The sequence below is a fragment of the Rhineura floridana genome, chromosome 8 (genome assembly GCF_030035675.1).
Source record: "Rhineura floridana isolate rRhiFlo1 chromosome 8, rRhiFlo1.hap2, whole genome shotgun sequence".
Taxonomy (NCBI): domain Eukaryota; kingdom Metazoa; phylum Chordata; class Lepidosauria; order Squamata; family Rhineuridae; genus Rhineura; species Rhineura floridana.
Window position 1 is genome coordinate 127752412 of NC_084487.1, and position 288358 is coordinate 128040769.

Consider the following 288358-nt stretch of genomic DNA (forward strand, 5'->3'; position numbering starts at 1 on the left):
CCCCTTGTTCCCGCCCCCAAGTAACGTGCAACCTAACGTGGAAACGTTAAAGTTGCGGCTGAAAAGTAGGGAAATTACTAGTCGTTCCGTTAATGGAATTACCCCCTCGTTATTTAAAATTGTAACGAATTACAAGTAACTCGTTAAAAATAACGAGTTACTTCCAAGCTCTGTGTAGAAGGCCCTCACCTGTAGAGCGCAGTGATCGACTGGGTGTATAAGGGGTAAGACTCTTTCAGGTCCCAAACTGTATAGGGCTTTGTACACTAAACTAGAAACTTGAACATATTAAAGCTTATGTCTCATACGTGTTGTGTTGCTGCTTTAAAAATCTGAAACTTTTACTGTGTCTTTCTGTAGTAGTTATTGTGGAAATAACTTTTATGTTTTAACACTCTGATGCTGAGGTTAGATCTTAATGCCAGCAAATAAATAAATAATAGGACAATCGGAAAGGTATTAGAAAATTGCTTTGAGATGAAGACAGAACATTGCTTAGATATTTTTCTAGATGCCACAATACAGTTTGCTCCATTAGGACTCAGACTTCAGTGTGCATTGGTTTCCACGATGTGTTTGCCATGGTAAACATGTAAAGCAGGTATGGGGAACCTTTCCCAGACTGAGGGTTGCATTACTGCATGGGCAGCTTTCCAGCGGTGCGCAGGGCCAGAGGCAAAAGTGGGTGGGACAATGGGTGGGTCTCTTATCTTTATTCAGTAGAATACATTCCAGCCATGCAAAAATCAGCAGCTTACACACACACACACACACACGTTTCACCCTCCATCCAGGTAAGCAAGATGCATTGTTACAGATCAAGGACACATCCCAGTGAGGCAAAAGGAGAATGCAGAGTATGGCTGTTGAGGGGTGTGGCCTATAGGGTTAAACCGAGAGGCATGAAGGGCCACCTTTGAGATGCGTGTCTCCAAACCTGCTGGCATGTTCTTGAGCGCCTGTGGATGAATGTTTCCATTTTAGACTTCACCATAGCAAACTCTGGTGAAACACGGGCACATCCTAAAGTACAACTCACGTGAAGGAGATAAGAATGGAATGATCTGTCAGTTTAGCTTCTCTCGGTTTCTGATCTTAAAATGTTCTGATCTTAAATTCGGTTCTCCGCATTTCTGCATCAACTTGCAATATTTTAAACAAAATCCTCATGAAAATTCTTCAACATTTTAGTGTGAATTTCTCCTAATAAATACATTTTTACATAGACTAATGCACCCATTTTTGTAAGCAATTTATCCTAATTTAATGTATTTTTGTATGTTATTTTCACCAATATACTCATTTTGTGCACGCTTTCCTCCAATGATTCTCCAACCATTGCTTGGTTAGAGAACTGCATCACAAAATTCAGATAAGTGTGACTTTCAAAGATTCAGTCCTCATATTATTACAGAAAATGCAAAATTGATAAATTTGGCTTTAAATGTGAACTGAATCAAATTTCTCCCCCATTCCTGGAAGGAGGTAAGCAAGGTGAAAGGGGCTGTGAGGTTGTGCATATAGCACCACCCCACAGTCTTATTCCACCCCCATCATGTTGGGCCACGACTTCTGAGGAAGAGAGCTTGCTCTACATATGCTTTCCACATGATCTATTCTAGAAGCTCTGAAGGATGTCTGCCGCCAACTTTAAGATTTAAGATTAAGACCTGGTTTTTTTCTCAGGCATTTATGAATTTCTGGTTGTGCAGCTATATAGTGAATATTATAATCACTAGCCAGTCTGTTCTTTTAAGATTATTGATGGGAGGGGTTAGTGTTCTTATTTGTTGTTAATGAATTAAATTGTTACTTTTAACAGAAATGTGCACCTTCCCTGAGATAGATACGATATGCATAAATAAATGATTTAAACAAAATAAACCTTGATCACCTAGATCTATAAATCATGTGAGGAGCCTCCACACACAGAACAAGCTCCCTGCTTCAGAAGTTATTCCCTGACATGACAATGGTAGGGGCGGGAAGAGTCGTATGGGCCTACATCCCGCTTTAACTATGCTTGCCCCCTTTGTGTGAGTAATGCCTCAAGAGGGCTCTAGTTACCATGTAAAGTGGGGAGCAAAGCAAGTTGTAAAGAGCGGCACCAAATGTTGGCTTAATTTTACTAATCAAGCCGGCCATTATTTGTGGTCACCACCAAATTCCTCCCCTGCATTGAAAAGTCAGGGCCTTCTCTCCTTTGTGCAGGGCAGGGTATGGAGAAGATAAGCAAGAGCAGAAGTTTCTCCCGCTGCTTGGAAGGGATTCCTGCTTTTTCTCAGCTGCTTGGAAACTGCAGTGGAAATGAAACCTCTGGGGTAGGCCTCTGTGTTCTGCTCTTCCGAGGGCTGGGTGCACTTGCCCATGGCAAGTTGCAAGTAGATTTGTGGATGTCCAAGTAACACAATAAAGTAGTTAAATAGCACAGAAGAAAATGAGACTTAGAGACAGATGGGATACAGTAAGTGTCTGTGCAGAGATGCATTGTACCTCCCATGAGCTTTTGCGGTATATTGGCCCTCCTCCTGCCAATAATGAGATTTCCTAGTGTAATGACATTTCCTAGCGTGTAATGAGATCCTCTGTGGCGCAGAGTGGTAAGCGGCGGTAACGCAACCGAAAGCTCTGCTCACGGCCGGAGTTCGATTCCAACGGAAGGAGGAAGTCGAATCTCCAGTAAAAGGGGTCGAGGTCTACTCAGCCTTCCATCCATCCGTGGTGGGTAAAATGAGTACCCGGCATATGCTGGGGGGGGTAAAGAAAGGCCGGGGAAGGAACTGGCAATCCCACCCCATATATACGGTCTGCCTAGTAAACGTCGCAAGACGTCACCCTAAGAGTCGGAAATGACTCGCACTACAAGTGCGGGGACACCTTTACCTTTAGCGTGTAATGAGCAAATTTACCTGAAGCCTGTTGAGCAGTGTATGAGAATACAAATGAAAAATAATTTAGATTGAGACATTTTTGGTGTGTCAGAGCAAAGGCCTGGATGTGTATTAACTTTCTGAACTGGTATGTGATGGCTTGTAAAATGCTTATGAAAGCCAATCTGGGCGTATTCTTCAGAACAGTATGCAGAAACACCAATGTCGATTCCTGGTGCATATAGTCTGAAGTTCATTAGAGCTGTGTAACATGTTCAGTGTGCAACCAGAAACCACGTGAAGCACGCCTGGCTCAGAGAATGTGCTTATAAAATCAGAAGAACAAAGACAGTGTTCATCCAAAGAGTTTTCTTAGGCTTGCAGAAAACTTTTTCGGCTGACCTTGGGAAGCATTTCAAAATGCATCTGGGCTGATTTATAGAGTTGTAATAGATGTTGGGTTTTTAAAATGTGCGGTTTCCATTGTGCTGCTGCATTCAGTGAAGTAAACATCAACGCTTTCCATCTGAGGTTTGGGTTGCTACTATGTGTTGGGGTTCATTTGAAAGGGTTCCCTTCTATAGCGTGCCTGGAAGAAAGAGAAGGATAGCAACAAAGGTAAATGGCAGCTTTTTCACCAGATCAGTTTAAAAGGAAGTGATTCCTTTCCAGTTACAGGAATGGTTGCAGCTTTGATGCTGCTTAGCATGAGGATTAGTTGTTGTTGGTGTGGTGGGGGAAATGCTAGGGCTCCAGCTACTTCTTTTTCTCTCTCAGGGCAGAAGATTTGCAGTTCTGTAAATTGAGATCAAGACGTCTGTTCAGAACTGTGTAATTTGCAATGCATCAGCATCACCCTTTAATTCTTGTTGCATTTATCTCTCATTTTAAAAATGAGCACAGCAGAGCTTTTTGCTCCATTTGGATTCAGAGGATTAAGCATATAAAACATTTATTACTATTACTATTATTATTATTATCATCATCATCATCATCTATAGTGGTATGAACTTACATAGTACTTTGCAGAATAATATCGGCAAAGAAAAAAGGAAAAAAAGATGCCTTCTGTGCCCCGAAGATCTGCAATTTATATTGTAACAGTGGAGGAGATAACAGAGGTCCAGGGAGGGGGGAGCAAGAGTTATATGGCATGGCTCCTTGCAAATTAAATTACTTTCGCTCAGGCTTAGTTTTTGTTTTGAGTGAGAACCAAGGGTTATGTCAAAGGCTTCGTGGAAAAGGTAGACTCTGAAGAGAGCTGTGAAAGAAGAGAAGTGGCAACAACATGCAGCCATTCTCTGGCGAGGAGTTCTGCGCATGGGGACCATGAGGAAGAAGGGGTGGTGATGGTGGTGGTGCTCAAGGGGGCGTGAAGGTGGTAGAACCAGAGGAGTGAAGGTCATGGGCAGAATGATAACAGCAATAAGGAAGACAGAAAGAAAAGGTGGGACAGGGCCACAGAAAGGTTTACAAAGAACAAGGAGGTTGTTTTGGATGCAGAAGGGTGATAGGAACACTGTGAAGAGACTTAAGGAACGAGTTGTTATCACCCTTGTGGGAATACACAGCTACCAATGCGTCAGACAAGATTTGCAAGGATGATGGTGGGAAGTGTAAATTAGTCACGTCTCTGGAAATGGAAAGACCAACCTGGCTCCATCCATCAGCTGCTCCAGTTCTTGATTTCCTCTTTCCTGTTCCATGATGTTGATCAGATAGTAAACCTAACGGCAGAGACTGGCTTTCAATATCTGTACACCACTTAGAAAAAACTGTGAATGATTTGTAAGTGCTGATAAAATCATTATCATCCAGAATGAGGTGGTAGAATTTTGGACTGTACCACTATTGACTGAATGTGGGCTGCCATTTTTAATGCTCCCTTTATTAAAACTGTCTCTGCCCCCATGTGGAAAACTAGCACATCAGCAAGATGTCCCTGATGTCTCCCTGATATGCTAGTTGATTATATATAGGGAGATTTTTTACCAGAGAAGACCCTCACCTGCAATCTGAAGTGGTATAGTCCAGAATTATAACACTAATTTCTGCATAAATTTGTAGAATGGTTCTTACTGTATAGGCATGTATTCTTCAGACACACCCAAAGAATGTCTGAGGGCCTTTTCAACACTCCCAAATGTCTCTAGATTAATGTAGGTATGTATCATTTTTGATGTATCAGTCATCATATTTCTTCAGTAATTCTTCTTGCTCCGAAATGCCGTTAGAGTAGCAGCAGCTTCTATGGCACACCCCTTCACTTTCTTCAGCCTGCTTTTTTTTTTTAATTTGTAAAGCAGACGTGTTGTCCCCAGGGAAAATTAAAGGAGAAGCATTAGCTTGCAAAATATATGCCAAATGAGCTAATGTTTCTGACACTTCCACAATGCAAGCTTTACAAGAAGGCATGCAGACAGTGAGGCCTGTTTTTTCTATCTCATAATTTTTTTTAATGGCTAGATGTTTGTAGGAAACAAAATGGATTTATTTTTGCTCAATCCAGGCATAATATCAGGACTTATCCGGTTCCGGGCCCCAGGGCTTCAGACAACTAACAAAACACATCTTACTTCTGCTCTGGTAGTTCTCTGTTATGTCTTTCACGCGCAGGAATAAAGAGGAAAAGCAGAACCCAATCGATTAAAGCACCATGACCCTGTGATTCTTTTCTTATGAACAAGCACATGACAGGCCCCGGGGTAAGGATGCTAGAGCCCCTACTACCACGTGTAATGCTGATGGAAGGCTTTAATTCTCCAAACCAAGTCTGAACAATTTGTGACTTGCCAAGCTAAATGCAGACCACCAGCCCGGAACGGCAGCTTGTTAGGTGCCAGCCAACCCCCAACCCCTGTTTTTTAAACTCTAGGCAGGCAGCCAAAAGAGAAGAGTCTTGCAGAAACTTAAATAACTAGCTGGATACTGAGAAATACAAAGTGTGTGGTGGACTGTTTTGGGCTCGGCAGGTCACAAAGCGTACAGAGCCTGCGAGTCAATCTACTTTCTAAAGATACCCAAAAATTAAAAATTAAGAGTGCTATCAAATTACAGTTCAGGTGAAATTTTGTGGCAAGTTCCTGCTTTTGCAAAACTTCAGGATTTTGAGCAAAGCAGAAAGGAATTTGAACAGAACTAGCAGAATTTCTTGGAGGGAAGAATGTTCTGTACAACTATATGTTGCTACTGAGTTTTGCCTCGAGTTACTATTTTTGCATTATCTTTTGGTCAATAGCTTTAATAATTATGCTAAAGTAAAGAAATAAAAATCTGTACTTTCAAGAAACCCTAGAATTTCAGGACACTGTTGAAGAGTTGGGAGCTGGTACTGTTTTTTATTCAGTCAAATGTGGATATTAAAAGTTAAAGACAGAAATTATTTTTATTGTAAATGTGTAATAAGACATGAACAAATATAACGCAAATCTGAAGGAATTTTTAGTGCAGGTGTGGAAAACTAAATTTCCTCATTGGCAGGCTTCCAGGGGCCACATGCCAGCAGGGAGCCAGAGGCAAAAATAGGCAGAGCAACGGATATGACTCCTAACCTTGTCCCTAAGGTTTCCCGCCCTGGATCAGCATATTTAAAATTCTTAAGTCATATTTGTAATTTTTGTTGAGCAAAAATATTTATTTAGTTATGTAAGAGTTTTTCCTGAAGCAACATTAATGAAGAATTTCAGTTTTCCCTGTGGACGTAAACATTCAGGGGAAAAAACAGTTGAGGGAAGAAAAAGACTTTCAGTATGGCTCATCAGAAATTATAATAATTCCTCAGTGTTCTCTTAGTTATCACCTAGGTTTGATGATATTTTGAAGTGAATGAAATTTTGAGGTGAATTTGTAGGTTCCTGATGGGTGGAATGTCAAAGGAATTTGTAGGGAAGCAAAATAATTATTGTGGAGGGGAGGGAAACAAACAAGATTGTACACTACCACAGAGCAACTTCTGACAAAAGTGAACATTTCAAGTTTCTTCTCTACAGTCATCCCTAGAACTACATGCAACGCCATTTTATTACAGTTCACAGTATATGTCCCTGTTACCATGGCAACTAGGCAGAAGCTCCTTTGAAGTATGAAGCTCAGTTGCAAAGGCATCTGGCCTTGTCCGCCTGGCTTTGACACAGCTCTCCAATGCCCTATCCAAATAACTAGGTTGAACAGATCATGTCACCCTGCAGCTCCCCCTGTCACAGAGTGGCCTCCAGACGCATAGTTGTGGAATTCCCTACCCCAATGTGCTGTGATCAGCACCAGCATAGTGATTTTTAAATGATTTGACAAATTCATGAAGGGTGAAGCCATCAACCGATGCATGCCATGATGGCTAAGTAGAACCTCTGTGTGTAGTAGATAAAAGTTATCTGTGAGTGCTGGCAACAAAAGGGGGGTGGAAATTCCTTTCATGCCCTGCTTGTGAACTTTCAGAGTCATCTGGATATTTTCTACCTTTCGATATACTGGTATCAGCAAGGGGGGATATGTTGCTGTTGTTTACAACACAGATCAGCATAATTATTGTGCACTGCATCCTTGCATTTGCTTGTTTGCATTCCATGTTTCCCACTCAAGCAGCATAGTGCAGATCTGGATTATTGTTGCATTTTGCTTGGTCATGCAGACACATCCGCACTCTCTTTTTCTTACCTTCATGAAACTGCCAGTAATATTCTCAAATCTGACAATCTGTTTGTGACTATTATCTGCAACAGAGAGTATTTAATGTTTCACATTGGGAGGGGGAAATCATGGGTAGTCACACCATCCCTACTTTCGAGGAAAAGTTGGCAACTCCACAGCTGAGAGAGTGAAAGGGATCTTTGCTATTCATGTGAGTCATGACATATCCATTGTGCAATCTTTTCCTTTCAGTGGCAATATATGTGTTTTCCCTCTATTTCTTGCAAAGAAAGACCCCCGGAACCTTCTACTCTTGAAGAGCTACTTCACTTGAAGATTAAATGGCTCTGAAGAACTTTGGAGGGTATTTAACTTCAGGTACTTTGTGGCTCCTTGCTTTCCACCTTCCCTTTTGAGGTTGATACACGTTATTCATTAAGCTTACAGTTTTTCTCTTGCCTGTTCTTTTAAGTGTGACTTGTGACCTTGCAATCTTTCTCTGTGTGTTTTTGTCATCACAACATGTTTCCATGGAGCTGGAGCTGATGTCATGAATAAGAGCATTGTTTCTTTCTTTCTTTTTCTTTCCTAAGTTCCCAAGCATATTTGTGATACAGGTTTGGAAACAAAAATGACTTCACCAGTTAAATATTGTTAGATTCTAGAATGTTTCAAAGGTAAGAATGCTTGCATGCTATATTGCTCTCTGCAAATGAATTGAGGGTTAGGAATTTCAAAGGAGGTCTACAAAACAGTCCTCTAGAGATGGCATTTCACAAGTTTAAGCATTGTGTTGTAAGGATGAGCTGTTGAATCACCAGGACTATGAAGTTCTCTTGAACAAGCCGCATGGAGAACCTGTGTCCATGGAATGAAAAATTTAGGCTATGCACAGTTACATGGGAGAAAATCCCAGTGAAATTAGGGTACCTTACTTTGCTAGCCATGAATGCTATGTTTTTAACTCAGAATTCTTAGGATTCTAACAAGAACCCAGGGGATGATAGGGCACTGAGATCTTACATACTACAGTTAATTTTTTACAACCTTTTCCTGGAAAGCACTTTGCTAACTATTGGATCAATCCTAGAAATAACCTTTTTGTGCAACAGTGGTACAGTACAGTCTAGAAATGAGTAGGTTCAAGATTTTGGGGAGCATTTCCTTTTGCTGAGGTTGCAGCGAAAGTGTGGCATGTCAATACAGCCTTGCTGCTTTTCAATCTGGGAGAAACATGAATATTTATTTCTAAAGCAAGGCTTAAAAAGTGAAGGAGAAATGTTGTGTGGCTATTGCAGTGTTTTGCAGTGATGAAATTCCGAGAGTCTATTTTGTCTTGATGACTTCTGTCCTGGCCTTTGGTGAAGATGGAGTTAACTTCACAGTACAGTAGATGCTCTCCCCCAGTGCGACTCATTCATCACCATGAAACGGTTGAGAAGACTTCTTCAATTAAGTCTGAATAGCCTTACAAAGAGGGGCAATACTGTACTGAATGAAAAGTGCTAACATAACAAAGATGTTCAGTACCATTGCTAGGCATTTTGTTCTGCTTCATTTTTATGTGGTTACATCAGTCCTGTCCTGGACCACTGGAATTCTGCTACACCTATGTGGTAGGTAACATTAGTTTAACACCTCTCAGCTTCGAGGAGCTGGCCAAACAGGTCCTTGCGAAATGGCATTTCTACAATCAGTAATAAAATCTGTACCATACGAGTATTCCTTTCGTCTGTTTCAGCTCTTGATCAGTTAGTAGCAGATTAGCTTTGGCAGGAGAAGTTGTACTGCTTATTATAGCACTTCCAATTAGGATGTGTGCTTTCATTTTGTAATAATTAAAAAATGATACTAATGGAGCCCCTTTCATTTCATTGTTAATTAAGAATTCCACAATTAAGAAATTTCACGTGTTACAAAACCACTGTCATATATTCATTTGGGAAGCAGAAAGCAGAGGAAGGGAGATTAGACAGTCCAAAATCTTGCAGCTCAAACATATTTTAGTAAAGGCGTCTGGCAGTCCGATGGGTCTTGTTTCAGTGAAGAATATTCCTATCCCAATAACAAGGAGTGAAACTTGTAGAAGTCTGTAAAAGAGGGAAATAAAAACTTGGGGGTTTCTTGCTTGTGCAAGTTAAATTTCTCCATTTCCATCTGCCACTCAATCCCCTATTACAGTTCCTCTAAGCATTTTAAATCCATTCCACACCATGTTTCCTTCCCTTGTTTCTAGTTGAGATAGAGAAGTTAATCAACTTCAATTCTTTGAGTCTGTCCGTGTGCCTTATTCATTTTTTTTTATCAAACAGGGACCTGTTCCCCTATTTGTCTGAAATTTGGCAGGTTGGATTTTTTTGAAGGGGTGGTAGAATAGCTGGATATGGCATGCCAATTAGATGGAAAACACAGGCCAAATAAGAGCAGTTTCAGGCTACTGAAAGCAAAGAGAATAATAAAAATGGATAAACTAATTATACAGCCAGAAGAGTGGCTGTATACAATAGTCAGCATGGATTTATCACATTCTGCAAAGTTAAATTGAAAATACCCCCTATGCCATTCTGATGCTTCCCATAAGCTCATTTCAAAATAAAACCTTACAAAACTTATAGTCCTGAACTCAGAAACACTTGCTTGACAACCCTCTAAATGTTCATGGTGATACACAAAACAGAGAGAATCAAGAGTTCAAAATGTAAGAAGAGAGAAAAAAAAGCCAGACCCCTTTTAGACTTTTTTCTGAGTTCTCATAATTTGTTGAAATGAATTAAATATCAGCCATGTTCACAGAGTACCTGTAATCCTATTACTTTTTTTTTTTTTTTTTCAATAATTTTTATTCAGATTTTCATAAAACATACAAGACAAAATCATAAAACATTCAAAGACAAAAAACAAAATCAAAAATAGTTAAACAAAAAGAAAAAAAAAGAAAAAAAAACAAAAATAAAAAATAAAGAGTAAAATATTGACTTCCCATTTGTCAAAGATCAAATCAGTTATAAGTCTATAATATATAACAATCCTGTCTCTTAAGTCATATTATAAAATCACTTTCCTCCAGTAGTTATCTTACTTAATCATCAAATCTCATAAACATTACTTTATTCTTTCCACAAAAAGTCAAAGAGAGGTTTCAATTCTTTAAGAAATATATCTATCAATTTTTTTTTCCAGATAAGCATATCGATTAATCCATCTCATTACTAATTATGATAATCTTATTGTCATAACCATAGTCAAAATAAACATTTCAATTAATCCATCACATCAGAATCTGTTAGGTTCAATAATTTCAGTAGCCATTGTTCTATTATCTCTATTAGTTCCATTTTCCATCTTCCATCTTCAGTAGTCTTGTTAAGTCCAGTAATTTCAATATCCAATCTTCCATTATCAGTATTCCATAATAATCTTGCTGTCAAAGCCATAGTCATATAGTAAGAGTCTGATGGGGATTACCTCTATCCCAAATATTTTCTTGCCATCCATTCTGAATAGGTTGCTGAAATACTGCTGTAAAATCATATCTCTGTTCTTTTTTTCAAAATACACTGGGTCATCTCTTAAAAGTTTTTCCATTGTCACATGGCTGCAGATAATTCCATAGATTTTCTCTATATTGGGCTCCATCACATCATTCCAGTCCAGAAGATTATCCATGCCATTGATAACTTTATCTCTAGAATCTTCATTCATTTCTTCAGAGATAACATTGAGTTCCAAACAATAGATTTTATTTCTAAAGTCCATAGACTCCAAATCTTGTTCCTGTTCCACGTTGGTTCCAATCTCCGGGATCTCCTCTCTCACAGGGACCCCTATTCCAGTCACCAGGGTCGCCTCTCTCACAGGGACCCCTGTTCCAATCTCCGGGGTCTCCTCTCTCACAGGGACCCCTTCCAGGGTCACCTCTCTCACAGGGACCCTTATATCTTTAATCTCCTGCTTCATTTTACTCAATTCAATTTTCATTATCTCAATCTCATCCATTATTTTCTGAAACATAGTTATTTCCAGATTTTCAGCCACTTTCTTAATTGCCATTTTAAAAGAAAAATATAGGAAAACCACTTCTTATTTCAGCAACAATTGGGTTAATACTCCAAACTTGGTGACATCACAGTATAAACAGAGCAGACAGCCTTATCTCTCCAATAGTTAAGTAAACAAAATGCAGTTCCCAGGATCGAAACAATTAATGGCAATCGTCAAGAAACAGATTCGTCAAAATAAAATAGACCAAAAAGAGAGTAGTCTCAAAACAGTATAATATTTTTCAAAATAAAAATCTGGAATAGAAATCCCTCTTCTGTGTATATCTTTAGAATGCAAATCCAGGACAGCTTTTTGCAACAAAAACAGAGATAAGCTATTAATTAGTGCGTAGCAGAGAGAAGTTATGGCTCCCCAGTGAGATGTCAAAAACTGATCAATCTGGCAAATCTCTTTTAAACAGCAACAATTTAAGTCAAGTAAAAGAAAAATATAGAAAGAAGGGTGCTTGCCTGTTAGTGCGTTCTCTCTTAGAAGATAAGGTGAACGTTCGCTTTATCAGATAGAGCTTGCTGTTAAAAATCCGTCCCACCTTCGTCGGCTGGACCTCGTCCCATAAATTAATGAGATCTGGTCGTCCCAACAAAAATAGGCTTTGAGGTTAATCTCTTCGTTTCTCCCTACCCGGGAGAAGTTTAATCAGTCAAAAAAAAAAGAAAAAACTGACTGATATATCTGAATAAGCTTCTTTTGAGGCAGGAGCCCGTCTCAAAAGCAGGCACAGGCTAAGTCACCCTTCCCGGAAGTCCCTGTAATCCTATTACTGACCTTGCCGCATACTGTGACCTTCACCTTCTGCAGATTAAAAGTTTAAAAAATGCCTGACTGATTTTTAATAAATTAATTTAATTTAATTTAGCAGTGAAGTCAATGATAAGGCTGGGCATGCTCAGTAAGAACCAACTGTCAGTGTTCTAATGGCACTGACTATTCTGCAGAATAGTCTCCAGTTGTCCCATCCAGAGCTGGAACCATGAGACGGAGACGAGGGTGAAATTAAATCTTGCTTTATTAGAGTAATGGATACATCTAGGACATTGCGCTTCATATAGAAACCTGCCTTACTCACTAGAGACCCCTAACTACACTCTAAACATACTCTGCGGCGCGTGAAGGAAGTTGACTCAGCGACTCCCCTCTTTGAGAGGCCAGCTTATGTAGGGAACATTTTCGATCGTAATCTCTGACTCCTTCGTAAGTCCTGTCTCTGCCCTGTCCGTTTCTCACGGCGGCGGGCACAAGGTGAGGGGGGGCGTGTTTCCAACAGCTCGTCGGAAGACACCTGCTCTTGGGCTGCAGGCTCGAGATCAGGAGGTGGCGTCATGCTGGAAGCGTCCTGGGAACTGCTTGGCAAGGGAGGACTTGGTACAACCTCTGGGATGTCCCCTGACGGGCCCTTGGGAACAACTGGGGGCGGCGCACTCTCCTCTACGGAGCTTGCGCCACCCGTGGGAATTGGCTGGAGTTCAAGTTCACTGCTCCCCCCAAGGCTCTGATCAGACTCAACAACTCCTTGGTCTTCCGCGTCTTCTGGCAGCTGGGGCGCCTGAAACTCATGCCTCTCCCCTCCCTGCTCCTTCAGGGAGAGCCAAGGCTCAACACCAGTGGACATCAGGAGTGTCTCAGTTTGCATAAGATAAAACAGTGGGAGGTGATTAGAGTAATTCCTGAAGTAGAAACATATTGTAATCAGTCTGCAATCAAACTGCAGTTTGAGATTCAACTGTTAATTCACCCAAAACAGAAATAGAACATAACCTTCAATTTGAAACGTAAAAGGCTGTCTTCACCATCATATGACACTGACCAATAAAAAGGCTTTGAAATTAATAAAAATAAATTTGACACAGGTTTCTAGGATGAATAATGAGAGAAATAAAATTTTCTAGATTAGATTCTCTGTAGAAACAATAGTAACACAGGAATGAAGCAAAGAAAGAAGAACACCAACAAACATACAAAAATGTAATTCTCCATCTTTGGAGGTGGCAGGTGTTGCCACCACTCACCATATGCTCAGAGGCACATGTTATCAAATTCTTCCAAGCTACACAGGAAATGGATTGAACTTTGAAAGACCAACCCAAATTGTGTTTGCATTTTTACAAATCTGTAGGAGAGTACAATATCTTAGAGAGGAGGTGAGGTCTCCTACTCCCCTGATGCATTCACTATGGCTGCCCAATTTCCCTGCTTTTTCAAGTTTGATAGAAATATCTGTTGGCTATAGGTACATTCTTAAACCGCAAGGTTTTTTTGCCTATTAGTGTATATCTATAATGAGTGTAATGTTAATGACTAAATGACTACATGAATGAGTTTTGAATAATGAAAAAAATTGAATAGCCAAACGGGGTGGGGGTTGCAGTTCTTGTATGCTGTTCCAATTTTGCCTTCATAACAAATGAAATAAATGTGTTAGCTCTGTAAGAAATGGAGTTGTCCCAATTGGTACTGGAACCAATTTTTTAAAATATGTTAATAATTGGTGTTGGAGGTAAGCAGTGAGGTGGTCACGTTTATGAAAGTATCCAGTGTGGTAAAACCTCAAGAGGACTGCACAGGATTCCAGAAAGATCTCTCCAAATTGGACAAAAGGATGACAAAATAAAAAGTGAGGTTCAATGTAAGTAAATACAACTTGGTGCACATTTGGACCACCTCCTACCCCCCTCCCCAAAAAAACCTGCACATATACACTGATTTGGCCACTGGTGGCTGTGACCAACCAGGAAAGAGATCCTGGAGTTCTGCTAGGGAAGCTCAATGAGAATGTCAGCTCAAGGTACAGTGATAGTGAAAAGCCACATTTTAAGTAAGAAATCATGAAAGGGCTTTAAAAAATATAGCCAGTATTATTATGGTTTATATCAGGTGGTGCCCTGCAGATGTTGTGCTCTAAAACCCCACCAATCCATGACCATTGGCTATGCTTGCTGGGGCTGATAGAGGGCACCATATTGTGTACCCTGTTTTATGTAAATAGACAGTATGGGTACATTTGGAATACTTTCTAGTTTACACATCTCAAATAAGATATAGAAGAGCTGAAAAGGGTTCAGAAAAGGCAAGCATGACATCAGGGGGTTCACACACCTTCCCTACAGAAAACGGCTAAAGGGTTTTGGGCTTTTTTATTTAGAAAAGGTAGCTGCATGGGCAATATGACAGCGGTTTCTAAAACAATACAAGGTGCGGATGTATAATTTTTTGTCCCTCTCTCCTAATACTAGAACTTGAGATCATCCAGTACCAATAGATTCAGGACAGACAAAAGAAAGTTCTTGTTCATGCAGTGCATCATTAATTTATGGGATTCACAAGATGGCTTGGATGGCTTTAAAAGCAGTTTAGACATTTATAGAGGATACATCTGTCAATTACTAATGTCTCTCTTCAGAAACAATATGCCAGCTGATGACAAGAGGGCAACAGGGGAAATACACGGCATGCCTTGCTTACAGGCTTCCGAGAAACATCTGTTTGGCTATTATATGAAAGGGGTTACTGGACTAGATGGACTTTTGATCTGATCCAGAAGGGCTATTCTTATGTTCTTAGTGATTTGAATATGCATGTAGTGGAACAGACATTATCAAAATGTTGCTATCTCCATAAATGGTGTTATTACTAGGAACTGAAAATCATACATCTATTTTATCCCAATTTTTGTGGATTTTTATCACACATACACAGAATTGCATTTAAATTATACACATTTTATTTTAATTCTTCCTCTAGATGAGCATTTTTGTATACTTTTCCATGCATTTTATTGAAAATGCACAGTTTTGTACATATTCCGTAAGATATTCATTTTTGTGTGCATTTTTCTTTTAACTGAAACTGCACAATTTGGAGAAGTATGAAATCCAATTGTAACTGCTTTCCAATCCACATGTAAGTCTAGGATTGGCAAATTCAGTCAGTTTGCTTTGAAACTGGGAACAAATTAATTTCTCCTCCATCCCTAGTTGTTTCATGATGGGGGAAACAGCACATGCATGACATGCAGATGCCCCAGATTCAAGCCTTAACATCTCTAGGTGGGGCTAGAAAAAAAATCCTTGTGTTGAAACCCTGGGGAGTCACTGCCAATCAGTGTGACCAGGGCTGAGAAACCTCTGGCCCACTGGTGGAATTTGGCCCACCAGGGGGTTTTGTGCAAGCCAACTGGCTGGTGCCAATCACTTGATGTCAGTATGATATCCGATGATTTACATGTGGGTGGTCCTGCCACCCATCAAAGTTGGCCTGCAGGAGTGGCAGGAGATAAAGATCTGCCTCTCTGGGCCAAAATGTTTCCCTACCCATGGTGTAGACAGATTGACCATTGGTCTGGCTTGATATAAGGCAGCATTTGTCAAGTACTATCTTGTAAATTGCCATTTTGTTATATCGCTCTGCCAATCGGCATAAAGCTAAAGCATAAAATCTGATGAAAGTAAACTTTTTTCAAGAATAGTGATCTAATGCAAATTAAAAGTAAATGTTAAAATATTGAGAAATAAAGGGATAAAAACTACGCCTTTTCTGTCTCAAAGGTCAGTACAGTAGTGTTCCTCTGTTAAGTAAAAGAAGCAAGACCTTTATGAAAGTAATGATTGTGTTGTCAGGATTAAATTGGTCACCCCAATGGAGGTAAGGTTGCAAGTCATATGCATAGGACATAGCTTGGCCAATGCAATCCAATCAAATGCCCTCCGGAGATGGGGCCATTATTCAAGTGTCAGAATGTAATCAGTGATCAGAATCTAACTGATCTCCACAAAAGAAATCAAGAACATCCTGACTCTGTGGTGACCCGCCCCATCCTGTCACGAAGGGAATACTATTCCACAGGAAGAAGCAAGACTTTACAGGGGTGACACCTTCCTATCCTATGTCCAACCAGTTTTGGAATTTGTTTTGAAACTTTTGTCCAGAAGGATATATAAACTCCAAGCTTCACAGCCAAACTGTTCCATTTGCTGCTGCAGAAGCCCTGCTGAAAGCACTTTCCTCAGTCACCTCCCTCTGCTTTTCCTCCACTGCCTCCAGTCTCCTGCCTTCCTGGCTCCCTGCTTGCTGAACAGGCTATCCTTGCCCAGCTGCTCAGAAGTCCTTTTCAGGGCTCTCTTTCCCTTTCTGCTTCTCTGTGGCCCTGCTTAGATACTGAAGCAGAGATTCTTGCTCCAGTTACTAAAAAGTCCTTGTCAGGGCTACTTCTTGTCTGCTTTCCATGCTATTTCTGCCTGACCCAGAAGTTTCTACCTGCTCCAATCTTATAGTCTATCAGGGCTATGAAAGGTAACATTTGTTCTCTATCTTCTGGAGGTCCTTTCCCTACAAATTGTAGCCTTCACATCTGTTCCCCCCCTCTCTGTGTGAGAGACACACACACATACAGAGACAATGACTGAGTGACTGTGTTTTAGATGAGTATTTTGGCCCTTCCCTAATTCACACCTTCCACTAAGTTCATGTGACTGAGGCCTAGGGTGCTTTCACACTGCACTTTATTCCGTTATTCTGACGATTTATTTCCTGTTAATTTGCGCATAAGATTTGAGCTTTCACACGACATAACGGGTAGCTCCGGAATTCTGGTGGAATGTAGTGGAAGTTTTGCGCTAAATTCCACAATAAATGATACCGGGAAAATTCCGATAGCAAGGCCGGGGACACGGAAGATCGCGGGAGTTTTGCGCTAGCTGCCTCTGCTCACGTGACAGCCATCCCAGCAGGCAGTGCGTTCCCGCCCTTACCAACAGCCCTCCCAGCATGCAGTGCATTCCCGCCCTTATCAACGGCCCTCGTTGTGCCTTTTCAGCCGATCCCAGCTGCTCCTGAGAGAGCAGCCTGTGCTGCAGAGCCTGTGCTGCTGCGCTGCTGCACCTGTCAGCTGATCGCGTTCACGATCACGCCTCTTTCAACCCCCCCCCACGCACCGAAAGAACAGGCCTCAAACCAGCTCATCCGGTGTCACGTGAGGCCGAATGAGGGGGGGGGAGAAAAACTGTGCTCTGTGTGAACGACGGTTGCACAAAATGCCGGTATAACAGGTACTGCAGTGTGAAAGGGATTTTTTAAATATGGAACGAAGCGCTACCTTTTTAATCTGGAAAACTAGCTCTATTAGCCCCATGTGTGAAAGCACCCCTAGTCTGCAAGGTGAGCCCAGAGAGAGAAAGATGAAGTGTGTGCTTCTTCAAGTGGTGAATTTAGCTAATTCTCCAAACCAAAGTGTGTGTGTGTGTATTGCCATTGCTGTAGTAGATGTGCATATTTTGTTGAGGTATTCCCCACTGCAGTAGTGAATGTGTATATTGTGATGGCGTGTGTGTTTTCAACAAACATCTCCCTATTTAAGTTGTAAGTTACTGGATAAATCTGCCAGCATATGCTATTGCCACTGTCTAAAGATCCTAATTTATGAGACTGTTGGAATGTGGCCATGTGAAACACGTGTCTATCAAGGAGGCTCACTTGTTTGGCTCACAGGGCCAGTGCTAGGTTTCTTGAGACCCTTGGGCATGCAGACCGCTATAGGGGTCCCCTTCCCTGCACACCCCTCCTTGGTGGGGGCTGCTGCTGCTGCTGCCACCATGCTTGCTGAGCTGAAAGGGGGAGTTGCTGGCAGATGGCAGGCAGGCACCACCCACCCACCCTAGGAGAAGGAAGAGGTGCCGTTGCCACCGCCTAGCACAGCATGAGTGAGTGCCTGCTCCCTTCCCCTTGTGTCACTCAATCAAGTCACAGCAGCAGTGTCTCTTCCCTGTCCTGAGGTGTGCAAGCAAAAACCTTCCTCTTGCCCCTGAGGCCTGCCATCTGCTAGCAACCCCTGCAGCCCAGCAAGCGTGGCCAAGAGCTGCAGCAGCCCCCAGAATACACAGTACAGGGAGAGGCCAAACCAGCTCTGAGGAGAAAGAATGAGGTTGTGGTGAAAGGAGGACAAGCGCCAGTGTGGTGGGATTTGGCTCTGGCTGGCAAAGGGCCCCCGTGAGCTCCTGAGCTCCTAACAAAGCAATGGCAGCAGTGGGATTGTGTGAACAGATGATAGAAGTGTTTCTATTGTATCCTTGGTGAACATACTGTAGGGATAGGTGAGAATTTCTGTTCAATTCACATTCTAAGTAGAATCTATCAAATTTGCACTTTCCGAAATGAGAACCAAACCACATTCATCCTTCAGAATTTGCACTTACTCAAATTTTGCAACGTTCATCAACTAAACAAAGTTTACAGAAATGCATTATGTCAGGAGAAAGTGTGCAAGGAATATATGAGTGAAAATAACATGCAACAATGCATTAGATGATGAGAAATGGCTTGCAAAAATGCGTACATTAATCAAAACTGCCTATAAAATACGTTTATTAGGAGAAATTCACACTAAAATGCTGGAGAATTTTCATAAGGATTTTTTTAAACAAAATCAGAAATTGTTGTGCAAATATGAAAAGCTTAATTTAAGACTGTAAAAATGAGAAACTGAAAGAACTGAAATTAACAGATCTTCCCATACGTATCATATGAGGCTATAAAAATACTTAGATTATAATATTCAGCTATAAGAAGATAATAAGAAGCTATAAGAAGGCATGTTTACAGAACCTCTTTTCTGACTGCTGAAAATTTCCGTGCATTTCATATGTTACTTATTTATTTATTTATTATACTTGTATACCGCCCCATAGCCGAAGCTCTCTGGGCGGTTTACAGTAACTAAAAACAAATACAATTCAAGATACATCTTTTAAAAAACAATTTAAAAACACAATTTAAAAATTTAAAACAATATAAATCACATGCTAAAATGCCTGGGAGAAGAGGAAAGTCTTGACCTGGTGCTGAAAAGATAACAGTGTTGGCTCCAGGTGCACCTCGTCAGTGAGATCATTCCATAATTTGGGGGCCACCACTGAGAAGGCCCTCTCCCTTGTTGCCACCCTCTGAGCTTCCCTTGGAGTAGGCACCCAGAGGAGGGCCTTTGATCTTGAACATAGTGTATGGGTGGGTTTGTATCGGGAGAGGCGTTCCATCTGGTATTGTGGTCCCAAGCCGTGTAAGGCTTTATAGGTCAAAACCAGCACTTTGAATCGAGCTTGGAAACATACAGGCAGCCAATGCAAGCAGGCCAGAATCGGTTTTATATGTTTGGACTGTCTGGTCCCTGTTACCAATCTGGCTGCTGCATTTTGCACAAGCTGCAGTTTCCGAACCTTACTCTTTCATGCCTAGCAATTGGTCAGATTAAAAATATCTGTGTATTAATACAACTACTGGCTCTGTGTGGACTCAATGTTGAGATGTTTACTAAGACCACAGAGACTTGATTCAGGTTTTAATTAAGGGAAGCCATGTACTCTGTGGAATTGTAGAACAGTATCAGCTAGGGCAAAACCAGTATGCAAAAGATCAAAGGGTCATAGCTATGATAAATCATTGACACAATTCTGGCTTTGATGACAGGAGCAAGTGCATGTTCTAGGCAGGCCTCCTTGAAGCAAAGTTCCAAAGGGGTGGCGTGGGGATTGAGCCGAAGACTGAACAGTTGGGGGAGGGGGATTAATGAAATCCTCCATGAGGGGGCATGTAATTTCAGCACTGGGATGAGCTAGAATGCTGACAGTTAAGAATCTCATTTCAAGGGGTGTGTGGTGGAAAGGAAGACCTAAGGAGACTGAAGCTGGCTCCTGGCTGGGTTTCAGTGACAAGAAAGATGTGAGGATGCCTCGAGTGTGAGGGGAAAGGGAGGGAGAACCATGCAACTGTCGGGGGGGGGATGTTCTGCATACCCTCCCATTCATTTGTTTTGAGTTCTTAGTCTCAGTTCACCTGCAGCTGGGGGAGATAAAACAACTTCCAAATAGGAATGTCTCTGACATTAAATAAATTCTTCCAGAACTGAGCTATTTGAAACTGATCACTCTTGAGTCAGAAACACGTGGAGAATAAAAAGCATGTTTTGTTTTGTTCTATTTGCCCTAATGGCTGAAATGTAATAATTATGTATTGGGTAGCAAAGCCAAGGGAAACTGGTGACTGCAGCGACATTTCCTCATTCCTTCTCTTTCAGGTACTTGCTTGAAACGCCCCACTTGCATATTTTCTTACCCCTTTCACAGATTTAAGTTTAGGGTTAGGGTAAGGATGGTATCTCTAATGTTTCACTTTGTTTTTAAAAGGCCTGGAGTGTTTTAAAAAAATCTGTACACACACACACACACACAGAGAGAGAGAGAGAGAGAGAGAGAGAGAGAGAGAGAGGGCATACCCACATTATAGATTTAGGTTGTTTTTAACAGTAATTTCCTCTCCCCAGTTGAATTATGAAGAATCTCAGGTAAGTCTGTTCTTAGCTCCAGCACTGAACTACAATGCCCAAGATTCATTGGAGGAACCCTTAAACTGGCATGAAACTACGGTATGTTTGTATTGTAGATGTTCCAGGTATGTTTTTGAATGTTCTGATGCACAAACCTGCTCTGATGTAATTGCAGCCTCCATCAGGGCTATTCTGTATACAGAAGCACTTTGTGCTGTTCTGCAGATGTTGCAGAAGGTTTTTAAAAATGCCTTCAGTCTCCTTTCCTGCAGCGGCACCATTTCAGATTTGAGTGTACATGCATCTAAAGAAACTTCTGCAGAGCTGGCAAGATTCTCAGCAAGAAGTCCACTCTTAAATGTATTCTAGATTCATATACAAAGAAGTAGCACATTTTTAAATGGATACCGTGGTTAGTGGGTCCATTACTGTTGCTTGAGCCTCAAGTGGCCTCAGTGGTACAGAGTGCCTGCCACCAGCTTCGACAGGTGGCCCAGCTGTGCCCCTATCTGGACAGGGATAGCTTAACTTCTGTTGTTTATGCTCTGTTAAGGGTAAGCTAGTCCGCACATGTAATACCAATTCTGGCACGGCTGCACTGGCCACCAGTTAGTTTCCGTACTCAATTCAAAGTGCTATCTTTGACCTATAAAGCCTTATGCTGGTTAGGACCTCAGGACTTCGAAGACCATTTCTCCTTGTATGAACTGACCTGGACGCTGTGTTCATCATCAGAGGCTCTTCTACAGGTTGTTTTGCCGAAGGATTTTGCCCTTTCCTGAGGCAAGAGGATTGAGATCTGAATGACCATGATACACACTGATGAGGGAAATGTAGTGATTTTTTATTGAAGCAAGCTGTACAGTCTAACAAGCTGAGACTCCTAACAAGCAGGCTCTAATCTCTTATACTTAAGCAGCTGATGATGACAGCTTTGATCTTACACTTGCCTCCGTTTCTCCCTGCTGGAAACCTCGATATCAGCAACAGTCGGAGGGATCCCTTTTTGGCCCAATTTTACCTGGGTGCCCTTGCAATCCGGTGCTGAGGCTTATCTGCCCAGATCAAGGGTCCTGTATTTATTCCCAAAAGACCCTCTGGGAGGGGGCACCTTATACCTATGAGATCATTATCTTCTCAGCACCCAGGTTGCTGAGTTCTCACATGGGTTACTTTTGTTTATTTCTTCTGACCCTGACTTTGCTACAACCTGGACTGGGATTACAGCTGTGACATTCATTGCCAGCTTTTGCCCGTTCCCTCCCTTCATGGGCATGGCTGCTTTGTTTTGACTAATAGGAGTCTTTCTCTGGCTCTTGTTTGCATAAGCAGGGTAAGAACATTTGCAAACCAATTAAGCTCACTGTCCCTTCTCAGCTTGGGAAAGCCATAAACAACCCACCTGGGCAGCAGGGGTATGAGATGAGCTCATCTTGATTGTTTTAGTTAAGTGAACAACTTTCCCCAAGTCCTGTTTTTGACATAGGCAGACTGAAAAGCATCTTTCTCAGCTTATTCTAAACAGTATCAGAAAGCCTGTGCTTTGAGCTCTCCAGACTCCAACACTATGCAATGACAGTGTGCAAAAGCAATAAGCACCCCATAAATCAGGAGTCCTGAGCCAAGAATTATGGGACGGGCCATGGGGCATGCCATAGTAAGCTTCCTCGTACATATTTGGCACTACTCATGTGTCTACTCCACAGGAGCCTTGGAGGGTGGCAACACATGAACAGGCTTTTTCAGTGGTGACCTCCCAACTGTGAAATGCTCTCCTCAGTGAGACATGCCTGGTGCCATCTCTATCCATCTTTAGGCACCAGGCAAAACCCTTTTTCTTCACTCAGGCCTTTGGCCTTTGATGTGTGCTGTCCCAATTATTCTTTTTGTTATTTGGCGGGTTTCTAAGGTTTTTTTTTTTTTTTTGCTATAATGTATGTGTTTGGCTTTTACTGTATTGAAGAGCTTTGGGTTTTATTGATTGTGTGTGTTTTTATCTATTCTTGTTTTAAATTTCTGTATGTTATAAGCCAACTAGAGACTGCTTGCTATTAGGTGACCAACAAATAAAATAAATAATATATTCATATACAAGGAAGTAGTGCATGTTAAAAAGGGATGCTGTGGTTCCTTTTTTAAAATATATAAAGCATCTTATAATAACTATAGAAATATAATTAATAAAGGTCTGACAGACAATCACACACACACACACTTTTTAAGTAAACAGACATGTGCCTTTGCTGTGTGTGCCTAAGACATAGGCCCATTGAATCATTTATAACAATAGTCAGCTGGGCAGCAATAAGTGCTCTTGAAAAATCATCATGTGTGCTCTGAGATACACGAAGCCACTGTGCCACCTCTGAGCTCATAGGCTTGATTGTGGCATATAAGGTGGCCATGATTCTGCTCCGGCTGAGTGGTGAATGAAGGGGAAAAGGGGTCTCCTGATGTCACCAGAGGATACCCTTTGGTAACATAAACAGACATGGTGATCTGCAGGAGCTTCACGGTTCAGATGAGGGGCCAAGGGAGTGGCTAATAGTAACCAGAAGTGGTGCAGACCCTTGAAATCTTCACCCAGTGCTGAATGGTGCCTCTTTCTAGGTGTGGCACCATCAGTCATGGCATGTCCCTTATTTTTGCAGCTGTTGCCAACAATTGTCATAGTGTAGTTGTTAGGGTTTTAAAAAATAAATAATTAAACATCCTTATTAAGGTTTTCAATTTTTTTCACATTGTGATATAGGAAAGGCAAAAGCTAACTTCTATAACATAGAACAGAAGGCAACAACGCATAACATTGCATGCTAAGTATAGCCCATCTCCAAGACTGAGAAGGGTCATATCCTGCATGTATGATATGAAACAATGCTCAAAGATTAAGACCATAGCATCTTGATAAGAGATCAATGCTCATTTTAAGAACTATAAAAATGTAGTTAGCCATTTTGGACTGTTGGATATGTGTATGTGTGTGGGGTTAGAAATGTTTTAATTAATTAAGACCATAAGAAGGGCCCTCCTGGATCAGGTCCAAGTCCCATCTAGCCCAGCATCCTGTTCTTACAGTGGCCAACTATGTCTCCATGGGAAGCTCTCAAGCAGGACTCAAATGGGATAGCACTCTCTCCACTTGGGATTCTCAGCAACTGGAATTCAGAAGCATGTTGCCTCTGACACAAATTAAACAGTAACAGCAATTTCACTACCACCCACAGTGGCCAAGTAGTGCATTCAGCCCCTCTTTTTGCATGTCTTAGCCAGCAGGGTCTTTCCCCGCCCCACCTAGAACCTGTTCTCAGCCATGCCTCTCTGGGGAGAAATGCTCCCATTTGGGTGACCTGTTTTAGAACCCTTTGTATAAAGAAATAGAATGCCTCCCTCCTGTCCCTGTGACACACACACACACGACAATTCTTCTAACCTCTCCTTTAGGTTTTGTATGTTTTGAAAGCAGATTGGATTGCAGAGATGGCTTTATGCCAAATCAATTGGAACAAGATGTAGTGAGCAAACCTGTCTTTCTGCATTGCTGCTGCTGCTTCGTCTTTTTTTTTTTTTTTTTGAAGAAGAAAAATATTTCATCCAGTAATTTCCACAGTAGTATTTTTTGTAGCTGGTCATTGGTCATTCTGTATGTTTGGGCACTGTTGAGAGATAACTGCTTTGATACTATAGTTATTTCGCTGAGATTTATTGGCTCGATCAGACCACTAGTATATCTTTCATAATTTCAGCTGTATTTTATGCACATTTTACACAAATGGTAAGAGTTTAGAAAACGTCTGTTTTGCCCACAAAGCATTTGATTAAGATCACTCCTGCAACTCATCATTTCTGTGCTGGAGGCTGACTCCCAAGTCTGTGCCCTCCTCCACACCCTGAACCAGCTCCAGGGTGAGTTAAGAACAATTATGGACCCTTAAGTGTACTTACATTCCAAGTCCTTTCTCAGATGGATTGCTCCTGCTCAGAATTTGCAGTGGAGAAAACCCTGCTGGCGATTTCTGTCTAGTATCACACGGAAAATGTCTCAAACTGGCAGCAAACAGAAGCTTTGGGGGAAGCAGATTTTCATCAGAGCCAAAAGTGGAGAGGAGAAAGCATCAAGATCCCCCCCACCCCTCTTGAGCTTCATTGGGGATCCCTCTGGCTGCTGTTTGCATTTCTAAAAAGATTCACAGTACTCAAAGAAATGCATTGAGTGTCTCATGTACCTTGGCCCTTGAGGTAATCATCATTATCCAGTTGTGAAGTGAAAGATTCCCTACTAGTGGCAGTTCTATGTTAGTGATTACATGTTGAGTAATCTTTTTGTTCAGCGTTTTAGGTCTCTGTGATAGTGGATATCAAACATCTGATCATCAGGGAACCCTTTTCTCACCAACTCTGTCTGCCAAGGAACCCCTACACTCCTGCCATGGGATTCCAGTGTTCAGGATCCAAACATTTTCTGGAACAAAGTACAAAATTGTAGCACAGTCACCCTCCCAGATAGGGATGAGGGAGAAATTCAATTCAGTGCACATTTAAAGGTGAACTTACCTAATTTGCCCTTTCCAAAACAAGATGCAAACCAAAACATAGCCATCCTTTGAAACTCACACGTCTCTGGATTTTGCATTATAATTCTCTAGTCGAGTAATGCATACAAAAATGCATATACTAGAGTAAAGTTCATATAAATGTATGTATTGGTGAAAAGAACATAGAAAAGGCATTATATTAGGAAACGTGCTTTGGAAAAATGTGTAGGTTAGGCAAAATGGCATACACAAATGTATATATTAGGAGAAATTCACATGAAAATGCTGGTGAATTTTCGTGATGACTTTTTTTAACAAGAACTGATGTAGAAATGTGGAGAACTGACTTTAAGATTGGAAAAATGAGAAACTGACACTGACAATCTCTACCTCTCATGCACATACCAGGATCCCATCCCATGCATGCAATCTCATGAGTTAAAGAAATATTTCTATTTTTATTCTGAAATTACATTTCCTGTATTTCTGAAATTATACCATGACCCACACTGGGGTTTTCCTACTATGGACCATGGGATTCTGTTGTTGTTTTGTAAGTTTAATTTAACAACATCTATCCTGAAAAAGAATCCTATAAGGCTTGCTGACTATTTCATAACTTTTTGGTTGATCATAATAAATGTATCCTCTGACTCCATTCTGCAATTCCCAAGCATCATTGACAGAATGCACATATATTATGGAAAGGAAGCATTTGTGGACATCCAACACCCTCCTACAAGCTAATTTAGAATTCTTGAAACAAAAAATTCATTTTAGCATTCTCTGGGGAGTTCTCCATCACTAGAAATTTGCTGATGGACAATCCCATATATCCTTTAACTCAAGATTTTTCCTTAATTGAACCCAAGAATAGGGTTGCCAGGTCAGAAGCATCCCAAACCCTGAGATGTCAGGGGCAGATCCAAGTGGTGTCATAGGGGGCATGCCCTGGTGATGTCATAGGGGACATGCCCTAGTGATGTCATTAAGCATGATACATTATGCATCAACCGCAGCTTGAAACATACCACTCAAACAACAATAATTCTCTGAGTGGAAATTAAGATAGAAATCTTACCTAAATTAGGGTGCTTCCAGGTCCAGCTGAAGTGATGGGATCATTCCTTTTCATCTGTTTAGGGAGCCTGGATAGGGAACATTTAATCTACCTACTTGATTCTAGCAAGAAGGGTTTAAGTGCCCTCAAGCCAGGCCAGTTACCAGAAGGCCGTTGTAGAAAGAATGCCTAGTGTTGTGGAGATGTTAGATGGGAGCAATCAGGAGTAAAGATGGATGCCCCTGAAGGCTGCCATTCTAAACGCACTTACTAAGCCCCATAGAATTCAAGAGGAATTACTTCTGAGTAGATATTGTTAGGATTGTGCTGTTGCTAAGGCTTGACTGGGAATTCTCTGCAACGATATCTAGATCAAAGCAGGGTTGGCAAACCCCTGCCTGGAATACCCTGCCTGCCTTTTAATTGGCTGCTCCAAACTTCTTTACAGAATTGACCCTTCACTGCAGAGAGGCTTGAGAAATGAGTGAGAGTTAAGAAGATTCTCTACTCTTTATGCCTACTCTGTTGGCTGCTATAAACTCATTTTGACAGCCAACCCAATTCCACTGAGTAATAACTGACAGGGAGAAAACACATATGATTTGGTCTACCTTCACAGGCAGTAGATTGAGAAAAACAGCAATTGAGGCCACACTTCCCAGTATGTGAATTCTCTTTTACCACTATTGGGCAAGAAACCAACCATCATGCAGATAGCAAGGTGCATCATCAGTGGGTTTAACGGGGTTGAACTGACCACATGGAACCACTGTTCTATGGATGTAAGGGAGTAAAGTGCAAATGAAATGCAAATAGAAAAACAAAAACAAAAGACAGTGATGGTTCCCAAATGTAATACCATATCAACCACAACAAGATTCCTATGAGTAAGACAGAAAAGTCAGCATCCCACAACCAGTCAGGGTTCCTAACCAAAACTAAAAAAATTCTGGCAGCCAGTCAGCCAAGGTCACAGAAATCCCCATGCAGCACAACCTAACCCTGGGGCTGCAGTTAGTGCAGAATGCTGCGGCACAATTGCTGACATGAGTGAAACCTATCAGCACATAATGTCTCTGCTCTGAAATCAGCACTGGTTGCTGATTTGCTACCAGGCCAAGTTCAAGGTGTACTTTCTATGTTACAGGTTCCACATAGTACTTGTTCTGCTCTTGTAAGAAATTAATCCTTTAGTGTGGCAATAATTATGGAACGGACCAAGGAATTTCAGAAGGAAATCGCCATGTGCTTTATAGTTTACAGCAAACCCTTTGATTGTGTAGATAATGAAAAATTATGGAATGCTTTAAAGAAATGGGGGTGCCACAACATATGATTGTCCTGATGCACAACCTATACTCTGGACAAGAGGCTACTGTAAGGACAGAATATGGAGAAAACGATTGGTTCCCCATTAGAAAGGGTGTGAGACAGGTGTCTTTTATCACCCTATTTGTTTAATCTATATGCAGAACATATCATACGGAAAACAGGATTAGACCAAGATGAAGGAGGTGTTAAAATTGGAGGAATATCAATAATTTAAGATATGCAGACGATACCATACTGCTAGCAGAAACCAGTAATGATTTGAAATGAATTCTGATGAAAGTTCAAGAGGAAAGCACAAAAGCAGGACTACAGCTGAATATCAAGAAGACTAAACTAATGACAACAGAGGAGTTATATAACTTTAAAGTTGACAACAAGAACATTGAACTTATCAAGGATTATCAATACCTTGGCACACTCATTAACCAAAATGGAGACAATAGTCAAGAAAAGAGAAGAAGGCTAGGACTGGGGAAGGTAGCTATGAGAGAACTAGAAAAGGTCCTCAAATGCAAAGATGTATCACTGAACACTAAAGTCGGGAACATTCAAGACATGGTATTCCCGATCTCTATGTATAGATGTGAAAGTTGGACAGTGAAAAAAGCAGATAAGAGAAAAACCAACTCATTTGAAATGTGGTGTTGGAGGAGAGCTTTGTGCATATCATGGACTGCGAAAAAGACAAATAATTGGGTGTTAGAACAAATTAAAGCAGAACTATCACTAGAAGCTAAAATGATGAAACTGAGGTTATCATACTTTGGACACATAATGAGAAGACCTGATTCACTAGAAAAGACAATAATGCTGAGAAAAACAGAAGGGAGTAGAAAAAGAGGAAGACCAAACAAGAGATGGATTGATTCCATAAAGGAAGCCCCAGACCTGATCTTGCAAGATCTGAACAGGGTGGTTCATGACAGATGCTATTGGAGGTCACTGATTCATAGGGTTGCCATAAGTCGTAATCAGCTTGAAGGCACATAACAACAAACTTATGCTTTGGAACTCCCTGCCTATTTACATTAGGCAGGCGCTTCTTTGTACTCATTTTGGCATCTGCTAAAAACATTTTTGTTTAGGCAAGCCTACCCAGGCATGTAGAAGTTGTTACGTTTCTTATCTATTTTTAACTCATTGTTGGTTTTATTATTTTGAATGTTTTTAAATACTTGTCTTTAAATGTTTATGCCAATAATTTTATTGTTTTAATTCCTTCTATAAACCGCTTTGAGGTTTTTACAATAAAGCAGTATATAAATGTTGTAAATAAAATATATAGATAAATTTGGATGAAACAGATTATCTTGACCCATCCCAATCTGGGTTCAGACCTGGTTATGGGACTAAATCAGCCTTGGTCGCCCTGATGGATGACCTTTATTGGGAGAAGGACAGGAGGAGTGCGACCTCTCAGCGGCTTTTGATACCATTAACCATGGTATCCTTCTGGGCTGACTCGGTGAGATGGGTATTGGAGGCACTGTTTTACAGTGGTTCCGATCCTATCTCCAAGGTCATTCTCAGAGAATAGCATTGGGTGACTGTCTTTCGGCCCCCTAGCAGTTGTGCTGTGGGGTGCCGCAGGGTACCATCTTGTACCCCATACTGTTTAACATCTATATGAAGCCCTTGGGAGTGGTCATCAGGAGATTTGGGGAGAGATGTCAGCAGTATGCTGACGATACCCAGCTCTATTTCTCCATAACATCTGAATCGGGAGAGGCCGTGCAAGCCCTAGAGCGCTGCCTGGACTCGGTGGTGGACTGGATGAGGGCCAGTAAACTGAGTCTGAATCCTAGCAAGATGGAAGCACTGTGGGTTGGTGGTTCCCGAGTTCGGATAATTGGTCAGTTGCCTGATTTGGATGGGGTCATACTCCCTCTGAAAGAGCAGCTCCGTAGTCTGTGGGTGCTCCTGGATCCAACTTTGTCACTAGAGACCCAGGTGACCTCAGTGGCTAAGAGTGTCTTTTACCAGCTTTGGCTACAGCTGTGGCTGTTTCTGGACCAGGATAGCCTGACCACTGTTGTTGGATTACTGTAATGTTGGATTACTGTAATGCACTCTATGTGAGGCTGCCCTTGACGTTGGTCTGGAAGCTGCTGGTGGTGCAAAATGTGGCAATGAGACTGCTCACTGGGGCAGGGTATCGCCAACATGTCACCCTGCTGCTGAAAGAATTGCACTGGCTGCCCATTTGCTACCGGGCCAAGTTCAAGGTTCTAGTTTTGGTGTACAAAGCCCTATACAGCTTGGGACCAGGATATCTGAAAGACCGTCTGACTCCTTATATACCCAGTCGATCACTGCGCTCTGCAGGTGAGGGCCTCCTGCAGATACCATCTTATCAGGAGTTCTGTTCTGCACAACACAGGAAATGGACCTTTAGTGTGGCAGCTCCTACCCTGTGGCATTCCCTCCCCTTAAATATTAGGCAGGTCCCATCTCTGTTATCTTTTTGGCACCTATTGAAGACCTTTGTCTTGCAACAAGCCTTTTAAGTTGAGACCTTATCCCCAGGGCTGACTAAATACTGATTGGACCATTTGGGCCCAATCGGGCCCTGCGCTTAGCAGGGGGGCCATGCTCGTGGGGGAATTGCACATTTTTAACCCTCGAGCGGCAGCGCTTGTTTCCGTTTCCGCTGCTTTGCAGAAATCGGCACTCGCCATAAGGTTCCCAACCGGGCCCCGCATTTGCAAACGCCTGCCCTGCTTATCCCAGTCTGCGTCTGTGTTGGAATTGCTTTTTAATATATTTTTTAAACTGTTTTTTAAAAAAACACCAGTGTTTTTAACCTTTTTTTGAAAAAAAGTCTTGAAAGCTTTTTAAAAAAATGTTTTTATAGGTGTTTTGTTTTAATGTATTTTAAAGTCTGTTTTTATGATGTTTAAAGTGTTTTTAGTGCTTTTGTTTTGCCACCCTGGGCTCCTGCTGGGAGGAAGGGTGGGATATAAATCAAATAATAAATAAATAAACAAAATTTCTTAGTCACTGTGGTCCTTGGGTCTCTGTCCTCTTTTATAGTCAGGCCATTTGGTACCATCTAGCTCAGTACTGCTGACATGGATTAGCATTCATTCTCCAGGATTCCAGGCAATAATAATAATAATAATAATAATAATAATAATAATAATAATAATAATAATAATAATAATAATAATAATAATAATAATAATAATAATGTGAGACAAGCAGGAAAAGGAAACTGTGAGTTTAGCTATTGCCTGTGGTCAACAAATCTTGTCAATCACAACCCTGACTTCACTTATTGGCTAAATATCTGAAAGGGCATGGATTGGAGCAGCTGGTAGTAACAGAAGTTGCAGTGGTGGTGGCTGACATTTTGGTTTATATCTTTTGAACCAGACCACCTAGAAAAAAATTTTTTTTTCAACTGATAGCTAAGAGTCTGGACATTAAGGAGACTCACCCAGAGACCCGGAGAGGACCCCCCAAAACTAGAGTCTCTGGGCAAAAACTGGATACCTGGCAACCCTACCCAAGAAGGTCATAATATATTACCCAATCTGAACTGGAAGGTATTAGTGGTGTTCTGTGTTGGTGACTGATGATTTTTTTTAAAAAAAGTTTTGAAAACATCCAATGATTTTCATCTGTGAATTTTCAGGCATTTACATCACAAATCACAAAATCTGACCTGGATTATCAACATTCACCAAAATTTAGACAAATATAAATTTTAAGTATTGTTTTCTTTCAATTTATAGCTCTGAAAGTTTACAACAGGCACACCAGAATCTGTCCTCTTACTGTGATATTATTAGGAGTGAAAAACCTCTGCAGACAAAATTATATCACACTGTAGGCTTCATTCTCTTGCAGGTAATCTGGAGGAAGAGGAGAAGTAAATACCAGAGCTTGGAAGATTACTTTTAAAAAGTAATAAATTACAGTTACAATTACTTGGCCCAAAAAGTAGTGATTGCCGTTACAATTACAATTGCTCTGAAAGTAACTGATTACATTACTTTTTCTCAAAAGTAATCACTACAATTACATTTCAGTTACTTTTTTTAAAAAACTCCTACAAGGTGCTGGCCTTGGCTGCTGCACATCTAAGAAGCCTAAAACAATATTAAAAATAAACACACACACACAGGGGGTAGTAGAATAAAAAATTTTATCTGTAAGATTAACATAATGGCATAACAGAATCTCACATCCCCCCAAGCAATGAAGATACCCCAACACTTGAAGATTAACATAACGGCATAACAGAATCTCACATCCCCCCAAGCAATGATGATACCCCATCTCTTGAAATCAAATTTTACACTTGAAATGCTTTTATAATATGTTTCTGTTATGTCTCAAAAGAACAAGATGCTCAAAGAGCATGTCAGACAAGGAATGTCTTTTTACAGTCATTACGTTGCCACCAGTACTGAACAGGCGTTCTACTGCGGCGCTTGAAGGCATGCCTGTGTTGTGCTGCAAAAAACACCGCAGCACACGTGGAAAGCCATGGAGTGATGACACTTCCCTGCTGGGAGACCTCAGGTACCTCACCAGTTCCTCCTCAGCAGTGTCCACTGCTGACTTCTTGCCCTGGGGCTGAAAGTTAAAGAAGTCATCTTGTAAGTCATCTCCTTCCTGGTCTTTATCTGAAGACTGATCACTGTCCTCATTAAGTACACCCATCTTTATTTCAGCTTTCAACAAGGCTTCCATTGTGTATCTAAGAAAGAGAGAGGATATGTTAACACATATATGTTAGGAAACCATCATCTGCTCTTCATTTCCTGATGCTTGTCATGTCCCCTTGTTCAGGGTCCAGCCTGAGCCTGTGGATGATGACATGGAAGGTAGAAAGGTGACCAAGTCACCACACTCATGGGGCAGCACAGCAGACCCTTAAGGATTACCTGCAGCAACCCAAGGTTGTGATGAGGAGCCCCAGGAAGAAAAGGCCCAGCCCCTGCCTACCACCTTAAGCCCTCTGATGCCTCCCTTGAGACAACATTTCCCTTGGAGTAATCCACCCAAAGGGCTTCCCTAATGTTCTTACTTGTTGGTATGGGTGATGGCCTGACACGATTCCAGCCAATCTAGTTTGAAGTGAGGGTGTAGGCAGGCTGCCAGAAGAAGCCTCTTGTCCTCCCAGATAGCTGCAAACCGCTTTCTTAGGGCTTCGCGCACACCTCTCAGCAGCTGAAAACAGTATGTGTACCTCTCAGGTTTGTTTTCCAGTCCTTCTAACTTGCGGTCCAGATTGCAGAGCGTTGGTAGCAAATACCCCATGAACATGCCGTTCTCCCATTGCAGGATATCTAGGGACTGAGCTAGTGGCTCCATAATCTCTGTGTATTCCTGTACCACTTCAATCTCAGCAGCTGTGATCCTGGACAAGGAGCAGCGGTCCATTATGGCATGCATTTTTAGTGGCACAGTTGACAGGAGCTCATGTAGTTGCTTCAACGCATCAAAGGTGGAATTCCACCTGGTCTTATTCGGTACCTTCAGATACACACCACATTGCGCACGGATATACTCAGCAATCTGGGCTGACTGGTTCTGCTTGGACCACAACTTGCTGCACTTTCCCATCAAGGAATGAAACTGTTTCTTGAAAGGACCAAGCAGACTACTTTTGGAGGAGTCAGAAAGCATGGCCTCTATGTCTTGTGTTGCCACAAGGTTGAGGGTGTGGCTAGCACATCTCTGGTGTGGTGGTAAAACAAAATCCTCTCCTGAGTCTGCAGCTTCTTCCTCTGCCTCAGGTCCTGTGTCCAGGATCTCACAGATAGGCACAAACTCCACCTCAGCCTCCTCCTCCTCCTGGTTATCACCATCATCGTCACTGGTGCCTGCAGCTTCCACTGGTTCTTTGGCCATGAAAACTCTGAACGCTTTCACAAAGTTGGAGCCATTGTCTGTAGTAGTGCACATAACTTTGTTGTGGATCCTGTACTGCACATGTACATCATGCAGTGCTTTTGAAAGGACATCGTATGTATGGCACCCCTTCAGACGCTTACAAGCCAAGGCCCCGACCTCATGTTTCAGGATAGTTGGGTTGATCCAGTGGGCTGTTACCCCAAAGTAACTCTTCTTGCCATTGGTCCAACAATCTGCAGTGGTTGCTATATATGCCACAGCACCCATTCGGTTTGCAAGAGTTTCTCTCATGTGGCATGCTCTCTTCTCAATTCTGTCTCTCAGAGTCTTGGCACATATGATGGTGAGATCTTTGGGGAGTCCAATGCGAACCAGATTAATGAATGATGGTTTGTCCACAGTCTGAAGTGGTAATGTCTCCTCTACAATGAAATCAATGATTCTCCTGTCGAGATTGCTCTGGGTGACAGGCTCCCTGCCAGATCCCCACCTCTCAGGGGTTGTCTGCTGCTGCTTCAGCATTTTGGGAGGAGGGGTGTCATGCATTGGTTCAGGAAGGCCACGTCTCCTTGCCTTTATTGCTTCTTCAATTGCTCTCAGCTTCTCAGGGTGTGCCCTCTGAGGAAGAAGAACAAAGCATGAATCCAAGAAAAAATGGAAGAGGAACTTCACAATTTAAACATAAATAGACAATGGACACTCTTTGAGGACCAGCATGACAAAGGCTTACCTCAAAATGTTTCTTCACATTGGATGAGGAGGAAACAGCTGATCTCAGATTTTTGATCCTTGGAAGGCAGTAATTGCATCATACAACAACATTTTTCCCACTCTGGCTCACAAATGTACAAGCTTTCTCAAAGCCAAACCATGGTACTTGCTGTTCTGCAGATGTGGCTGTGGGCAACTGGCACTGCTTCATGCCCTCCTCCTCCTCATGCACAGGGCCTCCTTTCTGAACCTCACTTTCTAGTTTTGCCTCCTCAGGATCAACAAGCTGTGACTCAAGTGGCCGCACTAACTGACTGCTGCTCTCAGCAGCAAAACCTGCAACAGGCGTCTCTGTAATAAACAAGAGATAATGCTCCTATATGGGTGAACTTCAGCTGTGATGTGCCCCCATCTCTTCCCCATGCTGCAAGATCCCCCAGTCAGAGTGGAAGTAAGCAGGTCGATAGCGCAATTAAAAGAGATCCTATTTGCATCATTTTTGCTCACTGAATAACCCTGCCTGGGCCAGTCTAACCTACTATCTCACAGGGTTGTTGTGAGAACAAAATGAGACTAGGGTTCAAATCCCCACATAGCCATGAAGCTCACTGAGTGACCTTGGGCCAGTCACTGCCTCTCAGCCTCATGAAAACCCTATTCATAGGGTCACTATAAGTTGGAATCAACTTGAAGGCGGTACATATATTTTTTATTTTGAATATGATGATTATGATAATAAATATGCAGCATTTCAAATTAATTCTGTATGAGAAGCATTCCATGCCAAGCTTGGAAAACCAAGGATGAGGTATAAAATGTAGACAAAAATACTTTTGACAAAATGCCATTTATCTTTTATATGATCTATATCTATAATTAGCAATACAGCTGAATGGTGTATGTAAAGTATTTTTTCTTTCCCTTTTCTTTTTTATTAATATTTTAGTACTACTGCTAAAGTTCTGATGAAAGAATAAAGCATTCATTAGCCAAATTCAAATGATTAGAACACATCACATAAATTCCACTGAAGTTGGAGTTTTTGCCATAGAAAATGAAAAAAAATATAACCTATGATAGCCCAATAGACAATCAGAACTAATATAAAACCCTATTGCTTCTCATTTGCAAATCTTGCAAGATCTAAGGTAACTCTAGATCATGTGAGTTCAGGTGATGCATGTTATGTACATTTGTATAGATATTAGCAGAGATTGTCAACAGTCTATGATGCTTGTGTGTGCCAATGTGTGTGTTTGTGGCAGGCTTCTACCCTGCACTGAGATCACTGAGACTTAAGACTTAGTAAAATAAGAAAAGCTATTTCATTTATAGAAATACATCGTAGATAGGAAAGGCATACCTAGTTCTAAGTAACTAACTTGGAGGCGCAACACCCAGGTTTGGGAGTTGCCCTCACTGCCCCTTCTTCATGTGTACTGGAGAGTGACAGAATAGGGCTAGAAGGAAATAGAAAGCAAAAATGGAAAGTAGGGTAACATCTAAAGAAATACTCCCCTTTACATCTCTCCTTTCTTTCTTTCTGTATATATATATATTTATTTATATTTATATATATCCCAACCTTCCTCGCAGTAGGAGCCCAGGGCGGCACTGACAGTGGTTGACCTTCACTTCCTAAAAAGCAGTAATGATGAAACCCCTCAACATTGCCTATTGCAGCCTGTGCAGCTTTGGCACTGTTCATCTTATTGAAGCTTACTTGAGCTTCTGCTTTTTGCACCTGCACATTCTTTTCTAGGCAGCAATTGTGTTCCAACGACTGCACCACACAGCCTGAGACTTCTCTCCTCCTTGCTTTGGTCACCACATGGCAATGTCATCAAGAAAGGGCTTGCACATAAATACACAAGCCTGGGCTGTGATGAGAACAGATTAATCTCAACTCTGAAATTTACTGTATGCGAACTGAACGGTACTTGTCTTCCTGGTCATATGATTTTTTTTTAAAAAAAACCAACTCTAGGGCTACAAGCTTTAATTTTCAGCAGATTAATTAACTAAAAGGAGAGTTGATTAATCAGTGGGGCCTATTTTTATTGGTAAGAATGAGTTTTAATATGAGACACTTGTTTATTATTTTTAGAGTAATTTTGTGTGTTACTGTACCGGGGAATGCATGAAACAATAACAAAGATCAGCCTTGATTTTTTTTAACTGTGTGCCCTAGAGCTTCTGTATTGAATTCTTCATTGTCTTGCACTCCTTTTAATTATTATATTCTGGAAATTCTCATAGATTTGAAGTCTTGGTGATAAGCAAATCAATTGAAAAGTAATCGATCAGTTTATTGAAAGGGAGAGGATTTATCAGTTAAACATTTTAATTTTACATTGCCCAGATATTCAGCTGCAATAAATGGATTTTTTTCAACAAGAGGTGATCTTCACAGGTACCCCGCCTGGGGATGCTGTTGGAGAGACTGGGGTTTACAGGAGTTCTCTCTCTCTGGGACTGGGAATCTCTCTCTTTCTCACAGAACATGAGTTTGAGAGCTGGGGGACTGAGAGGAGGAGCTGCAAGGACCCTACTTCTCACCTCATCTCTGCCAAGAACAAAAAAATCAGCCTTAAGCCATTTATTATACGCCTAATGATTTATTATTATTATTATTATTATTATTACTGAGACAGTTTTTGTCCCACATACAATTCAGTCTTGTGATTAAACAGGACAAAAATACAAATAAAAAGAAAGATGGAGTTCAAATAAATATACAATAAAAAGCTAGCCGGCATTTTAAAAGGCAGGAGTGCTCTGTCTGGATAAATACAGCACACAGGTATGCATGGGAACAAGGGGGAGAGTTCAAAAAGGGGGGGAAGGAAGAGAAGTAGGCCGTGGGGGGGGCAGAAGGTGCCGTGGAGGCAGCAGCGAGGTAAGGAGAGGCACACACACACACACACAAATCATCATCACTCACCTCCACAGCTCTTTGCCATTCTGCTGCTGCCTTCTCCTCCGTTGTCCTTGCCCTGGCTTTTTCCTCCAGCGTCCATTTTTTCCTCTCAGACGCTAGCAGGCCCTGCCTATTCACCTCTGGAGATCACGAGGGAAGAGAGAGTCTGCGCAGAGGTCCAATCAGTGTGAGTCACATGTCTTGTGTTCACCAATCACAGCCAGGAGTTGACTTCCCCTTGTTCCCGCCCCCAAGTAACGTCCAACCTAACGTGGAAACGTTAAAGTCGCAGCTGAAAAGTAGGGAAATTACTAGTCGTTCCGTTACTTGCCAAATGTAATGGAATTACCCACTTGTTATTTAAAATTGTAACGAATTACAAGTAACTCGTTAAAAATAACGAGTTACTTCCAAGCTCTGGTAAATACCATATATGTGCCAGAATGAGAAATCTTGAATACAACCTACTGGAAATCAAGGAAAATCAATCTTTCAAAAGTAAAACATGAAAGTAAAAAGGGAAATGTATGCTAGTTTGTATATGCATTTCTGTTTTGGAGCTTTTTAAACAAATTCACAAAGGCCTGAAACTACTTATGAGCAGTAGTTTCACAGAGTTTAGTGAGCTACTCGTGTGGTTTCAGCATGGTGGCCTGGATTTGACAAGAGTTAAATACAGGTTTGGATACTGACAGGGGAAAAAAAAAAATCTGAAATCTGCATTTGAAGTTTCATGTGGTTTGTTCTCTATTCAAGTAAGTGTCTTATCAAATCAAATTCATGAAGCCAAGCAGCAACACTCATCAGCAACAGAACAAACCTTTTAACCATGCTCTTTCTTGGAAAGGTTTACATTGTACTTATTAGCAGACACCACAGCCACCCTCAGCTATCTTGCAGTGTGGGGGTGGCGGGGGGTGGGAGAGGGTTCCTGTACCGACAGTGATATTTGTTTGCTTGTTAAGTCTAGTTTGATGGAGGATACATGATCCTCAGACTAGAAGATTCTGGAGGACATTCCATGACAAAATACTGATGGTACTCTTTGCTTTGGCCTTTAACACCCAAGAGAGAGAGATTTTAGGACCCACCCTATTCTTTTGACAGTAATAAGTTTGAACTGATTTTAATATTATATTTTTTAATTGATGTAACACATTCTGGGACCTCTTGATGAAGGATGGGTAAGAAACTGTCATCATCATCATCAAAAATCATACCGCAGTGCAGATCATGGTGCACTGACCAGGGACTAGGGGCAGGTATTAAGAGCAGCACAACCACAGCTTTGATTGAAATGTCTCCTAAGGGTAAATTCAAAGCAAATGGGAGGAGATCACCCACTGTGTCTCTGTATGATTCACAGCTTTGGCTTTTCTTCCAAAGGGGGGGTAATCATAGTTCAGTGCAGTACACCTGATTTGCATGCACAAAGTCCCAGGTTCAATACTCGGCATCTCCTGTTAGGGATGGGAAAGGCTCCTGTCTGAAAGATGGTGCATGTTAGCGTAGACAGCACTGACATAGATGGATGAGTGATTGGACTCAGTATAGTGCAGATTCCTATTTACAATTACGTTGATCTTTTAAGAGGGAAGGATTGTAGCCCAGTGATAGGGTGCTTCATACACAAAAGGTCCCATATTTAATCCCCAACATCTCCATGTATGGCTAGGAAAGACTCCTGCTTGAAACTCTGGAGAGGCAGCTCTAATCAGTATAGAAAATACTGAGGTAGATGGACCAGTGATCTAATTTGATAAAATTATCAAAATGTGTTTTTATTCAATCACTTCCAATGCTGTGACATGGCAAAGTCGCTCAGAGGAGCTTGCCCACTGTATTTTTGCAGGGTTCCTGGCTCTTGGTGTTAAAACTGCCATTTAAAATCTAAAAGTTTGCTGCTCATAAAGCTTCACCATCACAAAGAAACAAGCAGATCTCCAGGCTTTGTTTTGTTTTTCAAATTCTTTAATGTACAGTGTTTTGAGCTCTGCCATTACTAATAACTATAAACCACAATGTGCCATTGTAGTATTCAAAGTTGGGTGTGTGGTTGGTTGTTATTTTTTGTCACAACTCTTAGGATGCTGAACTACAGTTTATTTCCACAAGAGAAGCAGTTGCCCTTTCATACAAGGGTGGCATAGTTTTCAGCTGGTCTTTTAATCCAATATTGTCTTTTTCTCTGTCTTTTTTCCTTTGTGGTCAGCAGGCATTGCTTGGCCCTGAAGACCCCTTAACTGAAAACACACCTCCATTTGAGTAAGTCTTAGGACATTCTGAATTCATGTCAAATTGTGAGAAGAAACTTCAATACTATGAACACCTGAAATAAAATGTGGACTGGGGAAAGACTACCCTAAACATTTGGACGATCAGAACTTTGGGAATGAAAGGGCTACTTCATAATATGCTGTGAAACAGGCCAGGGACTCAATTTAATGTTTTATAAGGAGTGCAGGAATTCATGTGCATGTGCACCCAGGGATCCTCTCCTTCCCATAAGGGCTGCTGCACTCATTCAGTGGGGGCTGAAGATGTGTATGCACATTTACATTTACAGCTTCACATGGAAGAGCTCTGTGTGTGCATCAGAGCAGGGGTGAATGTGATTAATCAGAAACATTGCATAACTGAGGGTGAGTGTGGAGATAATAACCGATATTCTTTTTCAGTGGGTGTTATATAATAATATAGACACACACACACGCATATACTTTTTCAGTGTTGTTCAAAATAATTTAAAATAACTATAGACATTTCAATGATATACAACAGTATAACTTAATTGAATCCCTCACTTATATTCAACAAATGCTACTAGTATATTTACAATATCTTGTGCCATAGGACTGTATATGGAAGTATGATATCTACTGAGGACATTGAAAATCTCATGAATTAAAAGGGAGGTTGCAGTTTTATTGAGAGTTCTCCCTAATTGTGTGGAGGTTATGGCTTCAGAGGACCTGTACTCATTTATTTTCAAGTGAAATGGAACTGGATGTAACATTTGGAAAGATATTTAGGGCACATTGTTTTTTGGGTGCTCACATGGAAACTCATCAGGGAATCTGCTCTACAAATGGAGCTTTCAAATGGCTGCTTAAAAATTGGAATTAAGCTCTTGTTGGGCAAGTTTTTTTTTTATAGAAACCTCCTCCCACTTGCCAAGTTAAAATATGAACCACAAATGTAAAGCACAAAAAAGAGAAAAAAGATATTCCTAATTATTGAATTTAGCTCATACTAGAGCTGAAATTAATTTGCCCTCTTTGAATTTTGAAATCAAATATTCTTGAAAGACTTTAAATATTGTCTGAATACTAAAAAGGCTGTCAAATATTCAGTATCTGCAGTTGAAATCCTGTGAAATTTACTATATGTTATTTGATGTCAGTATTTGATGTCTGTTTTGAGTACTTGGCACGCAATGGAATTTCGCATTTGACAGCTGATGAGTTATGAGGTTTCATATGCCAACAACTCTAAGGCTGCAGTCCTAAAGGTAGGAGGGACTACTGAAGATGGATCAGTGATCTCATTCAGTGCCCTGCCAGGTTCATGCCAGCAAGGTGGAAGTGAGGATGCAACAATGCTCTTATGCTCTCCATCCTTTAAAAAAGAAATAAATGTTAACATCCCTCCCATTGGAAACAAAGCTGGTGTAATTGCCTCCTCAGTTGGAAGGCAGGTTGTAGGCATGGATAACCCTTGTATCCTTTGGATGTAGGCCTTCCTCTGGCCTGCCTCCAGCATTCCCCCAGCCTGCCGTGGCAGCAAGGAGGAGGCATCTGGTTGAATCTCCCCCTCTAATATCAGACCTCTGCCTCCAGATGCTTCCTATGGTACCTAGGACACATTACCAGGAACAATAGAATTTCAGGACCCATCACTACAATTTGAATTTCTGAGATAAATTTCAAATGACCGAATGGAAATGCTAGAATAAAATGTACTATCACAAAAATGTGATTGGTTCTTTCTATCACATGGCAACCATGCAACAATTTGGCTTGAAACAAATAGAAGCAAACAGAAGATCAGACAAGAAGAAATCAGTCTGAAGATCTGAGAAGCATTCAAAAGTGCTGATATCTGTGCGATTTGAAAAAAAAGGCTTGGGTTTTTTTTACTTTCAGAGTGCTTTATACCATACAGGTGACCATTTATCAAGAGATGGCTCATGACACTGTGCGTGTGTGAAAACACACCTCCAAAAAATTGCCCTTATGGAATATTCCACACTTGATCAGAAATCTGGGAAGGCAGATGAAAAAGTCTTCTTACCACTTAGGAGACATGCGATTACATGTACACATGCACAATATGAAGAGGGCCAATTAGTAAATGGTGGTCTGCCTTCATTCTTTGAATCCATAGATACAACCAAACTTCCTTGGGTGAGCCCTCTCAGCCCAAGGGAGATTAGTCATCTGTGTCAACCTCCCAAGTGATGAGAATTTTTACCACATATCACCTACCGATTTGGAAAATGTGGTGTAGAATGTATGCTGAAATAGTCAGTGGGCTGTCTATGACATCCTGCCACGTAGTGAGGAAATTTTTATCACAGATCCATACTCACTATGCATCTGGGGAAGCAACAAAGTTGAATTCTTCTTACTGTAGGTAAGATGATATAGGCAGGTGGAAAGTAGTTCTCTCCATTCAGTCTTAGGACTAATGAGGATGAATATGAGGTAACATTTCAAATTTAAACCCAAATGTGTGGTGGATTTTGAGCACACAAGACAACCTTGTGCTCCTGGAGGGTAGGACTCAGAAGGTTTTACTCAGAGACTTCTGCTCAGACCCCTGGCCTCTAACATGTGGGGTCCCTCAGGGTTCGGTGTTGTCCCCGATGTTATTTAATATCTATATGAAGCCGCTGGGTGAGGTCATCCGGAGGTTTGGAGTGCGATACCATCAATATGCTGATGATACTCAGCTTTATTTCTCCTTTCCCCCAGATACTAAGGAAGCCATCCGCCCTTTGAACCCATGCCTGACTTCAGTGATGGACTGGATGAAGGCGAATAAGCTGAAACTAAATCCAGACAAAACAGAAGTGCTCCTCGTTAGTCGCAGGACTGATCTGGACATTGGGAATTTACCTATGTTGGATGGGGTTGCACTCCCCCTGAAGACCCAGGTTCGCAGTTTGGGTGTGCTTCTGGATTCAGCTTTGAACCTGGAGGCTCAGGTCTCGGCGGTTTCCAGGAGCGCTTTTGCCCAGTTAAGACTGCGCCCGTTTCTGGAGATATCCGACTTGACGAAGGTAACACATGCCTTAGTTACATCCCGATTAGACTACTGCAACGCGCTCTACGTGGGGCTGCCTTTGAAAACAGCTCGGAAGCTTAAATTAGTGCAGAGAGCGGCAGCTAGAATGTTAACAGGAGCCGGCCTATGGGCCCATACAACTCCCCTTTTACAACAACTACACTGGCTGCCGATCTGCTTCCGAGCCCAATTCAAAGTGCTGGTTTTAACCTTTAAAGCCCTACACGGCTTGGGCCCTCTCTATTTGTCTGGGCGTATATCTTGCTATGAACCCTCCCGGCCCTTAAGGTCCTCTGCTGATCCTCCTCTTGTGATTCCCCCAACTTCTCAAGTACATCTAACGGGAACCAGAAATAAGGCCTTTTCTGTTATTGCCCCCAGACTTTGGAATTCTTTACCGATAGAGGTGCGGTCATCTCCTTCTCTTGTTATATTTCGTCGCCAGGTCAAGACGTTTCTTTTTCATCAAGCATTTAATTTGAGCGATGTATAGGATGTTTTTATTGCTTGACAGGCTCTTGCTGCTGATATGCTTAGTTAATATTGTTTTTATCATGCTAATTTTAATTTTTATATGGGATTGTTCTCTGCTCTTTGTTTTTTGTTCGCCGCTCTGAGTCTCCAGAGATAGAGCGGGTTATAAATGTTTTAAATAAATAAATAATAAATGTGGTACTATATCATTCACACATGCACCTATATCATGTCATTCTGTATCCGCATTGGCATGTGAATGGATGTCATTACAAAGTACTTCATGTGGGATGATATTCAGTGGCTGTTATAACTTAAATTTTTGAACTGTGATTCGCACATATCAGAGTTGCACTCCTCAGTGGATGGAGAGGCATGTGGGAACCAACCATATAATATAATATAATATAATATAATATAATATAATATAATATAGGTCCTGAAAGAAAAGCAATGATAGGATGGCAAGGAACATGAATGAAGACTGCTCATTTCCCAAGATTTCTTGCAGATTTATTAAGGGCTATTTGATATTTTATGCTGCAGGAAGGCCGGACTTGCCACCCAGTGTGCACTTAAGCTGGAGCTGCAGCCAAACTCAGCTCCTTGTCCAGTGTACCAGTAGGACACTTGGAAATGTGTGTTTGTTGCATTCCATTTCAGTTGTACATCTAAAAGTGTAGTATGTGAAGAAGCACTTAGGGAAGAGGAAGTATAGTTTAATGTTGCTAACCTTATTTCAATTCATCGTACCATTTTAAGAATAACTCGAGCTAACACATCTGCCACATATTAGCTTGTTCTAGTGTGCTAATGAATCACTGGCTGCTGCAAAATCAGCTTCAACAACTGCTGCCTTCGTTATTTTCCTGGCATAGTGTGAACATGATCATGTCTTTCAAGAAGCTGATAAAAGCCCTGTCTAAACCTGGAAATTATGAAGCAGTAAGAAAATGCACTTCTCAGATAATGCTGCTACTGCAAAGTTAACTCTTTAAATCCTTTTGAAGCTGACTTATGGCCAGATCACATATACATGTCCTCACTGGTACAGCAGTTGACTCACAGCTAAATGTCTGACTTTTCTCTGCTGAAAATCAATGTGCTTGAGGTGATGTATGAGAAAACTGCTGGCTCTTATTTATTTTATTTTATTTAGAATACTTATATCCCACTTTATAGGCTCAAGAGGCTGTCAAAGCATCTTGCAAAAGATTCTCACAATAAAAAAACACGTTCACAGAAATCACATGGTATCCTTATGGTGCCAGAATTATTCGGGTGGCATTTCTTGCCTCCGTGCTTGGTGTTGTCCTTCAGCCTCTGCCTACTAGGCAACAGCTCCCACATGTCCTCTGAGGCAAGTGTGTGGGACTGAGCAATTTGAACAGCCCATGATGGAGGCTCTTCTCATATGAGGACTACAACATTGAGTGGCAACCTGCATGTGAGGATGAATAATGGCTTAGACTTTATATTTGTCATTGGGATTGGCATTCTTGCAGCAAAATTTCCACCTGCTGCCCAATCACATCATTTCGTATAACTTGCTGTGTGAGTCAGGGCCACTATGCAATAAGTTTCCCTGCAGCCAATCCACCTTCATTGTCATTATAGAGTACTTCATTTGGGATGACATTACATAATGGCCCATGGTCACACTGAGCTGCATTAAGCACACTGGTCAGTGGTGGTGCGAAAGTCACAAGTGGTGTGTAAAAAGACCAAACAACACAGGTAGAACCTTGCATATCATCACCTCAAACAACATCTGTTCAATTCAGTGGAGATAATTTGTACATGCACCCTATGTTCAGATACTTATGATGAAGATCCTGTTCCCGTGGTAGTGGAGTGCGTGCATGTGCTGTGGGTGTTCCATGGGGATGCCTATACCAGCAGAGGCTGGAGTTGTGTGAGTCATGCCCCCTGAAAAGAAAAAGAAAGCAAGAAAAATGAGGGAGGGGCAATAATAGCTTTATTTGGGTGTCCTTATTTCTCATGAGATGAGAGAGATGCTAACTCTCCCTTCCCATCACTGTGTCCTCCATGAGTTGGAGACAAACATCTGCAGCAGGGAGTCTGGTCTGTCCATGTTCGGCTCCATGTGTGATTTAGAGCCCTGAACTATCAGGGTTCCAAATCACGAGGGCAGCCTACACGAGGAGAAAAGTAACCCTCCAAGTCAACAATAGGGAAGATGATTGGAGTGGAGCTATAGCACTCATCCCCATTCCCCCTCATCACAGGAGGAATTAGAATACCTGAACAGGGGCTGTGTGATTTGGCCCTCTGTGTGTACGAGTATCCATATGGCGTGCCTGTTTTGCACAAGTTACATTATGAATGTGTAGGCAGGGAACATCCCTTCACCATAAAAACAGGAACTTCAGCCTTGCTATGGATGCTTCTCCCATGGGGTCATCCCATTGTGTGTCTGTAATACTTAAAAGATTTTCCACTATGTGAGCAGGGCTAAAAGAGTGGCCCCTTAATACAAACGTATAATCCCTGATCCTGGTCGGCAGTAATTTTTATGTATTGTATGGGTTCTTAACACAAAACCATTAACCAGCTAAGCTTGGGAATGATGGTTTTGTGTCAAGTGCTGTGCAGTTATCCTTGTCCACATGGTGATGGGCCTTTACAGTTACAGCATGGCATGAACCCACGAAAAAGTGCATCCCCAGTCATGCCTGGCTGTATCCAATAAAAGGCAAACAATAAACATATAAAAGCTTAGCTGCCTTGGCTTGTACAGAGATGAAACTGCTGCTTGTGTTCTGAATGGGTTATCTATGGCTAGGCAAAGAGGAAACCATATTGCTGGCGTTATTAAGCACAGTTCGCCATGTTCAAGTTGTTCGTGCTCTGCCTGAGGCCATGCTTGATATGTACAGTCACAACTCTTTCAAACAGTGGAGTGCCATGAAATCAGTAGCATTGAAAACATAGGGAGAACCAAATACAAAATAAAAACAAATATAAAAACGATAAAGTTAGAGTTCCAGTAAGTTTACATTTAGTACAGAACAAAGACATAGCTACCCGTTAGTGCTTAGAGAATTTGTTTTGATGCTATTAAAAACATAAATAAAATATTTCTCTCTCTCAAATGTCCATTCAAATGGTTCCAGTGTCACTGGCAGCTGTCAGACTTTTGTCCTTTGTTCTGACCTTTATTTTACAAACGAATCAACAACTGAGGTTCCGCCTTGCCCCACATTTTACATCTTTATCTCATCAGCTGCCCTTTGTACCTGCTTTTGCTTTTAATAAGAAAAAAAGGTTTTTTTAGCAACACTGCTGGGATTTTAGTTTCTCTGTGAACAGTTAAATTCCTCTCTTGTTTAATAGGAAAAATGTCTTATTTGCACATATTTGTATGCATTATGAATCTGAAAAGAACCTCCTGGAGTCAGTGTCTCTGATATGTATAATTTAATCTAAGAGTGAAACTCTACAACACCAAGACTGCAGTTAAGGGGCAACCCAAAGAGAAAGTTGCTTGTGTTGAATGAAGTCGTCATATAATTCATCCCATTGACCCTGGCTCCAATGTATAAAGCAGCTAGTCAGTAAGTTATGCATCGTTCTTAAAAGTATGTGTTATTAAGTAACAGGGAAGAGACTAGTTCCCTCCCACAAGAAAATTAAATGTGCAAATGATGCTGTAGTTGTTTAGTTCCACTCTAAGAGGTGGTGGTGGTCCTTTTTAAAGTAGGAACATCTGCTGTTATTTACAGGTGAACACTTCTGTCCGCTCGCTACATGTGTTGCATTTCACAAAGCAGCACCAGTGGAACTTGCAGTTACACTGCCAAACTTTGGTGTACTGGTGGGTGTTGTAACCCCTTCCACAGCACATCATGTCACACCCATCGGCACTGGGTGAGGTCCGGTTGCAGAGCCGTCCCTGCGTCCCCACGCTCCCAGTAGAAGCATCTTCTTCGCAGTAGTTGGGTGACTTATCTATATATACCAGATCTGTTTCCATCGGTTTCTGGTAACTTCTGATCTGCTTAATCTTCAGAAAAGTGGGTTGCCTAAGCCTGCTGGCTCGTACCACTTCCACCTGCACAGCAGCATTGTACTTTTCTTTCAAAATATATCCAATCTCTCTGAATTTAGGGAGCGTAGTCCAACAAGTCTTGGTCGTACAGGAACCAGAAACCCCATGGCATTTGCATTCCAGTTTCATTCTGTCTTCAAGCACCTGTGTGCACAAGCAGGGAGAAATCACTTAAGGATAAAATAGCCTCTCGTGGTTTATTATGTGGATGGATGATTCTTAGACTTGATAATATTTCATGAAAAGTTATGGGTAAACATGAAGGGCATGATCTAACACTTTTTAACTCCCACTGTCTTCAGATGGATATCTCTGTTGTGTGCGTAACTGTCTTATTACAATCAATTTGCATTAGGAATTGATTTGGCTGAATCATGCCTTTGATATGAAAGACTAACAGCAAAATTTTACTTTTTATTGTTCCTACTGAACATCTCCTCTAAGATGTTCAAACAGCTCGCCTCTCCAAATTCAGCGTTATGCATTTTCCCTTAAAATCCTTGACTTATTTCATATGCTCAAAATGCTTCAAACATGCCTAGAATTTCACTGGAAACCCTAGTAGGCTGCTTTCACACACGGGGCTGATTGCGTTAGTTTAATGGATTAAAAAGGTAGTGCTTCTGTCCCGATTTCTAAAATTCCTTTCACACTGCACTACCTCTTGCGTTAAGGAACAGCAGCTTTTTCAGCCGATTATACTGGCATTTCGAGCAACTGTCTTTCACACAACTCGGTTTCGTCCCTCACTCATGCACACTGTTCCCCACTGTGTAGGAGGTCTAAGATCTCATACCGTCACCATGGAAGCCCTCTCCCTTTAGGATCTGACTTCTTAAATTGTTTTAGTTGTATCAACACAGGGGTGTGTGTGGGAAATGCTGCTGCTATCGGCGCCAATGCCAGAATACTGGTACAACGTTCATCAGGCAAAAAAACAACAACCATGTGACTAAAGGGTGGGAACGCACTGCATGCTGGGATGCCTGTCACATGAGCAGCTCCAGCTAGCAATAAACTCCTGCAATCTTCCAGGTTCCCAGCCTTGCTAACGGATTATTTCTAGTATCATTTATCAGGGAAATTTGTGCTAAACTTCTACTAGATTCCACTAGAATTCTGGAGCTAGCTTGTGCGTCGTGTGAAAGATCAAATATAATGCGCAAATTACCAGGTAAGAAATCGTCAGAATAATGGAATAAAGTGCAGTGTGAAAGCAGCTGTAGTCATATGCCAAGCAATGCCATTGGTTATGTCAGGGATAGTCAAAGTGGTGCCCTGCAGATGTTGCTGCAACTTACATCATCTCTGACTACTGGCAATGCTGGCTGGAGCTGATGGGAACTGGAGTCCAACAACATCTGCAGGACACCTCAGTGGCTATGTGTTAATGTTCAATATAAATCAATATACAAGTTGATCCTCTGTGATCCCATAGGGCCCCTTCACATGCCAACAACAGACAGAAGTAGATACAGTAGGGACCCACTCATATGGTGGGTTACATTCCAGACCCCCGCCTAAAAGTGAAACCTGCTGAAAAGCGGAACTCCATCAATAAAATGGCGCCCGACGCCTGAAAAATGCCGTAAAAGTGGAACAAGCGCCGTATGAGTGGGGCCTTACTCTAATTGAAAGCCGCTGTATTAGCGGAATGCCGAAAAGGGGGCTGCCGAAAAGCAGGGCCCTACTGTACGCAGTTGAAAAAGCCAGAACATGCTGGCAGGATTCAGTCCCAGCCCATCAGCCAAAGCTTGTCCCAGGAACAGAGCACGAAGCTAACGCACGTAAGCGAGAGTTCTTAAGCAAATACAGTCGTCAGTGCCAGAGATGTGTGGGAGGCTCATGGCACTTCACAGGGAAGCATAAGCAAAAAAAGAAAATAAGAGAAGAGTAAGATATTAGTCCCCATCTATCCAATTAAATCTATCCAATCAGGAAATTCAGCTCTGTGAAATACATAAAAATATATGAGACTGCACTACATTTTTTCAAATAAAGCAAGTGTGAACCTTCAGAAGCTAGGAATGGGAAATTTACACCAGTTTTATTGAATTAGTACTTATGAGTTACAGAGATAGTTGTAGCTAGTGCATATGGAACAGACTAGAATCCAGATGTTGTCCACTGCAACTGGCCAAGCCTGATTTTGTTTCTTTTTTTAATTGGTAACATAAGGCCATCAACGTGCTCTGCAGAGGAAAAGAAAGCCAGTAGATCCCTGCCTCAGGTTTGTACATGTACAAGCAGGACCTGAAACAAATGTTGCCAGCCATGCCATCTTAAAGGATACTCCAGGACTGGCACCAGGCATCAGTGGACCCTTCCACCCATGCACCCTCCATGCAGCTGGTACAGGCTTAAATAGGCCAGGCTGCCCTGCCTCCCACATTGTCATGCCAGTGTGCTAGTGTGCTGGGTGCATATGCATTGTTGTGGTGTGAAGGGAGTCTGGGCGGGTGGCGCTCCCACTCCACAATCCACAGCAGCGTTGGGCCACAGGGCATGATTTGTGGCACACGTCAGCCCCTTACCCCAGGCTGCAAATCATGCCCTGCAACCCGATCATGGCACAGATTGTGGAGCTCCACTATCCCAGCCCCATCCTATGGCAGGTCCCCTTCTGAGCCGTCAGGTATCCATATGTAGTGTCCGTTTTGCACATGTTTTGCCATTGTAGCCATGGAACATGCTCAGTTCTCAGAGAGCTGTATTTTGGACCTTGCCCTTTACATTTTCCCACTGTTTTATTCTACTTCTACAAACCTAGGGAGGAGGCATCCCCAAACATTCTGATGCCTCCCTCTTACTTCTCAATAGCCCCATCTTGGTTACGTAGCCATCATAACTCAGCACCTCAGTTTGCTCTCAGTATATATAAGATGATGAAACAATGGGGATAGACACAGAGGGAGAAGGAGGGGGGGAAGTAATAGGAGCCCTCTTCAAGCATTACCATCATATAATGCTAAGCTCATGCCTGTCACCTCCATGGCTTCAGAGGCTAACCCTCCAGCTCCAGCAATTGTTCATTATTCCAATAAATTAATATTTCTATGTGCTTTTAAATTATCATTAGTAGCCTAATTAGGTTTGCACTGCGTGCCGAAGACAGAATGGACTACCTAGGATCAGAGCTTGGAAAAGTTACTTTTTTGAACTACAACTCCCATCAGCCCCAGCCAGCATGGCCACTGGATTGGGCTGATGGGAGTTGTAGTTCAAAAAAGTAACTTTTCCAAGCTCTGCTAGGATTGTGTCTTCCTGTAGTACAGTGTTGGTTTGCACTTTTAGAATAGTTCTGTTCTGTTTTTGTTTTTAAATCTTACATTCTGGGTTACCTTTCCTTCCCAGGGATCTACCATTGCCATGCTTGACCAGAACTGTTTCAACCCCCCTTGGTCTATATATGATTTTATTAATTTGGTATGATTGAATATATTATATTAATACATTGCAATTAATAAGGCTCCTAGGTCCCTGTGCTCCAGACTCATGGTGTTTTACAAGATATTCCAATATAAACACCTTTTGAGATATTGTAGGAACTACAACTTAATGTTTAATAAACAACTGCCATGTTGTTAGAGGGAAAGTATATTTTAAATATTTTCTTTCTCATTCTATATTGCAGAAACTCTCCAGAATTAAAATATTGTCAAAAAATAAAGAAGTGGGCAATTACCTGGCAGTTCTTCTAATTTAAATCTGCCCTCATTGATTAAAACTTCATTGATTAATCTGCTGATTAACAATTGAGCTTTATTCATTAGGCCAGGGTTCTTGATGCCTGATACAATTTCTAAAATAATAAATTAAAATTAGCTATATCTGACATTGAATACAGCATACAGCAAAAGCAGCTCACCAAAGCAAATCCCCACTATTTGACTTGCTCTGTCAGAGAAATATTAGAACTATTCCCCATTCTCTATATAGATTGTCTCCAGATTCATGATGTTCTTTCCAAATAAAATAACTGAAATGCTACTGCTTCTTTATGAAATAAGTGCTGAAATACAATGGCATAAAGCCACTTCAATACATTGTTTTGTTTTTACAAATGATATATTGCAAGGGCCATTTGAAGGAATTTTCTCCTGCAGCTTAGAAAGAAAATCCTTACCAGGAAAGAAATCAAAACAAAATATTTAAAACGTTTTGTCAGTTTCAAATTAGGCATGTAGCATCAGATGCAGTTTTTGAATATATTGGTATATATTGGTATATTGGTAGTAACATTTTGCATGTGTTAGTTTTGACTTGATCTCCCTGTTGCGTGTTTTTCTTGGGGATGCTTCTTTTCATCCCAGTTTCTGAAGGTAATATAATCCATATTACTTTTAACTGCCAGAGCAAAAGGCAATAGACAACTTTTCGACTATTGCTTCTTAGGGCAAGGCCCTGTATTTTTTGCTTCTGTTACTCTATGAAGCACCATATGCATTGATGGCACAGACAGATGAAATGTCTGAAGGCTCCTTCCTAGACCCTTTCCAAGGTCTAGTTCTCACTGAGACAGTTAACCCATGCCAGGGCTATACCAGTTCAGACTGTAGGGATGGGCACGCATGATTGGATGCTCCCCTATACAGTTTGTATAGGAAACTGGCATGCTGGGGCGAAATCTAGCCTAGAAACTTTTTTTCTGTAGGGATCGATGAATCGGTCACTTTGGTTTCTCATGTTTCCAGTCTTATGTTCAGTTCTTCACATGTCCACATCAGTTTAAATTGTTAAAAAAGCCCTTATGAAAATTCATCAGCATTTTAGTGCCATTTGCCGCCCTGGGCTCCTACTGGGAGGAAGGGCGGGATATACATCGAATAATAAATAAATAAATTTTAGCGAATGTATACATTTTTGCAAGAAATTTCCCCTTTATCATGCATTTCTCATGTTATTTTCATAAATATTTGCATTGTATGTACACTTTCCCCTAATATACACATTTGTCAGAGATTATGCGGGTGGAAAACAGGTTCACACAATTCAGAGAAGTGCAAATTTAGAAGACTAGCTGTGTCTCAGTTCATGTATTCTTTTGGGAAGTGCAAATCAAATTGCTATCCCATCCCTGTCTTTGTGACATGCTAGCATTTCATATGGAGGAAATCTGTTGTTGTTGTTATATGAAACTATATCCAGTCATGTGCACCCATATCTGGACAGACCAGATGCAGATTTACCACCTCAGTAAGAACTTTGTTCCAATGATTGCCAGTGAAAAGGAAGTCCCTCCCTCTACATGAGACCATCCCATCCTATTCTAAAATACCTTTCTTCCAGCCTCATTGTTGTGCAAGTTCATCAGCCTCCGAGCACTCTTTCTGATTTCTCTGGCATCAACAAACCTCCTGGAGAATTCAATGCCGTATCTGACATCAGCGGAGCAGCCTCCCCATTTCCACCCTTCCACTTGGTTGTAATAACCTTGTTTCTCTCTGTCGCAGCCACAGTTGCTTAGGTTTCCCTGGCTGCAGGCAGCAGTAACGGCATGTGCAACTCCAGCAGCAGTGATGGCATAGGTGAAAGCAGCTTCCCTGCTTCCTGTGGGGGAAAAGGAAAAGGAAAATCATGTGAAGAGAGCAGAGAGGAAGAAGCTATGCTTCTTTGATTTATGACAATACTCAACACTGGTGCTTCCCAGTCAACTGGTATTTTACTGGTCTGTCCAGTTAAATGGTATTCTACAGTAAGTAGTACTGAGATCCAGCAGTGACTCATCAGGAGGCACTTTCACTACTAGGCAGTGATTGAGGGGGACACCCAGAACTCTGATGAGATGCCCCTGGGGAAGACAGAATCTGTCCGTTTCAGTTTCTCTTGCTTTCTCATTTTTTACGATCTTAAGTTCGAATCTCCACATTTCCACATCAGTTTGCATTTTTTAAAAAGTCCTTATGAAAATCCACCAGCATTTTAGTGTAGATTTCTCCTAATATATACATTTGTATGCAATTTTGCCTGACATACACATATTTAGTAAATTGTCCCCAACACAATGGATTTTTATATTATTTTCACTAATATGTACATTTCTATGCCGAGTTTCCCCTCATACATGTATTTTTGTACATATGACTTTGTGGAGGAGCGCAAAATTCAGATAAGTGCAAATTTCTGAGGATGGGTGTGTTTGCTTCACCTCGTTTCAGAAAGTGCAAATTATGTAATTTTGCCTTTGCATGTAAATTGAATTGAATTTCTTCCCAATCCCTGGATAGCCTTTGTCATGCCAGCACAGCACTATGAAGTCAAACAGCTCCTGAGTGACTGGCAATATCCATCACAGGCTGCTGACATTCCCTCCATGCCTATGCTGTGTACTGTTATCCACTCCACAGAAGTATCTACAGTTCTAATCTGGAGTCCCTATGCCTCAATCACCAATGACAGAAGCCTTTTTACCTCCAGCAAATTACCACATGAGCTCAAAGCTGGATTCAGATTTGAAGGAGCCTTGGCATTTGGGTCCTTTTCCTACATCAGAGGGCTGTCAGCTGCCATTTAAAATTTTCTACAATGCCCTGGAGTGCCCAGCATAGCATAACTCCATGTCAAGATCCCTGTTCATGCATTCATGGGCATAAAACATGAGGAAGGTACAGGGCTGTGCACAGAGGTCCCCCCTCGTATCTCTGTCTACACTGGCTCAACCCACAACCCCTAAGCAGCACATCTTTATTTCATTTTTGAGTTCAGGATGAATGGATCAATCTACTTCCAGTCTCATGTCAGTTTCGCATTTGCTCATTCATAAATCTGTTCAGTCCTGCATCAATCTGCAATTTTAAAAAAATCTGCATAAAATGTGCATTATTGTAAATACATTTTTTCACAAAAGTACGTTTTTATGAAATATACATTTTTATATGCACCGCTATCTTTTGAGCCGATAACGTATTGTGGCCATAAGATTCGCTTAAAAATCTGAACAAAATATTTGCGTTTCCCTAGTTTGAGTAAACGGGCTGAAAATTCTCCAAGTGATTAGGAAGCCTGCATTCAGCCAAGTGAGCAAAACATCCCTTTTCAGACCTTCAGCTTCAGCATGTGAAGGGTGGGGATGGAGCCAACAGGGACACTGGCGGAAGGGCTAGCTCTGTTTCCCTTCCACCCTTTATCCTCAGGTGTGGGTGTGTGAATAGAGCTAATGTCTTTTTTCAATCTGAAACTGCAAGGGCATTTTTAGCTCAGTTCTAGTTAACACTGCTTCACAGAGCTAAATTTCTGACTTAATTTTGTAAATCCAGACTGGAACCTGAGGTAAAATATATATACTATGGCTCAGTTTCAACATGTCTGTCAACACAGCTGAAATGAAATAATTTGTTTTAGCCAGGGAGAATAAACAGTCCATTTGGCTGTAGAATCTTGTAACATATGAACACAACCTGAAATAAATCTGTTCAGAAATTCTTCTCTGAAAATTTTGATGTTGCACATTCACCAGCCATGCTCTGAATACGTGACTGCTGAATAATCACTGATTATTTGAATTGGTATTCAATATCTAACAACATTTGATTTCAGTAATTGATATTTGCTTTCAATATATGACATTTGACAGCTTATATTTGACAGTATTTTATGGATGATGATGACATGCAGTGGTGTTTAGTGTTTTATAATTGAAATGTAATGGAATTTATTTAACAGCATTGAATGTTTGTCACAAAACAACATTTAGTAGCTGGTGGTAGGGATGGAAAGATTTGTCAATTTCTGTCGTCTCCATTTCTCATTCTTCCCGTCTTAAATTCAGTTTTCCACATTTCTGCAGCAACTTGTGATCGAATCCTCATGAAAATTTTCCAGCTTCTTAGTGCAAATTTCTCGTAATAAACACATGAAAACATGATGAATGTAAAGATTATTGCAATCAAATTCTCGTCATATAATACATTTTTAATGTTACCTTCACTCATATATTCATTTTTATCCACACTTTCCCTATCATGTGCATTTTTGTAAACATTGGTTGGCAAACTGCATTGCAGAATTCCAATATGTGCGAATTTCAAAGGGTGCCTGTGTTTCACTTCTCATATTGTTTTGGAAAGTGCAAATTTCATAGATTTGGCTTGAAATGCGAACTGAATTTCTCACCCATCCCTGAAATGAAATGAACTGCGTTCAAGTTGATTCCGACTTATGGCGACCCTATGAATAGGGTTTTCATGGTAAGCCGTATTCAAAGGGGGTTTACCATGTTCTGAGGTGAAGAGGCAGTGATTGGCCCAAGGTCACCCAGTGAGCGTCATGGCTATGTGGGGATTCAAACCCTGGTCTCCCAGGTCCTAGTCCAACACTCTAACCACTACGCTACACTATATGACACAAATGGGCATTTGCTATTGGAGGCTATAATCTGACAGCATGTGGTTGTTAGAGTCCATTAAAAAACAGTAATAGTGTGTATCAGCTGTTTGCTCAAGAATGGGGAGGGGCGAGATCTGAAATGGTAATAGATATGATTGCTGCTTTTTAAAGAGGACTCTGTAAGTACAGTTTTGGTGACTGGGTTGGAAACAGCAACCAGGTATTCAGCACCTATGTGCACACATAGATTTCATCTGATTAAATGTAACTGCAGCATAATATAACAGAATAATGAATATATCTATTGTACATAATTTGGTAAATTCGATAACAATAGCCAAAATAAATAAATATATTGAAGCCAAATCAGAGCAAGATCAGCAGTGGAAAACAATGTTCCTGTTATCATTTTGGTGCCTCTTGGAAAGGAACATTCCTACCCAGAAGACACCAGAGTGAGGACAGGAAAGTATCTTAAGTCTGGCCTTTCTTGCAAACACATTTTTTGAGCAACCAAAAAACCCACTGTACACGTAGACATCACCAAATGGTCAATATAAGAATCAAATTGATTATATAATTGGTAGCAGAAGATGGAGAAGTTCCATACTTTCTGCGACAACAAGACCAGGAGCAGACTGCAGTACAGATCATGAACTGGTCGTATTGAAAATCAGAGTGAAGCTAAAGAAGAAGAACAAAGCACTCATAATGCCAAAATACAATTTAAATAACAACCCAGAAGAATATAAAGATCAAATAAAGGACAGATTTGAGGCTTTAAACTTAGTTGACAGAGAACCAGAAGAACTATGGAGTGAAGTCAGGGACATTATCAGGGAAGAATGCAATACCTCTAATAAAAAGAGAGAAAGACCTTAATGGATGACTGGAAAAACTCTTAAAATGGTTAAAGAGAGAAGGAAAGCAAAGGCAACAGGAGATAGAAACACAGTTAGAACCCTAAATACAACAATATAGAGACTAGTATGTAGGGACAAAGAGAACTATTACAATAATTGTATAGAAATAGAAGAGGAGAACAAAAAGGGTAGAACAAGAGCCCTATTCCAAAAGATTAGAGAAATGAAATTTAAACCAAGAGTAGGGATGTTGAATAATCAACAGGGGAACACAATGACTGACCGAGATGAAATAAAAGGAAGATGGAAGCAATACACTGAAGAACTCTATAAAAAAGATGCAAGGATGACAGAGTCATTCATGGAGGAACCGTATGATGAAGAACCAGAAATTTTAGAATGTGAGGTGAAAGCTGCTCTTAAAATACTTGGAAGAAACAAATCACCAGGAACAGATGGCATACCAATAGAGTTGCTACAAGCTACTGAGACTGAATCTGTCCAAATTTTGACAAAAATTTGTCAAGAAATATGGCAAACTAAACAATGGCCCACAGACTGGAAGTGTTCCATATACATCCCAATTCCAAAGAAAGGGGATCCCAGGGAGTGCAGTAATTATCGAACTATTGCCTTAATATCCCATGCAAGCAAAGTAATGCTCAAGATTCTACAACAAAGGCTCTTACCATATATGGAGCCAGAAATGCCAGATGTCCAAGCTGGATTTAGAAAGGAAAGAGGCACCAGAGATCATATCGCAAGCATACGTTGGATAATGGAATGGAGCAAGGAATTTCAGAAGAAAATCACCCTGTGCTTTATAGATTACAGCAAAGCCTTTGACTGTGTAGATCATGAAAAACTGTGGAATGCTTTAAAAGAAATGAGGGTGCCACAGCATCTGATTGTCCTGATGTGCAACCTATACTCTGAACAAGAGGCTACTGTAAGAACAGAATATGGAGAGACCGATTGGTACCCAATCGGAAAGGGTGTGAGACAGGGGTGTATTGTATCACCCTATTTGTTTAATCTATACGCAGAACATATCATGAGGAAAGTGGGATTGGAATAAGATGAAGGAGGTGTGAAAACTGGAAGGAGAAATATCAATAATTTAAGATATGCAAACGATACCATACTACTAGCAGAAACCAGTAATGATTTGAAATGAATGCTGATGAAAGTTAAAGAGGAAAGCACAAAAGCAGGACTACAGCTGAACGTCAAGAAGACTAAAGTAATGACAACAGAAGATTTATATAACTTTAAAGTTGACAACAAGGACGTTGAATTTGTCAGGGATTACCAATACCTTGGCACAGTCATTAACCAAAATGGAGACAATAGTCAAGAAATCAGAAGGCTAGGACTGGGAAGGGCAGCTATGAGAACTAGAAAAGGTCCTCAAATGTAAAGATGTATCACTGAACACTAAAGTCAGGATCATTCAGACCATGGTATTCCTGATCTCTATGTAGGGATGTGAAAGTTGGACAGTGAAAAAAGTGGATAAGAGAAAAATCAACTCATTTGAAATGTGGAGTTGGAGGAGAGCTTTGCGGATACCATGGACTGCAAAAAAAGACAAATAATTGGGTGATAGAACAAATTAAACCAGAACTATCATTAGAAGCTAAAATGATGAAACTGAGCTTATCATACTTTGGACACATAATGAGAAGACCTGATTCACTAGAAAAGACAATAATGCTGGGAAAAACAGAAGGGAGTAGAAAAAGAGGAAGGCCAAACAAGAGATGGATTGATTCCATAAAGGAAGCCCCAGACCTGATCTTGCAAGATCTGAACAGGGTGGTTTATAACAGATGCTATTGGAAGTCTGGATCTAACCTGGTAAGAACGACCCTGCCTTTGCATTCACAAATGTTCCCCATTATATGAATGAACAGCAGTGCAGGAATGTCATCTTCAAAAACAGTATCCCTAAATTAATTTGCACTAATTTCAGATATCCCCAAAAATTTGAATAACCAAAGAAACAGATTGGTTGTAATTTGAAACAGTTTGCTTATTCCAAACATTTTAATATTAGAGTGGTACTTGGCAAGTGTGATTCCCAGATTGATGTTTGTGGTTAACTGTAATTTGGTGATGGAGTTGGTAATGGGGATATTTACAGAAGAAATCAGTGTGTGGGACAGGGCTTGCTTAACCTTCTCCTTGCCTACGATTCTTCCCCGCAACCTTTCCCTGTGCTGGGCTTATTTCTGATCTCAAACAAGGTGGCGGATATAGATGCAGTTTCATCCCACATGCTATCCGATGGACCATTTATTTTTCCCAGTCTGTGGCTATTTGCAGTCCGCAAAGCTGTGTCTTTATCATCCTGCCTAGTTATAGTGTAGGCATTTAATGATGCTGCTGAGATCTTGCCTAATGGTGTCTTACATGTTACATTTCTACTTGTAACATAGCTTCCAGTACTGCTGATGTTATCTCCATATGTTTCCAGATTGTTTTTATTCACACATCTATGAGCCAGCTGATTTCCCATCATGCAGCCATCTGCCCCTCCCGCCCCCCAAGTTATTGTCTGTTTGGGACATGAATTATGAAAGAGCAAAAACAACATAGTTCCCCTCCCCCTCAATGAAATGATAGGCTTCCTGAGCTGAGCTGAACAGAATTATTTGTACGTATTTTGTGATGGTGAAACTGAACACGCTAACCTACCTCAAAGGTTCTTGTGTCACTCTGAGAAGTGGACATGTGGTAGGTTTACGCCAACACCAACTTGATTATTATCAGCAGCAGTACCTTGGTAAACTGTTTTGTTGTGTTCTTATGATTTTCCTAAATACATTGTTCAATATTTGGATTGCAATGCATACACTCTGTGTTCTTCTGGCCTGACTCTTAGACTGTGAGCAAATTCCCCATGCATCTGACTGTGAATGAGTGACATACTCACTAGTCCTCAAGCATCTAGCAGCCACCACAGATCATTCATAACAACCCTGTGAGATAGTATGACATGTTTCAGTTTTTTAACCATCACAAGCTCACATGTTGAGCTTCATAGTTGCATGTGCATTTATGCTGATATATCAAAGGCAAGTCTTTACTAAATACTGGTTATGAGTCCAAAGCAAATGTTCCTTAAAACCTCAAGAAATCTATACTGTGGCTGGATGCAGTCCACCAGCACAGATGAATGCTTCGTTAACTTTTATGCTTCAGATTCTCTCTTTTTGATTATGTGATCCCCCCCCCTTGGGGTTTCACTTCATTCACTGTGCTCAGACTTTTTGCTTCTGGTATCAGGCTTCGAAACAACATTCTTCTATTGTCATTTCATTTGTATTTCTATAACCACCCCATCCTGTGCCTGCTGTGATTGTAGAGTGAGTATCTGGGTGCTTGCTTGTTCACTCCCCTGGGTTGCTGTCTCTTGAGACAGCTGAGGTCCCAGGTAAGTGCAGCAAGGACTGGCACCCCCTGCCTGACCCTGACTCCAGGGAGAAGCTGCAGCTAATCTTGCAGTCTCTTGCATCAGCTCCTGACTGGGTCAGGGGGCATAAAAGCCCGGCTGCCCTTCGGTAGTGGGTCTGCCACAGGCAGGATCACCCCTTGGTGAGTCCTGAGGGTGAGGGCGCTACCCCCTGCTATCTTTTTAAAAAACAAATCTAGGGGACATTGGTAGTGGGGAGGGCATGTGGTGCATGTGTAGTTCCAGCTCAGGGTGAGAGAGCCTGTGCAGTGAACTGAATGATAGGAGAAAGTCGCCAGATGCCTTCAGAGTGAGAGTCTGCAACTGGCAGAAGGCTGGTCCTCCCAGATGTGAGACAGGGGGGAGTAGATGTGCCCTGTTTGAAAGATACTGAGTGGGTCTGACTGTTTCCAATTCTCTCAGAGGCCTACTGGGATAACTGGTTTGGGTAGGTTTTGTTGGTGGGCTCTTGTTGGGTTCATATCAGGTGTTTAGGAGGAGTCTTGGTAAGGAAGAATATGGGCGATGCCACCCCAATTTCAGTGATCATGGGTAGAGGGAGATATAGCCATAGGGAGATGGTGAACTGCCATAGAAGACAAGGGCAAAGCTGTCTATGCCTTGTTCCTTGCTCCCACTTCTCTCATGGATGGGTTCCTTATTGCTCATCTGCTGTGCCCACTGGGCTGTGTGTGTTGTTGTTTAATGCCAGATCAGTACACAATAAGACCACACTCATCCATTATTTGATTATGGATAAAGGTGTCGATTTGGTCTGCATTACCGAGACTTGGATGGGTGAGCTGGAAGGAGTTGATCTGTTCCAGCTTTGCCCACCTGGATACTCGGTGCAACACCAGCACAGGGTGCAGGGACAGGGAGCAGGAGTTGCTGTGGTCTACAGAACTTCCATCTCTGTCACCAGGAAACCATTCTGTGTTGGAGCTGGCTGTGAGGGCCCGCACCTGGTGTCAGGCCAAAGAGACAGTAAACTAGGGTTGCTGCTGGTGTACCATACACCCTACTGTTGCCCTGCAGCTTCTCTGACTGAGCTGGTGGAGGCCATCTCAGCTGTGGTATTGGAGGAGCCCAGAATGATAGTCCTGGGTGATTTCAGTGTCCATTCTGAGGCTGCTTCTAGTGTTCCTGCTTGGGGCTTCATGGCCTCAGTGTTGACCGTGGGACTGTCTTAAGTTGTAAATGGCCCAATGAGTTGGGCAAGGCACACCATCAACTTGGTTTTTGCTCCAGGTGGAGGAAGGGGTGGTGTGGATATAGGGGGGCTCATGTCACCCCTTTGTCATGGTCGGACCACTTCCTGGTGAAGTTTACACTTACGGCTCCGCTCCTCTCCTGCAGGGGTGGTGGACAGATTAAGATGGTCCACCCCTGGGGACTAATGGAATCCACTGGATTCCTGGATGCCTTGGTGAAGTTTAGACTTATGGTTCTGATCATCCCCTGCAGGGGTGGTGGACAGATTAAAATGGTCCGCCCGCAGAGACTAATGGAGTCCACAGGATTCCTGAATACCTTGGGGAAATTCCCAGTAGATAGAGCAGGTGACCCTGTTGAAGCCCTTATCACGCTGTGGAACAGCAAGGCGTGTCGGGCTCTTATTTATTTATTTATTGTACTTATATACCGCCTCAAGCCGAAGCGCTCTGGGCGGTTTACAGTAACTAAAAACATTAAAACAAATATACAAATTTAATGTCCCATCCACATCTACTGTAGTCGCCAATGAGGTGTCCAGTGCAACGTCAGCTGCACCTTCTTGGGATCAGTGTCAGTTGATGTGGCCTGACGACAGGGACGAGGTGCGTGCAACGATGTGACCAGCCATCTGTCCTCTTGACCCTTGCTTTTCTTCTTGGCTTAATAAAGCTTCCCAAGGGGGTTTGGCCGACGCACTGCTGACCCTTTCCAACTATTCTGGTGCCTGTCTCCTCTCGAGGCCTGCTCGCTTCTTGTCCGGGGATGATGCTGCAGCCCAAGGGGCAGGAAGGCCGCAGCGAGGAAAGGCTTCCACCGGCTTCTCGCTGTCCCTCCCTCCCTCCCCCCATCGGTCTCCACCTTCGGGACCCTTGCAAGGCAAACCGGCGGCTCCAGGGCCAGAACCGCCATCCCGTTGCCATCATGAGCAGGAGCCCTGGCTTCCGCGGGCTGAGAGGGCCGCACCACACCCAGAACTATGGAGATAGGACTATGACTGAGAGTGCGTGGCTAGCCTTCCAAAGTAGCCCAATGTCTATAACACCTATTTTGCCAAAGTGAGGGGGGAGGTAGTTTGTGGTAACCTTGAAATGTATTACAAATTGTATTGTTTTTATTGTTTATTGTTTTATTGATGTATTATTGATGTTTTATTGATATATTATTGATGTTTTATTGGTGTATTTTTATATTGGTGCTTTTTTGTAAGCCGCCTTGAGGGCCTTTTGGCCGGAAGGCGTGGTAGAAATATTCAAATTAATCCAATCCAATCCAATCAAATGGATCCAGGGTATGGTCAACACATCATTGTGGAGAGAGTGGTTCCAGCTGCCCTGAAAAAGGCAGTGATCAGACCACTCCTGAAAAAGCTCACCCTAGACCCATTGGTTTGCAACAACTACCGAACGGTTGCAAATACCCCCTTCTTAGGGAAGGTGATTGAGAGGGTTGTGGCGCAGCAATTGCAAGTACTCTTGGATGAAACAGATTATCTTGACCCATTCCAATTTAGGTTCAGGCCTGGTTATGGGACTGAATTGGCTTTGGTCGACCTGATGGATGACCTTTATCAGGAGAAGGGCGGGAGTGCAACCCTGTTATTCTTACTTGATCTCTCAGTGGCTTTTGATACCATTGACCATGGTATCCTTCTGGGCTGACTGGGTGAGACTTGGGGGGACTGTTTTACAGTGGTTCCAATCCTATCTCCAGGGTCGTTTTCTGAGAATAGTATTGGGTGATTGTCTTTCGGCCACTGGCAGTTGTGCTGTGGGATGCTGCAGGGTACCATCTTGTCCCCGATGCTGTTTAACATGGTCTGAAGGCACATGAGGCCAGCACCCTGCTGAAGCTAAGCAGGGTCAGGTCTGGTCAGTGCCTGGATGGGAGACCGCCTGGGAACAACATGTAAGCCGCCTTGGATTTCTATCATGAAAAAAAAGGCAGGGTATAAATGTAATAAATAAATAAATCAATAAATCAATAAATCAATAAGTAAATAAATAAATAAATAAACATCTATATGAAGCCCTTGGCAGCAGTCATCAGGAGATTTGGGGTGAGGTGTCAGCATTACACTGGCGATACCCAGCAATATTTCTCTGTAACATTTGAATCGGGAGGGGCCATGCAAGCCCTGGACCGCTCCCTGGACTCAGTGGTGGGCTGGATGAGGGCCAGTAAACTGAGTCCAAATCCTTGCATGATGGAGACGCTGTGGGTTGGTGGTTCCCAAGTTTGGATAATTGGTCAGTTGCCTGCTTTGGATGGGGTCGTAGTCTGGGAATGCTCAATTCATCCTTGTCGCTAGAGGCCCAGGTGACCTCAGTGGCTAAGAGTGCCTTTTACCAGCTTCGGCTGGTAAGACAGCTGCGGCCATTTCTGGACTGTGATAGCCTGACCACTGTTGTCCATGCATTGGTAACCTCCAACCTGGATTACTGTAATGTGCTCTATGTGGGGCTACCCTTGAGGTCGAGCCAGAAGCTGCAGCTGCTGCAAAATGTGGCAGCAAGTCTGCTTACTGGGGCAGGGTATCGCCAACTTGTCACCCCACTGCTGAAAGAATTGCACTGGCTGCCCATTAGCTACCGGGCCAAGTTCCAGGTTCTAGTTTTGGTGTACAAAGCCCTATACAGCGTGGGACCAGGATACCTGAAAGACCGTCTTACTCCTTATATACCCAGTTGATCACTGCGCTCTGCAGGTGAGGGCCTCCTGCAGATACCATCTTATCAGGAGGTTTGTTCTGCACAACATAGGAAATGGATCTTTAGTGTAGTGGCACCTACCCTTTAGAATTAAACATTAGACAGGCGCCATCTCTGTTAACTTTTCGGTGCCTACTGAAGACCTTCCTCTTTCAACAAGCCTTTTAAGTTGAGACCTTATCCCAGTCTGTGTTGGAATTGCTTTTTAATACCTTTTTAAACATTTTTTTAAAAAGATGTTTTTAAACCTTTTTTAAAAAATGTTTTTAAAGATGTTTTGTTTTAATATCGATTTTGTCTGTTTTTATGATGTTTTAAGGTGTTTTTAGTGCTTTTGTTTGCTGCCCTGGGCTCCTACTGGGAGAAATAGCAGGATATAAATCAAACAGACAGACAGACAGACAGACAGACAGACAGACAAATAGATAGATAGATAGATAGATAGATAGATAGATAGATAGATAGATAGATAGATAGATAGATAGATAGATAGATAGATAGATAGATAGATAGATAGATAGATAGATAGATAGATAGATAGATAGACAGATAGATAGATAGATAGATAGACAACTGATTGAGCATGTCATTGAATGTATTTACCAAAGAGCCAATGTGACACACACCCAGAGAAGTCAGCATTAGTGGGATAAAACCAACATTAAAATTTATCTTGTTTTGTTTTTAAAAATGGTATTGGCAAAAGCTGCTAGTGTTCACGTGAAAGGTGCCTGGTCCCTGCACAAGGTGAATGTGCAAACCAGGGCAGAATCTGTGCTTGCATTAAATTAGAGTGAATTTCTCCCCCAACCCTAGTGGTGGAAGGGCAAAAACTAGGGAGAAAACCCAGAAGGAAAGGATTGGAGGGGTGGGGAGCTGTAGAAGGCAGGGAAAAGTTATTATCTCCCGTTGCGAATTCCTGCTCACCTCACCTAAATTGGGAACCCTTATAGTTCTACCATTAAAAAAACACATTTTTATAGTTCTGGAAAAAATGGAAATGGCCTGCCTTGAAGTAGATTCTGACTTACGTTGACCCTGTGAATAGGGTTTTCATGGTAAGCGGTATTCAGAGGTGGCTTTACCATTGCCTTCCTCTGAGGCTGAGAGGCAGTGACTGGCCCAAGGTCACCCAGTGAGCTTCATGGTTGTGTGGGGATTCGAACCCTGGTCTCCCAGGTTATAGTCCAACAGCTTAACCACTACACCACACTGGCTCTCTCCTTTATAGTTCTACCATTAGTTAATACAGAAAAGACATTTCTTCTTTAGTTTGTTTAGACAAGCTATTATTTATTTTTGAGAGAGAACCAGCACAAATGTAATTATAAGCCAAGCCACAGTCTGTACCTTCTTGTTGTGACTCCTCCAATTTCAACTAAATTATTGTAAAATAATTTAAATAATTATAAAGACATTGTATCCTTTATGTTTCTTTGTGCACTCTTCACATTTTCATACCCTTATTAAATATTTTTAATGTGTAGTTATATCAGATCCTTGGTTAAAACAAGTGTTTTAGTATTAGCCAAATAACATTCTTATCTGGGAAAATTATCTTCCTATATCTGAACTTAGCAATCAATCTACATACTTCTGACAGCCCTAACCAAAACCTATCTCTGAACACCGCTGCACTCAGGGAAAGTTCAACTGTATATTTTGTGGCTCAGATTGATCTCTAATTAAAACAATTCCGATGGAAATATTAATATCACCAAACCCAGCAACAAACAAACAAATATTCCTAATACAAAGGATGGATTAAAATCTACCACTAATCATCTTGGTGGTTTCTTTTACTAGATGACAATGTTGCTGATGGTTATGTTTTGTAGATGTACCATGCATGTCTCAATTGCCCATTGCATACATTAGGAAGGGAGGGCACTATCCTCGTGTGATAGCTAAAAGGCTTTTCTCTAATCTCCTCAGTCATGGCAAGAACATAATTGCATGGAGGTCCAAGTCAGTTGATTGTTCATCTACCCCTGTTAGAGGAGTTTCAATTATATGAACCTGATTTGTGTGTGATCAGGCATTCACAAGTAGCACCCAAGTTCACATTAAGTGTTATCAGTGTGGGGGGAAGGGAGGTCTGAGCTTGTTCTGCCATCCCACAAGGACAGTGCCTCCCTGCCAAACAGGGCAATTACTTGGAATGCAACTTCAGTATGGTGACTGTTGGAAGTGGGGCAAGAGCAACTCTTGTTTTGTTCTTTTGTTTGTGCTCCAGAGGGATGATAGAGCTGGGATCCTCCAGATGGATAGGCTTGTTTACCTTTACCTGTGATGCTCTGACTGACCTTCTTCTCTCGCTAGACTGTTAATTCTTTAGGGAAGCTTACCTGCCCCTCCTCCTTCCACCCTTTCCCTTCCTTTGTCCTCCGACTGTCCGACTGTCCGGGAGAGAGGAGACATCCCTTTGTTTCTGCTCTCTCCAACCATGAGGCTAACCCCTACACCTGGGCGTTATGCCTCCAACTTAGTTAGTTAGTTAGAACTAGGTTTGCTTTTCTATCTACTATGTATTTCTCTAAATAAGGTAGCTTTTCTTATTTTACTAAGTCTCAAGTCTCAGTGATGCTGATGCAGGGAAAAGCCTGTTTTTTTAGGCAAACGCACCCACACGCTGGCACACTCGCATTTCAGCATGTGCTGTTACTCTGCTGCTGTTGTGTTGCTTTAAACAAAATTAAGCACACAAATTACACACAGCGCAACAGTGACCGGATGCAAAGGAGGACAAGAATACCAAGAATATGTAGGCTCTTGGACAAGGTGACCTCAGTGCCCCCCCAACCTAGAGGATGTTGGCCACTGCCCACTACCTTCTCAGGTGTCTGCAATTGAAGGCAAGCATTATGGTCCTACGAGTCCCTTAATGTGAGTCATACCTTCCAAGGTATCATAAGCAACTTTTGAAAATTCAAGCCAGAAAACTCATCCCTGCCTCCTATTTTATCTGAAGAGATAGCCTGTGTCTGCAGTGTACCGCTTCATACTACAGATGTGGGCTCACATGATTAATATTCTTCGTTAAAAAAATCCTTGATCATAGAAAAGCCAGCATGCTAAGATGACAGTAGCCTAATTTGCTAGTATTCTACATGTAGGAACATTCAAGTCACATGATCCCCTATCTGCAGACTGAAGTGGTACATCCTAGAAACAGATTTACCACTTCAGTTAGGACCTCAGTTACTCTTAGTATACTGGGGCTGCTGCCCCTGCTTGCTTCGTTCACCAATCCCACCTGCACCCCCAATCCCTCCCTCCATCCCCTCTGCTATGCCCCCCTAGCACCACCCTACCCCACCATCTCTGCCAGATGTCCTCTAGCCCTCCCCTGACCCCACCCCACCCCCATGAGTCATGAGAGCCCCCCATGGGTTTCCAGATCCCTAATGGGTCGCCCTAGCTCCTCCCACTCTCAGACAGGTCTCTAAACTGCCCCACAAGCGCTCACCACAGCCCTGCCTCCACCACTTACCTTACTGCCTTCTCGTTACCGCTGCTGCTCACCTGCATCCTCACCCCCTGCCACCTTCTCTTGCTGCTGCCCCTCTCGCCACCATGGTTTGCCTCGCCTTGCCCGCCTCTCCTGTAAGTGTTCACAGGTAGCGTGATGCTTACAAAAATATTGATTTTAATTTGATTGATTGATCGATTAGATTTATATCCTGCCCTTCCTCCCAGTAGGAGCTCAGAGCTGCAATAAATATGATATAGTAAGACAAGACCATTCAATGGGCATCTGGAATAGTGATGCAGACCAAAGATCCCTTTATATTAAAGAGCATATCATCTTCTTTTGCCATCAGAGAGCACTTGACGGTAGTGTGACACGTTCAGTATGTATAGCAGGGGCAGGGTCCCTATCTCCCAGGAGACAACCCCCAAAGCTGGTCTGCACAAATGTCTAGGAAATCTCTGCACCCTGGATATCCAGGAGCAGTGCCAGAGGTGTGTACAGGTCAGTGGTGTACTAAGGACAAGGCGGTGGGTGCGGTCCACCCCGGGTACAGGCAATAAGAGGGTGCATTCATTGCTGCCCCAGGGTGTGCTCTCTCCTTTGGAAATGAAAAGCATTTTTACTAAGGAGAGAATCTGTGCCCTTGCTCTCGAGTGCTAACTTCATGGATCTGATCATCGCTGGTGTCATGTGAAAACTTGCCCAATATAGGTTTTTATATGCGGGGAGCAGCTGCTCTCCATACCACCGGGGGTGGGACCCGCTCCATGTCTGGCGCCCCAGACCTTCGCACATCTGCAGCCTGATCCAGTGCATGTTTTACTCTGAAGTAAATTCCCGATCATTGATATCAGTGAGTTTTACTCCCTGATAAAAGTCCCTAGCTTGGCAGCCTGACCATATAAGCGGTTAGGTTGCAATCACTTCCCACCCATCCCTCAGCATATTAAAGTAGTCATTTTATTGAGATCTGTAGACCTACATCCAGGTCAGGCTGCAGTTCCTGCGCACACTTACTGGCGAGTAAGCCCTGTTGAACTGACTGGCGCTTCCTTCTGAGTAAATTGTGTCTTCCAGGAAGAAAGGTAACTTTAAGACCTGGTACATGGGCTTGCTTTATCCCTCCTTCGCCCCCGCCCCCTCCCTTTCCCCTTCTGTGTCATGTATTTTAGAGTGCCTGTAAGCTGCTGTGGGCGCCTTTTCTGAGGCCTAGTCAGATGCATAAAAAGTTGTCCTCAAGTGGCAGGGTAAAAATGCTTTAAATAAACGGCCTGCAAAAAACCAAACCAAAACAAATGTCCCTCCCCCTTTTTAAATTTCTTTCTGTGTCTTCACATCTCTTAAGTCTGTTTGTTAAGTAAGAGATTAGGCTGCCTTCATTATCGTGCATCAGTCAGTCTTAAGTCTGATAAAGAACCATAAGAAGGGAGCGTAGGGGTGCCTTGGATTGCCCATCAGTATACTGTGTATTTTATTGTATTCCTTATGTTCACCGCCCAGAGAGCTATTGCTAGTCGGGCGGTATAAAAGTCTAATAAATAATAATAATCAGTAGTCAGCAGCTGGACAGCAGCGTAAGCAGGCACACAGGTCACCTGATGAGATGCCTTGTATTGCTATGTAAATATGATGTGTTGTATTCTATCTAAATGTGCATCTCTACATATTAATTAGCATGCACATATTATGCAAATTATGTCATCTTGTCTCTTCTGGTGATACGTTTCCTCTGTTTTGGTGATATCTCCCTAATTGACACATTGCTTCCTGCAGCTGATGTGGGCCACTAGAAATAATCACAAAGCAACACTCAAGTTGGACAATAGGCCGATGGCTGCATTCACTCTAAGAATCAGCATTGTGTGGGGTCATCCATCCGGGTGTGTTGCCCCATATTGTTACTCTCTTGCATCACAGAGGCTATCTTTGGGCTCAGCCAGCAATTGTCTGCTATTGGAACACGTTTACTTATTAACGGCAAAGCCAAAAAATGATGGCTTTGAAGCACAGGACGACGTGGAAGCAGAGGAAGACGGCAATGATGTTTTTTTAAAAAAAACTTTCCCCCCTAAACAATATATTTTAACCCTTTTTATTTAAGATGTTTTTAAAGCTTTTAAAAAAATGTTTTTAATGTTGTTTTGTTTTAATGTGTTTTAAGGTCTGTTTTTATGATATTTTAAAGTGTTTTTAGCGCTTTTGTTCGCTGCTCTGGGCTCCTGCTGGGAGGAAGGGCGGGATATAAATCAAATAATAAATAAATAAATAAATAAATATACTCAAAGTAACTAAAAACTGAAAATCGTATTCACTAATAGGCAAAAAACCTTGCGGTTTAAGAACGTACCTACAGACAACAGATGTTTCTATCAAACTTTTAAAAGCAGGGAAATTGGACAGCTATAGTGAATGCACCAAGGGAGCAGGAGACCTGACCTCCTTTCTGAGATATTGTACTGTCCTACAAATCTGTAAAAATGCAATCACAATTTGGGTTGGTCTTTCACAGTCCAATCCACTTCATATGTAGCTTGCAAGAATTTGGTAACATGTGCCTCTTTGAACTCTCTGACTGTTTTGAAAATTTAGAGGGTTATTAAGCAAGCATTTCTGAATTCGGGACCATAAGTTTTGTAAGGTTTTGTTTTGAAATGAGGTTATGGGAAGCATCAGAATGGCATGGGGGGTACTTTCAATTTAACATTGAGGATTGCAAAAAATCCATGCTGGCTATAGTATATTCTCGTGGCTGTATAACAAAGGAACTTATACAAAATATTGAAGGCTGGCCCACCTTCTGAGGCTGGATATGTTTGGTGTTGAAGGGCTACAGCAAGTATGGCAAATAAGAGGCAGTCCTTGGCCCCTCCATCTGCTATAGGTAATTGATCATCCTATTCTACACCTTTAGTTTTGAATTTTGAAAATGTTAATAGTGATCTATAGCAATCAAATCTGCATAGGTTCCTTTTAAAACCAAGAAGGGGAGTGTCTGATGGGAAGGGTGTATGGATGGGAAGGGTGTTTCATTGTGTCAGTAGTATGTGGAATATTGCCACTAATCCCTGAAAAACAAACAAAAACGTGTTGTTGCAGAAAATCCTGTTGAGTAATAGGTCAGAGGAATCCCAGCTAACTCCCCTGCTAAGAGCTTCTGTTTGAACAGTAGTTAATATTACAGTGCCTGCAGTAAAGCAACACAGTTGATCGATGGACAAGAGAAAGCAAACAATGGGCGGCCATGGGCAGGCAGGGGAGAGAAAAAGCGAATGCAGCCTTCCTGAATTGCCAAAGAAAAATAAATGGGAGATGGAAGAGATGAGGGGGAGAATACATTCATCCTTCACTACCTGTGTCAGGATGTCATGGCGCACAAATGCACTAGAAAAAAAGCCTGAAGGGCAGCATGAGTTATTCAGAGAATGGCAGATCAGATGCAGAAAAGTGACATTATAAGGATGGTATAGGGGGAACAGTCTCCTGAGAAGCTCTCCTATGCAAGGGTTCATGATGTCACCCTATCCTCAGGCTCAGAGAGTTGCGTTTTTCACACACAACAAGTCTCTCATTGTCTATCTGTGTTCTTCTGTACTACAATCTGTGGAGGAACCTTCATGCCCTGTTTTGCTCTCTTGCAACAAGAACAAATGCCTGCCAGAAATAAATATACATAATGTGTCAGTTACATAAGAAGCATGCCCAGTTGTAGCCTTTTTCTTTTAGCATGCTGGTTAGGGTTTTTTTCTTATGTGCCTTGCGTTTATACTGGTCTCTTCATTTTCCCTGAATAATAATAATGATAAATCTTCCTTTGCCTTTGTTGAAAGGCACTTGTTTTTGTCCTGTGTTATTCAAAACCTCTGTCGTAAAGTGGTAAAAAGTTTCCCTTAAAAGAAGAAAGGAAGGAAGGTTAATATAACATTTAGTTTTACAGTGGACCTTCTTGTATTTAGTATAGAACAGCTGATCCATTTGACACCATTCCATACGTGGATATACGGTTATGGGCGGGGTGGGTGGGTGGAGGGATGGAAGGATAGTAAGTAACCCATGTCTCCACACCCAAGCATATTACATTCATGTGCACTACAGCTAAGATGCATCTGTCCCCAAAGTCATCCTTGGAGGCATTCCCAACTATTCCTCCCCCCAATTACAGACAAATTAGAATCAGTTATTTACTCTCCATAGTAAAGGCCAAATTATGAATACAAACAGCTGAAGTCTATGAATTTACAGGCAGAGTTGTCTGTTTCCTAGATGTCATCTTCTCTGAATAGTTTGTGGTTGTTTTTTTAACACTTTAAATTGGTTTTTTTACTTTGTTAGCTAGATACTTATTTTATTATTTTATAAAGCACTTTCCATATTTTCAGGAACCACTACTATTGTTGTTATTGTCATTACTTCTACTACTACTGCCACCGCCAGAGACAGTTTTGCAGTGCTTTTTGCCCTGCTGAAGGCTTGCACAACTAGTGTATCCCTCAAGCTGAATCCACATGCCATGTACTGTGACCTCCTTGACAACCACCCTACTGTTATAGCCCAGGTTTACATCAGGTTCCTAATGAACCATCCTAAGTGGCTGATGGAGTCTGTTTGGCTCTCAAGTTGTGCTGGCCTGCCTTACAGGCAACAAGATAATGCTGACTTTATTACTAAGGCATTCCTTGAGAACTTTTGAGATAGCTGTAGCAATAATAATACTTCCTCTAAGACAATGATTGCTATGAGTGCCTATCACTTCATTCTTGTTGCTAATTCTTTTTCACTATCAACTGCACCCAAAGTCAATCTGAATTTGTTTTATGTAGTTCCATAGACCAGGGTTGGGAAACCTATGGCTCTTCAGATGTTGCTGGACTCCAACTTCTATCAACCCCAGCTGACATGGCCAGTGGTCAAGGATGATGAAAGTTGTAGACTTGTCCACACCAGAGTTTACTGTAGATTCAAAACTATTTGTGTCTCAGTTTTCTGGGCACTATCCACATGATACTGCCCTCAAGTAGCACCCATCTCACTATTTTTAACAGCGAGTTCAGATTTTCCTGATCCTGGGATAATACGAAAAGGAGAAAAAATCCTATACCAATCTTGTTACCTGAAAACCAGATGCACTGCTATGATTTCTTTTCCCTTCCCTTATTAAATGTGTTATGCCCCGTGTCCTCTGTGGTTCTCATTTAATGGAGGATGGGGAGAATGGAGAGAGTGGTTAAAAGAAGGTGTGCACGGATTGCACAGGCACAGTTAAAGTTTGAACAGAGGGGAGAACATAAGAACATAAGAAGAGCCTGCTTGATCAGGCCAGTGGCCCATGTAGTCCAGCATCCTGTTCTCACAGTGGCCAACCAGGTGCCTGGGGGAAGCCCGCAAGCAGGACCCGAGTGCAAGAACACTCTCCCCTCCTGAGGCTTCCGGCAACTGGTTTTCAGAAGCATGCTGCCTCTGACTAGGGTGGCACAGCACAGCCATTATGGCTAGTAGCCATTGATAGCCCTGTCCTTACACTTAAGTAATGGGAAGGTGGGGCAAAAAAATACAGTGCAGATCATGTCAGACCTTGGAACATCTACAAGTATGAACTGGAAACAGCAGTTTGGGACCTATAGGAGCAATCTCAGATTCACTCAGGTATGGACTGATTGGACCCAGCTCGAAACAAGAAAATATGGCTTCATCTCAGATTGAAGTGCTGAAAGAATTGCACTGGCTGCCCATTTGTTGCTGGGCCATGTTTCAAGATGCTGGTTTTGGTGTACAAAGCCCTATACAGCTTGGATACCTAAAACACCGTCTTACCCCTTATATACCCAGTCAATCACTGTGCTCTGCAGGCGCTATCTTATCAGGAAGTCTGTTCCACACAACACAGAAAGTGGACCTTTAGTGCTGTGGCACCTACCCTTTGGAATTCCCTCCCCTTAAATAGTAGACAGGCACCATCTCTGTTATCTTTTTGGCACCTGCTAAAGACCTTCCTCTTTCAACAAGCCTTTTAAACTAGAGAACTTATCCCAGTTTGTGTCCGTTTGGGAATAACTTTTAAATATGTTTTTAAAGGTTTTTTTAAAAAATATATTTTTAAGATGTTTTCTTTTAAGATGTTTTTAAGATGTTTTGTTTTTGAGATGTTTTAAGATGCTAGGATGCACACCTTAACATGGTGAGGGGGTTTGGGAGTGTTGAAGAAGCTGAGAGCAATGCTGTCAAGAGACTAGACCAAGAGACTAGACTCCTAGCAGGGGCACCCAAGGCAGAATGGTCAAAGCTGAGACACCGGACTAAGATGCATCCAAACTCAGAGGAAGTCAATGGTAAACCACCTCTGAATACCTTTTACCATGAAAGCCCTATGAACAGAGTATCCAAAATGAAACACAAGATAGTGCTGGAAGATGAGACCCCAGGGTCAGAAAACACTCACTGAGCTACTAGAGAAGAACAAAGGACAAGTACGAGTAGCACTGTGACTAACGATGCAGCTGGATCAAAGCTGAAAGGAAGCCCAGAGGCTGATGTGCACAGATGTGAAAGGAGAGTCCAGAGTTGTATGACATACATAATAGGAACATGGAATGTGAGAAGCATGAACCAAGAAAAGTTAGAAGTTGCTAAGCAAGAAATGGAATGTATCAACACTACAATACTTGGCTTGAGTGAATTAAAATGGATGGGAATGGGACACTTTCAATCAGGCAACTACAAAATATTTTATGCAGGAAAAGAGAAATTAAGAAGAAACAGGGTTGCTTTAATAGTGAGGTGATGTAGCAAAAGCGATTAGGAGCGATAACTCAAGGTCTGAGCAAGTTATAACAATGAGATTAAATGGGAAACCTATTAACATAACCATCCTCCAAGTCTATGCTCCAACGGCAAACACAGAAGACGAATTGGAAAGATTTTACTCAGAAGTACAGGAACATACTGATCACACAACAAAACATGATGTGCTGATAATCATGGGAGATTGGAATGCAAAAGTAGGGAACAGAGAAGATCTAGGAATTGTGGGGAAATGGAGCTTAGGAGGTAGAAATGAAGCAAGAGAAAGACTTACTGAATTCTGTAAAGCCAATAATTTGTTTCTTGCAAACACATTTTTTGAGCAACCAAAAAGATGACTGTACACGTGGACATCACCAAATGGTCAATATAGGAATCAAATTGATTATATAATTGGTAGCAGAAGATGGAGAAGTTCCATACTTTCTGCGAAAACAAGACCAGGAGCAGACTGCAGTACAGATCATAAACTGGTAATATTGAAAATCAGAGTAAAGCTAAAGAAGAACAAAAAAACAATCAGAATGCCAAAATACAATTTAAATAACATCCCAGAAGAATATAAAGATCAATAAGGAACAGATTTGAGGCTTTAAACTTAGTTGACAGAGAACCAGAAGAACTATGGATTGAAGTCAGAGACATCATCAGGGAAGAATGCAAAAAGACAATACCTCTAATCAAAAAGAGAGAAAGACCTCAATGGATGACTGAAGAAACTCTTAAAATTGTTAAAGAAAGAAGGAAAGCAAAAGCAAAAGGAGACAGAAACAGGGTCAGAACCCTAAATGCAATAATACAGTGACTAGTACATAGGGACAAAGAGAACTATTACAATATTTGTTGTATAGAAATAGAAGAGGAGAATAAAAAGGGAAGAACAAGAGCCCTATTCCAACAGATTAGAAAAATTAAAGGGAAATTTAAACCAACAGTAGGGATGTTGAATAATCAACAGTGGAACACACTGACTGACCGAGATGAAATAAAAGGAAGATGGAAGCAATACACTGAAGAACTATATAAAAGAGATGCCTGGATGACAGATTCATTCATGGAGGAACTGTATGATGAAGAACCAGAAATTTTAGAATGTGAGATGAAAACTGCTCTTAAAATACTTGGAAGAAACAAACCACCAGGAACGGATGGCATATCAATAGAGTTGCTACAAGCTACTGAGACTGAATCCATCCAAATTTTGACAAAATATTTTCAACAAATATGGAAAACAAAACAATGGCCCACAGGCTGGAAGCATTCAATATACATCCCAATATACATCCCAAAGAAAGGGGAAACTAAACCCCGACAAGACCGAGGTGTTACTCGTGGGTGACAAAAGGAAGTTGGGAATTATGGACCTGATGCTTAATGGGGTAAGGTTACCCCTGAAGGACCAGGTCCGCAGCCTTGGGGTCATCCTTGACTCTCAGCTGTCCATGGAGGCTCAGGTTTCGGCAGTGAGCCGGGCAGCTTGGTATCAATTACATCTGATACAGAGGCTGCGACCCTACCTTCCTGTTCATCTGCTCCCACAAGTGATACATGCCCTGGTCTCCTCTCACTTAGACTACTGTAATGTGCTCTACGTGGGGTTACCCTTGAAAACGGTCCGGAAGTTACAGCTGGTACAGAATGCGGCGGCACGCTTGATTAAGCACAGCCATTGATGTGATCATATCACTCCAGTGTTAATAGATCTTCACTGGCTACCAGTTGTCTACTGGGCCCAATTCAAGGTGTTGGTATTGACCTTTAAAACCCTATACGGTTTCGGCCCAGTTTATCTGAAGGAGCGCCTCCAGAATTACCAATTATGCCGCCTGACGAGATCAGCCTCACTAGACCTTCTCTCGGTCCCACCGGTTAAAACAGCTAGGCTGGTGCGGACCAGAGAGAGGGCATTCTCGATTGTGGCCCCCACCCTCTGGAATTCCCTTCCTTTTGATCTTCGACATGCTCCCTCCCTGATAGGCTTTCTCCGAGCCTTAAAGACCTGGCTATTCAGGCAGGCCTACGGAATTGGAGTGGATTAGTTTTTATGCTGTTTTAATTGTAGGTGGTTTTAGATTGATTATGATTATTGTTTTTGATATGTATATTGTGTTCTTATATTATTGTATGTCGCCTAGAGTGTCCGTCAACCCCGACAGATAGGCGACTCAAAAATAAAATTTTATTATTATTATTATATCCCAGGGAATGCAGTAATTATCGACCTATTGCCTTAATATCCCATGCAAGTAAAAGGCTGTTACCATATATGGAGCGAGAAATGCCAGATGTCCAAGCTGGATTTAGAAAGGGAAGAGGCACCAGAGGTCATATTGCGAACATACATTGGATAATGGAACGGACCAAGGAATTTCAGAAGGAAATCACACTGTGCTTTATAGATTATAGCAAAGCCTTTGATTGTATGGAACATGAAAAACTATGGAATGCTTTAAAGACATGGGGGTGCCACAGCATCTGATTGTCTTGATGCAGAACCTATACGCTGGACAAGAGGCTACTGTAAAGAAAGAATATGGAGAAACCTATTGGTTCCTAGTCGGAAAGGGTGTGAGACAGGGGGAAATTGGAGGGAGAAATATCAATAATTTAAGATATGCAGACAATACCATACTGCTAGCAGAAACCAGTAATGATTTGAAACGAATGCTGATGAAAGTTAAAGAGGAAAGCGCAAAAGTAGGACTACAGCTGAATGTCAAGAAGACTAAAGTAATGACAACAGAAGATTTATATAACTTTAAAGTTGACAACGAGGTCAGGGATTATCAATACCTCGACACAGTCATTAACCAAAATGGAGACAATAGTCAAGAAATCAGAAGAAGGCTAGGACTGGGGAGGGCAGCTAGAGAGAACTAGAAAAGGCCCTCAAATGCAACGATGTATCACTGAACACTAACGTCAGAATCATTCAGACCATGGTATTCCCGATTTCTATGTATGGATGAGAAAGTTGGACAGTGAAAAAATCGGATAAGAGAAAAATCAACTCATTTGAAATGTGGTGTTGGAGGAGAGCTTTGAGCATACCATCGACCACAAAAAAGACAAATAATTGGGTGTCATAACAAATTAAACCAGAACTATCACTAGAAGGTGAAATGATGAAACTGAGATTATCATACTTTGCACCCATAATGAGAAGACATGATTCATTAGAAAAGACTAAATAATGCTGGGAAAAACAGAAGGAAGTAAAAAAAGAGGAAGGCCAAACAAGAGATGGATTGATTCCATAAAGGAAACCACAGACTTGAATTTACAAGATCTGAACAGGGTGGTTTATAACAGATGCTATGTGTGCTCGCTGATTCGTAGGGTTGCCATAAGTCATAATCAACTTGAAGGCATATAACAACAACAAGAGAGTGTTTGTTCTTTGTTTGCCACCCTGAGCTTCTTCTGGGAATGAATGGTGGGACAGAAGTTTACTTAATAACAAGAATAACAAGAAGTTTGGAACCTGCTCATGTGTGGACCTGTCCATAGTCCAGCAAAATCTGGAGGTCCACAGGTTACCCATTCCTGACATAGATCCTGGTCCTTCTCTTATTCATTTGCTGTTGGCTACCTGCAGGCAAGAGTTCCATCAAATTATACCAAGTGAGGGTTGAATTAAATGCTACATTACAAATGTGATCACATTTAATGTCTATTCCCCCTTCTAACTAATAGCTGTGCAGGTTAGGATGAGTACTATGGCATGCAGGGAGGAGGGGTTAACTCCTGTACCTTGCTTCCAACAAAAATATTCTGTCAAGTTCGCCCTGGGAGGGAAGCTGCCATTGATGTCAATAGCAACTTCCCTACTGGTGGAAATAACAGGTTTAGAGGAGGCCAACTATCACCAGGATGACTGTTGGATGGAAAAGGTTAATCCCCCTCTTCCATGGCTATTGCTTAAAAGGAAGAAATTGACCCATTAAATGAAATCACACATTTAACATGTGATATAGTTTGGCTATAAAACTATTTAAGTGGAAATTCCCACACGAGAAATTTTGTGGAAAGTATGAAGTTTTGAGGACTAGCAAATTTTCTTAAGATGGTTGGTATATATCCCCTATTTTAATGTAAGAAATGCTGGGGTTCTTTTGCTGAATTATGTCAAGATCTTCTTGTTGAGTCCATAGATGCTGGTTAGACAGTAGTGCATGGAAGTCAGTTTTAATGAAAAGCATAATCTGAAGTACTTAACCTTTAGACCCCGCCCCTTTAAAAACTTCCAGATTCCAAAATACACTCAGGGTGGGGATATGTTTATTTTCAGCCACATAGTTGGAGTATAGCTGTCTCTCATATGCACATCTTTTTGTTTGACTCCTATAATATATGAAACAAACTATAGCTCTGTTTAAGATAATGTTAATGTGCAACCCTTGTATGTTTTTGCATAACAAAATCTCTTATTTACTGTACAAAAGACTGCCCAAATGCTCATATATATAACAACAAATAATAAAACAGACGTTGTTGTATAAAATCACTGTATTTTGAATACATTTGTCCTATGTTGCATTAGGGCTTTCACGTATGCGTGCGGTTTTCTTACAAACTTTGTAAATGCCATCCAGTGTCTTTTTGGTTAAGGAACTTTACTAAAGAAGACGTATGTTAAGGAAGAAAGAAGAAAAGGAAGGATGCAACACATGTAACAGTGAATTTTAATTCTATGTTTAGCTTTTGCCACTCGATGTAAAGAACCGGACTAGATGACCAACCCTATCATCTGTAATTGTAGGGAAGGGATTTCTGCAACATAGTAACCACAAGCAAATGCTTGAGCATTTTGAACTGCAAATACAACCTGCTAAAAGTATACGTTTTGATATGTTTAATATATGGTAGTATTTCTGTTTCAGTTTAATACCTAACTGAGATTGTAAGCGTCTCGCTGCTGGGACCAGTCATTTAGGTTGCAATCCTATGCATGCTGCGGACTTATTACCACCTAATAAACATGCATAGGACTGGGCGGCTAACTTACGTTACAGTGTAAAGCACCAGAAAAACTAGGGGAGCCATAAATAAACAACAACAGTAGTAATAAAAATAAAAGGCATTCGGCATTCAGACTTTCAAGGCTATAAATATGCCTTGACATGAGAAATCAGGATTTTGCTTGTTTTGCCCAGATGGCTTTTGCAGCTTCAATGCATGTCAGAACACAGTCAAGTGCTGAAGGCAAACATTTTTCATCTACCAGAGTTCAGAGGAGAGTTTGGGATAATTAGCTGCAAAAAGAGCTGAACAAGGTATTTGAGGAAATGTGACAACTATCTGACATGTGTCTGACTAGACTGAAGAGGAGGGTTTTGTTTTGGCTCTTGTACTTCACTATAGAAACTTCTCAGTGTTCTTGGATCCAAGAATTTATTTACTCATATGTTTAGACCAACCTTGTTCAACTTGGTTCCCCCCCCAGAGGATTTGGCCTTCAACTCCAATTAACCCCAGTGGCATGGGATGATGAGAGTTGTAGTCCAAAACATCTGGAGGACACCAATTTGATGAAGGCTGATTTAGACTGTAGCGTTACAAGGCCCATTAGACAAACGTAGATGAAAAATGTCAGTGATTCAAATAGCAACATAAAAATATTTTTTTAAAGAACTAAATGCCCTCATCTACAATTGTAAGATTTTTAACTTAACAGGTGTATTTTGAGTGGGAAATTTTACACACTAAATTGAAACTCCAGTTCTCAGCACAGTCCTATGTCTACTCAGAAGGGAGCCCCATTGAGATCACTTGGATTTATTCCCCAATAAGTATTGCAGAGTGTTAGTCAATATTTCTTTGCTTGCTTTAGATTTTGTCTGGTATCAAACATAAAATTTTATATAAATCATCAAATACTACATGCCATTGCATGTTTATCAATTAAATACTGTCAGTTACTCAATAGCATTGTATGTCAGCTATCAATAGGGGCCTTTCAGCTAGTCACAAACTCTCAACTTAATATATACTACACAGTAACTTTGAGGATAAAATGGGGATGAAGGACATGCACCTGAAGGTACAAGTGTGGCTAATTATATATGATTAACCTCCACTGTTGAAGGTGGTATGCTTCTGAATGCTGTTTGCTGGAAACCACAGGAGGGGGGAGTGCACTCAGATCCTCCTTGCGATGTTTCCACAAACATCTGTTTGGCCACTAGAAGTACAGGAGGGTGGACTAGATGAGCCACTGGCCTGATCCAACAGGGTCTTCTTATGTTCTTATTATATTATTTAATAATATTTTAAAAAGAGAATTCCAGGTGGAATTTTTGGAATTTCCTTTGTTTTATCTCTAATTTTGGGGGTTTTCTTCTTTTCTTTTCATCTTTAGATTTGGGGTTTCTGGTGCTGTCATCTTAATTCATGACCCACTTGACTTTACCATTTTGTATATGCTTGACCAATATTTGAATTTCCACCATCCTCCAACAGCACCACCACCACTTATCTGTGAAATTATGCTCTTCTGTTGATTTTGTAGTTGTTGTTGGCTTAGTATTTGTTCCAGATTGTCATTGAAATTACAGTGAAATATGTCATAAAAACAATTTGGCTGATTGTTACCCAGTCTGGGGTTGTATGATGAAGGGCTGGATAATAACAATAATTAATTAATTAATAAAAGAGTTCCTTAGCCAAAAAAAGTCAATGTGGGCAGGATTTCCTTGAGGGAAGGAAGTCAGTCTAGATCACCAAGGAAGATGAGAAAACCACTTTGCTGCCAACCTCTTTTGAGGTACATCAAATGAACACTTGCTACCACTGGGTGGACAGGAGCTCCAAAGACAGCATTATTACTCAGAATCTTTAATATTTGTTTGCTTGCTTGTTGCTTATTGTTGCTACATTTTAGCTCATCATTTGAGCCAAATCCAGCCCTCAGAGAGGATTACTAGTATAATAGCAAAATATTAAAACCACAAAAGAAACAAATAATAAAAACAGCAGAGATTAAAACAATCTAAAAATGGAGAAGAGAGATAAAACAGTAAAGGGGTTGAGTTCTCTCTTTAAAAACAAAACAAAACTATTAGTAATCCAACCAAAAAGCCCAGCCAAAAGTATTTTTAAAATCTCTTAGCCAGATTTTCAAATGCTAACAATGGACCTGGCCTTGTTGGCATCCTTGAGGGTAGAACTCCCAAAGGAGGCAGCACTAAGATAAAAATGGTTGTGGATCTGTAGGGATACTGCTGCTAAAATGTCAGACTCTCGCTGCTCACATAATTACTGATCTGGCACAGAAGCATCTCTGAAAAAACAAACCCTACTAATGCAGTTTCACACATCCACTTTTCTCTTGTCCCACCCAGCATTATTCAGGCACTATGGGTGCAGTCCTAACCCTGACCACTGTCCAGCAGAGCTTAATGGTGCTGAACATGCTGGCCAGGGCAGAAGGTGGTGGCCAGGAACATCACTGTACTGGCAGAGAACTACCACCCAGCTTGACGCAAAAGAGGTTTGGATTGCTGCGTTAGTCTCTAAGTAAGCTGGTATCTGGTTTTTCAGCTACAGTTTATTTCATGTGGGGGGGAGGAAAAACAATAGTTTATATATTTTTATAATCATCCATGACTTTGATACCCAATGTGTGCCTCTATGCAGGTTACATCAGGACAGGTTCCTATATCACCCTGCCCTAATTAAACAGTACATTACAATAATTTATTTTATCAGATAGTAAAACAGGCGGAATGTTGTTTATGCCTCCTGAAGAGTGTTCTATGACAGCTGCTTCCAGAAATTTCTGTACTCACTTAGCTTTGTATCGCATAGTCTAACTATGTTCTTCATTTTTCACCAGCAAAGGTGGATCTGTTAAGCCTACCTGTAAGACCTGCCTAGAATCTCAGTTCATACAATATCAGTGACGATAATGATTCATCAATTCAGCTCGCATTTCAAGCTGACTCTATCAAATTTGCAGTTTCCAAAACGATGTGAAAACTGAAACACAGCCTTCTTTTGAAATCTGCACTTATTCAAATTCTGCAATGCAGTTCACCAACCAATGTTTACACAAATGCATATGTTAGAGAAGAGTGTGCAGAAAAATGAATATATTGGGGATAATAATGTGCGAAAATGCATTATATGATGAAAAATGGCTTGCAAATATGTGTACATTAGTCAGAGCTGCCTATAAAATGTGTTTATTAGGAGAAATTTGGACTACAATGCTGGATAATTTTCACGAGGATTTTTTTTTTAAAAATTGCAGATTGCTATAGGAATGTGGAGAACTGAAGACTGGAAAAATAAAACAGAGAGAAAGAAACTGACAGATCTTTCCATCTGCACTTGCGGAGTAATTTTCTGCAGCACAGGAAAAGGCACATGAGTGGTGTGAGTCCAGGCCTTAAGGGAAGAATCTTTCCCAAATGCGTCGTGGAGAAGCCCAGTAGCAGACCACAAGCAGAAGACCTGTGAGAGTGAGCCTCAGGAAGCAGAAAGAAGCTCTGCCAGACGGGTTTTGGTATTTGGAAGAGATACTCAGGAGAAGCACAACCCAATGCTTATTCCCTTATCTCCATGTAAGGAAAAAGGAAGCACGTCTACCATTCTACTTGATCACAGGGCAAGGAGGAGGTGAACCAAGAATGCTCACATGTGGTCCCCTAGCTTTGTACACACATGCATGGATTCTTCTAGGGGGCAGCAGCAGGGCCTCCAACATCACACCTGCACCAAGCCCCATAAACCCTCTGGGTGGCTCTATAAAGCTGACAGGAGGTGCTATTTATCCTAGGGCCCCACCTGAAAAAGACCATTGGTCCAAGAAACTCACCCTCTACGTTGACTGGATAGGGTTTCAGACAAAACCCTTTTCCAGCCTGACCTGGAGAAGCGAAAATTGATAGGTTCATCCATCCCCAGGTGAACCTGCTTTCAGAATCCTGTGTGCAATTCACAAATCAATTCTAACCATGTCTACTCAGAACTAAGTCCTATTGAAATCAATGGGGCTTACCCCTGGGTAAGTGGTGTTAGAACTGCAGCCTTAGGAAATGCATTAAAAAAAATGGCATCTTGGGCGTCTCATTATCTATGAGGCCCCAATTTAGGTTTTGCCTCGCCTTTTGCTTTCTTTGCAGTAGCAATATCCTCTGCTTTATCTGATCCCATCACAGCCAACACAATCTTTAGTTTAACTTCTCTTGCCTCCAGAAGTAACTGTGGTGTTGTTGTTTTTCCTGCCTCCAAGTTGGAACTCCACAGCTTGTATAGCTTTCTTTCAGATGGTATATCTTAGCATGGCCCCATCTTGCTGACTACCATATGCCTGTTCCAATGTGGCTGAAATAATTCCAACAGCCAACCTTCCTGGCACACGTATTTGGATAATTGGTATCTTTAGACATGTCTGACTTAGTGGCTCTTTCAGAAGCTGAAAATAGGACTTGTCCTATTGGTAGAAGATACATGTTTTCACCTCAGTTTGTCTTTGTTTTAATTCAAATAATGGCCACTCATCTTTGTTGTTTCAGTATAAGGGCCTGTCCAGAGATCCTTTCTACTGTGCAATCCATCATGATTATTGGTACTAATGATGCTATCAGGGTGGTCATACACAATCCTGCTTCAGTGCTATTTGCATCTACAGATGTTTTGGGGCGGTCAGACTGCTTCATTTTCAATCAGTGCATATCCTATAACATCCTGCTGAAATCATGTACCATTTCCCACCACAAATGTTCTGATTCCCCCTCACACACTTTTGTTGCCTTCCAGACAGCAATAATAGTAGCAGCTAATAAAGCAGAATAAATCCACTAGAGATACACTATTATTATGTCAAGAATGTGTTGCAAAATACACCCACAATAAAACACCAATCTGGAGGGGTCCGAAGCATATTTGAGTGAGTCTCCCTTATACCAAGCCAACCAGTCATTTATCTAGCTAAGTATTATCTGTGCTCATTAGTGATGGGTTGGCATGGTTCCAGGCAGAGATATTTCCCAGACCTCTCTGCTGCTTAACATGCGAGGTTGCCTTCAAGCCAAACTATACAAGATGATGGAGATCTGAGATTGGTTCTTCCACCTTTCTATATTCTAACAGAGGTCTGATCTGGAATGGAAATGTGGGACTGAAGAGGGAGGGTTTGATCCTTACATAGACAAACACACATGCACACCATTTTCCTGATGAAATCACATGCATATACACCCCAGCCCATCTTCTACACACCCTGTTAGGGAAACTGTAAAAGACACAGTGCCTCTATAAGTATTCCATATCAGGGCAAACAGTAGCTGTGTGTGTATGTGCATATATGCACAGGTGATTTTTACCAGGAAAATAGTGTACAGGCAAAGGGGAAACTTATAGGCATGGTGTGTCCATATGTTCTCCCTAATATTTTGGAGGGAGCCATTTTTGTCATGAAAATGGGGCTAATGGAAAGGGTTAAACCTCCAGTCCCTGCCACCATGGACCCATAGAACTGAAAGGGATTGTAGAAAACATCTAGACTGGGGTGGGCAGACTTCAGCCTTATGGTATCTAATTTGCTCTTCTCTAAAACCTTGAAATTCACCCACTAAAACCTGGTGCAAAATATATAAATTTAGAATTTTAAAAATTCTGAGGCCAGGATTTTATGTTTTTGGGCATACCAGAGCTGAACTGCACTCACAGTCCTTCTACACAAAAATCTGCTCCTAGTTTCCCACCTCCCATCATCTTTCTTCATTTCATTTGTATAATTTGGCAGCGTGTGTGTGTGTCATTTTGACGTTACTGTTACTAAACAGTTGGGAGTCAAATCCTTGCCAATTTACTTCAGATCACCAGAAATCTACCAGTAAATCCCTATCTAGCTTCTCTCCTCCCCTGATCTAGTCCAACCCCCCTGCTCAATGATGGGTCTGCAACTATACTCTGCTTGAGAGATGGCCATCAGCCTCTGCTTAAATTCCTCCTGCAAAGGGGAGTCTACCAGATCCTGAAGCATTCTCTTTCCCTGTTGACCAGTTCATGTTAGAAAATTTATTTTCACATTTAGCCAAAATCTGCTTCTCTGCAATTCCTGCTCATTGGTTCTCGTGCTGTCCTCTGCAGCAACAGAGAACAAGCCTGCTCCATCTTCTGTGTGACAGCCCTTCAGGTATTTGAAGACCTTGCCTTTATTATTATTTATTTATTTTCATTTCTAAACCACCCATAGCTAATAGCTCTCTGGGCGGTGTACAGAACAAGATTAAAATACAATATTAGAATAAAATCAGTAACAAAGAGCAACAAAATTAAAACTAAAACATTAAAAATAAAAACATGAACATTAAAATGCCTGGGAGTATAGCCAGGTCTTAACCTGGCGCCTAAAAGAAAGAACCGTAGGCGCCAGGCGTATCTCCTCCGGTAAGCTGTTCCACAGTTCGGGGGCCACCACAGAAAAGGCCCTAGATCTAGTAACAATCCTCCGGGCATCCTGGTGAGTTGGTACCCGGAGGAGGGCCTTAGATACTGAACGAAGTGAACGGGTAGGTTCATAGCAGGAGAGGCGTTCCACAAGGTATTGCGGTCCCACACCGTGTAAGGCTTTATAGGTCAAAACCAGCACCTTGAATCTGGCTCGGAAACAAATAGGTAGCCAGTGCAAGCGAGCCAGGACAGGTGTTATATGCACGGACCGATTGGTCCTCGTCAACAACCTGGCTGCCGCGTTTTGCACTAGCTGAAGTTTCCGAACAGTTTATCTTCTCTCCTCCAGGCTAAATATCATCATTATGATCCAAATTGACCTCTCCCAGTTACTGGCCAAAATTTAGAGATGGCAGATCAAATCAAGGATCTCCATTGTCTTTTTTATTTTAGTTTTTATACTTACCACATGCTTTGATTCTATGATCTGAAGATGGCAGGGTTTGCACATGGGATTTTCATACAGAAAGCATGCGCTCTACTGCTGAGCTATGGCACTTGCCCTTACAACACAGTGTTATGTTAAGAGCTCCTCTATATGTTGCAGTGACTGTTCATAATTCATATATGAATTAGACCTGCTAAGTTTCCTGATGCCCAGAAGGGCAGCACTTTGGAACTCAATGGTGGCATCTGGTGGGAGAAGAAGGCAACACTTGTCATCATTTGATGGCTTCTCTTCAAAGCAGGATTACTGACCTTTCAAAATATTTTTATTTGGCCTTATGTGTTTCTCATCAATCACACTCTCTCTTATGGCCAAACTAGACAAGAAGATCCATGACCTGATCTCCTGTATCATTGTGCTTTAAATTCATATCCTGGGCTCCTGCTGGGAGGAAGGGCAGAATATAAATCAAATAAATAATAAATAATAAATAATAAATATCAGGGCCATGGTGATGTGTGTTAACACACATACATCCCGTGCACACACAAATAGCATTTTCCCAGTGAAAAATGCCCTCCTTCTCAAAGTTGCTATTTGCTTTCATGGGTAGCCTTATTTTAGGGAGCAACCTTTTGCCTTCAAAAGTGACATGTTGACACATGCAGTGACAAGTGGATATTTGGGGGCTGCATCAATGAGGGTAGCTGACACTGGCAGTGGGTGGAGCCATCAAGACACAGAGAGTTAAATACATATACACACATTCACACATAGTCACATTTAGACTCTACAGCAAGTGAGGAGAAGCTGTGGCCCTCCAGATGTTGCAATTCCCATTGGCTCCAGCCAGCACGGCCAATGGCCTAGAATGATGGGAGTTGTAGTTCAGCAACAACTGGAGGGCCAAAGGTTCCCCACGCCTGCTGTAAAGGACCACCCTTCTCCAAATGAACCTACCCAGACCCTGAGATCATCATCTGAGACACTTCTCTGCATATAGGATGGCCTTTTCTGTAGTAGCCCCCCATTTATGGAATGCTCTCCGGAGGGAGTCCCCCTGTGTGCCAACATTCTCATGGTTCGGGGATCAAAGAAGGTTTTGTTTTCTCAGATGTTTGGGCAGCACCGGTGATATGACTGTATTGTTAAATCTGTTTTAAATATGTGTATGTGATATACTAATGTATTTTTTATTTAGTTATAAATCACTTCAGGACTTCTTTATTGGGAAGCAATACATAAATTCAATAAACCTAACCTAACCATTTTAATACACACATTCACACTCAGGAACCCATTCTTCCTCCCTACAACCTCTTTCCCTCTCTCACACACATCTTTCCTACTTTTCTCGACTGCCCAGCTGATTAGCCACACTGCCATTCTGAAGCATGGGGACAGTGATTTTGGCTGGATCAAAAGTGTTGGGGGGTAGGTTTTAAGCTCCCTCTCCAGCACTCCCAATTTTAAAATTAGCAGTATGGGGACAGTTAATGTGATTGGATTGGGAGAGCAGAAGAGGCTTTAACACCACCCACAACCCCGTGCTTCCAATGTAAACAGAAGCAGGACGGGAACAGCAGTCTTCTCCTCGCTGCCCACCTGATGGCTGTCAGAAAAGGCAGGTGTTGGGCTATATGATGCCAGGGGGCCCAGGCAGGCTAATGCCTAAGGGCCCAGTCATGCCTTGCGTCGACCCTGCATTCACACATTCACATGGTGATATAGCCATCACGTTATGGGCATGTATGCATGAATCAGGCTGTAACAATATTTTATATGCAATTTCTCCTTTCTTATGATGCAAAGTTTAGGGCTCTCTGCACTACTTTTAAAAATTATCTAATTCCTTCTCTTTATAATCTTCCAAATTGTTTCCAGCTTCCTTTCTTTGTTCCCTACTCTCAGTGTTTTTATTGGATTAAAAAGAAATATATCAAGACAGGTTTTCCCATAAATATACAGATGTTTTATAATAGATGTACTGTCATCCTGACATTAACAGGATCCATTAATAAATAGCTAAATACCAGTGCTAATAATACGACAAAATGACAGTGTATAAAAAAAGAGAACAAAATCTCAAAGGCAAAAGGATGGTTAATTAAAACTTGCAGCGATTGGGGCTAGCAACTCATTGCCTTGTCCCCAGATTAGAATAAATTATGAAAATAATAAAATATACAACATAAATTTAAGTAAAATAAACGGGAAGGCACATTTGGCACAGAATTTGGCTTGCCTATATGAAGAATTTTCATGCTTTTATAAGCGTACATGACTATGGGTTCATCAGGGCAGCAGCTCCCCATGGTCTTTGGCAGAGGTATCGCCTATTGCCTGCTGCCTGATATCCTTTTGACTAGAGATGCCGGAGACTGAATTTGGAGCTTCCTGCATGCAGCACATGTGCTCCGCCACTGAGCGAAGGTCACTCCGCTGCTGGCTACCCAGATGATCTTAAGACAGGGATGGCTAACCCTTTTGGCCCAAGAGCCACATTCAGCCTTGGCCAACCTTCCAGAGGTCGCAAGCCAGTGCAGGTGTGGCCAAAAGCAACCCCACACATTTGCATGCATGTGCACATAGAAAGCACACACACAGGTAGACACACAAACAAGCACACTGTGCAGATCAGCTGTGGAGAGGGGGTTATTGTGTTCTCTCCACTCAATGACTGATCCAGAGGTTCGGGAGGGTGTAATTTGCATCCCCATCTGGGCACTGGACTCTACCTATCCCAGAGCTATGTTGACTTAAAAAAAACTGTTTTGCAGCTGCTGTCAAAATTAGCGGGGTCTTGGGGAGGGCGGGGGGAAAATGCTTTTTTCAGGGGCAGATCAGGCCCCAAACAGTGGTTATCACCCCGACTTAAGGAGCAAAGTGGGCTCTAACCCTTAATCATTCCATCAGTCTTTCAATAATAAATTACTGAAAATCTGCAGAACCTACATTCCTCTGAAGGTGTTCAAGAGCCCCCTTTCCCCATCTATTATATTTCTTGTGGTTTCTTACCCCTCTATTTAACCTTCTGCTTTGGCTTCAGATGAAGCTACAATCTCAAAGCAAAACACAGCTGAAATGGCCATGTTTAGTCTGAGTTTGGTTTAAACCATAAAAAGCCACCAAGCACCACATCAATTAAAGCCAGACATTTCTGGGAGTTCCCCAGGTTCACTGAACAAGTTCATGAACTTGGTGAATATTTTGGTAAAAGTAGTTCAGGGGTGGAAGAAAGCCCATCTCTTACAAAGATAAAACTGACAGTTTATCCTAAAACATAGTTATTTGCATGTGAAGACCATCATCTTCCAGCGAACATGGCCATTTCCCATGCTAGTACAAGGTGAGGTCTATGTTCACATGTTACCACGTGACAACTGCCACAACCCCTTCCCCAAACACCTTTCCCCATTATTGACTCCAACATCACCTTGGTAATATGTTGATTGTCTTTTTCAAAGTCTTTTTGAACTTCCTTTCAAATTCTCCAAATATTCTGCCTCTGGAGGAACCCCTAATTCAAATTTGTTTGCAATTCTAAGGACGCAGTCCAGCCAGTTAAGGACATCTTAAGTCCTATTGATTTCCAGTTTATCGCTTAAATGGGATTGAAAAGTGTTTAGCTGGATTGTGCCTGACATTTCTCAGATCACATCATTCCTCCCCATGCCAAAGTGGGCAGAAATTCTGATCATCCACACCAAGGTCTGGAGAATTGTCTGAGGTGAGCTAGACAGACAGATAACATAATACATAAATGAGTGTGAGGGGTTATCATCATGTCTTCTGCATAATGTCTTTTACCTATCAACAGTCCACTATCCTCATGTATGTATTACATGGTTATTGAGAACAATAAAAAGTGGGTGTGAAAGAAATAGAGAACCCTATGCATAAGTAAGCAGTAGACACCACAAGAAATGTGCCAATGTGCACAATAATTTGCATTTTCCTCAAAACTCCACCTCCACATGACATGAGAGTCTGATGTTTTTAGTACGTATTAAAGGAACAGAACAGAACAAAACAGACAGATCAACTCCAGGGGATTTTTATCCCATTCTTCAAAAAAGAAATTCTCCTTGGGTTGGCTCTACAATCACACAATGTCTTCTAAAGATCTTCATTAGTTGCTGTGGCACGAACAGTGGTTTTCGCTGTTGCCGTAATTAATTAAAGGACCAGTTAGTACAGCATCAAGGGGTAAAGATTTTTCTGGACTATAACACTTCAGGATACAGATGGAAAGTTGTACTCCTTGATTCAGTCTAGCCTTCTCACCAACCTTCTGTTTTTCCATGCACAGGAGGGTGTGTGTCAGCGCGCGTGTGTGTGTGTATGAGAGAGAGAGAGAGACAGAATGAGAATATTAAAGGTAACATGCATGTTTTCATGCACCAGCAGTCTAAAATGGTATGGATTACGCTTGATTTATTATTTATCTATTATTTTGATTTATATTCTGCCCTTCCTCCCAGTAAGAGCCCAGGGCGGCAAACAAAAGCACTAAAACCGCTTCAAAACATCATAAAAGCAGACTTTAAAATATATTAAAACAAACCATCTTTAAAAAAAGCTTTAAAAACATATTTAAAAACATATATATTTTAAAAAAGAAGGTTTAAAAACATATTAAAAAGCAATTCCAACACAGACACAGACTGGGATAAGGTCTCTACTTAAAAGGCTTGTTGAAAGAGGAAAGTCTTCAGTAGGCGCCGAAAAGATAACAGAGATGGCGCCTGTCTAATGTTTAAGGAGAGAGAATTCGAAAGGGTCGGTGCCACCACACTAAAGGTCCATTTCCTATGTTGTGCAGAACAGACCTCCTGATAAGATGGTACCTACAGGAGGCCCTCACCTTCAACGCACAGTGATATAAGGGATAAGATGGTCTTTCAGGTATCCTGGTCCCAAGCTGTATAGGGCTTTGTACACCAAAACTAGAACCTGGAACTTGGCCCGGTAGCTAATGGGCTGCCACTGCAATTCTTTCAGCAGTGGGGTGACATGTTGGTGATACCCTGCTCCAGTGAGCAGTCTCGCCACCGCATTTTGAACCAGCTGCAGCTTCCAGACCAACCTCAAGGGCAGCCCCACATAGAGCGCATTACAGTAATCCAGCCTGGAGGTTACCAGTGCAGAGGTTACAGTGGTCAGGCTATCCTGGTCCAGAAACAGCCACAGCTGTCTTACCTGCCAAAGCTGGTAAAAGGCACTCCTAGCCACTGAGGTCACCTGGGCCTCTAGCAACAAAGATGGATCCAGGAGCATCCCCAGACTATGGACCTGCTCTTTCAGAGGGAGTACGACCCCATCCAAAGCAGGCAACTGACCAATTATCTGAACTTGGGAACCACCAACCCACAGCGTATCTCTCTAGGCAGTGCCGGATTTAGGCATAAGCTATCCAAGCTACAGCTTAGGGCCTCACAATCCTCAGGGGCCTCAAAAAATTTCAGAATTTTTTGGGGGGGCTTTTAAAATTTTATGTGTACTGAATATATATATATATATATATATATATATGGTGTAATTTGTTAACAAAGGGCCTCCAAGCTTTATATAGTTTAGGGCCTCACCAAGTCTAAATCCGGCACTGTGTCTATGCTTCTCTAATACCACAGCTGAGTTGGCCTCCACCAGCTCAATCAGAGAAGCTGCCGGCCAGCAGGGTGGACAGTACACCAGCAGCAACCCTAGTTTGCTATCTACTTGGCCTGACACCAGGTGCGGGCCCTCACAGCCAGCTCCAACAGAGTGGTTTCCTGGTGACAGAGGTGGAAATTCTGTAGACCACAGCAACTCCTCCCCCCCCCATCCCTGCAGCCTGTGCTGGTGTTGCACCGAGTATCCAGGTGGGCAAAGCTGGGTCAGATCAACTCCTTCCAGCTCACCCATCCAGGTCTCAGTAATGACAACAAATCAGCACCTTCATCCATGATCAAATAATGGATGAGTGTGGTCTCACTGTGTACTGAACATAAACTCTGGCAAAAGAAATGCAAGAAGACAATAAGGGATGCTAAAAAAGATTTTGAGGAGCACATTGCTAAGAACATAAAAACCAACAACAAAAAATTCTATAAATACATTCAAAGCAGGAGACCATCTAGGGAGACAATTGGACCCTTGGATGATAAGGGAGTCAAAGGTGTACTAAAGAACGATAAGGAGATTGCAGAGAAGCTAAATGAATTCTTTGCATCTGTCTTCACAGTGGAAGATATAGGGCAGATCCCTGAACCTGAACTAACATTTGCAGGAAGGGATTCTGAGGAACTGAGACAAATAGTGGTAACGAGAGAGGAAGTTCTAGGCTTAATGGACAATATAAAAACTGACAAATCACCGGGCCCGGATGGCATCCACCCGAGAGTTCTCAAAGAACTCAAATGTGAAATTGCTGATCTGCTAACTAAAACATGTAACTTGTCCCTCGGGTCCTCCTCCGTGCCTGAGGACTGGAAAGTGGCAAATGTAACGCCAATCTTCAAAAAGGGATCCAGAGGGGATCCCGGAAATTACAGGCCAGTTAGCTTAACTTCTGTCCCTGGAAAACTGGTAGAAAGTCTTATTAAAGCTAGATTAACTAAGCACATAGAAGAACAAGCCTTGCTGAAGCAGAGCCAGCATGGCTTCTGCAAGGGAAAGTCCTGTCTCAGTAACCTATTAGAATTCTTTGAGAGTGTCAACAAGCATATAGATAGAGGTGATCCAGTGGACATAGTGTACTTAGACTTTCAAAAAGCGTTTGACAAGGTACCTCATCAAAGGCTTCTGAGGAAGCTTAGCAGTCATGGAATAAGAGGAGAGGTCCTCTTGTGGATAAGGAATTGGTTAAGAAGCAGAAAGCAGAGAGTAGGAATAAACGGACAGTTCTCCCAATGGAGGGCTGTAGAAAGTGGAGTCCCTCAAGGATCGGTATTGGGACCTGTACTTTTCAACTTGTTCATTAATGACCTAGAATTAGGAGTGAGCAGTGAAGTGGCCAAGTTTGCTGATGACACTAAATTGTTCAGGGTTGTTAAAACAAAAAGGGATTGCGAAGAGCTCCAAAAAGACCTCTCCAAACTGAGTGAATGGGCAGAAAAATGGCAAATGCAATTCAATATAAACAAGTGTAAAATTATGCATATTGGAGCAAACAATCTGAATTTCACATATACGCTCATGGGGTCTGAACTGGCGGTGACCAACCAGGAGAGAGACCTCGGGGTTGTAGTGGACAGCACGATGAAAATGTCGACCCAGTGTGCGGCAGCTGTGAAAAAGGCAAATTCCATGCTAGCAATAATTAGGAAAGGTATTGAAAATAAAACAGCCGATATCATAATGCCGTTGTATAAATCTATGGTGCGGCCGCATTTGGAATACTGTGTACAGTTCTGGTCGCCTCATCTCAAAAAGGATATTATAGAGTTGGAAAAGGTTCAGAAGAGGGCAACTAGAATGATCAAGGGGATGGAGCAACTCCCTTACGAGGAAAGGTTGCAGCATTTGGGGCTTTTTAGTTTAGAGAAAAGGCGGGTCAGAGTAGACATGATAGAAGTGTATAATATTATGCATGGCATTGAGAAAGTGGATAGAGAAAAGTTCTTCTCCCTCTCTCATAATCCTAGAACTCGTGGACATTCAAAGAAGCTGAATGTTGGAAGATTCAGGACAGACAAAAGGAAGTACTTCTTTACTCAGCGCATAGTTAAACTATGGAATTTGCTCCCACAAGATGCAGTAATGGCCACCAGCTTGGATGGCTTTAAAAGAAGATTAGACAAATTCATATAGGACAGGGCTATCAATGGCTACTAGCCATCATGGCTGTGCTCTGCCACCCTAGTCAGAGGCAGCATGCTTCTGAAAACCAGTTGCCGGAAGCCTCAGGAGGGGAGAGTGTTCTTGCACTCGGGTCCTGCTTGCGGGCTTTCCCCAGGCACCTGGTTGGCCACTGTGAGAACAGGATGCTGGACTAGATGGGCCACTGGCCTGATCCAGCAGGCTCTTCTTATGTTCTTATGTTCTTATGATCTGGCATTAAACAACAACACACACAGGCCGGTGGGCACAGCAGATGAGCAATGAGGAACCCATCCATGAGAGGAGTGGAAGTGAGGAACAAGGCGTAGAGAGCCTTGCCCTTGTCTTCTGTGATAGTTCACCACCTTCCCTTGGCTATACTCCCTTTTATCCATGATCACTGAAATTGGGGTGGCATCACCCATGTTCCTCCTTACTAAGACTCCTCCTAAACATCTGAAATGGACCCAACAAGAGCCTACCAACAAAACCTACCCGAACCAGTTATCCCAGTAGGCCTCTGAGAGAATTGGGAATGGTCAATATCTTTCACACAGGGCACATCTGCTCCTCCCCGTCTTACACCCAGGGAAGGGCAGCTTTCTGCTATTTGCACACTCACTCTGAAGGCATCTGGCAAATTTCTCCTACCATTCAGTTCACTGTACAGGCTCTCACCCTGTGCAGGAACTACACACACGCCATACACTCTTCCTACCATCAATATCCTCTAGATTAGTTTTTTTTTAAAAAAGAAAGAAATAGAAGGGGTAGAGCCCTCACCCTCAGGACTCCCCAAGGGCAGCTGGGATTCTATGCTTCCTGACCCAGCCAGGACCTCATGCAAGAGGCTGCAGTTAATTGCTCTCTGGAGCCAGGGTCAGGCAGTGGGTCCCAGTCCTTGCAGCACTTACCAGGGACTTCAGCTGTCTCAAGAGACAGCAGCCCAGAGGAGCGAGCAGCAAGCACCCAGATTGTCAGATACTCACTCCCAGGGCAGGTCTTCTCTAGTCCCTCAGTGCTGCAGCTGATCATGATAAAGACAGTTGCGAAGGAGGAATTTTGCTTTCCCTTGCAGAGTGTCGGTGGGTTACTCTGAACAGGTCCTCCAAGATCCTTCAGCATGGTACCCACTGTTATCTCTTCTCTGTGATACATTGTGAGTTTATCTATTTAAGTGTTTGATTTAAGCAGGGAAATGAACTAGGTAGTCATGCCTATGATTCTAGTATTCTGGAACTATATATCATTCTATTATTCACACTCAACATTGATTGCATGCAGTGCCTCCTGAGCTGTCCTGAGTTGTGTGTGCCATCAATTACATGGCAGACGTAATGCTTGATTTGCTCTAGCTGCAGAGCTGCGGCAACCTGGATCTGGCAGTGAGTCCTATTATTGTGGCTGCACTTCTTCAATCTCATAGGAACCACTGATGCTTCATAGACGATTAGGATACACTGTAGCAGAGGTGAATTTGAACATGTCAACCAGCCCTTTGCAAGCGTGTAGAGACCTGGCTAGCAAACAGATTCATTAGGGGCCACTTTGAATCAAGGAGAGTCAAGGCCCCAACTTATAGCAACTCCAGTTACTATGGATGCCACTGTAGTCCCACCACAGTCTTCTCTTTCCCCTGGATTGATAAGAGGGGCAAGGGGAGGACGGTTATATCCCTTGAGGAGTGCTGGATTTGGTCAAAGACTATCAGTGATTAACTTCTAATTATGCCACTGTGTGTTTGTCTGCGTGTGACATTTTCCCCAGATCATAATGCTCAGCTGTATCCCAGCTGAGCACCTGCAGCATGATGTGAGCTGGAGAAGACCTCTCTGGTCTGGCCCTGCTGATGCTTTCCTGTTGTGTGGCCTGGTCTGGCAGTAAACTGCAGGGGAAACAACAGTGGACAGGGAAATCTGCAGGCCTAAAAGGCCCCCTCTTCCTCCTTTTTCCCCCTGAACGTACAATGTTAGTGTCCCAGACACTGGGGAGATACCAAAAACTACATCTCCCAGGGTTCATAATGCCCAGGATACTAATGCTCCAGGCAGCGCCGCCCCTAGGCACTGGGAAGGGGGGCAGTTGCCCCGGGCCCTGCGCTTTGGGGGCCCCCGCGCTTGGCGATGAGAAGCTGGGCTGCGGCAGGATTTTTTCTTTTAAGCCATGCAGTCTTGCCAGCCGCTTCCCGCTCTTGGGGAATCTCCCGCTCTTTGGCTGCGTGCCTGAGCATTTTTTCCCTTCTCTGCTCATCAGCTGTGAAGCAGGTGTGCGTGAGGCTTTTAGGCGGGAGGTTTGAATCCCCTGCCTGAGTGGCTTCCTTGTGCTGCCTGCCGCCTGCTCATCAGGAGGAGAACAGGCCAGGTAAGGGGAACTCGTCCCAGATAAGTTGTGTCTGTGCCGTGTTCCGGTTCTCCTCATATCCATAGGATTTCGGGTTGTCCTATCAGCCAGCTCTCGGATCTCCAAGTGCTGCTTTTAAATGCCAGGTCGGTATATAATAAAACCTCCCTAGTCCATGATATAATTGTGGACGAGGGCGCCGACCTGGCATGTATAACCGAGACCTGGGTGGGGGAGCAGGGAGGAGTTGCCCTTTCCCAGCTTTGCCCATCCGGGTATGAGGTTCAGCACTGTGGTAGATCCGAGGGCCGGGGAGGGGGGGTCGCTGTGGTCTATAAGAGTTCTTTTCTTCTCACCAGGCATCCTGTCCAGACGGTGACTGGATTGGAGTGCCTCCACCTTGTGCTGGGCCAGCGAGACAGATTGGGAATTCTGTTGGTGTACTGCCCACCTTGCTGCCCAACAGCTTCCCTAACTGAGCTGACTGAGATAGTCTCGGAGGTGCTGTTGGGATCCCCTAGACTTTTGGTACTGGGGGATTTCAACATCCATGCTGAGGCTGTCTTATCTGGAGCAGCTCAGGACTTCATTGCCGCCATGACAACAATGGGGCTGTCTCAATTTTCTGCTGGACCAACGCATGTGTCGGGACATACTCTTGATTTGATCTTCGCCACTGGACATGGAGATAGTGATCTGCAGGTGGGGTGTTTTTCATCTACCCCATTGTCATGGACAGATCACCACCTGCTGAGATTTAGGCTTACAGCGTCCCTTTCCCTCTGCAAAGGTGGGGGACCTATTAAGTTGGTCCGCTCCTGAAGACTAATGGATCCTTTGGGTTTTCAGAAGGCTCTGGGAGATTTTCCGGCTGATAAGACTAGTGCTCCTGTCGAGGCCCTGGTCGAACTGTGGAATACGGAAATGACCCGGGCTGTTGACACGATCGCTCCCGCACGCCCCCTTCGATGTAGAGCTCATACAGCTCCGTGGTATACCCCGGAGCTGAGAGTGATGAAACAAGAGAGGAGGAGGCTTGAGTGTAGATGGAAGCGAACTCCTGACGGATGCAATCATGCTTTGGTAAGTGCCTCCACTAAGTTGTACATAAAAGCGGTAAGAGCAGCAAAAAAGTGTTATTTTGCTGCCACTATTAGATCATCTCTATGCCACCCAGTGGAGCTTTTTAAGATAGTACGAGGGCTTTTACATTCTGGCCCTCAGGATGTCATAGAGTCATCCGAAGCCCGCTGCAACGAGTTTGCGGGGCACTTCCAAAATAAAATCACATGCATCCGTAGGGACCTCGACTCTAATGTTAGGACAGTTGGATCCATTGAGGTACCTAGATTACGGTCTTGTCCGCATTTATTGGATGAGTTTCAGTTGGTGCAGCTTGAGGAAGTTGACAAGATGCTTGGAATGACGGTACTAGACCCTTGCCCCTCCTGGCTAGTTAAAGCTAGCCGGGCTGGAACTGCTGGCTGGGCCAAGGAAGTGATAAATGCCTCCTTAAGTGAGGGAGTTGTCCCTCGCTGTCTTAAGGAGGCTGTAGTGAGACCTCTTTTGAAGAGGTCGTCCTTGGACCCAGATAATTTGAACAACTATCGACTGGTAGCGAATGTTCCATTTCTGGGCAAGGTCTTGGAACGGGTGGTTACCAGCCAGCTCCAGGCGCTCTTGGATGAAACCGATTATCTAGATCCGTTTCAATCCGGTTTTAGGCCCGGTTTTGGCACAGAAACAGCCTTGGTCGCCGTGTATGATGACCTCTGTCGGGAGAGGGACAGGGGGAGTGTAACTCTGTTGATTCTCCTTGATCTCTCAGCGGCTTTTGATACCATCGACCATGGTATCCTTCTGGAGAGACTCGCGGAGTTGGGAGTTGGGGGTACTGCTTGGCAGTGGCTTCGCTCCTACTTAGCGGATCGTCTCCAGAAGGTAGTGCTTGGGAAGCATTGCTCGATACCCTGGACTCTCCACTGTGGAGTCCCACAGGGATCGGTTCTGTCCCCCATGCTTTTCAACATCTACATGAAGCCTCTGGGTACGGTCAGCCGGAGTTTTGGAGTGCGTTGCCATCAGTACGCTGATGACACGCACCTCTATTACTCCTTTTCATCTTCTTCAGGTGAGGCTGTTGATGTGCTGAACCGTTGCCTAACTGCGATAATGGACTGGATGGGAGCTAATAAACTGAAACTCAATCCAGATAAGACTGAGACGCTGTTGGTGAGGGCCTTTTCTGCACAGTTGGAGGATGTTCATCCTGTTCTGGATGGGGTTACACTCCCCCTGAAGGAACAGGTTCGTAGTTTGGGGGTTCTTTTCAATTCTTCCTTGTCACTGGAGGCTCAGGTAGCCTCGGTGGCTCGGAATGCGTTCTACCATCTTCGTTTGGTAGCCCAACTACGCCCCTATCTTGGCGGTGACAACCTCGCCTCAGTTGTTCATGCTCTAGTGACCTCTAGATTGGACTACTGTAATGCACTCTACGTGGGGCTGCCCTTGAAGACAGTTCGGAAGCTGCAGCTAGTGCAAAACGCAGCAGCCAGATTATTGACAAGGACCAGTCGGTCCTCACATATTACACCTGTTCTGGCCCGTTTGCACTGGCTGCCAATTTGTTTCTGGGCCAGATTCAAGGTGCTGGTATTGACCTACAAAGCCCTACACGGTGTGGGCCCGCAATACCTGATGGAACGCCTCTCCCGCTATGAACCTACACGTGCACTTCGTTCGACATCTAAGGCCCTCCTCCGAGTACCAAGTCATCAAGAAGCTTGGAAGGTAATGACAAGATCCAGGGCCTTCTCTGTGGTGGCCCCCAAATTGTGGAACAGTCTCCCCGAGGAGGTACGCCTGGTGCCTACGTTGTTATCCTTTCGGTGCCGGGCTAAAACCTTCCTATTCTCCCAGGCATTTTAAATGCATTTTAAATACATTTTAAATATATTTAATATATTTTTATGTATTTCAGTGTGGTAATTGCTCTTGTTGTTTTAATATTGTTTAGTGCATCTGTATTTTATATTGAGTGATTTTGCTGATTTATTGTATTATTGTACTATTATATGTTGTACACCGCCCAGGGAGCCATTGGTTATGGGCGGTTTATAAATGAAACTAAATAAATAAATAAATAAGCTGTGCAGTTTACAGGCAGTGCTTGCCGGCTTATTCTGGGTGGGAGGTTTGAAAGAGAGAAAGGATGTGGGGGGGGCAACTATGCTTTTGCCCCAGGCCCCGCACAGACTAAGGGAGGGCCTGGCTCCAGGTACAGGAAGCAAGGAGGGGGGAATGGAATGGGGGAGAAAGATTCTCAGGCCTCCCACTCTCTGTGTCAGGCCCAGGATGTGACTCAGGAACCAGACCAACGATTGTAGTTAATTCGTGTTTTATTAGGGTAATGTCCAAACAAAGACTGCGTTTTCTCATGAAGCAATACAGGGATACAGGTCCTGCGGCATTGGGAGAAAGTTGACAGAGCAAGGGACTTCTTCCCGCCTGTTCTTTAAGAAGGGGCCAAATGGGCGCGCAATCTTTCGCTCCTCCTTAACTGCCCCTCAGGTACTGCCCGCCTTCCCCCCCTTCTCTCCTGTCTTTTCAGCTGTCTGCGTGTGCGCGGTGAGGGGGGAAGCATCACCCCTCCTCTTCTGAAGTTTCCGATTCCAGGATGGGGGATAGGGGAGGGGCTGATGGTAAACTGCCTCCCCGCTTTTCGGCTGTGAGCAGCCCTCCCTCTTCCCCCTCTTGCTCTGAGCCTGAAAGAGGGGGAGGCGTGAGAATGTCCAGGGAGGGCTCAGGCTCCCCGTTGCTAAGCGACCTTATCACTGGCAGTTCCTCTGTTTCGTCTTCGCTCCAAAGGGGGGAAGTTCCTCCCCCTTCCCTCTGCCATCCATCCGAATACTCTTCTCCCAACTCTCCGGGATCCAGCTCCCCGGGATTGGGACCCCAGCTCTGCCTTCCGACACCATCCCCCCTCCCAGGCTGTGCCCCCCTCCCCTTGTCTGGCTTGGGACGGTGGGGAGAACGTTGATGGAAAAGTTTTACCAATTCTGGAGCATGCACATCAGCTGCATCTTCCCATGATCTGTCAGCCACCCCATAGCCTTTCCAGTGAATCAAGTACTGCAGCTTGTGGCGTCTGATCCTGGAATCTAAGATCTCCTCAACTTCAAACTCAAGCTGCTCATTTACCAGGAGTGGAGCTCCGGGAGGTTCCTCCGGCCGTAACTCACTGGGAGGGGCGGCTTTCGTTAAGAGGGATCGATGGAACACAGGATGTATTTTAAACGTGTCAGGCAGCTTCAGTCGGTACGCCACGGGATTGATTTGAGTTTCTATTTCGAAAGGACCCACCCTCTTGTCTTGTAATTTTCTACATTTGCCCGGCATCTGGAGAAAGCGGGTGGACAGCCATACCTGGTCTCCCGGTTGAAGGGGGGGGCCCTCCTTCCTGTGCAGGTCAGCAACTCGCTTGTACTCCGTTTTGGCTTCGTTTAACTGCTGTTTCAGTGTCTGTTGCGCCGCTTGCAATTCCTTAAGGAAGTTCTCAGCTGCCGGTACCAGCATTCCTTCTGAGCTGCTTGGAAAGACTTTAGGATGGAATCCATAATTAGCAAAGAACGGGGTTTGTTGAGTGCTGGAGTGCAGAGAATTGTTGTAGGTGAACTCTGCAAAATGCAAATATGATACCCAGTCAGTCTGTTGATAGGACGCATAACTTCGTAAATATCTTTCCAAAACGGCATTCAAGCGTTCCGTCTGCCCATCTGTCTGGGGGTGATGGGCGGAGGAGAGTTTTAATTCCGTCTGCAACTGTTTCCACATTGCTCTCCAAAATTTGGCTGTGAACTGAGTTCCTCGGTCTGAGACTACGCTGTTTGGCAATCCATGCAGCCGGTAGACTTCTTTTATGAATAACTTGGCCGTTTCTTTAGCCTCTAAGGCCCCTGCACAAGGAAGAAAGTGTGCCATTTTGGTAAGTAGATCCACCACTACTAAGATGGCTGTCATTCCTTGGGACTTGGGTAGATCAGTTATAAAATCCATGGAGAGGTCCTTCCAGGGTTCGTGTGGGACAGGCAACGGTTGTAACAGTCCTGCTGGTGTCCCTGTTTGTGTTTTTGTCCGCAGACAGACAGAGCAGGACTTTACATAACTCTCAATATCCCGATGCATTTTAGGCCACCAGAAGTCCTTGGCCACGTTCTGAATGGTCTTGTAAATCCCAGAGTGTCCCGCTGTGATGGAATCATGACACTGGCGTAGGATTCTGAGCCTTAATTCCCCTTCTGGCACATATCTGGCGGTTTTGAACCATAACAGTCCATTTCTCCAGTGAAAGGTTACTTCTGAGTCTTGACCTTGTCCCGTCTCCTGCTGATATTTTAGCATGTCTGCATCTTCTTGTTGTGCCTTTTTGAGTTCCTCTTCCCATGAAGGCTGGCATACTCCCAACGTTAATTTCTCTGGCGGGATTACGTACTGAGGTTGGTCCTTGGATTCACTTTCTTTGTATTGTGGCTGTCTGGATAAGGCATCCGCTCTCTGGTTTTTGGCTTGGGCATGGTAAGTAATCTGGAAGTTAAACCTAGTGAAGAACTGGGACCATCTTATCTGTCTCTGGTTCAGCTTTCTGGCTGTTCGGAGGCTTTCAAGATTCTTGTGGTCAGAGCGCACTTCAATTCGATGAGAGGTCCCCTCTAGGTATTGTCTCCAGTTTTCAAAAGAGTCCTTGATGGCCAGCAGCTCCTTCTCCCAAACTGTGTAGTTCTTCTCTGCAGGCTTTAACTTCCGAGAGAAGTACGCACAGGGGTGCAGCTCCTTCCCTTCTTGGTCTAATTGTAGCAGGACCCCCCCAATGGCAAAATCTGAAGCATCTGCTTCCACTACGAAAGGGCGGTTCGGATCAGCAAAGCGCAGAATGGGCTCAGTAGCAAACCTTCTCTTCAGCTCCTCAAAGGCCTCGGTGGCGTTCTCTGTCCATTGAAACTTCTTCTTCCCCCTTAAACAGTCAGTCAGAGGAGCTGTTAATTTGGAAAACCCTGGAATGAACTTTCTGTAATAATTGGCAAACCCCAAAAACCGTTGTACATCCTTTTTGGTGACAGGTTGGCCCCAGTCCAATATGCAGCTTACTTTCCCTGGGTCCATCTCCATGCCTTCCGCTGAGATTCGATATCCAAGGAAGTCTAGAGACTTGAGATCAAATCCACATTTCTCTAATTTAGCATACAGGTGATTTTCTCTCAGTCTCTTCAACACCGTCTTCACATGCTGGTTGTGGTCTTCCTGGTTCTTTGAGAACACCAGGATATCATCTAAGTAACAGATTACATATGTGTCCAACAAGTCTCTAAACACATCGTTCATGAATTTTTGAAAAATTCCTGGACTTCCACAAAGCCTGAATGGCATGACCAGGTATTCATACTGTCCGTAAGCGGTCAAGAATCCTGTTTTCCATTCATCTCCCTCCTTCATTCTGATCAGATTGTACGCTCCTCTCAAATCCAACTTCGTGAAGATTTTTGCAGAGCACAGTCGGTCCAGCAACTCTGAGATCAGGGGCAGCGGGTAGCTGTTGGGGATGGTGATCTGGTTCAATGCGCGATAGTCGTTACAGGGTCTGAGTTCCCCCCCTTCTTTTTCACAAACAATAGTGGCGCTCCAGCAGGGGATTGTGAGGGGCGTATGCATCCTCGCCTCAGGTTTTTATCCAGGAATTCCTTCAGGGCCTCCCTCTCATTCTCTGTGAAAGAGTAGATTCTCCCTGATGGGATGCTGGCTCCTGGCACTAGATCAATCGCACAGTCGTAAGGGTGGTGGTGGTGGGGTAAAGTCTCTGCCTCTTTTTCATCAAACACATCTTTGAATTCTTCATACTTTGGCGGCAGGGTCACTTGCTCGATCTCTTGCACTGCCCCCGCTAAGGTGTTCTTGATTCCTTCAGGTTCACAGTTCTCCTGGCAATACTGTGAGGTGAACCACACCACCGCCTCCTTCCAACTTATTTTGGGTTCATGCTTTGCTAGCCAGGGCATTCCCAGAATCACCTCAAAGTTCGAGAGATCTGACACGTATAGCAAAATGAACTCTTCGTGCCCAGGGATTTGAAGTTTCACTTCCTCCGTGGCTTGTGTCACCCCTCCTGACTTCAGGGGTCTCCCATCGATAGTCTCCACAGCTAGGGGAGCGTCAAGTTTCCACCGGGAAATTCCATGACGCTTGACTAACTTTGCATCAATAAAATTTGTGGAGGCTCCACTGTCAATTAAGGCAGTGGAATTAAACACCACTCCTCTGGAAGTTGTAATCCGAATAGGCAAGACCAACACCCCCTTTGAGGGAGGCTGGATCGTTGGGGGGCCTTTATACAACACTGCCCCCAGCCCACCGGCCTGCACGTGGACTGGGTGTTCTAGTTTCCCGACGGCTCGGCTTTCCCCCCTTTCAGTCCACAGTCTCTGGCCACATGGCCTGGCTTTGAACAATAAAAGCATAAACGTTCCCGGCGTCGTCTTTCCTTTTCTTCTTCCGACAGTCTTGGCCTAGCCCCTCCCTGTCCCTCAGTTGCATTACCTGCCATCCCTGTAGTGGGAAGGGTCTTGTTGCGGGATGCCGAGGCTGAGTATCTCGGGACCTCCTGCTTCCTTTCCAGGTGCCTTCCTTCCATCCGGTGATCTATCTGTAGGCATAGCCGGATGAGCCCTGGTAGGTCAGCGGGGGGGGAGGTCCTGGCCAACTCATCCAGGATTTCAGCATTTAATCCACTCCGGTACATAAACATCAGGGCGGCGTCATTGTAACCAGTTTCCTGGGACAGAATTTTAAAAGCGTTAGTGTACTCGGAAACAGTCCCTTTAGCTTGCTTCAGAGCGCCTAGTTGCCGCGCTACTGTTTCAGCCCTTTGTGGGTCTTGAAACATCTCGGTCATCTCCTGTATAAATCCTCTGTACCTTCCTAAGACAGTATCCTTTCTCACGAGATACGGAGTCACCCATTTTGCAGCTTCTCCCTCCAGGAGGCTAATCACAAAAGCTACTTTAGCCCCATCGTCTGGAAATTCCGTGTGCCTGACATCCAGATATAACTCACATTGAGCCACGAAGGTTGCCAACTGATCACTTTGTCCCACGTATTTTGGGGGCAATCCAATGGGAACCTTTACTACGGCAGCTGGAGGGGCTGTTCGCATCTGGTCTATCGTGGCCTTCAAGGTTTGATTATCCGTCTTCAGTGCCTTGAATGCTGCTAGCAGGGCTTGAACATCCGTCTGCAAATCAGCTACCTTAGTCCTCAGGAGTTCCACTTCTTCCGTCTCAGAAGTGGGGTTCGTCCCCCCCGCTGCTCCCTTTGACATCTTGTCTCAGTCAAGTGAAGAGAGCGTTGAGGGTGATTTAGGTGGCTCTGTCAAGCTGTCAGGCCCAGGATGTGACTCAGGAACCAGACCAACGATTGTAGTTAATTCGTGTTTTATTAGGGTAATGTCCAAACAAAGACTGCGTTTTCTCATGAAGCAATACAGGGATACAGGTCCTGCGGCATTGGGAGAAAGTTGACAGAGCAAGGGACTTCTTCCCGCCTGTTCTTTAAGAAGGGGCCAAATGGGCGCGCAATCTTTCGCTCCTCCTTAACTGCCCCTCAGGTACTGCCCGCCTTCCCCCCCTTCTCTCCTGTCTTTTCAGCTGTCTGCGTGTGCGCGGTGAGGGGGGAAGCATCACCCCCTCCTCTTCTGAAGTTTCCGATTCCAGGATGGGGGATAGGGGAGGGGCTGATGGTAAACTGCCTCCCCGCTTTTCGGCTGTGAGCAGCCCTCCCTCTTCCCCCTCTTGCTCTGAGCCTGAAAGAGGGGGAGGCGTGAGAATGTCCAGGGAGGGCTCAGGCTCCCCGTTGCTAAGCGACCTTATCACTGGCAGTTCCTCTGTTTCGTCTTCGCTCCAAAGGGGGGAAGTTCCTCCCCCTTCCCTCTGCCATCCATCCGAATACTCTTCTCCCAACTCTCCGGGATCCAGCTCCCCGGGATTGGGACCCCAGCTCTGCCTTCCGACACTCTGCCACCACCATTGCTGCAGTTACTGCCACAAGCCAGGCTAGGTAATTGAAGGGACAGTGGTTGAAAGCTACTGGTGGGTATTTGGAAACTCCATTGCATGCCCAACCTTTTGAGAAAATAGCTCAGTTTACCAAGCCCAATTCCAAATTGAGCCTAGGAAGTTTGCCCATCACTATTCCTTATATAAAACAATGGAGAAGGCAGGGCATATTCCAAATTTCACTGTAAGGAATATTTCTATTCTACATATGAATCAAAATCCATTTGCAACCCTTATACCAAAAGAAAGGAGCTAAGATGCTAAGAGAAAGGAACAGGCATTAGGACTACACATTAACTCATTGAAAGAAAGAAAGAAACCGAGGACACATTTGGTCTATTAAAAGTGAGCTAATTTTGCTAGGTGTCAATTATATGTGTGTTAATACATATTTGATGCAGAAGTTTTTTCTCTTTGCCATTACATTAAGGAATCCCTTACCTACTCGAAGCTCTTGACCGAAGACTGTTTTCTCTCCCAGTGCTGAGCAGTTCCACCTGCCATATCGGAACTGGTACTGGCATTCATTGATTCCCATCTGGGCCCCTTCTCCAATCACTATGATGGCATCGGGACGGCTCTGGCAGATTGCTCGTTGCCGAGGTGCCAAGCCTGGAATTTTGTTGCAGATTATGTTTGCTCCTAAAGCCACCACAGATGACAAAGCTCTAAAGAAAAGCAGAGGAGAAGCGTTACAGCTAAAGGAGGCCATTAATTCCATTTCCTTGATAGCATAGCATGCTGGACAAGGCAACCAGCGAAGAGCAAAAGGGCTGGAAGGTGGCTCCTATCATTACACACACTTATCCCAACCTCTTTGGTCTGGCAGTTGGGCTGGAAACCTCGCATGACTTTCGGTAATGCCTAGTTTCACTTGGGCCAGAGTTACCACATGTGCAATCTGTCTTACAAAATGCTGGCACTTCCAGCTTCTGTCTGTGATCAAACTAGGAAGCAAGGGGATGTGAGAAACAGATATTAAAATCTGATTTGGATTTTTGGAAATCTTGCTAACTGAAGGGCAGATTGAGTTTAGTGGGTACTGGCTCCGCCTTACTGCAGAATGCTTTCAAGCCAGTTCATCCCTTTCTAATTTTAAACCACAACATAACAAGTAGGGAATGACTTTATTCAACCAACGTTCACACTCATTATTATAAAGATGAAGTGCTGAATGATTAATAGGAGCTTGTGAGCATAAATTTCAGAGTCAGGTTTTTCAGACCTGGAAAATGGTCTGGAGCTTTTCACAAAAGTGTCTAAAACATTTAGAAAGAGCAAAAGAAACATGGTCAATAACTGCAACAGACATGCTTATAATTTTCATTAAAGTTTTTGCCTGTTGCAGTACACTGCCTCAGTGATAAACGGTTGCAATCCCTGTAGCGGGAGGGGGCACTGTTGGCAACAAGATCAACCATTTTGCTGATCCAGAAGGGCTCTAGCTAGATTTTTAATTCTAAAGCAGGAGATTGTGCCACTCCATTTATTTGTTGTTTTAAAAACTTATATACAGCTTTTCATTTATCTCAGAGTAGCTCACCATTAAAATCAATAAATAACAACAGTTAAGACATCCATATAGTCATATAATTTCAACAAGTACAGCAGCTAGAAAACTCAGTATAAACAGTCAGGAAATGCTGCAGTAACCTGAAACGTCTTCAATTGTCTGTAAAAGAGCTCCGTCGTCAATGGCCATCTGATTTTCATAGGGAGCTCCTTCCATAAATTGAAATGTCTGCACTACAGGGATAACCCCTGAGCCTTGCAGTAGTTTTGATTTTAGTCTCCAGAGTTGAAGATCAGACAGCAGTGCAGTGTTGGAGAGGAACCTAGAAGAGGAGGCTTCCTCAAGCTCCTATCAAGGTGTGCCACGATTTTTCACTGCCTGCACCATTCTTGGCACCCATGCTGCACGTCCACCACCCACCTTGGCTGCATGCAGCAAGTGGGAGAAACAACTTGCAGTAGACACTGATCTATAAAAGGTAAGACAATATATGTAATGCCACTTCCATGGTTGTGCTGGGGGTCAAGGCCTTCTTAATAGCCCCCTCAACCTCGCAGAGGCAACGTGTTCGACATGAACTAAGGGATGTCACACTACCTCTAATCTTCTTGGTGCTTTATGCAAAGTGAAATTTGTAGTGTTTGGAGTAGTGCGTATTGGCCAACTTTGGAGCCCTTTCAAATGCCCAACCTTGCCACCCTCTGGAGCTGGCCTTGAATATTTGCACAGGTTATATAAAGTAATATATTAACAATTCTTGAAATATTATAGGAAATAATCATATCTTTATTGAAGTCCCTTTCTTTAGCAGCAGGTTTAGTCATTAAAGAACCGTGAACAAAATATTAAAATGCTCCTTGTTACATTGGATCCTGGAATTTTGGACCTGTTAAGGACTCAGATTGATCATGCCTGGTCCTGGCACTTGCTGTGACTAAGCAGGTCCTCCTGCATACTTATTTTATTGTTTTCATGCTGTTGCTGTATCACTCATTTTTATTAATTATGCTGGTTTTAATAATTGTTATATTTTATGTATTGCTGTAAATCACCCTGGGATCACATTGTCATCCAAAGGGTGGTCTACAAATTGGGGGAATAAATAAAATAAGTAAATCCTCTATTTCCACAGATACTTCCTGCTGGTGGTCCTGGCGTCTCTTCTTCCTCAACTCTCCATGAGCCTTAATATCTGAGTCCTCAAACCCATCTTTGGGTCCACTAGGCACTCTTTATGCCCCCTGCTACTTCCACTATAGGAGAACTCAGAAGTCATTGGCAGACCATAAGCACAGCATGCAGAAGATTAGCACCAATCCCCAGCTCAAGCTCAAAATCCTACTGGCTGGATCTACACATGGTACAGAATGAGGGAGCAGAGTCTTGAGATGGTAGAATGGGCTGCTCCACTTCGGACTGTATATAGTGGGTTGCAATTATGTTTTTTTTTCTGAACCCCTATGTAAAACAAACAAAAATCCTCCCCACAAGTCAAAGTTTAGCATACCAAGGGTAAAGGTCATAGGTCACACTCCTTGTTGCTATGGAGGGAGATTGTTAAACATGAGAGAGCTTTAAAAGATTGTGATCCCTCCACTTTTAGTGTGAAGTGGTACAGACCATTCTACCATGTCAGGTCTCTACCACTTAATTCTGCTCCATGTGTGGAAGCCAGCTTATCTCCATGCTCTGTGATGGCTCATTCACCAGTCATCAAGTGACAAATGTGTATATTTGATCCAATAGTGCCACTAAAGACCTCTCACATCTGTACCTGAAATGAAAGTGCCATCCGTCTAAAAGTGTTATCATGATATTTACTAAGTTTATAAGGCCACCCCTGAATCATCATCATCATCATAAATATCCTGCTTGAGAGTGATTAACTGAAATAATTTACACAAACTAGAAAGTTCATGGCAGAGGTTCTTTGAACCCCAGGGTTTTTCAAGTTCACAGCCCAGGCTCTTATTTAACCACCTATTTCTGAACCTATATAACACTTTCAGTTCTTACCCCTTTGTATAATTTAAATGATCAGAGGGAGAACACATTTTGTACTTATTTTATGGGCAATCAGATCAAATTCCAAAGCATTATACTTCCATGCAAAGCATTATTGTAATGCCATTCTCAGTGGCTAACATAATACACAAATAATATTTATTGATGCCAACAGAATACACTTCATGATGGCTCATGTACAAAACCACAATGGAATGCAGAGATTCAGGCAAGGCATAGCCTTGAAACTGCTGCTGTAAAGAAGGCAGCTATCAAAAGAGAGCTTGGTGTATATAGAATAGGAAGTTGGATCCTAGTTGCCCAGTAGTTCCATGTCCAGTTTCCTCAAAATGCATGTGGCAAGCTTCAAATGCAAACTTTTTAAGCCATCCTCAGAATGTAACAGTCAAGCACACGTCCTTAGAAATGTTGCTGGCTTCCAATTGATTTGACCTTTAAATCTTAAATGATCTATTCTGGGGTCAGGGTACCCAAATGACCACCTGCTCCTATGTAAACCTGCCCACCTGCTTAGGTCATCATCTTTCCTGCAATGGCACTTAGAAATTATTCACTTTTTTCTAACTTTGGATACCTACAGAGATAGAAAACATCAGACAAATATGTAGAAAATATAAGGCATTCTGTTCCTTTTTTTTAATCAGTTGCTGTTGGGAGAGGGGGTGTCTTAGTCCTCTTTTGGCTCAACCTTATCAGTATATCCTCCTGCTCTGCTTTTATCTCACTCTTAAATGGTTGCCATAAAATATTGCCAGCAGAAATGCTGAGTCATGAGACTGAGGTTTGGATAATTCTTTATTTATATTAAATAAATGTGCCCGACAATTTCAGGCTTCCTCTTAAGCTATTCCTTGCAGGCTTCCTCATTTTGTTTGTCATACACAGTCTAATGGGATATGTTGCACATTTAGGTCTTGGCAGATTGTGAGCTGCATCTGCAGCTGGATTTGAGAGTGTTTTGCTTCATAACAGCTGAAAAACAAATTAGCATGCTATATTTTGGCACCACCATCTATTTCATCTTACCCTACAGTGCAATATCCTTTTTTATCACAGGAAATCCTAAATGCCATACGATATCAAGACTTCTCATGCCATGTGCTATGACCACATTACACTGTGAAAAAGCATCATACTGAACCATACAGCATTGCTTGTGTATCAGTCAGGACTAAACCCTTATATCCCACCTTGATCATCTGCAGGAGCAACTTTGGTCGTCCCCCTGAGTTGGCAAGGCTCATTTAACATTGACGTAAAATCGAGCCTTCAGCATCATTGGCCCAGTTTTCTGGAATGCTCTGCCAACAGAGAGTCAACACGTGCCTTCTGTTTTAAGTTTTAAAACCTTTCTGTTCCGCCAGGCTTACACAGGCAATTAAGAACAAGCTTTTTTCGCAACAGTTGACCTTTTTATTTTATTTTTAATGTTTTTCTTCTATGGTTGTTGTTGTCTTTAACATGTTGTAAACCTCTTTGATATTTTTAACAAAATAGCGGTATACAAATAAATAAATAAATAAGTGACGGGGGGGAATAAAGAGTTATTTGATTTATCATCAGTTGAACCAATGGGCTGTCCCTAATTTTTTTAGTGTTGCAAACAGAAGTTGGCCTAAAAACAAAGTTGGTGGAATTCCAGACTTTATTAGTTACCTACTTAAAATAGGGCTCATCTCCACAGTCAGGAGAACCACATGGTGCAGCCTTTGATGGAGGATACTGATTCATAATGCAGTTGGGGGGAATCGCATCTCAGGATATTTCCCCTATTTTTATTTTTTTAAAAAACACCATTCCTGACATATAAAATCTGCATGTTAGTCAAAATGGGTTTAGCTCAGATTTTCCCCATAGCAAATAACTTTTCCATGTGCATGGAATTTTTTTATATGTGGAAATATCACAGGTTGGCTGAAGCCCCACCCCATTCAAAAAGTCCAGCAATATAAAGTAGTATTTCCCCATGAAGGTGAACAAAAGATGCTGGCCCAGGACAGAACCCACAGGCAGTTCTTCCCTGTACCAGACTGTCATCCTTTCTTTCCCTTATTGGGCAAGGTACTCTTTTTCGGCATCCTCTAACCATCCCCCACACCCCACTCCAGGTGGTTTAGATAATATATATTATATATATACCACCCTTTCTACCAGTAAGAGCCCAGGGTGGTAGAGTATATTCAGAGAATATCTATTGAGTTTTTATTCAGTTCAGCTAACCAGATCAATCTAGGGTGCATTGAGAATTTAATTTGGTTGAATAGTGGGGATAAAGCATTAATTAATTAAAATAACTTTGTTTCAGAATGTAGAAACACATTACAATATTAAAAAACCAAAATCAAAATTCAGATTCATTGGAGTTTGGTTCAGTTCATTGGGCTCGGGTTATTGTGTGACATAAACAAATTCATACTGCTTGAGAGATATTGATTCCATCCCTAATTCTGAGTTTCTGGAGTTATAGATTATATTTAGTTTCAAAATAATGCACTTTGACTCCCATGTTCTTTGCTGATTAGGAGATGAAGGATCTAGTGTTCTTGAGATTCTACTGCAACACTACAAGTGGCATTTGAATCCTACTTACAGCATAGAGGAAGGGGAAAAGATACTCTAAATTCTGTACTCAGGATTACTGGGCCAATTCCTATTTCATAGCAGATAGGTGAGTTTCTTTCAGATTCATACCTTGCATGGAATATATATGTCTCTGTGGGAGGTGTGTCTCTGTGCTAAGAAGTTACCACTGAGTTGCTGCTCCCTGGATCATGTCACTAAGTATTTCCGGCTGCACTGCTTCAATTCATGCTTTATGCATTCCCCACAGGAACCATACAGTAGGTTTGGCTAAAATAGCTTTGGCTAAAATAAAATTATTCTACTCCTCTCAAAAAGCTACAATTCTCAGAGTTCTCTGGGAAAAGAAACTGACTGTTAAACCACTTGGAGAATTGCAGCTCTCTAAGGAGAATAGAAGTCTCCCAACAACTCTCGGCTCTCTTCACAAATGATACTTCCCAGGATCCTTTGGGCGAAGCCAAGGCTGTTTAAAGTGGAATAATCGTGGAATAAATGTAGGGTGCAAATGCAGCCTAAGCATATCAACACTTTCTTGTGATTCCTTTACAATTCCTGGGATGTTGTGCCCTAGCAGAACCCTCCAAATTTACCTCAATCTGTGATAACTCTAGCCCCAAAAAGCGGCCCCTGTGTGCAGGGCTGGTGCCAGGCATAACTGGATCCTTGAGCACCATGGCCCCAGGCCACACCACCTTTAGTCTGAACACCCCAGCCCGATACAGGCAGCGCGGGGCTTAAATAATCTCACCTGCCTGCACCACCTACCTGTCACATCAGGGCGCACAGCGTGTGCACTGTGCACACACTCCTGCCACCAACCAAGATCGTGGCAGGGGCATCAACCTCTTAGGGACACCCTTGTCACCAACTTGGGTGATGGTAGACCTGTACACACTTCACAGGGCATTCAGACTGATGTGCAGATGCAACAGGTAGGTGGGACGGGGGGTTATATAAGCCCCACATCACCTGTGTTAGGGGATGGTGGTCCATGGAAGCTCCCACTTTGCAATCCATGGGAGTTTTGGGGCACAGAGTCCTGCAGCCCGATGTTGCCATGCCTGATGCTCCCACTAATCTCCAAGAGGGAGCTTCACCATCCCATCCTAAGGAGGGGCCCCTCAGGGGCTACAGGGGCTCTTGGCCAGGGTCCAACCTGGCTGCCCACTGGTGCTGGCCCTGCCTATGTGGAGAGGGAACATGGCTTAGCAAGGACATGCTTTGCATGCAGAAACCCCCAGGTTCATCCCTGGCATTTTCAGTTAAAAGGGTCTCAGGTAGCAGGGCTGAGAGTTGTCTATAGCCTGATACTCCAGAGGCTGCTGGTACTTGGAGCAGAATGTTCTAGGCTAGAGGGACCTATGGCCTGACTTAGTGTAAGTCAGTCAGTGTAAGCTTCATATAATCATTGAGTTTTGGTGTGTTCTTTTAGTCAGTACACATGAGTTCTTGTGGGATTACTGAGATGCCACTTCTATCTGTCAGAAAGTTTTAGTAATTGTGGGGAAATAATGTATAAAAGGCGTGGACTGAAGAGAGTTAGCCACATATATATCCCATTAACAGAAGGGGAGCCCAGCAGGGTAAAGAGAAAACCTACTCTACAATTGCTGGTGTATGTGTGTGTGTGCAAAAGAGTGGCCAACATATTTTGTGGTGACACTGTGTCACATCTGAAACAGGATCTCACTACTGGATGTTTTATTTAATTAAGAATTCCTAAGTAAATATTTCTGAGCATACATAAGTTGTCGACTGTTGGCAGAAGCTTCTCTGGCACTGGATTTCTTCTGCATATGTTTTTATGCTTTCAATTTTGTTTTCCACTTCAGGCTTCAAGAAATCATTGCTGGCATATGTAATGATGAAATGGAAATCAAACAAGCCTGCTCCATAAGGCACTGTGGTGGGGCAATCGTAGCTGTGGCTCTGACTCCGAGCCGAATCTTCAGGCTCATGTGTCTTCTGCAGTGCACATCATTTCTGAGGTTCATTGGAAGGAGACAGTTTCTTTCTTGAGAGTACTTAGATGAGATGTACACTCTGAAGTAAAGTAATGGAAATGTAAAGCCCATTCACACAACCAGCTTAGCTTGTGAAAGCCACTATTTTTAAACAGCCTCAGCTGACTTCCAGTTGTACTATCCTGGGCTTCAGCTGTTAATGCAATCAAATATGAACCCTGGTTGCACAACCTTTGTGTGTCCTGGTTGGCATTCACATGACCACCTCATTCTGTATCTCTGAAGCTAAAAATCAGCTTGGGTGTGATGTTCCAGACAACCACACACACCACATTTTTTCTGGTGAGCTACTTGGCAACAGAGAAAACAAAAGGTTTACAGCACCCTCAGATCCCTTTGAAATCCGCACCTCATGGATCTAAGAGATTATTCCAGTCATCATCATTGTACATATAAACTTTAATGTGAACCAGGGTCTGAATGCATAAATTCCGCAGTGAGTATGTCCCCTTGCACAATCTAGCTAGCTATGAACACATGTAAATACCTCCACAAATGTGACCAGTTGCCATCAACAATGGTTCGTTCCTATGCTACAAACTAGTGTTCCTGCAAATATGACTAAATACTGCCTGCTTTGCACTGCCTGCAAATATGACTAATCACTGTGGCTGCTTTAGTTATGAAAAACCAAAATACCCGTAGTCGAACAGTGTAAATTACAAAAAATTGATGTATCAAATAATCATAACAATATATATTACATGTTAATCAAAAATGCCAAGAGCTTGCTAGCCAATTAATAACCTTTGCAACCACTGGCCAGAACATTAGGAGATAGGAGCAGGATTATTTCTTACAGAATTTGGCAATTATTTGATGAATCTATATATATGTAAACAAATTCTGAAGCATATGTTGTATGTCTTTAAATAATGCACATCTCTGTGTGAGAAAAGGTAGAATGCCTCTTTTGAAATGGTATATTAAAATCTGGTTCCAAATTAATTTGAGACACCTATTTATCTTAACCAATTAATTGATTAAATATTGCAGCCCTAATTAAAAATATGTATTGAATCAAAGGAGACCAAAAAAACCTCATTGTAAGAGGCTTTGTTGAATGAATTCGGAGCCTTGTGGATTAAGGCTGGGACCTAGCAAAACGAGCTGATGTATGCGCTCAGGCCTCACACAAAGATAGGCAAGAATTAGGTTCAGGTTTAGGTTCAGTTCAAATTGAATCTACCTAATTTCCGCTTCCCAAAATAACATGTGAACCAAAATGTAATTATATGTTGAAATTTAGTGGATTTCTCTGCTTTTTAATCCAGGAGGTAAGAAATGGGAACCTGTGCAAGTTTGCTAAGAATGGATTGATCATTTGCATGCTTTTTGAGTTCAGTAGGATCTACTTCCATGCAATTATAATTAGGATAGGTAAAACTAAATTTTGCAGTGCAGTCCTCCAACCAAAACTGTGTACAAAAAATGCATATGTTACCAAATTCTTCCAAACTACACAGGAAGTTGATTGAACTGTGAAAGACCAACCCAAATTGTCTTTGCATTTTGCCAAATTTGTAGGGCAGTCCAATATCTCAGACAGGAGATCAGGTCTGCTGCTCCCTTGGTGTGTTCACTATAGCAGCCCAATTCCCCTGTTTTTAAAAGTTTGATAGAAATATTGTTTGGCAAGTTTTTTTGCCTATAAGTGAAAAAATACTAGGGTCCTAGCCTTCTGTCCTATCCTGGTTTAATAGAGCAATAGCTTCTATCCACAGTATTTAAGGTGCAAGATAATTTTATTTGTTAAATAAAATGACAAATCTGGTACCTTGGTGGGCCTGGGAATAGACCCTTCTGGTTCAGGGGGCAGAGTGGGTTCAGGGATGGAGCCAAGGGGCACAGGTTTTGAGGCAGTCTGTCTCCAGAGCCCAGTCTACACCTGAGAAAGTGTTCTGCACAAAGCTTAATTCAGCACATTCTGATCTTAGTCAACAATGTTAATTTGAAACCTTGCTGTTCAACCTGCAAGAGCAGACACTACCGTCTACCATTGTGGTTTGTTTGAAGTCAACAGGTTCAGCCATATGATTCCAGCTGCAAGACTTGAAGTCAAAACATTTCTCTTGTGGATAGTAGGCACAGGCCTTGTCCCTGCATGCACCCAAAAGTATCCCACCAGTTTGAAACTGACTTGGTAGTTTGTTTTTGAATGTGCTCACCCACAAAAATCTTCAGAAGTCAACATTACATGTTACACATTACAGAATGTTGTTCATAGCTTTGAAGGGGCATAGTTTTAAAAGCAATTTTGGAATCAAGGAATATACAATTTGTCACACAAGAATGGGGCTGTGGTATATAGGGTCCATTATCCTAGCCCATGGAATTTGCTGTATAGTGTGACATATGTTCAAGATGAAGCTGTAGCAACACGCCTATACAGTAACACGATGCAGGGTGAAAAATTCTTTCTTAACTCATGCGAGCTATCCAATACGAAATTGTTCTTAACATCCCTTTAAAAACTGACTACAGGAAACCACTTCTTTTCCAAAGCTAACTATTTTAATGGTTTTATAACCAATCTTACTTGAAAATCATCCATCTTTTTATATGATCAGTCCACAAGGCCATGCAATACCATAAGGGGAAGATCAACAAGATATATGAGAGAATACTAATGGTCAGAGCATTACATAGAAAACCTAAAGAGAGATTTGACATTAAGAGTGGAACTATAGGTAATGTGAAGCAAATGTGGGATCCTCAGGCTGTGTATCCTTTAACTGTGTATGCCATCTGTAGGGTATATTTTAACCTAGATTTCTGCACTGAGCAGGAGGTTGGACTTGATGCCCCTTCCAACTCTACTGTGCTATGATTCTATGCCTTTTAATGCCAGTGCAGTTTTGGGGAGGCGGTCATAACCAGGAGAGAATTAAAAAGTGAAAGAGGAGTGTTTCTTAATTCTCTCCTCACTACTTGATTCTCTTCCACAACCCATTCTGCTTTGCAGTTCTTTCTTATTTTCCCCCAACTGATTTGAAGGGTGGAAGAAAGCCTAGCCGTGGATGGGACTGGGGGCTAGGGGTTGGGAAGGGAAGTAACTCTACAGATGGGGGGGGGAATCAGTGAGTGAGAAAAGAATTATACTCCTCATCCTGCTTGCTGATTCTCCCCTGCAAATACTTTCCTTGCATTATTTTTAACCAGCAAAACACGTGTGCCAAGCTAATACATGGTTGTAGCCTAAATATCTAATTCTGTCTATCCCTCAGAATGTTTGAAAACAATGTTTATGTTGCAAGTGCAATAGGGGGCATTTAAAAAAAATGCACCAATGTTTTGATTCAAATTTTGCATGGTTATCACGGGCCTGGGAGTAGGGGATCACTTCACTTGCCAGATCAAGCCCACAGGGAACCAGCTGGGCATCGATTTACATATTAGAGAGAGTGTGATCATAGCAACAAATCCTTGAAACTGCAGCCAGTTAATGCATTTCATCACTCTGCTTGGGAAAACAAATACAAATGAGAAAAGAATAGAATCTTTGGCCCCGAGCTGTTTCTCCACCCAAGCCTGGCAGAGACATATAACTTCAGTGAACAGTTGACACTCCCTAAGGCTATGCCACCTGGTTACAAATGCATGTTAGGGCATCACAGTGTCTTCATGGTAAGCCCAAGAGTCATCCACAAGGCCCATTCCACTCCCTGTTGTTCTCCTTCTTATTGCACCTAGCAACTTCAGCACAAAGTGGGGGAGGGCAGTGTTATTTAAAACAGTTTTCTTTCCACAGGAATCTCAGGGAGAAGACTAATCTGCAATCCTTTCCCTCTGCATCCAATATTCTGTGCAGGCCAGGGAAGGTTGTGCTTTTCTTTTCATTGTAGTTTTAATATGAAGAAAGAGTTTATACCAAGATTCCTCCACCTACAGTCTCAAGCGGTACAATTTTATCATGTCATTTGTTGTTTCTATAGACTGAACCTTGGATTTACCACCAAATTATTGAAAGACCTGAGTTTCATGCTAAAATTCATGGGTTATTTCAGGGTCTCTTTCTGGAGAAAATAACCACTGAGTCTATGCAGTGAGGAATTAGATTCTTATATCAACTATCTGGGGTCATTCACATGTCACTCTGTGTTTCTCAGGAAATATGCACCTCACCCATCTCTGCATACAAGAGATCCTGCTAACATTTAAAGAATTACTTATTTTAACATAAAAGAGCTTTACGTCAAAAGTTCTGCTTTTGTCAGAGGTGCTTGGTGCTCTTTCAACTTACTTCAGCATGTAATTCACCACTTAGGTTGAAAGAGTATGATCACATGAAAATCAAACACAAAAAGAGGCCCTCACTGATGAAGATTATTGCTTCAACTCGTGTTTTCTTCTCCAGTTTTCTAGATCACCAGGGCTGGTGCTATCATTAGGCCAACTAGGCAGCCGCCTAGGGCGCAGACCTCAGAGGGGCGTAGTACTGAACTTTGAGGGGCACAGTTTTATACATGCCCAAGCATCAGCACTTGACCTGAAGGAATTGGTGACAAAATTTGCAAAGGAAAAGGCACGCAAAGTGAGATTTTGATGTGCCTGAAATTGAAACTTTTAAGAGACTTAAATTTTAACATCACAATTCACAAGATTATTCAAAATGATTTGTGTGCTAAAACATTTTCTTTTGTATTGAGAAAGATAATCAAAGATTATTGCATTACTTATTCTTGCAATTTAAAATAAATTTAGCAGTTTCAAGTTTTGTGCTTTTCATTTTTTCTGCAAGACATCTGTTTTTGAAAATTGAAGTTAGCCATTTTTTTCGGGGGGGGGGGAGGGTTGCAAGTAGTTAGCCTTGCCTAGGGCGCAAAATAGCCTGGCACCGGCACTGTAGATCACCCACTGTCATTTTGAATAAGCAGATCCATTTACGCATACATTCATCGCAGGAAATCATTTTGGCAATTAAACAATTAAAACACTGATTGCCGTACCTTCTAAATATGTAGAAAGTTTTTCAAAGAACAATGAATGCTGTACAGTTAACTTTCTTGAGGAAAGCACATACTTAAGAGCATAAGAAATTGCAGGAGTGGAATTGTAACTCAGGAAGAAGGAAGGCCATCATGGATGACATGAGGTGTCCAACACATTACATGAAATTGTACCTCCTCATGGGTCAGCATTCAGCATTAAGCACCAAGTCCAACAGCCATAGAAAACAGTCAGACCACTGGGTCAGCTTCACAGTTGCTGTCTAAGCTTATCTGTCAATGGCTCTCTAGGGCAGCGGTTCCCAAACTATTTTCACCAAGGACTGTGAAAATTGCTGAAGGTCTTGGTGGACCAATGAGTGATTTTTTCTACCTGTTGTAGCAACTGGAATGGACTGCACTAGATGCTGTACGATTTTAAATTGTATTTCTATTGCTTTTTTAGCCTTACTTTGTTATTTTATGGTATTTGACTTCCATAGAATATGATATAAACTACAATAATAAATAATTAATAAAATACAATAAATAATAAAATACAATGTAAGAAATAAAAGAAGCAATAAGAATACAATTAAAAAGACACAAGTAAAACATCAGAACCGTGCCTACTGTGTGGTGGTGAGGACGGCGAAGAAGGCCCACTTCTCTGCCACCATCGCATTGCATTGCTGTCCAGTGGAGCTTTTCCGTATTGTCAGGGGTCTGTTGCCATCAGCTCCAGGAAATGGAGCTTTAGACCCTTTAGAGGCCCGCTGTGAATTGTTTGCAAGGCGCTTTGGTGGTGAAGTTGCTCGCCTCTGTTGCAATCTTGATGTCCTATCTTCATCTACTGTAGTCCCCAGTGAGGTGTCCAGTGCAATGTCTGCTGCACCTTCTTGGGATCAGTTTCAGTTAATGTGGCCTGATGACGTGGACAAGGTGCTTGCAATGATGCGGCCAGCACCGTGTCCTCTCGACCCTTGCCCTTCTTGGCTTATTAAAGCTTGCTGAGGGGGTATGACTGAATGGTTCCAGGGTATGATCAACGCATTGTTGCAGGAGGGAGTTGTGCCAGCTTCCCAGAAAGGCAGTGATCTGACCGCTCCTGAAAAAGCCCACCCTGGGCCCATTGGTTTGTGACAACTATTGCTTGGTCACAAATACCCCCTTTTTAGGGAAGGGGATTTAGAGGGTTGTAGCGCAGCAACTGCAAGTATTCTTGGATGAAACAGATTATCTTGACCCATTCCAATCTAGGTTCAGGCCTGGTTATGGGACTGAATCGGCCTTGGTTGCTCTGATGGATGACTTTTATTGGAATGACAAGGTGTGTGTGACTCATAGAATCATAGAGTTGGAAGGGGCCTACAAGGCCATCGAGTCCAACCCCCTGCTCAATGCAGCAATCCAAATTAAAGCATACCCAACAGGTACCTGTCCAGCTGCCTCTTGAATGCCTCCAGTGCTGGAGAGCCCACCACCTCCCGAGGTAATTGGTTCCATTATCATACTGCTCTAACAGTTCCTGCTGTTCAGCCAAAATCTGGCTTCCTGTAACTTCAGCCCATTACTCTGTGTCCTGCACTTTGGGACGATTGAGAAGAGATCCTGGCCCTCCTCTGTGTAGCAACCTTTCAGGTACTTGAAGAGTGCTATCATATCTCTCCTCAGTCTTCTCTTCTCAAGACTAAATATGCCCAGTTCTTTCAGACTCTCCTCATAGGGCTTTGTTCCCAGTCCCCTGATCATCCTTGATGACCTCCTCTGAACCTATTCCAGCTTGTCTGCATCCTTCTTAAAGTGTGATGTCTAGAACTGGATGCAGCAGTACTCAAGATGAGGCCTAACCAGTGCTGAATAGAGGGGAACCAATACTTCATGTGATTTGGAAACTATACTTCTGTTAATGCAGTCTAAAATAGCATTTGCCTTTTCTGCAGCCACATCACACTGTTTGCTCATATTTAGTTTGCGATCAGCAACAATCCCAAGATCCGTTTTCCATGTAGTATTACTGAGCCAAGTATCTTCCATCTTATAACTGTGCATTTGGTTTCTTTTTCCTAGGTACAGAATTTGCACTTATCCCTGTTAAATTTTATTCTGTTGTTTTCAGCTCAATGCTCCAGCCTATCAAGATGCCTTTGAATTTTGTTTCTGTCTTCCAGGGTATTAGCTATCCCCCTCAATTTTGTGTCATCTGCAGATGTGATAAGCATTTCCTGCACCTCCTCATCCAAGTCATTAATAAAAATGTTAAACAGCGCTGGGCCCAGGACTAAGCCCTGTGGTACCCCACTCTTTTCTTCTCTCCAGTCTGAGAAGGAACCATTGATAAGCATTCTTTGAGTACGATTCTGTAGCCAACTGTGGATCCACCTGACAGTTGTTCTATCCAGCCCACATTTAGCTAGCTTGCTAATCAGGATATCATGGGGCACTTTGTCAAAAGCTTTGCTGAAGTCGAGATATGTTATGTCCACATCATCCCACAGTCTATGAGGCAGGTTACCTGATTAAAAATGAGATAAGATTAATTTGGCAGGTTGGCTTCTAAGAATCACTGCATTGTTTTCAAGGTGCTCACAGACTGACTGCTTTAATCTGCTCCAGAACTTTCCCAGGGATCAATGTCAGGCTGACTGGTCTGTAGTTCCCAGGCTCCTCCTTTTTAGCCTTTTTTCAAGATAGGGACAATATTTGCCCTCCTCTAGTCATCTGGCACTTCACCCATCTTCCATGGTTTCGCAAAGATAATAGACAGTGGTTCTGAGAGTTCTTCAGCCAGTTCCTTCAATACTCTCGGATGCAGTTCATCGGGCCTTGGAGATTTGAACTCATTCAAAATGATTTGGTATTCTTTGACCATTTGTCTATCAATCTCAAGCTACAATCCTTCCCCTTCAACTTCATGTTTCCCAGGAAGATCGTAGACCCTCTTTTGGGAAAAGACTAATCTAAAGTAGGAATTGAGCACTTCTGCCTTTTCTTTCTCATCTGTTATCATTTTGCCATCCTCATTGAGGAGCTGTGCCACCATTTCCTTTCTCTGTCTTTTACTATGGATGTACCTGAAGAAAGCTTTTTCTGTTGCTTGCATCCCACATTAACCTCAGCTCATTCTCAGCTTTAGCCTTCCTGATGCCATCCTTACAATTCCGTGATACCTGTCTATACTCTTCCTTTGTGGCCTGGCATTCCTTCCACTTCCTGTATATGTCCATTTTGTTTTCAGGTCATCGCTAAGTTTTCTGTGAAACCACATTGGCTTCTTCTGCTGTCTTCCCCTTTTTTCCTTGTTGGAATTGTTTGCCATGGTGCCTCTAGAATTTCCTCTCTTAGAAACTCCCACCCATCTTGGATTCCTTTTTCATTAGGGCCGCTTGCCATGGGACCTTACTTACCATTGTTCTGAGTTTATTAAAACTGGCTTTCCTGAAGTCCAGGGTACATGCATGGCTGCTGACAGCTTTTGCTTCCGTTAAAATCAAGAACTCTAGTATAGCGTGGTCACTTTCTCTCAGAGTTCCTGTAACTGCTACTTCATCCACCAAGTCATCTCTCTTGGTTAGAATCAAGTCAAGGATAGCCAATCCTCTAGTTGCTTCCTCCACTTTCTGTAGGAGAATGTTATCTCCAACACAAGTCAGGAGCTTCTTGGAGGGGCCGTGTTTGGCAGAATTTGTCTCCCAACAGATATCACAGTAATTGAAGTACCCCATTACTACTACATCATGCCTCCTCGAAACATTAGCAATTTGCTTTGCAAAAGTTACATTCTCGTCTTCTCCTTGATTGGGTGGTCAGTAGTAGACTCCAAGTACCATGTTCCTTTTATTCCTTGCCCCATTAATTTTAATCCAGATACTCTCGGTGGACCTACCAAGCTCATCCTCCTGTATGTCTGTGCAGGGGTATATATTTTTAACATATAGCACAACTCCGCCTCCCTCACTGCCCCGTGGATTCAGAATCAGGTCACCTGTCAACTGAACTGGCTGAGGAAGAAGGGCTGGGAGACAAGCCAAAGGAGAAACAGCTGGGGGAATTCAGCTGTTGGTAGGGAGCCTTTAGACGCCCATATAAGAGAAAGCAGGAAGGAATCTGGGAGGAGTCTTCAGCCTGAGAGGGATAAGGGACTGTCAGAGACCTTGAGGGTCTGGACAGGATGAGGAGTGAGGCCTCAGCCTAGCCCCCCCCCCGGGACTGGGAAAGGACCCTCACGGGGGAAGTGGGGAGTGATGTAACTGCCTGTCCCCAATAAAGCGTAAGCAGCAAGGTTGCTCTGGGAGTTGTGATTCTTTTCCAATGGTAAGTGGGAGATCCCGGCCATGGATACTGGACCTCTTGACATTCCCCTACCCATGGATGCCCAACACTTTTATATACCCAGTTGATCACTGCGCCCTGCAGGTGAGGGCCTTCTGCAGATACCATCTTATCAGGAGGTCCATGCTGCACAACATAAGAAGTGGACCTTTAATGTTGTGGCACCTACCCTTTGGAATTCCCTCGCCTTAAATATTGCACACACACTATATCTGTTATCTTTTCGGTGCCTATTGAAGACCTTCCTCTTTCAACAAGCCTTTTAAGTGGAGACCTTATCTCAGTCTGTGTATATGTTGCAATTGCTTTTAAGGTGTTTCTAATATATTTTAATATATTTTAAAGTCTGTTTTTAAAGTGTTTTAAAGTGTTTTTAGTGTTTTGTTTGGTGCCCTAAGAGGAAGAGCAGGATATAAATTTAACAAATAAAATAAATAAATAAAACAGGGTGGGGGACAATGACCACCCCAAGGAAGAAGGGCACACTTAAAATGTGAAGGAAATAATAATGTACAACCATAGTATGAAATCAGATACTTATTGAGACATAGTATGAAAAAAATAATATAAGCATGACTGTCAAAGATGTTTATTATTTACACAACCCGTAAAGATATTTATAGTGCAATCCTATGCATGTTAACTCAGAAGCAAGTCCCAATGGATTCAATGGAGCTTACTCAAACAGGGAAGTGCACACAGGCCTGCAACCTCAAGTGCTAAGGAATCCAACCCCAAATTCAGAATCATGCCACTTTAAGCTGTTTTGCAACTGTTTTATATTTGTTTTTATGGTATTGGATTTTAAATTGATTTATTTCTTGTTGTGAGCTGCCTTGGTTTCCAATCAGCAACCCTACCTCACAGGGTTGTTGGGAAGACTCCATATACACACACACTGGAGATGTAAAAATACATCTACCCCATGTAATAGTTTATTGTCAAAACCAGCTGGTCATTGCAGAACTTTTTTAAAAGATCAGTATTAATTTCCTACCAAATAAAAGTAGTGACACCTAAGCCAGCTCTGTCTAATTGCTTTAAAAATAGGATTGGAGGGGAAAGACAAAGATTTACAACACAATCCTTTGCTTTGTTCATTCAAAAGTCCCATTGATTTACAACACAATCTCAACCATGTCTACTCAAAACTAAGTCCTATTAAATTCGATGGGGTTCACTCCTAGGCATGTGGGATTAGCATTTCAGTTTTATTCCTAGAAAAGTAAGTATAGGACTAATGCTTCATATTGGGAAGCTTTTCAAACCAGGCTGTGAATTAGACATATAAACTGCCCTCTTCAACAGCCCAGGAAAATTTAAACTTGTTTGACTACTTATAATTAGAAAAGTATAACACATTTTAATGACATTATAAGATGTACACTTTTTTTGTAATTATGGCAAGAAATTAATAAAAATCTGCATGTCCACTTTTATTATAATCATAACTGAAATCATTTACTGTGCATGCCTACCAAGATTCCACTGTGATCTTCAGTTCTAGATCTCCTCTCTCATTATTGTATAGTATATGCACACAGAGAAAAAGGCACTCTTGCTCCTGCTGTAAGCTATAAAAGTATTCAACTCATGATGTGCAGATAAGCAGGAAGAGGACACTGTTTTCAGGTTCTAGCTATTGCCTGGAGGAACAAATCCCTCATCAATCATAACCTTGACTTCACTTATTGGCTAAAAACATGAAAGTGTGGGGATTCAAGAAGCTGGCTATTAGCTCATTTAACAGAAGTTGCGATGGGGGGGTGATATTTTGGTGTATATCTCTCGAACCAGATCACCTAGGAACTTTTTTTTTAATGAAACCTAAGAGTTCGGAGATTGGGTGACTTATCTGGAGATGCTGAGAGTACCCCCCAAAAATGGAATCTCTAGGTGACAATTGTATCCTGAACTGTTCTGTTAAGCAGTAGCACAGAGAGATAACCCTCCAAATTACCTACTAAGGAACTTGCAGGAAAAGCCAAGAGGCAAACATTAAGCATTTAAAGCTTTAAAAATTCCAAGAAGAACAAAACTGTTTTTTTAAAAAAAAAATGCTACCAAAAGCTAAGATGTGGCTTTGTAGGCCTCTGTGGCAAAAGCTTTCACAGTTGTGGTGCCATACCAAAAAGGCCCTGAGCTAAATTTCACTTCTCAGATATCTGGCACCCAGAGCAAGACCTGTGCTGCTGCTTTAGAGCATGGGGGACATCAGCAACCATTAAATCAATTTTCTCTTTTTGGCTATTAGCATGTTGGAACATTCTGAGACTGTAATGGCAAGGGCCTTGCTGTGGAATTTCCACCATCAGTATTGCATAATGTACCTAACTTGTATCCAGGTGAAAGCTGACTTGGGGGCATGTCCAAACTATTCAGGCCAACCCTAGATGGATGTAGATACAATTCTACACCCATACCACTTTAAAAGAAACCTTGCGGAAGGAGAGCACAAATGGGACCCAGAAGAGGGATGGAAGGGAATCCAAGCCACAATACAGCAAAACAAACAGAGGAACCAAAACTCCGAGTACTGGAAGGAAACAGAAATTAGAACTGAGGGCCAAAGAAAATGACAGAAGAGGAGTGTGCTACTGGCAGTATTTTTTTCTACTAGTGTGAAAATTACTTACAGCTGTATAAACTCAGCTTTGTGAAAGCCTTTCCATTCTGCACGAGAATCCTTTCTTGCCATCTAACAAGCTTAGACAGTGTTATTTCCCCAACAGCAACAGCTGAATTATGCTAGTTAGGAAAGGTTGCTTAGAAGTTATTGAAGTGCCTCCCTGGGCTCCTACTGGGGGGGAAGGGCAGGATATAAATCTTATAATTAATAATAATAATGTCACACGCATGGGAGGTCTAGCTTATGATCTGAGCCACAGGATATTTTGGGGAAGTCTCTAAGTGCCTACTACGGATGGAAAGATCTGTCAATTTTGTGGCAGTGTCTCGTTTTTCCAATCTTAAGTTCAGTTCTCCATATTTGTGCCTCTATTTGCATTTTTTTTAATCCTTATGAAAATTCTCCAGTGAAATTTTTAGTGTGAATTTCTCCTAATAAAACACATTTTTGTAGGCAGTTTTGACTAAATGTACACATTTTTGCAAGCTGTTTCTCATATAGTGCCTTTCTGTATGTTATTTTCATTTTTATGCATGCTTTCCCCTAATATATTCTTTTTGTAAACATTATTTGGTTGGCAAACTGCATTGCAAAATTCAGATAAGTGTGAATTTGGAAAGATGGCTGTGTTTCAGTTTTGGTTCTCATATTGTTTCAGAAAGTGCTAATTTGATAGATTTGGCTTGAAATGTGAACTAAATCGAAATTCTTGCCCATCCCTATTTCTCCCTAAGGCCTTTAAGTTCCCCTTGCCCTTGCCCCACCCTCTCTTCCTGCCCTTGTTTCTTACTGTATTTCCTTGAATTTACACCTCCAACTTCAGCACCCTTTGGGCTGTACGGAACATTCTGTGGAATCGGGGGTCTGGGAAGCATATCTCCACTGAGCATCTAAAAAGCACCATGCCGGGGTGGGTGGGGAGAAACTGCAGGTCAGGTCAAGTGCTTGCACTTCCCCCCACCAGCCATTTTACTACCAGCTGTGCTAAATACCTTTCTGGGATTGGGCTAGGGGAAGGAAGTATAGGGAGGAAGGGGAAGATGAGGAACAGTTAATCACACCTCGCACACACACCATTTTCCACATCCAATTTGTATCTTCCTCTACTGCTTTTTAGACATTTGGTGGAGAGACCCAGGTTCCCAGACAAAAGACTTCTGCTCTCTTAAATGACTCTGCCCTTGCTACTACCTATTTCTGGGGCTGCCTCCCAGAAATCTAGTTCCAGCTCTCTTTCTTTTCTTTCAAACCCCAGCTCAAAACCCACCACCTTTCCCATTAAGTCGTTCTCCGAGTCTCTTAATCCTTATTTTTACTGGAAATGAAGCCTAAGTATGAATAACTGCACTTGTTCATATTCATCCTGTTACCGTTGCCTCGGGTTTTTCTTCCTTCCCTCTGCAGTCCTCTGCCCAACTAAAATTTAGATTGTAAGTGCCTCAGGCTGGGGACCCAAACTGTTTATACAACTGACATTAAGTATCTCTTCTCCTCTTCCTCCCCCCCCCAATTCACTACTCTAAAATTTGGTGTGTGTGTGTATGGGAGAGGGAGACATCATTCTTCTGAGTTTCAGAAGTATGTGTGTGTGTGGGTGCCTGACAGCATTTACCTGGCTTTCTGTCATTTCATTCAGGGGTATTGTGTTGGGAAATGATGGCCCATCCTGCCAACTACCATTTTTCCCACAACAACCATAGAACAATGCTACATCTAAGGATGGGCAAACCTGTCGATTTCAGTTTCTTTCAGTTTCTCATTTTTCCAACCTGAAGTTTAGATCACCACACTTCTGCATCAGGTTCTATTTAAACAGAAGTCGCCACAAAAATTCACCTGCATTCTAGTATGCATTTCCCCTAATGAGCACATTTTATGTATATATTCTGGCTAACATACACATTTTTGGAATACACTTTCCCTGGTATAATGTATTTGTGTATTTAATTTTTACTAACACATGCATTTCCAGGGATACATCCCCCTTCTAAACATATTTGCGGTTGGAGCACTGTATCACAAAGTATGGAGAAGTGTGACTTTTGAAGAGTTGCCTGCCTTTCAGTTCACCCTGGGAAGTGCCAGTTAGATGGGTTTCCACTTCACAAACTAAATCAGATTTTTTTCCCCTTCTCTTCCTACAACATGGTGTAGCTTTATGTCAATGGATCGACTGTAAAGAAGGAAGTGGTAGCTGCACACAGGTACCCATTTGCACTACTGGAACATGCACACACTTTGAGCTTAACATTCCCAAATTAAAATGTTTGCTATGTAACTCCAGAAGTACCTTGAACATTGATGATAGTATATAAATAATAAGAATAAGATATCTATCTATAAATACATATATAATATTTATCTATTTATGAATAAATGCATTCAAAATAAATAAATAGTAATAGGAGGTGGTATTGGAACATTCAATCATGGTGGCTCATATCATGAGGCTACTTGATTAGGATACCCCTTGTGAACATTGACCTGTAGAGATCAACTGAAACTCACAGTAGAGGTGTTCAGAGTGGTAAGCGGCGGTAACGCAGCCGAAGCTCTGCTCATGGCCGGAGTTCGATTCCAACAGAAGGAGGAAGTCGAATGTCCGGTAAAAGGGGTCGAGGTCCACTCAGCCTTCCATCCATCCGTGGTCGGTAAAATGAGTACCCGGCATATGCTGGGGGGTAAAGAAAGACTGGCGATGGAACTGGCAATCCCACCCCATATATACGGTCTGCCTAGTAAACGTCACAAGATGTCACCCTAAGAGTTGGAAACGACTTGCACTATAAGTGCAGGGACACCTTTACCTTTACTAGGAGGTGGTATTGGAACATTCAGTCACGGTGGCTCATATCATGAGGCTACTTGATTAGGATACCCCTTGTGAACATTGACCTGTAGAGATCAACTGAAACTCACAGTAGAGGTGTTCAGCAAAATCCCGCAATGAGAATACAGGGCAAATTACTGACATTTCTGATTCCCCTTTCCCTGTTTCTTTCTTCACCTAGGAAAAGTTGATTAGCAGACTAACCAAAACATAAAATAAATAAATCTGAACCAAAAGTAAAAATCATAGGATAAAATAAAACTGGACATATTTGTACCATCAGTGCTAAACAGACACTTTAGAACGTTATGGATATTCGAGTTTGCTGAGAAAATCTGTTGGCATAATGAGCTCATCTTCTATTCAGAGAGACTGCAGAAAACATGCTAGCTGCTGCTTCACAATGTAATCTGACCCTGACTTTCTCCTCTCCCTGCCCCCATCCCAAACACACACAAGCAATATTCAATGACTGAATAGGTTGTAGGTCAATGAAAAATTGCAACAGTGCTACTCTAGCTAGCCTGCTGCCCTTGCTGAGCCTCAGGCAAGCTGGCATTTCCTCCGCCATCATGAAAATATGCCCAACAATTCCACACTGAAAAGGAAACTTTACATGTTAAGAGTACTTCTTTTATAAATGTAAATATATAATGCAAGATTTTATGCTGATTTCTCACCCCTGTCCGTATTGCACCAACAGCTGATGCCCCTATCATTCAGCTGCAGTCACATTACTACAAAAAAAACTCCTATGATTGCTGCCTGGTTAGGACTGCAAAAAGAGATAGAGATAGCACACTACATGGTCTGCCCACTTACAGACTCAAATTGGCATGTTCCAAGTGCAAGTCTGCACTGTTGACAGGATACCATTCAGAAATTCAGACAGAAATGTCTTATTGACCAGGTGTGTACGAGCCTGCGCATGTTTCAGAGACGGGCACAAGAAGAGATTTATATAACTATAAACAATAAAGAGCAATTGGAGTAACTGCATATATTTGAGTGGATTTATTATCTGACTGAAGCTGAGGTAATGATGACTGGCAGGACCTGTGGCCTGGAGGGTGTTTGACACCTGGCTGGGTTCAGTACTGCAGAGGCCTCAAGGCAGTGATTTTTGAGGAAACAGAGACCCAAACCTGCACCTGCACAATTAAGCTCCAGCTACAGTGAAAGGTACATTTTACCAGTTCCACCTGGTAAAGAGGCTATGACCTTAGCTCTCTAACTTCGGACTCATCAACCATAATTCATGCCTTCGTAGCCTCAAGACTCAGCTACCGTAATGTGCTGTGTGGGTGGCTGCCTTTGAAGATTAGCAGCAAGTTCCAGCTGGGCTATAATAGAGCATTTATTTCACAAGGGGTATAGACCACACAAAATACTAGTGCTTCACAGTCCGCACTGCCTTCTCATCACCTTTCAGGGACAACAGAAAACACTGGTTTTGCCAAAAGCTCTTGCAAATCTTTCAAGTGTGAGTCACTAGGAGAAAGTGACATTCCCCTCTTCCTCTGCACTCAGTAATACTTAGATCTTTCTTTTGGTAAATAAGCCAGCAGTTAGCTAAATTAGCAGAGGAGAGCTGATAGCACTATAATAAATAAATTGGCCATGTGGGTGATTTTCTCCTGCCTATAAAGTAGGGTTGCCAACAATTTTGACTGGGCTGGTCATTTTATTTTTATTTCTTTCAGTTTGGGCCAGGCTGCTATGTTCACCGCCCAGAGAGCTATCGCTAGTCGGGCGGTATATAAATTTAATAAATAAATAAAATATAAAATAAAATAAATGGTACATTGTTTTAAAGGGGAACGGCTCCCCACCCCAATTTATGTCGATGGAAAGATGGAGTACACATGTTACAATAATAAAATAAACCCTAAATAATGAAATAGACCATAAGAGAGTCCTGCTCTGCATGGACTTTCTTGGTCATGGATTTATTGACTGCCCTGTGGCTGGACTCACCTGTTCTGCACATTTAGTTCTCAGTTTGTGCTTGTGAACTTTGGAGTTTGGGCAGTATTCTGCGTTGGCCTAATATCGTGCAGAGAGGATGTATAACTGGTGGCAGGTTCAACACTCAAAGGACAAATTCCTCTCCTCTTACGCACACACACACAAAAATAACATTGCAAGTTGGTAGGTGACAAGTGAGTCCTTTTAGGAAAAATCCAGACAGGAAAAGTAGCACAACATGGCTAGCTAAAAGCCACAAAGCCATGAAATAGATTTTTTTCCAAAGAACTCTCCCTTGGGATTAAGGTTTTCAAAAAAGAGAAGGGGAGAAAAGAAGGCAAGGTAGAATCACTCGTCACCAGTCTTGCTTCAGGAAACTTGTTGTGGACTAAAGAGGCTAGCACGTAATGTGTCCTTCTAGGAAAGATCAATAATTAGTAATGTTTTGTTTGAGGCTTATGTTTATGTTTTCCCCTAATGTGCCTAAAGGAACATTGTGAAATACTAATTAGTTAATTAACTAGGAAGCTCACAGGTGTTCAGTAGGGAGCAAGACCCTGGCTGGCCACATCTTCCATGCCAGGTGGTACTACCCAGTACCTACACAGCAGCTGTGCCCTTGTACACAGCTAACATAATAGCTTTGTGCCTCCACCATTGCCTCTTGGACCATCCAATAATGGCACCAGGCTGTCACTACCATATAGTGATGCCTAGGCTCTAGTTCCCAACACTTTGGAATATTTATTTATTTATTTATTTAGAGGATTTATATCCTGCCCTCAGGGCAGCTTGTAAAAACAATTAAAATAATCAGTCAATTAAAAGCAATGTTATGACCAAAACGTTGTCTTAGCCACAATTAGCGTCTGTGTTAGAATTGCTTAATATGTTTTTAAATAATGTTTTAACCCTTTTTAAAGTTGTTTTTTTACAATGTTTTTTAACGCTGTTTTGTTTTAATGTATTTTAAGGTCTGTTTTTATGATGTTTTAAAGTGTTTTTAGTGCTTTGTTTGCCGCCCTGGGCTCCTGCTGGGAGGAAGGGCGGGATACAAATTAAATAATAAAATAAATAAATTAGGAAATGTGAAATGAACGCTACAACCTGTAACACAGATAGAAATCAATATTTCAATATTATTAGTCTAATTAGCTTCAAAGCAAGCAAAGCTGTCATACAATCCTTTCCAACACCAGACTATACTCCTGCATAAACTGAAGACACCCAAACTTATGCTTATGCTGAGCAGTAAATTGAAGATCAGCAAGTAAATAGGAATGACGTATTCCTGGAGTGGCAGTGCTACATTTTAAGGACAGATTATCTCCAGGCCTGTAAAGAACCTTGTTTTTTAAACAATGTTAATGTTTTGTTGTTTGAATTTCTGTGCACTGTATTCTTTTCTGATGTGTATTTTGTATTTGTGTTTATTTTATTTTTTTGTGAGCTGCCTTGAGGGCCTTTGGCCAAAAGGCGGCATAGAAATAGAATGAATGAATGAATGAATCTTTAGAGTATTTAATATGCCACTAGAAAGAACAGAACCTTGACGTGTAGCAAGGTTTGCCTGAACTTCAGAGTATTCAGAGCACACAATGTATATGGAGTCCTGCCAAAAATAGCGGTAGTTGTAACTTTTCAACACAAAGTTCCCAAAGTGGTTTATATAGCAAAATATATAATGTTTGGAATTTGGCTGTATAAAAGAAGATTGCTACAAACCAATCATTTTCATTTCAAATTTTAAATAAAGGAAATTCTCTCCAGTCCTTGCAAAAACAGGAACTGGGCTTTGAATATGTGAAATAGTTGTAAAGAAAATTGATCCTCTGAATATGTGCCGAGTGCATTCTACAGCATTAAATTCTACTCTTGCCTCTATTAGGAATAAGGAATTTTAGCCACTGCCAGGGGGCAGACATGTAGCACCAATGGCAAAATATACCATATAGTATGCAAATAACTTTTCACAAGCTGCTGAGTGTGGGGTGGATTGTTCCATTACGTGAAGTAGGGTGATCTTTGGTGGGGAGATGCCTGCCAGTCATTTTGAAGAAGGAAATGTATTAAAGAATACTTTTCAGCCTTTTCTGAAGTGCTGAACAGAGGCTCTGCTGGGCAACAGGGTGAATGAGGCTGCGGTCCAACACAACATTACTTGGGAGTAAGCACCAATAAACAGGCTGGGGGCAGGGCCAAAAAATGCAGATGCTGATACCTCAGCCTTTTCTACAGCGAGGCTTGCTTTTATATTTGTATTTGTTCAGGGAGGGAGCATTTGGTGGATTGAAACCCATTTATCCCATCCTCCACGATGGCAGGCAGACCCTCCCATTTCGTTCATCACTTAAGACACATACCCTGAGACACAGAGACAATTGAGATGGAGGCTGCTTCTCCTTGCTGACACAACCAGAAAGTTTGTGGGTAAGGGGTGGAGCTGCATGTGTTGATCAAGTGAGCATGTGCAGTTCTCTCAACTGCTAGATTCTGCCTATGCAGCAGGCAGGCAGGCTAAAATTCTTGATTTTCCCAGGATAGCTATGGTGTCCCTCATTGGCTAACAACAACGGAAGGCAGGAATGGGCTGATTTCTCACAAAATGGGCAGAAAACTGCTTCCACATTTGGCCTTGTATCTCTGGATCCACAAGGGCTAGAGGCTTGCTTTTTTTTAAAATGAAAGCTGGGACTTTGGGCCACCTAATGGGCTAAGTATGCATCAGGCAGCATGGCTAGAATCTGGATAAAACCCCACTAACCGAGCAAAATGGCAACCCTAGTATTCAGCCCTCTGTGCATGTGTGTGTGTATGAGACAGACACACACACAGAGAGAGAGAGATTTATATACACAAAATGCCAACAAAGATCCTACTGTATGGAAATAAAAAAGATACTTCTCTGTTTAAACGGCTCTTTGCCTAGGTATGATTTGCACAGGGAAACATATAATTGAAAAATATGAGATGAGACAATTTAGGGGCATGTGATTCTGGTAACATCTAATAAAAGATGACACATAAGTTGCAAATGCCAGCCACTCTGGTTTCTCTTCAGTTTGTATAAGTGCCAGCCGATAAAATGAAGCAGAAGCCAGGAAACTCTGAGAAAAGTGTTTCAGAATGAGCCAGTAATATGGGTATGGGTACAGCAGCATTCCAGAACAGCCATGCTGGCAGGGGCTGATGGGCTTTGTAGTCCATTACATCTGAAGGTCATCAGGTTAGTGAAGACTGACTTACAGCACAGTGGCAGTGGAAGCTTCGTTTCACTGTATCTGTGTTATTCTGTATCAGGAGGCGGAACAATTCAAAGACACCCAATTTAGAAATGTGGCAGAATTATCCAGCCTTGGCAAAATATCAGAAGTTGCCCTCTACCAAGTCAGATCACTGGTTCAACTAGCTCAGTATTGTCAGTACTGACTGGCAGTGACTTTCCAGGCAGGAATCTTTCCCAGGCCTGCTTGAAGGCACCACGGATCGAACCTGGGACCTTTTGCACGTGAAGCATGTGCTCCACCACTGAGCGATGGCTTAAGCAGATTTGGATGGCACACAAATCATGCAGAGATTTTGTAGGCGGGCCCTTATGAAGGACTGAGTGAAACTTTCATTGTTGAATAGCTAGCAGTGATCTTGTGGAAGCATTTGGAAAGGACTGGGTTAAAGACAGGCTGCAGATATTTACAGAGAATTGCCCTTTAAGAATAGTTTCTAAACCAAGGATTTTAAGAGCTTCCCTTAGCACGTAGATATGCAACGGATAGCACACAGAGACGGACCACTTGGGAACATTTTGAACTAAATAAAAAATGCAGCCACATGAAAGCAAACTCAGTATCACAAATTTAAACTAGGTCTTGGTTGCCTTGAACCCTCCATGATCCTTAGAACGGCTCAAATGTTCTTCCAAATTGTGCAGCCAAGTCTAATGCCCATTGAACTACACATGCTCTTAGACAGGCAATAGGATTATAAGGTCATGGGTTCTGTCCCTTAACAAGGCCTGTTCACCTTTATCACAAATCTACTTGGTTGACGGACAAATCTTTATGATGAGCTGGCCACCCATTCACAGGGTCACCAAAAAACCCTCACTTATCTTGGAAATTTGACCACAAGACTGACAATTGCCTGTGTACGGATAGGATAGGGTGCTGAGGCGGGGGACAGAGCAGGGTAAAGATCAGAATGGGATTTGTTGGGTGTGCTGCCTGAAAATTGCAAACTTACAGCTTGAAAATTTCAGAACAAAATCTCAAACTCAGAGACATTTTATGAATGTTTGAGTAGAAAACATCTGTGAGTTTCTAAACATGCGTATATGTTTAGCCCCATTTCATTTCATAAACATCAACATTTAATGGAAAAAATAAGGACATTCTTGTATAATCACATCATCTTTATTTTTCTCACTCTAAGATTTGCTTTTAGCACCGCCTCTTTTACTAGTACTATTACACTTTGTGAAAGGCCCTTTCTCCATGTACTGTTTGCTTATGATCACTTGCAGTAGCTTACAGTATCTTGTACTGGCTTCTGAAGCAGGATGCATTGGTATACTGGCCAATAACAGTTTCCTTGCTTAAAAAATTAAGAATGCTTAATCTAATGCATGATTTTGCAATGGTCCTGATTGGACTTATCATAGGCTAGCTGCAAGTCAAACAACATTTGCTATCTGGGCAGGCAGTTAAGAACCCTAGCATTTTTTTTAAAAAAAGATTATTAATCCTACTCAGAGAAGACCTCTTGAAGTTAATAGACATGGCTAACTTTGTGGGGAAGGATGCCTTGGTAACATTTACTAAAAATTAGTTGTCGTCTCTAGGATGTAGGCCCCTCCCTGGGATATCTAGAAATCAATCCTTGGAAGGAGCAATGACAAGATCATTTCATGTTTACTGCACATGTAGGTAAATGCACGTGCATCAACACTAAGGCCCCACACAACACTTGGCCTGCCATTTCACACACCAAGGCAACTATGTAGTGTAGGGCAATGACATTTTCCTAGCATATTTTCCCCCCAAAGAACAAACAGGGCTACTGCAGAATAAATGAAAACCACATAATACAACTGGAATACAAAAGTCAACAGTGAGGAACGGTGTGTGTGTGTGTGTGTGTTGCCACTGGGGGTGGGTTCTTGGTATGAGAATAATGCGTCCCTATTTTTGCCCATCAGATGTCATTTTCTTTGTACTTGGACAGATAGTCATTTCGGAGTACCAGCTAGGGTGACCAAGTCTTAGGGTTTGATTCAAATTTATCGTCTCTGCCATGGAGTCTCAAGGCCTCAGCCTTAGGGCACCCAGCAATCATACTAGAGGTGGCCAGTGGGCTGCAGCCAGTTTGGCAGTTCACACATTGTACAGTCTGACCTTCAGCAAGAGCTTCCAAGTGGGTTCTCACCACCTTACAAGCTTTTCCACTTCTTGAGAACCTTAAAGAAAACTATTCAAAGAATGTTTTAATGATCAGTGGTATTTTTAAAAAAATAGATGCCGTAGGTGTTCATCGTGTTTATTTGTTCAGGAAGTAACATTAGCAAATAAAAGCAAATGTTTGGAATGCTTTCACTGAAAGGGCATTATGAAATAATAATACCTTAATGCTACCCTCAGAAAGTATAGTTTAGTGTTCTTTGAAAGAGCCTTGTGTTTGTCATGCTTCACAACTTCACCCATCCCAGAATGAGGTACAGGGTGGGGGTGGGAGCGGGGAGAGACAGAATTCCACCACATTCTCATTGCATTGCATAAGCAGCAGATTAAGAAAATTGTTCAGTTTTGCTTGATTGTTTGTTGCTTAAAAAACAGCAGGTTCACTGAGGATCTGATAACTAATCCATTTGGCACATTGCTCTGCTAATACAATCGAAACATAGCAAACTAATTCCCAAGGAGCGTGCAGGACTTGAGTTTCTTGTTACAGAACAACAATGGATTCCCATTCAAATCTGTACTCTGGAACTTGGAATGTCTTTATGATACACAGTTTGTGCTGATTTCAGTAGCTAGTTCAACTTGTCATAGATTTGGAATGTGCTAACCTCACCGAGAGATTAAAGTGAATTTTTTGTTGCTTGGGTTTTAAACAGGGCCGGCGCCAGGCATGACTGGGCCCTTGGGCATCCGCCTGCCCCAGGCCTGTAGTGTCATATCCCCAACAACCCCTGCCAATGCAGGCAGTGTGGAACTTTAATAGGCCCACTCACCCCACCTATCTCCCACATCAGCACACTGCGTTCACATGGCACACACACTGTGCATGTGCACCTGCCATCACCCAAGATGACAGCAGGTGAGGTCATCAACCCCTTAGAGAAGCCCCACCACCATCTCGGGTGGTGGCAGCCATGTGCATGCAGCATGTTAACATGCTGATGTGGCAACAGAGGTGGTAGGTGGGGCGGGCAGGCTTGTTTAAGCCTGCACCACCTGTATGGGGGGAGGCGTTGCCTGGGAGCTCCTGCTCTGCGATCTGCGGCAGCATCGAGTCACTGGGACCAAACTCGACACTGGTGCAGATTGCAGATCGGGAGCGCCACCATCCCAGCCGAAGGAGGGGCCCTTCAGGGGCCCTTCTGGGCCACAGGGGCCCTCAGCCGGAGCCGACCTGGCTGCCTGCTGGTGCCAGTGTTGGTTTTAAAAATTAGAAATACTGTGAAGTTCAGCAGCAATTTTGCAGACCTGTGGAGACCTTCACTCCTGCATCATGCACTTACGTCAAGGAAAAGGAGCTGCAGCCAAAGATTTCAACTGGTTATTCTGAACTGATCTCTTTACCTTTGCTTCAGCCCCTCCTGCAACTTAGCACTGTGAAAGATTATTTTTCTACATCTTCCTCCTGACTCATCTTACTCCTCAGCCTCTGGGCCATTTTTACATCTAGTGTCTCAAACATGAAATATTAACAAGGATACCCTTGGAAACACATATTCCCCAAGCATATGATAATGTGGGAAAGGGGCCATTTGTAGGGGAGAGTCAACAGGTGGCAGATGAGTGCTTAGTGCTTCCCTCTCTTGCCAATTCTCCCCTGCAACCCCTTGCCCAGGCTGTCTCCACCACACCCACACACAGAGCAAGGCTAATTTCGAGTCTTGAAACCTGACTGAGAGAGAAATGGTGAGGAGGTGTCATGGGAGAGAATCAAGAGGCAGTGAAGGGTTACGCACAGCCTCCCTGCCTGCCAGTTCTTCCCTTCAGTGCCCTCCCCCTCTCACATTTGTGCCATGATAGATGCTTACAGAGTCCAATCCTGCAGCACTCACCTTTGGTTGTTTACTCAGATGTAAGTCCCAAAGTCATTAAGACTTTGTCCCCAATAACTCTGCACAAGGTTGCAATCTTCATTTACTAGAATGTGTCTCATTCATCAAATGACTCAAGTCCATAGTAAGACAACAATGTATAAAAAGGGGCCTGTATCTAAAACTTCAGGAAGCAATGTTCATACCCTGTTCCAGTAACCAAACCTGTCTCAACCTCAGTGTTCTTCAGTAGTTTAATTCAGAATAGTCTGTCAACCCTACATCCCAAAGTATTTACCTTTCAAAGCAGACTAAGCAGGAATATGCCATTCTCAGTGTGACACTGAAATCATTATACAATTTATGCATATCCATATGTTCACATCAGCCTTCCCCAGCATGGTGTCCTCCAGATGTTTTGGACTCCATCAGCCTCAGACAGTATGGCCAATAGTCAGCAACAACGGAATTTATAGTCCTACAACGTCTAGAGGGCACCATGTTGGTTAAGGCTGGTTCACATTACAGCAGTGCATGATGCTTTGTAAGGATGAAGCAACATGACCCAAACTGGTCTTTCATGCATTTCAAAACTCAGAACAAATTGTTTCATATGGTCCCTAAATATGCTGTGGGGTGGCATTGGGGGGAGGAGTCGTATCAGTTTCTGTTCCTACGCATTTAAGCCTCAGAATGGATAAAGTCAAAGGACTGAAAACATTAACAAACAGATGGCAGAGTTCAACTAGTTTTCAGGAAAGAAGGGGAAAAGCAGAAATGCCACCTTTTATCACATATCTAGATCTTCATTCCTTTGAAGTTGGTTTAGTTGTTCAGTAATGTATCCCAAATTACAGATAAAGAAACTGGATTCTGTGACCAATATAAATTAAACATACCACATTAATTTGCATATCTCTGCTTGATTTGCATAATTTATTCTGTGGTTACTGGTTATAGAAGTGGTGAGGAGCAGCAGGGCACTGATACCCCACCCCTTGATCACTGGAAATCAGCTGAGCATCCTGGACTTCAGACATACCATGAGATATTGATCACAACATTTCAAATCTGTCTTCAAAGCCACAAGTACTACAATCTTGACAGTCAGAAAGAAAGAAAGAAAGAAAGAAAGAAAGAAAGAAAGAAAGAAAGAAAGAAAGAAAGAAAGAAAGAAAGAAAGAAAGTTTCTCATGATGCTGATTTCTTCACCTGGAAGCAGGATGGTGAAACTGTCAATCTCAGTTTCTCTGTGTCTCTCACTTTTCCAATCATAAATTCTCATTTCCATACCAATTTGCATTTTTTTAAAAAAAGTCTTCCTGAGTATTCATCAGCATTTTAGTTTCTCCTAATATACACGTTTGTGTGCAATTTTGCCTAATATGCACATTTTTACAAAGTAAGTTTGCCTAATACAACACATTTTGTATTTTATTTTCACAAATATTTGCATTTTAATGCACACTTTACCCTAGTATATTTATTATTGTACACATTACTTGGCTGGACAACTACACTGTAAAATTCAGAAAAGTACAAATTTTGAAGGATGGCTGTGTCTGGGTTTGCTGAATATTTCAGAAAGTACAAATTGGGTAGGTTCATCTTTAAATACTAACTGAATCACATTTCCCAATCTGGAGGTACATTCTGCACTAGAACAGAATCATGGAGTACAAAAAGGCCTTTTTATGCTTGCATGCCTGCTTGCAACACTGTTGTAACAAGTATGCCCTGTGATGCTAGCTAATGTAGCGATCAGTGCACCAACACTAATCAAACATTTGAGGTAACAGCAGGAATAAAGCAAACAGATTTCACTCATGTATGATTATGTTTCACAGAAAGATCTGAAGGCCTGCTTTAGGACACATTCAATGTAAAACATGAGTGTATTTTCAGATCATTTGTTCTAATTACTTTGCATACTTAACAATAATTATATAAATGTTATTAACACAGCACAGACGACCACATTTTCTTTTGAAGTAAAATGTTAGGCTTTTGGAATGAATAGTTGGTACACAACACAACCCATTTAACTGTCTCCAACAACAGTCATTCAGTATTTGGAATCAATGAGATAGTCAAAACTAAGGGTGCTCATGTGGAATAATCACGTGTGGCCTGATATATGTTGTGGAAACAGACTGGTGTTCACTCTCAACATTTCATCCCTGGCATCAACAGAGAGCATGTACCCCACAATCCTCTGCTGCACATGTGTGTTCCATGGCAGATACACAGGCAAATAAATGTGGTAAGAATTCCTTAAAGGAAAGGAAGTTTTAAATCTGGGCTCTATACCTGGCACTCTGCACACTAGTTTATAATTCAAGATATTCATCATCATCACCATCATCATCACTGGTATATTTCTATACCACTTTTTGACCAAGGCCCCTAAAGTGGTAAACAGATTAATACAAAAGAAAAAACAATAAAACTACAGCGAAAACACAGCCACACCATGAATCACACTATGCATTCATGAATTTCATTTGTGCTCTCACCACAAATACAACTGCCACCCATAAAACAATTGCCCACACAGCAGGGTTCTCCCTGGAAACAGCTATAGGTATTGTAGTTCTGTTCTGAATTTTCATATCCCCATTTACAGTGCAATCCTGCGTTCATGGGGCTTTAATTTCAGATTAGGATTGCAGCCTCTGTTAATTCAGTCAGTCTAAAATGCAGGCAAAAAAGTTTAGAAGCTAGTTTTAAATACTGCTGCACAGAAACCTATCTTCCAATTTCTCAAAAGCTTTTCCCCTGGTGAAAAAGTCTTCTGTTTTCAGGGTGCTTTGAATTTCTTTAGAATTTCAGTAGAGGGGCGGTTCAGCTCATTTTATTGTTGTGAAGGGGATGAGGGTGGTGTGTATATTTTTCTTTACATTAAACATGTCTCCAGTGCTCTGCAGGCTACCCAGCTGCCCACAATTCCCGATCTCAAAAGTCCTAGTTACCCCATGATTCTTCCCGTGGGCTTTCATTGAAGTGTGGGAAGCCAGAGAGATTGGCTGCCAAGTGCCTGATATTGGTATGCTCATTGATTGATTTATTTTTAGGGAAGGCCTTCCTTTTACTTTTTTTTTTTTAAAAAAACCTTCCACGCTAATTTTTTTTTTAAGTAAAAAGACTGAACTTTTTAAAAAATGAGCAGTTGTCATGCACACATAGGCAGCCTCCCCAGCTCCCTGCAATTACTGGAAAGCTCAGCCAAGGATGTCATAGGGCTTTCAGGAAGTGTGAGCACCTGGGAAGGCTGCAGAATGCAGGCCATCAGATAAATGATTTGTGGAATGAAAAAAAGGGAATTCACACAGCCCTTTGGCAACCTCGAAAGAAAGGTAAGCCCAAAAAAACACAAAACACCCACACTCCATTCATGACAATTTCATTGAAAGTTTCTCTTCCCCTCAATTTTCCAGCACAATTTCTTTTCTTCTTAATTGGCAAAAAATAGTAACCAGGGGCACAGGGAAAAAAATAGTGCAAAGCACTAATTTAAAAACAACAGGAACAGTTTTGTGTTGCCTACAACAACCAGGAGAATTTGGCTCACTCTTTTAACTTGCAGAAAAATTACAAGATGTTCTAATGCTTTTAGCTAAAAATTAATGCTGAAACAAAACGGGAGGGGAAAGCTTTTTGCAACCAGTATTGCTCCAACTTGTAAAATGTCCCCATTCCCTTTAGGGATTTTTTTTGCACCCATTTGCAACCCATGTGGATCCAGACGCACATCACATTGTGGATGTTGCCCATCCATACGGCATCACTTTCAGTTGTGCATTTGGATGTAGATTCCTGTGCACATTTTGCCGCAGCTCCACAAAACCTGGACAAGATTAGGACAAAAGACTTAATGAACCAGCCTGATTATTATGATAACCTTCTGAGGCCGTTCTTCAGGTGCTCCTGAGTTTGCAGATGAATCAACTGGTAAGCAGGGATAGGGCCTTTTCACTTGCACCATCCCTTCTTTAAAATGCTCTCCTCAGAATGTTGAGTAAAACCCTTTTTATTTTATGTGGCATTTTTGATCTTGTATATTTTAAACGCTGTGATTTAAATCATTTTAATGTGCTCCAATACCTGCTGCTCTACTTTTTACATTATTGTATTGGGTTTCTTTCTTCCTTTTTTACTGAGTCTGTTTCAATTTATTATAAGACACTATTGGGGCTACAGTAATAACAAATCCTCCAGGAAAGAAACTTCTTTCAACAAAGCCTTTTTTGGGTGCTGGTGTTGGTGGTGCACACCCTGACATTAGGGTTGCCAGGTCAGAAGCATCCCAAACCCTGAGTTTTCAGGGGCGGGCCCTAGTGATGTCATGGGGTGGGCCTAAGTGATGTCACGGGGTGGGCCTTAGTGATATCATTAAGCATGATACATTAAGCATCACCCACAGTTGCTTAGAGCACACAATTCAAACAAAAACATTTATCTGATTGGAAATTAAGATAGAAATCTTTAAAAAGATGGAGCCTGTTTAGGGAACATTTAATCTAGCCTACTTGCTTCTGGCAAGAAGGGTTTAAGTGCCCTCAGGCCAGGCCAGTCACCAGAAGGCCATTGTAGGAAGAAAGGAGACTAGTCTTGTGGATATGTTAGATGGAGCACTCAAGAGTAAAGATGGATGCCCTGAAGGCTGCAATTCTAAACACATTTACTAAGGGACTAAGCCCCATAGACCTCAACAGGACTTACTTAGAGTAGATAATGTTTGGATTGTGCTGTTGATAAGGCTTGAATAGGGATCCGCTGCAAAGATATTGTTGCGCGCCTCCCCAATCTCTGAGCGGTGAGATTTCAGGGGTCCCTGCACTTATCCAGGGTTTGGTTTCCCTTGGGAAGGTCAGTGGAGACTGTGGTGTCTTTATGAAATATGGTTGATTTATTTACACACATTCCAACCTGAGCTTAGGATGGAGGGGTTCAAGGCATCAGCAATCCAATATCCAACTTTTCCATCAGTGTTACAGGAGGCATCCTAAAGCCATCGTGCAGAGATAGCCTCTCTGCCTGCCTCCAGTTCCCAGCCTGTCTCTAGACACACTCTACACACACTCCAAGCACAAACCTCTGCTAGCTGCCAGGAGGGGGGGCTCTCCTGCAGAGTTTAAATGACAAAAGGGTCTTCCTGGCCCATTCACCAGTTGCTGGGCACTTGAAAGACCCATTAGCAAACTGGCCACTCTATTAGTTTAACAAAAGAAACTCATCTAGCCAGCAGAGCCAGCCCCTCCCCCAAGGCACAGGATTCAAAATCAGAGGCTGGAAGGGGACCCACAGGAATCATCCATTCCAACCCCCAAACTCACAACAATATCCATATTCAAGTAGGGTTGGCAACTCTGAGGCTTCCGGCAACTGGTTTTCAGAAGCATGCTGCCTCTGACTAGGGTGGCACAGCACAGCCATCACGGCTAGTAGCCATTGATAGCCCTGTCCTCCATGAATTTGTCTAATCTTCTTTTAAAGCCATCCAAGCTGGTGGCCATTACTGCATCTTGTGGGAGCAAATTCCATAGTTTAACTATGCGCTGAGTAAAGAAGTACTTCCTTTTGTCTGTCCTGAATCTTCCAACATTCAGCTTCTTTGAATGTCCACGAGTTCTAGTATTATGAGAGAGGGAGAAGAACTTTTCTCTATCCACTTTCTCAATGCCATGCATAATTTTGTACACTTCTATCATGTCTCCTCTGACCCGCCTTTTCTCTAAACTAAAAAGCCCCAAATGCTGCAACCTTTCCTCGTAAGGGAGTCGCTCCATCCCCTTGATCATTCTGGTTGCCCTCTTTAGAACCTTTTCCGACTCTATAATATCCTTTTTGAGATGAGGCGACCAGAACTGTACATAGTATTCCAAATGCGGCCGCAGCATAGATTTATACAACGGCATTATGATATCGGCTGTTTTATTTTCAATACCTTTCCTAATTATCCCTAGTGTGGAATTTGCATTTTTCATAGCTGCCGCACACTGGGTCGACATTTTCATTGTGCTGTCCACTACAACCCCGAGGTCTCTGTCCTGGTCGGTCACCGCCAGTTCAGACCCCATGAGCGTATATGTGAAATTAAAAAGTTTTGCTCCAATATGCATAATTTTACACTTGTTTATATTGAATTGCATTTGCCATTTTTCTGCCCATTCACTCAGTTTGGAGAGGTCTTTTTGGAGCTCTTCACAATCCCTTTTGTCTTAACAACCCTGAACAATTTAGTGTTGTCAGCAAACTTGGCCACTTCACTGCTCACTCCTAATTCTAGGTCATTAATGAACAAGTTGAAAAGTACAGGTCCCAATACCGATCCTTGAGGGACTCCACTTTCTACAGCCCTCCATTGGGAGAACTGTCCATTTATTCCTACTCTCTGCTTTCTGCTTCTTAACAAATTCCTTATCCACAAGAGGACCTCTCCTCTTATTCCATGACTGCTAAGCTTCCTCAGAAGTCTTTGGTGAGGTACCTTGTCAAACGCTTTTTGAAAGTCTAAGTACACTATGTCCACTGGATCACCTCTATCTATATGCTTGTTGACACTCTCAAAGAATTCTAATAGGTTACTGAGACAGGACTTTCCCTTGCAGAAGCCATGCTGGCTCTGCTTCAGCAAGGCTTGTTCTTCTATGTGCTTAGTTAATCTAGCTTTAATAAGACTTTCTACCAGTTTTCCAGGGACAGAAGTTAAGCTAACTGGCCTGTAATTTCTGGGATCCCCTCTGGATCCCTTTTTGAATATTGGCGTTACATTTGCCACTTTCCAGTCCTCAGGCACGGAGGAGGACCCGAGGGACAAATTACATATTTTAGTTAGCAGATCAGCAATTTCACATTTGAGTTCTTTGAGAACTCTCGGGTGGATGCCATCCGGGCCCGGTGATTTGTCAGTTTTTATATTGTCCATTAAGCCTAGAACTTCCTCTCTCGTTACCACTATTTGTCTCAGTTCCTCAGAATCCCTTCCTGCAAATGTTAGTTCAGGTTCAGGGATCTGCCCTATATTTCCACTGTGAAGACAGATGCAAAGAATTCATTTAGCTTCTCTGCAATCTCCTTATCATTCTTTAGTACACCTTTGACTCCCTTATCATGCAAGGGTCCAATCCTGCTTTGAATGTATTTATAGAATTTTTTGTTGTTGGTTTTTATGTTCTTAGCAATGTGCTCCTCAAATTCTTTTTTAGCATCCCTTAAAGTGTCTTCTTGCATTTCTTTTGCCAGAGTTTGTGTTCTTTTTTATTTTCTTCATTCGGACAAGACTTCCATTTTCTGAAGGAAGACTTTTTGCCTGTAAGAGCTTCCTTGACTTTGCTCGTTAACCATGCTGGCATCTTCTTGGCCCTGGCGGTACCTTTTCTGATCTGCAGTATGCACTCCAGTTGAGCTTCTAATATAGTGTTTTTAAACAACTTCCAAGCATTTTCGAGTGATGTGACCCTCTGGACTTTGTTTTTCAGCTTTCTTTTTACCAATCCCCTCATTTTTGTGAAGTTTCCTCTTTTGAAGTCAAATGTGACCGTGTTGGATTTTCTTGACAATTGGCCATTTACATGTATGTTTAATTTAATAGCACTATGATCACTGCTCCCAATCGGTTCAACAACACTTACATCTCGCACCAGGTCCTGGTCCCCACTGAGGATTAAGTCCAGGGTTGCCATCCCTCTGGTCGGTTCCATAACCAACTGGTCTAGGGAATAGTCATTTAGAATATCTAGAAATTTTGCTTCTTTGTCATGACTGGAACACATATGCGGTCAGTCTATGTCTGGGTAGTTGAAGTCACCCATTACTACCACATTTCCTAGTTTGGATGCTTCCTCAATTTCATATCTCCAGGTCTCCCTGAGCATTTTGATCAGGGGGACGATAGATCATTCCCAGTATTAAATCCCTCCTGGGGCATGGTATCACCACCCATAACGATTCTGTGGAGGAGTCCGCCTCTTTTGGGGTTTCGAACTTGCTGGATTCAATGCCTTCTTTCACGTATAGAGTGACTCCGCCACCAATACGTCCTGCCCTGTCCTTCCGATATAGTTTATATCCAGGGATAACCGTATCTCACTGGTTTTCTCCATTCCACCAGGTCTCCGTTATGCTCACTATATCAATGCTCTCCTCTAAGACCAAGCACTCCAGTTCTCCCATCTTGGTTTGGAGGCTCCTAGCATTAGTGTACAGGCACTTGTAAGCAGTGTCTCTCTTCAAGTGTCTTTGGCACTTGTGGTTTGGCCTGTGCTAATTTTGCTCTTCTGAATTTATATCCTGTGCCCCTGCTCTCACAATGCCTACTTCTAGGCGTACCCCTTTTAAAATTTCATCATTTCTTTGGTTTTTATCCCAGGGGGGAGGTTTATTCCGAACCAGACCTTCCTCAGCTCTTGTCGGGTTTCCCCCCTCAGTCAGACAACACACATAGCTTGGTCTACCTTCACAGGCAGTGGCTTGGGAACAACTACAATTGCAGCCACGTTTCCCAGTATATGAATTCTGTTTTACCACTATTGGGCAAGAGACAAACCATCATGAAACCAACAAGGTGTATCATCAGTGGGTTTAAGGGGGTTAAGCTGAGCTCATGGAACCACTGCTGTTGCTTCTATGGATGTAAGGGAGTGAGGTTAAAGGTAAATGAAATGCAAAAAGAAAAAGACAGTGATGATTTCCTAAATGTAATACCATACCAACCACAAGATTCCTATGAGTAAGGCAGAAAACTCAGCATCCCACAATCAGTCAGGGTTCCTAACCAAGGTCACAGAAATCCCCATACTGCACAACCTGACCCAGGGGCTGCAGTTAGTGCAGAATGCTGTGGCACAATTGCTGACATGAGTCAGCACATAATATCTCTACTCTGAAATCTGCACTGGTTGCTGATTTGCTACCAGGCCAAGTTCAAGGTGTGCTTTCCATGTTACGGGTGCCACATAGTACTTGTTCTGCTCTTGTAAGAAATCAGTCCTTTAGTGTGGCAGCACTTAACGCTTTGGAACTCCCTCCCTATTGACATTAGACAGATGCCTTCATTGTACTCTTTTCAGCACCTGCTAAAAACATTTTTGTTTAGGCAAGTCTACCCAGGTATGTAGAAGCTATTATGCTTTTTATCTGTTTTTAACTCATTGTCGGTTTTATTATTTTGAATATTTTTAATACCTGTCTTTAACTGTTTTTGCCAATAATTTGATTGTTTTAATTCCTTCTGTAAACCACTATGAGTTTTTTTTTAAATAAAGCAGTATATGAATGTTGTAAATAAAATATATAAATAAATTTTGGAGTCACTGTGGCCCTTGGGTCTCTTTCCTCTTTTGTCCCAAATCAGGCCATTTGGTACCATCTAGCTCAGTACTGATGACATGGACTAGCATTGGCTCTCCCAGATTCCAGGCAAAAGTCTTTTCCAGAAATTGAATTTTGGACCTTTGCATGCAAACCATATGCCCTACCACTGAGCTGTAGCCCTTCCCCTGTTTAAAAAAGTATATTTTAAAATTGTTATTTTCAGTTCACTAATAATGCACAGCATACCTAGGGCAGACCCACACCATTCATTTAAAGCACATTCAACACAAATTTGAAGCACATGAATCCCACCACAGAATCATGGGAACTGTAGTTTGTTAAGGGTGGTGGGTACTGTAACTGTGAGGGGGAAACTACACTTTCCAGGATTCTTTAGGGGAAGTCATGGGCTTTAAATGCAAGTTGGATGTCCTTTAAACATACTGTGTGGATCTACTTAATAAAGTCTGCGTCTGTGTTGGAATTGCTTTTTAATTTTTTTTTGCTTTTTAATATGTTTTTTAAAACCTTTCCCCCCCTAAACAATATGTTTTTAACCCTTTTTTAAAAGATGTATTTAAAGCTTTTTAAAAAAATGTTTTTAAAGTTGTTTTGTTTTGATGTATTTTAAGGTCTGTTTTTATGATGTTTTAAAGTGCTTTTAGTGCTTTTGTTTGCCGTACTGGGCTCCTGCTGGGAGGAAGGGCGGGATATAAATCAAATAATAAATAAATAAACTTTATCTGCATGTAAATCATTTTAATTCATTTTTTTAAAATGGAAATCAGCTATGAAGTTTATTAGGTGACCATGGGCTACTCACCATCTTGCAGCCTAATCTGCCCCTCAGGATGAAAACAACAGAGGGGAACCATGACCACCTCAAGGAAGAAGGGCACACTTCCAACCATTTAACCATTGTGTAAAATCAGATACTTATCGGAACATAGTATAAAGAAGTATTTACATAAACATGACTGTCAAAGATGTTTATTATTTATACAACCTGTAAAGATATTTATAGTGCAATACTATGTTTGTTTACTCAGAAGCAAGTCCCAATATATTCAATGGGGTTTACTCAAACAGGGAAGCGTGCACAGGATTGCACCCTCAAGTGATAAGGAACTTTACTCACTCAACCCAAAATTCAGAATCATGCCACTCTAAGTTGTTTCATACTTGTTTTATGGTTATTGGATTTTAAAGGTATTTATTTCTTATTGTGAGCTGCCCTGGTTTCCAGTCGGTAACTCTACCTCACAAGGTTGTTGGAAAGACTCCACACACTGGAGATGTAAAAATACATACACCCCATATATTGTCAAAGCCAGTTGGTCATTGCAGAACATTTTTTTCAAAAAAATCAGTATTAGTTTCCTTCATTATAAAAGCAGTGATACCTAATAAGTCCTGCCTAATTGCTTTAAAAATAGGAGAGGAGGAGGAGAGAAAGATGTACAACACAAACACAATTCTTTGCTATGTTCACTCAAAAGTCTCATTAATTTACAGTACAATCTCAACCATGTCTACTCAACAATAAGTCCTATTGAATTCAATGGGGTTTAAGAACATAAGAACATAAGAAGAGCCTGCTGGATCAGGCCAGTGGCCCATCTAGTCCAGCATCCTGTTCTCACAGTGGCCAACCAGGTGCCTGGGGGAAGCCCGCAAGCAGGACCCGAGTGCAAGAACACTCTCCCCTCCTGAGGCTTCCGGCAACTGGTTTTCAGAAGCATGCTGCCTCTGACTAGGGTGGCACAGCACAGCCATCACGGCTAGTAGCCATTGATAGCCCTGTCCTCCATGATTTTCAGATAAGCAGTTTTCTGGCCTTGCGTTGGGGTTTAGGTGTTGCATGGAGGTCAAACAATCACAACCCTGACTTCACTTATTGGCTACAAACCTGAAAGGGTGGGGTTAGAGTAGCCAGCTATGAGTTGCTTTAACAGAAGTTGGGGGGGTTGCAACTGATGTTTTGGTGTCTATCTCATGAACCAGACCACCTACAAACTAAATATTTGTTTTAATGAAAGCTGAGAGTCCAGAGATTAAGGTGACTCACCCAGAGACCTGGAGAGGACCAAAAAAATCCGGAATCTCCAGGCAAAAACTGGAGACCTGGCAACCCTATCTGACAGTCAGAATGCGGCTCCTTGTCAACTGGATTGCAGCTGCTGCAGGCAGCTCTCTCACATGTGGCTGGAATGGCACTCCTTGCCAGGTGGCACAGACACCTCTGCAGTAAACAGTGCTTTGGGTGCCCTGGAAGCACTGCTTGCTGCAGATGCATCTGCTCGAGTTTAGGGAAGGATTGCAGAGAGAGAGAGAGCACAGAGAGGTGGTGGTCGCTGCCCTTTGTCTGCCTGCTTGAGTGTACGGAGAGAAGAACTGTGCCCAAAGTGTTAGATTGCTATAGCAAGATGCTACATGAGAAAAGAAAAAAAAGGCAAGGATGCATTGTGGAAGAAGCCTTCAAGTGGTCTGTATGCAAGGCTTACCTGACCTGGTTGTTTCATTTCAGAAATGCGTATTGCTAGTTTTGAATAAAAGGTTTGCTGAAACATGTTGAACTGCTCTCATTTTTCGTGGTGTAGGAACCTACCCCTAATTCTTTCCATGTTATTCCTTCCTCTGGTACCAAAGTTTCTGTTAAAGAAGTAAGGTCCACAAAGACATGTACTTTGTTAACTGAAGTATTACTGTAGTTGGAAATGATGATAAATTGATTAGAGAAATAAATAAATTTAAAAGGAAAAAAACCTGCCACAGAGTGCTGGACAGCAATGAAATGGCCATTATACAATACTGTAGCAAGTCAAGGAGTGTTGCTCTGTTGCCTAAACAATGGGGACGTCCGCTCTCTCCCACCCGTTTAGAGTGAGGAAAGAGAGGATTTTGTTTGCCCTTAATGATGTTGCCACGTTGCTAAATCTAATTGGCTAAATGGTGCTGTGACATATTCATCAGTGATCCGTAAAGTCCTACACCAAAACAACAGCATGCCAGAGCGGTGAGACAGGTGTGAAAAAATATGGAAGACCATTAAAATGGGGGGGATTGAGGGACTTTTCAGACTATTCTAAAGCTTATGTCAAAAACTCAAATCGACGAAGTTCTACTAAAAATAAAAATTCTCGTAATAAGCCTCTTTTTATTTTTATTTTAGGTTTCTAAGGATCTGATTGGATATAACCAACCATTTATAAGCAGGATGCGGTCTTCAGTAAACTGCAGTGTGAAGTCATAATTTCGTGGTTTGGTATGAAACACTAAAATATTTCTCTTTTGCAGGAAACACTGTTTCCAAACAATTTCATTTCAGTAACTTTGTTTATATGCAATAAAATATATTTGCAAATACCAAGTTTAAGCAAAACTTAGAGAGGCAGTCAGACAACAAGAGCTGGAATCTAGCAAGTCAGCATGCTGAGTTCTGCATGCCCAGTGGGGCTTTGGATTTGTTTCAAAGCAGCAGCTTGCCCCATGGCAATCTGTAATTACTTATCTATCTTGTCCACGCAGCAGATAGATTACTGTCTCATCTTATCACCTTCCCATCCAGGTATTTTAAAACATTGGCAGAGGTGCAAGCCTTTGGCATGAACCACAGGGCAAGAACCACAGGACTTTTGTACTGTGGCTGTTAGCTTGTGGCTTGAAGCCGGGAGCCTCTATGAACAGAGGAAGAGTGAAGTAAACTCCAGCAAAGGGACTGAGGGAAGGAGTTTGCCCAGATTTCAATATGGGAAAGAGACATTGCTGGCAATATGCATCTCCAAAGGAATTTCCAAACAAACATTTATATGTTCCTTTTTTAGATACAAGCAACCTCTCAGAGCAGTTTACTGTAGTGGTAAAAGAAGACAGTTGCAAACAAGGGATCCCACATGCAGACATGCTGCATGGAAAAATGAGAGAAAGGACAGGTCAGGAGGGGGTTCTTGCATGCCAGGGGAACTCCCAAGATAAGCAGGAAAGGGCAGAAAGCAAATGTTGACAACAGTAAATAGTAGTGTGGCACTGGAAGGGAAGCAAGCACCCATCCATGAGTTGTCCTTAAGCCTGGGACTAAAAAGGTGAAGGGAGGGTTGCCTGCCCAAGCCAAATCCCCCCCCCCATACTTTAAACTATGAGGCAGACTGATCCTTCATTGTTTGAAGGATGAGGTGAATTGTGTTTGCTGAGGGATCAGTTGGGCATAAGGAGTTGCTACCGGGTGGCTGCCATATTATGAGCTCCCAGACCACAACTGCGGCTGGGTCATCTTGTCTGTCTGCTCCACAGAGCTACCAGGCAAGAGGGCTCTCCGTCAAGCCGCATCCTGAGAACCCCAACTGTGGCTGCTGCATGGAATAAACCAGGCAAGAAGAAAAACTGTGAAATAATCTACCTCCTCACAATTTAAAGGGCCACAGGGAACTTGTAACGAGCCCCTGAGGATGTACAGTTTGAGGCATTTTTCCTCCATGTCTACTACCCTCCCCCAATAGAATCTGACCCCAGAAAGATGAACTCCTGCAAGGGTGCATTCCATTTGAAGTGTACCTTCCATCTGTAATTTATTTATTTATTTTATTTAATTAAGCTTATATACCACCCGACTAGCAACAGCTCTCTGGGCAGTGAACATTAAAAATACAATAAAAGATAACACAATATAATATAACACAATGCAAAACTGTACAAAAAAACAGATACACCATCCATACTGGAATGCACATAGGGAAGATGTGTACACCCCAAACAAACTCAAAATCTGTCAAGGGTCCCCACTTGTACAGTAGTATAGTACTTGTATAGTAGTGTTGCTAAGTCTTCTCATTTCACCCAGAGACTCTGGTTTGGGGGGCTCCTCCCAGGCGAGCCACCCCCAGTCTCCAGATTTCTGGCTGGCCAGGAGACATGACAACGGGCCCAAATCTCCCTTCCCAGGAGCCCTCGGTTTTGGAGCCAATGGCATTTGATAGCGGGGTGAGGAGGAACTTGTGACATCACTAGGGCCCACCCCTGAAATCTCAGGGTTTGAGATGCTTCTGTCCTAGTAATCCTATTATATAGTCTTTTTTGTAGCCTATTCTATCTGACCATTCTCATTTCTCATGTGGTAGACTGAAAAGTGCTTTTTAATGTCTAATGCAGAAGCAATCTCTTCTGGAGCCTGTTCATTTCAACCGCCTCTAAATAAGTAACATATTTTGTGCTGTAACATGGTGGCAATCAATTAAAACTTGGCCTACCATGCAATCAATCATTTAAAGACAATAATCAGGTTAGAAAGTAAAAGGACTGTGTATCACCATCCTCTGTAATTCTATGATTTGCTGTATAGCATAAACATTCCAGAAGGAACTTGTGGTTTGAGACATTATCTGGCATTATCTGTATAATCTGTACAACTATTCAGATTGTACACAGTAGCATCCTGCTTTTCTGGTATTTACTCCTTCTGAGCCAAAGTTTTCAAATAAGCTCTTCTCTCCTCAAAAATCATAACGACATGGGAGTCAGCAGAGAGAAAGGGAAAAAACAGAATACATTATCAGGAGGCAGCAAAAAACCTTGAAGAAATTGTCCCAAGGGGGATTACTGTGATATGTGGTGGCAGCCGCTTTTCTTGAGGGTTCTTCTTTCCTCCATTTCTTTTAAAATTTGCTCTGTTGCACAGTTGTAAAATGAATTGTTGCAGAAAAAGATGGCATTCCACAGTGAACACTGGAGGCTGCCATCTTGTCTCTCCAACAATGCCTCTGGAACATCCTGACATAGTGGCTTCATACACACTATACCTTTAAAGCACATTCAAAGCACACTCCCCCCTCTAAAGAATCCTGGGAACTGTTGTTTACCCATCACAAAGGTATAATTCCAAGCACCCTTAACAAACTACAGTTCACAGGATTTGGGGGTGGGGCAAATATGCTTTGAATGTATTTTAATAGTATGGTGTGTGTGCAGCCTATGTCACAGAGGAACATGGTGGCCTGCCAAGATGGTGACTGCACCTCTGCCACTGCTTGAAAGAATGTCCCCACAAAAGTACCCCCCCCCCAGCAAAGTGTTTTAGAATTTACCCAGACCCTGAGAACTGAGCCAAAAAACGTGGTCCATTTTCATGGCTTGCAAAGGGGGAAAATGAAAATGGAGAAGTATTTTTGGCTCAGTACAACTTTGCACATTCATTTTACTTTTAAGCCTCACCCACCACTCCTTTCTTTCTTTTTTAATAAAAAAGATGAAATTCATATTTTGTATTCAATATATATAATCAATAAGGAACATGTGCAATTATACACACATACCAAAATATCATTTACATATAAATTGAGATAAAAGTGATATGAATATTCGTGACCTAAACATTTCCCTATTTTATAGACTCCAGAAAATTCAACTAACTGTATTTAAGCAATAGTATGTCAGAGAAAATAATTAATGTGAAGTCCAACTTTCCAGAAACCACTACAAGGTCACTATCCGTTCTCCCATCTTGGTTTAAGCGTTCCGCATTCCTTAATCTAACACTTTTGATCTATTTAGATTCAGGAGGGGAACCTCAGGACTGCTCTCCAGGTGATGCCACCTCCGTAGGCATACCCTTGCTTCCCACCCTTCTTTAATGCTGTTGCCTGTCTGGAATATGTCCTTGAATTGTGATAATGCGTGTTGCTTACCTTGGTGGATGATGGAGTGTAGAAATCCAAACGTTTACATGCTGGAATGTAACCTGCTATACAAGGGAGGAATCATATCCATTGTTGCACCCTCTTTTACCTCTTGCCCCTCCCACTATTGGCATGTGTCCCCCAGAAGGACCGCAGTCCTTGGGACAAAAGCATTTCAGAGCCCCTGGTTCAGATATTTGCAGAATTTGCCACATTTTTCTTATTCATTCTCCAATTTTCAGCAATTTCCCACAGCTATTATTTATTTATTTATTTCCACAATACAGGAGAGGACTCTAGCTACATGGTACAGCATCTGCTTTGCATGGCAAAAATGCCAGGTTCAATCCTGAACATCTCCAGGTAGGTCTGGGAGAGATCCCAGTCTGAAACCCTGGGCAGCTGCTGGAGTCAGTGTAGATAATATTCAGCTAGATGGACAAACAATCTCACTTGGTGTAAGAGACAGATTCCTATGTTCCTAATCTGGGTTCTGCCATCCTTAAGGCCTGTTCTTGTGTCCCCAAGAAGTGCACCTTCAAAGGTGGCAGAACATGGAGCAAAGCCTGAGATGCTGAATATAGGTTCATGCAGGAAGAGGCAGACCTTCAGATAACCTGGTCCCAAGTAATGTAGGGCAGCTTGAATTGGGCTCAGAAATGAACTGGAAATGAAAATGAAAATGAATTTGTATTATTTTCTGAAAAGTGAGTAGCAGAAGCCACACTGGTTGCTACTTTTTGCACTGGCTGGAATTGCCAAATACTCTTCAAGGGCAATCCCACACAGAACACATTACAGTTGTTCATTCTGAATGTGGACCTATGTACAAGGTATGCATCACAAGGCACAAGTACATTTGTTTAAACAGGAAAGGGTGTCTTGCATGGATAGCATTTCCCTAATTATTTCTTATGAGATATAAAAATATTTGTGTCAAATATTAAAATATTTTCTTCTTCTTTAGCAATTACATCTTGATATAGCCAAATCTGGTTGAGAATCATGTCCTTTTCCATTGAAATCTCTTTCCCTTCCATGCACCTCAGGGAGACCTGAAATAGGTCCCCTCCTTTCCCTCACATAGTATTCTGCATTTGAGCCACAGACAGGACCGTTATTAAATCTCAGAGTAATGTTTGTTATGGTTTAGCTTCTAACACACAGGCAATAGTAGAAAGGACAGCATATATTTTGTATCAGGTGAAAACATTTTTCCCCACAGTGACTGTTCCAGAATCTAAATTCAGGAGGCATCTGGAAGAATCCTTCTGAAACTGATCTAGTAAAAAGTAGACAGCTTGACTAAAAGCCCAAGTCAACTGAAATCTTTCCAGTGCCTTGAATGAGTTTTGGATCAAATATTCTCTCTCTTTCACACACACACACACACACACACACACACACACGCACATACCCTCCCCCCTCATGCACAGAGTAAGTGGTGTAATCATTTAAGAAGCTTATCACATCCAAGATCTTCTCCCCCTTTGCAAGTGACTTATGTCTGCTCTTCTCATGCAGCAGATTGACTTGTGAACCAAAACCTCTTGAAATCCAAATATTCCGAGCACAGCCTTGGGCCGCAGCCCTTCGGATCAGGAGGAGGGCAGACTTGTGGGTGAAGAGAGGGGATAGAGGCCAGCAGTTTTTAGCAGGTCCTGCGACAAGAGTCCAGCACAAAAGTTGTCTAGTTAAAGTTGTACAACTCTAACAAGAAATGTCTCGAGTGGAGGGGAGGATGGTGTGGAGAGACGACATTGAACTTGCCTCTTACTTTTGTGTCAACTGGGCCAAGAGCAAAGAACCCAGCCAAGCTGGCAAGCCTAGGCAAGAATGAAATTGTAACCTTCTGAGGGACAGAATGAACTCTACCACTTCAGGCAGCAAGTGGGAGAATTACATATTTTAAGGCTCCTCTATGCGTGATATTTTTATATATATAATACTTTTTTTTAAAAGGGGGGATTTCTTTTTTAAACAAAAGGATTTTTACAAGCAAATGGTGTTTTGTTTGAAAAATCTGAATGTAATACATATTTTTGTTACAAAATCTTCTTTATTTCATTTTTATGTATTTTCAATCATCTTTCTGTTGGCTAATACCATAATCCATCCATGCAGTAATGGCCAAAGTGATTTATTTTTCCCAAGGAAAAGTAAATGAAGCAAGCTTAGCAACCCCTTTTTAGCAAGAATTGTCCTTGCCAACTTTTCTTCTGCAACTTTTCTTCACACCTTTGTCAGAAGAAGGGGAAGGCAGGGTGAGGCAGGGGATTGGGTTTGTTGTGTTAAATGGCCTTTCCACCATTTTTATACAGACAATATTTTAAATCTTTTGTTTGTTTCCTGCCCCATGACTACTTGATGATGGGCAATCAATAAAAGCAACAGTAGTGTAAATAGAGAAAAATGTAGGACTATAACAATATCTATTATGTAAGAGGTGATCATGCCACTGTCAGGAGAATAGTGTCATTTTTGCAAATTGCCAAACTGGGATCATACACGTTTAACAAAATGCAAACCACTATGGACCAAGTTTGAGTAACGATAATGCAATCAAAAGGTGGAACAGGTACATAACAGCATGCCCCATCCCTACTCCCAGACTAGCACAGTGGGGAATAGACTGACACTCATCTTGACTTACCAAGGGATTTTTTTACTTGTAGGGAGTTTGAGTGGTGGTTTCTTTCCCAACTCCCATAGGGGAAACCTTCCAACAACAGATGAGATAGCAGGGCCCACTCCATACTTTGGCCTCCTCCCCTCCCTCAACTGTTTCCATTCAAGGTGGTGAGCACAAGAACTTTGTCCCTTCAAGAACTGGCACTTAAATTTGCTTGGTTGCCCTCCTCTCCCTCCCCAGTTCATTTTTCCATTTGTGTCATGTCTTTTGGATTGGAAGCCTAAAGTCTTGCTTATTTTATCTTATTTCTTATTTCTTTATTCCTTTTATATCCTGCTTCTTGATGGAGCTGTAAGCTGCTCTGAGAGTCTTTTTGGGTGAAGAATGGAGGATGCGTAAAATAAATAAATAAATATTCTCCAACTAGTTTGAAGTGGTATAGTGCCCTCACCCACCTAAGGGCTCTACCATCTAATGTTACTCGAGGTATAAAACAGGCATGTTTAACATGGTAAGGTGACGATATCTGTGATAGCTAACCTATGTAATAATACAAATTGTTCACTCAATCAAAAAATAGCTGCTAAACATAATCTAGTAAGTATTAACATGCTTTAGTATTTTGAGTTCAGACCACAATCTATATTCCTTAGTCCATCTGCAAAACAGGAATAAGTCCACAATAGTCAAGAAATCAGAAGAAGGCTAGGAATAGGGAGAGCAGCTATGAGAGAACTAGAAGAAGTCCTCAAATGCAAAGATGCATCACTGAACACTAAAGTCAGGATCATTCAGACCATGGTATTTCCGATCTCTATGTATGGAAGTGAAAGTTGGACAGTGAAAAGAGCAGATAAGAGAAAAATAAACTGATTTGAAATGTGGTGTTGGAGGAGAGCTTTGTGCATACCATGGACTGCGAAAAAGACAAATAAGTGGGTGTTAGAACAAATTAAACCAGAACTACCACTAGAAGCTACAATGATGAAACTGAGGTTATCATACTTTGGACACATAATAAGACCTGATTCACTAGAAAAGACAATAATGCTGGGAAAAACAGAAGGGACTAGAAAAAGAGGAAGGCCAAACAAGAGTTGGATTGATTCCATAAAGGAAACCACAGACCTGAACTTACAAGATCTGAACAGGGTGGTCCATGACAGATGTTCTTGGAGGTCACTGATTTATAGGGTCGCCATAAATCATGATCGACTTGAAGGCACATAACAACAAAAAAGATTATTTTAAAGATTACTGAGATCATGTATCTGAAACTACTTGGAACACTGTGAAGTTGCTATCTAAGGCTGCAATCCAATACCCACTTACCTGGGAGTAAGTCCCATTGAGCCCAATGGTGCTTACTTCTCAGTAGACATGTATTGGATTGCAACTTAAGTTCCAAATAAGATGGTGTGGCAAGAGGTGGGGTCACTTAGCTGCTGACTCATCTATAATGAAAGAAGAATTATACTGTCATGTTACTGCACTTATTAAGATTTGCTCCTTTTGAGTGGTAGCCATGTGGTAAGGGAAATGCTGAACCTGGTGATGCTTTTTCCTCCCCACCAGAAATGTCAGGGGAAACCTGGGGAGGGGGCAAGGGCTGATGACAGCCATCATTTTTCCATAAAGTCCAGTTTGGGTCTGAATTTGATTATCATCATTTATTTTGAAAAGGACGTTCCATCTGCTCCTTTACCTTTGAACAATATTTGATAGTGTCATTTTTGGGTGGGGAGGAATTGCTGTGACAAATTGATGACTGCCACTTTGTTTTTGCAATGGGAGTTGATCAAAATTTTATCTGCTCTTCACAAATTCAGGACTAGTCCAGAATCACTATAACCTATTTTAATACTAGAGGTTACCAAGAAGAATGGTTACAGGATCCATTGATGTGGAGTATTCCAACACATGTTGTCACAACCCAAATTTAATATTTCTATCCAGTATCGTCCAATGTTAGATCAATCCCTGAAAATGTGCAAGGAAAGCTGCAATCCTCCCCCTTGCCAATGCTTTTCTGATAGGATGAGTTCTTTTTGATAACTTAGGACATTATATTTTAATTAGCAGCATAGCATAGCACCTTCAGCAATCTAACATGGCTCCGGCATCATGTTGATGTTTCAGAATATCATGCAAAAGCAACAGAATAATTAGATGAGACATGAGTGCTGAACCCAGTCAGAACATAACTGGAGCCAGGGTTTATTCATAGGGTGCTGACAGGGTTCCAAACATGGCTGTGTTGATCCGTGACGTCTCAGCATCAGTGTCAGCTAATTCGTTTGCTCTTAGGTTTAAAGTCTAAAAATGCCATATTGTTGCCAAGCTATTGGGTGCAGAGTCCTGAAACAACTGGCTTAGCATGCAAATACCAGTAGTAGATGGCTAATGACAAAGCACTGTAGGATTATTTTTCACATGTTCCTAAAGTAGCTGCTTATTCTATTAAGAATGGGGTTAAATATGCAGAATACCCGTAGCGACACAACGAGTTACTTGGCACAAACTTTCCAAAACTTACTTGTGGCTTTGCCCTTCACAAGCGTGACCCTGTGTGTAATGTGATTATGTGGCCACATAATTGTAGATTATTTGTAAATTGCTGCATAATTAGGCTGTAAGGCTCTCTATGTTTGACTGTTATGAAACATATGTCTAGTGTTTCAAAATGTGAAAGGAATGTAGCTCAAGCAGAGATATCTTCACACACCGTATCTTCTCCCCCATGTGATTGCCTCAGGAGCATCCAGAGCTGCTCTGGGGTTTACCACTCAAGTATATGCACAGTTTGTGGGAGCTATCATCTCCATGTGGGTGCTGTACTTATATGTGATGTAATCTCTCATGATGACACTTTTTGGAGCTGCTGCCGTAGTGGGAAGCATAGCAATTGCGGGCATAGCATCCCAAATGAAGATGCTGATTCACATATTAAATGGCCTCCCATAAGCATAGGCTGACCACAAGCCTAATGGAAGACCCACACTATCCCACAATTATAGTGGTAGGAGCATCAGCATATAGCAACCCTCATATTCATAAAACAGATGATGGAGTAAGCTCTAGTTCTCAATGAGGTAGTAAACCTGGACTGTACCACGTCAGGCTACAGGTGAGGATTACATGACTGAATACAACATCATCCCTCTACACAGAAGGGAGTAGAGGGAGAAGGGTTCTAGCCTGGCCTTCTCCCAATAATGCAAGTCTTATATGTGTAGAAACATTTGTTTTCCATAGGGGAGCATTCCAGCATGTGAACCCCCACTGGCATTCTGAAATGGTACAACTCAGATACAGGTTTACCACCTCACTGAGAACTAGTGCAATCCAATAGATATCTGCTCATAAGGCCTGTTAAATCTCTCTCCCTGTACACTGCAATGTCTAGTTCTCTGCATTTTTGTTCTTTTTTTGGGTAAGAATTCTGCTACAACAGAGTGTGGATCATAAGCAGAAGTATTTAAATTTATTTTGCTTTTTAATCCATGTATTTACTGGTGGGTGGGCTGGCTATTAAGAATTTTGCTAGTCTAGTAATTTATATCCAAAGATTCATAGGGTCGCCATTAGTTGTAATCGACTTGAAGGCACATAACAACAACCAAGTAATTTGTTTAAATGAATTTACAAGGCTATAATTACTACCCCTCTTTTTTTAGTTTGAACCACTTTCGCCTCAACCCAAATGTCAGGACTTGTACATGGTAGAGAGGCTTCCATGTGCAAGCCATTTGAATGAAAAAATGGACACCCAGTATCAATTCCTTTAACAATGCCATGCTTCTGATGGGCATCTGGTTGGCTACTGTGAGAAAAGAGTGCTGGAGTGGATGGGCTTTTGGCCTGATCCAGCAGGGCTCATCTTATGTTCTTAGCTGTTTGATTCTTGAAGCAATTCCTGATTGGCTAGGATTATTCATGTGACCAGAAAAGGCAACTTGTCCCTCATGTTAATAATCTTCATGTGGCCTTAGTGACTTTAGCACATAGCTATGCTCCACTGGCTATGTAACACTGTGACACTATCACATTCAGTACATATGAGCAATGTAAAAAATAGCAACCACAGAGAGGGAATATTGCGAAACAATTACTATAAAAAGTTGTTTTAAAAGCTATGAAAAAAGTAGCTTTTTGTGGGTTCCTCCCCCCTTGCAATTTCTCAGGTGAAAATCAAACATGAAAACTGTTTGGCTCAGCACTAACTGAGAGATCATTTCAAGAAAAAAATGGCAAGACATGGGAGAGTTCCTATCACATTTTAGTGTTTGCTTTAGTAAGCCCACAAATCCCAATTCAGACAACTGAACAATATCTGATTCATATATGATGGATGTAGGTGAAGAGGTGCTGCACTGAGAAGATAAATTGTGCTTTCTATTTTTCTAGGTGATGGGAGAATACATGGGAACAAGCAGACATTCTTTAAATAAATGGGGGGAAGATATACAAAGTGGTGGAACACTGGTACAAGGGAAGTAGGTAGCCTTTCATGTGTTCACCACTGACCTTTATTAGCTCAGCAGAAAAACTTTCCAAGTGTAAAGAATTAAAGTATAATTACAATAATTTAGAATTACTGAATCACACATAACATCCGTTACTGGTGATGTCACATGCACTATCCAATAGATTCTCTTGATGTCCATATAATATTCCACAGACTATTCAATACTGAAATTAGCATAGTAGCTAGGTCAGACATTGAATTTTCCTAATGACAAAATGTTGTCTTTTGGAGCACAGTTCCCCAACCTTTTTGGCCTGGTGGCACATAAATCTAAGAAACTGTCATGGGCACTGCAAAATACTCATTTCACTGAAGAAAAGTGATGATATTCAAAATTCCCCCTCCCAAAACCAGGCAAAACACCTACCTCCACAAAAAATAAAATAAAACACAGCCCATAAACAAACCAGGCAACAACCCCAACCAAACAATTAAAAAAAACCCAAACCCCTCATTTTTTAAAAAAAATCGGAGGGACAAGGGGCCTTGGTGAGCAGCTTGATGCCCCATGTTGTGGAATATCAAGAAACTGCAATATATTTACAATAAAAGTGGTGCCCTCAGGGAAGATAAACTTACTGCCAACACATCAGGTATTCTCCATTGGTTATATTTCTGTGGGAATAGGCATAGCCCTATCCCTTCCAAGTAGTAGCTCTAATATACTTCTTGTATCTTTAAGAGGACACTGTGTTTAGGTCTGAATCCAAGTATCCCAAAGTCATAAGGTTCTTTGCTATTTGAGGTTTGACATTCTGGTATTACTAGAGTTAGCACTAGGTTCTAATGCTTAGACTTGCATCCAAAGTTTCAGTGGGTATAGTGGATGTTCTAACTGGTATGTGTATACAAAGCCAAAAGTGAGTGCATATTAAAACAATAATTACATGTTGGAGTTGGAGAAGTAGAGTTACATTATATAACAGTAACAACCTGATATGTGTCTTCCCCCCAACACCTCCCTTCCATTCTGTGGTACAGGAATTTGGGAGCAGCATAGATTCTGGCTGCATGGTGTCTCATAATCTGAACATTCTTTGTCTCTCAGTAGCAACACGTTATTCCCTGCTGATTTCCAGATTTCTAATACAGTTCCTGGTGGTCGTTGTAATGATGTTCTGTAAAAATATGGTGAGGGTGATTTCTTAGAAACCAGTGTGGCTTTGATACCCACAGTCAACACAGTTCTTTAGGTGTACTCATTCTCTCAGAACCAAAACTGATGAGGAGAAGTCACATGGGACGATTTACTTCAGAGGGATTCAAAGTGGAGCCTTCCAGATGTTGTTGGACTACAACTCCCTTCAGCCCCGGCCAGCATGGCCAATTATAGGGGATGTAGTCCAACAGCATCTGGAGAGCACCACATTGGCTACCCTGGATTTATTGTTTTATACTGCAGACAGAGAACTGAATGCCCCACCATTTATATAAAACTAACAAGAGAAAGGCCTTCTCTTCTGACATGGTATTAGGGAATATGTTGTGCGAGGGAGCATTCAAATATTCAGTCCCCTATCCTGAAGTCTGAAATGGTATAACCCAAGAGATACATCATGTGGGGGTTTCTGCTCATCTGCTTTTTAAACTTCTGTGTTTACTTACGAATATATATCCTGCCTTTTCAACAAAAAGTTTGCAAGCAAACTTACAATAAACCAACAAAATATAGTAACTGAAATCAAATACAACAAAATATTGATATCTATAACAGTGCAATGATTACCCATTCTCAAATCTTAGTTGTGGCTAAAAGAGCCTTACAGTATAATCTTATGCTAGTTTATTGCTTAGTGAAGTCCCCCTGTCATCAAAGGGGTTTAGTTCCAGGTAAATGTGTGCAGGATCTCACCCTTACTTAGATATACATAAAAAGAAGTGCAGTGAACAATATTTCTTGGTTTGGTTCCGTTGCAACAATAAACCACAGTTTGCTGTTAAATGCCTCAACTGGCACATGCTTCAGGCTCACATGCAAAGGAGGGGGAAATTTAGACTTCCATTTCTGATTAGCATCAAACTGTGGTTGATAAACTCATCTCCCATGAATATGTCTAATCCAAACCCAACAGCCTTCTGAGAGATCTGCAGAGGGAGCTGATGGCTATGTGCAGCCTGTCTCCCTCCTGACTCCTTCCTGGGCTGGCTGCTTTTTGGAGGGAGTCTGAGATGCTTTGTTCCAGTTGGATGAGTGCCCCAGTCCATAGATCCTTACACAGCAGTGGACTACATACAGCTGGGTGTGAGGATTCTTTGTGCTTGCTTACTGAAGAGATGTCAGCCAATGGGACGAGAGCAAAGGGGGCAGAGTTCAAAGCAAAGTTTGGGAAATGTTGTTCAAATCCTTTTCAGAAACCATCTAAGTTAGTGGCCATCCCCATATCTTCCATGGATTCCTTCTAGCTACAAGACAGAGGGTGCACAGATGCAAATAAATGGAAGAGTATATAATTGGGCATAATTTAGATAATGACTTTTTCAAAACTACCCAGGTTATTTTATAAAGTAGCAATGGCACTGATAGTGCACTGAGGCAGTAATGAAACACAGTAGCTATTTTGTTGTGAAAGGTTTATTGGCCGTAGTACCTGTATTCATGTTCTGAAACCGGAGCCTATTCAATTGAAAGAAGGAATGTTAGAGTGCTGAAATGGGGTGGGGGGATTTTCTTTAAGGGTCTAGAAATTCCATCCAAGTACAGTTACAATGACCAGGCAATTTTTTTAATCCAACACAGGGGAAAACAGCACAAGTGTACCCTTGTAATATCCTGCTATGCTATAATGTTACCTTGTGAAATGAATAGAGGCTACAGTTAATATGCTTACCTAATGGTGATCCAGTTCACATGGTAGAGGAACAGAGATATGCCTAAAGGAGGGATGGGGTATCTGTGGCTGTCCAGATGCTGTTGGGCTACAAATTCTCTCATTCCTGATCATTGATGACTAGGGCCAATGCCTACTGGTCTGGAGGGCCACAGCTTCCCCATCCCTGACCTAAAATAACATGTGACATAGGTAGATAGAGATAGAGGTACACACACACACACACCATCTTCTCTCCCCCTTCATTTTTGTTTGGGAGCAAATCTCCACACCCATGCCTCCACATGGACCACGTGCATCGAATGTCACATTAGGTGGGTGGTGATGATAATTGTTGAACAAGATAGATAGAACAAAAGAAAGCATGGCAATTATGGCTATATGAATGTGTATACACTGATTTACAATCAGACGCTTGAAAGAAGTACTGTACATAGAGCAGCCTTTCCTAACCAGTGTGCCTCCAGGTGTTGTTGGACCACAACTCCCATCTTTCCTGACCATTGGCAATGCTGGCTGAGGCTGATGGGAGTTGTGGTCCAACAACATCTGGAGGCACACTGGTTGGGAAAGGCTGAATAGAGACTGTTGTTGTAGCAAGACACAAACACAGTAGCAAAGATTCATAAACTAGAATCAGCCTCTACAAAGAATGACTACAATTGCACTATATGTATGATCAATAAATAATAATAATAATAATAAAATTTTATGTTTAGGCCGCCTATCTGGCCGAATGAACGGCCACTCTAGGCGGCGTACATAATTAAAAATACAACATATAATACAGTTTTAACATATAATACAATTATAATCCACCAACCTACATCTATACACTGTAAACTAAAACTATCTAGGAGACCTGTATTCCCGCTGAAACAACCAAGTTTTCAATCCTTGGCGGAAACCTACCAGGGAGGGGGCATGGCGAAGGTCGTATGGCAGAGAATTCCAGAGGGCGGGGGCCACAACTGAGAATGCCCTCTCTCTGGTCCGCACCAGCCTAGCTGTCTTAACTGGTGGGACCGAGAGAAGGTCTTGTGAGGCAGATCTCATCAGGCGGCATATTTGGTGATGCTGGAGGCGCTCCTATACCGTATAGGGCTTTAAAGGTTAACACCAACACCTTGAATTGGGCTCGGTACACAACTGGTGGCCAGTGCAGATCTTCTAGCACTGGGGTGCTATGATCCCGGCAGCGACTGTTTTTAATCAACCGTGCCGCCGCATTCTGTACCAGTTGTAGTTTCCGGGCCGTCTTCAAGGGTAGCCCCACGTAGAGAGCATTACAGTAGTCTAAGCGAGAGGAGACCAGGGCATGCACCACCCATGGGAGCAGTTGGACCGGAAGGTAGGGTCGCAGCCTCTGTATCAGATGTAATTGATACCAAGCTGCCCGGCTCACTGCTAGCACCTGAGCCTCCATGGACAGCTTGGAGTCAAGAATGACCCCGAGGCTGCGGACCTGGTCCTTCAGGGGCAATCTCACCCCATTCAACACCAGGTCGATATCTCCCAATCTTCTCTTGTCTCCCACAAGCAGTACCTCGGTCTTGTTGGGGTTCAGTTTCAGACTGTTTCCTCCCATCCATTCACTTACAGACTCCAGGCACTTGGAAATAGTCTCCACAGCCAACTCTGGTGAGAACTTAAATGAGAGATAGAGCTGAGTGTCATCCGCATACTGGTGACACTGCAACCCAAATCTCCTGATGATGGCCCCCAGCGGCTTTACATAGATGTTAAACAGCATGGGAGAGAGGATAGAACCCTGTGGCACACCACAATTGGGAGGCCAAGGGTCTGAAACCTCCTCTCCCAATGCCACCCTCTGGTGCCTGTCAGAGAGATAGGAACGGAACCACCGTAGAACAGTGCCCCCAATTCCCATTCCCTCCAGGCGATCCAGGAGGATACCGTGGTCAACGGTATCGAAAGCCGCTGAGAGATCCAAGAGGACAAGGAAGGAGTGTTCTCCCCTATCCAACGCCCTCCTTAAATCATCCACCAGAGCGACCAAGGCTGTTTCAGTTCCATATCTAGTCCTGAAGCCCGATTGGTATGGATCTAAGTAATCTGTTTCCTCCAAGTGTGTCTGTAGCTGTTTGGCCACCACACGTTCGATCACCTTTCCCAAGAATGGTAAATTAGAGACTGGGCGAAAGTTGTTTAAATCTTGGGGATCCAAGGAGGGTTTTTTCAAGATGGGCTTTATTACCGCCTCCTTGAGGGCGGATGGCAATGCACCCTCTTCCAAGGAAGCATTTACCACCGCCATGATCCCTTCGCTCAGTCTCTCTTTGCAGCCCACAATGGGCCACGTGGGGCAAGGGTCAAACAAACACGTGGTTGGTCTCACAGTAGAGAGCACCTTGTCCATATATTTCAGAAGCTTGATGTAACTTACCCATTTCAAACTCAAAACTTAATTATGAGTGCAGAATTTCTAAAACATACATTTAAATAGTCCCAGCTTTCTAAAACCTCTTTATTCTTTCTCCATTAACTCCTTCGGGAGGAAGGGTGGGATACAAATTCTGACAACAACAAAAACAACTGTTAGTCTTTAAGACCTGTCTTAAATCTTCACATAAACTTAGAACTCTACATATTGAATTTATAGCAGAAAGGAATTTGCTCTACAAGATTCTCTTCAGCGAATTTTGATCATGAATATTCTCCAAATATATTTTAGATAGGTGAATATTCAGCAAGTATTTTATTCTCAGCATTAATATTTGGCATCTGAATACTTTACAACAGCAATCAGCATGATAAAATCTGATACCTCTCTAAGTGACAGTGAGTATTTAACAATATCCAACAGCTAACTTGCAAATCCATTTAGTAAACTTTGTATTAAGATTTAAGATTTAAGCAACGAGGCATCATCCTCTCAATAGGCAAAAATGTCCAAAACTATTGAAATTCAATTTGAATTCTGATGGCAAATTTTTACATCAAAATCTTAATTGCACATTTTAAAACAATATAATATTAATATTGCTGATTATCTAAAATGTTTATTTGAGCCATAGAATCTGCATAAGAACTCCTGAGATTACTCATTCCATAAATTATGGACATGTTCTTCTCTTTCCAAATATAGATTGCAGACTGTTTGTATATATGAAGACCAGCATGTCTGCTATGCAAAGTATAAATTTCCTGTAAGTAACATGAGCATGTACATGACATGCCTATATATATCTTTTGCTTCTCTTTCCTTTTGCTCTTTAGTGCCCCGTAAATCTTCCTCTTTAGGAATATCCTGTGTCTGATAGGTCTATCAACAGCTGTTGGCCATGGTATTTAAACTAGGGATAGGGAGTCTGTGATCAGATGTGGTTGGACTACCACTCCCATCATCCCTGCCCATCATTCGTGCTGGATGTGGCTGATGAAGTCCAAAACATCTTGGGGTTCTCCTTCCCTGATCCAAGTGGAACCTCCAGGTTCAGAAACAGAAAACTCATACCTCTGCCTCATTGACCCTCCAGATTCTGCCTGGCCTCATCTGTCTGGTCCATCTGATTTAGTGATATCTACCTACTTAGATTGCTTTAAAAAGAGTTTAGACAAATTCATGGTGGATAAGGCTATCAGTGGCTACTAGCCACTATGGCTATGTACTGTATCCAGTGTTGGAGGCTGTATGCTTTTGAATACCAGTTGCTGTTACAATTGGGTGCTTGTGGGCTTCCCATAGGCATTTGTTTGGCCACTGTGAGAACAGGATGCTGGACCAGATGGGCTTTGGGCCTTATCCCTCAGGACTCTTCCTATATTCTTAAAGTCTGTCTCATAGACCCTCCAGATTCTGCAAGGCTCCAACTGACTGACCTACCAGATTCCATCCTGATTCTTCCCCAAGTCATCAGATTCCTCTAGATTCCAGTTCCCACAAACCAGCCATTCTGCAATTGCTCCCAGACCCATTCATGGTCCAATTATTATTATTATTTTGTTAACATTAATTTGTATTTTTCTTTTACACAAATGGGAACATAGGAAGCTGCCTTATACTGAATCAGACCACTTGTCCATCTAGTTCTGTATTGTCTGCACCAATCAACAACAGCTATCCAGAGTTTCAGACCTTTCCTGGGGGGCCCTGGAGATGCTGGGGATTGGACCAGGGACCATACTGTGGCATCCAACTCTTGGAGATCATTCATCTCATCTCAGAAATGATCAGCCTATCTGCTTCTAGTACATCATGATAAAACAAGTGTGGTTAACATCCTCTCACCTGGGGGCCCTGTTGAGGTTTTGGTGACTCTTCCAGGCCTCATGCCAGTGATGTATATGGCCAGAGTGGGTGTGGCCAAAGTGGTCAATGCACACTTACTTGTACATACAGACATACATGCTCACCAGTCACCACACATTAGGAGGGGGGGGGATTTGGATCTGTTCAAATAAAAAAGCAAACCCACCCAATTCACATTTCCTAAAACAATATATGAACCCAAATTATCTAATCTTCAGAATCCACACTTCTTTGAATTTTGTGATGCAGTTATCCAGTTTTAATAACTGTGTACAACATGCATATACTAAGGGAAAGTGTGAATAAAAATGTAAGTATTAGTGAAAACCATACAAAAATGCAGTATAGAATGGGACACTGCCTGCAAAAATATGTATATTTGGAGAAAATGCACATAAAAAGGCTGGTGAATTTTAATGAGGACTTTTTAAATAAAAAATTGCAAACTGACACAGAAATGAGGCAAATGGAACTTTAGGACTGGAAAAATTAACAGATTCATCCATCCATGGAAACTGACAAATTAATCCATTCCCTACCACACATGCAACATATATATGTACGCAGACTCAAGCACACATCCACACATACAGGCCACATCCACACCCAACATATACAGATATACAAATTCAGGCAGACAGGTAGGCAGACTCAGATACACGCACACATACACACAGAACATGATGAGCTCGAAGGACAAGCTCATTCTCCAGCGCTGCGAAGGGGAGAAAAGACCTTTCAGAATCAGGCACCTCTTCTTACCTTTGAAAACCACCGCTTCTCCCTCTGGCATGGCACCATTGCTAGAAGGTGTCAGAGGGAGGAGACAGAAGGAGCATTCCTCCCTGTTTCCTGATCCTCTCTAAGACCTTCTCCAGTGGGAGACGTGGCATTCGTCAAAGGTAACAGAAGGTGCCAGATTTGGAAGAGGGTGTTGTGCCACTAAAAATGGATTTGTGGGTTTGGTCCTGCCTGTGAGCCAAAGTTTTGCCACCTCTGAATGACAAGAAACAAGTCCTGAATCAGACAACAATATCAAGTTTTTAGCTGGCAAAATATCTAATGGTTACTAAATGAGTCTACAATAAATTCATATAAACTTATATCTCTTTAGTTTTACTTAATCCTCTCTCGGGGTTACACCCCACAGAAATAAAGGGCAACAAGTACTCAAGCTTACCTCAATTGATCAGACAATTTTTCCATAAACCAAATTTTCCAAACTTTATTTATTTATTTTTATTTAATTTAATTTATATACTGCCCTAAGCCAAAAAGGCTCTCGGGGCAGTGTACATAAAAGATAAAACAAGCAAAATATATAAATACAGTAAATATAACAGAATCAAAAGTCAAAACAACAAACAACAACAACCAAGCAACATCAAAATATAACAATAATAAGATATTGTTTAAAATACACGATAAAAACAATTATTAAGATACATTTTAGAATGCCTGGGAGTATAAAAAGGTTTTCACCTGGCGCCGAAAAGATAGCAGCATCGGCGCCAGGCGTACCTCATCGGGGAGACTATTCCACAATTCGGGGGCCACCACCGAGAAGGCCCTAGTTCTGGTCACCACCCTCCGAGCTTCTCGATGGGATGGCACTCGGAGGAGGGCCTTAGATGTTGAGTGCTGTGTACGGGTAGGTTCGTATTGGGAGAGGCGTTCCACCAGGTATTGCGGTCCCATGCCGTGTAGGGCTTTATAGGTCAAAACCAGCACTTTGAATTTAGCCCAGAAACAAATAGGAAGCCAGTGCAGACGGGCCAGAACGGGTGTTATATGAGCGGACATTCTGGTCCGCGTCAGTAGTCTGTCCGCTGCATTCTGGACTAGCTGTAGTTTCCAAACTATCTTCAAGGGCAGCCCAACATAGAGCGCATTGCAGTAGTCCAACCTAGAAGTTACCAGAGCGTGAACAACTGAGGCGAGGTCATCACTGTCCAGATAGGGACGTAGCTGGGCTACCAGTCGAAGATGGTAAAAAGCGTTCTGTGCCACCGAGGCCACCTGGGCCTCAAGAGACAAGGAAGGATCGAAAAGAACTCCCAAGCTATGCACCTGTTCCTTCAAGGGGAGTGTAACCCCATCAAGAACAGGGTGAACATCCTCCATCTGGGCAGTGAAGGCACTCACCAACAGCGTCTCGGTCTTGTCTGGATTGAGCTTCAGTTTGTTAGCCCCCATCCAGTCCATTATCGCGGTCAGGCAATGGTTTAGCACGTTAACAGCCTCACCTGAAGAGGATGAAAAGGAGAAATAGAGTTGCGTGTCATCAGCACACTGATGACAACGCACCCCAAAACTCCTGATGACCGCACCCAGCGGCTGCATGTAGATGTTGAAAAGCATGGGGGACAGTACCGATCCCTGCGGGACTCCACAATGGAGAGTCCAGGGTGTCGAGCAGTGTTCCCCAAGCACTACCTTCTGGTGACGACCCACCAAGTAGGAGCGGAGCCACTGCCAAGCAGTACCCCCAACTCCCAACTCCGTGAGTCTCCCCAGAAGGATACCATGGTTGATGGTATCAAAAGCAGCTGAGAGATCAAGGAGAATCAACAGAGTCACACTCCCCCTGTCCCTCTTCCGACAAAGGTCATCATACAGGGCGACCAAGGCTGTTTCGGTGCCAAAACCGGGCCTAAAACCAGATTGAAATGGATCAAGATAATCAGTGTCATCCAGGAGCCCCTGGAGCTGGCTGGCAACCACCTGTTCCAGAACCTTGCCCAATCAGTCTGCCAAAGTTAGGTTTTCCTCTGGCTTCCATAAGCTACCAGCAACTTATTTATTTCATTGATTTATGTAGCACTTAATTACAACTGTTTCTAAGCAATGTACATCAAGGTACATCAATAAATGCAATAAAGATAAATCAGTTAAGAACTAGAAAATCAGAAATGACTTTAAATGGCTACTGGAATTAAAAAAAAACAATCTTCAGTAGGACAGGAAGTTCAACAGGGAGGGAGCCTGTATGATGATCTCATCTGGGAGGGAGTTCCACAAAACTGGGCCCACAATATTGAATTCATGGTTCTTGATGGATACAAAGTGCACTTCCAAACCATGGGAAGGCACTAACAATGACTGTCCCAAAGACCTCAGTGATCAGGCAGGTACGATCAGGGGCTTCCTATGATATCATGGACCCAAGCCATTAAGGGTCTTGTTTTGCTGCCAATAAAAGAAAGGCCACTATTTTTATATATACCTGAAGTTCTTAAAGTGGTCAGGATGTAACATGAGATTTTTTTTGCACGTCAACATTTACGATCTCTGTCATTCAAATCTCTTTTGTTAAAATGTTCGCTTAATTCTATCCATGTTTACTCACAAGTAGGGTACTCTTCCCACACCCCCAACCCACATACAAATTAATCGGAAATAGGATTGCAGCCTCTGGCTACATCGGGAGAGGTGAGAATAGGAGTCAATAACTGTAAGATCATGCCCACAGAAATATTTTTTTTATTTTGGAAAGAACTTTGCTTTCTTGTATTTCTGATAACTTGTAACCTTGTAAGAATCAATGCAGAAATTCACTAATAGGCAAAGAACCTTGCAGTTTAAGAACATACCTATAGCCAACAGATATTTCTATCAAACTTGAAAAAGCAGGGAAATTGGGCAGCTATAGTAAATGCACCAGGGGAGCAGGAGACCTGATCTCCTCTCTGAGATATTGTAATGCCCTACAAATTTGTAAAAATGCAAAGACAATTTGGGTTGGTCTTTCACAGTCCAATCCACCTCCTGTGTAGCTTGGAAGAATTTGATAACATGTTCCTCTGAGCATATGGTGAGTGGTGGCAACACCTGCCACCTCCAAAACTGGAGAATTACATTTTTTGTATGTTTGTTGGTGTTCTTTTTGCTTTGATTCTTTCCTGTGTTCTATAGAGAATCTAACCTAGAAAATGATATTTCACTCATTATTCATCCTGGAATCCTAGAAATCTGTCATACTGCCATTTGGGATAAAATGCCTACAGTTTTGGTACTTGCAAGCTATAGCATCCTCATATATAGACCCGAAGGGCTAGCCAGCCTGTTCCATTGATGAACTACTTCTCTGCTATATAAAGCATGAGCAGGAAGCACAAAATGTTTGGAAAATGTATACTATAGCGGCTGCTTGATTAGGCTGGTTGTACCCTATGTTCTTGTCTCCCATCTCAGTCTGGCCCTTCTGAGTCAACATGACTTCCTGAGCTAGAATCTTGCTCTGTTCCTTGAAATCTGGCTTCTGCCAGTCTACTGATTCTGTATGCAGTGTGCCCTTTAGTCTCAGGATTTCCTTTTTTCATGGTTCCAACACTGGCTGGCCATGGGTACAGACATGACCCAAGTCCTTTGTTGCCTGTATGTTGGGTATTTACACCTTGGATGTTTGCCCATTGTGGGAAATTATATTTTTTGTGGCAGAGTTCAACTGAGTCAACAGTATACATCACCCCCTTCTTTGGAAGTCATTTCCAACATATATAACCCAAATATTTAGGTTTAGAGAACCATACACCTACAGAACTAAGTCATGCCCTTAAAAATAGCACATGAAAGAGAATTTAAGACAATATAATGTGGTTTTACTCCTTCTTATTCTTTAAAAAAAATATTCTGGGAAACAAGATTGTTTGAGGGATTGTTGTTGGGATGTGGAAACTTTCATCATTGATCCAAACATGGTTCAAGACTGAAGTGACCAGAGGGAAAAACAGTTACCATTTGGCAGATGTTTTGTGGCAAAGAGGATTACAAATGCGTCAATGATCTTAATCCAGTTCCCAGTGGGCAACTCACCACATCACAGAAACCACCACCACAACTGGCAATCTGATTGTCAGCTGGAGCAAGCTGGCCGAGGTTTAAATAAGTACACGGAGAGAAGAACAACTCCAGAGGTTGCCCTTTTGGGTCATGGTTGAGACACAAAGATGGGCAAAATTCATATTGCATTGTGGATGGGGGGAAAGTTCAGCTTTCAAGGCAGTCAGGCAAAGTCTGTGCAAAATAATAGATTACACTGCATCTTATTCTCAAAATGTCCTTTTTAAAGGTCATGAGGAAAGAGGCTAAATGCACATATGGATTAATTGTTTGGGTTCATCTGTTAATAATGTGAGCCGAGATTAAAACAGAGAGCTAATGTTCCTAAAACCAGACCTCTAACTGACAGAAGACCATTTCTTCCCTGCCTGCTTCCTGATCTTGTGGACTCATCCATACCCAAGGTGAGTTCTTGAAGGTGGAGTGTCCGGGCATTTACTGAGGCCCAATGAGCAGCCAAATGCACTCTTACCCAATAAGCACCACTATTCCCACTTAGCATGGATCACCGAAAAAGTTCAGAAGCAATGGGAGCGAATTTGCAGTTTGCACATTGCCCACACCTTGCTGTTCATGGGGATGTTCAACAGAGAGTAAATGTTTAAGCTACTTTGGCAAATGCTGGAAGAGTGGCCACTGGCCAGATAGGCGACACATAAATTAAATTATTATTATTATTATTAATAAGCACAGGCAAGGAATGAAGGAAAGAGACAATTTGTAAGAAAACAATTTTCCTCACGAAAGAACAACAACAACAAAAATCTCCAAATGGTTGACTTTGGTTTTCTCTCAAGGACTGTATTATTACCCAGACTGTGGCTCAGGACCTAGTAGAGTATTTTGCCATTGACCCCCTTTTGGACATTATCCTAGACCATTATGTGGCATTGTAAATCCAAAACCAGGTATAATGTTACCATGGGAGCTTCCCTTTATATGCAAATAGAAGCCTCAAAGGGGATTTTTGTCAGATCAACAGCAGGGAAACAGTTCAACTTTCCCTCCCCTCTCCCCACAGCTCTGAGACTGCTCAGGCTTCCCTTTGGCTGCTATTTCAGACAATGTTACATCATGTCTGATTTGGTCCTCAGTTCACATATAGCAAAAGGCCTGGCCAGTCCCTTGCATGATCTGAATGTGCACCCAAGAACACTATGCCAAATCCTCTACAACATGCAGGGATTTTATACCAGACATGTCAATGTGGAAAGGATTCCCTGAAGCTATAAAACTTGAAAACAGGCTGGTGTAATTAATTGAAATCAATGGAATTATGCCAAGGATGGATTTGGCACAAGCAACCTTAATTGTCCCCACTATACACTGAGAGAAATTCTTTCACTGTATTAAGTAGCATCAGTCATCACTTCAATTATCTCCCATGATGTCTCATAATGAATACAACCTGTGCCAGGCACTGGTGTAAGGCAAAGGAAGGTTTGGTTATTAAGTACAAGGAACAATAGCAACTGAAAAGCTATCAGGCCACCAAAGATATGATACTCCTTGGAATACATATTATGCAATATTAAGAAAATCAAAACAGGGGCTTAGGTTACCAGTAATAAAAGAGGCTTAAATAGAGCAACTAATAAATGCAGTAAGTGCATTCATGAGAGGTCACATTAATTTGGGGTGTGGGGACAGAAAAATAGGAAATTTCATGTTACAGAAGCACTGAAGTAGTTTAGAACAATGATTTCTTTAACAGCCTTGTCCTCCTGTTACACTTTGGAATATAATATTCTATATGAAATAAACAATCGGATACTGGTCTCACTTAGGGGTGGCAAACCTCTCTTTGGCCTGTATCACCTCAGAGTGAAGGTGGGAACTCATGTGTTCCATATGAGTATGACATTAGGAAGACTAGGCTAGCCCCCTTCTCCATGAAATTTATAAGGATAGTGGTTTTTTGCTTTATTTTTTGTATGTTGGAGCATTCAATCACATGAGCCCCTCATGTACAGCTTGATGCAGCACATCCCCAACACGGGTTGAACGCCGCAGTGAGAACCATTATATTCCCTTATTTCTGTGAACATGTCAGTGTTTTGGGGGAAATTTAGCTATGTTGGACAGTTTGCTGTAAAGATAACTGAAAGGTAAGCTACCACAGTAACACTGATCTTTGTAAACATGACCTCTTTCCTAACTCTTACCAGCCTAGTTTTTTAAAAGCTTCCTCTGACCATGTCTCACCTTTGGGGGGATGGTCCTGAGATTTGGGGAGTATTAAAGCACACATTGAAAAGTGTTACTTGTCTTTTAAAAAAATTGCTATTTCTGTTCACTGCAGCTAAAACATGTCTCTTTCAGTGACAAAGGTTGTTTGATACCACATTCAGACATAGCAACACTGGAGCCACATGAGATGTTCTACAAGAATTATTCAGATGCAATGTTCATATTGTCACAACAAAAAGGAAATATAAAATTGCAATATCAGAGTAACAGATTAATTGGGAACTTGCCAGAATTTAAGTGTACTATGCTTTGGTGCCTGGTGAATCTATATATAAAATCCATGCTTGTTTCTCACTTTCCGATACATTAGCAAATAAATGCAAATTCCATTGTTGTTAATACTAGCATGACTTCCATTGTGTGCTTCTATTTTGCAGTGGACTCTACAACTGAGATCTTACCCGTTCAAAAACTACCTCAACCATAGAAGACATATGTGTCATCTGTTCATGCTGCCCTCTTGCGGTCTTATTTCAGTGTTCCAGATCAATGTGTTATTATATAAAACACTGAATGCAAATATTTCATTATTTATTCATTTAAAACATTTCATATATTTATTTATTTATTTATTAAATTTATTAGTCGCCCATCTGGCTGGCAATCCAGCCACTCTGGGCGACGTACAAAATTAAAACATACAGTTATATTAAAATCTCAACCAATAATAATAAAACCTAACCCTTTCCCAAGGACACTGAGGTAACAGGCCTGTTATGTGTTTCACAGAAATGGGGAATAGCAGTTGTGAACTCACTAGTGAAAGGGGATCACTCCCTAGTATAGACCAAAGCTGGAACAGACAACACTCCAAAAGGTAGTAAGAACCCTATCCCTTTATTGAATGCACTGGAAAAGGTTGTATCGTGGTTTCTTTCTGAAAGGACAGAGGACAGTGTCTTGCAACACTGTAATGAGAAAAACCACAAAGTGCAATTCTTCTACCTGCACAACTTTTAAAGATGCAGAAGACCTCTTGGTTGCCAGGCCCAGCCTCCAAGAGGTCTTCTGTATCTTTAAAAGTTGTGTAGGGAGAAGGGAGAATTCCACCTTGTGGTTTTTCTCATTATAGTGTTGCAAGAACACCTGCACTTGGCTGACTTTCTCTTCTCCTAAAGATACAGGATCAGTCTCAGGCCAGGAACCTGGCAACCCTAGTGTGTATCATGGGCAGGCGCTGTGTTCAGTCTTCTGCTTTCCACCTTAGGAAGTCTGTGATAGTCTAGCTTGCTATCATGTCCTAAGCATGTTCATTTGTACATGGCTCTGGAGGAGGTTATTGGACTAGGGAAACAGTTTATGTAGCAACTAGAGTGGTTGATCTTGCAGAGGCAATTTAGCCCTCTTCCACTGTAGTTGTCTGCCAAAGTACTGACATAAAAGGAGGGAACCATTCATTCACCTGAGCAGAGTGGCCATATTAGTTAAAAGTAGACACCACAGAAAGAGAGGGGAAACCTTTAAATTCAGTACTCCCTGACTGGATACATTTACACAACACAATTTAAAAAAAAACCTCAAAAAGTTGTTTTGGGCTACTAAGAAAAAATGTCATTCATTATACAAGCTTTGTTGAAAGCAACGCATATGTGTATGGGGGGGAAGAAGAATATGTTTTTAAATGACTGGATCTGTAATGTGGCCTTCTATTATATGTTATATTATATTTATAGTGTGGTATTTATTCTTGTATTGTTGTAATATTTGCTATTTGTTTTTTTATTATGGTTGTATTAGATTGTTTGAAATTGTTTTGCAATTGTTTGCTCTTGTTATAAGTTATTTCAATAATTGTGTTTGTTCTTGTTGTAAGTCGCTTTGAGTTCCACTGTTGAAAAAAAGCAACTAACAAATGCCAGTAATAAACAAACAAACAAACATTTTATATTTGTATTCTTTGGAGGCTGGTCCAATAAGGAGAATTCAGAGAGCCACCAACTGCCTGTCTTCCTATTTACAACCAGTCTAAGGGGTGGCACTGCCTGTGACACCTTCTTCTTCCTCAGTGTCAGTGTTCTCCTTGTAGAACTCAGCAGGAGAAGTAGGAGAACAAGAGTAGAACTAGTTGGATCTGCCTCTCATTGCTTCAGTCCTTACCTACTGTTGTTCTCCTTGCCTTCCACCACCCTACCAGTCCCAATGAACACCAGACACCACTCATTTAATATTTATTTTCTTGTTTGGTAAGCCACATGAGGAACCTCATCAAGGAACACGTGTTGATGTGTGGCCTTATAAATCTACTAAAACAAACTACACATGTAGTAAAACTTTCCACACCCGTGCCTAACTACAGGGTAAGTGTATCTTTTAAACTTAGCCTTTTTAAAAAGTTGGATCCTTGTCCTATACATTTTACCCATTTGGGCTGCTTGGTTTCAGCAATAAAGTGGGATTTGAAGGTAGGTAATGTGGCATGGCAATCTGAGAGTCTGCTGTTCAGCAATAACCAAAAGGTAGTATCTATTGATGCTTTCAGTCCACACTAAGGAGCTGAACTGGAGTGAATGAATTCCAAAACCTCTGTAAAACAGCACTTGAGGGTGTGGTTATGGTAAATAAATCACACCCATGGATGGATTAGTAGCACTTGAATGCACCTCATCCTTGCTACTACCCCCCCAAGGGATTATTATTTTGTCATATGCCACTTGCCAATTCTTGCTGAACAATTGAGCCAAACCATCTGATGTTGGCAAAGCCTTATCGTGAGCTCATGCACAAGCCACAATTAAAGTAAAAGTCTCCATTAGACAGAATTCATGACTAATAGATACCACCCTCTCTATCCCAAGTTCTCAAAAATAAAGGAGGTGTAGCAATGACGATGAATTAGAGTTCATTTTGTCACTGTAGAGGCAGATCAATGTGCTCATCTGCTCTCTTATTCTGCAACCCAACCTTTCCAATCTAATGGAATGTGACATTTCTGCAGGGTAGGATATTAATGCAGCTTGTCAGTACTTACTAACCTCACTGTTTTGCCCCTTGAATTGCCACCTTAGAACCTGGAAAATGATGGGTGTCTAGCAAGCATTAAATACGTCTAGGTGGCAATAAGGGGTGTAGCACATCAAGGCAAGTGATATTTAATCTAACATGAAATTGAAAATATATTTGGAGGGAAGCTCCTTCGCAGGTCAGTGTCTGAGGAATTTCAAGGCATCACAGTAATGCAGACAGGGTTTAGAAAGGCTAATATACCGTTTAATTTACTCATTTACAGATGTAAAGGACCTAAGAGCAGAGCTTGGAAAAGTTACCTTTTTTGAACTACAACTCCCATCAGCCCAATCCAGAGGCCATGCTGGCTGGGGCTGATGGGAGTTGTAGTTCAAAAAAGTAACTTTTCCAAGCTCTGCCTACGAGTTACATTCATCCTATCAAAAGTAGCCACATGTTCTGATTGTTAATAATACTGGTATTTCCCCCTTAAGCTCTAAAGAGGATCTTGGAGAAATACATGGGGAAGCAGGAGCCATTGGCTGCCTTTCTCTGTCACTTGTTTCTCTCTGCTTATCTTTCCTTTCATGACCAAGGAGAAATAAGATAAGCAGAGAGAAACCACTTAAAGTTAAACACTCCTTCCTTTTATAATTCTGTATTTGCCTTCAGTCCCCTCCTTCTACCTATCTCAAAGGGACCCTTTAAAATTCAAAACGACAGATACATTTCTTAAGGAATGGAAGCCTCTTTTGGACTTTTTGTTGAAAGAAAAAAATGAAATGATGATAATGGGATTTGATGATTAATTAAGATAGACTATGGAAAAAAGTGAATTTCGTATGTTTTAGGGGACAGGTTTGATATATATTATATACTTATAGCTGATCTGTAACAAATCGGAAGTCAAGTTCCTTTTTTGTTGTTGTTGTATTGTTTTTGTTGTTTGATTTTGTTTGAGTTTGTTTTATGAAAATTTGAATAATAAAAATTATTACAAAAAAATAAATAAATTCAAGAATCAGAGCTTGGCTTGTGTGTAGCTATTTTTCACATGATGAGTGTGAAGTCAGTGTTGCTAAGCTCCAGTCCTATTTAACAGAAGAGAGAAGCAGGATATCTTGGTAAGAAAATAAAGACCTCCTTTCTTGAATGTTTAAGAGAAAACTTATCCTCTCACACTATTACCATCATAAGAATATAAGAACATAAGAAGAACCTGCTGGATCAGGTCAGTGGCCCAGCTAGTCCAACATCCTGTTCTCAGTGACCAACAAGATGCCTCCTGGAAGCAGGACCTGAGTGCAAGAGCACTCCCCCTGCAGTTTCCAGCAACTGGCATTCGGACTTATACTGCCTCTGACCACACAGGCAGAGCATAGCCGTTATGGCTAGTAGCTCTTTACAGCCTTATCCTCCATGAATCTGACTGATCCTCTTTTAGGATCCAAGTAGGTGGCCATTACTGCCTCTTGTGGGGGCAAATTCCATAGTTGTTATGTGCAGTATGCACTGTGTGAAGAAGCACTTTCATTTGTCTGTCCTGAATCTTCCAACATTCACCTTCACTGGATGTCCACAAATTCTAGTGTTACGGGAGATGGAGAAAAATGTTTCTCTATCCACTTTCTCTATGCCATGCATAATCTTCTGCACTTCTGTCATGTCATCTCTTACTCCCCTTTTCTCTAAACTAAAAAGCCCAAAATGCTGCTCCTTTCCTCATAGGAGAGTCACTTCATCCTCTTGATCATTTTGGTGGCCCTTTTCTGAACCTTTTCCAATTCTCCAATGTCCTTTTTGAGGTGAGAGGACCATGTTGTGTAAATTTGTATATTTGTTAGGCAGAGATTGTCAACAGTCTGAGCTGTGTGTGTGCCAGTGTGTGTGTTTACCTAAGTAAGGAGGCTTTTCCCTGCATTGAGATCACTGAGACTTAAGACTTAGTAAAATAAGAAAAGCTACTTTATTTATAGAAATACATAGTAGATAGAAAGGCATATCTAGTTCTAACTAACTAACTAAATTGTAGGTGCTATGCCCAGGTTTGGGAGTTGCCCTCATGGCTCAGGAGGGAGAGAGCAGAGACAAAGGAGTCTCCTCTCTCTTGGACAGTGGAAGAAGAGGAAAAGGTGGAAGAAGGAGGGGCAGATAAGCTTCCCTAAGCATATCAGTCTAAGACGGAAGGAAGTCAGTCAGAGCATCACAGGTAAAGGTGGTCAAGCCTAGCCATCTGGAGGACCCTAACTCTATCTCCCTTCTGGAACACAAACAAAAGAACAAAACAGGAGTTGCTCTTGCCCCACTTCCAACAGACCAGAACTGTACACAGTATCCCACACCATTGATTTATATAATGACATTATGATACCAACAGTTTTCTTTTCAATGTCTTTCCTAATGATCCCTAGCATGGAATTAGCCTTTTTCACAGCTGCTGCACTCTGGGTCGATATCTTCATCAAACTATCCACTACGAACCAAGGTCTAGTGCCAGTTCAGACCCCATGAGCATTTATGTGAAGTTAAGATTTTTTTTGTCTCAAAATGCATATTTTTATATTTGTTTACATAGAATTTGGAGAAGTCTTTTTGGAGCTCTTCACAGTCCCTTTTTGTTTTAACAACCCTGAACAATTTAGTATCATTAGAAGCAAGCTTGGCTACTTCACTGCTCACCCCTAACTCTAGATTATTTATGAACAAATTAAAATGCACAGCTCCCAATTAAGGGATGGAAGAATCTGTCAATATTGGTTTTCTCCATTTCTCATTTTTCCAGTCTTAAACTCAGTTCTCCACATTCTGAAGCAATTTCTGATTTTTTTAAAAGTCCTCAGGAAAATTCTCTCACAAGTGAGAATTTCTCCTACTAAACACATTTTTGTATGACACTCCTAAGGAACTCTAATAGTGAGACAGGGCTTACCTTTCCAGAAGCCATGCAGGTCCTACTTCAGCAAGGCTTGTTCTTCTATATGCTTGGTTATTTTATCTTTAACAATATTTTCAATCAGTTTTCCCATGATAAAGATTAAGCTAATCTGCCTGTAATTTCCAGGATCCCCTCCCCCCCCAGATGCCTTTCTAAAAATTGGTGTTACATTGGCCACATTCCAGTCCTCAGGTATTAAGGCAGATCTGAAGGACAAGTTACGTATTTTTGTTAGAAGATCAACAATTTCTCATCTGAGTTCTTTGAGAACTCTCAGGTGGATGTCATCCAGACCTGGCAATTCGTCAGTTTTTGATTTTTTTATTAAGCCTAGAACTTCATCTCTCATCACCACTATTTGCTTCAGTTCCACAGACTCCCTTCCTGCAAAAGTTAGTTCAGGCACAGGGATCTGCCCTATATCCTCTGTTGTGAAGACAGATGCCAAAAATTCATTTATTTTCTCTGTAGTCTCCTTATCCTGCTTTAGCACACCTTTGACTACCTTGCCATCCAAGGATCCAACTGCATCCCTAGACAGTCTCCTGTTTTTAATGCATTTAACAATTTTTTTCTTGTTGGTTATGTTTTTAGCAATATGCATATCACATTCTTTTTTAGCATCCCTTATTGTCTTGAATTTCTTTTGCCAAAGTTTGTGTTCCTTTTTGTTCTCCTCATTCAGACAAGACTTCCATTTTTTGAAGGAAGCCTTCTTGCCTCTAATAGCTTCTTTGGCTCTGCTTGTTAACCATGTTGGCATCCTCTTGGCCATGGTGGTACCTTTTCTGATCTGTGGTGTACACTCCAGTTGAGTGTCTAGTATTGTGTTTTTAAACAAACCCAAGCATTTTGGAGTAATTTGACGCTCTTGACTTTGCCTTTCAGCTTTCTTTTTACCAATCACATCATTTTTGGGAAGTTTCCTCTTTTAAAATAAAATATGACCATGTAGGATTTTTTGTCAGTTGGCCATTTACATGCATGCTTAATATAATAGCGCTATGGTCACTGCTTCCAATCAGTTTGGCAACAGTTACACCTCTCTGCAAGTCCTGGGCACCACCTAAGATTAAGTCCAGGGTCACTGTTCCTCTGGTCAGTTCCATGACCAACTGTTCTAGGGCACAGTCATTTAAGGGTATCTAGAAATTTTACCTCTTTATAACAAATGGAACACATATGTAGCCAGTCTATGTCAGGGAAGCTGCAGTCACCCATTACTACAACACTTCCTATATACAGTGTCTCTCTTTAAGTGTCTTTGACCTCTCTGAAGTGCTATCCTGTGCCCCTTGCACTCACAATGCCTAGTTGTAGGTTTACCCTATTTAATTTTTTATCATTTTTTATGGCTTTATCCCAGGTGGGAGATGTGTTCCAAACTCAACCCTCCTCAGCTCCTGTTGGGGTTTCTCCCTCAATCAGTTCAAAAGCTGCTCTGCCACCTTCTAGATTTTAAGTGCCAGCAGTCTGGTTCCATCCCAGTTCAAGTGGAGCCTGTTCCTTTTATACAGGCCCAGCTTGTCCCAAAATGTTTCCCAGTGCCTAACAAATCCAAGTCACTCCTCCTGACACCACTGTCTCATCCACGCATTGAGACTACAAGGCTGCGCTGGTCTAGCTGACCCTGCATGTGGAACTAGGAGAACGCTATCTTGAAGGTCCTGGCATCCTACCTGGCAACCTAAATGTTGCTTCCAGCACCTCATGACTACATTTCCCCATGTCATTGGTTCCAACGTGTGCCACAACCACTGACTTCTCCCCAGCACTATTTACCAGTCTATCTAGACGATGGGTACCATCTGCAACCTTCATGCCAGCCAGGCAAATCACCCTGCAGTCTGTACGCCCACCTCACATCCCACTATGTTCCTAATATCAAATTATCCACTAGCAGGATCTCTCCACTCCCAGAGATGTATCCTTGGCATGACATAAGAGCTGCTTATCCCCTAAGAAATGGGTCCCTTCTAAAGAATCGTTTCCCTCTTCCTCAGAGTGACACCTCCCCAAAGCCTTCATTCTCCATGATAATAGGGGAGATATTATTCTGGGGGTGGGAGACAAATGTAATGTCCCCAAAGGCTTCATCCACAACCTCTCTGCATCTCTCAGCTTTTCCAGGCCAACACTATCATCACATTTGTCCCTTCGTATGTATCAGCATAAGACCATGTTACAAATTTCTGAGTTTCCATGAATTTGAAAACTAATAACATCTACATCTAGTTTGCTATAAAGGTAACTGAAAGCTAAGCTACCACAGTAACAGTGATCTTTGTAAACACGACCAGTTTCCCAACTCGTACCAGCCTAGTTTTTTAAAAGCATCATTTCTCCTCTGATAATGTCTCATCTTTTGTGGGGAGGATGGTTCTGAGATTTGGAGAGTATTAGAACATACTATGAAAAATGTCACTTGTCTTTTTTAAAAATTGCTATTTCCATTCACTGCAGCTAAAACTTGCCTCTTTCAGTGACAAAGGTTGTTTCCTACCAAATTCAGACATGATAACACCTAAACCACATGAGATGTTCTACAAGAATTATTCAGATGCAATGTTTGTATTGTGGGCCTCATTTTACAGAACTCCCTTCCAGCTGAAGTTAGACAGACCCCCTCCCTGTTGAACTTCCAGTGTCTACTGAAGATTTTTTTTATTCCAGCAGGCATTTTAATTGAATTCTGATTTTATATTTTTAGCTAGGGCAGGATTCACTGGGCACCTGATTCAAGGGGGCACCAAAGTCATGATTAATGTGTGTGTGTAAAACACATTATTTACAAAAATGACATTTATTTTAATAATGTGTTAAATAGGATTATTGGTAATGGGTAGTACTGAATATTATGTGGGGGTGGCGAGACTCAGTTGCAACAAAAATAATAATGTGTAAACACAGGATGGCAAGAACTTTGCACATATTTTAAGAGCTAAGTAGAAAGTGTGAACTGTAGTTACCCCTGCTCTGCTCTCATCATACATGTGTGATGAGAGAGCACATTTGCAACACATGCATTCATATATACACACATTGTTTTTAGTAAACTCAAAATGCCACCATCTTTTCTGCATATGAGCTTGATTTGGGTCTTGCTTTTCATTTGATGTGATACAGACAAAATAAGATTTTTAATTATCAAACATGGACCTGACCAAGGTAAAGATGCTGATTTTCATGTATCTGCATCAGATTTTAACTGGTTAGAAGATTTTAACTGATTAAAACGTTTTAAAAAAACCTACCTAAGTGTAAAGTTGTTGCTCATAACTGGCTGATGCATTTAAAAAAAAAATGTAAGGCATTATTTTGCTTTCCTTATGTTTTGTTTGCAACAAATGTTCCTGAAGAGTATTCAAATATTTGCCATAACTCAAAGGGTTTCAGTGACTGGAAACATTTAAAATGAACTGTTGATCATGAAAATGCATTGGACAATCAAGATATTTTTTTTTAAATAGAAGAGCTTAGAAAATAAAAACTGATTGTCTTATTGATGATTCCCTATAAAAGGGAATTCGGTCAGAAAAAGAGAAATGGCAACACATTTTGAAGGATTTATTTTGCACATTGTTCTGTTTTGTACAAAAAATAATCTTGCTCTTAGAGGCAGTACAGAGATTATTGGCAGTTCTAACGCAGGCCTTTTTCTAAATCTCATTGAATTTATTAGCCACTGTGATCGTGAAGTTAAAAACCATTTGTTAAGTCATAAAAAGTGGGCTGTAAACTATTTATCATATAAAATACAAAATGAATTCCTCTAACTATTGGGGGGAAATGTTCATGGTGAAATAATTTCTATAATAAAAAAGCAAAGTAGTATTCACTACTATTTTATTGTATTCCAGATATTTCTCACGCGAGCAAATGTATCAGACTATCACTTATGTCCATATTGATGTTGGAAACATTTTGATCGAGGGAAGTTTTGTAGAGTTCCTTGAAACAAAACCGAATACTTGCAGTGGTTTAGCATACACAGTCATGAATAAATTAAATTAAAGAGGCCTAAGGGCAAGGATATGATAATGGGGCAAATATATCTCCTGTGTACAAAAGCGTTCCAGCCCCTATATTAAAACAAAACAAAACAGTGTTTATCATTTGATGACAACTGTTGCAAATATTTTACATCACAAAATACAGGGTTGGCTTAGGGGTGCATTTCATGTTGTTTGCCCTGGGTGTCAAGATACCTAGTTCTGGCCAATTTCTATTTTTCATTGTACTGTATTCCTTGCACACTGCTTAGAGACTATTTTAGTGAAGCAGTATATAAATGGTATAATTAAAATAAATAAATAAATAAAGCATATAATAGGAAAACATGGTTATCCATCATTTTAAGAACAAAATGTGATGCAGTATCAGGAGATATGTGAGCAGATTTTCCATGTTTTTTTAAAAAATAGATAATTCCCAACATATTTTCATTTAATCAGTTAATCATCCCAGTTAAAAGGTGAGTGATTAATCAACTCAAAATCTTTAGCTGTTATTCTTAGTAGAGACAGATGCATTTGCAAGGGATTAAAGAAGTGGGTTTGTCAGATCAGTCTGCTCACCCACAAACCAGTCCTATATTCGTTAAGGGCTCCAGCAATCTCATAGGACAATATTTTCAATCATATTCTCACTGGCTTCTGGGGCTGGTGCAGACAAGCATAGTTCACCTTTCACCTGAAACCTGGACCAGGGTTGCTTGTTGGTCTGAGCAGCTAAGGGACCTGGCTATGGCTGTTCTTGTTCCTCCAGCACAGTCTCCAGTTGTCTACTCTAACTGCCTCAGCAGCTTTCTGGCAAAGGTCTTTCCCATTGCCTGCCTCCTTTTAACTGGAGTTTCCACAACACAAAGCGTGCATTATGCTACTGAGATACCCACACATTGACTTTGCTTCACCTGTTCCCTGCCCTGCTTCACCCCGGCCAGCTCCCAACTTGACAGAAGCTGAATCTGACATTTCCTAATCCCAGTTTCAAAAGGCATCCCATACAACTGCAGTCCTCCCAACAGTCAGAATGCTTTCTCTGTAGTACTGCATTGTGTTTGCCAGCTGGTGTCAAGTTTGGCCAATTAACTGGCTCCTTGGAGCTCTTAGCAAACTGAGTCTAGCATCAGGAGCCCCACCATTAAGGCAAGGAATGGAATCTGTGTTTGTCCAACCCGTTAGAAGCAGTAGGGGATGGAGGCTGAGCAACAGCAACTAGGCCAAACCTCACAGCAGGTCCAGACTTTGAAGCGAGTCCTCCTAGCTCCAAGGACAACATTATCCCTGCTGGACCCCCCTAAAAAGGCTTCCATATAAGCATAAAGCTACCAGACTGACCAGATAAACTTCTGCGCCATCCAAACTCTCTGTCTAGTGTAAATATTTAACCCACCTTACTTTAGTTTTTTGGCCTTTACCAAAATAATTTCTGGGAAGTTTCTATACATGCATGTGTGGCAGAGTTATTATATGAGGCCTGTTCATCTGAATGCTCTGCATTTGATGTTACCAAGAAAGCAAGGACACAGTTTATACCTTGCACGGGGGAAAGATATTTGGTGGCATTTTGGGATGGAGAAACTGTAGGGACAACATTAAGGCCCCCTTTGCATCCCTGCAATTGGCTCCTCCTCCTAAAAGAACTTTTAAAAAAATTGTGCTGGAGTACTGTTATGCTGTTGTTCTTGTTGTTAAAATGACTATCCTACCTTTCTCGCAAAGGAGCCCAGGACAGTAAACATCAACGTAGAAAAACAATACAGTTAAAAATAAAATTAAAACATTTCAAAACATTCAACACTTCTTAAAACACATAAAGCACCCCCTCACAGCTAATAATAGCCAGGTTGCCAAGTACAATATCTTTCAGAAATCAAATGCCTGAGTAAGCAAGAATGCTTTTAAGTTCCTCCTTAATGAGAGAGACAGGCGCACTTCATCAGGGAGGGCATTCCACAAATGGGAAACCAACGCCAACCAGGCAGCACCAGCAACAGGGTCTCCCCTAACGATTGTAAGGCCCAAGATGGTTAGTATTGGGGGATGTTATTTTAGGTATTTGGATGCCAACCCGTTGAGGGCTTTGCACATAAGTAAGTACACCTTGAATTGGGCCTGGTAGTTCATGAGCAGCCAGTGCCATGCTTTCAGGACCAGTGACACATGATCCGACTGGGATGCCCCACTTACCAATCTGGCAGCCTCATTCTGCACTAACAGCAGCCTTTGGACCATATTCAAGGGTGGCCCCCACTTTGGGAGGTATTCAATGTTAGTCCTACTCAGAGTAGACCCATTGAAGTTAATAGACATGACTAACTTAGGTTCATTAATTTCAGTGGGTCTACTCTGAGTAGGACTTAGTTGACTACAACCCATAGACTACAATACAGCAGTCCAGACAGGAGGTCGTGAAAGCATAGAGAAATGAGTCCAGACTACATGGATTAGGATGCAATAAGCAGTCTGTTTCGGGTTTCATGGTAAGGGTTATTCCAGGCTGAGAAGAAAGATACCAATATAAAAAATAACTAAGAGCATCATCCAGCCAAAGCAATTCACTTTTAAGATTCCCCACCTCCATTGGAAAGATTTAAGTGTGTGCTGATCTCTCTGCCGCTGAAATCAGTGGGACACAAAAGTGCTTACATTTGGCTAGATAATGACCAGTAGTACTGTATTTCCTTCCTTCCTTCTTCCTTCCTTCCTTCCTTCCTTCCTTCCTTCCTTCCTCTTTTCTTCTCTCCAAATCCACTCTAGCCCAAAGGTGGTTCCTGTCAATATTTTAACATTTCCTGCCTCCTGCTTACCCTCCCTTCCACTCTCTTGGCCTGCCCCCCCCCGGAAAAAAAATTCAAGTCAAGTGTCTTTCTTTCAATCCCAATTTTGGTTGTCAAGTGTTGAATCACGCAAAAATTGAAAATCTAAGACACCTTTATGTTGTGTTAGACATTCCTCTAGAATCATCAGAATATAATATATATAAATTATTATTTCTAAACCACATAAAACGGGTGACAAATCTCCAGACGTTGTTGGACTCCAGGTCCCATCAGCCCCAGCCAGCCTCTCTCCTATCAAGGATGATAGGAGGTGTAGTCCAGCAACAAACAGGAACATGGACAATTAAGGTTGATTCACACATGTATATTCACCATCAGCTGATGATTGCACCATCAGCTGATGGCTTCCATGTGTGAATCTCATCTGTAAGATCATTTATTGCAGAGAAAGTGGATTGAAAGAAGTCCTCTCTCTCTCTCTCTCTCCCTCCCTCCCTCCCTCCCTCCCTCCCCCCCTCTCTCTCAACCCAAACCACAGTGATACAATGAAGCTAAATGAGGGGAGATTCAGGACAGATACTGCAACATGTGATGATGGCATTGGCCACCAACTTAGATGCCTTTAAAATAGAATTAGATAAATTAATGAAGGATAAAGCTATCAAAGGCCACTGATCATAAAGGATCAGAGCCACCATCCTTCAGATTACCAGTCAAGGGGGAATATCAGCATGTCCTGCTTGTGGGCTTCCAAGATGCATCTGCTTGGCCGTTGTTGGATCCTGGATGTTAGACTAGATAAGCTTTTGGTTTGGTCCAGCATGGCTCTTCTTATGTAGCTGGTCCCCCCAAAGTGTAACTGAGTTTTGAAAAGGGTGAGAAAACTTGCTGGAAGATAGGAGCATCAGATTTTCGGCACTGACTTCAGAGTTTGCTGGAGGCTGGGAGTGAACAACAGCCATTCAAAGAATACTCCATGCCTCTGTATGCTTTCTCAGAATGCATGAGAATGTAAGAAAGGCCCTGCTGGATCAGACCAAAGATCTATCTAGTGTAGCATCGTCTCTTCTACAACAGCCAACCAAATCCTGTTGAGGGTTGCCTTCCAAGCTGCATCCAAGGCCTCTTAACATGAAATGCCCCATAAACATAGCAATTTATACTCAGAATTTGAGCAGGGGGTGGACCGTGGAACACACACACACACACACATGAGAGAGAGAGAGAGAGAGAGAGAGAGAGAGAGAGAGTAAAAACTGTAATCACCATTACCACCAAACATTTCAGTGCATGCTTATTAGCTGAGTGGAAATCTAATCTGCATAATGCTTGGGAAAGAGAAGCAAATTATCATTATTCCACATTGATTACTCCAGAATAAAAAGTTGTGTATACTGCTTAGTGCACGTGCAACTGGCCACTGCACAACATACTGAAGAAAATCAGCCCTGGTAAAGTCTGCTCTTACATTCTAAATCCAGACAATTGATCTCATCGTAGCTTTCATTAACAAGCTGGCATGCACCCGTTTATCAGATGTTTTATATGATTGCAGACAGTAAGACAACAATATTAAAGGATCCATCTACTAATCTGAGATAGCGACTGAAGCATAACTATCAACCATGCTAGTCCCTGGTTCAAATTCAAATCAACCATGAATTGAATTTATTAAGTAGCCTATGACAAACCACTGTATCCCACAGTCCCAGTCCCCTTCTCCCTCCGTGCCTCCTCCACTCCTGCGCCTCTGTCCTGTGGGGATAATAATAGCAGTCTATCTTACAAGGTTTACACTGGAATAATGGACTCTCCAAACCAGGCCAAGGACCATATTCCCTCATGGAGAACCTTCCATGGCCTACATGCTAGTGATGGATGGGGCCAGAGGCAAAAATGGGCAGAGCAATAGATGTGACTCTGACCTTTGCGCAGCAGGCAAAAATGAGCCCTTATCCAGTTTCTGTGATGCAGTTTTCCAACCAAACAATGTTTACAAAAATGAATATATTCATGAAAGGAACATATAACAATGCATTATATCAGGGGAAAGAGCTTGCAAAAATGCATCTGCTAGATAAAACTGCATATAAAAATGTGTTTATTGGAAGAAATTTGCACCAAAAAATGCAGATTGCTGCAGACATGTGGCAAACTGAATTTAAGACTGGAAAAATGAGAAACTGAGAGAACTGAAACAGACAGATCCTTTCATCCTTGGACTGAGGTTTTTACACCCATCCAGAACACACACATCTCTCCTTCCCAGCAAGCAAGAGGCATTATCACAGTTCTAAGACACATTGCAGCCAGGCAAAAGCACTCAAGGAGGGTGTGGAGCAGGGCCAGAGAGGGGTGTGGCCTGGAGAAGGTGGGTGTGGCCTGGGGAGGGGCTTAAGGAAAATCCTGAGGGTCAGATAGAGAGGCATGAAATGCTCCATTTATTCCCCAGTTCCCACTCCTCCCTGAAATAATACTAGTTCCAGGGTAAGATACTCACAGTGGCCCCCTACTCTGAATGGGCTCACCTTCTTGTTGCAGATGCAACTGCCCATTGGTTTCCCTCTCTCTCTGGGCTAGTCTGCACTACCACTCAGAAGGAGAGGAGGAGGGCCAGATGCTCCTTTGCACTTTTGTCACTGCCAGCTAACTCAAAAAGGGCAGTGGCAGCAAGGAACAGCAATAGCGGGATCAACCAGGGGCTGGCAATAGGCCCTCTGCTGAAGGCCAGGCATGGCAAGTGCCCAACAGTGCCAACCCCTGATGCTGGATCTAAAACCATTGCATTCAAACTGTGTTCCAGGGAACCCTAGCATTCCTCAGAAGCTGGTCAGGGGATCCTGAGTGGGAGACAAGCATTCCTAGCAGACAGCTTGCACACCACTACTGATCTTCTCTTGCAATGCAGGGTCGTATTGCGCATGCTCTCAGTCTCCTGCCCAGTTCACAGAGGGAAACATGCCATCCAACAGGCCTGGCCAGCACCTGAGTTGGTTCAAATGTGTGCCATAGGGAACTCCCACCAGAACTATAAAGCACTATATAAATACTCGTTTTTTAACATCTGTTTTTTCCCCTCCTTTCCTTTTGACATATGAAATCTTAGGGCATTTTGTTTTGCCTACTGCGAATAAGCCTCATAACCAGAGACATGGAATCAACAAAAGCAGACCAGTACAAAGTCCACATTCAATGGACACATCATGAAAGCTACTCACCGAATTGGTTGTGGAGAATGGGTCGCTTGCTGCTGACACTATCTGGAGCATGTCCACTGTCCACTCATCACAAAGGTTGTTGCCACATGAGCTGGATTTGTCAAACAGTTGACACCTATCAAGTATCTCTGAGGCTTTCTCTATCCACCATAACTAAGAAAATTCACAATGCCTAGCTATATGTCACTGCAGGTATGCATATTAAAAACAACTCTCAACTACTGCATGACTGCGTTCCACCTGTATTTATTATTGAACCTCATTTCTTTTTTATGTACTTATTCCTACCTTCGCGTATGGCCATCTGATCAATTTTGTATGCCAAATGCCACTGTTATGCTGCTGCAAACTCAAAGGACATGGAATGTACATCACAACCTGCAGGTGCCTTTTTGGTTATTTATCATATGTTGTAAACCCCTCTGAGCACTGTTTTTACAATGGAGTGTGGGATACAAATACTCCAATTAAGATATATGTTAAAATATTCAGTAGGGTTCCTCTTGTCTCCTTTTCTTCCTGGATCTTTTTGGCTGAATATCTCTCTGTGGTTCCCCCCCCCGTCAAAATTTCGATTCTAGTCTTCTCAGGACAGGGACCTGTATTTGGTTTGATTATGTTACTCTGTAAAGTGCCAAGAACATTGAAGGTGTTTAACAAATTAATAACAACATCTTGCAGCTTCCTGGGAGGAAGGGCGGGATATAAATTTAATTAATTAATTAATTGTTACTACTACTACTACTACTAATAATAATAATATGTTCGCCTCAATAGAAGTCATACATATACTTTTTGGAAGACAAAAGAAAATGGAACTAATTGTGTATAGTTTATTTACAGTCATAGACCCGTCTGGTGAGAACATAATAATACATGAAATGGAACTAATTCAGAGGCAGTTGCTTAGACAAACAGACACGTTATGTTACTGCTGCCTTCAAATGTATTAAGTGTGCAAGGTGCTGTAATCATTTTACAACTTGATCTTGTGCAACAATATTTGTATCTGCACTCATTCTTTCCACGAGCACGCATAGTGTTTGGTATGCATAGTACTGGGCAACAATATTGTTGTTTCTGTTGCTCACATTTTACATGCATACACGCACGCGTGCACATTCATACGTCCAAACAGCCTTTGGCATTTACATATGGCTGGGCACTCTCCACCATTCCTTCATAATCTCATCTCCCATTCTCAATAAAAGCTGCACAATACTTATGTATATGCATTTGTTATATAAAACAGTATATAAACATGATGCATCAGATCTGGTCTTAATTAGAAAATGTTTTGGTTTTTAATTTTGGAGTTTTATTATATGTATATTATATAGCATTTTATCATCAGCCAGTGAGCAGCAAAGCAAAAATAGAAATGTTGTAATAATGACTGTAAAATAATTACCATTATTATAAATTAATGTGTAATTACTATACATTAAAGTATATTAATATGTGTGATGCTATTACAGAGAGAGAGTTGCCTTGAGCACACCAATTAAAAGGCTGGATAAAGATGTAATCCTGTTATTATTTACGAGTATTCAGGTTGTGCAGAGCTTATCTGTAAAGATGAGAAAGGAGAACAGAACACATAGGAAAAATACCAACAAATAGGTCCAAACTTCCTCCATAGCAACTGGGGAAGCTAGTTACTTCTCTTGAGAATACTAACATTTTCTCAGAAAGAGACCCCAAAGAGGAAATAGTTGGACAACTTCTGACAAGCTTTAATCTTCGAAGGTTACCATTACTAAACCAAGCAAAGTACATTTGCCCACAACACACACATATACACCACAAGTTCAGAAGGGTATGTTCCATTAGACATGGAAATAACATACAGGAAGTCTGGGCCAGCTGCATCAGTTTTCAAAATGGAAGCAAGTGCTTTGCAGAGAGTATTATAATACAACATAATATATTTATAACAAGCTGCAACAGCACTGTACTGAAGCCATTTTACATAGCAAACACTGAAACAAAATGTTGCAGTGTGAATTACTTTGGTCTGGAACCCAGCCACTCTGTTCCATTCCCCCACACCATGTTCTTTTTTTCTTCTTCATCAGTTGGTCAATGTTTTCCATGCCCACAGATCATGCTCAGTCCTCATTGGCCAGTTTGGGGTGGTTTTCCTCCTTCCTTTCCCTTCTCAGTTCTAGCCAGAAAAGAGGAGGCAGTGATGTGCTGCAGTAGATGTGCTTGGTAGGAACAGAAAGGTAGGATGTCTGTGAAAAGGAAGTGGCAATGCAGGTGGAGGCACACCTTTTTTGAACACCATAACACAGACGTCTGAATCCAAGGTACAGGTCCTCATGTTTGTTTGTTTTTTACAATGCATGCTCCTCAAACCGCCATCAAATTAAAGCTGGTTTCTGTGGATTGCACTGTAAAAGCCACCTATCCAGCATTTCCCAGGGCCTCAAAAACATGTATTCAGGGCACAGACCTTCATAAACCATCATGGTTTTCACAAAGAATTCCCCTCAAACTACCATCAAACAGATCACATTCACAGATATAACCATACAATCCATGAGGATCCATGCCTCAGTTCCATGTTCCTGTGTCATGCTGATTCTAGTAAGTCCCAGGACCGTAATTTTTACAATGCAATCCATGGACCTCAATATTTTGTGCCATGGTGGCACTGACAAGTGCTGGATCTGTGATTTTTACAGGTTAATCCATGGGGGCAGATGCAGTCTATGATTTGATGGTGTCTTGGGGAAACAACCATGTCAAAATCATGCAAATTCAGGACAACTTCATGGTGGAGATAGCTTTATCAACAGCCATTAGTTCTGAATCTAAGTGGAACCTCCATGTTCTGAGGCACATATACCTCTGAATATCAGATGCTAAGGAGAAACAAGAAGAGAATGCCATCCCTTGCATCACCAGGATCATCTCAGGAAAGAATGCTGGACCATTTAGTCGAATCCAACAGGGTTGTAAAGGTCGTCTGGGATCTACCTTCACTTCTTGTCACTTCCTGCTCTGCATGATTGCAAGAAGTGACCAAAGCTCAGCTGGACCCCTGGACCCCGTTAGCCCATTTCAGGGGTGTGTTTTTTAAAGGAAATGAAAGGGGGGAAACGATGAGTTGGGAGCGAGAGGGGGCAAGCATCTGGGCTGGCTTGAAGAGACGGGGGAGGGGGATCCGGATTAATTTCCCCACCGCGAATTCTCACTGTCCCAGAACTCTGCGCTCTGGAGCCAATCCCCATGAAGTTAGCTCTAAATAAAGCCTGCTTTTGTGTTTCCCCCATCAGCAGAGCTGCCTTCGTATTTTTATTATACTTGTATAGCTTTTGCCTTCGGACCTTATAATTATGTCACACTGCAAGAGAAACCACCAGCATCTGGTGTGTGGTTGAGAAAACTTTTGTTTCAAGACTCGAAACTATTTATAGAAAGGAAAACTTGGTAGGGATAGTCATTTCCTAAAGTTTTTCAAGAAAATAAGGCTAGGTTTATATTAGGGGAGGAGGGCTTTTCCTTAAAAAAAAAAGCCTGTTATAACCCCCCCCCCCTTGTGGAAAAGAAGGGCACCCGTCAGCAACTGGCTCCTGACGACTCGTTGAGCCCCGCGGTGTGCAGAGCGGAAGGCGAAGTGATTCGATTTAATCACTGGCCCCCAACGCAATGCAAACCCAACGTGGTTCCATAAATCAGGCTTCTTTTAAAATCGGCGGCCAAGGCATATGTGTCTCATTAGGAATTAAGGAGGGAGAAATAGCCATGTATCTTTTCTTTCTTTCCTTTGAAAAGGGGTAGATTTCTCACTTGCCTGGGGACTGAGTATGCTTATCGCTTACCCATCACAGCAGGAGAAAAGTGCAGCTCCGCTGAGATGGGCAGGGGGAGGGGAGCGGTGCGGAACGGATGGATGGGGCGATAAATCCGCGACAGATCGCTCCTCTAGCTGTCCGCCGGAGGCAAAACGAAACAAGGACACGATCCACCAGACGTTCAGCACTATATAGCCCGAGTCTTTGCATGTAAGGCCCACCGAATTCAAAGGGATTTACTCCCAGGTAAGTATGCATAGGATTTTGCGACCTGAACGTTCCTTTGGTTACAATAACAGTGACTGAGGAAAGCGCCTAAACGGCTCCATTGAAATGAACGGGATTTGACATGCTTTCCTTTTGCTAGATTCCGGCCCAAGGTTTTTTTGGGGGGGGGGGGCTGGGCAAATGCCAAACAGTAATCCATAAATAGATGTAATTTGTCCGACTGAAGCTGTGCCCTGTAGTAGCACCCTTGGGGAATCCCCGGTTCAAATCTCGCTTCAGCTGGCCACCGTATGTTCCTGAGAAGTAAGTCCCTCTGGCTCACTCCCAAGTAACAGGAAAGCAGCCTAAAAAGACTGCAGTTCTGCACACACTGACTGATTTGGGAATAAGCCCATTGAGGTCGGAAAGACTAGGCTTGGGCTGCGCTGATCTCTCATCCTCGCCCCCTCCCCCAACTCTGCAATATGGGGATGATAAAAGTGGCCTACCTTGCAATGCTGTGGGAAGGATATACATATCTATGAGGCCCAGTTCACATAGGTAGCTAGAAGCTGACTAAACACATCATCCTGCCTCCCCAGCCGACAGCCCGCATCATCATTATCCATCTTCACACGCCGCCGCCCGGACGAAGCGAGCAGGCTTCTTCCAGCGCCAGTTGCCGGGCCTTCCCCCCCTCAACGGGCGGAGAGACTGGTGCGATCTCCGGTTGCCAGGAATCAGAGTCGCTGAGCCTGAAAGGCTACCTACGAGCATAGGAAGAGCCTGCTGGATCAGGCCAGTGGCCCTTCTAGTCCAGCATCCCGTTCTCACAGCGGCCAACCAGGTGCCCGCGGGCAGCAAGAGCAGCTTCCCCTCCGGCGGTTTCCAGCACATTGAACGCACATTGCCTCCGAGCGACTATAGAGGCAGAGCATAGCCATCGTGGCTGGTAGGCTTGGATGCCATTCCCTTTCAAAGCCCTCCAAGTTGGTGGCCATCACCGCCTCCTCCGGGAGCGGGTTCCAGAGCGTAACTATCCTCCTCCGAGAGCGGGTTCCAGAGCGTAACTATCCGCCGCGTGCAGAAGCTCTTTCTTTGTCTGTCCTGAGGCGCGCTCATCACCAGGAAGAAGCCCTCACTCTGCGCTAAAACCCTCGGGGCTTATTGCGGCCTCGATCTCCAGCGTGGAGGTGGAGGGGGTGTCCCCGGCTTCCCCGAACCCCACCCCGCCCAGCAGAGCACCACTAGCGCCCCGATTCTCATTTCTCATAAAATACCTTGGCGAGCGCATCCGGGGCGATTTCTACATGGCCCTTGGCCTGACAGAAACCGAAGGGGAGCACCTCGTGAGGAGGACGCAAGACAAGGATGAACGCGGACAAGAAACACCCCACACACAAACACACACCCGTTTTAAAAGAGAGGGGCCGAAGCCAGCCAGAGCTCAGAGTTCACATCTAAGGGCCATCACCGTTGAGGAGAACGAGGAGACTGAACACGGCCTTCCTTCTCCCGTGGAAACCAGTGGGACTGTCAAAAGTGTAGCTGGATCGTGCCCTAAATTATATCCTATTATAATATATTAATGTCCTTAGGGTGATATGCCTATAATTAAAGAGTATTACGCTATCAATTCCTCGTGGCCAACACTTCAAATAAGCCAGGGGTCAATCTTGCGGCGGGGGGAGGAGGGTACAGTCCTATTTTTTCTAAGATCCCAAAGCCATTGAAGTATAACGACCAACTTCCATCGATGCACAGAACAGGATTCCCACCCCCCGGCACTTTTATTCCGAAATAAGCGCCACAAAATTCAGTGGGACTTCCTCTGAAGTCCGTGTGCCTAGGCAGGCAGTCCACTCAACACAGAAATAATTTATATGGAAACTTTTCTTAAGAGCAGTTTACAGACGAGTCCCTTGCTTTCTTCAAGGCTAGCTGAATGCCAGATCCCCGACAGTTATTAGTCGAAAGTAAGTCCCTCGTTCAATTGGGCTTACTCCCCCTCCCTCCCCCCGGATTTGCTGCTAAATCCATCCCCCCATTTCTCCTTCTGGGGCACCTGTTAGCAGTTTCTCCTGCTGGGACACCTGAGCCACAACCCTTCCAAAACGCCTCTTATTCTAGATGGACTTTCTTGGGGGGGGGCCTCTGAGTTTAGCTTGAGGGACAAACTGCCACAAGTAACTCTCTTTCAGAATAAAAAACACATACAGTGCAGCCCCCGTTTCTTCCACACACATCCCCCAACAATCTTTGGATCGCACATCTCCATTTCACACTTCGCCGGCGTCCAGCTCCTATTCCGAGGGGGCCCCCGACTCCTTAAAGAAACCAATGGATATATAAAGGGGGGGTTTAAAAAAAACTGGATCACTTACAAGTAACTCCCACTGGTGAGGATGAGGAAAATCTGGGGGTAATAGACTGAGAGTAAAACACTGCGAGATGAGAAAAGGATCATGGTCGTTATCCAGGTCTGAACACTCTTGGAGGGTCTTTTCCTCGGGTGAGGATTCCTTCCTCGGGGGACCGCAAATGGCCAACTTCTCTTCTCCCCCCCCCTCGGTTGGTCCCCCCTCCGCTTCTTCTTGAGTGAGAGGGTGGGGGTGAATCAGGAGTCGCTTGAGTTTGGCTCCGGATTGGGCTGGGCCGGGGGGAAGCCAAAGGGGAGCTTGTGGGCTTAGCGGTGGCGGCGGGACCCGTCCATTCCCTTGGCGGTGCTGTCTGCCGCCCTCGCTCTCTCGCTCGCGGGGGCTTTACAGAGCAGGGGTGGCTGTTCCTCCAGCAACTCTTGCCGCTGCCTTGGGCTCCGCTCCGCTGCCAGTCATCGCGCCGCGGTCGGAGGCTCGTCAGAGAGTGGCTTCCCTCGGCGGACTGATGATGCTCCCAGGGATTCGGAGGGCAGGCAGGGTGCGCCTCTCTCTCCCCTCTCGCCAACTCTCCAGAGACTGCAAGATGTCATTGGGCGAGCGATCCCGGCAAACCGCCTCCCCTTTTGTTGTTGTTGCTGCTGTTGTTGCTGAAAGGGGGAGGGTGACAATGGCACGACACGGATCCAGCCAGCCGGAGAGCTCCCCTGCAGTGGCGAAGCAGCCCTTCCTATCTGGGCTTGCAAAAGAATGGCCAAATGGGAGGGGAAGTCCTGGCTCCTTTTCCCTCCTAGCTCTTCGCCGTTGTCATTTAAGGTGTCCTTCAGCATCAGCAGGGAGCCTGACACTTTCAGAGGCGAAACGAAAAAGAATCCCTGCCCCGCGGATCTTACAATTCCTCGGTAGGGAAAGCAGCAGAAGGAGGGGTCCAGACCGCACTCTTTCTGTTCGCCCTTTCATTTTCTCTCCCCCCCCCGTGGGCATTTAAACTGAAAGCTCCCGCGGAAAGGATCTGCTCCTTCCTTTCCGTTTAGGAAACGAAATCTTGCCATGCACGTTGACGGCACTGTATATAAATCAATCAATAAAAAGATGGGGTCATCATCATCGGTACTGAGGCTTACCAAAAGTCGCTAGCTTTGAAAGGATCGCTCCTGACGGCAGGGCATCTAATAAACACACCTTCCTAAGTTCCGCAACATTTTGGCCACATTCGCACCATGCATGTGTTCCACTATTATTCCACTGCAAACAGCCATGGCTTCCCCTAAATAATCTTGGGAAGTGTAGTTTGTGAAGGGTGCTGAGAGTTGTTGGGAGACCCTCTATACCCCCGGCAGAAAGCGGCCAGAGTGGTTTAACAGTCTATTTATTTATTTATTTATTTCTTATCATCATTTTTACCCCGCCCTTTTGCCAAAACTGGAACTCAGGGCAGCTTCCAGATAAAAGAACACATATAATTAAAAACATACAAAAGTCTAGATTAAAATAGAATTAAACTATGTACAGTATTAAAACCATTCGATCCCTCTGCCGAGAGAACTCTGACAATTGTTGCTCTATGAGGGGAATAGGGGGGTCACCTAATAACTCTCAGCACCTTGCACAAACTAGACTTCCCTGGGTTCTTTGGGGGAAGCCATCTCGGTTTAAAGTGGAATAATAGCTGAATAAATGTATGGTGTGAATGCGGCCTTAGCTGAGGAAATCGCGAGTTATGGCGCCTAGGGAGGGAGGAAGGCCGAAATCTCAGCTGCTCTCTGCACGATTCAGAGAGAGTGAACCAAGTTCAGACGTGGCTAGCCACTCACTCTTAGTCCTCCCTCTGCGATACGGGAATGGCAAGACACACGCGCGCAGGCGCGCACACAGGCACACAGTCGTTGTAAGGATGGCTTTAAATGTATGGGCGAAGCGTGTCGGACAAGCTCTTGGAGGTATTATTGGCCGGCACTAAAGCGGGGCATATCAAATACCATTTTCACGCACGGTTGGTGAACGGTTGCTCACTCTTGTACCCGGCTTTTCAGCCGACATTGGCTATCAAGGCGGCTCACAGCGCTTGGCATCTACACCCGAAGGGGGATGCATCGGCGCTTGTGGATATGACTGTCTCTTTTGTCCCCTGGTAACTGATGACACAGTCCTAACTCTTCCCTCCAGAGGGAGAGGGCAGAAGGGACTGCAGAGATGGGAGGTGGGGGACGAGATTCCAGTCTGCAGAATCCTCAGCAGACTTTGCAACGGGGGATGGGGAATCTGGGGCACGCCGGACTTTACCGGACTACAACTCCTACCAAGCCTGACCATCGGCCCTGCTGGCTGGACTGATGGGAGCTGGAGTCCACGAGCATCTGAGCGGGCCGCAGGTCCCCCACGCCTGGCTTTAGAACAAGACAGCTCTAGAAAGCAGACGCCCCAGCACGACCCTCCGCTCTCCGGAGAGAAGGTCCAACGCCAGACGAGGTGGCTTTGAAAATAGTCCCCGCCCTCTGCGAGCCTCTGCGAAGGAGCGCGTGAAAAAATCCAGCCTGGGGTCAGAGCCCTGCTCTGCGGGGCTCTACACCACACACGCCTCTTGTAAATATAGCATCAGCCCTTTCTCCTGTCCCTTTATAAATGGAACTATGATGAGGTGTGACAACTCCCCCCTCAACCCAAGTAGAAAGGAAAAAACCAGGATTTCAGGAATAGGACAGCTCCAGAGATCGACCCCCTCAGCAATGAAGCCTCCTGTTTTGTCTTCGTCTCCCCTCTCACCCCCCGCCCTACATTGCTAAAAAAGACCCCTCTCTATACGAGATCGACGCTAGCATTCGTTTGTTAATGTTCAAAGAGCTTCGTTGACATAATCCTGTTATAATCCTTACAACATCCCTATGAGGTAGATCAGTATTATCACCGTTCTGGGCTGAAGCGGAGAGATTGTGGCGCGGAGATGATGGAAGCAGGGACATCCGAGCAAAGGGACTCCTGATTCGTGGCTCTCAGTGCAACCCTATGCATTGCGACTCAGAAGTCAGCCCCGTTCAGTTCAAGGGGGCTTTCTCCCAAATAAGTGCATATATTAGGATTGCAGCCTCAGTCTCTGAGACAAGATGTCCGAGGACTGCCTTTTACTTTTGAATAAGACAACTCCACAGCGTTGAGCCTGTCCCAACTTTTTTCCCCGGGGGCGGGCTTCTGGACCTTTTGACCCTTACATGACAAGCATAAATTCAGCGCGTGACATTTTCTCACGCGAATTTCTCGGGCTGCAGCAACTGCTTCCCAGACCCCTGCAGGAGATGGGCGACCTGACACGGTGTCCCTCCCTCTCTCTGGGAGTACTGACAGGGCATTTTCTGTTGCGCTGTGTGTAATTTGTGTGCTTAATTTAGTTTAAAGCAACACCACAGCAGCAGAGTAACAGCAAATGTTGAAATGCGAGTGTGCCAGCGTGTGGGTGCGTTTGCCTAAAAAAGCAGGCTTTTACCCTGCATCAGCACCACTGAGACTTGAGACTTAGTAAAATAAGAAAAGCTACTTTATTTATAGAAATACATAGTAGATAGAAAGGCATACCTAGTTCTAACTAACTAAGTTGGAGGCATAACGCCCAGGTGCGGGAGTTAGCCTCATGGCTTGGAGACAGCAGAGACAAAAGGGATGTCTCCTCTCTCCGGGACCGTCAGAGAAGAAAGGATTGGAAAGGGCAGAAGGAGGAAGGGCAGGTAAGCTTCCCTAAAGACGGAACAGTCTAGCGACAGAAGAAGGTCAGTCAGAGCATCACAGGTAAAGGTAAACAAGCCTATCCATCTGGAGGACCCCAGCTTTATCTCCCTTCTGGAGCACAGACAAAAGAACAAAACGAGAGTTGCTCTTGCCCCACTTCCAACATTTTCATCCAGCATCCCTTCCTCATATCCAAAACGGGCTCGGCATATAATCAGCTGAACAAAAAAATGGAAATGGACTGCCTTCCAGTGGATCCTGACTTATGGCCACCCTATGAATCTGGTTTCATGGTAAGTGGTATTCAGAGGGGGGTTACCATTGCCTTCCTCTGAGGCAGAGAGGCAGTGACTGGCGAAGGTCACCCAGTGAGCTTCATGGCTGTGTGGGGATTCCAACCCTGGTCTCCCAGGTCGTAGTCTGACACCTTAACCACTAGGCCACATCAGCTGAAGTCTCACCTAATTGCTCGTTCATTCCAACCGCTCCCACTTATTAGGAGAAGTCCTCAAGGGCCACACGTTCAGGCCGTTCCCCCTTGGAGCAGAAAGAGCCCTTTTCGCCCCGCCCCTCTATGGTTCCATCCCCCACCAGAAAAAAAGTGAGGAAGGGGATGTGCGTATTGCAAAAATCAAGGGAGACGTAAATGATTTCAGCAGTGACTTGGGAACCGGCAGGAAAGGCCGTTTTATACCCTGTGAGGGAGCCCCGCAGCATCACCCAAGCAATGCTGACCCCCTTTTAAAAATCCCATCGGGACTTGTCACAGTTGCTTACTTTCAGTGAGCTGAACTCCACCAGCGGTGTCTGCAGTAAGGCCAAGGTGACAGTCCTGTGCAGTCTTCCTTGGGAGGAAGCTGGGCTGGGACTGGCTTCTTCTCAGGAAGGTGGCACCGGATCCTGAACACGCTGAGCAAGGAATCTCCCCATGACCCCTGTAAGACTTACTCCCAGGGGAGCGATCCAGCTGAACAATGAATAATTGTAGTCCTTATCCTCACGCTGCCCTTCCTCCAAAGGCAATTGACAGGGTTTTTTGGGGGGGGGGATGCCTTAAGATAAGCATGGTGGGGGAGGGGAGAGGAGAGGGGAAGGGGGTTGTACTCCAACCTGTTGCCAGAGAGCATGTTGCTAGTGGGGCAAGAGCAACTCCTGTTTTGTTATTTTGTTTATGTTCCAGAAGGGAGATAGAGTTAGGGTCCTCCAGATGGCTAAGCTTGACTACCTTTACCTGTAATGCTCTGACTGACTTCCTTCCGTTGTTAGGCTGATACATCTTAAGGAAGCTTATCTGCTCCTCCTCCTTCTGCCCTCTCTTCTCTTCTCCGACTGTCCAAGAGAGAGGAGACTCCTTTGTCTCTAATCTCTCTCTCCTAGCCATGAGGGCAACTCCCGCACCTGGGTGTTGCGCCTCCAACTTAGTTAGTTAGTTAGAACTAGGTATGCCTTTCTATCTACTATGTATTTCTATAAATAAAGTAGCTTTTCTTATTTTACTAAGTCTCAAGTCTCAGTGATGCTGATGCAGGGTAAAAGCCTGCTTTCTTAGATAAATGCACACACTGGTACACACGCAGCTCAGACCGCTGTTATTCTCTGCTTAACAAATATACAAATTTACACAACAGAGCACAAGTGGGGAGAGGGCTAGGGTGCTCCTGCCCTGCCTGCCCCCCAGAGGCACTGGATTGACCACCCTGAGGACAGGATGTTGGACTAGATGGGCCACCGGTCTGATCCAGCAGCCAGGCCCGTCTGAGGTTCTTTGGCCCAGTCGTCTTCTGCCCACCCCACATTGCCTAAGCTTCTGTAAACACAGCCACAAATTGGAGATTGGGTGCACTCAGACACACACGTCAAAATCCTCCTGGTTCTTGCCCATCAGTCTTCTCTTCTGGGCAATGTTATCTTGCCTATGTATAAGGAACAGGGCAAGATCCATCCATCCAGATCCTAAGCATGTTTACTCGGAAGTAACTCCTATTGATTTCCAGTGGGTTTAGGAAGAAGCAGCTGTTATTTCCACAGCAAGTGGTCTCACGGAGGGCAGTGAGGCTTACTTCAGAGTAGATCGGGCTGCCAGGCACTTGCTCAACTTTCCCACGGAAGCCTAAGGGGCTTGGAAGTGTTTCATTTTGGCTGGGCTCGGGACCTCTCCTCTTATTCCATGACTGCTAAGCTTCCTCAGAAGCCTTTGGTGAGGTACCTTGTCAAACGCTTTTTGAAAGTCTAAGTACACTATGTCCATTGGATCACCTCTATCTATATGCTTGTTGACACTCTCAAAGAATTCTAATGTTCAATTCTAATGTTCAATATGTGGTTCAACTTGAACTCGTGGGTTGAGGCTGCATGGGGTTAAAAAGGGTAGACAGAGAGGAGACCTCCTGATTGCTGGCCTAATACCTATCCTTTGATCTCCTGCTGACTCTCCCTTCCTGCTAGACTGATATGCATAGGACGTTGACCACATCTCCTTCCTCCTTCCTTCTTCTTCCTCTTGAGAGGGAGAGCAGACATCTTCTCTTTGACTCTCCCTCTCCTCCAGGCATGAGGGCAAACACTAGGCCTAGTGTTTGCATCTGCAATTTAGCTAGTTAGCTAGATGTAGAACTCTTTCCTATCAAGTATGTACTTCCAGAATAAAGTAGTTATTTCTTATTTTAAAGCTTAAAGTCTCTGACTAATTTGCAGGGAAGGTGTAATCTTTAGCAAAGATTCAAATACACAAAGCTCACTCAGATGCTCAAATACCTAATTTTGCTACTCAGCAACATCATGAAGGCAAAACAAAGCGCTCCAAAGGCTGCACTCCTATTGAACTTACTTCAGAGTAAAGGTAGATCTGATGGGGTGGGGCTGCGTAGCTGCAAGCCTAGCCAGGCTTACTTGGGAGTGAGCCCTCATCTACAACGTGGGACTTACCTCCAAGTCAATTTACATAGCATGGGGTTGCACATCCCACTGATTTAATAGTGGGAGAGTCTGAAGCATGTGCTAAAGGCAGTAGTGTAGTGGCAAATTTGGAAGTGCAGAGTCCCTTCCTGTTAGTCACAGTCACACCCCTTTTGCTGCTGGATTGAGAATGAGATCCTTGTTAATGCCTTCTCCCCCAACAGAAGTCCCTAGGAGCCAATAAGCACAAGGGGGGGGAGTGTTAGCTACTGAAAAGAGTCTTCTCAGTGGCTGACTCACCTTTCACTCTGATTCGTTCCAATCAGCAGGAAAGGACAAGGAAGCATATTAGAAGACTCTTCTCAGTGGCTCACACTCACCTTTCATGCTGATTGGCTGGTAGGATGCTAGAGACATAGGAACCCTGCTGGGACCCTGCTCCCAAAAAAGTAAGGGGTCTAAGACCCCCGAGACCCTGCACGACTATACCAGTGGCCCAACGCAATAGATAAATGGGTGCTAAATCGCTGGCGTTTACATCATTGGGACAAGAAGGTGCAGCGACAGAATTGAAAGACCCACCTAACTGAAGTGAGCAAGTGTCACGCAGATTTTTATATAAGATTGTTTCAGCCCATAGAAATGTTAAGTGACTATTGTCCTGTCAGAAGGGGAAAAGAGAATTACAGGAGCCTTACCTGTGCAAACGTCAGCCGGCGCACACGCTTCGTCCCACCGAGTACAGCGGGATTTATTCCCTAGCAAAGGCATTAAGGGTTACAGTGCAATCCTATCTCTGTCCATTCAAAAGCAAGTCCCGCTGTGTTTAATGGTGCTTTCGCCCCGGAGGACGGCTACGCTCAGGTGGGAACCGGCCGATACACACACTGGTACGACCCCTTTCTGATGGATTCCTTGGAAGGTTTCGAATAGGAAGTGCTAATCCGTCCTCGGTTACCGTTACCAGGATGAGAAATATCGGCAGCAGACGACGACGCCCCCACCCCGCCGCTTTGAATCGCTCCCTCTACCTGGAAGTTGCCACAACTCCAGCACCCGCACCCGGAATGGACCCGGATTTCGGTCAAGATTCTACATCTCCCTCCCCCACAGCCATTCCTCTCCCAGGCCAGACTTTACAATACAGTCCCTCAGCAGTCCTTCTCCAAGGGACCTTCGCAAGCCGGTGAGGATCCTTCAGACCATGGTATTCCCGATCGCTATGTATGGATGTGAAAGTTGGACAATGAAAAAAGCGGATAAGAGAAAAATCAACTCATTTGAAATGTGGTGTTGGAGAAGAGCTTTGCGGATACCATGGACTGCGAAAAAGACATAATTGGATGTTAGAACAAATTAAACCAGAACTGTCACTAGAAGCTAAAATGATGAAACTGAGGTTATCATGATTTGGACACATAATGAGGAGACATGATTCACTAGAAAAGACAGTAATGCTTGGAAAAACAGAAGGGAGTAGAAAAAGAGGAAGGCCAAACAAGAGATGGATTGATTCCATAAAGGAAGCCACAGACCTGAACTTACAAGATCTGAACAGGGTGGTTCACGACAGATGCTCTTGGAGGTCACTGATTCATAGGGTCGCCATAAGTCGTAATCGACTTGAAGGCACATAACAACAAAGAGGACGACTTGCACTCGACAGTCTACGATTTGCCGTTAAAATTCGACTAGCCCATCCGTCCGTTGCTTTCTTTAAAAGCCGAACCATACGATTAGAAACACTTCGATTTTGTGTGAACAGGTCTGGGATAGGTTGAAATGTCACGTTTTAGTTACAGAATTCTCTTCCGCCCAAAGAAGGGCCGATTTCGTTGCAGGTCTGCTCCCTTTTCGGGGGGAGGGGGGCGGTTGCAGAGATTAGGTACTTAAAGTCTCTGTTCCATCGAAATGAGCCGCTGGCAGCGACAAAGGGCGTGCACTCCGCATGCTGACGTGATGAGCGGATACTGAAAAGACCAGGAAAGTGCATTGTAACACGGGTTCCTAACGATACCTAGAGCTGCCCTCCCAGGCGAAGCCGGGTACAAGTTTTATCCTGCTTGGCGGATAGGACCATCGGGAGACCGATCCTGACCAAACAGATTCCAAAAGCAATCGCTGCCCTTTTTCGAAATGCTATTCGTGACACCTTCGGAAAGCTTGTTTATATTCTGCTTTTTTGCTAATATTTTGGTATGAGAACCCAACGAAATCCACTTTAGAAAGAAAGCCTCAGGCGGGATCCTATCGACGGACAAAAGCCTGGTCCCTTCCACAGGTGTGTGGTAAAGTCTTTTGAAAAATCTGTATTTATCTGTGTACTTGGAAGCCTGTATCATAAGGCTATCATCCTGGACCCACTTACGTGGGAGTAAGCCCCATTTCCCTCGTTGGGACTTCCTTCTGAGTCGACACGTATAGGTACGGTAAGATTTAGAAGGTTGGAAGCTTGCCTGAAATTTGTTAACGCGCTGAGATAAAAAAAGAGGAGATGCCTTTCCCTTGGGGGATTGTCATGTGCGGCTCCGCTTAAAAGAGGTACCTTATGCTTGACCCAAAGCAAGTAGGGTGCTTGGAAGGCTCTGTGGGCGCGTGCGACTCATCATATACGTGCAGTGCTGGATTTAGGCATAAGCTATACAAGCTACAGCGTAGGGCCTCACAATCCACAGGGGCCTCAAAAAATTTCAGAATTTTTGGGGGAGGCTTTTAAAATTTTATGTGTACTGAATATATATATATATATGGTGTAATTTTTTAACAAAGGGCCTCCAAGCTTTATATAGCTTAGGGCCTCACCAAGTCTAAATCCGGCACTGTATATGTGCTTTGGATGGTGAGCGTTTTCAGTGCTCCTCCGCCGCTTTGAAGCGTGTCCCATTTAATTCAATGGGACTGCTTCTGAGTAAACGTGCACGGGAGCAGGTGGGTTAAAGCGTAATAAAATGTGGACTCCCCCGCCCCGCCCGCAGCACCTTTAATTAGATTGGAGGCGCGGCTCTTCTAATCCGTTTTAGTCACGACGATTGCCGCAGGACGGCGCATCTCTCAGGCCATCTGGACTCGGAGTCAAAGAGCGCCACGGGGAAGCCGGCCGCCCGGCCAACAGGAGCCGGTCCAAAGCTCTTATTTCGGGGCGGGATTCGTCAGTCCCTCGGCCAAAAGGCTCCTTCGCCGTTACCGCCCTCCCGTTTAGAAGCCCAGAAAGGCATGTTGTAGCCCAGCCCGAGGAGCAGAAGGGATTCGAGGCGGCCTCGTGCAGGGAATGCAGCCGCCTGGGGGAAATCCGAGTTTGTACTGCGCGGGGCTCTCGCTCTTGCACACAAAAACGTGCGTGTGTGTGAGGGAGAGACCTCCCTTCTCCAGGCGTGCATGGTTTCCTAGCCGCCCATACCTTACACTGTCGACAGTTTTTGGGGCTGCCGATTTCACGCGGGACATTATCCTACGAAAGCAGCCGCTAACCGAGGTAGGCTTCTCGGCTGGCAATGGAGGCCCAGCAGCAGCAGCAGCAGTAGCCCTGTCGTTGCGGCATCCCCGCTGTCCGCGATGTTATGGAGTCAGATGAGGCCTTCCCGAGAGGGTTGCAGCAATCTACCCTTTCGCTGGGCCGAGCCAGGAGGTAGAGGAAGAAGACAGAAAGGGAAGAGAGAGCCGTTTTCTGCGATGATGACGCAAATCCAACAAGAAAACCAGAAAAATGGAGGATGTGGCCAGTAGTGTGGGGGCAAATTCAGAAGTGCAGGGTCACTTCATGAGAGTCACAGCCACGCCCCCTTTCCACTTTCGACTATCTTGCTCTCCCTGTCCATTCAGAGTCCACACTCCAGTACAACACACATCCCTAGGAGGCATTCAGTGTGAAAGGGAAGCCTGTGAGTTTGCTACTGAGAAGAGTCTTCTCAGTGGCTGACTCACCTCCTTTCACTCTGATTGGCTCCAATCAGAATAAAAGGACAAGGACTCTTCTCAGTGGCTAATATGCTCCCCTTTCATGAGGATTGGCCCTTACTTAGTGTTGGAAGTGGGGCAAGAGCAACTCCTGTTTTGTTCTTTTGTTTATGTTCCAGAAGGGAGATAGTGTTAGGGTCCTCCAGATGGATAGGCTTGATTACCTTTACCTGTGATGCTCTGACTGACTTCCTTCTGGCTGTTAGACTGATACGTCTTAAGGGAAGCTTACCTGCCCCTCCTCCTTCCTCCCTTTCCACTCTTCTCTTCTCTGACTATCTGACACCTTTGTCTCTGCTCTCTCTCTCCTAGCCATGAGGGCAATTCCCACACCTGGGTATTGCGCCTCCAACTTAGTTAGTTAGAACTAGGTATGCCCTTCTATCTACTATGTATTTCTATAAATAAAGTAGCTTTTCTTATTTTACTAAGTCTTGTCTCAGTGATCCTAATGCAGGGTAAAAGCTTGCTTTCTTAGGTAAACGCACGCACACACTGGCACACTTGCATTTCAGACCCCTGTTACTCTCTGATTAACAAATTTAGCACCACAACAAGGGTTATGGGCCCAGCAAACATAGTTGAATGGCAAGTTGTGCCTAGAAGCTATAAAAGGCTAAGTGCTGTGTGTGATTTACAAAGAAGACTTTACGTTAGAAAGAAAAGCAGAACAAAAGATAGGAAAGGATGGCTGAAGTATCAGTGCTTGAGAGACATATCCTGAGGCTTGAAAAAGATAATTATGCAGTGTGGAATTTGCAGTTCACAGCACTCCTGGAAGGGGAAGATTTAAACGGAATCCTGACCGACCCAGAGCCCTTGGCAGAGGATGAGACTGCTACAGCTTTCTGGAGATGTTAGCATGCAAAAGTGAACTCTCTGCTTATTTCTGCACTATCAGATGAGGCACTAAATGTTTGTGTAGAAATATATGATAGGAAGTCAAAGAGCCACATAATGTACCTTTACAAGGAGTAAAGAAGAAGACAATAAGGGATGCTAAAAAAGAATTTGAGGAGCACATTGCTAAGAACATAAAAACCAACAACAAAAAATGCTATAAATACATTCAAAGCAGGAGACGATCTAGGGAGGCGATTGGACCCTTGGATGATAAGGGAGTCAAAGGTGTACTAAAGAACGATAAGGAGATTGCAGAGAAGCTAAATGAATTCTTTGCATCTGTCTTCACAGTGGAAGATATAGGGCAGATCCCTGAACCTGAACTAACATTTGCAGGAAGGGATTCTGAGGAACTGAGACAAATAGTGGTAACGAGAGAGGAAGTTCTAAGCTTAATGGACAATATAAAAACTGACAAATCACCGGGCCCGGATGGCATCCACCCGAGAGTTCTCAAAGAACTCAAAGGTGAAATTGCTGATCTGCTAACTAAAATATGTAACTTGTCCCTTGGGTCCTCCTCCGTGCCTGAGGACTGGAAAGTGGCAAATGTAACGCCAATCTTCAAAAAGGGATCCAGAGGGGATCCCGGAAATTACAGGCCAGTTAGCTTAACTTCTGTCCCTGGAAAACTGGTAGAAAGTCTTATTAAAGCTAGATTAACTAAGCACATAGAAGAACAAGCCTTGCTGAAGCAGAGCCAGCATGGCTTCTGCAAGGGAAAGTCCTGTCTCAGTAACCTATTAGAATTCTTTGAGAGTGTCAACAAGCATATAGATAGAGGTGATCCAGTGGACATAGTGTACTTAGACTTTCAAAAAGCGTTTGACAAGGTACCTCACCAAAGGCTTCTGAGGAAGCTTAGCAGTCATGGAATAAGAGGAGAGGTCCTCTTGTGGATAAGAAATTGGTTAAGAAGCAGAAAGCAGAGAGTAGGAATCAACGGACAGTTCTCCCAGTGGAGGGCTGTAGAAAGTGGAGTCCCTCAAGGATCGGTATTGGGACCTGTACTTTTCAACTTGTTCATTAATGACCTAGAATTAGGAGTGAGCAGTGAAGTGGCCAAGTTTGCTGATGACACTAAATTGTTCAGGGTTGTTAAAACAAAAAGGGATTGCGAAGAGCTCCAAAAAGACCTCTCCAAACTGAGTGAATGGGCAGAAAAATGGCAAATGCAATTCAATATAAACAAGTGTAAAATTATGCATATTGGAGCAAAAAATCTTAATTTCACATACACGCTCATGGGGTCTGAACTGGCGGTGACCAACCAGGAGAGAGACCTCGGGGTTGTAGTGGACAGCACGACGAAAATGTCGACCCAGTGTGCGGCAGCTGTGAAAAAGGCAAATTCCATGCTAGCGATAATTAGGAAAGGTATTGAAAATAAAACAGCCAATATCATAATGCCATTGTATAAATCTATGGTGCTGCCGCATTTGGAATACTGTGTACAGTTCTGGTCGCCTCATCTCAAAAAGGATATGATAGAGTTGGAAAAGGTTCAGAAGAGGGCAACCAGAATGATCAAGGGGATGGAGCGACTCCCTTACGAGGAAAGGTTGCAGCATTTGGGGCTTTTTAGTTTAGAGAAAAGGCGGGTCAGAGGAGACACGATAGAAGTGTATAAAATTATGCATGGCATTGAGAAAGTGGATAGAGAAAAGTTCTTCTCCCTCTCTCATAATACTAGAACTCGTGGACATTCAAAGAAGCTGAATGTTGGAAGATTCAGGACAGACAAAAGGAAGTACTTCTTTACTCAGCGCATAGTTAAACTATGGAATTTGCTCCCACAAGATGCAGTAATGGCCACCAGCTTGGATGGCTTTAAAAGAAGATTAGACAAATTCATGGAGGACAGGGCTATCAATGGCTACTAGCCATGATGGCTGTGCTCTGCCACCCTAGTCAGAGGCAGCATGCTTCTGAAAACCAGTTGCCGGAAGCCTCAGGAGGGGAGAGTGTTCTTGCACTCGGGTCCTGCTTGCGGGCTTCCCCCAGGCACCTGGTTGGCCACTGTGAGAACAGGATGCTGGACTAGATGGGCCACTGGCCTGATCCAGCAGGCTCTTCTTATGTTCTTATGTTCTTATGTTTTCTCTGAAGGAGACTGCTGAGAGAGGCAGCCTGAATGTGCATGTTCAAAAGTTTACAGGGCTACTCGCTGAACTCCAGAGATGTGGGAAAGATCTAGCTGATGAAGAAGGCACTACTCTTGAGCTCTCTTCATCAGCATCATAAATTAATTTGCTGTGTGCTAGAAAATTCTGACCAAAACATGAGTCAGATTATATCATATTTAAAAGACCAAGATTTTAAAGAGAGACAGGAACTAGAAACTGTGTTGGAGCAAGCAAACCTTACTATGGGCAAAACAAACAAAGGGTAGCAACATGAGTCATTGCCCGAATCCACAAAAGGGCATAGACAAACACAGCAAAAGGGGTTTCATATGCAAAACTCCAAAGCAGACAGCAGCAAGGCCTGACTTTAATCAAAGGCAAACTGAAGTGAGAGAAGCCCCTAGGCAGAGAAAGCCAAACACAGAGGCTTCTAGTTACCATGTATCTGATGAGAGGGAAAGATGATTGCAAAAACAGATTTTTAATTGATTCAGGATCCACCTCACATCTTGTAATTGATAAAAACCTGTTTAAAAGTTTTAAAAGTCACAAGCAAAAGATATTAACAGCATCTGGACAGATATTCTTCTGTCAAGGAATAGGTGCAGTAGAATTGCTTTGCAAAACGCCAGATGGCCAAAGACTACTTGAACTTAAAAACTGCTTATGTGTTCCAGATTTTAAAGACAACTTAATAAGTGCTACTAAAATAACGGAATTAGGAGGTGAACTTTATATGAGTGGAGAATTTTGCCATGTTCCAGATGAAGGGGAAATTTGTTGCACTGCAAAATTGAAAGATGGACTTTTACATTTAGAATACATTGAAGCTATGCATGCAAATGTGGTCAAGGAAACCTGTAATTCTGAATGTTTGCATATTTGGCATAGAAGAATGGGATGTGCCAGCTTTGCCAGAGTTACTGCTCTAGAAAAAGAGGATTTGGCAAGAGGCATTAAAATGGGACAGTGCAAATGTACAAAAAATTGTGAGTGCTGTATAAGAGTAGGAAATTTTGGTTTCACATGAAAAGTGAGTGGAAAACCAAAAAGCCTCTAGAATTGATTCACACAGATCTTTGTGGGCCAATGAAAGTGCCCTCCCAGGGTGGAAATTTATACATGCTGACATTTATAGATGACTACTCCATGTATACTACAATGTGCCTGCTAAAAGAGAAAGGTCAAGTACTTCAACAACTGAAGGACTATGTCAGAATTGTGTCCAACAAATTTGGCAGAAAGCCACAGATCATAAGATCTGAAAATGCAGGGGTATATGACTTCCGGGAAGGGTGACTTAGCCTGTGCCTGCTTTTGAGACGGGCTCCTGCCTCAAAAGAAGCTTATTCAGATATATCAGTCAGTTTTTTCTTTTTTTTTTGACTGATTAAACTTCTCCCGGGTAGGGAGAAACGAAGAGATTAACCTCAAAGCCTATTTTTGTTGGGACGACCAGATCTCATTAATTTATGGGACGAGGTCCAGCCGACGAAGGTGGGACGGATTTTTAACAGCAAGCTCTATCTGATAAAGCGAACGTTCACCTTATCTTCTAAGAGAGAACGCACTAACAGGCAAGCACCCTTCTTTCTATATTTTTCTTTTACTTGACTTAAATTGTTGCTGTTTAAAAGAGATTTGCCAGATTGATCAGTTTTTGACATCTCACTGGGGAGCCATAACTTCTCTCTGCTACGCACTAATTAATAGCTTATCTCTGTTTTTGTTGCAAAAAGCTGTCCTGGATTTGCATTCTAAAGATATACACAGAAGAGGGATTTCTATTCCAGATTTTTATTTTGAAAAATATTATACTGTTTTGAGACTACTCTCTTTTTGGTCTATTTTATTTTGACGAATCTGTTTCTTGACGATTGCCATTAATTGTTTCGATCCTGGGAACTGCATTTTGTTTACTTAACTATTGGAGAGATAAGGCTGTCTGCTCTGTTTATACTGTGATGTCACCAAGTTTGGAGTATTAACCCAATTGTTGCTGAAATAAGAAGTGGTTTTCCTATATTTTTCTTTTAAAATGGCAATTAAGAAAGTGGCTGAAAATCTGGAAATAACTATGTTTCAGAAAATAATGGATGAGATTGAGATAATGAAAATTGAATTGAGTAAAATGAAGCAGGAGATTAAAGATATAAGGGTCCCTGTGAGAGAGGTGACCCTGGAAGGGGTCCCTGTGAGAGAGGAGACCCCGGAGATTGGAACAGGGGTCCCTGTGAGAGAGGTGACCCTGGAGACTGGAATAGGGGTCCCTGTGAGAGAGGAGATCCCGGAGATTGGAACCAACGTGGAACAGGAACAAGATTTGGAGTCTATGGACTTTAGAAATAAAATCTATTGTTTGGAACTCAATGTTATCTCTGAAGAAATGAATGAAGATTCTAGAGATAAAGTTATCAATGGCATGGATAATCTTCTGGACTGGAATGATGTGATGGAGCCCAATATAGAGAAAATCTATGGAATTAACTGCAGCCATGTGACAATGGAAAAACTTTTAAGAGATGACCCAGTGTATTTTGAAAAAAAGAACAGAGATATGATTTTACAGCAGTATTTCAGCAACCTATTCAGAATGGATGGCAAGAAAATATTTGGGATAGAGGTAATCCCCATCAGACTCTTACTATATGACTATGGCTTTGACAGCAAGATTATTATGGAATACTGATAATGGAAGATTGGATATTGAAATTACTGGACTTAACAAGACTACTGAAGATGGAAGATGGAAAATGGAACTAATAGAGATAATAGAACAATGGCTACTGAAATTATTGAACCTAACAGATTCTGATGTGATGGATTAATTGAAATGTTTATTTTGACTATGGTTATGACAATAAGATTATCATAATTAGTAATGAGATGGATTAATCGATATGCTTATCTGGAAAAAAAAATTGATAGATATATTTCTTAAAGAATTGAAACCTCTCTTTGACTTTTTGTGGAAAGAATAAAGTAATGTTTATGAGATTTGATGATTAAGTAAGATAACTACTGGAGGAAAGTGATTTTATAATATGACTTAAGAGACAGGATTGTTATATATTATAGACTTATAACTGATTTGATCTTTGACAAATGGGAAGTCAATATTTTACTCTTTATTTTTTATTTTTGTTTTTTTTTTCTTTTTTTTTTTTTGTTTAACTATTTTTGATTTTGTTTTTTGTCTTTGAATGTTTTATGATTTTGTCTTGTATGTTTTATGAAAATCTGAATAAAAATTATTGAAAAAAAAAAAATGAAAATGCAGGGGTATATGTGTCCAGGGCTATGCAAGACTTTCTCCGTGAGGAAGGCATAGAGCACCAGACTACAGTTCTGTACAACCTAGAACAGAATGGGGTCACAGGGAGAATGAACAGGACCCTTGGACAAATGATTCGTTCCTTGTTGGAAGATGCACAGTTACCGAAGAAGTACTGGGGAGAAGCTGTGGTTACTGCCATCTACCTGCAAAACCGACTTCCTGCATCTGCAACCAACAAAACACCATTTGAACTATGGCATGATAGGACACCAGGTGTGTCTCACCTTCGTGTATTCGGGTGCAAGGCCTTTGTGCGCATCCCAAAACAAAAGAGATCAAAACTTGACAACACTGCCAAGGAAGTAATATTCATTGGATATTCTTCAACGCAAAAGGGACACAGAGTAATAGATCAGAAAACTGCTGAAGTTGGAGTGTACAGAGCTGTCCACTTTGATGAAGGAAAGTGCGCACACCGACCAGAAGGGATGCCACACCAAACAGATGACAGCAAAATGGAAGAAGCTGAGTTATTCTTCCTCCACAGAAGGTATAACAATAATATACCTGCAGAGGGAGGTGAGGAGTCTGAGCCAGAAGCGGCAACTGAGCCAGAACAGGCATCAGAGCCAGAAGGGGCAGCCGAAGCGCCAGCACCTAGATGCTCTGAACACACCAACAGAGGTGTACCACCAGACAGATTTGCTAACCTCGTGAGAGATGAACTTCCAGAACCAGAGACCTGGAAAGAGATTGAAGCCTTACCCAAAGCTGAAGCTGAAAGGTGGAGGTAGCCAGCCAAGGAAGAGCTGGAAGCTCTACACCAAAATAAAACTTGGACACTGACCAAGCTTCCTCAAGGAAGGAAAGCTGCAGGCTTCAAGAGGAAATTCAAGAAAAAGCCAGATGCTAAAGGAAATGCTGAGAGATACAAGACATCAGAAAATGTCTGTATATCAGTATTGTTACCAAGCCAGATGTGGTGGGAGAGTGGGATACGTGTGCTGAAGAACCAACTCACCAACCAAAAGGGACTGGGAAGCAATCAAGGATGCAACAGACTCTTTGAGTCAGAAGGGGTGAGTTCACACACCAAGCACATAGACGTGAAACACGTACCTACCGCAGGGGACTACTCAAGATGGAGTATTGTCTAACAGAAGACATGACTGCAGATGCTCTCATGAAGGCGTTGGGTAAAGTCAGACATTGCAAGCTGCGCTGAACCAAACACTCATTGAGAAGGGGTGTTGAAAGTGGGGCAACAGCAAGTCCTGATTTGTTCTTTTGTTTATGTTCCAGAAGGGAGATAGAGTTAGAGTCCTCCAGATGGATAGGCTTGATTGCCTTTACCTGTGATGCTCTGACTGACTTTCTTCCATTGCTAGACTGGTACATCTTAAGGGAAGCTTATCTGCCCCTCCTCCTTCCACCCTCTCTTCTCTTCTCTTCTCTGCCTATAAGAGAGAGAACAGACACCTTTGTCTCTGCTGTGTCTCTCCTAGCCATGAGGGCACTTCCCACGCCTGGGTGTTGCACCTCCAACTTAGTTAGTTAGAACTAGGTATGCCTTTCTATCTACTATGTATTTCTATAAATAAAGTAGTTTTTCTTATTTTACTAAGTCTTAAGTCTCAGTGATCCTAATGCAGGGTAAAGCCTGCTTTCTTAGGTAAACGCACGCACACGCTGGCACACTCGCATTTCAGACCCCCCTTACTCTCTGATTAACAAATTTAGCACCACAACACTTAGGGACCTGGCTAGGACCCTGCTCCCAAAAAAGAAACGGGTGTCTGACCCCCCCAGGACTCTGGACTACTACACCCCTGTATGAGGCTTAACAGCCGGATCTTACCCTGTCTACTCTGAACTAAATATGACGGTGTTCAAATAAAGCACGCAGAACCTGAGGCTGGAAGCCTCCGGACATTGACTGAGGAGGAAGGCTCCATTAAACTCAGGAGGACTTACTTTCGAGTAAACGTGGCTAGGATCGGGTTGCGCCAGTGTGGACTGTGACTGGAGCCGGGATGTTTCAGATCTCACCTCAGCCACATGTTCATGAGGTGGCTTTAGGGTCGGGATGTTTCTCCCCACACCACCCCCGCAAGCTGGAGACAATATTGACCTACCTTACAGGGTTGTTAAAGGGATCACGGAGACAATGCAGTGGAGTGGTATAAAAGTGTTATTGTTGTTGTTGTTGTTAATAATAAATCTAAAAGCCATCCTGATCGATCATTTTCATTTATCCTTTACATCCAGGGGCGGTGCCAAAGGGGGCAAGCCCCCACACCAACAAGAAGCTCGCCTCACTACCGAATATATTTTGCCCACTTGGAAATATTCTTTGCCCCTTCTGTGCCCCCCCTTTTTTTCTGGTGTCGCTGCAGCTTACATCCAAAAACTGTTGCCTTTGCAATAGTGTTTTAAGATCCAGTTTCAAAAATCCAGCAAATGAGACCATTAATCCCTCCTCAAAGCCCACCTTTTCCATAAAAGTAAGGCTGCAATCCAATACATGTCTACTCAGAAGTAAGCTCCATTGGGTTCAGTGGGACACTCCCAGGTAAGTGTGTATTGGACTGCAGCCTAAGACTGGGAAGGTGCAGTTACACTTATTACTCTAGGATCTCTTCTGCTATCTCTTTCTTGCGGGGACCTGTTTTTGCACTTTGATGGCGCCATATTGAATTGTTAGTGATGCTCGTTATTGATAATATAAATGAATAATATATAGATGATGATGATGATTAGGAGGGCTATTTAGTCCACGCCAAACCTTGTTGTTTTGCTGGCGGTCCCCCCCCCGCCCATCGAGTGCTATCTTCGTCACCACCGAGTCCTGCAAAATGACCCAAAAGATGGCAAAAATGCAGTCTACTTCGCCGCCCCCTTCCCTAAAAGAAACACTTCGATTCATACTGCAAATCCGAGAAGACTGCAGAGAAACGCAGACGGCTACATAATCATTTCCCCCTCTTCTTTTCTGTACAGAAAAAGCTGCCGGAGAGAAGAGAGCGAGAGAAGAAAGAAAGAAAGAAAGAAAGAAAGAAAGAAAGAAAGAAAGAAAGAAAGAAAGAAAGAAAGAAAGAAAGAAAGAAAGAAAGAAAGGTATCATTGCATTCAAAAGGATTTGATTTCAGGGTGGGTGGGGGAGAATTGGTCTTTCCAAGGCTCGATGAAAGAGGGAATAATTGCCTCTCCCGCCCGTCTAGCCTCCAAGCAGCCCGAGTCAATTTCACCGCCTATTGTTAGGGAAAGTGAAGGATCATCATCTCTCTCCCAGCGTTGGTGAGGGATCTGGTGGAGTCGCTCTCTATACGGCATTTCTTTTCTTTTCTTTTCTTTACAGTACATTTGCAGTTACCGACGGAAGAGGAGGAGAAGGAGAGGAGGCCATTCATCAATATTTATCTGTCTGGGGCTGCTGTGTATCCCCTTTTCAGTCTCGTCTGTGTCATTTGTAACAGCAACACAAAGCAACCTGCCCTCCTAGACTACCCCGCGTTTCTTCTTCGCTTCCCCCCACCCCAAAACAAACCAGAACAGCATGGGAAATGGATGGACCTAAGGGACCAGGGAGGTTTTGCCTGTCTTGTCAACTGTTTTTTCGTAGCCCGCCTATTTAGCTCGTACAGTGGTTGTGCCCTCCTGCTTGAAACTCTTTCTTCCCTTTCTCTACTCTGGCTGGAGTCTGCTTCACACGTGGTGATTTTAAGTGCACCCTTCAATATGTAAAGTCAGGATGCAAGCAACGTGGGAATCGCGAAAACACACAGCATAACCAAGGGCTGCAGCTCTGGGCTGGTTGACGCGCGTTTGCTCAAGTGACCAAAATCACTTACTGATCTGCATGTGTGAATTTGCATCACAGACACAAATCCAGAGAGAAAACTTTTGTATCGCATGTCAGCACCTCACAGGTAATGCCTTTGTCTGTTCGCGCATTTAGCTAAAAGAGTGCAAGGGCTGGTTCACACATATATGTACATCACTCCTGTTTTTTTTCTTTACATATGGTTGCACCATAACAGGCAGGAGGAAGTACCTGAATTGTCTTTTTTGGGGGGGGAAGCATTGTCTTCGAAGCCAAATGGACCTTACTTCTGTGACAGCTTCCTCACACATGAAAGTCACCAAGAGGTTGCAGTCCAATAAATCAAGGACTAGTTCACATATTGCTTGTTCAGCACTCAGATGACTCTAACACTGAGCGATAAACGGCTGAATTGGCCATCACAGAGAGAACCTTCATATCACCTCAAATATAATGCTTTTCACTGGATACAATTCACCAAGGGGCATCTCTTTACCCTGGCTTTCGACATCTGAGATGTATATTTTTAGGACCCACCCTTTTTATCTGTGATGTTGTTTGATTGTTTTTAACTATATGTTTTAAATTGTTGTAAGTTACTACTGTTGTAATCCGCCCTGGGACCTTTGGGTAATAATTTATTTATTGTTGTTGTTCAGCTTCCAACAATCAATCAATTAGAAAAATCAAGTGCTGTGCCTGCAAGTTTGGATCAGTGTTCCAGCTGTCACCCGTTTGGATGACATGTGGCCCTCTTTATTTTTCATTATTTGTCAGAGAGAGGCGAAACTGGGAATGGAGAGACTGAGTGAGCCTTTATATGTGTTTGAAGTTTTGCTAAAGTTTACACCTTCCCTGCAAATTAGTCAGACAGAGACTTTAAGCTTCAAAATAACTACTTTATTCTGGAAATACATACTTGATAGGAAAGGGTTCTACATCTAGCTAACTAGCTACGTTGGAGATGCAAACACTAGGCCTAGTGTTTGCCCTCATGCTTGGAGGAGAGGGAGAGTCAAGGAGAATATATCTGCTCTCCCTCTCAAGAGAAAAAAGAAGGAAGGAGTTCGGAAGATGTGGTCAACATCCTATGCATATCAGTCTAGCAGGAAGGGAGAGACAGCAGGAGATCAAAGGACAGGTATTAGCCTAGCAATCAGGAGGTCTCCTCTCTGTCTACCCTTTTAACCCCATGCAGTCTCAACCCACAAGTTGGAGTTGAACCACATATTCCAACATTATTATTATTGATCTATGCCCTTCTTTAGTGCAGCATATTCTCTTTGCATGCCTCTCCAAATAAATGGTGTTCCTCACCTACAGTAACCTCTACTCCGTCTGTGGATAGTTTCCTGGTTGTATGGTGGAGCTTCTACCAGGTAGGTTCTGGGACTGATGGATCTTTACTATCTGAGCTCCAAAATCTCTCCCCCCCCCCCGAAGATACATGGGTAGTCAGAAAACTATTATTTCACATGCCACATGTATTTCACAAGCCTGTGTGAGCCACATTAGGTTTCAGATCTGAGCCTGCAGACTGCAGTATGCTGGTCCTCTGTATCCTCCTTCCAAATGCTGAAGAAAATTTTACCATTTCCTCTGTAGTTCAGTTAAAGTGAGGATGTGTAGTAAGATTCTCTTCTCTGCATGGCAGGATGGTCCAGAAGAGCAGGTTGCCAAATTGCTCCAGTCATCATGCACACCACTGGGTAAATGGACTTCTGCAATCACCCAGTGAAACTCTATTCTGAATTGAATAGGAGCAAGTACTTGCAGGCAACAGCTGCAGTATATACGTGTGATGAACTCCCCAAAACAAGGGAGCAAAACCAGAGGGTAAAAAAAAAAAAAAACTTGCTGCCTGGTTTAGTATCTCTTAGAAATTCCAAATCTCTTTGAACACATCAACTTGGAAGTCCTTCAGAAACCAACACCTGACAGCTGACATCAACAATGTGGCAGATTATACCAGTTTCAGAAAGCTACCTTTGGTGGGGCTGGTTCACATCTCCCTCTTTGGTCTATTGAAGCATCAAATGGTGATTTGCCTGTATGAATGAATGACTGAACCATCCCAGATATGACATCATCTTTGCTGCTGGCACATGGAAATCAACTGTGGTAAATGCTCAATGGGAAAGCCACTGTGGTGTAGTGGTTAAGGTGTTGGACTAACACCTGGGAAACCAGGGTTCGAATCCCTACATAGCCATGAAGCTCATATAGGACATTGGGCCCCATGTCCTGTAGGACCCTGCAGAGTTGCGTAGCAGAACAGAGAGTTTTGAGCAAGCTTATGTGTGTGTGTTTCAATCTTTGCTAAGATTCTACCTTCCCTGTAAATTAGTCAGACAGAGACTTTAAGCTTTAAAATAAGAAATAACTACTTTATTCTGGAAGTACATACTTGATAGGAAAGAGTTCTATATCTAGCTAACTAGCTATGCTGGAGCAGCCGGCACTGGTCCCAGTGCAGCCCTCATGCTGATTGAGAGGGAGAGACAAAGGAAAGATGTCTGCTCCCCTCTCCAGAGAAAAAAAAACTGGTAGAAGGCGGGAAGGAACAGGGATCAACATTCCTTGCATATCAGTCTAGCAGGAAGGAAGAGACAGCAGGAGATCAAAGGACAGGTATAGCCTAGCAACCAAGAGGTCTCCTCTCTAGCTATGCCTTTAGCCCCATGCAGCCTCAACCCACAAGTTGAAGTTGAACCCCATATATTCCAACAGCTCACTGGGTGACCTTGGGCCAGTCACTGCCCCTCAGCCTCATGAAAACCCTATTCATAGGGTTGCCATAAGACTTGAAGGCAGTACATTTACATTTTTAACTGCTCAATATCAACAGCAGGGGCAGAGATCTGACATGATTTCTGTTTTGTACTGATTTAGTATGATTCCTTGATTTTTACTGACATTGATTTTGTTATGTTGGAAGTGGGGCAAGAGCAGCTCCTGTTTTGTTCTTTTGTTTATGTTCCAGAAGGGAGATAGAGTTAGGGTCCTCCAGATGGATAGGCTTGACTACCTTTACCTGTGATGCTCTCACTGACTTCCTTCAGTTGTTAGACTGATATGCTTAAGGAAGCTTATCTGCCCCTCCTCCTTCCGCCCTTTCCCTCTCCTCTCTTCTTCCACTGTCTGAGAGAGAGGAGACACCTTTGCCCTGCCTCAGCCATGAGGGCAACTCCCTCGTCTGTGTTACGCTGTGTGTAATTGTGTGTTTAATTTAGTTTAAAGCAACACCACAGCAGCAGAGTAACAGCAAATGTTGAAATGCGAGTGTGCCAGCATATGCATGCGTTTGCCTAAGAAAGCAGGTTTTTCCCTGCATCAGCATCACTGAGACTTGAGACTTAGTAAAATAAGAAAAGCTACTTTATTTATAGAAAAAGATAAAGGCATGCCTAGTTCTAACTAACCAGCTAAGTTGGAGGCATAACGCCCAGGTGCGGGAGTTAGCCTCATGCTTGGAGAGAGCAAAGACAAAGGGATGTCTCCTCTCTCCCGGATGGTCAGAGGACAAAAGGAATGGAAAGGGCAAAAGAAGGAGGGGCAGGTAAGCTTCCCTAAAGACGTCACAGTCTAGCGACAGAAGGAAGTCAGTCAGAGCATCACAGGTAAGGTAAACAAGCCTATCCATCTGGAGGACCCTAACTATCTCCCTTCTGGAGCACAAACAAAAGAACAAAACAGGAGTTGCTCTTGCCCCACTTCCAACAGTCTGGATGTTGCGCCTCCAACTTAGTTAGTTAGAACTAGGTATTCCTTTCCTATCTACTATGTATTTCTATAAATATAGTAGCTTTTCTTATTTTAATAAGTCTTTAAGTCTTAGTGATCTTAATGCAGGGTAACAGCCTGCTACTTAGGTAAACACACACACTGACACACACGTATCTCAGACCATTGACAACATCTGATAATATCTATACAAATTTACATAACATGTTAGCCACTTGGAGAATTCTCGTGGAAATGCCAAGTATAAACCTTCAGAAAACCATGAATAGAATACTTATCAGAGTTGCAATATATATTTAATATATGTTAAAGTTTGTTTTTATATTTGAGAGTTTTAGTGCTTTTGTTTATAATAAATAAATAAATAAATAAAACATACTCATTTAACTGCCAGTCACCATGGGTTGACTAACCCTGTGATGTGCAGTCATGTGTGAACTGGTCCTTAGTGTCCCAAAGCAAAAAGAACAGAGTCCTGTAGTCCTTGAGATGCTGGTAGCAACGACTTTGTGGTAGGAAACTGTCCTAGGCAAGAGGCTACTTCACTAGAAATGTATGTGATGTCTTGAAGAAGGTGGTAAGATGTAGCTGGATGAAGATGAGTAACAAAGAATCTTGCCTAGTCAATATACAGTATTTAGTGACTATAAGAACATATCTTTATAGTTGTCCCTGAACTGTTCTTCCATAACTTTTATTTCTTTGGTTATACAGTGACAATGAACCAACCAGATCTGGGCTTGCTAGTTCTGATCAGCTACTGCCTTTACTAAATGAGTGTAGTACCATCTCAGGAAAGAGAAGCAATCCTGTACTTAAACACCTCAGCATCTTATATGGAAACAGGGCTGGCTCACAGATATTCAACCCTGAATGACTGCAACATCAAGGAATGGCTTGATGTGCAGGTGTAAGTGGTCCATCACAGGTATAACACCATCGAACCTCCTCAAAGCACATTTTTCATGAGTGGTATCAGGAGTATGGAATAACGGATGTTTATGAACATGTGAACAAGGCCTACAGCACAAGAGAATAGATGCATAGCCAAAGTGAAACACATTTATGTCCAACTGGTTTCTATGAGAGACATTATTAAAGCTGCAGTCTTAATACATATTTAGCTGGTAGTAAGTCTCAGTGAAGTGCACAGGGAAACTTTTTGTATTCAGATTAGTGACATAGTCTAATGCATCTGAAATAAATCCAATTTATTCCAGTGGGACTTTGTAAAGTTCCCATTGTGACTTACTTCCAAGAAAACATAGGGCAAGGTTAGATGGCTGACTTGGATGTACACCCCTCTGAAATAATTGCAACTTACTTCTGTGTAAATATGGATATAGAGTGCATAAAGAGCTTGAGGGAGAGTGGGTAGTTGTGGGCTCCAGAGCTGCAAAAGGAACATAAGATGAATGAAGGATCATTTTAAGATAAATGCCTTCTTCCAAACAAATTACAACACCATCTAGATACCACAGCTCCTGTAATGCTGCCCCAAACAGATACAGTAACTTTGATGTGGCAGGAACCCTAAAGGATACAGAGACCTTTGATCACCTACTAGAAGCATGGAACATACATTTAGAAAAACAGTGACTAATGTTGTGTAAATTTGTATAGATATTAGCAGAGATTGTCAACAGTCTGAGATGCTGTGTACCAGTGTGTGCATTTACCTAAGTAGCAGGCTTTTACCCTGCATTGAGATCACTGAGACTTAAGACTTAGTAAAATAAGAAAAGCTACTTTATTTATAGAAATACATAGTAGATAGGAAAGGCATACCTAGTTCTAACTAACTAAATTGTAGGTGCTACGCCCAGGTTTGGGAGTTGCCCTCATGGCTCAGGAGGGAGAGAGCAGAGACAAAGGAGTCTCCTCTCTCTCTGACAGTGGAAGAAGAGAAGAGAGGAAAAGGTGGAAGAAGGAGGGGCAGATAAGCTTCCCTAAGCATATCAGTCTAACAACTGAAGGAAGTCAGTGAGAGCATCACAGGTAAAGGTGGTCAAGCCTATCCATTTGGAGGACCCTAACTCTATCTCCCTTCTGGAACACAAACAAAAGAACAAAACAGGAGTTGCTCTTGCCCCACTTCCAACAACTAAGAGGGGAATGTGACAGAGGATTATAAAATTACGCATGGGGTGGAGAAAGTGTATACAGAGAAGTTTCTCTCTCTCCTAATACTAGAACTTGGATCATCCTACAATGCTGATTAGCAGGAGATTCAGGACAGACAAACCTTTTACACCCAACACTTAATGAATGTATAGCCTCATTGCCACAAGGTGTGGCAGTAGCCTCTGGCTTAGGTGGCTTTAAGGGGTTTAGGCACATAAACTGAGGAGAAGTCTCAGTGGCTACTCATCATGATGGGAATAGGAAGCCTCCAGGAGTAGAGGCCTCTGAATACCATTTACTGCAGAGCCACAGTGTGAGAAGTTTGAGCACTGTGGGAAACAGGGCTATGAACTAGACATCTGGTCCACCCGGACTCTGGTTACCTTCTGAAGGTCTTAACTGGTCTGTGCTTAAACTAGTGTACAGTCAAGGAAAATTTGGTGACTGGAACATGTAGATGCTCAGTTCCACTTCCTCATTTTTTCCAGCCACAGGTGAATTTAGACATATCAGCGAGAAATGCTCACAGTTGTACTTCACCAAAAAATCTGGTTCGCACATGCACGTGGAGCACTAGGTGACTACAATATCAAGTGTGAAGCTGGTGTGGAATGGCTCCTCTAAAGTCATAGAGCGTTCAGCTGGTGGGGCCTCATACTCGGGATGTTTCCATAGGGTCCGTTCACACGTTCATCGTTTGCATAGTAATGCTGTCACATAACCAAACCATCTGAGAGACTGCGCGAGGCCGTCCTTCACTAACATATCACGTGAAAATGGCCTAGTGGCAGAGGAGCCGCTGGACTCTGCGATGCCCTGCACACAAACTTGGGAGCAAGCCCCATTGCGCCGATTAAGCTTGGCCACAGGGGCCGCAGACCCATGCGCACTTGCAACCCATATTGACTCAGAACTAAAGCCCACCGAGCTCAACGGGCCTCACTCCGAAGAAACTGTACATAGGAGTGCAGTCCTACCTGGGGATAAACCTCTTCAACGTGGCATGCGGAGGATCGGGGCTACAAGACTCCAAAGCCTTTCTCGAAGCAACGCCACTCAAATCAACGAGGGTCCACGATAGTAGGATTTATTGGAGGGACTATATCACAGGGGCCAAGGCCCGGGAGGAAGCCCAACTGAGTACAGCGGGACTTCACTCTGAGTACTCGTGCAGACGATCGCAGTGACTGAGAGGCGGATCAGGAAGGAAGTCCTGGGTTCGAATCCCGCCTCGGCCAGGAAGCGGCGCTAGGCGAGCCACTGTGCTCTCCGCGCCCACGCGTGGCCCTGCATCTGCAATATGGAGCTCATCGTACCGATCTACCTTACAGGGTTGTTGCAATATACCAGAGAACAAATGCACTGCTCCTTTGGAGTGGCGCTATAGAGGCGCTAAATAGTATGAAAGCAGCCTCGAATCTCCCAGCCGTCCTGCACCTAGTCCCCACACATGCCCGCCCGCCTCGGTTCTGGTTAAAAGACACTCGCGGACGCCCCCTCCACCTTTGCCCGCCTCATTCCAGTTTCAAGGGCCGGGACTGTAGCTCGCGACTCGCTCTGCGCATTCTTGATCGTGAAAGAGAGCGAACGGGGGGAAATAATCCCGCAGCTATGCAAAAAAAAAAAGAGAGAGAGGGGGGGGGAGATAAAAGGCAGGGATCTTTACCGTGCGGCTCAACAGGTAGAAACTCGGCTGGGGCAAAGGAATGTGGAAATACAACTCAGGGCAGGCAGGCAGGCAGCCTAGTGCGACAAGCCATATTCAGAAGGGCGTCGAGCAGGGAAGGGAGACCAAACGTGGCTGCTGGAATCACCTGAGCTGGCGGAAAGAACCTGCCATCCGGCCCGGAGCTTCTCTTGCGGGAAAAGGCCCGGAGTGCAGCATTGAAGCCCGCTGCCCCCGACGCCGCGCCGCTCCCCTCCCGCCGGCGTGTGTGTGTGTGTGTGAGAGAGGGGGGGGCTGGCCGAGTGGGGCTCGGAGGAGATCGCCCACCTCACCTCCAGCAGCAATTCCCCCTCCCCTCCGTTGCCCCCGATCGCGGGGAGCAGGTGTGGAGCCAGGGACGGACCCTGCCCTTGCGAAGACGCCGAGAGCTTCTGAGGTTGGGCTGGCAATCCTAGCAAAAGGTAGAGACACATACCAACACACCCACCCAGCATGGATCTGCGTGGGGAAGGCTCGCCCCCGTATAAGCTTCCCTGCTGATGTGCAAGGCGAGGTGACATTCCTTCCCGGGAAACGGGCCCCGCAGTCTGGCGCTAAGCCCGATCCTGAGAGCGGGTTTACCGGGCCGCGAGTCCCGCTGAGTCCCAAGGGTCCTGCATCCCCCGAGGGAGGCTGCAATCCGGCGCAGGCTTTCCCCGGACTCCCCCGCCCCGAACCCCGGGGCCACTTCCCAGAGCTGCAGTGGCGAGCGCTTTTGCTGGGGAGGACGCTTAAGTGACCTCCCAGCGCCTTCCTTCGGGGCGAACACGCGGCTGAAGACTGAGCAGCCTGCCCTGCTTGGCCCGAGCTGTGCTTTCCTGGAAAGGAAGTCCCATTGAGCTCCCCGGGGTTTCCTTCCAGGTAGGCACGGTCAGGAGGCTGCAGCCTGGCTGCGCGAGCCTGTGCAGGTTTCCTCGGAAGTAAGTCGTACGGGGCTCCACAGGAAAGGAAGCCTCCGCTGGATCGGCTCACCCTCAGGGGCTACCTTTACTCTGATGCAAGTCCCGCTCCTGTGAATGGCATTTACTTCTGAGTAAATCTGCAGTTGGGATCGCAGCCTGCGTTAAGGGGCGAAGTGTCTTTGCAATAATGATAACACAAGAACCCACAGGCATTCTTTTCGATCCCCCTTGTCCGACAAGAGTTAAAAACAAAACCAGCAATCTGCAAAGCGTCTTTGCTTCTTTGCAGACACAGGCACGTCGACGACACACCGAACAACGCACAAATGTCTTTCAAATTGCTGTGGTCACATGACCGGCGCCTCCAAGCTTAAAAAAAAAAATCGATATTTCTTTTGGTTGATCGATGTGAAGCTTGGGTTCACGAGCCCTTATCTTTCCATAAGCCCCGTCTCATAGCTGGTGCACGCAGCATACCCCCAGATTTCTCCCTCCCCCCACTCATATATCTTATATTTGGTAGCCAAAGCCTCGCTCCGAGTTTACAACAACCCTTTTCCAGATCCCGTGAAACGAAGAGAAGGCACCGTTGAAAAGCAATATGTTGCATTGTTGGCACACAACGACGACAATCTTCCCTCCACCCCCGAAGCGCCCGTCCCCCCCCCAAAAAAAAATCGGATTGCCGGAGACCGTCTCCTACTCACCCTAGTTTGACATAGATGACTCCAAAGCAGAGAAACACGTAGAAAATCCACTTTCGGAAGTTCCTGTGCATGATCTAGGAGGGCATGGAGTGAGCCATATAATATAAAACTGTGCGGGGGGGGGCAGAGCAGCAGGCGAAAGGGAGCTCTGCCGATTAAATCCCAGCAGGGAGCCGGTGGGAGACTCCCGCGGAGGCAGGACGGAGGGGAACCTCCGCACCCTTCAGACGAGCAGTTTCCCCTCAAACCATGGTGGCCAAAAAACGACAAAAAAGGCGGAAGAAAGATAGGGAGGCGTTTGCATTTTCTTGAAAATAAGAAAGGGCAACATTGAAAATGGCTAGGGGAGTCTCCGGAGGAAAAGCTCAGGCTCTGGTCGTAATCGACTGCCTCGCCGCAGCCTTCAAGTTCAATGCGTTTCTACTTGTTCTGACTTCTACAGGTAACACCACGTATCTTGCGATCTGGAGCTCCAGGTAGGAGGATCTCTCTCGAGCACGCGCACACGCACACACACACACACACACACACACACACACACACACACACACACACACACACACACACACACACACACACACACACACACACACACACACACCTCATTGGCTTCCTTTTGCTTTCTCGAAGCTCATCTCCCCAATTCTAAAATGCTTAAGGGAAGCCAGAGACAAAATACAGGGGAGGGGGAGTCTCAGATAATTATAGGGTCTGCAATGAAGCATTTGTCTTCAGCAGAGCTGCAACCCCTTCTCTCGCCTTGCTTTAGCAGGCACAATATATATATATATATATTTAAAAAACTAATCGGGGACTTTTATCTTATTAAAAGAAAACATCCCGATCCTATGTGCGTTTACACGGAAGCAAGTCCCACGGGTTTTCCTCCAATCCACTTACCTGGGAGTAAGTCCCATTGAACTCCGTGAACTCTAAACACAGAATTAGGCTATTTAGTCGAACAATAGTTGTATACATTGTTTAACCTTATAGGCCCCTTCCAACTCTACTATTCTATGATTCTATTTGATTTCGATTCCTGCATTGAGCAGGGGGTTGGACTTGATGGCCTTATAGGCCCCTTCCAACTCTACTGTTCTATGATTCTATGAAATTTGCATATGAATAAAACACTGCTTATGAACGGGAGGGGGATAATTCCTTTGGTTTTAGAACTTTAACAAGTCATTATCAACAGAGTGAAGAAATCATACTCAATAAATAATATATTTTCATTAATTAAGCAATTACAGGTGCATCTAAAGGCTATCAACTTAACAACATAACAGGAATCCAACACTGCAATATGAAGCTGCCCTCCTGCTGCCAGCCTTGCAAAGCAATTAGCTTATCTGGATTTGGAGGTTTTGTTTGGAGGATGTGTTTCTATCTGCCTACCTGCCCTTAACAGTTGCCGTCCTAGCCGTTGGTGTGACTAACCCAGCTTCCCTCTCCAGTGCCTTATGGGGGACACTTTTAAATCAAAAGAGCCAGGATGAGTTAACTGAAGCTTGATATTCCCTTTTTTCAAACCATGCAAGAATACATCTTCAGTAACAATGTGTAAGTTTAGCTACTGCTTGGTCCTAATAAAGGTATTACTTTATTGAGACGTTTTCCAACAGACCAACATATACAATGTCTGTATCATAAAGTATGACACTTTCATATGTTGACAGGTGTCTGCATCTACAGGTGCTTTGTCTCCAGAGCAGGACACCCTCTGTCCATCTAGCCATGCTTCATTCCACTTTGCACAGGAATTTTAAAAAACAGACCATGTTTTGAACCAAGACAATTCAAATTCTATGCTGAAAAAGGTTGAAATGTGCAATATCTGACTTAGGCAATCTGAGCAAATTTCTTACTTTTGCCTGCTTTGTTCTGCAACATTTTCTGCATTGGATGGGCTGTTCTGGTTCTTGCTACTCATGAGTTATAGCAGGGCAAGGCTTGTCCAAAACACTGAAGCCTTGCCGTCCAACAACTGGAAATTTTAGTTAGCCACCTGGCTTTGACTTTGAGATTCCAAAAGGCTTTGCCAGCAATTGTCAAGCCTTTGTCATGTGAGTATGTGAGTAGCGTGAATAGGAAATGGCCAGGAGGAGGTATTGCCAAAAGAAAAAGGTAAATAAGCAAACAAACAGCTAATCTAGTGCCATCATCACAAGGAGAAATGGATCTCATTGGTGTAGCTATGCAAGTAAAGGGAATGGGCTACACAGGTTGCTGCAGGCTCAGTCCTTAGTGGGCCCCACTGAGTTATAAAAGAGGAATTAAATTGGCTTCAATTTGTTGGAAAATCTGACCACCCTAAAGTCAGAAAGAGCAAGTTGAGCTCCTACTTTCTTCTTACAAAAGGGCATGGCTGCCATCCACTCATATGGGCAGAGAGGTATAAGGCTTTGTGTTTGGGGACAGGCTAGCATGACAATCAGGACAAAACCAGCTACCGCCATTTGATAGTGAGAAGTTCAGTCTCCATCAGCAAGGGCCCCTTACTGAAATACATATCTGTTCCTTCAGGAATCCCTGAAATATACAGGTCCGTCCCTCATAATCACCTTGTTACAATAATCTGCATTTTGCTAATAAACAATCTTAACAACACATGGCCCCTTCCCAAATGCCCACTTGTGATTGCTCTTCCTACAGCTTGCCTTACCAACCACTTTTGTCTTTCTAACTTTTTTTAAAAAATTACGCAACTTTTTGGTCCTCCTTCAGACTGTGAGCTTCAGATAGGTAGTAGAACAAATCAGTTCCACTGAAAAGACTCAACCTGTCATGGCTCAGTATCTGCACAATTCAGAAAAAGGGTTGGGGGGCAGGATTTGTGAAGGTCCTCTCCATTTCTTCTCTCAGTCAGTGTGTCCAGAGGCAGGAAAGACCTGTGTTGGGGAGAGTAGCCCTGCTGGAAGGAGTGGGGAGGAGAAATGCTGTACTGTTAGGCGATGGCCATTGTGTTCTAGTTAGGGACTATATTTGGAAGTGGAGGCTGGGGGATGTTGGGAATACAGCACCAACATTTGTAAAAAAGTAACCTGAACCAGTGGGGGAGGGCAGCAATAGACAGAAAGTCAACCTATTATTCCCTCACTGATTCCTTGTTGAAGAAACTATTTGTTTGTTTTTCTCAGGCTTTACTTCCTTCCTTTTTCTTGCTAGTCAGAGACAGATAGTGCGTGAGAGTGCTAGTCTCATGATTCGACAATCGCCACATCCCTGTATCTCTGTACTCAAAATGGCTTTATTTCCCAGGAGTAATAAACCATAAGTTTCATTATTCTTTCAACCACCATTCTGACCAGACTACTAATTTCTGTGCTCTACTCTACCAAACTCCAATAGGGAGTGGTTGCCTAGGCCTGCTTCTCTCTCCCCCCTTCCCTCCCAGTTTTTTCCTTGGAGGAGAGGACAGTGTTTAGCTTGAGAGGGAGGCCTTGGAACCACCTAATCCATGGCAGGCTGATACCCGTATGACACCATGGAGAGGAAGCAGATGGGCAATGCCGCTGACAACATTCCTCCCACCATTGTTATGCATCAGGGCTAACAAAAGGGGGTGTCCTCATCACTGCTGTGGAAGTGTAGGGTGCTGGTACTTTCACTATGAGTTCAAATGAGATTTCACTGTATTCTCTTCCTCTCTTCCCCCCCACCCCAATGCTGTGGTGAGCCTGAAAATGGCGGGGCACACATCTGTTGTTGGTTGGTTTATTCCCCAGGAATCAAACATCTCAGCTGCCTGATGGGGCATCTTGCATCCAGTTTGTAACCCACAAGTTCAACTAAGCAAATCACACCCCAAATAACAAATAGCAAAATTACAAATATTAATTAAATAAGCAAGTGAATTTACAAACAAGATATGTGCTTATCTCAAGGATTGCAAAAGAGTAAACATCTTGAAATATGTATGTTTCAACAAAGAAACCAGTGACTGAGCCCTGAAACAGGATATGGTAGAGCAAAGTTTTAGACTATAAGCTTCTTGGAGCCAGGGGCTTTCTTTTCTTTTGTTTGATGGGTTTTTGTTTTTGTTTGTTTGTGGTTTGGTTTTGTCTTGTTTTATGCTTATTTTTTTATATTTTAAAAGTTTATATCCCACCAGGTGGTCTCAGAGTGGCTCACAATGTACACTTTAAAAAACAAAACTCATCAACAATGTACAGACAACTTATGAAACTTTGTGTAATATGAAATACATTGATGGCACTATTAATCAATGCATTAATATATGAATGACATTATTTCTAAACTGCAAGTGTGAGCAAGCTTTTTATTGTTGTGAGAAGCTATTAATAAATTTAAAATAAACTTTATTGTAAAGAGAGTTGTTACTACCACATTGTTACTTTCCCTTCCCTGCTGTTTATCACTACTAACTTGGTTATATATTTGGTTATAATCCTACAGTTAGAATAAGGCTGTGAGCACACTACTTGCCTACAGCAAAGCATTTCCTTTGGTCACACCTGGAGGGAAAATGGGTTAACCTCCACATCAGTTGTGAAATCTCTTTGAAGCATTTTTTAAAAATCAAGCTGATCCCACCAGGTTTCACAGTAAAAAGGAGTGGGGTTGTGTGCCCCCATTTTCAGAAGAGAGAGGTGGAGATGCACTCGAACCAGCAGAACAGTGAATGTGTCTTCGTCCTAAGTTAGATCAGGCTAGAGAGCCAGTGTGGTGTACTAGTTAGAGTGTTGGACTGTGACCTGGGAGACCAGGGTTCGAATCCCCACACAGCCATGAAGCTCACTGGGTGACCTTGGGCCAGTCACTGCCTCTCAGCCTCAGAGGAAGGCAATGGTAAACCACCTCTGAATACCGCTTGCCATGAAAGCCCTATTCGTAGAGTCTCCATACGTCAGGATTGACTTGAAGGCAGTCCATTTCCATTTTTGTGAAGACATTAATGAGGGCAAAGGAAGCTAAGTGAAGTCCCCTTCTTACAATACTTTCATGAAAGGGGTCCATGACTAGAAAGGGAAAGTAGGTCTCACCCTCAAGATCAGGTGACTTCCCTGCCCTTTCATGTCCACATATTGAGCCATTGTTCCTCACCAAAGACTCCTAAGCAAACATAGCAGTCATGGGATGAGAGAAGAGGTCCTTGTATGGATTGGTAACTGGTTAAAGAACAGGAAGCAAAAAGTAGGAAGAAATTGGCAGTTCTCGCAATGATGTAAGAGTAGGGCCCCAAGGGTCTGTATTAGGGAACCCTGCTTTTTAACTCATTCATACATGTTCTGGAATTAGGGATGAGCAGTGAGGTGCTGGAAGTTTGCAGATGACCCCAATTTATTCAGGTGGTAAAACAGTAGGTGATTGCATGGATCTCTTCAAACTATGTGAGTGAGCATTAAAATAGCAAGTTTCATTCCATGTAAACAAGTATGAAACAATGCACAGTGAGGAAAAACATCCTAACTTACACAGACACTAATAGGGTTTGAACCTGTTGTAAGTGACAAGAAAAGAGATCTTTGGATCATGGTGAATAGCTCAATGAAAAGGTTGGCCTACTGTGCAGCAGTTGTAAAAAAATAGAAGGCAAATTCCATGTTTGGGGTCATTAGGAAAGGGACTGAAAATAAAACTGCCAACTACATAATGCCATTATACATACAAATCTATGGAATGAACAGAATTACAAGTGCTGTGCACTTGGAATATTGAATACAGTTTTGGTCATGGTACCTCATAGTGTAGAGCTAGAATGGAAATGGACTGCCTTCAAGTCGATTCCGACTTGCGACCCTCTGAATAGGGTTTTCATGGTAAGCAGTATTCAGAGGGGGTTTACCATTGCCATCCTCTGAGGCTGAAAGGCAGTGACTGGCCCAAGGTCACCCAGTGAGCTTCATGGCTGTGTGGGGATTCGAACCCTGGTCTCCCAGGTCATAGTCCAACACCTTAACCCAGCCTTTCCCAACCAGTGTGCCTCCAGATGTTGTTGGGGGGTTAAATTCAAATTTAGGCTGGCAGATTGCAGATCTTGGGGGATTAAAATGTTTAAGCTTTTAATTTTTAGGATTCTGATTATGTTTATATGGAATGTTCTTGTGTTTGGTTGTAAGTTGCCCAGAGTGGCAGATTAACCTCTGCCAGATGGGCATCTAACAAATCTCATAAATATTTAAATAAAACTCCCATCAGCCTCAGCCAGCATTGCCAATGGTCAGGAAAGATGGGAGTTGTGGTTCAACAACATCTGGAGGCACACTGGTTGGGAAAGGCTGTCTTAACCACTACACCACACTGGCTCTCTTGCAGAGCTAGAAATTGCAACAAAATTGCCAAGGGGCTGGAGCAGGTCCCTTCTGAGAAGAGGTTACAATGTTTGGGGCCTGTCAGTTTAGACCGAAAGGTAAGGAGGAAAATTATAGAGGTGAATGAAATTCTCTATAGCATGGAGAATGTTGACAGGGGACGTTTTTCTCACTCTTTCTCACTCATTGGTCATCCAATGAAGCTGAGTGATTAAAGATTTAGGACAGACAAGAGGGAGTCCTTTTCTCCTTCTCCTCCTTCACACAGTTAAAACATGGAATGTTTAACTTAGATGGTTTTAAAATGGGGTTAGCTAAATTCATGGAAGAGAAGTGATGCCAGTTGTGGTAGCTTTACTCTACCTCCAGGATCGACCATGTCTCTGAATACCAGTCATTAGGCAACAACAGTGGGGGAGAGCTATTGCATTCACTTGCTGCCTGAGGGCTTCCTAGAAGCATCTAGTTGGCTACTGAGGAAAGCAATATGCTAGACTAGATAGGCCTCTGGTCTTATCCAACAGGGCTGTTCTTCTGGTAGCCTCTGCACATGCACCTCTACGCATGTAGGCTTCTGTGGGGGCTGAAACCCTGCAGTTTCCATGCAACCACCTGAATCCCACTGCAAAGGGGAGCATGTTCCGATGCTGCTGAAAATGTTCACGACAAAGTAGTGAGAATTGTTGACTCAGTCAAAAGAAATGTAGTTCTTCATACAGGGCTTCCAGTTCTACCAGGCTGTTCAACATTTCTTTCTCTCTGTCTCTTAAGAATAGTACCACTTTAACCCCCCTTTACAGCTAGGAAACTGGCTTGCTCAAGGCTATCCCATAGTTTAGGAAGAGATGGTGCGTCATTCCTGATACGAGCACTACTCTCTGCCCTGCAAACTGCAGAGATTCAAAGTCTTCTGCATATATCAAACTCACTTCTCAACATTCCATCACATTCAAGTATGACCAAGAAACAGAACTCAGGGTGTGGCTACCTGGAATGGAAATGGCAGGATTATGCCAAGAGAGTCAAGCTTAGTTTTAAGGGGCTCTCACCCAGTTCTGTGGAAAGGAGTAGACAGGCTTCAGTCTGAAACACAACTGATAGAAGGAATCCGGTAGTGAGGATGCCAGGGGCAAGGAGCGGCTTTGCCTCCCAACAATGCTTCAATGTGCACCCTTCATTTTCTTCCATAAAAGTAAATGCTTACCTTTCATGCCTGCAGGAACTAGGGCAACTTGGGTGGGTAACCCAACACTTGCTTATCGCCCTGTTGTGATGCACATCATTGCAAGAGGATGCTGAAACAGCTTGCAAGGGGGCAGGAGTTGGGGGGCAAAGGGCAACACGTCCCTTGTGCCAACATTGCCTCATCCTGATCTAGTCACACATAACTGTCTAGTTGGGGGCTTGTGAGAGAATCCCTTTGGGTGTATACTTCACATTGTTCCCCATCTAGTATTGTGTAATTATGGAAGACTAGAGCTAGGCTGGGTCACTTGAAAGTGCTATGATGTCAGAATCTCTTATTCACTAAGATCTAACAAGGAAAAAGTTTTTCAACAAGCCTTTTAAATAGAGACCTTAACCCAGTCTGCATCTCTGTTGTAATGGCTTTTAAAGGTTTTTTAAAAATAAGTTCTTAAGATGTTCTGTTTTAATGTTTTTAAAGATGTTTTGTTTTAAGATGTTTTAAAGTCTTTTATTCATGAGATGTTTTAAAGTGCATTTATTATTTTTGTTTGCCACTCTGGGCTCCTTCTGGGAGGAAGGATGGACTATACATTTAATAAATAAATGATTAAAAGGTTTTTTTTTAAATAGAGCTGCTGCAGCCACAGTGCCCACAAGCAGGTGCTGCATGAACATTTAAACACCCCCACTTGAAATGGCAACCATTCACAAAAATAGTTAGCACAGCGCTGCTATATACAACATGGATACTGCTTTTTTCCAGAATAATAGGTATGCAGATGCTATAAGAACAGATATGTTATGCTGGCTCAGAGCAATGTTCCATTTAGTCTAATATGCTCCCTCCAGCAATTATCAAAATTGAATGAATATACAAGTCCTCGTCATTCAGTGCCTTACAAACTATTCATGTTACTGGCCATAGTATAGATCTCCAGTAATGCTTCCCACAGTGGTCTGGTGGCATTGGTATGCAGTAGCCATGTGGATTCAATTATGTTGTTTCTCAACCCTCAAACTTTGTTCTTCTCCCTGGCTGGGCAATGATATGGTGTGTAAGGCACCAGATCATTAGCTTCATCCATATGATTCCTAGATACAGACATTATTGGAGTAGTACAGGAAGAAAGAAGACACCTTCTCAAACTGGGGGGAGGTAACGAGTGGGATACCACATGGCTTGGTCCTGGGTCCAGTGCTCTTGCACATTTTTATTAAGGACTGGGATGAGGAGGTGCAGGGAATTCTTATCAAATTTGCAGGTGATACAAAATTGGGAGGGATAGCTAATACCCTGGAAGACAAACAAAATTCAAAGGGATCTTGATAGGCTGGAGCATTGGGCTGAAAACAACAGAATGAAACTCAACAGGGATAAATGCAAAGTTTTACACCTAGGAAAAAGAAACCAAATGCACAGTTATAAGATGGGAGATACTTGGCTCAGCAATACGACATGCAAGAAGGATCTTGGGATTGTTGTTGATCACAAGCTGAATATAACCCAACAGTGTGATGTGGCTGCAAAAAAGGCAAATGCTATTTTAGGCTGCATTAATAGAAGTAGAGTTTCCAAATTGTGTGAAGTATTGGTTCCCCTCTATTCAGCACTGGTTAGGCCTCATCTTGAGTACTGCGTCCAGTTCTGGACACCACACTTTAAGAAGGATGCAGAAAAACTGGAACGAGTCCAGAGGAGGGCAATGAGGATGATCAGAGGACTGGAAACAAAGCCCTATGAAGAGAGACTGAAAGAACTGGGCATGTTTAGCCTGGAGAAGAGAAGACTGAGGGGAGATATATGATAGCACTCTTCAAGTACATGAAAGGTTGTCACACAGAGGAGGGCCAGGATCTCTTCTTGATCATCCCAGAGTGCAGAACATGGAGCAATGGGCTCAAGTTAGAGGAAGCCAGATTTCGACTGGACATCAGGAAAAACTTCCTGTTAGAATGGTATGACAATAGAACCAATTACATAAGGAGGTGGTGGGCTCTCCAACACTGGAGGCCTTCAAGAGGCAGCTGGACAGCCACCTGCCGAGTATGCTGTAATTTGGATTCCTGCATTCAGCAAGGTGTTGGACTCAATTGCCTTTTAGGCCCCTTCCAGCTCTACAGTTCTATGATTCTATGAAGCCACAGGGTGGTAGTTCCTATTCTACCACTGATAATGTATTAATCATCTCTTAAGAGTCAAGCAGCAGCACCAGTAAATTATTGTGATGTAGCTCTTACCGGATTGTACCACTTCAGACTGTAAGTGGAGTATCACATCTCTGAATGCTCCTTGATTTGCTAGTGGTGGAGAAGATTTGCCCATGGAAAACTGGCATGTTAGAAAGAAAATTTTTATCATATGCTTCTCTGCAATATGCTAGTTTTTTAATGTGCAAGGAGGGTGTTCTGGAGCATTCAAATATGCAATGTCTGAAGTGTTACAGTCCAGCAACAGCTGTTTACACTAGGTAGCTAGACTCTTTTTCTGTGCCTCCCCCTTTTGCTAGCCATTCAGAACTATTTTGCTTCTCTTGAAATTGCTCAAAATTTTAGTCTGAGAGGGGGATTAAAGATTTTGGATCTTCCAGTAAACAGAGGTCCACCAGTGGTCCATTGGGTTCATTCAGGTGGTCCATGGCACATCCAGATTGATTGTAGTATTATTATTTTTGCTTCTTTTGTTTCTGAAACTGTATTTTATTGTATTACAATTTGGATTCTATGGAATGCAAACTGTAGTACAATAAAATACAGTATAAGAAATGAAAGACACAATAAAAATTAAAAATCATACAGCACTTAGCACAGCGCATTCCAATTGCTACAACAGTCTGAAAAACCATCCAGTGGTCCACCAAGACCATCAGTGATTTTCAAGTGGTCCATGGGGGGAAAAGGTTGGGAACCACTCATCTGTCACATTGGAAACAAACAAACAAATGGGAAATCCAAGTGTGTGCACTGGAATGCTGAAACCCGTAAGAAAGCACTGGAGTACGGCCAGCAAAAATGGCACTAATACAGCAATTCAGTTTGCTCTTTCCTTCTTTACCTAACTTTAGAGATTATAAAGCCAGACAATGCCAAAGCCTCCTTTTGAAATTCACTGGGAAAGATGAAAGACAATGCGCCAAATGAATATTAATTCAAGATTCTGGAGTGGTTGCAAGCAAAAGGAAATCTTGTTTTCACCTTTGGAAAGTGTGCCCAGTGGTAGCCTTGTTTTGGGATGATGGTTTGCAGGAATTATTAAAATGACAGGGCAGGATATATGTAAAATGTCTCAATTTATTGTTGCTCTTTGTGTTTTCGGGGAGAATGCTAGTATATTGTTTAAAGGTCTGGTATTATTCATGGTTGTTGTAGCAGCGCATTTGGTCATGGCATAAAAAAATTCCAGTTCCCAGAAATTTAATTGTGGACAACTGGTACATTGCTGTAGCTGAAAAATGTATGCTGCAATCTAGTACATACTTACATGTGGACCCAACGGAGCTTACTTCTGAGTAGACATATATTGGATTGCAGCCTAACCCACTAACAACAGTTAGTGCTGGGAACAATCATACTGGAGGGCCTTCTGTGCAACATGACAGACTTTATTTGCTAATCCCTGTACCAACACAAGCCACCCCTGGGAAAATATAGGAAGATATGGAGCAGTAGTTGGAGAGCCCCCTCTATCTTTGATATCCCGGAGGAGTTGTAATCCATAGTCATAGTGCTTATCCGTTCAGGCTTTCTTACTGGACTTTCCCATAAGAGTCAGAGCAATTTTGTTACTTGTGGTTTTATGTATCTTTCTTAGCTTTACATATTATATTCTTAATACATGGGAAAATTATTAAAGATTATGTTCTGAAATGTAAAAATATAGCATCATGTCAACTATACGAACTGGATTATGGACTGGTTTAGAAAGCTGTATTCACCAGTACATCAATTGCAATCAGAGCTACAGTAGTAAAAATAAAAGGTGATATGTAATAGCAAGCTTTCAGTTATGGGGCAAATATAAAATAAGACCCTGTTCAGAATTCAATACAGATTTAGGAAAATGTGAGTTATGGAGGGGAAAAGGACTGTTTAGATATATCCATTTAAACTGAGAACAATCAATCAGCAAAACCAAACACAAATTAGGGGGCCTAAATCCCCCTTGATCTGAATTTTCTCAAATTCAATCTTATTTGGATGATTTTTAGAGACGTGATATCCAAGTAAGAAATATAACCAGTTTGAGAAACTATTTATATCTAATGAGAAGCAGGTTCTACACAAAGTTTATAAAATAGTGTAACAATATGAATGTGAAGATGGACAAGTAACGCATGTTGAAATGGGCCTAGAATATGAGAGACAGTAGTCCTATGCTTGGACAATTTCATTAAATATGGATATCAGAAAAAAATTGCTAGAAGATGTTGCTCCACAGCTAGAAGGAGCCCCCAGCTGACAAAGCGTCAAGGCGAGTTAAGCAGCAGAGCGAAAAGAGGGTAAGTAACACCCATTTATTTCATTATTTAATTGAATTAAAACAGCTCAGAGGAATAAGTAATAAGGGCAGCCTAGGGTCACCCTGAGCAAGGAGCCAAATCCTGAAAGAACCTACATCTTAGGAGACAGATCCTAGGGGTAGGAAGCCTATAGAAAGCTAGTTTTCAACACCACCCTAGCAGGAAAGCTTCAGGGGACTCTGTAAACAAGGCTAAATTCCAGTTGGAGAGAAGGGGAAAAAGGAAACTCCACCAATACATACAGGGAGAGAGTCAGCTCAGTCTTGGCTAAAAAGGGCAGCTTTAGCCTTCCTTAAACACAACCACAAGCTCCGTTTCCCTAGGTTAAAGAAAGGTCAGGCTGTTCTAGGTGGGAAAACAAAAAACAAAAAAGACTCACCTGGAAGTTGCAGCACCTTGCTTAGATTAAAAGCAGTCAAAAGCTAGTCTAGTTTGTCCAGGGCCCAGAGTGCAAGGCACCACTTAAAACTACAGGGGAACTTGCACTGATAAAAGTGGTTGTTGTCAGCAAATAAAATAAAAATAGAGTAAAAGCTAGTTAACCTTTCTTAGTACCACTAGCCAAAGTCCTTAAACAACCCCCCTCGCTAAGGAAGGAAGGAAGCCTGTCTTCCTGCCTTCAAAGGAAGGAAGCCTGAGATAATCCTAAGGAGTTAAGCCCCAGCTGATAGTTGAGCCATCAGCCTCGATTAACACATCATTGGCTGGCAGCAGTAGCTGGGAGGGACCAGCCACACATATAAATTCAGAGCACCCTAGCGAGGGAGCCTGCTCCATGAGCTAGAGAGACCCCCAGCCGACGAAGCGTCAAGGCCCCAGCCGACGAAGCGTCAAGGCCCCAGCCGACGAAGCGTCAAGGCCCCAGCCGACGAAGCGTCAAGGCCCCAGCCGACGAAGCGTCAAGGCCCCAGCCGACGAAGCGTCAAGGCCCCAGCCGACGAAGCGTCAAGGCCCCAGCCGACGAAGCGTCAAGGCCCCAGCTGACAAAGCAGCAGAGCGAGTTAGGCAGCAGAGCGAGAAGTTCAGGCCCCCCACTCTGCACGTCTGTTCCCTGACCTCAACTAAACCACAGTCCCCAACCCATTAACGTAATAAACTTTAAACAAAACTATGCAGGTAAGAAGCCAGCAGGGGTGTGGGGGCTTTCCAGTGTTTTGCACTGCCTGCAGCATGTACGACTACCTGCCTGTCGGACAGAAGTCGTGGGTGTGCTCTCGGTGCAATGAGCTCCTGGCTCTCCGGGAACGACTTCATTTCCTTAAGGCCAAGGTGGCTGACCTGGAAAAGCTGAGAGAGGCAGAAAGGTGTGTGGATGAGGCCTTCAGGTACACTATAGCTGTGTCCCACTCCAAGAATGATAGCTCTCCTGCTATCATGGAGAACGATGGTCTCAGGGAAGGAGAGCATCCAGCTGAGGAAGAGGGAAACGATCCCTTAGAAGGGACCCATTCCTTGGGGGATGAGCAGCTATCCTTTCGTGCCAAGGATATATCTTCAGGGGTGGAGGGGTCCTTGTAGTGGGCGATTCGATCATCAGGAACGTAGACAGTGGGGTGTGTGATGGGCATGCAGACTGCAAGGTGATTTGCCTGCCTGGTGCAAAGGTTGTGAATATTGCCCGTCGTTTAGATAGTTTGGTAGACAGTGCTGGGGAGGAGTCAGTGGTCGTGGTACATGCTGGTACCAATGACATGGGGAAATGCAGCCATAAGGTCCTGGAAGCAAAATTTAGGTTGCTAGGTAGGATGCCGAAAGCCAGGACCTCCAAGGTGGCTTTCTCTGAAATGCTACTGGTTCCACGCGCAGGACCAGCCAGCCAGACACAGCTTTGTAGTCTCAATGCGTGGATGAGACGATGGTGTCAGAAGGAGGGGTTTGGATTTGTTAGGCACTGGGGAACATTCTGGGACAAGCCGGGCCTGTACAAAAGGGACAGACTGAGAGCAGGGGGCACAGGATATCAATTCAGAAGGGCAAAATTACCACAGGCCAAACCAAAAGTGCCAAAGTCACTTGAAGAGAGACACTGCTTACAAGTGCCTGTACGCTAATGGTAGGAGCCTGCGAACCAAGATGGGAGAACTGGAGTGCTTGGTCTTAGAGGACAGCATTGATATAGTGAGCATAACCGAGACCTGGTGGAATGGAGAAAACCAGTGGGATGCGGTTATCCCTGGATATAAACTATATCGGAAGGACAGGGAAGGATGTATTGGTGGCGGAGTCGCTCTATACGTGAAAGAAGGCATTGAATCCAGCAAGCTCGAAACCCCAAAAGAGGCGGACTCCTCCACAGAATCGTTGTGGGTGGTGATACCATGCCCCAGGAGGGATTTAATACTGGGAACGATCTATCGTCCCCCTGATCAAAATGCTCAGGGAGACCTGGAGATATGAAATTGAGGAAGCATCCAAACTAGGAAATGTGGTAGTAATGGGTGACTTCAACTACCCGGATATAGACTGGCCACATATGTGTTCCAGTCATGACAAAGAAGCAAAATTTCTAGATATTCTAAATGACTATTCCCTAGACCAGTTGGTCATGGAACCGACCAGAGGGACGGCAACCCTCGACTTAATCCTCAGTGGGGACCGGGACCTGGTGCGAGATGTAAGTGTTGTTGAACCGATTGGGAGCAGTGACCATAGTGCTATTAAATTAAACATACATGTAAATGGCCAATTGTCAAGAAAATCCAACACGGTCACATTTGACTTCAAAAGAGGAAACTTCACAAAAATGAGGGGATTGGTAAAGAGAAAGCTGAAAAACAAAGTCCAGAGGGTCACATCACTCGAAAATGCTTGGAATTTGTTTAAAAACACTTTATTAGAAGCTCAACTGGAGTGCATACCGCAGATCAGAAAAGGTACCACCAGGGCCAAGAAGATGCCAGCATGGTTAACGAGCAAAGTCAAGGAAGCTCTTAGAGGCAAAAAGTCTTCCTTCAGAAAATGGAAGTCTTGTCCGAATGAAGAAAATAAAAAAGAACACAAACTCTGGCAAAAGAAATGCAAGAAGACAATAAGGGATGCTAAAAAAGAATTTGAGGAGCACATTGCTAAGAACATAAAAACCAACAACAAAAAATTCTATAAATACATTCAAAGCAGGAGACCATCTAGGGAGACAATTGGACACTTGGATAATAAGGGAATCAAAGGTGTACTAAAGAATGATAAGGAGATTGCAGAGAAGCTAAATGAATTCTTTGCATCTGTCTTCACAGTGGAAATATAGGGCAGATCCCTGAACCTGAACTAACATTTGCAGGAAGGGATTCTGAGGAACTGAGACAAATAGTGGTAATGAGAGAGGAAGTTCTAGGCTTAATGGACAATATAAAAACTAACAAATCACCGGGCCCGGATGGCATCCACCCGAGAGTTCTCAAAGAACTCAAATGTGAAATCGCTGATCTGCTAACTAAAATATGTAATTTGTCCCTTGGGTCCTCCTCCGTGCCTGAGGACTGGAAAGTGGCAAATGTAACGCCAATCTTCAAAAAGGGATCCAGAGGGGATCCCAGAAATTACAGGCCAGTTAGCTTAACTTCTGTCCCTGGAAAACTGGTAGAAAGTATGATTAAAGCTAGATTAACTAAGCACATAGAAGAACAAGCCTTGCTGAAGCAGAGCCAGCATGGCTTCTGCAAGGGAAAGTCCTGTCTCAGTAACCTATTAGAATTCTTTGAGAGTGTCAACAAGCATATAGATAGAGGTGATCCAGTGGACATAGTGTACTTAGACTTTCAAAAAGCGTTTGACAAGGTACCTCACCAAAGGCTTCTGAGGAAGCTTAGCAGTCATGGAATAAGAGGAGAGGTCCTCTTGTGGATAAGGAATTGGTTAAGAAGCAGAAAGCAGAGAGTAGGAATCAACGGACAGTTCTCCCAATGGAGGGCTGTAGAAAGTGGAGTCCCTCAAGGATCGGTATTGGGACCTGTACTTTTCAACTTGTTCATTAATGACCTAGAATTAGGAGTGAGCAGTGAAGTGGCCAAGTTTGCTGACGATACTAAATTGTTCAGGGTTGTTAAAACAAAAAGGGATTGCGAAGAGCTCCAAAAAGACCTCTCCAACTGAGTGAATGGGCAGAAAAATGGCAAATGCAATTCAATATAAACAAGTGTAAAATTATGCATATTGGAGCAAAAAATCTGAATTTCACATATACGCTCATGGGGTCTGAACTGGCAGTGACCAACCAGGAGAGAGACCTCGGGGTTGTAGTGGACAGCACGATGAAAATGTCAACCCAGTGTGCGGCAGCTGTGAAAAAGGCAAATTCCACGCTAGGGATAATTAGGAAAGGTATTGAAAATAAAACAGCCGATGTCATAATGCCGTTATATAAATCTATGGTGCGGCTGCATTTGGAATACTGTGTACAGTTCTGGTCGCCTCATCTCAAAAAGGATATTATAGAGTTGGAAAAGGTTCAGAAGAGGGCAACCAGAATGATCAAGGGGATGGAGCGACTCCCTTACGAGGAAAGGTTGCAGCATTTGGGGCTTTTTAGTTTAGAGAAAAGACGGGTCAGAGGAGACATAATAGAAGTGTATAAAATTATGCATGGCATTGAGAAAGTGGATAGAGAAAAGTTCTTCTCCCTCTCTCATAATACTAGAACTCGTGGACATTCAAAGAAACTGAATGTTGGAAGATTCAGGACAGACAAAGGGAAGTACTTCTTTACTCAGCGCATAGTTAAACTATGGAATTTGCTCCCACAAGATGCAGTAATGGCCACCAGCTTGGATGGCTTTAAAAGAAGATTAGACAAATTAATGGAGGACAGGGCTATCAATGGCTACTAGCCATGATGGCTGTGCTCTGCCACCCTAGTCAGAGGCAGCATGCTTCTGAAAACCAGTTGCCGGAAGCCTCAGGAGGGGAGAGTGTTCTTGCACTCAGGTCCTGCTTGCGGGCTTCCCCCAGGCACCTGGTTGGCCACTGTGAGAACAGGATGCTGGACTAGATGGGCCACTGGCCTGATCCAGCAGGCTCTTCTTATGTTCTTATGATAGGATGAAATGTTCTAATATTTATAAGTTAAACTCAATCATAATTACAGTTCAAACTGTTGGAAATGTCAGACAATGAAATGTCGGGAGAGCTGGCACTGGGCTAAAAAAATTGGAGGAAGATTTAAAAACACAACGGAAAAAATATTGGCATATAACATACATTTGAACCCATTATTGTTTTTCTTTCAATACAACAACAACAAAATACCCATTAAGGTTGAGAATTAATATCCTAGATGGCTACAACACAGAGAATTGCTTAATGCCAAATACTGGAGGCAAATGAAAATATTATCTTTGAAAGAATTGCAAGTTAAAATGTGGGAGTGTGCAAAAAACGCCAAAATTGCATACATGTCAAAGAAGGGGAAAAAGGAGATAGATTAATTTACATCTGGTAACATTGTATTCCTATCAATAAGGCAGGCATCCCTCACGTTTTTGGGCCCAGGGGAAAATTGGCAAGCACACACACCACAAGCATGTGACACACACGCTCCCCCTGCCAATCTTGGGCTTGAAAGAAGTCATTCTGAAACCAATAGGAGGCTGTTTTCAAGCCCAATTTTAGTGAGGGAGGGGCAATTTCCTTTTCTTCCCAGTTAACAAACCCACCCAAATTGCTCCTCCGTTGAAATTAGGTTTTAAAGAAGCTTCTCCTGTAGTCAAGTGAAAACCTCTTTGAATCCTAATTGGAGGATAGGAGTGTTTTTTTGGGGGGGGGTAGCAGATGAGGAGAAGAACTTTCCCCTCCCCAACTCTAACCCCCCACCCCACATCATAATTTAGGTTTGGGGAAAAGACTTCCATTGGCTCCAATATATGGCTTTTTTCAAGACTAATTTCAGCAAGGGTCAGAGTAGGGTGAGGAGGAGACTCTGTGGGTGTCAAGGAAGGCCTCTGCAGGCACATTTGTTCCCATAGGTACTGCGTTGGCAACCCACATTTTAATGCCAGTGATAGACAGATGCTTCCAGTTATTGTAACTTTAAATAGAACAGGATGCAGTAGTAATAGTAGTAATAATATACATTCTCCAGAACAGGGTGAATGAATGACTATGTTTGTAAGCTGCTAGGGCAACAGATCTGTATACTGTTGTCATGTGTGGCAAGGCACAGATGCGTGTATTCCCTGGGATCTGAGGTGTTCTTAGGCTCTGAGGTGACTTTGCCCAGCCAGGTGGCACACTGATTCCTTCTGACCTGAAGGAGAATAAAGCCTTCCAGTCATGCTGTGACTTTGCTTGGGCAGCAGCAGATTCAGTTGTCTTTTCATCCTGTGGCTGCAAGGCCCAGCATAGCTACACACAGCTGTTCCAGTGCCAAATCCTTGGAGAATATCACTATTGACCTCTCTACAGTGGGGGAAAAGAGGCCACCTGTCTCTTTTCTTTCAGCCAGTTATGAATCCATTAAAAAGGCATTTAGCCTGCAGCCCTACACCTAGATAAGAGAACGTGTGTCCTATTGATTTTTGCTTAAACACACATCCCTGTAAGATTGCATCCTTTGTTTATACAGGGAAAGAAAGAATGTATACAACACTCACAAGGCATGAAATACAATAGGAGAGTTAATTACATACTGAAATCTTTCCCACTGATATACGTAGAACCTAAACATATTTAACCTTGGTCAAACTGTACCATGTTCTATACGACTGACTAACCATTACATACATGTTTGGGACTGCTTAAGGGAAAAGCTGCATTCATTTTAGTGCATGATGCACATGTGTGTGGTCATTCCATTGTGGCCTGCAACCTGTGGCCTGACAGAATGTGGCAGAGATGCTCTACCCATTGTTCCAACCTGGGATTGTTATGGTAACGCAGGCATTTTAAATCAGAGTTTTGTGGGATAATTTTGGAATACTGAGGATTGTTATGTGCTGTAACAGCAGACAAACGGTATGGAATAACAGTATTAGACATGTGATTCTTAGATTAAGGGCAATGAATATAAAATACTTGGCAGGTGAATACACTATATTTATTTATTTATTTATTTTATTAGATTTATATACCGCCCGACTAGCATTAGCTTTCTGGGCGGTGAGCAACAGAATATAAACATACAAAACATCTCAGATCTCATAATAAATACAGCATAAACATATATAAAACAAGAAATCAAAAACAATTACAACAAAATTTTAAACTAAAACGAGTTACATATTAAAACGCCATAGCAAAGAGGCAAGTCTTAACCTGGCGCCGAAAGGAAAGCAATGTCGGCGCCATACGCACCTCTTCGGGGAGACTGTTCCACAGTTCGGGGGCCACCACTGAGAAGGCCCTAGATCTTGTCACCATCCTCCGAGCCTCCCTATGAGATGGAACTCGGAGGAGGGCCTTCGATGTGGAGCGTAGTGTATGAGCAGGTTCATATCAGGAGAGGCGTTCCGATAGGTATTGTGGTCCCGTGCCATATAGGGCTTTATAGGTCAAAACCAGCACTTTGAATCTAGCCCGGAAGCATATTGGCAGCCAGTGCAAGCGAGCCAGAACAGGTGTTATGTGTTCCGACCGCCTGGTCCCCGTTATTAATCTGGCCGCCGCATTTTGGACAAGCTGTAGTTTCTGAACTGTCTTCAAAGGCAACCCTACGTAGAGCGCATTGCAGTAGTCCAGTCGTGAGGTTACCAGAGCATGTACGACTGATGTTAGGTCCTCCCTGCTCAGATAGGGACGTAGCTGGGCTACCAGCCGAAGCTGGTAGAAAGCATTCCGTGCCACCGATGCCACTTGGGCCTCAAGTGACAGGGAAGGATCTAAAAGAACCCCCAGACTACGAACCCGGTCCTTTAGGGGGAGTGTAACCCCATCCAGGACAGGGTGTATATCCACCATCTGATCCGGGAAACCGTTCACCAGCAGCATCTCAGTCTTGTCTGGATTGAGCCTCAGTTTGTTAGCTCTCATCCAGTCCATTATCGCAGTCAGGCAACGGTTCAGCACATCGACAGTCTCACCTGAGGAGGATGAAAAGGAGAAATAGAGCTGCGTGTCATCAGCGTACTGGTGGCAACGCACTCCATAGCTCCTGATGACCACACTCAACGGCTTCATATAGATGTTGAAAAGCATGGGAGACAGAACCGAACCCTGCGGGACTCCACATTGCAGAGCCCACAGTGTCGAGCAATGTTCTCCAAGCACAACCCTCTGGAGATGACCCGCTAAGTAGGAGCGGAACCACTGCCAAACAGTACCCCCGACTCCCAACTCCGCAAGCCTCTCCAGAAGGATACCATGGTCGATGGTATCAAAAGCCGCCGAGAGATCAAGGAGGATCAACAGAGTTACACTCCCTCCGTCCCTCTCCCGACATAGGTCATCATACAGGGCGACCAAGGCTGTCTTAGTGCCGAAACCAGGCCTAAACCCCGATTGAAACGGATCTAGATAATCAGTTTCATCCAATAGCGCCTGGAGCTGGCCAGCAACCACTTGTTCCAAGATCTTGCCCAGGAATGGAACATTTGCTACTGGTCTGTAGCTGTTGAAATTTTCTGGGTCCAAGGAAGGTTTTTTCAGGAGTGGTCTTACTGCTGCCTCCTTCAGACAGCCTGGGACCACTCCCTCTCGTAAAGAGGCATTTATCACTTCCCTGGCCCAACCAGATGTTCCATCCCTGCTAGCTTTTATTAGCCAAGAGGGGCAAGGATCTAGTACCGATGTGGTTGCACATACCTGTCCAAGCACCTTGTCCACGGCCTCGAGCTGAACCAACTGAAACTCATCCAGTAAAACATGACAAGACTGCGCTCCGGACGCCTCACTCGAATCATCTGCTATAAACTGGGAGTCTAAGTCCCAGCGGATGCATAAGATCTTATTCTGGAAGTGTCCAGCAAACTCATTGCAGTGGACCATCGATGACCCTACCGTGTCCTGAGGGCAAGTATAGAGTAACCCTTGGACAACTCTGAAAAGCTCCACTGGGCGGGAAAGAGATGCCTTAATAGTGGCAGCGAAATATTGTTTTTTCGCCACCCTCACCGCTTCTAAATACTGCTTAGTGGAAACACTTACCAGCACATGATTGCATCCATCGGGAGTTCGTCTCCACTTCCGCTCAAGCCATCTCCTATCCTGTTTCATCGCTCTCAGCTCAGGGGTGTACCATGTAGGTGTATGAGCTCTACACAGGAGAGGGCGCACAGGAGCGATCGTATCAACAGCCCGAGTCATCTCCGCATTCCACAGTTCAACCAGGGCTTCGATAGGAGCGCCAGTCTTATCAGCCGGAAAATTCCCCAGAGCCCTTTGAAAACCTTCAGGATTCATTAGTCTCCGGGGGCGGACCATTTTAATAGGTCCCCCACCCTTGCAGGGGGAGAAGGCTACTACTTCAGCAAGTGGTGATCTGTCCATGACAACGGGAGAGATGTAAAACTCCCCACATCCAGATCACTATCCCCATGTCCAGTTGCAAAGACAAGATCTAGAGTATGCCCCGACACATGTGTTGGGCCGCTGATATATTAAGACAGCCCCATGTTTGTCATGGAAGCCATGAAGTCCTGAGCCGCCCCAGATAAAGTAGCCTCAGTGTGGATGTTGAGATCTCCCAGTACCAATAGTCTGGGAGATCTCAACAGCACCTCCGAGACCACTTCCATCAGCTCAGTTAGGGAAGCCGTTGGGCAGCAAGGTGGGCGGTACACCAACAAGATTCCCAGTCTGTCCCTCTGACCCAACACTAGGTGCAAACACTCCAGACCAGTAACTGCATGGACATGGTGCTTGATGACTGAGATGGAACTCTTATAGACTACAGCGACCCCACCTCCCCGACCCTCGGATCTACCATGATGCTGAACCAAGTACCCTGGTGGGCAAAGCTGAGAGAGACTAACTCCTCCCTGCTCACCCACCCAGGTCTCGGTTATACATGCCAGATCGGCTGCCTCATCGACAATCAAATCATGGACGAGGGAGGATTTATTTTGTACCGACCTGGCATTTAAAAGCAGCACCTGGAGATCCGAGAGTTGGCTGATACGACAACCGACAACCCTGCGGGTGTGAGAAGGACCGGAACAAGGCACAGCCATTACATGTCTGGGCCGCATTCCCCTTACCTGCCATGTCCTTCTCCCAACGCCATACCTCCCTCTGCCCATCACTACACTAATTGGGGCCCCCTCCATTCCCCCCCCGATGGGTGAGAAAACCTCTCTCCTAGGCACATGATAGAACTTAAATACACACAGTTACTACTACTCCAATCATAGTTGTCATCCAGCCAAAATTAAGCCCTTCTGTCTCGTTAATTTCAATGAGATAGATTTAAACTTTTTTGGAAAAAAATCAAATAATTGTCCAACTTTGAAGTAATTGTTTAATTGGCTACACTTATTGAATTAATGAATTCAATATGAATTTGTGCATATATATTGCTAATCCCCAATAAAGGTTCTCTACTGAAGATGTTTAAAGGTGAAATCACTGAACAAACTACCTCTATTACTTGCCAGCTCCCTCTGAATCGTCATTCCTCCCTCTCCCATTTTTTGAGATTCTAAAGTGAATAATATTTCACATTGATATAATCACTGGGGTATTTTTTACTACTTCTTTAGCATTTTCAGTGACATACAGAGCTTTGGTGACCCTTATATAATATTACAGGAATGCCGTATCTTGACTCCCTTATCTATGTTGAGAACGTGGGATGTTGTGGTAAATGTAGCAACGGGTCATTGCACATAATGAATCTGAAAGAGTCTCTTGTTTTTATCTGCAAACATAAACAAGAGTCTTAAAATAGGCTTGGATGAATGAAGAAAAGGTGATTGAGATGTTTGGAGGATTGTGACAGGAGCAGAGATGGTGAACACAGATAACGCACAGAGGATCTCATTTCCCAAGCAGTCCAGACGAATTTCCTAGTTTGTTCCAGAGGTGGAACAAACGGGGCAGTACAGATATACTGAGAGGAGGACATTACCCTCTTGTGGGAACAAACACAAACACATTTTCTAGTTTCGTGACAAACTGCATTTGTGACCCCTGGGATAACACTGCCATCTAGGGGATGAGAATAGCAACAGACTCGAATTAATTTGTTCACCTGAAAGTAAGAAATAAAAAGTTTTTATTCTTGGGTGACATGCACATTCATTACTCAATGACTGCAACATCAAGTGATGACTTCTATGTGTGAAGAAGTCATTGCAGAGACAGCTTCCATATCAACATCACCTCAAACAATGCTTTTCAGGACTGACATATGAAGCAAGGTGGCATATGAAGCAGCTCTCAGGAACTGAGTTTCCGTGCAGCAGCTCCTGCCCTTTTCACCTGAGGGATGGCAGGTAGAGACCCTCACATTGTGGCCAAAGACAGAACATACAGAGGGAAACTGCCAGACCACCAACAGGGTAGAGTGAGTCATGTGGTACAGCCTGTCCACCAGAAGAATGTCCCACTCACGCTGGTTCACCGGTGAGAGCACCAGGTAGCTGCCACTGCCACCAGGAGATGGCTCTGTCACTCATTTCTCTGTGTTCCCCCCCCCCCCACTCGGCTCTAGTAATGTCTCGATGGAGAAACCACGTGGTGGGGTGAATTATGTAGTTCTTTACAACACTAGTGTTAAGCAGCTTCACAGTGAAATGGGAAGAACTCAATGCTGCTTTCAGTAATGTCTGTGTCAGACCTTAATGGAGGCAGCTCGCATATTCAGCTGAGAATCATCAAGATATGGAGGGATATACATGTGTATGTGAGTTGAGCCTTAGCCTTTAGGGAACCTTTGTGTCGTTTAGCTACAACAGACTTATGCAGCTATGCTTCTAGCATAGGGGTGATCAGTTTTTCCTGATCCTGAATTTCCAGAGAATTTCCACTTTATCTAGGATATAATCTAAAATTGGAGCAGGCACAGTTTGCCACAGCTGTCAGTTCAGTTCTTTGTTATGGAAATATGTGTGCAGAGATCCTCAGCGGTCTGCGCTGCGTGTGTGCCAGTGTGTATTTACCTTAGAAGCAGGTTTTTACCCTGCATTTAGATCACTGAGACTTAAGATTTATAGAAATACATGGTAGATAGGAAAGCCATACCTAGTTCTAACTAACTATGTTGGAGGCGCAATGCCCAGACTTGGGTATTGCCCTCACTGTTCAGGAGAGAGAGCAAAGACAAAGATGTCTTCTCTCTCCTCAGACAGTCGAAGAAAAAATACAAAGGAAGGAGGTGCAGGTCAGCTTCCCTGAGCATATCAGTTTACAATGGAAGGAAGTTAGGTAGAGAAGAGCACAGGTAAAGGTAGGCAAGCCTAGCCAGCTGGAGGACCCTAACTTTATCTTCCTTCTGGAATATAAAGAACCCGAACAGAAGTTGCTCTTGCTCTACTTCCAACATTCATTTCATTGCATTTCCTTTTTGCATTACTGATGAGCATGTGTGCATTGATAAAACAATGCAAATCAACCCTTGACATGGTGGTATTATGATTGCATTCTGTTTGTGCAATGTGTTACCGAGGCTGGCATGCATTCTGTAGCTTTGGGAAAACACTTACCAAAACTCTAGGTGCAACTGGGATCAGGATGCAAACTAGAAGGCAGGACCAGAGAATAAGTCAGGACCAAAGAGCAGAACTAGAAACACAAGACACAGCAGAGTTCAGGTAGACCTTGTTGCTCAAGCAAGGCATCACTGGGAAGGAAGTCCTTTTATAGTTCCTGCCTCTAGGAGGATCCAATAGTTCACCTGATGGGAGGATCCAGTCCAGAGCCTGGGAGTTTGCTGCATTATTATTGTTGTTGTTTTGCAAATGATATGCCACATTTCAAAAGCAAAGGTGCTTCCAAAGCTGCTTGTAATCCAAAGGATATAAACAAAGAATACAACAAAACTACAACATCAAAATTCCACCACTAAAGTCATACATAAATTAGAGGTTTTAACAATCTAAAACTAGCAGAATAGCATAAAAAGCAAACTGAAAAAGCCTTACAACATGATCAAATCTCAATAGTAGTCTTTCCAAGCTTCCTGCTGATCACTGGTTTCAGTTTGCAGAAGCTATGTAGAGGCACCGGGTGAACATGTGATGCTTTTGCAACCCTCTTAGCCCTCTTTCTTTGCTGGTTCTCTCTCTTACTGGTCTCACTAATAAAGCAATAGCAGGGTTAGGCTAACATATCAGTTCCCAGAGTCTCTGACTTCTGCTGATTCAACTGAATTGGGCCTTTTCATCTGTGGCTTTCCATCTGTGGAATATGCTCTCAGTGAGGTTTGTCTGGCACCTTCATTGACATCTTTTCAGCGCTAGGTAAAGACTCACCTTTTTTCCTAGCCGTTTGATAGACTGAGATGATGTTCTCTGCTGTTAGTGTGCTGCCAAAGCTTCCTGTGGCTGCACAGAGGTGCTGTTGCTTTATTGTTTTATAGCATTATATTTTTATTTTTGTTTTTAACCCTGTTGTAAATCACTTCGACACCTTCAGGTAACAAGCAACCAAAAGATGCTGCTGCTGATGGTGATGATGATATGGTCTCTAGTCGTAGGCTGCTAGCCAAAGGGAAAATGAAGACCTATGTTTCCTGCCCTTCAGCTCACATCTCAGACATACCCAGTGTCCTATTTACCTATACAGATGAGAGGAGACAAACACACTCAGAAGCTGGCCAGTCTTCCCAGAGAGGCTGCACTTGTGTGCTTCACCACATAGGGCAGTGGCCAGCAGTTCATGAGAGTTATGGAGATTGCTGGGGTGCACCTCTTACCATAGAACTCACTTTGATATCTGAGGCAGATCTACCATGTGGTAAACTTTAAGTAGTTGCCTAAGTGGTGGGTTTGGGTGTCCATTATGGCTGATAAGAGTGGGAGTCACAATTCTGACCCATGAATAAGTTCCTCTTGAATAAGTCCCTCTGTTGTGAACAGCAGAAGGCTTTCCTGGTGTGTTGTGTCCTATTTTATTTAGTTTGTGATGAGTGACATTTGGATTTTCTTCCTCAAGCACCAAACTATCTTAGCCCATCTCTGAGTGGCTGAATGTTATTCCTGAAGCAGCACCTACAAAATTAAATGTGAAGTTACTTGTGCATTCTGTCATGAAGGCTCATAGCTCAATTGCAGAACTTTGCATGCATAAGATCTCTCACTCAGTCCTTGACATTTCAGATAGCAGGGCTGGAAATGATCTCTGCCTGAGTCTTTGGAGAGCCAGAGTAGACTCTAATAGGCTCGATGAGCCAATAATCTGACCCAGTATAAGGCAGCTTCATATGTTCCTAGTTTACTCAAACTCTATTATGCATATGCAGAGTGTTTCAGTGGTCTGAGCTGTGTGTGTGCCAGTGTGTGCATTTACATTAGAAGCAGGCTTTTACCCTGCATTAAATCACTGAGACTTAACACTTACTAAGCTACTTTATTTATAGAGATACACAGCAGATAGGAAAGGCATACCTAGTTCTAACTAACTATGTTAGAGGCGCAGTGCCCAGACTTGGGTATTGCCCTCATGGTTCAGGAGAGAGAACAAAGACAAAGAAGATAGATGAAGGAAGGTGGGACAGGCCATCTCAGTTTACAACAGAAGGAAGTTAGGTAGAGAAGAGCACTTGTAAAGCTAGGCAAGCATAGCCAGCTGGAGGAACCTAACTCTATCTTCCTTCTGGAATACAAACAAAGGACCCAAAAAGGAGTTGCTCTTGCCCCAACACCCCTTCGCAACGAGTGTTTAGTTCAGCCTATGAGGTTCATCTTGTCTTGCAGCTTGCAATATCTGACTTTGCCCAATGCCTTCGCCAGAGCATCTGCACTCATGTCTTCCATTGGACAATACTCCTTCTTGAGTAGGCCTCTATGGTAGGTATCTCTAATGAAATGGTGCTTCATGTCTATGTGCTTGGTTCGTGAACTCACTCCTTCTGACTCCACAAGTCTGAGCCATCCTCAGTTGTTTTCATGCATCATGACTGGCCCAGGATAGAGATACCTAATTCCTTGAACAGTTCAAGTAGCCTTGTCAACTGTCTGCTTGCTTCAGAAGCTGACACATACTCTGCTTCTGTGGAAGAGAGTGCTACAGTCTCTTGTCTCTTACTTGCCCAGCTGATCACTGAATCTCCATAGTAGAAGATGTTTCCACTGGTGGTTTTTTGATCTGGAATGTCTTCAACCCAATCAGTACCTCCATATCCCACTAGTTTGGGATCTTGGGTAGCTGCTAACTTCAGTTTCATGGTTTCAGTGCCCTTTAGATATCTTGCCATTCTCTTGATTGCTTCCCATTCTGTTTTGGTTGGTGAGCTGGGTTTTCTGCACAAGTATCCCACTGCTGCTGCCACATCTGGCCTGGTAACAGAGCTAATATACAGAAGTTTCCCGATGGCTTGTCTGTAGCTCTCATGGTCTTCCCATGGTTGTTTGTTGTGGTCTGGTTTCAAGTATCTTACTTCCATTGGAGTAGGTGCTGGATGTGCATTGTTCAGTCCTAGACTCGCAAGAAGGTTTTGGAACTTTTGTCTTCGACTCATCAAGAAGGATCCATTATGTTCTCTTTCAATTTGTATTCCGAGGCAGTGAGTGATATCCCCTAGGCACTTGAGATGATTCACTAGTTGTGGCTTGTCCAGTGGGTCTTGATAAACCAACAGTAGATCACCCATGTAAATAAGTAGGTAACTCCATCTGTTGTTCCTGAATCTGCTGTACAGGCATCGCTCTGCAATGCCTTGTTACAAAGTCTTCTATTTTGCTCAGGTTCTCATTCCAGGCTCTGGCAGCCTGTTTAAGTCCATATATGGATTTTTGAAATTTACACACTAGGGTTCCTTTTCCTGGAACTGCAAACCCTGATTGTTATTGCATGTAGATTTCTTCTTCTATTTCTCCATGCAAGAATGCTATTTATATCCATGTGCTCCACCTGCATTTTCTTGTTAGCAGCAACACTCAGAAGAGCTGTGATGGTTGTGTGTTTGACTACAGGGCAAATGTTTGATCGTAGTCTTGTCCATGTTTTTGAGAGAATCCATCTGCCCAAGAGTCTGGTTCATGTGTTCCATGACCCTATTTTGTTCTGGAGTATTAACAACAGTAGTCTGGTGCTCTGTGCCTTCCTCACGTAGAAAGTCCTGCATAGCCCTAGATAGAAATTCTCCTGCATTGTCGGATCATATAATTTGTGGCTTTCTGCCAAATTTGTTGGATACAACTCTGATATAGTCCTTCAATTTTTGAATTACTTGACTTTTCTCTCTCAGTAGGTATGTTGTAACATACCTCGAATAATCATCTATGAAAGTAAGCATGTAAAACTTTCCGTCCTGTGATGGTGTTCTAATAGGTCCACAAAGGTCTGTGTGAATTAATTCTACATGTTTTGTAGTTTTCTTTTCACTTTTCTTAGGAAATTTTGGTTTCACATATTTTGACTTTATACAACATTCATATTTTTCTATAGATTTACACTGTCCAATTTTAATGTCTCTAGCCAAATTTTCCTACTCTGGAGTATTATTCTGGCTAAGCTGGCATGTCCCATTCTCTATGCCAAACACATATGCATCCAGAATTACAGTTTTCTTTGGCTGTATTTGCATGCGTAGTTTCAAAATATTCCAAATGCAAATGTCCATTTTTAAATTTTGCAGTACAACACACATTTCCTTGGTCTACAACTCAACAGATTTTGTAATATAAATGCAGTTCCCCCCAGTTCCATTATTTTGTGGCACTTATTAAATTATTTTTAAAAGCTAGAAAAAATAGGCAATTTTTCAGCTCTCTGCTCCCCTCTGGTGTTTTGCAAAGTAGCTCAACAGTGCCTATTCCTTGTGAACAGAAAAGGTTTCCTGATGCTGTAATTACATTCTGTGTATGGGGACTAACGTTTTTAAAAAGCTTTTTATCATTTATTTAGTGTGCTTTTGCCCCAATGTCAATTAAAAATCTGGTTTTATAATCATCATTCTTTCCATCAGATACATGGTAACTGGAATGCTTCACTTTAGTTTGGCTATTTGTTTTCCTTTCAGCTTGCTTCTCTTTAAAATCAGCTCTTTCTCCTGTCTCCCTTCCAGGACAATCTCTTTGAAGGTGATTAGGAGATTTGCATCTGAAGCAATTTTTTCGTTGTTTATCTGTGCCCAGCTGTGGCTTCAGGGCATGACTCATCTTTCTATCCTGCCTTTGTTTGCTGTTTCTGACCACAGTAAAATTTGCTTTTTCAGACAGAACTTGTTCCTGTCTTTCTTTATAGTCCTGATCTTTAAGATATGTCATCATCTGATCCAAATTCTGATTCGACTGTTCTAATATGCAAGCATGATACGATGATGTTCACTTACAGAGGCCAGTAGTATCGCTTTCTGCAAATCCTCATTTAAAGATTTTCCACAACTTTCTAGTTCTCAGAGTTGCAAATCTGTCTAGATGTTCATTGAGTCTCTGTGTGTAAGATTGTCTCAGCTTGTACAGCGATTTATAGAGAAGCATCACATGATTTTTATATTTTCTCTGATACACTTTCTCAAGCTTTCCCCATATTTCCTTAGTGTTGTTACAGTCCATGCAAACATTTAGCACCTCATCTGATAAAGCAGAAATAAGAAGAGACTTCAGCTTTCAGGCACAACTTGCAATTCTATTTAGCTTACTGGGCTGCATAACCCTTTGTTATGCATATGCAAAGTAACTCAGTGGTCTGAACCGCATGTGCCAGCGTGTGCATTTACCTAAGAAGCAGGCTTTTACCCTGCATTTAAATCACTTAGTGTTGCGCTGCAGCCAACTCAGAAGGGACAGGAAGGGGGGAGGCATGAGTTTCAGGCACCTCCGCAGCCAGAAGAAGCAGAGGTGGGGATTGTTGTGTCTGAGCAGGATCGTGCGGGAGGGGGGCAGCCTGCTCTCCAGCCAGTTCCCACGAGTAACGCCCTTTCCGAGGAGCCGAGTGCACCGCCCCCAGTTGATGCAGAGGACTTGTGGAGGGAAGCTTCAGAGTCAGTGCCAGCTCCTCCTTTACCAAGCAGTTCCCAGGAGGATTCCAGTGTGGCACCGCCCCCTGACCTCGAGCCCGTTGCTCGGGAGCAGGTGTCTTCAGATGAGCTGTTGGATGCGCGTCCCCTGTCTCCTCATTCCCGTTGCCGCGAGAAACGGACAGGGCAAAGACAGGAATTACGAAGGAGTCAGAGATTATGTTCGAAAACATTTCCTATATAAGCCTGCCGCTCCCAGTGGGGGGTCATTGAGTCAACTTCCTTCACACGCTGCAGAGCATGTCTAGAGTATAGTTAGGGACTCTAGTGAGTTAGCGTAGGGTTTCCTATGAAGCGCAATGCCTTTGATGTATCCATTACTCTAATTAAACGAGATTTACTTGCACACACACTCCAGCCTCATTCTTTCGGCTCTGGACGGGATACTTAGTAAAATAAGAAAAAGCTACTTTATATATAGAAAGACATAGTGGATTGGAAAGGCATACATAGTTCTAACTAACTAAGTTGGAGGCGTAATGCCCAGACTTGGGTATTGCCCTCATGGTTCAGGAGAGACAGTAAAGACAAAGATATCTCCTGTCTCCTCGGACAGTCCAAGAAGAAGACAAAAGAAGGAGGGGCAAGTCAGCTTCCCTGAGCATATCAGTTTACAATGGAAGGAAGTTAGGTAGAGAAGAGCACAGATAGCAGGCAAACCTAGCCAGTTGGAGGACCCTAACTCTATCTTTCTGAAATACAAACAAAAGAACCCAAATAGGAGTTGCTCTTGCCCCACTTCCAGCAAACTCCATTGAATTGCAGCCCAGGCTATTAGTGATTTATCTGTAAAAGAACAGCACCTTTACGTTATTCCCGATGTGGCTCTTGTAGTGTGGTCACCAAATTACTTAATTTAAATTTGTTTACATCATATCCCCCAATAAAATTTATGGTCTCCTAATTCCATTCCATTGGCTGAAGACAGGAGGGCCCACATAAAAATGAAAGCTGGGAACAGGAATACCTGGATATCTGTCTGTCATCACCACATATGCTAGGTGTGAACTCAGGTGCTGAATTATGATTATTGTGAAGCCATATCAGGGCTACTAAGATACAAGAGGGAGGTGTCAGCATTGCTCAGTGGCCACAGAATGCCGAGGAGCTGTTGGGGGGGGTTGGAATGGAGTATCCTGAAAGAGGTTGTGGCTGACGGGCTAGAACAAGAGCACTCCACACTATTAACATTTTGTTGCAGGTCCCACTTGTCTGGCTATCTAAGCTACTTCCCAACATTCCATTCCATTCTCCCAGTATTCTGTCATGCTTTAATGTGACCAGGAAACAGATGCCAGAACTGGGTTATGCAGATAGGGAAGCAAGTATGATTCCTAATGGAGCCACCAGGGTATGGAACTGGTTTAACCCACATCCAAAAGTGTGTTACTTTCTCCTATATAACATACTGTCCAACATTTCATTGAAAACTCCTTGTGTCACCCTTATTCTCAGACCATTGTTTTTCTTTTTATTAAATATGTTTGTTGAAATATTTCATATAAAGTACAATCATAAAACAGAAAAAATACACAAAGGTCTCATTTTTGCGAGGTCACAGTTAAGGTATGAGGAAACTGAGGAAAGGGTAAATTAGATCAGACAAGCAAAATAGCCACACCATATTTCAGCCTTTCCCAACCAGTGTGCCTCCGCAACTCCCATCTTTCCTGACCATTGGCACTGCTGGCTGAGGCTGATGGGAGTTGTGGTCCAACAACATCTGGAGGCACACTGGTTGGGAAAGGCTGCCATATTTAATGAAGAAAGCCTCTCCAGAAATGTCTGTGGTCTATTGGTAGTCTCTTTCCCTCAACTGACTCAGACCATTGTTCATATCCTTAGTGCCCCCTTCCTCACCATCATGGACACACACTGTGGAAATCGTTTTTCTGTGTGCTGTAGGCTTATAACCATTTGCCCTGCACTAGCAGCATGTGTGTTAAGAAACTGATTGCAGCAGTTGCCTTGTTTCAAAATGTTTGTGTGGTCTTGCAATGGATCTGGTTGGAAATATTAAAGATGGGTTCAGTGGTTCTCAACTGTGACCTCTCTTGGGGTACGTGCAAGGTTTATCAGAGGGCTGGGGAAGATTCTTAGCCACATGATGGCTTCATTCCCCCAGCTGCCAAACCTCAGTATTTATATTTATATCCACTGGTCTCCAGTGGATTTGTAGCTGTGCTTGCCTACTCGCAATCTTGTTTCCAAGCATATCTGGGAACAGGAGATTGCTGAGAGACAAATCTGTTTCCTTCTTTGGATGTTTGTGTGTGTTGTTTTTGAAGGGAAGTGGGGAATGAGAGTGAAATTTAGTTCAATTTGCATTTTCATACAAACCTACCTAATTCACACTTCCCAAAAGAATACACTGACTAAAACACAGCTATCCTTTGAAATCTGCACTTCTCCCAATGTTGTGATGCAGTTCTCCAGCTAAAATGTGTATATTAGGAGACATTGCATACAAAATAAGTACTGTATATTAGGAGACATGCACACTAAGTGGTGGTGCATTTGTGGGAGACTTTATTCTGAAAAATCACAAGCAGTTGCAGGAATGTGGCAAACTGAAGTTTGAAAAATGAAAAATGGAGAGAAACTGGAATGGACAGATCTGTCCATCCCTTTGTGGGGTGGGAACAGAGATAATGTCTGATTTCTTTCTCTTCTGATTAGTTACCCCCAACCCACAGTTCCTCCGTTAAGCAGCAGGAACTGGCTGTTTTGTACACAACTTCATGCAATGATCTCTGCATGCTCACCTAGCAAACATGCAGCTGATGCTGAGTTCCTCCCATTTTGGGAATAGCTTTCAGCACCTTGGGCACCTCCTTGAAAGTTTGGACTAAAAACTGGAGCGGATTCCACTATTGACATGGAGCCACCAGCCAGCACTGCACAGAGCCATCTTTCTCTGGCTAGTACCTTTTAACCATCTTTACATTTTGAGTACCAGATCTGATCAGCAATGTGGAACTACTGTGGGTTTTTTTCAATGAGTAAACTCAGCAACAGAAATATAAGGAGGAACCTGAGACCACTGGACTGTAGGGCTCTTCTTTCCCAAGTATCCTTGCTGACAGGTTGCCGTTTTATGTCTCCCTGCTACCACCATCACCCAATTTCTTGCTGCCGTTCTTGCTTCCATTGCACCCAAGCGCTACAGACAGGAAAGGTATCCCTTACTAGCCACTATATTTTGTACAAATGAGGAGGAATGCTCCGCAAAGAGATCATTTGGCCATAGTCAGAATTCTTCTCTGACTTTCAGCCACGTTTTCTGGGAGACATTGGCGGTAACAGAGCCTTCCCTTTTCAGCTCTGGATTCTGCGCAAAGCTACCAACATATCTTAGCAATGCTCCTCCCTCTCCCCAACACTTCTCCATGTGCTTTCAAATCTTTACCATCTGTGCCCTTCCCTGTCCAGACAGTATCACCCTCCTGAATTGAATAACTCCCTCTCTCCCCACCCCTCCTTGTTCTCAAAGCATTTCAAGATCAACCCTCAACTATCTGCTTTTTCTGTCCCAATAACTTCATATACTACTTGGAGCCTCCCCACTGATTCCCCCCCCCTTCTATTTCCCCATCTTTCTCACTATGTTCCTGTTGGGAAAACCTTAGGTTCACCATATCTTAAAGAGATTACTAACTGTACACTGGTGTGTGCATGCATTTTACATTAAATACTTTGGATGAACTTGTGACATTTATTCCATAGCTTTGATAACTTTAATAAATTGTAACACTTCAGAACAGCCTTGAGTCTGACTCTTTCATTCTGTCATATAATCTTGTGTTGCATGTCAGGGCACTTGCTTACCTGTTAGTCTGTACTCATGTGGTAAAAATCAGCACCTGGGTGTGTGTATTAAAGGAGCCTTGTGTGATTTTTACCAATTGCCCCATCCACACCACAACTCACACCATTCTGGAGGGTCCCCCCCCCGAGCCCCAGGAGCAACACTGCAGGGGGCACAGGAGGTGTAGAAAAGGAGCCAGGAACAGAGCATAATAGCAAATTTAGAAGTCCAGGGTCCCTTCATGAGTCATCAGGATCAGGCTCACAGGCCAAATTTGACAGGTGACTGTGGACACCCACCTGTCATTTACATGGCATCATTATCTAACACACTCACCAAAACTTTTTGCTGGGGGTTCCCAAGCCACAACACCCTGCTGGCAATCAGATGCCTGGAAATCACTGCACATGGGGCATTGTTAGCCCCATGGTCGACACTTCCCAAAGCACCAAACATAGAGCTAGCAAAGTGGTTGTTTCTCCCTTCCCCATGGAGGGTGGGGACAAAGAAGCTGGTATTTTGCAGGTTGATCTGCAAAAAAGCAGGTTTCTTCCCCCTGTGTTTTGCATATCAGCTGAGAGGAGGACCTCTCTCACACACATGATGCCTGTAAAATACAAGGGGCATTGCTTGACAAGTGTTTGTTTCGCCTTGCACAGACTCACTGCAGCCAACCCAGAGGGTGTGTGGGGAGAGACAGAAAGAGGGCTAAGAAGAGTGGATGGAAACTGAGGTGAGGTGGCATTTCCTCACAAAGATGGGGGCAAAAGAAGGCTGAAGAAAGGGAGAAGGAAGGCTGCCTATAAAATACAAGAGGAATTGCTTGTAAAGCAGTTTTTTTCTCCTCAATTGTGCTTTTTGCCAATTGTCTGTGAGAAAGTAGAGGGGGGGAGAGCCTCACGGAGGGTGGGGGAAGGCAGAAAGAGCAATGGGCTAAGAAGAATGAGGCTGCCTATATTTTACAAGGGAAAGAAACCTGCTTTTTGTAGATCAGCTGTGAAAAGGAGTTCTGTCTCGCTCAGTGATGTCTGTGAAATACCCCCACTCTTCTTAACCCTTTGTCTCCCTCCCTCAGACTCCACTTTCTCCCGGACAATCTGCAAAAAACACCACTGAGGGAGAAAAAATGCTTTACAAGCAATGCGCCTTGTATTTTACAAGCAGCCTTCCTTCTTTCAGCCTGCCTTCCTTCGTCCCCCTTCTCTGTGACACAAACCTGCTTTGCCTCACTCTTAGCCCCACCCTCCCTCACCCCCAGTGTGGCTGTCTTCACCTACCCTCCACGTTGTCTGCTATGGGTCTGCATGAGACTGTTTGAAAGCCCTTCATTTTAGTACGATTCTGATGCAAACCCCATCTTAAATCAGGCTTGGTTTTCCCTTCTCAGTACCTTCCCTCTCTTAACTCCTGTTGACTCTCTCCCTTCTCGTGTTTCTCTCCCCCCCACAACAATAGATGGTGGGAGCCAATTAGCAGGCAAGGAGATTCATGCTGACTGCTGATTAGCTCGAGTGACTCCTGACCTTGCTGGATTCTCCAGCTAGGGGAAAGGGTGTAGCTTTTAAATGGAAGCATACACTCTGCATTCAGGAATTGCAGTGGCTAGATACCGAGGGACTCCTGCAGGGGGCTGGCAGGGGGGCACCTGCAAAAAAAGTAACGGGGCTGTGACCCAGAGCGTCTCCCCAGGAAAACATACCTGGCCAGGAAAGCCCTCTTGTAGTCTTCTTATATCTAACAGTATATCTTTATTAAGACTACACCTATTTCTATCTGCATAGCCAAGGAAGTATATCAGCATTTCAGCTTCACAATAATTTATTCAGCATTAGTTATTCCGGTAGTACTGCTTAGCATTGCAAAATGTTGCACTGGCTCTACAACTGTGCATTCGTTTGAATTACTTTACATCAGACTTTCATTTATATGCCACCTTTCCAAAAAATAAATTGATGACTCACATTATATGCTTTTTAAAAAAAGTGTTTTTAAAGATGTTTTGTTTTAATGTATTTTAAAGTCTGTTTTTATGATCTTTTAAAGTGTTTTTAGTGCTTTTGTTTGCCGCCCTGGGCTCCTGCTGGGAGGAAGGGCGGGATATAAATCAAATAATAAATAATACAAAGTAAACAACAACAGTAATACATAAAAGACAACTACCAATACATATTTCAAAAGCACTATTAATAACACAACAATATTTTAATCACATTTCAACAACTGGAAAAATCATATCCAAATTAGTAAAGCCAAAACCTCTGCACAGAAAAAAACCTGATCTGCTGAATTTCTGCCTGTCAAGCACATCGTAAAGACACAGGAGTGAATGAAGAAACGGGAAGGGAAGGGAGGGTGGAGGAAGAAAAAGCAAGCTCAGGCACAAGTTCTTAAAGTTACCGTCCTTTCAGCTGATCAAAACTGTCAGGGGCAGTTCTGGCTGTCTTGCAATTGATAAAGAGCAGCCCATTCCCTGAAGCATTCTTCCCCTTAAATCATATCCAGGAGCAGAGCTGGTGACAAGAGGCAGACCAGGAAGACATGGCTGCTCTTGCCACACAGTTCTTCCTGCAAACAGCTGACTTGATGGTAGCATCCTCTCAGGAGGGTGTGTACATATAGCCATGAGCATATATACAAGTTCAGATATATGCTAATAGCAGTGACTGGCTAGGAACAAGAATGAATATTGCTATTCTTCAATAATAAACAACATAAAACGGAAGGTTGACATTTTTCTTCTTGCTTCTCGCAATTGAATTGCACTCTTTTTTAAATTTGCCATCTCTGCAATTTTTCTCCACATTGTGCAAAATCATTCTCTACTTTGGGGGGTTATTGAGTTTCCCCATTTGGAGGCAACTAATTTTTTTTTGCTGCTGTTAAAAATGCCACTTTAAGGTGCTCCACATTAACAAAGTATTATAATAATAATAATATTATACCAAAGTATAATATTATACCAAAGTATAATACTAATATTAATACTAATATTGATGATGATGATGATGATGGTAGCAGGAGTGGTAACAGTAGTAGTATTGATGACTCCTCCTCCTCCTTTTTCCCATGCTGTTCACAAATAATTCACAAATAATTTACAGTCAGAATTAAAACCACAGAAATGACTAGATGCATATGTTTCACGGGCTACTGGGTTTTTCCCCCCACAACAACACACATAGTTCTATCTGGAAGAAATAAAATAAAGTGTTAATTATAACAAGAATAAGCAATGAGACTTGAATTCCTTAATATATGAACAGAAATTACAATGATTGCAGAAAAGGATATATGTGAACATTCCTACCAATTTTATTTCCAGATTATGAACACATCAAAAGCATAATTTCATTAATTTCACAAATATTTCTTGAGATAAAGGAAACCTCTATTTCTATTTACCATAATACTTCTTCATAATTAATAATACATTGTAAATCCATAATTCTTATTGGTTCTAAACCATATATTTTACTATAATCAATAGATTTCTGCCAATTTACCATAAAGTTTTTTTGTCTCTGTCTTCCTTCTTGATATCTTAGAAAAATTTTCAGTTTGGCCATAACTATGAAGTTCCAATATTTTCCAAACCATTCTTTGATCTTATGATTTGTAATCTCCAATATTTTACAAACAAAATTTGCTGCAGTGACCATATAAGAAACCAACATTTTGCCTTCTGGCCTGACCAATTGTTTAATAAGAGCAAAGTAGGGTGAAATGGGTCCTCATATCCTAAAATCTTTCGGACTTGATTTTTATTATTTTCCAATATTTATTTGCTACCCTACATTTCCACTACATGTGAAAGAAATCACCTCTGTCCTCTGGACATTTCCAACACAAAGGTGGGTCATTCCTATTAATCTTATTTATCTTTGTTGGGACAATATACCATCTGCTCATAAACTTTGAAACAATTTTCTCTTTCACCCATGCTCAAATAAAATTTATGAGCCAATTTCTAAACATTTTCACAAATACCTACACTCAGGGATATTCTCCCAATGTTTTGTGTCCATTTCACCAGAACCCACTTTATGAATTTCTTCTTCATGTATCTAATGAAATGGGCTCTGGCCCACAAAAACTTATACCACAATGTCATTGTTTGTCTGTAAGGTATCACAATACTCCTAGGCCTAGTTCTTATTGAGGCCATAAACCTGCATCTGGCTTGTACCACCTTAGACTGCTTGTGATCAAATGCATCTGCATACAATAAAAAAATACATCCCTGCACATAGAAAACTAGCACGTCAGGACTAGAATTTAATCACAACTAGAATATTTCTTTCTGACATTGAGTTTTCTCTGCAGAGGAAATGTATGGAAGAAAAACTGATCATGTAAGCCCACACCTGCAGTCTGAATTGGTACAGCCCAGACACAAATTTTACAACTTTAGTGTGAACTACATTTCTTCTGTTGCAGCAAAAATAAGACGCTATCCCTCTAAGACAGTCCAAGGTGATCATCAAGGTATTTATATAATTTGATAGCACTAAATAAGGCAGGATGATAAATTCTAAGTAAACAGTAAAGAGCTCCAAAAGAACCTTACCAAATGGGTAACTTGACAATTCCTGCTACACATATATACTGCTAGAGCCTAAACTGACTGAATTTCATCAGGAAAAATATCTTGTGATCAGAGCAGGAAGCTGACGGATAACTGGAAGCTCCACCTGGAAGCTCCAGCTTGTGCAACATGCAGCTGCCAGATTACTGATGGGAGCATAGAATAGAATAGAACAGAATAGAACAGAATAGAATAGTAGAGTTGGAAGGGGCCTATAAGGCCATCGAGTCCTACCCCCTGCTCAATGCAGGAATCCAAATCAAAGCATTCCCGACAGATGGCTGTCCTGCTGCCTCTTGAATGCCTCCAGTGTCGGAGAGCCCACTACCTCTCTAGGTAATTGGTTCCATTGTCGTATGGCTCTAACAGTTAGGAAGCTTTTCCTGATGTCCAGTCGAAATCTGGCTTCCTGCAACTTGAGCCCATTATTCCGTCCCCTGCACTCTGGGACGATCGAGAAGAGATCCCGGCTCTCCTCTATGTGACAACCTTTCATGTACTTGAAGAGTGCTATCATCTCTCCCCTCAGTCTTCTCTTCTCCAGGCTAAATATGCCCAGTTCTTTCAGTCTGTCCTCACGGGGCTTTGTTTCCAGTCCTCTGATCATCTTTGTTGCCCTCCTCTACCCTTCCAGTTTGTCTGCATCCTTCTTGTAGTGCGGAGACCAGAACTGCATGCAGTAGTCAAAATGAGGCCTAACAAGTGCTGAATAGAGGGGAACTAGTACTTCACGCGATTTGGAAACTATACTTCTGTTAATGCAGCCTAATATAGCATTTGCCTTTTTTGCAGCCACATCACACTGTTGGCTCATATTCAGCTTGTGATCAATGACAATTCCAAGATCCTTCTCACATGTCGTACTGCTGAGCCAAGTATCCCCCATCTTATAACTGTGCATTTGGTTTCTTTTTCCTAACTGTAGAACTTTGCATTTATCCCTGTTGAATTTCATTCTGTTGTTTTCAGCCCAATGCTCCAGCCTATCAAGGTTCCTTTAAATTTTGTTTCTGTCTTCCACAGTATTAGCTATGCCCCCCAACTTTGTGTCATCTGCAAATTTGATAAGCATGCTTTGTACCACCCCATCCAAGACGTTAATAAAAATGTTAAAGAGCACTGGGCCCAGGACCGAGCCCTGTGGTACCACACTCATTACTTCTGCCCAGGTTGAGAAGGAACCATTCATAAGCACTCTTTGAGTACGATTCTGGAGCCAACTGTGGATCCATCTAATAGTTGTTCCATCCAGCCCACATTTAGCTAGCTTGCTAATCAGAATATCATGGGGCACTTTGTCAAAAGCTTTGCTGAAGTCGAGATATATTATGTCCACAGCATTCCCACAGTCTACAAGGGAGGTTACCTGATCAAAAAATGAGATGAGATTAGTTTGGCAGGATCTGTTCTTCATAAATCCATGTTGGCTCCTAGTAATCACTGCATTGTTTTCAAGGTGCTTACAGATTGACTGCTTTATAATCTGCTCCAGATTTTTTCCAGGGATTGATGTTAGGCTGACTGGTCTGTAGTTCCCCCGTTCCTCCTTCTTGCCCTTTTTGAAGATAGGGATATTAGCTCTCCTCCAGTCATCCGGCACATCACCAGTCCTCCATGATTTCTTAAAGATAATAGACAGCAATTCTGAGAGTTCTTCACCCAGTTCCTTCAATACTCTAGGATGCAGTTTATCGGGCCCTGGAGATCTGAACTCATTCAAAGTGATTAGGTATCCCTTGACCATTTGTCTATCAATCTCAGGCTCCAATCCTGCCCCTTTTACTTCATGTTTCCCAGGAGGGCCAGAGACCGTTTTTTGGGAGAAGACTGAGCCAAAGTAGGAACTGAGCACTTCTGCCTTTTCTTTGTCATCTGTTATTTTGCCATCCTCACTGAGTAGCTGTGCCACCATTTCTTTTCTCTGTCTTTTACTATGGACATACCTGAAGAAAGCTTTTTTGTTGCTTTTGGCATCCTTCGCTAGCCTCAGCTCATTCTCAGCGTTAGCCTTCCTGACACCATCCCGGCAATTCCATGATACCTGCCTGTACTCTTCCTTTGTGGCCTGGCCTTCTTTCCACTTCTTGTATGTGTCCTTTTTTGTTTTTAGGTCATCTCTAAGCTTTTTGTGAAGCCACATTGGCTTCTTCTGCTGTTTCCCCCCTTTTTTCCATTGCGCTTTTAGAATTTCCTTTTTTAGAAACTCCCACCCATCATGGACTGCTTTTCTCATTAGGATGGCTTGCAATGGAACGGTACTTACAATTGTTCTGAGTTTATTAAAATCAGCTTTCCTGAAGTCCAGGGTGTGCATATGGCTACCCTCAGCTTTTGCTTCTGTTAAAATCAAGAATTCAAGTATGGTGTGGTGACTTTCCCCCAGAGTTCCTGTAATGCCACTTCATCCACCAACTGCCGACACCAGACACAGGCTGCCCATCCACTACTGAGACAGGTTCAAGGTCCTTGTATTAATTTAGAAAGCCCTGAACAACTTAGGTCCAGGGTATCTTGGGGACCGCCTAAACCCTTCAATCCCAGCTTGATCACTGAGATCATCTGCAGGAGCATCTTTGATCATCCCCCAAGTTGGGGAGGCTCATTAAACATCGACACAAAATCAAGCCTTCAGTATCATTGGCTCAGTTCTCCAGAATGCTCTGCCACCAGAGATCCAGCAGGCACCTTCTGTTTAAGTGCCTGTTGAAAACCCTTACATTTCACCAGGCTTATGCAGGCAATTAAGAAGATGGGGTGTGTTTTTATGCAACAATTGACCTTTGCTTTTATTGTATTTTTAATGTTTTCATTCTATGGTTGGGTTTTTTAAAACATGTTGTAAACTGCTTTGAAGTTTTTAACAAAATAGTGGTATGCAAATATCTTTATAAATAAAATAAATAAAAAAATTGTTCATTGAGCTGCATTAGTGAAAAGGGCAAAAAGATGTTAGGAATGAGTTTAAAATAAAACAGCAAGTATTTTAATGCCATTATTCATATCTATCACACATTCCCATTTAGAAGACAGCATGTGTAGTTCCGGTTGCACTTATCTTACAATGTAATTTTTAAAAGAAACTGACAAAGTTGGGGAAAGGAGAACTGAAACAATCAGGAGCATAGAACATCTTATGAAAGCCAGCCCATTTCAGCTCCAAGCTGGATTCTAGAGGGAATATTTAGTGAACCCCCTTTCCCACCAGGGGGCACTATGCTCCTTCTAAAATGAGTTGCCGTTCCATATTTCTCTTAAAATGTCCCTTCCAATATTCATAGTTAACTCTTTGGAGTTGACTTCAAGTACTGACCATCTTGTAAAAAAAAAAAATCCATCTGATTAATTCTATTTTGATAGTCTCGTTTTCAAATATATGAATTGGTAAGTACTGCTTACTGATAAAAAATTTCTCTTTCCTAAGCACCACAGGAAAAATCTGAATGACTTATTATCTGTGTTCTGTTAATCTAATCAAAGTAGTAGAAAAATGCTGCAAGGTGGTATCTTTAGGCCTGGAGACCTTCCTGCTGCCTCCCAACCTCAGAAGGGTGTGATCGGCTCATCTCTTTGTGATGGTAAGGTAAAAAGCACTCTATGTGTACTCAGAGGCACTCTCATGTTTCCTGCTGCTTCCTACTGGATTTCAAGACTGTTGTAGCATGTCAGATCTGGTTGTGTTGTGAACTGGCTCAGACTGAGTCCTAGATTTATCTTGTCACTGCATTAGAAAAACGCTGCTAATTTATCTGAGGCTGTGTATAGCTGAACTGTTTGTTTCTTTGCTTGTCTGATTCTATATCACTGAAGGCTCTTCAAGGTGGCATCAGGTAGATGTATCGGTTCCTTATAACAACATTAATTGAATCTGTAGAATAATACCTTTATTAGGACCTATTCAAAATGCAGTACACAAGCTTTCTAATTACACAGAACTCTTCCTCAAGCTGGGTGAATACAAGAAAAATATATGCTTCTCAGGGCAAAACTACATGTGACAAGGAAGGCTGTAACTGAAGCTCCCAACAACTTTTTCTTGCCCAGAAAGCAGCCACATGGAGGGTGAGAGTGGAAGAGTGACTTGGACCCAGGACATGGCATGGGGAGGCTAACCCTTGGGCCCTACCTGAGTCAATTCTTAACTTAGATCTTTCCCTTCCTTGAATTTGCTACAAGCTTGGAGGAAGAGGCATACAGGCAGCACAATGGGTTTTAAACCTTCCTCCACCAGTCCATGGTCCTGATCCACTTCTGGGGCAGGACTCAGAGGTGCTTTTCAAAAAACAAATATGGGGGCATCTGATTACAAAATTCCTGATCTCACCGCTGATTTGGGTAAGAGGCATCGCCCTTTCTCTGCCCACTTAGACTCATCAAAAATTCACAGTAGTGTCTTGCATGATGTGCCACATTTCCAAAGTGGAGAGAAAGATCCTGCCTAAGCCTCTTTCCAAAGTGTCACATTTGCCTTTGGGGGGGGGGGAGATTCTTTAATATTCACCCACACTTATTGTGTAATAGTATTTACAGAAAATAATTTCTAGGCACTACCTGATCTCAAAAGGAGAGGTTTTTTAAAACTTTATTTCAATATGAAAGAGTTTTACTCCCATTAAGGACCAACAGTCTGAAATGATAACGTTTCAAATTATCAGATGGGGACCAATAGGTATATGCATCAGATTTGTCCAAATTCCGAGCCAAGGCAGGGTGCCTTGGAGGGGTTTGACGTTTGTCGAAGGCAACGTGGCTGCACAGATTGAAGCAGAGACTCCCAAAGTGCTTTGTGGTACCTCAGCAATTCAGATATTTTTGAAAAATGTGTGCAGAGAAGTGTCTACTAAAAGTGAAACTATGTCCCTATGCTTACCATATAAGGAAAATATCAGGGTGTGGAGGAGGGGGCAGAGGGAGCAGATTTTCAACATTTAAATTTATGTTTCTAAAATGTCAGGATCAGAAGCAGAGATGTGGAGCTCCTTTGCGACTGATAAGTCTAACTTGTAATCCGAGAGAATTATTTTACCTGCACCCTTCCTGCCACTGCTTTGTGAGACTGAGCAGCCTTCTAAGAGTGAAAGCTCTACGTCGAAACGTAAGGTAGATGCCGGGATGGGAGTGGAGAGGACAGAGGGAGAGTTCTGTTGTGACCAACCGGTCAAGCTTATGATCAGAGGGAATTATTTCACACAGAAAGCAAATTTCTTTTAGTTCTTCCCATCTTATATGCCAGTTTTTTATGAATGGATACAAACGTAGGCATGCAATACATCTCGACATAGAGGAGAAGGCTCTGCCCAGGTGACCTGTGTGTCTGCTCAGTCGGCTGCCCTGGTGCTAACTATTGATGCTAAGCTTCAAGGCTCCTGCTTTCGCTTCTTAGGGCCATTGAAACCAGCCAGCTATTCAAACAGAAGACCATCCTCTCTCAAGGTGGACACATGGCTGCCCTAAAATCTGGTAACTGTGGACTCCCAAGACACCACTATTTGGAAAGTGCTTTTGCAACTCTACCAGTAAGGAGTTCCATGATGCTGAAGGTGATATAGAAAGCCTAGGAACTAAATACGACAGGCATTTCCATTTGAACCAGACTAGATTGAATTTTAACAAAGCTAACACAAGCCACCCTTTTAAAAAAAAGTAAAATTAGTAACTTCCAACAAAATACTATTTTTGCTATTAGAATCAGTTTGCAGCAACGACAAAAGACACTTTTGTTGTAACCATTTTTAAAAGTCAAGTCGACAGAAGGTGGTCGTAAATAACTTTCTATACAGTCCCATAAAATCCAAATGAGCTGTTGGAGGGGCAGCCAATTGCATGCGATGGAGTGAAGAAGCTTTAGGTGCTTCTCACATGAAAATGGCTCTGTCGTTGGTCTTTGAGCTGCTGCCAAGGGAGCCTTTCAAAGAGAGCAGCACCCACATGCCAATGTGGGGAGGGCATTGGCTTGGCCTTCAAAGGGAGCTCCAGTCTCCTGCAAGCTTTTCCGTTAAAGGTTAGGCTGCTTTAGCAGCTGCTGGGGGTGGGGGCAGGGAACAGACTCTCAAGGGTAAAGAATTAAACATAAATTAAGATGGAATGTTATTTTCTATTTGAATGCCTTTTCTGATCCATCCAATGCCAAAGGGGTGGAAGAGATTTTTCATTTTAAAAGACCTTGGAAAAACCTTATATTTTGCATTTAAAAGGAGGGGTTAGCATATATTCACAAAGAAAGAGCAAAGGCATTCAGTGACAGTGGTGACAATAGTACAATCTAAGCATTAAAATATGTCTAACAGGTAAGATGGTTGTACATCCTCGTGTAGCTTTTCATCTTACAATTGAAAATTCACTAATAAGCAAAAAAAAAAAAAGTCCTTGTGGTTTAAGAACACATGTTACCAAAGTCTTCCAAGCTACACAGCAAGTGGATTGGACTGTAAAAGGCCAACCCAAATTGTGTTTGCATTTTTACAAATTTATAGGGCAGTACAATATTTCAGAGAGGAAGTCAGGTCTCCTGCTCCCCTGGTGCATTCACTATAGCTGCCCAATGTCCCTGCTTTTTAAAATTTGATAGAAATATCTGTTGTCTATAGGTACATTCTGAAACTGCAAGGTTTTTTTTTTCCTATTAGTGAATTTCCCTGCTTTTTAATCCGGGAGGTAAGAAATGGGATCCTGCCCAAGTTTGCTGAGAATGGATGGATCATTTGCATGCTTATTGAGTTCAATGGGATTTACTACCCTGCAATCATGCTTAGGATAGGTGAAACTGACCACTGGGGAGGGGGAGAGGAGGAGGAGGAAGGGCAGAGGGGAGGGGGGGGATGGGAGCAAGCGGGAGGGAGAGGGGATGAGGAAGGCAGGTCTGATCATCTGCATGCTTACTGAGTTCGGTGGGATGTACTCCCGTGCACTCATGCTTAGAATAGGTAAAACTGACCATGGAGGAGGGGGAGGGAACAGGAAAGGGAAGGAGGGAGGAAAGGGAAGGAGGAGGAAAGGGATGGGGAGTTGTAAGGGGGTGAAGGAAGGGGGAGGGAAGGCACAAAAGGGAGGGGATAGGAGGGAGGAGGAGGGGAGGGCAGGTTTGAGTTCAGTGGGATTTACTCCTGTGCAATCATGCTTAGGATTGGTGAAACTGACTTGGGGGGCAGGGAGGGGGGAGGGGGAGAGAAGGGGAGGAAGGATAGGGGTAGGGATGAAGGTGGAGGGGAGAGGGAGGGGGAGGGGGTGGGTGGGCAGAGAAGCCCCTTTCCTTTCCAAAAGGAAAATATTGGGAACGCTATCATTGTTTTTCAGGGTTTCCCCCACCTTTTTATTCTACAGCAGGCACATGTTGTCTCCCACCCAAATGTAATCCAAAGCTGTTAAATTTCTTAAATTAATTAAAAATCACCCATGCATTTTTAAAACTTCTAAACTGCAGAAAATTAAGGTCAGAGTATGGGGAAAGGTCAATAATAGAATTGCAGGTACTCTGTGAACATGGCTGGTTTTTAATTAATTTCAACACATTATGAGACCACTGACAGAAAAAAGTCCAACAGGAGTCTGGATTTTTTTTCTCTTGTTTTACACTTTGAACTCTCGATTCTCTCTGACTGTTTTGTGTATCACCATGAAAACTTAGAGGGTTGTTAAGGAAGTGTTTCTGAATTCAGGACTATAAATTTTGTAAGGTTTTGTTTCGAAATGAGCATATGGAAAGCAGCAGAATGGCATGGGGGAATATTTTCAATTCAACATTGTGGAATGCGAAAAATGCATGCTGACTATATAGCCACTCTTGTGGCTGTGTAATAAACCCAATTTTCACATAACCTGTCTTTCTCAGATACATGTAATTTGTTAGTGGGATATTTGGAACCTTGTTCTAGACCAGCCTTTCCCAACTTTTGTGTCTCCAGATGTTGCTGGACTACAACTCCCATCAGCCCCAGCCGTCATGGCCAATATTCAGGAATTATGGTCCAGCGACATCTGGGGACCCAAAGGTTGGGAAAGGCTGCTCTAGGCCTTAAATAACCAGCCCTGGGACCAGTAGTTGTCCTGCCCAGGGCGGGAGCCACAAGACGGAGTCGAAGGTGGGAGTAATTCCTGTTTTATTAAAGTAATTGATACATCAAAGGCAGAACGCTTCATACAGGTCTCTATGCTAACTCACTCAGGTCCCTAACTAAACTCTACACATGCTCTGCGGCATATGGAACAAGTTGACTCAGCACCCAAACCCAGGAGCTGCAGTCTTAAGTAGGAAACATTTTAGAGTGTAATCTCTGACTCCTTTGGAAAACCTCCCTCTGCCCCGTCCTTTTCTCACAGCGCCTGGAGCGAAGTGAAGGGGGGCGAGCTTCCGTCATGTCATCTGAAAGAACTGGCTCCTTAACAGCAGGCTCGAGGTCAGGGGGCGGGAAACCGTTTGAAGCATCCTGGAAGCCGCTTGGCAAAGGGGGAGTGAGCGCGCGCTTCGAAACATCGCCCAACTGCTCTCCTGGCATGTCCGGGGGCTGTGCGCTGTCCTCTTTGGAGGCAGCGCCTTCCGTGGGAATTGGCATGATGTGAAACCCACTCCCTTCCCCAAGGTCTTGAGAAGACTCAACAACTACTGGTTCCTCTGAGCCTTCTGACAGCTGGGGAACCTGAAACCCATGCCTTTCCCCTCCCTGGACCTCGCGAGAGAGCTGGGGCTGCACAGTAGTGTAGTGCCAAATTCAGAAGTGCAGGGTCCCTTCATGATAGTCACAGCCATGCCCCCCTTTTTGCTGCTGGGTTGAGACTGCCTTCTTCCACAACAACAGATGTCCCTTGGAGCCAATAAGCCTGAAAGGGGGGGAGTATTTGTTACTGAAGAGAGTCTCCTCAGTGGCTGCATCACCTCCTTTCACTCTGATTGGCTCCAATCAGCAGGAAAGGACAAGAAAGCATGCTAGAAGACTCTTCTCACTGATTAACACACTCGCCTTTTGTGCTAATTGGCTCGTAGGACACTGGAGACATAGGGACCCTGCTGGGACCCTGCTCCCCAAAAAGTAAGGAGTCTTAAGACCCCCTGATACCCTGGACTACTACACCCCTACCTGGAACTTCTGTATGTAAAGCATATGCTCTACCACTAAGCGATGGCCTTTTCCTTGTAAATACCTGGCCCTAACCCTCACTATGCTGCCACAAAAACAAGCCTGATTAATACCAAGGCTGGGCCATGTAAGACCAACAGTGAATGGCCACTGCAAGTGTGTACTGGGCCTGGATAGTGACTGGATTGGAGTCTATTGGAAATTGTCCTGACCTTCCTAAGGGTGAAGACCGAAATAACGTTTAAAAAAGGCATACCGTGCATTCACAATTAGGTTGACAGATGAGCAGAAAACTGAACTCTATTTCAAGCATATCAGGGCCAAATATATATGCTACCTTAAGCATGTAATTCGCAATTGTGAACTTGATTCTTCTTTGCTAAAAGGCAGCCATGAGGGGCTCTGGATTGAGACCATAGCAGAAGTAAAGGATTAAATTAATCCTTGCCACCCATCCCATTTCATGCCACCGTTCTAATCTGGACTGCCCCTCCACCCTATATTTAACACACATACATTTGCCTAATTATCCACTCAAACACTTACAGTTTGGCTTTCCCCACCTTCCCTCCTTGCTCATCCACTATTGCCTGTGTGGCAAAAGAGTGTGTGGCATGAGGCTGTCTTCACCTTTAAATAAGAGCAAGATAGAAGGATAATGTACCTTATGTAGGGATGGGCAAGAAATTCAATTCAGTTAGCATTTCAAGACGAGTCCATCAAATTTGCACTTTAGGAAGCAACTAGAGAACCGAAACTCAGTCATCCTTCAACATTTACACTTTTTTTGAATTTTGCAATGCAGTTTGCCAACCCACCAATGTTTACAAATATGCATATGCTAGGGGAAAGTGCATAAAAATGAATATATGAGTGAAAATAACATACAAAAATGCATTATATGATGAGTACTTGCTTGCAAAAATGTGTATGTTAATCAAAACTGACTACAAAATGTGTTTATGAGGAGGCATTCGGACTAAAATGTTAGAGAATTTTCATGAGGATTTAAAAAAAAAATTGTAAATTACTGCAGAAATATGGGGACCTGAATTTAAGTTTGGAAAAATGAGAGACGGAGAGAACCAAAATGGACAGCTCTTTCCATCCCTAACTTTATGTAACTTCATGCTAGTATGACCAAGAACACAATCCGGTGGGGGGGGGAGCAGTACAGCCAGGAGAAGGCTTGATTTTTAATTAATTCACTAATAGGCAAAAAACCTTGTGGCTTAAGAACGTACCTATAGCCAACATATATTTCTATCAAGCTTTAAAAAGCAGAGAAATTGGGCAGCTATAGTGAATGCACCAGGGGAGCAGGAGACCTGACCTCCTCTCTGAGATATTGGACTGCCCTACAAATTTGTCAGAATGCAAACACAATTTGGGTTGGTCTTTCACTGTCCAATCCACTTGCTGTGGAGCTTGGAAGAATTTGGTAATATGTGCCTCTGAGCATATGGTGAGTGGTGACAACACCTGTCATCTCCAAAAATGTAGAATTATATTTTTGTATGTTTGTTGGTGTTCTTCATACTTTGCTTATTTCCTGTGTTACTAATGTTTCTACAGAGAATCTAATCTAGAACATTTTATTTCCCTCATTATTTATCTTAGAAATCTGTGTCAAATTTATTTTTATTAATTTCAAAGCCCTCTTACTGGTCACTGTCATTTGATGGTGAAGACAGCCTTTTGTGTTTCAAATTGAAGGTTATGTTCTATTTCTATTTTGGGTGCATTAACAGTTGGACCTGAAACTGCAGTTTAATGTAAAATCAGACTGATTACAATATGCTGCTACTTCAGCAATGACTCTAGAGGGTTGGAAAAAAGAGGATGCATGTTTTCAGCCTGCTATGTTTAAACCACTTCATTTAAGGCAATGTGGGCAATTTAACATTGCAGAATGTGAAAAATACCCGCTGACTATTTTATACAGCTGTATAATTAAATTACTAAAAGCAGAAGCTTGATCACCCAAGCAAATGGTTCCATTCATTACAATGAGGGGGTATGCTGCGTTGGGGAACCCTGTTGCAGTGAAGACTAAAGCTGTTTGCTGCATCTGCCACAAGCTGCTGTACATGACTGAGATATGGGGTTACTGAATGCATGGTGGTGGTGGTGGTGGGGCCACACCTACTGTCTCTGCTCCTGACCGGCATAAGTTCATTGTCCCTTGTGAACACAAGCCTATGTGCACACAAATTGTATATATGCATAAGCTATCTCCATTTGATCCGGAACAATATGCAAGGTCCCCAATTGCGTGGAGAGAGTCTACAATGCAAGTTTCACAAGGGGATACTGAATGTATGGGGATTGGGAGCAGGGACAATGGGCATGATCTTGACTACCTCCACAACATTTTCATTATCCCCCAGAAATGAACCATGTGACTGAAAAACGACTTTGTGAAGCCCAATTCTAATTAGACGTAATTCCTGTAAAGGTGAGAACAATGTGTCTTGATGCCCAGATAGCCCCTAAAATGATGCACTGCTGTCCCCATGCGTCTCTGAAATACGATTTTTGCCCTGAGAGAGTGGTTTAAAAATGTCTGTAACACATAGATCCATACACCCACTTTTCTGCTATGATTTTGTTTGCAAATAATAAATATAAACTCCATTCCTTCTTGTGGCTTTGCCTTCCCTTGGCCTTCCTTTTCCCAGGAAACACCAGCATGCACTCAAGACTTCAGCTGGCTTCTAAACTTGTTTTGCCTATATTAAAATGTTGAGGGTGGTTGTCTCCATCTGGATTCTGTTTTCTCTTCTGTCCTTAGTCATGAAGGCTCAGGGTGAATAGCCGTTGGAGCACCTAGTTAACTTTGCTCTCAATACCCTCCTTGAACAGGCAGACATGGATGTCTGGCTGCCCAAGTTTCTCTACCCATCTGTTCACATGGCATGGTGCCCAGTTAAACGCTGGTTAGACCTTTGTTCCTAGGGCATACAAAGGAGGCAATAATGGATTTAGAGGGTGCACATGTCGAACAATACAAGTGCCATCTTTTCAGCAGGAAGTCTTTTTCACTCAGATGATTAGTGGGGCATCCTGCCATGTTCTTCTGCAAGCTTGCTTGCTAAGAGTAGACAGGCTGAATGATACCGGTCTGCAAGCTGTGAGTGTTTTGTGTTTTGTTTGCAGGTTTCAGTCCTGGCCAGTGGTAATACATAAGGAGATGTAAAACCACATGATGCTTAGAGCAGTTTTTAAAAAATAAAATAAAATAAAAATAAGAATGTTTTCCAGAGCCATGATTGCCAGTGTTTTCTCTGCCACAGGCTGTGGTTTTAGGTCTACCACATGTGCAGGTATATGAGGAACTGAGGGTTACATGTTGTGTCCCACTCCTCCTTGCTGTACATATGATGCCCAGGTACACTTGATTCCTGTAATGTTTCCACCTAAAAAGGGGGAGGGTTTTTTTTTCCTAGTAGGAAAATTAAGTGACAGGAAAAGCTCTACCTGCTTAATCAGCTGCTGATAAAGCACAGGAGCACGTCCTGAGGAGCTGTCGCAATCCTACATGCAGAGAAACTTTGGAAGTCAGAGGTTGCCAGATCCAAAATGAGAGGGCTCCTCTATCTTTTTGAGATGCAGAACAGGGGCAATCCTGTCATGTGTAGTTTCTCTTATCATGATAATGCTGTGAAGAGCAAAGGCATACCTGGTGAAATCATAGCAGTAGTAATTGTCGTCGTCGTCATCATCGTCAGCTGGAGGAGCACTGTTAGTTGTCCCCCTTGTTACAGAGGCCCAACTTGGCTCAACCAGAAGTAGAAATGGGGGAGAAAATCAATTCAGTTCAATCAAACAATACTTATAAAACTGCAGGGGAAACTGTGCATCAAAATGAATATGTTAGTGGAGATGACATACAAAAATGCAGTATGGTAGGAGAAATTGCTTGCAAAATGTGTACATTAGTCAAAACTACAAATATGTGTTTATTAGGAGAAATTCACATTGAAAGGCTGAAGATTTTTCATGAGGATTTTTTTTTAAAAAAATCACAAATTGCTGCAGAACTGAATTTAAGATTATAAAAATGAAAAAGTGAACCAAAATTGTCAGATCTTTCCATCCCCAGCCAGGTCAGACATTTATTGTCACCAGTCCCATGCTATGGAACACTCTTCCAGAAGAGTGTCTGCAGCCATCCTCACTTTTGACTTTCAGGTGTCTCTTCAAGAAGTTTTGTGCCGACAGGCCTATGTAGCTATTTAAAATGTTATTTGAGTAGCCAGTCATTTTAATGATTGTTTTGTATTGCTTTTAAATGTTTTTATGTTGCTGTACACCACCCTGATATTTTGAGAGGGTGGTATATACTTTTATCAAGCAAGCAAGCAAGCAATCTTAATAACATTGATATGTCACCTTTCCTCCAAGGAGCTCACGGTGACATACATTGTTCTCTGTCACCCCATTTTATCTTCATAACAACACTGTGAGGTAGGTTGGAGATTTTTCTGTCACCTTGGCAGGCGATCCTGTCGAAGCCCTGGTTGACCTCTGGAATAGAGAAATGGCCAGGGCGGTGGACATGATCACTCCCGAGCGTCCCCTCTTTCGGAGTGGAGCCAAACCAGCCCCATGGTTTTCCAAGGAGCTGGTGGTGATGAAACGTGTCAGACAGGGACTAGAGCAAAGTTGGCGGAAGACTCGGAGCAAAGCTGATCGATCTCAGGCTAGAGCCTATTTGAAGGCCTACTCCGAGGCAGTACGGGCTAAGAAGAAATCTTTCTTCTTGGCCTCCATTGCGTCTGCTGGGAGCCGTCCAGCGGAACTGTTTCGAGTGGTTAGGGAGCTTTTAAGTTCCAGCCCCCGTGAGGGTACTTCTGACCACTCAGCATACCGCTGTCAAGAATTTGCACGGCACTTTGCGGACAAAGTCGCTCAGATTCGCTCTGACTTGGAAGCTAAAATTGATACAGTCTCTGAGGATGTAACTTCGGAGCCTGTTTGTCCAATTAAAATGGATTCTTTTCAACTTGTTTTGCCCGAGGATGTGAACAAGATCCTTGGAGCGGCGCGTGCCACCACTTGTGTACTGGACCCTTGCCCTTCCTGGCTCATTAGAAGTACCAGAGGGGGACTGGTCGATTGGGTCAGGGGAGTAGTTAATGCCTCTCTACAACAAGGCAGAATTCCATCATGCTTAAAGGAGGCAGTTATAAGGCCACTGCTGAAAAAGCCCTCCCTGGATCCCTCTTTATTAGGTAACTACCGGCCAGTCTCCAATATTCCATTTTTAAGCAAGATGTGGTGGTTGCCCAACTCCAGAGATTCCTGGATGATACGGATTATCTGGATCCATTTCAATCTGGTTTCAGGCCTGGCTATGGGACAGCCGGCTTTGGTCGCCTTGGTGGATGACCTACGCAGAGAACTGGACAGGGGGAGAACTGCTGGTTCTACTGGACCTCTCAGCAGCTTTCGATACCATCGATCATGGTATCCTTCTGGGCCGCCTTGCTGAGATGGGACTTGGGGGCACTGTGTTACAGTGGCTTCAGTCCTTCCTGGAGGACCAAACCCAGAAGGTGGTACTGGGGGACTCCTGCTCGACCCCTTGGCCATTGACCTATGGGGTCCCTCAGGGTTCAGTTTTGTCCCCCATGTTATTCAACATCTACATGAAACCGCTGGGAGAGGTTGTCTGGGTTTTTGGGGTTCGGTGCCATCAGTATGCTGATGACACTCAACTCTATTTCTCTTTTCCACCTGAAGCCAAGGAAGCCGTACAGGCCCTAAACCAGTGTCTGGCATCAGTGATGGACTGGTTGAGGGCAAACAAGTTGAGATTAAATCCTGACAAAACAGAGGTACTCCTGGTCAGTCGGAGGGCAGATCAGGGAACAGGGATTCAACCGGTGCTGGATGGGGTCACACTCCCTCTGAAGTCTCAGGTTTGCAGTTTGGGTGTACTCCTGGACTCAGCTTTGAATTTGGAGGCCCAGATTGCTGCTGTATCCAGGAGTCCATTCACCCAATTAAAACTAGTGCACCAGCTGCGCCCGTTCCTGGAGCTGCCTGATCTGACTAGGGTGATGCATGCCTTGGTTACATCCTGCTTAGACTACTGTAACACGCTTTACGTGGGGCTGCCTTTGAAGACTGTTCGGAAACTTAAATTGGTACAAAGAGATGCAGCCAGAGTGCTAACCGGGGCTGGTTACAGGGACCATACAACTCCCCTGTTACAACAGCTCCACTGGCTGCCAATTTGTTTCTGGTCACAATTCAAAGTGCTGGTTTTGACCTACAAAGCCCTATACAGCTCAGGACCAGGCTATTTGACAGATCGTATCTCCCTACATGAACCTGTCTGGGATTTGAGATCTTCAGGTGAGGCCCTTCTTGTGTTCCCCACTCCTTTGCAAGCACATATGATGCGGACACGAGATAGGGCCTTTTCGGTGGCCGCCCCTAGGCTGTGGAACTCCCTTCCGAGTGAGGTGCGATCAGCTCCCTCGTCGTCGTCTTTCCGGCGACAAGTAAAGACTGTTTTATTTCAATGGGCATTTGGGATAGAGAACGACCAGGATTAAGTGTCATAGGTTTGGTGACTACATTATATGATTTTATTTTTTTTAATTGTCCGCTGTTTTTAACCTATGTTTTATGGTTTTAATTGTTCTCATAGTTTAATTCTTTTTTAATAGTATACTTCTGTATGTTTTAACTGGTGTTGTTTTTAGTTGTAAGCTGCTCTGAGTCCTATTGGGAAAAGGGCAGGGTAGAAATAAAGTTTATTATTATTATTATAGGTTGGACTAAGAGATTGGCCCAAGGTCACCCACTGAACTTCACTCCTGAGTGAGGATTTCAATCCTGGTCTGCCAGATCCCAGTCCAACACTCTAACCATTAGACTACACTACAGGGTCAGAGAGAGATGCAGGAGCCCTGTCAAGATCAGAACAGGCAACAAGGAGTTATGGCGAATTTCACAAACCATTTAAAACTAACTAGCCAAATCTACTATGGAAAGAGGAAGGCAGGAAATGCTGAGTCAGGCGGGTTGTTTCAGTGAGGCCCCCTCCGTGGACATATGAGACTGACTGACACAATAGGCAGCCTTCATGTAGCTGCAGCAGTTCTGCTTTCTGAGAGAGAGAGCTTTCCCTACTGCTTGAGGAGATGGACAAGGTGGAGAAGAACCATCAACAGCCCAGGCCATTGTGAGAGATTGTAGCCCACAAAGGGGGTGAAAAGTGTTCCACCCTCTTTGTGGGCTATGATCCACCACAGTGCTGGCCTTTGGGATTTAGTGTTTCTACCTCTATAAGGTCCAGTACCTAATGTTGTGTTCTACTTGTGTGGATAGTGTCATATAATTTAGTCACCCGGTGACACAATTGCTGTTCTGTTTCGTGTGCATGTTTGAGGGGGAGACACTATTAAGTTCTTGTTTAGCCTGTTGACTAATATAGACAAAACCATCTATTTCTGTCCCATGTCAGTTTCTCCTATATGCAATAAAGTTTTTTTTTTAAAAAAAATGGATCTGTGTTATCCTGTTTGCGTGTGAGTGTTTAAAAAAGATCCTTTAAAAATTTGCACAATTCTACTAAAATTCAAAATCAGGTATTGTCTTCTTTAAAAAGAAAAACACACATTACAGCTGCTTGGAGCAGATCCATGTGGTAAAAAAATTCTTTTAAAATGCTCCCAGGAAATGACTGTACATCGTAACGTAAATCCCTTCCTGGACAATTGTACTGAGACAAAATATATGACTGCCCTGATGTACCTTATGAGGGCAGCCATCTTTTTTTTTCCCCAGTACAATTTCCCTCGTAGGAAACATCCCCAAAATGGGGGGACTAGTAAAAAGGAAGTTGAAAGGGAGAGTGAAGAGTGTCAAAAAGAACTCAAATGTGAAATTGCTAATCTTCTAAGAAAATATGTAAATTGTCCCTAAAATCAGTCTCCAAATCTGAGGACTAGAAAGTGGCCAATGAAACACTTTTTAAAAGGGATTCAGAGGGGATCCAGCAAATTACAGGCTGATTTGCTTAATGTCAATTCCAGGAAAATAGATGAAAAGCATTATTAAAGGTAGAGTTACCAAGCATATAGAAGAAAAGTCTTGCTGAAGTAGAACTGGCATGGCTTCAGCAAGGGTAAGTCTTTTTGGAGTTCTTTGAGAGTGTCAACAAGCATATAGATAGAGGGGATCTAACTGATATTATGTACTTACACTTTCAAAAAGACTCCTGAGTAAGCTTAGCAGTCATATGATAAGAGGAGATATCCTCTTATGGATCAGTAAGTGGTTAGAACAGGAGTAGAGAGTAGGAATAAATCAGCCGTTCTTCCAATGGAGGAATATACAAAGTGGAGTACACCAAGGATCAGTATTGAGATCTGTGATTTTTAACTAGATAAATTATTTAGGGGTAAGCAGGGAGGTAGCCACATTTGCTGATAATACCAAATTGTTCAGGGTGGTTAAAACAAACAAGGATTGTGAGGAGCTCCAAAAGGAACTCTCCAAACTGGATGGATGGACATTAAATGCCAAATGCAATTCAATGTAAGGAAGTGTACAGTGACACACATTAGGACAAAAAATATATATCTAAATTCCACATATACACTAATCGGGTCTGAACTGGCACTGACTGTTGAGGAACAAGATCTTGGGGTGGAAGTGGATAGCTCAATGAAGTTGTTGACCCAGTGAGCGGCCACCATGAAAAAGGCAAATTTCATGCTAGAGTTCATTAGGAAAATAAAACTGCCAGAAACAATGCTGTGACACAAATCTATGGAATATTGTGCACAGTTCTGATCACTGCAACTCAAAAAATGATATAATATTGCTCAAAAAGGTCCAGAAAAGGGCAACTAAAATGCTCAATGGGGGGGAGGAGGAATTCCTCTATGAGAAAAGATTATAATATTTAGGACTTTGTTAGTTTACAAAAAAGACAAGTAAGCGGTGGCATGATAGAAGTGTATACAATTATGCATGGTGTGGAGAATATGGATTTTTTTTATCCCTCATAAAATCAGAACTTGGGGACATCCAACGAAGCTGAGTGTTGGGAGATTTCAGACAGACAAAAAAGAGTACTTCTTCACACAACACAAAGTTAAACAATGGCATTTGCTCACATAAAATGTAGTGATGGCCACCAACTTGGATGGCTTTAACAGAGGGTTAGACAAATCCATGGAGGTAAGGCTATCAGTGGCTACTAGTCATGATGGCTACATTCTACCTTCACTGCCAGAGGCAGTATGTCTCTGAATACCAGGTGCTAGGAATTATAAGTAGAGACCTGGGTCAGAAAATGCCAGTAAGAGTCCAGTAGGAGTTTATGGAGTGATATCTCAGAGACAGACAGATAGATCGATCGATTGATCGATCGATAGATCCATGGAGGTACAGAAACTTGTAGGAATAAAACTATACCTTTTATTCTACCATATATTCTTCCTATTCAAGGATTAATTGTTATTTTGAAAGAGCTGATAAACAGAGTAGATGTAGTTTCTATAAAGACAGCAATCTATGTACTTATAGCAAGGACAAAAAGTAGGACCCAACAAAGCTACTTTCATTTATTTATTATTCATTTAAAGTATTTATATACCGATTAATCATTGACATTTCTAAGTGCTGTACATAAAAATAAACCATATAGAAAATAAAACAATGTAAAAAATGAAAACACTACCTTAAAATGCCTGCTGGAACTTGAGCAAGGAGGGTGCCTGCCTAATCTCAGTTGGGAGGGAGTTCCACAGACTTGAGCCCACAACGGTTAAGGTACAGCTTCTAGTAGTCATGCATCTGAACCATGGGAGACCATCAAAAGAGGCTCCCCCACAGATTTCAGTGATTGGGCTGGGATATAAAGGATCAGGCGGTCCTCAAGATATCACAGATCCAAATTGTTAAGGGCCTTGTAAATTAATATAAAAACCTTGAACCTGGCCCAGTAGTGGATGGGCAGCCAGGGCAAGCTTTTAAGCACTGAAGTTATGTGCTGGCGGTAGTCTGTCCCCATCAACAGTCTTGTACCAGCTGGGGTTTCCAGACTTTTACAAGACACTACTTTGGCTGAGTCTTGTTTAATGGAGCTGTTTGGGTTTTTTTTACAAAATAACAGTACAAATGGGATTAATATTATTACAATCTGGGAAAGATGAAAAGCATATATGTGAGCAAATTTTTATAAATAAAGCAGCATTCTTTAAGAATAAAAGAAGTAGGGAAGAGAATATAATTAAATAGGAAATAATTAAGTTAGAACAAAAACAAGCAACAGTAAAAAAGCAAACAAGCCAGAAGTTAATCAAGCAAATGAAATTACTACAGCTACAAGAAACTGTAAAAGCACAAAAGAACTCATGGTTTGGCAAACAGAGGCACTTTTTAACAAGGGAATAAGCCTCACAAGTTGTTAGCCTATTTCTTTAAAGTAATATTAAAAGAAGGTGGCCCCTTTTGTTAAGAAAAGCAATGGAAACTTTGTTTAAAATGAAAAAGAATTGATACACGACTTTCAATCTTATTGTAAAACACTGAGCTTAATAGATAATCCAAAACTATAGGAAATCCAGATTTCTCTCCAAAGTGTAAAAATAATGAAACTATCAGATATAGCTGGAGATGCACTAGAATTAATACTAGACAAGAAATTGTATAAACATGAAGATAGAGAAATTCTATGAAAAATATTTGGAGGAAATTTTTGATCCTCTAACATGAATGATAAATACAATCCTTCATGAAGGTGAAATCTCTGATACATGGAAAGAAGAAAATATCAATTAAACAAGTAAAGAAGATAAAACTCCATACCTCTCAACCAGGACCCTCCCAGCATCAGCATCACAGCCACTTACTGGGAGAAGTGAGGCATCAATGAAGTTGGAGCTGTGTGGATGCACTGATGGAAGGGATGGATGGTTTGGGAAAAGCCTAAAATGATTTTATCTAAAACAGAGGTCATTAATTATAAAGAGACTACAGACGCAGATTATGTAAGTAAATGGGAAAGGATATTAGAAGAGCTCCCAGAATGCTTTTGGAAATATATTTGTTCATGCATAGATAAGTATACTACGTCCATGTTCGCAGTAGAGGATTCTGTTAAATTATTAAAATAATGACATGTGACTCTAGTTAGGTTAGATCTCTAATGGTGACATTAGAGCAGAGCTTGGAAAAGTTACTTTTTTGAACTACAGCTCCCATCAGCCCAATCCAGTGGCCATGCTGGCTGGGGCTGATGGGAGTTGTAGTTTAAAAAAGCAACTTTTCCAAGCTCTGCCTTAGAGTTCATTGCTGGAAGCATGGTGGAATAAAAGTGGATTTTTATTATAGTTGGTGGACTTGCCCAGTAGCTAAATAGTTGTGGCAATATATTATCAATAGTTAATAATATTCTTTAGGTTGACATACCTTTAGACCCAAAAGTCTATCTATTGATTCTAAAAAATATAATTATAGTGGCACACCTTTTGTAACTAAATATTGGAAATACAAGAACTCCACCCACAATTCCAGAATGGCACATTAAACTGTGGGATCTAGCAACGCATGGAGGTCAAGCAAGGAAGATACCAAGTAAATATGTTTGAGGAGGAATTACAGTCTTCTAGAGCAGCATTGCCAATGTGGTTCCTGTGGGCACTTGTGCACCCATGGAGGCCTTCCCTGGTGCCCACAGAGTCCCCATCACTCTGGCTGAAATTAGACTTTGAAGAAGTATTCTATTGTAGTCAATAGAATAGTTTGCAGTGTGTGCTTGGTTGCAGTGTATGTGGGGTGTCCACAACACTTTCTCTGGTTTGCACATTTGTCCACAAGCCCCAATACGTTGGTTATCCCTGTTTTTTTTGTTTTTTATATTATTATTATTAATAATTATTATTATTTATTACATTTGTATACCGCCCCATAGCCAAAGCTTTCTGGGCAGTTTACAACAATTGAAAACATTAAAAATAAATGTAAATACACTTTAAAAAATTTTTAGAGTGTTCTGGAGTATTTAGAGTACAAAACACTCAATAAAATGTGGATTGTGGTAACTCTTTTCCCTTGCTATAAGATAAAAAAAATTTTTTTTTACTTATTTCCCCTTTTGTGTGTGTGTTGTCTATCTGTTTTATTTTCATCTTGTTATTGTTTTGCTTTGTGGAAGACATTATTTAAAGCCTATTGGACTATAATATGAAATATAATTTACTTGCTATCTAACTGGATCACAAAGATTAGTATTTAAGATGTTCCATAGTTAAATTATATCCCTCATATATTTAGCTGAAATGAAATGTGGTCTACTTCTTTTTCATGTTTGTACAACTATAAGTGTTTTGATATTGTAGGGTAGTACATTATAGTTATTATTTAACTTAAGATAATATTATTACTAGACAAATTAAGCTGATATTTGTAACATTGATGATGGTTATTTTTCTCAATCCTATATTATGATGAAATGTATTACTTTTATTTATGTATTTATTTATTTCTTAAATTTATCTCTCACCAGCAGCCCTTTTACTTACACTATTTACAATAAATATATTTTCAACAGAAAAAGAATATTCCAGTAGGACATCTATCCTATTGAACATTAGGAGGGCACAAACTTGAAAATTAGGTGGAGTGGGAAGATCTCTGTTAACAGTTACTATAGCAGGTGCTTTGTCTAATGCCCTTCATGATGCTCTGACTGCTGCTTGAACTGTTTCCCTCTCCTATTTGGAAGGCAGGGGAATTATTATTTTGATGTGGCACCATGCAGTTACTGGGCTTCGCATTTCAACCTATAAGACTGGCAACAGACAATCAAGCAACACTTATCTCTGAAGTGCACTTTGGGAGCAGCCTAAGGAATGACCCAACCAGGGAGATTACAATTTTGCAATTACTCATATACTTTTTTGAATGTGGGATAGTAAACGGAAACAGATACCAGTGTAAGTAGAATGATCATCTTCACATAAGGACAAAATGAGTCTCTGTACCCACCCAGACTGTAATACCATCTCTAGAGCATTTGTTAAATGTAAGCAACTGAAGGTCTCTAAACAGTTTTGAACTGTAAGTTTCTCTTGCAATTATAAAAGAATTTGAAGAAGTGATAAAAGACCATCTTTGAATAGTGATATCAAACCAAATCATATTCAGAGCAGACCCACTGAAATCAGTAGACTTAAAATTAGTTAAATCTGCTGAATTCAATTAGTGTACTCTAAGTATCTGATGTTAGATATCACCCTGCATCTTTAAAGACAGAACTTTATTTGAGAAAACTAGTGTTCTAATGTATATAAGTAATGACTGGCTTAAATAGTCAGGGACGACCAATTGAAAAAACTGGATGTATTGAATTGAATGTAATTAATGACCTGGAGTATATTGATTAAGTTTGGACTTATTAAACAATTGGCCTAATACAGGAAATGTTAATGAATTTGTAACATATAATGCTTGAATGAATGAATTATTTAATGAACAAACAATTAATGAACTGAATAATATTGTTTCTTTGGGCTGATTATTAAATAATCAACTGAACATTATAGTAACTGAACGGATGCATAAATCCATCAAGAATTTATATTTTCAGCAATAATTTTATTTATTTATTATTTTATTATATTATATTTAATGCCTGCCCTTCACCAATAGGTCCCAGGATGGGTTACAAAATTTAAAATGCAACATTAAAAACGATTAAAACACTCATTTCAGAACAAGTAAAGTATCTGTTAAAGTCAAAATATAAATTCAGTTACAGGCACTGTCAAATATTAAGCCTTATTCCCCCTCTTTCTTCTCTCTCTCTCCTTCATCTTATCCCCTTTTCCTTTCTCTTTTTCTTCCTTTTTCTTTTACAATCACAGTAATCAATTCATTGAGTTATATCCTTTTAAATGTCAAGTTTCATTTCCAACAAAATGTTTATCTCTTCTTAACTATAGTTCCTAACAAACAATTCATTTGGCCCTTCGTACTATTAATAAGAGTTTAATTCAATCTAAGAACATATTAGTTATCATAATTCATTATTTTCAGTTCGTTATGCTGTGTAACAAACAGGAACAAAACAGAAAGAAAGGGAGAAATGTTATACATTCATGGTACCTTCAGAACAGAGTTTCCTCATGACCCCGCAGACTGCCAAAGTGGCTTGCCAAAGCAGCAAGCCTCTCTCGGTGTGCCCCATCATCCAGCGCTCTCTAT

At 42.7% G+C, this 288358-nt stretch overlaps 1 protein-coding gene across 1 annotated transcript; it reads right to left on the reverse strand.

Moving 5' to 3' along the window:
* Nucleotides 1-44584: 44584 nt before the first annotated feature.
* WNT7B (Wnt family member 7B) lies at nucleotides 44585-227097 on the reverse strand. Its single transcript, XM_061582456.1, has 4 exons — nucleotides 226634-227097; nucleotides 105501-105727; nucleotides 52402-52673; nucleotides 44585-47267 (listed from the first exon to the last, which is right to left on the reverse strand). The coding sequence occupies exons 1-4, from the start codon at nucleotides 226702-226704 to the stop codon at nucleotides 46788-46790; spliced, it is 1050 nt and encodes a 349-aa protein (XP_061438440.1). The 5' UTR covers nucleotides 226705-227097; the 3' UTR covers nucleotides 44585-46787.
* Nucleotides 227098-288358: the final 61261 nt, after the last annotated feature.

Coding starts and splice junctions, on each gene's coding strand:
- WNT7B (XM_061582456.1), bottom strand. CDS start 226,704: ATGCACAGGAACTTCCGAAAGTGGATTTTCTACGTGTTTCTCTGCTTT. Junction 105,728..226,633: donor GTCATCTATGTCAAACTAGG/GTGAGTAGGAGA, acceptor GCTTTTCTTTAG/AGCTTTGTCATCTGTGGTGG. Junction 52,674..105,500: donor CGGTCAAGAGCTTCGAGTAG/GTAAGGGATTCC, acceptor TTTCCCCCACAG/GAAGCAGGGAAGCTGCTTTC.